General features: G+C 42.6%; 1 protein-coding gene and 1 long non-coding RNA gene across 12 annotated transcripts; one reads left to right on the plus strand and one right to left on the minus strand.

Annotated features, from left to right (window-relative positions):
• The first annotated feature begins 9674 nt into the window (after window positions 1-9674).
• On the plus strand, window positions 9675-225110 carry LOC146395310 (uncharacterized). Of its 11 annotated transcripts, XR_014832345.1 has the most exons (12): window positions 9675-9805; window positions 32874-32996; window positions 48465-48648; window positions 59280-59893; window positions 75434-75618; window positions 111159-111316; window positions 122186-122270; window positions 134754-134838; window positions 144187-144406; window positions 146973-147241; window positions 149324-149759; window positions 153530-153643. XR_014832345.1 is itself a non-coding variant. In XM_085003919.1 (6 exons), exons 4-6 carry the CDS (start codon window positions 149610-149612, stop codon window positions 180440-180442), a joined length of 345 nt encoding a protein of 114 aa, XP_084860045.1. In that variant the 5' UTR covers window positions 135179-135632; window positions 144187-144553; window positions 146973-147241; window positions 149324-149609; the 3' UTR covers window positions 180443-182929. The 11 variants fall into 11 exon arrangements, 2 of the variants coding, with proteins under 2 accessions (XP_084860045.1, XP_084860046.1); XR_014832350.1 differs by lacking the exons at window positions 122186-122270; window positions 153530-153643 and adding an exon at window positions 43499-43794 and having other exon boundaries at window positions 9692-9805; XR_014832347.1 differs by lacking the exons at window positions 122186-122270; window positions 144187-144406 and adding an exon at window positions 43499-43794 and having other exon boundaries at window positions 9695-9805.
• A 54308-nt stretch (window positions 225111-279418) lies between these two features.
• On the minus strand, window positions 279419-284517 carry LOC110257425 (uncharacterized). The gene is made up of 2 exons (XR_002340000.2): window positions 283983-284517; window positions 279419-279657 (listed from the first exon to the last, which is right to left on the minus strand). It is a non-coding gene; the product is annotated as an uncharacterized LOC110257425 (long non-coding RNA).
• Window positions 284518-288358: the final 3841 nt, after the last annotated feature.

Here is a 288358-nt window from a genome sequence, read left to right on the forward strand (position 1 = left end):
ACCACAACATTGCAGAATGCAGAATTCATTTCAGACAGCTCTTTTTTTAAGAGTTTTTATGATCTGAAAAAAAATGTAAATGTTATTTTTCCCTGTTGTCACTGCTTACTAGTCTTAGGGAAGCATTACACATTATTTTTGGAAATCCAAAGGGGAAGTTTTGGCCCATGAAGTCAATGTCCACTGTCCAGCAGGACTGAGTCCAGGTGAGGCCCATTTCTGTATTCAAGTCAACAGTCAAAGCCCTGGAATATGCTCAGCAAAGGGCAGATGTGGGCACACCCGCATGACAATCTCTGTCTTTTCATTGAAAAAAAAAAAAATCACTTTCATACCTATTGACTGTTTATTTTTCCCATGAAGAGGTCCAAATCTTCTGAGGATTCTAATGATCCTGAGGGCTATATCCCCACCTGACTTTCCAGAAGGTTTCATAAACTCAGTCTTAATAGAAATATCACAGGCAGATCAGGTAACTGACAAGCACATAGTGAAGTTAGCATTTTTCCATTCGCAAGTCTAGGGACAGTATCTACAGAAATGTTTCTGCCATTTGACAATGAGGAAACACACCTGCTACATTCACTGTGGAATTCTACAGCCTTAAAGGGCTGAAGGCAGTGATTCTTAATCTTGGCTTGACATCAATATTGATGTCATCTAGGGAGGTTTGAAAAATATTGATGCCACCCTGGAGAGGAGATTCCTGTGTAATTGGTCTCACAGCCTAGGCATCTGGACTTTTAAAAACTCTCCAGGTGTTTCCAGTGTGCAGGTCAGGGTGAGAACTGCTGCTTTGAGGTCCCCAGTTGTGGTTCCCATCCGTGGGTGCACACTGGAATCTGGGAAACTCTGAAAACATCCCAGTCTTCATAACCTCCCTCTAATCAGTGATTCTCTTTTTCTGTTTGTTTTCTTTTCTTTTTCTTTTTTTTTTTAGTTTTATTGGAGTAGAGTTGATTTACAATGTTGTGATAGTTTCTGCTATACAACCAAGTGATTCAGTTATATGTGTATACATATCCATTCTCTTTCAGATTCTTTTCCCATATAGATTATCACAGAATATTGGAATTTAGCATATATCAGAATCACCTGGAGGGCTTCTTAAAACACAGTGCGCTGATCCTAACCCCAGAGATGCTGATTTAGCACGTCTGAGTTGGGGGTCTGAGTTTGCATTTCTAACAACTTCCCCTGTGGCACTGTTGCTACTGGTCCTGGGACCCACCTTGAGAACCATTGCCACAGATATTATCATTTATTGGGTTCAGAGTACTTAATTTTTTTCCTCTATTTTTCTAAACTGAAAAATATCTGAATTCCACACCAAAGAGCTAGCTCCCAGTCATTTCCAGTTAATCAAGCCTGCCTTGTCTTGGAGAGTCTCCACAACTCCAACTTGAGTGATTTTTTTTCCTTCTTTTTTTTATATAATGATTTTAATTTTTTTCCATTATAGCTGGTTTACAGTGTTCTGTCAGTTTTTTACTGTACAGCATGGTGAGCCAGTTATACATACATGTATACATTCTTTTTTCTCACATTATCATGCTCCATCATAAGTGACTAGACATAGTTCCCAGTGCTACACAGCAGGATCTCATTGCTAATCCATTCCAAAAGCAATAGTCTGCATCTATTTTATTACTTAATGAATTTTATTAAATTTATAGGCATAGAACAATCATCACAACCAAATTGTATAGCATGTTTCTTATAATCCCTCCCTCATTGTTTTTTTAGGGCCGTGTGACAGAATGACAGTAGCACAAAACAAACCAGCTTTTAACTCATGGCTATGCCTCTAGATAGCAGGTGACCACAAACACATCTTTAGTCTTAGAGGGATCAATTCATCCCTGTTTGTGTAGGACTTTACTGGTTTAGCACTGGAAGTCCTATACCGAAGCTATTCCTTTGTCCAGGGAAAACCCGGATAGTTGGTCACACTCACTATACTGCCTCTGTTATTTAACCAATGGTAAGAAAAACCAGGCTGACCCTGAAGAGTCTCTTGATGCATTTGAGATAGCACATGTCAAATGCCTTGCATAGTGCACTTGCTTCTTAAAGAGTAATCATTATTATGCGCATGAAATCTTTCAAGATGGATTGTGTCAGAGAGGGAAACACCATGCTTAATCACCAGCAAATATTTATAGTGAAGATGATGCAAAGCCATTGGTTTAGCCTATCTTACAGAGCAATGGGTCTCAACCTTGGCTGCATAGTAAAATTACCTGGGGAGATTTTAACCACCCCTTCCCCCAATACCTTAATCATACCCCAGGTGATTAAATCACAATCTCTGGTTTTGGAACTCAGACATCAGTATTTTTGAAAGCTCCCCAGGTGTCAATGTGCAGCCAAGGTTGAGAACCAAGTTCCATGCAGTGCTGCTCCAAGTGTGCTTTCTTGACTGTCAGTACTAGTATGACCCAGGAACCTGATAAACATTCAAGTTCTCAGCACTCTTTCCCTCCTTACTGATACAATTAGAATCCTTGAGGTTGAAGTCCAGAAAACACTATTTTATCAAGCTCTCCCATGCATGCTTAAGATCACACTTTGAGTAACACCAACATGGTATTTCCTGTTGCTCTGCTAATATGCTTATAGTTATCAATTTACTAATGTTATATCTTTCTAGCAGCTCTAGCAAAAGGCATAAATTTTATATTATTTTAGCATTCTGTTAGGTTCTATTTGCAAGGATTTTACTTAAGATCTGTGCATCAGTATCTAAAAATGAATTTGGCTTCTAGTTTTTATCTTATGCAATCTTTCCCAAGTTTTAGTGTCAGTAATATCCTAACTTGGTAAAACTCATTGAGAATCTTTTCTTCTTATTTTGTGTTTAAAACCAGTTCATATAACACTGAAATTATCAGTTCCTTGAAAATTTGAAGTTCAGTGATAAAAACATACATGATTCTGTCATCATTCTTGGAATTCAATCTATTACACTTTTTAAAATTTTTTATAGGTTTTGGTCCATAATTCTATATTACCTCTGTTATTTTTCTCTGTTTATATTACTGAGAAAAATCATCCACTTTGAAATATTGCTTTCGGAAGTATCAGTCTAGATAAAAATATAGTGCTTAAATTCCTTCGATACTTCTGTCTGAATGTTCAGCATATGAACATGGATTTTTTATTATTTAATTATGGCAGATTATTTTCCATGATACCAAACCTAAGAGATTTGATGTGGGCGTAGGTTCTTACATACCTCTGAGCCATGAGAAGCTAGGCCTGTTTGTAATCTACTGCAGTAAACCAAATGTGATGCCTGTGAAGGAGATATGATGATCCATAGTATTTCTGAAGACAAATAATGAAATGGTTGAGGCTGTACATTAATAAAGGTGCCAGAAACAATTAGTAAGTAAAGCCCGTTATCTAAATAAAACCTGGTATAACTAATTAAATAAATAAATAAATAAATAAATAAATAAATAAAGCATTTTATTCTTTAATCTGAACCATTAAAGTGTCACTCTTTGGGACTTTGTTAGCAATATAGTACAGAAGTGAATACATTATGGGTAAGGTTCAGCAGAGCCTCTATCCTTATGAAAGCTCTCCAGTGCCCTTCCCTCCTCCCTGTTTCCAGAAAGGAGGGTGCTAGCCTGCATCATTTCTCCATCTCCCAGTCAAGAGTAAGAGCAAGAGGACTGCTGCCCCAGTTATCAAACTGTGGTGATCCACTTGCAGCAAAATCATTTTAGGGCAATTATTAAAAACAGTTTTTAAGCTCAGTTATCAAACCAGATGAATCAGAATCATCTGGGGGCATGGTGCAGGAATCTGCATTTTTATAAGTAACACCAATAAATCTTGAGAATCTCTGATTTAGATTTTTTTTTTTTCCTGGAAGGATACATAAAGATTACATGGAGGAATGAAAGATAAATCCCCTCTGGTAGTGCAAGCAGCATAGTCAGTGGTTGCATTGTGCTTTGATTATTTATCTGAATTAAAATTAGACAGATATTTGGGAGATGGCTAAATGGAAACTATGAGCACTCTGTTTCTTTAGTGGCTTTTAAAGCTATTCTGTGTCTTCTTAATGAACCTTTATGAATGACCTCAGTCTTGAGGAAAATTAGGCTGCTTCAAACCCACCACTTTCCTTACTTATCCTGAAGACTAAGTAACTATTAGAGCAGACATTAAACCCTAACCACCACTAGCTATACCAGATGACTCAACTCAGGTTATAATTAGGGGAAGAAAAAGCCAGAGGGAGACTGGTGGGGATTAGGGCAGGGCAGCTAGCTGGAAGGAAGAATGTTCCAGGTCTTCACCCAGAGAGACAACTAACTCTTCTCAGGGGTCAGTCCTGGTCAGTCTCCACAGCTATCCCCTGATAGCCTTCTTAAGCCCATTGGACCCTTAAGTATCTAGAAATGCCTGAGACTTAGAAGGGGGGAAAGAAACAGATTCAGATATCATAATATAGTCTAAGGCTGGATGCTCAAGAACTGTTCTGTGGGTAGCATCAAAAAAATGGTAGATCCAGGGCTTCTAGTGTTTGAGGAAATTCAGGAAGGACAGATTATTTTGGGAGCAAGGGGTAGCCCTAGGATAAAGAGCCCCCACAGATAGCAGGAAGACTTATGGAGCCAGGAAATGGGCAAGGTCTAATTCCTAAGACAGTTCCCCTTAAATAATATTAACTCATCAGAGAAGGTTGGGGAAGGGGGAGGAGAATTGCAAAGGGGGAAGTCTTAGAAAGTCCTTAGCAAAGCTACAAGCTTTCTACCATCTGAACCCTGCTAACTTCTCTGGTCGCAGTTTCCTGTTGGTTCTCTGCTACAGCCATGCTTCCTGAAAGGCCCCGACCACACCATGCTCCCTCCAACACTGGACTTTTTGTGTGTACTATTCCCTCAGCAAGGACTATTTTGCCCTATGCCCCTTCCCACTGAACAGGCATTTCAGACAGCACTTTCCTAGGGAAGCTGGGCCTGAATCCAAGCCTGATCAAGTCCTCGTGTTGCAGTATCTTCCATTGCACTAGTTATAATTTCCCTCCATGGCACTAAATACAGATGAACTTTGCTTTTGTGTCTGTGATTCCTTGATTAAGAGCTAGCTCCCCAACCAGACTGCAAGCACGGTAAGGGCAGAACATGGACCCTCAGGTTTTATTTACCATCGTCGCCATCTGCTAGTAGCAATTATTATTTATGGAGTGCATGAATGGAAACTACTATTTTGTTTGGTAAATCCCAGACTCATCAGCATAAAGAGATGAAGCATCTCTCTCTCTCTTTTTTTAATATTCCTTTTAATATATGTGTGTGAGACCTGACAAAGACTTTGGTTTGTGTCAGAGAGTAAAACTCAGTTCTTACTTTAGCCAGGAAGATTTCCTTATCCTCAGATACTTTTCTAGTTTTGAATAAATTCCATCGCTCTCAGGAGAGTACAGTGAGAACCATACATTCTCCACAGGAGCAATCCCAGTCTGTCCTTGTGAAGAGGCCTGTGCCTTTGAGAGCCACATCTTCAGGAAGGAGCCAAAGTGTGAGAGACAATAGTAAAAACGCTGCCAAAATACAGGGCCTTCTTTTGTAAGCTTGTCTGTATGAACTTGTGTCAACTGCTCCCTGACCCAGAATCACCCAGTTAAACAAACCAGGGATTACCAATAAACCCACACAAAACCAAACCTGCCAGGTCCTTTATAATCCTTGAGACAGTCTCTACCTGTTCACATTCACTTAGGCTTTGCTAAATTGGTAGTGAAACAGCCCCCTTTCCAAGATTCTCAGGATGCAGAGATTAGCTCAGTTTTCCCTTCAAAATGACATTTTCCAAACCATACAAGCAAAGTTTCCTTTTCCGTGGCCCATTGAATTGCAAACGAAACCAACCAATAGTCATGTCACTCATAAGCTATTCTAACCTCAAGTGCTTGCCCCAGAAATCATGGTGGACAAATTTGCAATACCCAAACCTGGATTAAGCCTGTAAGCTTCAATTGACTTCAATTCAAGCCCAGCTCCCTAGTTTTATCATGTATGACATTACATCACTTCATTGCAATGAAACATATAATCAAAAAGCCAGACTCCACTTTCCTCTGGGGTTTTGGAAGAGCAATTCCTTTTTAGGGGTAAAAATATGAGCTGTGACCTTGTTCTCTATGTTGTCGGTCAAGTATCAACCCAAACATCCATCCTTTTAAAGAGAGGTTGCCATGCAATCAAGCCACTGCCTGGCCTGTTGATTTGTCCCCCACCACCCAAATAATTTTGTACACAGGTCACTTTGTGGGAAGTATCTCAGCAAACCAACTACACTCTTCTCTCATTTGACCTTATTGGAAAGTTCAGGCAGGAAAAGACAGACTTCGAGAGATCAAGTTTCAGGGACTTTGAAGCAAGATGAAGTGGCAAAGGATGGGAGTATAAGAACTGTATTTCACAGGCACTGGGCTAGGGGTATGAGAAATTATCTTCAGGTCATCCAATTTAGGAACAGAGGGTGAAGTTCAGATTAGAAGATGGACAGAGAGGAACTTGAGAGCACAAAACTGAAGTTGGAGGTAACAGGGTGAGACTATGATTGGTCTCAAGAGAGAGGTGAACCATAGCCAACCAGGGAGATCCACAGTTCTTGTGCTTGTGGTCGAGCCAACTCCTTCCAAACTCTTAGCTCAGGGCCAGAGCAGAGAATGTGTGCCTGGGCAGGTCTGAGGCCACAGGTCCAAGCATGTAGACCCATGGGCATGGAAGAGAGGACTCCAGGGCAAGAAGCCAGGCTCCCAACACAAGCTCAGGCAACAACCCACCTCCAGAGGAGCATCAGAAAGCCAGGTGAAAGCCTGTCATCCCAGTAATCCTTCATGGTTTGCAAGGAGAGACGGTGGGTGAAAGATTCAATATGAAGAGAATGTTTTAAAATATGCAAATTGTTCCACTCACAAATAATTAATAATTTATAATAATCCTTATTTGCTAAAAATTTGAATATTATGAACCTGCAGCATGCTGGAAAGCATACTGATACTCTTCTGTAAGAGCTGTACATGTACTCATCTTGGAGTTATATATATTTTACTTCTCAGAAAAGGAGCAACCTGTTAAAGGATGGTAAAAACAAGCTGCTCAGCCTCATACGTTTTCATTTCAACAGGAGCAAGCCTAGTTTAGTCTAGGTCAATAATTAGCAAAAAATCTAACTTCTGCCAGGTCCTATCAGGCTGCTAGGACTGTGAGGTGAAACTAACGCACTTCTCCGGGTGGTTCTGGCAAACCGTATCTCACTGGCTTGGGCAAGTCATGGCTGAGCATCCATGGTCTCCATTAGAGACAGCTTCTTTTCTCACACGGAGGCAGGGTCATGTTGAGAAGGGGGCAGAGCTACTATTATTGAGTATTTACCACATACAAACTCTGTGCTAAGTATTTCCTTCTATTGTCCCCCTTAAATCTCATCTCTATCAGGTAGTTATTTTAATTATCCCAATTTAACACATAAAGAAACTGCAGTGGCTTTTCCGTGAACACTAGTGAATGGGTGTATTTGTTTCCCCTTGATTCTGTAACAAATTACCACAAACGGAGTGTTTAAAACAACATAAATGTATTGCTTTACAATTCTGTAGGTCAGAAGTATGACCCGGGTCTCCAGGGGCTGAAATCAAAGCATCAGCATGGCTGTGTTCCTTTCTGGAGGCTCAGAGGAGAATCTTTTCAGCTTCTAGAGGTCACATTCCTTGGCTCATAGCTTCCTTTCTCCATCGTCAAAATCAGCGACTTAGAAGTTCCTATCATGGCTCAGTGGAGACGAATCTGACTATGTCCATGAGGATGCAGGTTTGATCCCTGGCCTCACTCAGTGGGTTAAGGATCTGGCATTGCCACGAGCTGTGGTGTAGGTCGCAGATGTGGCTTGGTTCCCAAGTTGCTGTGGCTGTGGCGTGGGCCAGTGGCTACAGCTTCAATTTGACCCCTAGGCTGGGAACCTCCATATGCCGAGAGTGTGGCCCTAAAAAGACACACACACACCAAAAATCAACAACATAGCTTCTCTCTGACCCACTTCCATCATCCCATTTCTTTCTCTGACTCTGATGCCCTCTGCTTCCTTCCTCTGCTTTTAAGAATCCTTGTGGTTACTGGATCTACGCAGATAGTCCAGGGCCATCTCCACTTCTCAACACCAGCTGTTTAGCAGACTTTACCTCTAATCTTAATTCCCCTTTGCCCTGAAAACTAAGATACTTATGGGTTCCAGGGATTCAAATGCGGGCATCGTTGCAGGGCCGTTATTCTTCCTATCACAGTGGTACAGGTAGGATCTGAACCCAAGGAGTCCGGCTCCAGAATCCATGGTCTTAATTGAGGAGACAGTAGCAATTCCTTGGGACATGTGGCCATTTACTCAGCATCAACACCCGTTCATGCAGCTTTTATAAGATACATCTAAATGTAAAGTTACTATATGGTTTTTCCTAGCATATTCCTTTTCAATTCTGTGTAGTCAACCTTGTCAAACTAGCCAATGCTATTTAGGCTAAAAAATGTTTTAGACTCATATGCTTCCTCGCCATTTTTACCCTAATGACTTTGACTCTCTGTATCTCTCTGTCTCGCCCCCAACATACAATACACACACACACACACACACACACACACACACACACACACACACACACACACACACACCCCAGTTGTATCATATGTATACACACATAGTTTAACCTTCAGTCTTTCCCCACATTCCAGATAATAAGATACTCACACACCCAGTTTCTCACTACAAATGATTTAGGAGCCCTCTTCAATTTCCCCACCCTCTTGATTACTCATATATCTAATCCTTTACCTGATACCATCAGCCTTACTTCCAAAATAGATCTCTACCCACTAATCTCCCTGTCCACTGTCCCATCCTGATCCAGTAAACACCATCTCTCACTAGGGTACTGTTTCCTCTGCCTTCTGACACTCACCCTTCTGCAGTCCATTCCCCACACAGCACACATTGTGATTTCTATTCAACACCAATAGGACTGATTACATGTTACTGCTGAAAACCTTTCACAGGCTCCCCAAGCTTTTCAAGACAGAGTCCACTATTCGTACCATATCTAATAAACCTGAAGGATCTGGCACCTTCCAGCTCCTCTCCCCTTCACTCTGCATTTTGCTCCCCTTTCTTCACCCTTCTCATCCCTTCCCGGCTTTTTTGAGTTCTTGACCAACACAATCACGTCCACCTCCAGGCCTTCTCATATGCTGTCCTTTCTACCTGGAACATTCTTATCTATACTCTTCACCTGCCTAACTCAACTCTCCATAAACTTCAAGTCTGCCTAAATGCCATATCCCTAGATAAGTCTCTCCTGGCACCACACACACACACACACACACACACACACACACACACACTCATACACCTCTCTGATAGCACCCTTTAATTGCTCTTATGAAGAAAATGTTGCTTCATTACATAATTATATATACATATCCTTAAGTATGTGAATATTATGTTAATGTCATTCTCCCTCCTACCACAAGGTCTTTGAGCGCGAGGGCTATCCCTGTCTTTTCCTCACTATTGAATTCCTATCACCTAGAACCTGGTACACAGGTGTTCAACAAATGCATGTTCCGTAAATGCCTTGGAGATGGTGACCCATTCCATCTGTCATCATGTTGTCATCATCACCATCATCATGTCCACCACCATGTCAACACCATCGTTGCATTTCATATTTTTGTGTCTTATAGATTACAAAAGAAAAATTCATATTTGCATTCCATCATGACACTTTGAGGTAGGTAAAATAACTATCATTCCATGGCTGTGTAAATTAAAGCTCAAAGAGAAGTGTGAGCTCCCCAGGGGATACAGTGAGGAGGAATAAGGCCCAGTTCAAACCTACTGTGCCTCTATATCCTCTGGTCCAGGATGAGGATGCCTTAAGGTTAGACCCGGGAGAGAGTAAGAAGGGACCCCAGGGAAGGGCAATGGGGCTCCTGAGGCCCAACACTCCAGAATGATGCACCAAAAGCAAACTTGGTCTCTAAGATGTGACTTTCTTCTCCCTATTCATGATGAAGGGGCAGGAGAAGGGCATAGCCCCCCGCAACTGCTCTCAGCACTGGTATGCGACCATGGTGGGGTGATTATGAGTGTTTCCTTTCTGTGAGCTTCGGAGAGGAGGTCTGCAGCCATAGCCAGGAGTCCTCCTGCAGAGGGCCAGCTCCATGGAGCTAGCGGGGAAAGGAAAGGCATGAGCAGTTATCAGGGGTTTTCTTGTCACTGAGGATAAAAGCAAGACCCTAGACAGAGCCCACAATGTCCTGCCTGTTCTGTCTCCACCTCCATGTCCCATCATATTTCCTTTTCTCCTTTCTTTCTAACCACACAGCCTTTTGAATCTCAGTCTGTGTGAGCACACCTAGTTATACACCCACCTGGAAGCAGGTCCCTTTCATTGATTGGTATGATTGCCTGGCTGTCTTGTTTGTCCCGTTAGACCAAGCCCAGGCAAACACTGGTCCACAGACAAATTCTAGCCCTCCACCTGTTTTACTGGCACACAGCTATGCTCACTTATTTACATATTGTCCTTGACTATTTCAGCACTAAAATAGCAAAGTTGAGTAGCCGTGACAAACAGTACATGACCTGCAAAACCCAGCATATTTACTATCTAGTCCTTTGTGGAAAACTTTTGCCAGCCCCTATACTAGAATATGATAAAAGAACTACATCTGTGTGCTTTCAGCCACCATTTTTGTCACTGATGCCTAGCAGAAGGCCTAACCTATAGAAGAGTCAAGAACAATTTTTGGAATAATGAACCAATGAGTAAAATCACAGCCTTCCCAGTCTATTTCTTTTTTTTTTTTTAACACTTTAAAAATATTTATTCCAAAAGAAAACATGTAGGTTAACTACTAAGTGGACAGACAGGTACACATAGATAGACAAAAGACTGAAAAGGTATCTCTGGAAAATGTTGACCGTGGTTTTATATATAGATTGTGGGATTATTAATATTTTAATTTTCTTTGTTATATTTTTCTTTATTTTTCAAATTTTCTGCAATAAGCATGGATTTTTTTTTATTTTTTTTTTTATTTTCCCACTGTACAGCAAGGGGGTCAGGTTATCCTTACATGTATACATTACAATTACATTTTTCCCCCCACCCTTTCTTCTGTTGCAACATGAGTATCTAGACATAGGGGGAGGGAGTGGGAGGGATGGGGAGCTTGGGCTTATCAGACACAACTTAGAATAGATTTACAAGGAGACCCAGTCTATTTCTATATAAAAATCTTGGAGTTCCCCGGCAGGCTAACAGTTAAGGATCCAGTGTTGTCACTGCTGTGGCTTGGGTCACTGCTATGGTGCAGCTTTCATTCCTGGCCCAGAAACTTCTACACAACACAGGCACTGCCAAAAACAAGAGAAAAGTCTCCTACTTAAGACTGGAAAACTTAGGTGTTTTTTATCTATTCAGAAATTCATGTTTGGAGAGGTTAAAAAAATCTCAACTAAAATTTTATATATGTATATATATTCTGGGATGTAGGGACTGGAGTCCAAGTCAGCTCGCTCACGACACCAGGTGCAGAAGGTAGCAGATGTGGAGGCCTCAAGGTAGAACAAGACTGTGATTCCCTCTAAGTACTCTCTCAGTCCAAAGGCAGAGGCTCACTCTACCAACTTCTCCCTGTTGGACACTGTTCCAGGAAGTTTACACACTTTGGGAGAAACTGGTAGTTTTGTCTTCCTTGTATATAGCAGAGATCCAATGGACCTGGACCTGTCTTCCCTCTTTTCCTTGATTCCAACAAAACTCTTTATTCCAGCTGCTTAACACAATGTTGAAGAGCTCCTTTCTAAAACACTGAGAGGATGCATCCAGGGGCCCAGTCCTGAGCCCATACTGTCTGTGGAGGAGGATGCATGCCTACAGCAGTGTAGCATAAGAAAGCATAATTACTATATGCAGGATGCCGAAAATAATAGCATGCAGTGTGCAGACTGAGCAGAGAAGGTACTTGGGTGTATTACCGGCCTGTGATTAGGAATGCAGAGTTTGGGGCCAACCTTTGATGAGGTAAGATCAAGAGAACATAAAGCATATGATCGCCGTCATGTTTTAGGGAGTGTGGGAATTATATTTTACCCTGGATCTCTAAACACACAGAGAAGTCAACCATAGGGCTTTCTTGAACAAAGTAGAACCCACAACCTCTCTGAACTCCTCCTATTTTCCAGCCAGTGGGTACCAGGAACTAAATTTAAGTAATATGAGTGGCCTGTAGTCTAGTTCCCTGGAGATAAAACCTGAAGAATATGTAGTTTAAATGACATTGTTGTGGATATTTAGGATATTATGACATAGTCAAATGCTTCAGCTCCCACAGAAATTCATATTTGTAATCCTTACACACGGTCAAGAGAGTGACTCATCAATGTGTTTGGCTTATTTAATTAAGCCAAACTGTAAAATAATTTACTTGCTATTTTAGCAACTATTATATGCCAGGCACCATTCTAGACATTTTATGTAAAAGATAGGGGAGGGGGGTAATGGTTTTGGCTTCCCTATAAGTTGATTTTGGAGTACTTAACGGATTTCCAGATTAAGATCAGTTTGCTCTTTTAGCAAACGTTAACTGAACAGCTAATATAAGCAAGGCCCTACCTTGCTTGCATTGGGAAAACAGGTGAAAAATATATGACCCCTTTTCTGTAAAAGCATGTAGTCTAGCAGGAGATAGAGGCACAAATAATTATAATGACACATGGTAAGCTACTCTACAGTAGTGATGACAATAACAACAGTAATAAGAATTGTTATAATTTATTCAGCACTTATTCTAAGATAGATATTTTATTTTATTTTATTTCGGTCTTTTTGTCTTTTAGGACCACACCCACAGCATATGGAGGTTCCCAGGCTAGGGGTTCAATTGGAACTGTAGCCGCTGGCCGACGCCAGAGCCACAGTAACACAGGATCTGAGCCACATCTGCCACCTACACCACAGCTCATGGCGACACCAGATCCTTAACCCACTGAGCAAGGTCAGGAATCGAACCTGCATCCTCATGGATGCTAGTCAGGTTTGTTAACCGCTGAGCCATGATGGGAACTCCTCTAAGATAGACATTTTATATCAGTGACCTCATTAATCATTATTAACAACCCTGTAAGGTACATATTCATCTCCCCAAATTACAGATAGGGAAACTTAGGCTTATCTAGGATAAGCTACTTGACAAAGGACTTAAAACTTGTCAAGTTAGATCCATCTGATCCCAAATTTTCTGATTTCCATCCTATATTACCCACCTTCCCCAGCTCCATTTAAATTTTCAGAGATATGTGTGCAGTGCAGTGAGAGCACAGAGGATCTGGGAGCTGGAAGGGGAAGAATGGCAAGGCTTTATAGGAGGATGAGATTTGAGTCAGGCCTTTTAAAAAAAGAGCCAAAAAAAAAAAAGTTCCCATCATGGCTCAGCAGTTAACGAACTCGACTAGTATCCATGAGGACGTGGGTTCGATACCTAGCCTTGCTCAGTGGCTTAAGGATCCAGCATTGCCATGAGCTGTGACATAGGTCACAGATGTGGCTCAAATCCCACATTGCTGTAGCTATGGTGTAGGCTGGCAGCTGCAGCTCCAATTTGACCCCTAGCCTGGGAACCTTCATATGCTGCAGGTGTGGCCCCAAAAAGACAGAAAAAAACAAAAGAAGAGCCAACATTTGCTAAGTGGTGATAGATGGGTGCTGAGTAGCAATGGAGAACTATGGCAAAGGCTAGGGGTCAGAAAAATGTCTGCTTTTTGAGGGAACAGAGATGAGCACAGCTGGAAGATAGGGTACATTGAAAGAAATGGGGAGACATGTGACCAGAGAGATACCCTGGAACCAGAGCACCATTATCCCTGAGGACCAGCCGTGTTAAAGGGCTATGATGCATTCACAAGTAAGATCCTTTTTGACCCTTTCAAGGGAGTGGAATAACAATGGTCCATAATATTAGAGTGTGGAGTCATACCCTCACCGTATCTATTCCCCTAGTGCCTATCATAGTTCTGGTACAAGATAGGTGCTTAATAATTGTTGGATAAACTACTATATATTCTTAAAATACCCCCTAGACAGCAATGTGGAAGATAGCATTGGAGAAGGAAAGACTAGTGGCAAAATGTAAGGCAAGAGCTTGTTAAAAAAATATAGAAGATCAGTGATTGTAAAGAAGTTGATGTGAGAGAGACATCTGAAGTAGAACGGACAGATCTTAGTGACAAAATGACCATGTGGGCCCAGACGGAAAACATAATTGGAATAACTTCCAGGATTCCTATGCATGTTTGAAGTCTCAATGAGGAATACAGAAGGAGGAGTAGAGTTGGGAATTTTGAGTCTGAGGTGCCTTTAGAACATTATTGAACACATTGGGGGGTTGATATGAGTGACAGAGAAGACATGTTCAGAGTGGCTGCCAGCAGGCCGCTCTTTCGCTCGGGCCTCAGAGGGTCCTGGTGGCACTGAGGGTTGCCCCTGGCTCAGTAGTCACACCATGTGAACAACTGTGATGAAACGGCAGGGAAAAAACCCTATAGCAGAGATCCCAAAGGTGAGAGGAACTAAATCTCGGCAACCTGAACAACCCAGACACATAGTTACCCTCAGTAGGAAGCTGAGGCAAAGCCAGGGCAGATTTCGTAGCCTTTTCCTGTGGAAAATTTATGAAGCCCAGATTGGAGAAAATCTTCTGGTAGTTTTAAGACTGGCATTTTAAGTTGGAATGCTGTCTTGAAGTAACACAGAACGGCACAATTCAATAACTCTGACCATTGTGGAAAAATGCCATGTGCCAACAGCAATTTTCCATAATTTTGTTCAGAAAATCTGAAAGAAATGCAGAAAATGGATTTGCAGCCCTGGCAGCAGGCAGAGAAACAGTAGCAGAGGGCTGCAGGCCAGTAATTGATGTTTCAAATATCACTGAGTGCTTTGCCTGTAATTTTAAGGGAGAATCATAATAATTAAAAGCACAAACTTACAAGTCATTTCTGAGGAGGGAAAATGCTGAATGCACTTAAAGTGAAGGGGGGTTGTTGAAATGTTTAACTTTTTCCAGAGAGCTTTCAGATAGGCAATGATTAGTTTTATGTTCACAGAGTGACTCTCTCCCTAAATGTTCCAAAGTGACACAAATAGAAGATTATTAACCCATGGGATTATCTGGGAGCCAATAATAAGACTATGCCCAAATGACATTCCCAAACATTCAGACCTTACCTGATGTCACTGGTTTGTGTCACAAATACCACACTCCTTAAAAGAAAAATTAAGCCTTCTCTCTTCCTCCAGTTGTGGAATCAGTTGTTATAATCATTCATGGAAAGTTAGATTTGGGACTTTGCTGTAAGACAGATTGGAACTTTAATCTACATTAGCCCTTATTAGTTCTGGAATCTTAGGCACATCATTCACCTTCTCTGAGCCTCTGTTTCTTCTTCTGAAAAATGGGTATAACAAAAGTCCTTACTTTCCATAGGGTAAGTATTGGGTATTACCTAAGATAAGTTAAACAGATGCATGCCCAACAAATATAACAAATATTAACTATTATTAGTAAAATCATTGCACACCCATTGACAAAGGGTTGTGATCCTTTGACAAAGGCACACTATTTTTGTAAAGGTATTTATTTTTCTTGATGGAATATAATTTTCTCAACTACAATTTAGCTAACTCTTCTTGACATTGAAGAAAACAAACAAACAAACAAACAAACAAAAAACAGCCAGAGATTAAACTGAGCTTCATACCCCTAAACAGAAAGGAATCCCCTTCAGTTACCAAATTCAAGGACTCAGTTTTCCATATCTCTAACATTATTTCTTATCACAGGTCTGGGCATACAGTGAGAACTCTATAAATGTGCATGAGACATGCATATGTCTAGATGGACAAACAGTTTTATCCCCAGTGTGATGAAGAATGAGGCACCCCAGTACCTTATCAGCTTCTGACGGCTAACCTTGTGCTTCTGCCAGTACCACTAACTGTGACATCTGGGTGTTTTCATGTGCAAACTCTCCCTTCCTTCCAACACTGACCTGGGGTGACCTTCTGTAGCCTGGGCTGACAGAGGAGATACGCTTTGTCTGAAAAGACAAAGCTAGGGGTTGACTGGGATACTGTGATTAACAGGTGAAGTGAACACACTAAGCAAATGCTATAATTGTAGTGACCCACCATTATCACTGCAGTAAACATAGTCATTTTGCCTTATTCTTTCACACCATCAACCTCTTTCTGCCCCATCAGAGTGAATTTTGTTCTCCAGACTATGTTTACTCACTTTTGTTTTGACAGACGTGACCTTACCTGTTGGTTCATGATTTTGAATATGGACTAGTATCCAGCAGGAGATGAGAGGAAGGGCCTTTATTATTTTTTTCCTGGTTCAAAACGGGACCTACTATACCCCAAGAAATAATTTATAGCAGGTAGACACACTGCATAGGGGCCAACGAATATATGTCAGGCTGGTGGCTTGTATCAGTCTAAGTGACTCTATCTTATCTAGCATGACTTGGAGCTAAAAACAGGCAGTGGTCAAGAAAACATGATATAGTTTCTCAGCTTCCCCCTAAATAATATACTGGTAACAGAGTCCATCTGGTTTTGGTCCAAGAAAGACCATTATTCAAACATAAGATTAAATGTTTTAAAAGTACCTATAGTATTTTGCTAATCCAGAAAATCTAGACACTTAGTTTGAGGGGAAAGGGCTATGTTTTCTCCCCAGAAACTGTGTTTCATGAAAAACTGAGGGTGGAGGGGCTAAACACCAAATTCAAAGAATTTAAAGACCAGTGAAGCAGCAGTGAAATGAGGTAAGAAGGAGGTAGCAGACAATCTTATTGATTTCATTTTGCAGGAAACAGCAAATAGAATTATTTCCAGTTGAATTTTCCAAGCCAAATCCTGTTGGATTGTAATCACAAATTAGTGTCAAGATGAAGGTGCTTGAGCACCTATGAAAAGTTAGGAATAGTGTTACAAATAATTAGAAAATAAATAAAATATAGAACAGTCTGCAAGGGAACTCTCAGCAGGGAGGGATTCACCAGTCAGTCTACACTGATTATTTGGGATGCCCCAAAAACACCCAGATTGGATCACATCCCTGGACCAAGGAGGTAGGTGTTTCCATTTGACTCAGAATTATTGTTATTTTCTAGGCCCGTCCTTTATTTTTTTTAATTGATTTTTGTTTGTTTGTTTTATTTTATTTTATTTTCCCACTGTACAGCAAGGGGATCAAGTTATCCTTACATGTATACATTACAATTACATTTTTTTCCCACCCTTTGTTCTGTTGCAACATGAGTATCTAGACAATTGATTGTTTTTTATTTTTTTTTTAGGCCTGTCCTTTAAATGGAGACAGGTTCATTCCAACCCACAGGTACCTACAACTCAAGTCTTTGAAAGGCAGATACTGACTGAGGGAATGAAGGGAATAAAGTGCCATTAACAGAAGTCCCCAAACCTAGCTGTGTACCAGAATCACCTGCTGGTGTTGTTAAATAGATTATGAGGCCCCACTCAAGATTAACTGGATAGAGTGGGATCTTCTTTTTTTCCCCTAATCTGACAATGCCTGTCCATTGAAGGATAAGGATCTGGCATTATCACTGCAGTGGCTCCCGTTGCTGCTGTGGTGCAGGTTCAATCCCTGGCCCAGGAACTTCCACATGCCAAGGGAATGGCCAAAAAAAAAAAAAGAAAAGAAAAGAAAAAGAAAGAGAGCGAGAAATACATTCTAATTTCCTTTTTGATTTCTTTTTTCATTTTCATTCTAAAAAGATTTTTATGTTATCAAATTTTAATTAATTCCACTTTGCAACTTGTATTAAGACTCGATTTTTGGCACAGGATATTTTCTATCTTGGTAATGAATGCACTTAAATATAATGTGTGTTCTACTGCTGTTGAGTAGAGTGTTCTATAACTCTTAATTAGGTCAATATGCTTGATAGTGTTATTTAAATCTTCTATTCACTTACAGATTTTCTATTTTGTTCTACCAATTTCTGTGAGAGAAGTATCAACATCCTCAACTATACTTGAAGACTTAACCTGTTTCTCCCTGATGTCCTTGCTTAGATTTTGTTCCATGTGTTTTGAAGCTGTATTAAACATGTAAACACTGAGAATTGTTACAGCCTATTGATGAATCAGCCTTTATGCCATTATAAAATTAATTTTATCCCTACTGATATTCTTAACACTGAAATCTACTTTGATACTAAGATAGCCATTCTAGGTTTCCTCTGATAGCCATTAACATGTTAACATATTTCTACCCTTCTGTTTTTAACTTATTTTTAACTTTAAACTTTCTTTGTAGGCAGGATAGAGTGGGATCTTTTTTTCCCCTAACCTGACGTTGCCTGTCCATTGAGGTATTTAAACCATTGATATTTAATTGTACTATTGATAAGACTAGATTTTAAAACACCATCCTGTATTATAGTTGTCCCATTTGGTTTCTCATCCATTGCCTTCTTCTCTATTTTGCTTTTTTTGGGGGGTGGGGAGGCTTTCTTTGAATTAATTCAATATTTAAAAAATATTCCTTTTTCTTTCCTTCTTTGGATTACTATTATCTATAAGTCTTGTTTTGTTTAGTGGTTGCTCTAGTGTCTATGTACACATTATTAATGTGCCACAGTCTACCTTCAAGTCATATTATACCACTGCATATATAGTCTAAGAGTCTTATAACAGTGCACTTAAAGTTACCCTCTTTGGTTCTTTGGAATATTCTTGTACTTTTACATATACATTACATTGCTATTTTGTTTAAACAGTCAATAGTCTTTTAAGAGATTTAGGTTATATGAAAATATCTTACATATTTACCCATGTAAATATTTACCCTTTCTAACATCCTTCATTCTTTTGCATAGACCCAGACTTCCATCTAGTATCATTTTCCTTTGGCCTAAAGACTTCCTTTAACCTTGATTGCAGTGATGAATTATTTTAGCTATTGTCTACCTGAAAAAGACAATTTTGTCATCATTTTTGAAAGATGTTTTCACTGGGTATGAATTTTAAGATTGACTTTTTTTCTTTCAGTACTCTAAAGATGATGATGCTTTACTCTTTTCTTGTTTTTATTTGATTTGATGAGAAATCTACTGTCATAATTGTTTTTCTACATATACATTTTTCCCTCTGACTGCTTTTCAGATTTTATTTTTATCACTAATATTGAGAAAGTTCATTATGATGTGTCTTGGTGTAGTTTTCTTCATGTTTTTTTGTGTCAGACTTTCTTCATATTTCTTGTGTCAGACTTTCTGTCAGACTTGAATTTGAGTTTATAATTTCATGAAATTTAGAAAAAATTTGGCCAAAATATCATCAAATATTTGTCCTGCCTTTTTTCCCTTTGGGACTCCAACACACATATATTAGAGACCACCTAAATTTGTCCTACAGCTCACTGATTCTCTTTTCATTTTCTGTGTTTTTTGTTTTAGGTGTTTAGGTTTTTTGTTTGCTTGTTTCTACTGCTCTGTCTTCAAGTTCAATGATATTTTCCACCACAAAGCCTAGTCTTCCATTCATCTCATCTAATACATTTTTCTTCTCACACATTGTTGTTTTTATACATGGTTCTTTTCAAATATTTTTTTAAAAATATCTTTCATGTCTCCTTGTAACTTTTTGAATGTCTAGAATAGCTGTAATAGCTGTTTTGCTGTTATTTACCTGCTAATACTATTATATCTGTCAGTTCTGGGTCAATTTTCTATTATAAATGTACTTCCTCATTATCTTTCTTGCTTCATGTATGCTTGATAATGTTTAAATGAACGCTAGACTTTTTGAATTTTATATTGTTGAATGCTAGTTATTTTCATTTTCCTGTAAATGTTCTTGAGTTTTATTCTGGGGTGCTAAAGTTACTGGGAATCATTTTATTCCTTGGAGGTCAGTCTTTTAATATATATTAGGTGGGAATGGAATGATGCTTAGTCTAGGTATAATTAGACTCCTTTATTGAGGTCAGACCTTGCTATGAAATTTATCCAGTGTTTCATGAATATTGAGATTTTCCTGTTTGGCTAGTAAGAACAGACAACCTTCTTGGCCCCAAGAAGATTACTCTTGGATGTTGCCTGACCTCTGGTAGTTTATACATACACATGCATGGATACATTCATCAGTACTTGCGGGGCCCCTCTGTAGATCTTTGGATTTCTGACTTTATTTTCCACTCTCTGGTATTCTAGCCCCATTGGTCTTCCTGGATTCTCAGCTCCATTTTCTAAACTCAAGGTACCCACTAGGCTCTGCCTGGGTTCCCCCTTCCTGCACTATGGCCTTAAATCTCTCTCACAAAAGTAAGCTGGAGCAATTTGAGAAATCTCATCCCTAAGGGGACACCACCCTTCTTTGTCTGATGTCTAGTATCTTAAAAATCATTGCTTTACATATTCTGTCCAGTTTTTTTTTTAATTGTTTTAGGCTGTTTCAGGTAGAAGGATAAGTACAGTCTTAGTTGCTCTATCTTGATTGGATGTGAAATATAATGAATTATTTTTATCCCCATTCTACAAATAGGCTAAAGGCTCACATAGATTGATTTCCCTGAGGCAAAACATTGCTGAGTGACAAACTTAGTGTTAGAAGTACTTTAGGATGAAGGAAGGAAGTTGTTTGGGGTGCATATTATGAACAAGTATGTAAATCACAGGAGCACCCCACCGTGTGTGCACACAAGCTTGTTGTACATATGCAGTATAAATGTGGCCCTTAAACATTAACTACAAGTTCCCTTTATATGTCTACATTTGAGGAATCCAAATGCAGATAGCTTGGATTTGAATCTGGGCTCGTTCACTTACTAGTTCTTCAACCTTGAGCACATTAATTTCAATTTCTAATCTTCAGTTTTCCCATCTGTAAAATGGAGATGATGAAAGTATCTGCCAAATAATGGTTGTTGTGAATATCAAATGATATAATCTATGCAAAGTTCTTAGCATAATGGTAAATAGTTTTGTTCCTTATATGAGTTACCCTAAATGTTAAGTCTGAACATGGGCTCAATAAAATTTAGCTTTAACCCCAATACTAGTGAAATTCTTTATTACTCTTTACTTTTCCTAAAATTAAGAAGTTGGCTTTCTCCCTCTCTCTCTCTCTTTCTCTCCCTCTCTCTCTCTCTCTCTCTCTCTCTCTAGATTCTTGAGACTTTGCACTGAAAATATGAATTAGGAAGCTCCTCCAGAAGCTAACTGGTCTATCTTGTCTCCATTTAGAAACTCAATATGGGCTATTTCTCTTTTTGCTGGTCAATTTTCTAGAACTATCCCTCTTAAAATATTCTTTGGTGGTCTTCTCAGAGTGCCCACCCAACTTGTTTCTCTAAATAAGATCCCTAAATTTTTATTATGTCTGTCTATCCTTTCTTAATGACTTTATAATTATTCCAGCTCATCCTTTTACTTACCCATCTCCCTAGACCCACTTAAATGGCATCCTGTTAGCAGACTTCCATGTGAGTCACCTCTTAGTTGCTTATTAGCAATGTTAACATACAAAAACCAAAGTGATATTTTCATTTTCCTCATTCCAGCCACGTGGAATTACAGTCAAATTTGCATACAAATTTGTTTCTCTATTTTCATTGCCTCTGTCCCTGGCCTTGACCTTAGAAGAAAAAAAATAATTATTTTTGATTTGCCCTCTGTATTTGATTCATGCTGTGTCTTCTTTCAAAACTTGGAAGAGTGTGAGGAGTTGCAGTGAAATAAAGTGCACCTATCCATATGCCTGACACATCTTCTTTGGACAAGAACATTCTGGTTAAGGAAAGCAAGACACATGCATGAGGGGTTAGTTTTCCACAGTGCAAAGAGACACCCTTGGTAAATGGTCTCATTTAGCACCATCACTGGGAAATCACACCCTGATTTCACACATCTCTCTCACCATTCACTGGGACAACTGGGCTGCTGTGTATTGATTATGTCCCCAGAGAGCAAAGACTTACATACAAAACTGCAAACAACTCGGCAAAGTTGCTAAAAATAATTATATTTCAGTAGATGAGTCTAAGCAGAAAGGGAGAAAAAAATGTATTTAGAAAAACCAGAAATATCCAACAGACAGTGGAGTGAAACTGAGCAAAATCATATATAAAAATAGCATTTGGGTCCCTCCTGAATTTAGCAATAAGGACTGTAACAATTCAATACATATGTACCTTATGTAGCATTTGTCATCTAAATCTGGCTCTCAGACACTTTATAGCATTAGATAATACAGTTATAGAGAGATCTAATAACAGAGGGACAGGAAAGAATTAAAAGATGGTGCCAGGTAGGCACAGTAGTATGTCAAATGAGATTCTTCAAATGGATTAGTAGACTGACAGGGCCCATACAATTCAAAAAGGCATGTTAAATAGAGAATATTTTATTTGATTTATTTATTTATTTATTTATTGCATTTTAGGGCCACACTCACAGCATACGGAGGTTCCCAGGCTAGGGGTCTAATTGGAGCTGTAGCCGCCAGACTACACCAGAGGCACAGCAACCTGGGATCCAAGCCGTGTCTGTGACCTACACCGCAGCTCAGGACAACGCCAGATCCTTAACCCACTGAGTGAGGCCAGGGGTTGAACCCGCAACCTCATGGTTCCTAGTTGGATTCGTTTCCACTGCGCCATGACGGGAACTCCAGAGAATATTTTAGAATGATGAAGACTAGATCCAAAGAGCCTCAGAAAGGAACAAGAATTAAAATTCAGATCGCACACCTATCTATGGAACACCTATCATGCGTCTACCATTGCTGTAATGCCTTCCACACACTCTGTTGTATTTTACCTTCACAGATCTCTCTGAATAAACATCAGCATCTTAACCTTACAAAGGGAAAGAATGTAGGGAAATAGCTCAAAGTCAGGTAACCAAGAGCCAGAAGCAGAATTCAAGCCACATCTTCTAGCCCATGATACTTAAGCACTAATGCTCCTGTGGGAATACACCCATGCACACACATACACGTACAACCTGGGCAGTCTCAGAAAGACTGTACGTTTCACCACCCCCATATGTTTGACTCAGTGGATCTGGAGAAGTGTGTAGAGTGTTTGAGGATTTAGAGCTGATTAAAGGAAAAGCTAAGACCATGAGAGGCAGACATACAAGTTTTACTGGGTAGCACTTGGAAAGGGTTGATGCAAGGAGAAATCTCTCACACAGCATGAGACGATCCAGAGGCTTCAAGAGGCCAACATGCAGAAGAGGATAACGGGGAGTTCCCGTCGTGGCGCAGTGGTTAACGAATCCGACTAGGAACCATGAGGTTGCGGGTTCGGTCCCTGCCCTTGCTCAGTGGGTTAACAATCTGGCGTTGCCGTGAGCTGTGGTGTAGGTTGCAGACATGGCTCGGATCTGGCGTTGCTGTGGCTCTGGCATGGGCTGGCGGCTACAGCTCCGATTCGACTCCTAGCCTGGGAACCTCCATATGCCGCGGAAGTGGCCCAAGAAATAGCAAAAAAAAAAAAAAAAAAAAAAAAGAGAAGAGGATAGCAAGGACTCCCACAGAGGAGATCTTAGCAGGGGCTTCAGTGTCTAGATGTCTCTCAGCAGACAGCAGGGAGCCCCTGGGTCTGAGCACTCCAAGGGGCAGCAAGGGCTCGGGGCCTTATAACTACAAAGTCCTCTCTTATCAATGGAGAATAGCTGTCGGGTAAGGTTTCTAGGGACAGGCAAAACAGACAGGTTCTACGTGGCTAACAATCTTCTTGTTTGGATTGCTTTTTAAATAATTGTATGTGGAAAACTTTGGATTTAGCAAACTTTTGAGCTAACAGGTCTCAGCCTGCAGTGAAGAACAGTCTAGGGGCCAATAGACAGAGACTGTCTTTGGCTCATTTATTTAATAGAATGGGACTTCCTTTTGAGATCATTCCATTGCAGTATGTTACAGACTACATTTTGAGGAAGGAGAAAAGCTTCAAATTCCATGTTTGGGGCTCTCTTCACTGGACCACAGCCAGCTGAAAAATGGATAACACATCCGTTGATGATTTCCCAGGAGAAGGTGGTTTCCTGGGAAGATGGTCAGTGCTGAGAATCAGTGTCAGTCAGTGCTGGTTGGGCCTCAGGATCTGGCTTAGGAGGGCCAGCATGCCCTCATCATCTTACTGAGGACAAATTCTCTCCACAGAAGCTCAATGCCTGCAGTCATTCTTTATAACCAGTGTAAGAACAGGGCAACTTTGGGCATTGTACTCTCCAACTCAGGAGTGAACAGTGAAACACACATTGTTTTTGAATCATTTCATGATTCAGCCTGAAATAGACATAAAACTATAACTGTAAGCTTACTGATGGCAGGGAGTGGGTTTATTTGAGGCACAGTCATACATCCAGCCTCTAAGACAATGCCTTTTCCAGGGAGGTAGTCAGTTAATGAGCATTAACTGAAAGATCAAATGGAAATATCTAAGTTAGTGGGTCCCACATGTTCAGAGTGGTGCCCTGAGAAGTCCACCTGGAGCCACATAATCCCAAGCAATTGTCCCATCCTTGGTGCCAAATGGGGACTTCAGATTCTGCCTTCATCAAGGGGCCGAGTCATAAACCGAGGCTGCCACTAGGAATGAGGCCTTTAATACTGTGCTCATTAAGCTTATAACAGGGGTTTTTTGGCAGGGAGAAGCTTTTAGGGGAGTGGCAGGAATGGAGGAGGGGGTAGAGAAAGAGGAACACTGATTGAAAAAAGGCTTGAGGGGCCCAGTTCTCCCTTCCCTTACAGGCGAGGGTGAAGAAGGAAATCCAGACCTTCCCTTCAGAGGTTGCCTCCTCTTCTTCCCTGTTCCCCGCTCATTCCTTGTGACTCAGTCAGAACCTCCCTTCTTTTAAAAATCTGTTCTCCAGTGCCCAGGAATCATCTGATGGGGAGCTAGTTTTTGATCTTTATGCTTAGTATGCCACTCTAACCTTAAGTTCCTCAACCCCCAACTCCATCCCAGTGCACTCGGGTTTCGACTCACATGGAAGTGTTCCAGGTCCCAGTGTTATGGTCAGTTAGTGCGGTAACTGCCGGGAGATTATGGTTCTACTCACCTCTCCTCCACCCATCAATGCCCAATGAACGAAGAAATAAATAATAATTATAAATTACAGTTGCCAATACTGTGATTCACTATATTTTTTTTTTCCTGATTTCACCATTGTGTAAAAAATGTGGTTCATCTTTACCCACATTATCCCTCAGTGGTAGGGACAAGTTCTACGTTTAACTGTAACTTTACAAAGGTGGTTTTTAAGACAATGTGAATACTTGGCAGTTTATTTTGTTGCCCATGGTATTTCTTACATAGAAAACATTGCAAATGCCCTTTCCTTCACCAGAAAGTCCTTTTTGTCCTGGATATTTCCTGGTCATCCTTTACACGTCACCTTCTAGGCGCCTTCTTTTCAAAGGGTAATCCATGGGCCAGCAGCACCAGCATCATCTGGGAGCATGTTAGAAACACAGAATCTCAGGCATCACCTCAACCTCCTGAATCAGAGTCTATATCTTGAATAAATCCCTGGGTGCTTCACGTGCATGTCAGAGTTTAAGAAGTCCTGGAAAGTATTTTCCTGGCAGTAGTGGCAACTCACCTGCAGCTTCCATCTCCTTGTACATCCTTCTTATTCTATTACAGTGACTTTAGGAAACCCTCTCCCATTCTAGAGAAGTCTTTTTCAAATTGCCTACATGTAATTAGTTGTACTAATTGTAACTCATAACTGGAGTGTGGAATCAATTTAGTGGGTCATAACTAGATTTTTTTGTGAAGTAAAGTAGGTTAATCTACTTTATAATATAATGGAAAAATGTCACTCAGGTAAGTATTATTTCATAAAACTTTAGAAATAGTACATATCTATGTGCATGTTTATATATTGGATTGTGGTGTGTGTGTATATATATATATATATATGCATATATATATATATATATATATATATATATTTGCTATGGGTCATGGTTATAAAAGCTTAGACCCCCCACTCTAGAGTCCAAGCTCCTTGATTTCAAGGACTGTTTGATCCATTTGCTGTGTATGTAACACCTAATTCAGGGATGGTGGAGAGTAGATGCCCCCAAAAGTTATACTGTTCCATGCGATGCAACATCACCTGGAATGGTATCAACTATTAATAAAGATTGCAACCAATGAGAGGATGACAGAAGGCAGAGGAGGAGGAAGGGCCTGGCATAGCCCAGGATGTAGGAGAGCAGGAAGGAAGTTTCCAACACATCTGAGTCCCTCATTTAAGACCATCCTGAGTCCAGAACCTGCATGCTATCCTCATTGACCAGATTATGTGGCTTTTAAGTGAGCCCAGGCTCCCTCTGGCAGTGGAAATATCCCTGGGTAGGGATATAAGGCATGGCAGCAACAGCCATTTGCCTGAGCAATGCTAACCGGAAGTAGAGAGAGGGGAACGGAAATTGTGTGGGGAGGATTCAGATGTGGCCCAAGGCAGAATCTGACATTGTAAGATGGCAAAACAGATAAGTGAAGGACTTTCTGGAGACCAGAATCAAATATCCACCCATTCATCCCAGTTACTGATGTAGCACCTACTAAGTGCAGGCACTGTTCTGGCTACCAGCACTAGAACAAAATGGACAAAATAGCACTATTCTCATGAGCTGGCATTCTAGGGGAGGGAAGAGGGAAACAAATAAAAACCTATTTTATTTATCTTTATGTCGTGTTTATGCTATCCAAAATCCTGCGTTTCATGTATATATTACCTAATAAGATGACTGCAGGTGGTAATGCTGGAAAAACTGTCAGAAAGTGAGAGACCATAGCCCGCAGACCTCTTCTCTAAGCAGCCTCATCTGTGAGCTAGAAACAATCAGGATAAGATGAGAACTACCCTTAGAGTTTAAGATCCAAGATGGATTCAGACTTTTTATATGATTTAATTTATTTAAAAGTTTCACATGTTTTGGTTTAAATCTTATAAGCTGAGTTTGAAGAAGGCAGCAGTATAAAGAGCCTTAGAATAGTAAAGTCCAGTGGTGTCGACATTCTGTTTTGTACAGCCCTAGAACTTCAGCAACTGGAGAAGCAGATAAGCAAGCAGAAGCCTGGCTGCCTCACCACTACTTCTCACTCTCACCATTCTCATTCCTCACCACTACTTCTCATTCAAAAGGGACATGGCCGCTTAACATCGGCCACGTTTACGGGGGTACCATGGAAAGCTGTGTTTGGCACAATTGTTCCACTTCTGAATAACTTTGATAAAACTTGCCAATACTTTCAGCTTTCACATAGAGAAACTGAGGTTTGGAAATATTATCTGACCTATCAAGATGGCATTTTGAAGAACAGTTAGGGATATAATTATGAATCATGCTTGGTTTTCCAGATCTTGGTCAATTACAAAATAATAGACTTTCTAAAATGTCTTATATAGATAGAAGTTTTCCAAGCTTTGTTTCCCTTAGTAGGGAGAAGATCCTGACCCAGGCTAAGGATCACCTGCCTTACTTGATTTTGGCATTGCCTTTCCTTATCTGGCAAAGGAACCTACGCATAACTCATCAGATACTTTTTTCACAAGAGATAACCATTGGAGACTTAAAGCCTGGAAAACGTCGTTGTTCTGTGTATCCCACTTTGATCATACACTCTCCTCAGCTCTCAGCCTTGGTCTATTAAAATAAGGGGATATTAATAGTATTTTGTTTGTTTACTTTTCAAAGGGCTTTCAAACCTTTGAAAGCCAAGTGTCTATTCAAATGCACTGCCTCCTGCCACCACAGGAGGAGTGCATTCCTTCTTTACCCTGGTCCAGACCCCAGGATGATTTTTATTGTCTTTTTACTTTGCCAACTCCAGGAAGAACTTTCTCTTTTTTGTACTCAAAACTGTCCAGATGCCAGTACTTTCTAACAGACTTTTCTTGGGTTCAACCCCATTTCTCATAAACAGAGAACCAACTGTCCCCACCTCTCCGTGCACCAGCACCAGCCCTTGGAGGTCTCAGTCAGGAGAAGACCTCATGACAAACATCTGTTGACTTTCCCCATGCTGCTTTCCTCTCCCTCTTAGGGCAGTTTCTAATGTCCATGGATTCTTTGTTTACTGATCTGTATGTCCTTGTTACCAACTTGAATTGAGATGATCTAAAGGGTCTGATTCTTGTGTTTGCGCTTCCTCTTTTTTCCCTTCCATCTATGCATTTGAAATACATTTGAACAGATGGAACCGTTTTTAAACACAGTTGCAGAGTTTTTCCTCACAGACGCATACCCACACATTTTGGTAAACTAGTTGGGTGACCTGGTTAACCTGTCAGAGGATCTGACATCCATTTTCCAACCCATCCATAGCTAAGATGGGTTGTCTCATGGGTACATAGTTTTCTTTCTTTCTCTAACAGAGCATCTTGGCTGAAACCATGCTGCTGGCTTCTCTGGTGCCAGCCCACAGGAAAGTTTCCTCCAACCACTCTCAGTAAACTCTGTGTGACCACACTGGGGATGGCTGCTGACTATGTCACAGCCACTTAGGCTTAACTTCTCTTTAATTCTTGTCTTCAGATATCATCCTCAGTTCTTGTGGGGCTGGAACTAGAAACATCACACATCCCCCAGGCAGCAACGACATCCGTTTTGATAAGCACCCAAGTGCTTTAGCTGAAACTGAAGGGCATTTGTGCAAGGTAGCAGATTGCAGGGAAGTTTTATGTTTCAGCATACTCTAGGGGAAAGAAAAGAAAATGGCTTTCTTTCCTGGAAGAAAAGGAAAAATGAGAGAGAGAGAGAGAGTAAAGAGAAAATAAAGACTAAGATGTAGAGCATGCCACAGAAAGACCAGCTGAGGGAATCCCAACAGCATAGATTTTTTTCTGGGGAAAAAAACATGGCACCTTTTTACCCCCCCACAAAAATCCCAGACTCCAGAAAAACTGTACTGATAATGTTGGAAACAATTCTTGTTTTATGGTTGGGAACGAACTGCTCTTTTTCTGTAGGAGGCCGAACCCAAGACGTGTAAATGTAAGAAGTTTCTGCTTTTCTGAGAGGAGCAAGCTCCCTAAAATGAGTGTGAAGAGAATAGGAACAGCTGAAAATTCCAGCCCACAGCTTCAAGTTTTCCAAAGCCTGTTTGCTTTGGCCCGCCTCTGCCATTCCTTTCTCTTTTTTCAGAAGTGTGAAATGGGTTGGTTGCTGGTATTTGTTCTGTGGTCTCTGCTAACTCTCCCATCTGTATAAACTCAGCCCTGCCAACCGAGCAGTTTTGCAGCACTTTCTTTTCAGCTGGCTCGAAGGTCCTATTAAGTGGTACTTTGAAAGCTTGCAAATGTGTGATGCTGGCGCTGTATCGAGAGTGTGAGGCTTAACTGTGCTGCCCTCCCAGGGGCCGGCCCTACCTCTGGGACTAGTAGCTAAACAGGATGAGGACAAAGTGAATCCAAGTCTGGATCTGACGGTGCCTCCCCAGCAGCAGGGAAGCCAGAGGGGTGCCGATAACGCGTTCATGAACAAGAGCCACTGAAAGTGGGGCATGGCACCTAGAGGTCTCTTCCTTCCTCTAATGAAAATATTTGTTTGAGGATTAAGAAAGTCGTTGGCGAATCCATATTCCCATTTCTTCTCACATTCCTTCTATATTTAATTGTATCCGGGTCAACCAGATACTATCCTTCCAAAAGCACAAGGTTAGCAGCATGCCAATATTTTTATTTCTGTTCTCAATATATCAACTTAGCCCATTTAATTAACTGTTCCTCACTAGTTGCTATTACATAGCAAAAATATTGTCAAAGATGACAATTTGCCTTGGGATCAGAGACTCAAAATTTGTAGAATGGATGGCTTTTGCCAACCTCAACAAGTATTTCTGTGAAGTCTAAACAGCTATTAATGAAAAGAGTAGCCACAGTTAAATAAACCATGAGGTACAGAACACATGTGCCAAAAGAAGATCTGTTTATTAGCAAGTCTGCTCTAAGGCTGAACCCAGCCCAGTAGGGTCTACAGTGGAGAGAGGCTGAAATGAAAAAGTCAGATCAGGGTAAATAACCACTATGAAGGAATGATTTGAATTAGTGCTTCACTGTCCAGCATGGCATTAAAAAAAAGATCTCAACGACATTATCATTAAAGCCCATGAGCCCTTCATGAGGTTTCCCAAGCTAGAGGTGGCAAGCTCTACCCCAGGGCTCTTTGAGGAAGCATTTGCATAAATCACTTCAGTATAGATGCTAACTCTTCAAGACTCTGCCTCTCCTTTTTATCCCTGACCTAGATAATTTATTAATCATACTCGTCAGGGTCTATAAAGTATATGCTAATTTTTTAATATATGTGCAATGGAACAAATAATGCATACCTCTTAGGATCAATTTAAACAAAATTACCTTTATAGAATGCACAATAAGTCATTACAGATAAAGAAAGTCCTCAAAAAATAGCAACTAAAATTTAAAAGATATGATTCTACCATGATCTTGGCCCAGTGAAATTGTGTAAAAAATAAAAAAGTATATATATATTTGTATTTCTTTAAGCCATTCTTATACTGTTAACAATAATTCCAAAGAGGTGGACAGAAACATTAAGCACGTATCTTTTTCCTGGGAAAGTCGTGTCCCCCGCCCCTTAAAACTATTAGGCAAACCCAGCAAGGGGTATTGAGACATCATGTAGTGGAAACTGACCTCAATGGAATCAGGACAATGGGAATTATCAGAAAATAGTCCCATAAGGCCAAGAGAAGCTTTTAGCCTATGCTCCAAATACACAGTTACTTTTTTAAGGTGGGGCCTTCAGTATGAGGTTAAGACCCATCAAAAGTAAATTGGCTCATTTCTTTTGATTCTTTCTGGATAATTGAACTCTGAGCTATTAGTGGAAAGAGATTATACATTCCCAGTGTCCAGGGTAATTAACAGTGCATAGTGAATGCTTAATAAATCAAGACAATTACCTGAGTTCAAATCTTGCTTCTGCTACTATGGTATGTTTGTAGTAGCATAACGTACTTACTTCCTTTTTTTTTTTTTTTTTTTTCCCTTGGTCTTTTTCCCATTTCTTGGGCTGCTCCCAAGGCATATGGAGGTTCCCAGGCTAGGGGTCTAATCGGAGCTGTAGCCACCAGCCTACGCCAGAGCCACAGCAATGCGTGATCCAAGCCACGTCTGCAACCTACACCACAGCTCACGGCAACGCCGGATCCTCAACCCACTGAGCAAGGCCAGGGGTCGAACCTGCAACCTCATGGTTCCCAGTCGGATTTGTTAACCACTGAGCCACCACGGGAACTCCTTACTTTCTGATCCTTAACTTCCTCTTCATTAAATAGAGAGACTCACCTTGTAGGGTGGTCATAAAAATTAAATGAGTCTGCATGTTAAGTGCTTATAGATGTCCCTGGGGGAGTTCCCATTGTAGCTCAGGGGTAGTGTACCTAACTAGTATCCATGAGGATGTGGGTTTGATCCCTGGCCTTGCTCAGTGGGTTGAGGATCCAGCATTGCCATGAGCTGTGTTGTAGTTCGCAGATGTGTCTTGGATCCCACATTGCTGTGGCTGTGGTATAGGCCAGCAGCTGCAGCTCCAATTCAGCCCCTAGTCTGGGAACTTCCATATGTCATGGGTGCAGCGCTAAAAAGCAAAAAAAAAAAAAAAAAAAAAGGAAAAAAAATGTCCCTGGTTTATAGTAAAGATTTTCAGGTGATATCTGATATGATGATGATGATGATATAATCTGTCAGTTGCTTACTATTAGCCATTCACTCTCGTTCCCTGCTAACAGAACCACAGTTTGTCAAAATCAAACTATTCCACTTTGCCTGAGATTGGTCTGGCATATGTCCCAGTTCTGGCCAGTGAAATATAAGGGAGTTTCTGCTAAAGGTATATTACTCAATGGTGCAATGTATTGAGACCATTTAAAGCTGGACTTTAATCTGTACAAGGACTAAATTTTTTTTTTCCTGATTTACCCTTACTTCCAGATGTAGCTCTTCCGAATCCCAACCCAGACCATGTTGGGAGGTTGTTAGAGCTCCCCATCCTTGAAGGCTCTGAACTCCAAATCATGTTCCTACAGTTCCATGAAGCTATAAAAAGCTCTGCTCAGCTCATCTACCTAGTCAGGTCGTTCAGAGTTATACTTCACTGGGTTTTTTTCTTCTCTGGAATTGCATTGTAATTCTTCAAGTTTTAAAAACACTCTAGGTGTTCTAGTTGTTCTCAAAGAAAGATTGACCTGCATCCTACATGTACTCCAGGAGAAGCAAAAGTCAACTTTTATTATTCTTGAGGACTATATAAAGACAGGATTATAATATTATTTTTAGATTCAAAGGTGTCTGATAAGTGGGCTAATATCAAGCTGGGAGCTGGGCAGTAGTAGTCTTCTGGGCAGGAAATGTCAAGAAGAGTTAAGGTAAGAAAAGAAGACAAAAGGATGAAAGGTGAAAAGTCAAAGACCTCATAGTGTGGATGTTTTTACTTATCTCTTTTATAATAAGGACTGGCATTAAAAGTACTTACTCAAAATTTATGCATGACATAGATATTGGAGTCAGCTTTGAACTCAGGGCTTTCTGACTCTAGCCTATGTTTAGTTCTCTCAATAAACCTGTACGGCTTTATAGTTTTGACCTCCCATAGTCTTCTAATTCTTGAACACTTGGAACAAATCTGAGCTCTTTGATCCAACCAAAAACTTTGGCTATTTAACTTGACCTTTTAATCTCTCTCTACTCCTCTTTGTGTATAGAACTGTCTTGTTCCAGCAATAGTGATGAGTTCAGCTCCAATCCCTACATTCTCCTTTGGATTGTTCTCTTCTACAATGAGAATGAATATGAGGAATTCAAAGGATGAAGATGGAGATCACTAAGTGAGTGGAATGGACAATATCCCTTTCTCTCTCTCTCTCTCCCTCCCCCCTCTCCCCCCGCCCCACTCCCTTCCTCCCTATCCCTTCCTTTCTTCCTCCCTATCCCTTCCTTTCTTCCTCCCTCCTTCCCCCACCTCTTTCTTTCTTTTCCTCTCTTTCTCTCTTTCTTCCCTTAACAAATATTGGATCAACAAATTTTGGCTGGGTTTTAATGGCATTTCTAAGGACTCAGTGTATAAGATGGAGTAAGTGCTGTAATTCCCATTCTTTGGACCATGGAGGTGCATGTGCATAGGCTTAGGCTGCGTTTCCAGGTTTATCACTCTGGAGCAAATGTGCAGATCCATAGAAGGTCAATGAAGAAGAGAAAGGGTCTAAGTCATGGATGAGGCATTCCTTTGGTGCTGAAGCCAGCCTACAGTTCTCAGGTTTCTTGGAGATGTATCCACATCATCAGTTCAAAGAAGAGTTTTAGCAATTGCTCTATTGACTCCTCATTATCTTTGAGCAATCATGTCACTTTGGTCTGAAATGACCTAGTTTCTGAGACCCCATTCCACCAGAACCTTCCAGCTCTCCACTTCTCTTGGCCATAACCCAGATTGCATAGAGACATGACAGCTGAGCAGAAGCCCTGCCAATTAGAGGAATCTGCCCTTCAGCATGCCTGGCAGTGGAGAGCTAGAACATTTGACTCAAGAAAGACAGCCATCCAAGTCTTTAAAAAAATGTATGCAATTTTTTTTTTTTTTAATTCTGAAAACAACTTAGAGCCAAACTGGTCAGATGACTAAGTGAGGATTGTATGTCTTCAAATGCCTGGAAGGGACCCATTGAAACAGTATCTGCTTCTGGCCTCCCATACTCCTAAGCCTTCTCAGTGGCTGTCCAGTCTGACTCTGTGGGTACCCTTGAAGGCAGGTTATTTGTGGTTATGTATAATTAGTCTAGTTGAGTATTAGAGTCAAGGTGCTTCCATTTGTTTTGTAGAAGTTCTGTCCTTTGGTCATTTTTTCTTTCATTAGCTCACAATAGAGCCAAGTGCAATATAATTACATCTTAGTATAATAAATCTGATGTGAAAGTGACTTCATTGCATTTAACACTACCTTTGATGTAAAACCCTCTATGTTTTAAAATGAAGAATGAATTTATCCCTTCAAAGCAGATAAGACCTCCATTGCTAGAAGGGAGATTTCAGGAGAAGGGAGGTAATAAATTTGTGGGAGAGTTCTTTCCTGGAAGAAGTACAGGATTCTGGGAATAAACTTGGGTGGGAAGGAAGGTAGGGCATGTAAAGCTTGTGAAGGAGAGAGGCCTTCTTCCTCAGTCTTTGCCTTAAACTCACTCCTTTACAACTTTTGTCCCATTTATGGTAGTTGTTCTCTCTGAAATAATGCCAAACAAGTTTCTTTCCCCATAAAAACCTTTCATTTAATTGAATACAGAGCTTATACCCTCTTATCCTTTTCATGAGTTTTCTGTTCCTCAAGTTGAACATTTTCCATTCTTTCAACTATTTCTGATATGGCATTTTGGCAGAAGGAAACAGGGGTGGAAAAACTTGTGTGAATAAGTACTCCATGTACACTTCAGTAAATGGCAAATCTCTCTCTGACCTGTAAGCCAACATTCTGACACCAGATCAGAGTACACACTTGTAGTGGCATGAGAGCAGGCATCATTCCAAGCCTCTGCCTGTGAGGGGAAGCGAGAAAAACTGGCCAAAATATTTTTGCCCGTAGTAATTAAGAAGTGGTTTGCCTTCATTGATTCTCATGTGGGACTGACTTTTTTTTTTTTTTTTTTTTTTTTTTTTTTTTTTTTTTTTTTAGTCACTCTTGAGCATCATTAAAACTTTTATATTTTAAGCTCTTAATGAATCTTTCCTTAAGATGCATTTGGAATTATTTTAGTACTTAAAACAACTCTGCAAATGTGCTTTAGAGCCTCATGGCCTTTTTATTTATTTTTATTTCCTAAAATAAAAATAAACGACTACTCTTAACAAATGTCTCTATTTTCTGAAATGTGGAACCAGGACAAAACCAGACATAAAAATAAGCTCCAAATGAGGCACAAATTAATATATTTTTAAAAATTGAATTTCCGTAATAAAGCTTAGCGTGTAAGCTCTGGAATCCCCCAGCCCCTACTAGCTATAATGATAATGGCACACCTCCACCTGTCTTCTCTGACTTGTTTAGCCTAAAAGAAACCAGATGAGGATAAGGAACAAATGTACTACATTTTCAAATACTAGGTGGATTTGGGGGTTAACTTTGTAAGTAATCATAGAACAGTAGTCTTGTGTTCATTAAAATTGAAACTAATACATCTTCTAATGTTACCACTAGTTTTAAAAATAACAGAAATAGCTGTAATGCTCCTGATTGTATGAAATTGATTTTAATGTTTCCCTATTAATTACAATAGTGGCTCCTACTTTAAGATAGACGTTTGAATCATATTGAAAGTGATCTTCTAAGTTTTCTAAGAAATGGAATGAAGAAATGTTAACATTTTAAAATGTATCTTCAAATTGTGTTTTTACTATTCAACATTATTATTTAATTATTTCTATTATTGGAACTATTTATATTTTAATTAATGTGATGTCTCAGTGGAGTCTGGGAAGTTAGTGGCAAGAGTGGCATTTTTTTTTAATTTACTTGAATCCCCCACAAAAACAAAGTTTCATAACAACAATCTAAGCCCCAGAGTTCTCTTGTGAAGCAGTGGGTTAAGGAACCAGCTTTGTCACTGCAGTGGCTTGGGTCATTGCTGTAGTGTGGGTTTAATCCCTGGCCTGAGAACTTCCATATGTTGTGGGCTTGACCAAAAAAAAACTTAAGCTGCCAAAAACCATATATAGTCAAACCAAATGACCAGACAGCCCTGGTCAAAACACAAAATAAAATGGGCTGGTGAAAAACAGGCAGCTACAAAACCAGAGAAGTATCAACTTCAGTGTGAGAAGATGCAGAGGAAAGATATAGACATCTGACAAATCAGAAAAGGGATAGATGTTAGAAATCAAGCCGACATATTTTATAACAACAGAAATGGAGTTTTGTGAAGTTAGGAAAACTATAACTAACCATGACTTCCTCTAAAAGTTCAAGAAAACTAATAATTTCACATAAAGATGGGAAAGAATTTAAAAAGCATAAGGATTAGCTCCCAGTAGACAACAAATGCACACAAAAGACATGCTCACAACAACAAAAAATTATTCCTCAATGAGCTAAAAGATATTAAGAGTGAGATACTTAGGGAGTTCCCATCGTGGTGCAACGGAAGCAAATCCGACTAGGAACCATGAGGTTTCGGGTTTGGTCCCTGGCCTTGCTCAGTGGGTTAAGGATCCAGTGTTGCCATGAGCTGTGGTGTAGGTTGTAGATGCAGCTTGGATCTGGGTTTGCTGTGGCTCTGGCGTAGGCCAGAAGCTGTAGCTCTGATTAGACCCCTAGCCTGGGAACCTCCATATGCCACAGGTGCAGCCCAGAAAAGACAGAAGCCAAAAAAAAAAAAAAAAAAAAAAAAAGAGTATGATACTTAAAATGAAATACTAATATATATAATAATTAGAAAGAAATTCAAAATGAGGTGAAATTAACTCATGAAAAAAGTTAAAAATAAGGGAAAAATCACTTTGTAATTAAAGACTAAAATGGAAGCATACAATTGCAAATAAATACAATAGATAATGGCTTAAGAGGAAAAGAAAGTAAAAAAGACAGAATTTTCTAAATTAAAAAGAAATTAGGAGTTCCCGTCGTGGCGCAGTGGTTAACGAATCCGACTAGGAACCATGAGGTTGCGGGTTCGGTCCCTGCCCTTGCTCAGTGGGTTAACGATCCGGCGTTGCCGTGAGCTGTGGTGTAGGTTGCAGACGCGGCTCGGATCCCGCGTTGCTGTGGCTCTGGCGTAGGCCGGTGGCTACAGCTCCGATTCAACCCCTAGCCTGGGAAGCTCCATATGCCGTGGGAGCGGCCCAAGAAATAGCAACAACAACAACAACAAAAGACAAAAAAAAAAGAAATTAAAATGAGATAAAATTCTTTAATAAAAATTAGTTGAACATAGGCAAAGAAGATTCAACAAATGTATAATAGCAGTCCCTGAAGAAGAAAAACAGAGAAACAGAACAAAAATAATAATAATTGAGAAAAACTTTCCTACCAATTAAAACTTAATGTCTTACAATAAAATACATCATACAAAATTGAAACTATACATTGAAAGGCACAGCATGTATCTGAAAAAAACTGACTCTGAAGAGCAAAATTGTTATTCAGTAAAATTATTGGACTCAAAGAAAAATAAAGAATCTTTTGACATAGAGGCAACAACACAAGACCTATACCAAAAATAATATTAGACTGGCATCACACTTTTCAACTGCAGTGCTTTAGGCCAGAAACAAAGATATGGACCAATGTATTTAAGATATGCAGAGGAAAAAAATTCCAAGGATTTTTGTATCCACCCAAACTAAAAATCACATGTAAAAGCTACAAACTGCTATCACATTCAAGAACTCATGTAATCCTTCTCCATACACTCTTTTCTGAGGAGTTTACTAGAAAAGAAACTTTTGACAAGTGAAAATATTATAGACATTGAAGTGAAAATTAACATTGATCATTATATATTGACATCCACAACTAAAATTTTAAGAGTTAAAAGAAACAGTATATAATGACCATAAATTCTGACAATGTAGACAAAGTACCAGTATTTTCAAAAATTAAAAGAGAATGGAGTAGTCATAAAAAATGTTTTAATGATCTAGAGTAATCATATTGGTGGCGTAGTTTTTTGATTTTGTTATTCTCAGACTGTTGTGAGTATCACGTGGGACAAAGTAAATGAGTAATTGTAGGATATTCTACTTCTATCATATCCCTTTTTTTTTGAGAACTAGAATCCTAGTGTAGGATAAATGACAGATGGAAGTAACCTAGAGAAATCAAGCAAACCATGTAGTCCTCAATGTGAAATGCGATTAACAATGTAAACTTATCAAGCGTTTTACCTTAAAAAGTTATATGATCAATTTTAATTGTGTAGTATACATGTAAAATGTTAGTAGTATATAATAGTTTTATCCATTGAAGAGACCTAGAAATTAACCAGACCAGTATCACATTTACTCATGTTGTATACAAACAATGACAGATTTAATTCTTTCTTTCTAATTATTATCTCACTTTACAACACTGGACAGTAGCTACATGACCAATGTTAAACAAAATATGAAAGCAGGCAACATTCTCCTCATCTCAATCTTAGATGGAAATTCTTCAGTATGCTATCATTAAGTATGGTGTTTGCTCTAAATGTAGGGAGAGGCAGTAATTTTTAAGGCATGTTTTCATTGGACAATTCTAATTTACTTTTTGATCTAAAAGATGAGGAAATTGGGAATTCCCATTGTGGCTCAGGGGGTAATGAACCTGACTAGTATCCATGAGGATACAGGTTCAATCCCTGGCCTCACTCAGTGGGTTAAAGAACCATTGTTGCTGTGAGCTGTGGTGTAGGTTGGAGACACGGCTCAGATCCTGAGTTGCTGTGGCTGTGGCATAGGCCAGCAGCTGCAGCTCCAGTTCAACCCCTAGACTGGGAACTTCCATATGCTGAAGGCATAGCCCTAAAAAGCTAAAAGTATAAAATAAAATAAGGAAATTAACACTGTTGTAATTTTTGCCATCTCATTTATCCAACCTTGTATTTTTGTTAGATTTCTTGCTCTTTAAATGATGCCAAAGTTTACAATATTCAATTATGTTCATAACTCTAATTATTATATTTGTTTTGCTTTTGTTCTAAGCTTAAATTTATTCATTACTCACTGTCCTTTATTTCATTTCTAATCTTCTGTCATATTTTTTCAATTCACATTAATTATTTTATTGCCTTGATTTTATTATTGATATTTTTTCCAAAAGATATTAACAGGTGCTCTATTCCCTGTGTTCTTTAATATATGTATGTTGATTTTTAGACATTAATTATTGTGATATCCTTGATGTAGTAATTTTTCAGAAAATGTTTAACTGGCTCTGCAGAGAAACAAAAAGACCTAATTTTAGTATTTGCTGATTTTCCTGGGATGAATAGTTCTACCACGGCTGATTTCAAGCTATGAACATGATGTCCCTGAATGCAAACTTGGAATGAAATGCTCAGGAGCATACCATTACATTACATTATATAATATCTGCATTGTAAAGAAACAATAGACATAAATAACCTTAAGATCACAGATAATGGTAAAATCTAGTAAAATAAAATGAATAATGAGTCTTGAGTACTACTACTATGGTTTTTAGGTAATGTATTTAATATCTAGTTTATATAATTTAATTTTGAAATATGTCTATTTAACAACTGGCTAATAATGTTCCTAAAATTTTGACAATAAGCTCTTGGAAAGTCAGTACAAACTAGGTCCAAAATGTTGCTTGTGCCTTTTGTACTTGTGCGTTCTAGTGACAATGGTCTTTGGTTTTCTTGCATTAAATATTTGTATGGAGATATTGGGGGCTGACTTTTTGCAACATGACAATTGAACTGACACACTTTATCCTACTCCATACTTTAAGCCCTTAGAAATTCTGGATAAAGTGATCAAAATTAAATAAATCAAAGTAAGCCAAGAGAGATCCCCATGTGCAAGAGGGGAACAATAAAATTAATGCCAGAGTAATACTCTGAACGTGATTCAGTGACAACACTCAGGTTTCAGAGGAGGCATAGATCCTAGAAGTTGAGTGCTGAATCCGATGCCCATCCAAAGATAGTACCATGTGGAACAGCAGTAATTCAAACCCCACCTTGTCCTCATGGATTATAAATACTCTATCAGCCTAGAACAAATTAGTCTTATGTCTAGGGGTTTGGATCAAGAAAAAGAAAATTCACTGGCAAAAAAGATAAATTCCAAACCCACACCAAGAGTAAATACATGGCCTGACTTTAAACTAGAGGAATAGTTTAAAGTTTTAAACTATTCTGCATTAACAGTAAGTCCAGAAATTATACTAAAAACAAGTTCATAGTCATTAAAATCTCTGAGTTTTCTACTGGGGACCTTCATCATAAGCAATCTTGAAATCATACGGTAGCAGTAGTTTCACAAAGTGAGCATGCAGAACTTCCACAGAATAGTTAACCCCTTCTGATGATGAACTCAAGTCAAAAAGAATGAAACAGTAAATATCTTGTATTTGGAGTGGATGGGCAATGAGATTGCTGTATAGCACAGGGAACTATATATCTAACCACTTGTGATAGAACATGATGGAGGATAATGTGAGAAAAAGAATGTATAGGGAGTTGCCGTCGTGGCGCAGTGGTTAATGAATCTGACTAGGAACCATGAGGTTGCGGGTTCGGTCCCTGCCCTTGCTCAGTGGGTTAACGATCCAGCGTTGCCATGAGCTGTGGTGTAGGTTGCAGACGCGGCTCAGATCCTGCTTTGCTGTGGCTCTGGGGTAGGCCAGCGGCTACAGCTCCGATTCGACCCCTAGCCTGGGAACCTCCATATGCCGGGGGAGCAGCCCAAAGAAATAACAAAAAGACCAAAAAAAAAAAAAAAAGAATGTATATATATGTATGACTGAGTCACTTTGCTGTACAGCAGAAATTGACAGAACATTGTAAATCAATCATAATAAAAAATTTTTAAAAAAACAGTAAATAAAAGGTCCATGAGATACCAAGGTCCTGGTGACCCAACAAAAATAAAACCTAGCAACCCAAGAACTAATAAAATAATGTGGAAAAATTTAAATTCCAAAAATTAATAAAAGTATTAGATATATTTTTTAAATAACAGAACTCCATGGAAAATAATAAGCGAATCTTAAAGATAACCAGCTAGAATTTCTGGAAATAAAACTTAGTTGTTCATTAGAGGTGTTTAAAAAGTGAGTAAATGGATTAAAGAGGAGATCAGATGCAGCTGAAGAGAGGCATGATAAAACAGAAAGTGGAGAGTAGAAATCGTTTCAATAACACATAGGATATTTGCAAAAAAAATTTTATAACAAAACCAAAGTAACCAGTAGTATAAATTAACTTTATCTCATAATAATGTGATTAAATGAGAAATAGATGACAAAATGAAACTAAAACAATCCGCATATGTCTGTAAAGAATGTTTTAAAGATCTAAAAAAGAGTCAAAGAAATAAAAATAGACATTGTAAAATATTTACACTTGAATGACAATGAAGGTAGCACAAATGAAATCTGTGAAAAGCCACTGGAGAAGTGTTAGGGGGAAATGGAGATCTTTGAATACAAATATTAGAAAAAAAGGAAGATGAAAACTTAATGAACTAAATGTTCAACAAATTAGAAAAAACTACATTAAAACCAAAAAAATAGGAAGTTGGAAATAACAATGATCAGGGAAGAAGTTAATGAAATAGAAAAACCAAATAAGATCAATAGAACTAAAGGTTAATTTTCTGAATGATCAATAAAATAGACAGATCCATCAGGATTAATGAAGCACAAAATATGTTATGGCACAAATGAACACATTAAAAAAATAAAGACCCGGAGTTCCCATTGCGGCTCAGTGGTTAGCAAATCTGACTAGAAACCATGAGGTTGCAGGTTCAATCCCTGGCCTTGCTCTGTGGGTTAAGGATCCTGCATTGCCATGAGCTGTGGTGTAGGTTGCAGATGCGGCTCGGATCCCGCGTTGCTGTGGCTCTGGCGTAGGCTGGTGGCTACAGCTCCAATTCGACCCCTAGCCTGGGAACTTCATACGCCGCAGGAGCGGCCCAAGAAATGGCAAAAAGACAAAATAAAAATAAAAATAAAAAAATAAAGACCCATAAATACACACATGACACATTTTAGAAGAACATTGTGGACAGTTTTATTCTAATATGCTTGTAAAGTTATGTGAAATGGACAACTTCTTTTTAAATATAATTAAATTAAAATCAAATCTCAGTTGATTTTAGAGATGACCACACAGTAAAGAATAGCTAATCCATATATATTACTGTCCCAGTCATAGAAGAACATTTTTTTCAAAAAAGAAGAAACACTCTTTAAAATCCTTTTACATGACAGATAATTTCAAAACCAAATATGGACAAGAGAAACATAAACAATAATAAAAATAATGACATTGCTAATTACATCAGCTTATTATGGACCTTTAAAAAGTGATTTACATGTATAGATTGTCCTCAAAACAAATCTATGAGACAAGGAACATGATTGCTCCCATCTTATAGATGATAAAACTCTGGTAGAGAAATGGTGACTAACTTACAAAGGTCTCACAGACAGGTGATGCTGCAGTCTCAGAAGTGAACCCAGGCAGTATAGTGTCAGATCCTCTTAACCACAGATTCTAGATTTTTAAATAAAATATTAGCAAAATAAATGCATCAATGTATTTTTAGTAAAAAAAAAAAAAACAATGATATGGGGTTGGGAAAGATGTCCGGAGCCCTTCTTAGTGGCTGATTCACTTTCCTGTAATGTGCAGTCTCCAGTCTATCTTCCAAGTCTCCAAAACATATTATAAACTGACAAATACCTCTTTCTTCTCCAGCAACTATTCAGTCTCAGATGTGTTCCCTTTCCATCTCATTTTGCTCTGGCTTTACACACATACTATTTGATGGTTATGTTACCCCTTTCCACCCATCTACCCTGCTCAAAACCATTCAATGATTTTCCATTGTTTTTAGCATCATGAAATAATCTCTCATCATGGCTTATAAACTCTGTCCACAGCTGACCTCTCCAGCATCATCAAGGATCATATTCTCTTTCCCTTCCTTCCTGTACTTTAGCCGCACTGGACGAACTTCCTGTCTAGAACTTGACCCCAGTGCTCACTCACACTCTCCCCTTACCTACAGCTCCCTACCCTCAGCTTTGCCTAGCTTTCAAACTCACCTCAATCATTACTTCTTGAGATAAATTATCCCCTGTGCCCCCCACCTCCCAAGACTAGATCAGCTTCCCTTTTTTAACCTCTCGTGACACTCTATACCTCTCCTGGGTAGCATTAGGCATATCTATAAATTCATATGTACTAGTGAGATAATTTCATTAATCTTTCTCTTCTCCACTAAAATGTAAAGTGCAAAAGGGCAAAGACTATGTATTTTCTTTTCTAGCATTTATTCCTTGGTAGGTAATTCAGTGTTTTTACTTTATTGGAATGATTAATGAATTACTAACAGAGAAGAAGGAAGGGATGGTAGATTGTTTTTTAGTGGCTGAAGTTATTCTGCTCCCTCCCTGTATCTATGTTCCTTGCAATGTAATTTTGCCATTTTTCTTTAAGAGGCAGAATCTATTTCCAAAACCTTTGAATCCAGGTTGGCTTTGTAAGTCCCTTTGCTCAGAATGCAGCAGAGGAAATGATATATCATTTCTGCACCTATGCTTCCAAAGATCCTGAGGACTTCTGCTTTCTCTTTTGGACCTTGTGGCTGCCATGGGAACAAGGCAATGCTAGCCTAATGGAGGATGAAAGACCACAGAGAAAGGCCCAACATCCTGTCCATTCCAGTCAAGGCCATCCAAGACCAGCCAGCCCCCTGCCAACCTGCTGGCTGACCTCAGACATAAACACAAGACCCAGCCAATGTCAGTTGAGCCTGGCCCACAAAATCAGGACTGTCCAGCTAATTCGTATATTCAAGAACAATAAGAAATGGTGTTGTTTTTAGCCCCAACTTTTGAGGTGAAAAAAAGAAGAAAAAAAGTTAAGGGGAAGAAAAAGATATGGAAGTATGTCACAAGTAAGTGGACAAAGATTCAATGTTTATCTCCAGAAAAAAAATTACAATGAAGTTACATGAAAAGAGGTCTAGGTTTATATTAAAGCTAGACTTGCTAAAGGTTGAGTTTTCCAAAAGATGGAATGAAGTCCCTGTCATGGGCCATATGATGATCTGGGGTGGGTAGGGCAGGGGAGGATATGGGATTTTGAAATTAGAGTTTCCAATCCCAACTTACTTTCCTAGTTCTACGTACAGAGATCATTTTCCTCTCTAGGTGTGCACAATGGAGCCAACAGTTATTACCTTATCCATTTGAGGAGGGCGTGGTGATATTAATGAGACTATAGTTCCATGACTACAAGCCTGGGGGTTAATTTTCCACCCACAGGGGAACCTCTGGTGCTCTTTGCTGCTCAGACCTGGGCTGACATTTCTCAAGTGGGGCCTCAGATATGCCTGTGCCTGGTATATCCCAAATTACTCCTAGACAGCATCTCATACATGCTCACATGAATTATCTCAGCATCCCAGCCAGCCGACACTGGAGCCTGGCATTGAGCTCATTCTTTCTGGACAGAAGTCTGCCTCCTATCTAGCCCTCACCAACTGTCTCCAAGAAGACTAAAGCTTGGTCCTCATTCCACACCCAGTTGTTGTCTTTCTTCTCACTTGGACCTCGATAGCCTTTTCTGGAACTGGATACCAGCACCATACGGCTATGAACATAAATTCTGCTGATATGGTCCCTCATGATTCAGTTTGACACCTTGAACACCAAAGCTAGACCTGTTTATTGTTTGTTACCCTGCAGTGGCCATAGTGATTAGTAATCATTGCCTGTCACCTTAGGGAGTCCAGCCCTACATCCAGTCTGTTCCTGTAACTCCACCTCTGCCAACTACTATAGACCATTGAGTCTCTTCCCACAGCTAATGATGTCCTAATGCAACTCACAGAGAGGTGCTCAAAGGATAGGACTGGGATATTATTTGATTAAAAATTGTAACTTACTCTTCAAGGTCTCAGTGTTATCATCATGATTGTTTCATCATCATCCAGTCCCTCCTGCCAGAGATGCTGCTGTGTTGAGGAACATCTTAAGAGGGAAACTGGATCTCTGAGATCCTTCCAAGTGCAAGAAATCAAAGTTCCCTGGATACACTGAATCCCATTTAAAAATAAATGAAGACCCATGGCAAATTAGGTAGAATTCTGTTTTCACTATTAAATCAATATGATTTGGTTTAAACTTTTCTCTTCTACCTAGCTGTGTAAATCTAGGTTGTGAAAATAAAAAGATGAAGCAGCCAAAATTTTGTCAGCTGGGTGGATCTAGATTTTTTTTCCACCAAAATCAAAAGGAGTGAGCAAATAATAACATTAGCAATGAAGGCTCTACATCGGCACCCACTCTCTGCCAGGCATATTCTAAGCACTCCACTGGACTCATTTATTCTCATGACCAACTTATGAGTGAGTGCTCTGATTATCCCCATTTCACAGATTATGAAGCCAAGGCATAGAGAGGTCAGGTTGTTTACCTGAAGTCACAGAGCCAAATGGGGAGGCAGGATGCAAACCCCCCAAATCTAGTCCAGGAGTCTGTGCTTTAAAATCCTATACTCCTACACATACACACTGCAGTCCTTCCCTCCTCTGCTTTGTATGACAGAGATGAAATACCTTGGCTGCCAGGCAGACTCCCCCTACAAGGAAGAAAGCCCCATGTCTGGTGTATACATGAACCTCGATTTTTCCAGTTGCACTGGTTCCGGCTCCCCGGAGAGAATGCAGCAAATTGGGAAGGCTAGAACTGTCTCATGCCCACTTTTGCTAATTAAACTCTTCCAACTGATACTTTTTGGCTGGTTCCAAGAGGATATTATTTTTAGCTTGTGAGGGTTAAAGGGGAAGGGAAGTGTGCCAAATTCAGGTTGTTAGAGAGAAAGAAGGAGAAAGGAGCTCTGAAGGATGCATTATGATCACAAGTCCATTTAATAAGAAGAGAGGGAATGCTAGGAGCTTCTGGTCCTGTCTCAGAGGCCATAACTAAGGCTCCTGTACTCAGTCAACCTCCTTAACAGCCCCACCACATTTCAATGGGTGGAATATTTCTCTACACACACAGCCCAATGGGACAGTAACTGCAGATATTAGAAGAATCCAGAAGTTTTACTATTATTATTATTATTCCTATTTACTGGAATGAAAGAATTGTGATATTTTGCAGGCCAGGACAGAACAATCACCCCATTTTCTTTTTAGGGGCCTTCTCCCTAAAGGCCCCACCCTGGCCCATCCTCGGGGGCAATGAATGATGTACTACCATGACCTTGCTTAGGAAGCTGGGAGATTAATCTGCAGGCCTCCTTCAGCTAAAGATCAGGCCAGACCCTGCACTATGGCTCAGCCAATTGATGAACCCCAAGCCAGCATGACCACAGAGACTGAGGATACCGTCTGCAGTTCTGCCTCCCAGGACTCTATCCATCTAAGTCCCTTTCACTCTTAATGCCCACTGCTTCTTTCTTCCTTCGGCTCCTCCCTCTCTGCTTTGGTTCCAGTGATTAAAGATGCAAGATCCCCAGCCATTTCCCAGCACTTCTCTAAACTGTGGAAACCCCAGTGCCTCAAGCTCAGCTCTGTTAAGCTGAGGTGTAAAATCCTGCAGCCCTGAGATACAAACCATGAAACCCTTAAGAGTCAATTCACAGGAAAAAGAACTTTTCTTGTGGTCCTGCTCTTCATGTGATTAATAGGTGTCATTGTTTGGTCTGACAGCAAAGGCTTCATTGTGGGACAAGCTAACAGTTTCACTCCCAGACAGAGGAGAGAGAAAAAATACTCCTGATACTCAGAAGATCATTCTTGTCAGAACTCAGCGCACTGCCGTTTTTAAAGAGCAGGCATTTTCAGCATATGTGTTAAATATACACAGTAGAACTGAATCTGCTATTGTGGGAAGGCAGCTAACATGTATTACAAAAGTGGCTGTGAAGTATCCTAATTAAGAATGGTTAAGATCCAGATCTGGATTTGAATGTCTGCTCACCCACTTACTGCCTAAATGGCCTTAGGCAAGACATGGCCCCTTTTGGCACATACATTCATCCTTGTGAAATGGGGTTAATATAGGTCACCTCATAGTGTAGTGTAGAGGATTCCATAGATGATAATGTTAAGGCTCTGGGCACAGTGCCTGGCACAGAATGAGTCAACCCCTAATATTAGTGGCTGTTATTAGGGGATCCACAAACATGAGGGGTAGGGAGAGGTCTGAGGCAAGACCAGCTCCACCTCATTATTTGGCATGAGGCAGGCTCTACATTTCAAATCTCAGTGAACCAGCTTCTAATAACTAATGGGCAAAGAACACAAAACGGTTCTCATTGGTCTAAAACAATTCTTCATTGTAGATGCCTAACTGCTCCTTCAATTAGCAGCTGCTTATTTAAAACACACTATGCATAACAGTGAATGACAAATTTATTTAAGAGCCACCTGGTAAAGACTACAATAACTTTTAGTAGTGGGTAGTTGGTTCATGTGTCATAGGTTTTAGAGTCAATGAAATAATGATTTTATTATACTGGGTCTCCCAGGAAATGGGGGAAATATTTGGCTTGAACATTTCGAATGAGGCTCAATCAAAGGTCAGTGATTCTAAATCTGGGGTAATTTTACCTCCTCCCACAAGACATTTGACAGTGTCTGGAGACATTTTTGGTTGTCCCCACTAGGATGAGGGTAGTTTTAATTTGCTCTAGTGGGTAGGAATTAGGGATACCTTGCGCATTTTAGGATGTCTGGACGCTGCTAGACATTCTAAAATATAAAAAGTATCCCTTCACAGCTAAGAATTATCTGACCCCAAAAGTCACTAGTGCAAAGGTTGAGTAATCTTGGTCTAACCAACCCTGTGGAAGGAATCTAAAATACTTTCTTAATGTGTGAGGAAATTTAACTACAATTTAAATCACTGGGATTGAAATGAAACAAGTTTCACCTGGTAACTCATTGGAGAATTATCGGTAAATATTATTGTTCTTAATTAACTTCATATTTTGCCTTTTTTTCCAAACCAAAGATGCAATGGTCTTCTGGAGTGTCATTGTTTCAAAGTACATTTGAGTTAGTTCTTATGATTCAATCTTTTAAGGAAGGCATGAAAGTCAGAGGCTGGACAAATATGGTCTCCATCATTCATGATGAAACTTATTCCCATAAACTCCTTCCCTAGGGCTCCCCAAAAAGAAAAGAAACTAATTGCTAAGATTTTTACTTACCTTGACTTCAGTTTAAATATTTTCCTCCTCTAAATTCAGCATGAGCATAGTTTCTAATCCAGGGATAGGATTTCCCCAATGGCTGCCAAGGTGGAAATCAAAACACTCAAAAGTACAGGAACAAAGTATAGGTCCCATTCGTTGTTTAGTTTTCTTTACCTTTCATGCCCACAGAGTATGGCTTAATGCATCTGAGAAAGACATTAGTGAGGGAAGAGACGATATAAGCACTTCTTTAAAAATGGGGCATGTTTGCTGTTTTTGGAAAGTATCAGCCTGGAAGAGATCAAATTCAGTATAGGGCAAAGCTACCAAGTAAAATCACATGAGCCTTTGATTTCAGTGGCTCTTGGGTAGGATTTGATCCTATCCCACCCCTGTTCTTCCCTTCACTTCCCACAGATCAACCAATGCTGTGATGTGATTCAGAAGGCCCAGAGGGTGTAGGCAGATCAGCACCATGACCTTCATCCAGAACAGAGCAGGGGAAACTGGCACTTATTAAATATGGATTCTGAGACAGGAACTATGCAAGGTGCCTTCAAGACATGAGTTCCTCCAGAGGAATTTCAGAAGCCACAACTAGGTTAGTGTTTTTTGTTTTCTGCTTGCTTGCTTGTTTGTTTGTTTGTTTTTTAAATGATCTGGGGTTCTCTTGCGGTGCAGAGGGCTAAAGATCTGGTGTTGTCATTATAGCAACCTGGCTTGCTGCAGTGGTGCAGGTTCAGTCCCTGACCCAGGAACTTCCATATGCCACAGGTGCCACCAAAAAAAATTAAAAGAATTTTAAAAATGATTTGTATGGATTATAGTTTAAACTAACATAAACCCAAATGTGGATTAATGAACATACTTTTTAGAAAAATCCCAGTTCAGTCATGGAGCCACCATCTTATTCACATATTATCCCCAGCCTGTCCTTCCGTCACAGGCTGTGATACCCTCTGAGCCAAGGCCTCTTAAAAACTAGGAATTCATCTGCATCTATCATCCCCATACCTAGAGAAAGGCCTGACTTAGGGCACATCCCACTAGATTCCTACTGAATTATTGCATTTTAGTGCTAACACAGGTGAGTATTCCACATGGTGCCTGGTAAGTAGTAGAAACTCCAATACATCATATACTTAAATTTAATTTATCCACAGTATGATAAGATGAACAACAGTTATACCGTAGAGTTGGTGCCAAAATGTAAATGGACTAACATCAGAGACAGTGCTTAGTGTGGTCCTTGGTGAAGAGTGGGGACTCATTTAGTTTCCTAGTGTAGCATCAGTATAGGGAAGGGCTTCCTAGAATGCAGAAGTGATGTGTTTGCACAGGGATCCAGCCAAGATTTCCTGGCACTGGCTCTGCTCTGAGAAGCTCTGGAATGCAGCATGATATCCGCTGTAGAATCCTACACTTCACCTGTGTCACGTGTACCCCTTAAATGCGACAGGTCAGAATTTTCTGCTGGTGTGAGCCCTTTAAGCAGCAAATAATTGAGCCTTCTTAAGAAGTAGACTGAAGTAGCCAACTAAACAGCCTACAACTGAGGGGTGGATCTCCAGGGACTGGATAAAAATATTAAATAAAATTTCAGAGTTTCCTTGTGGCTCAGAAGGTTAAGGACCTGGCATTGTTACCGCTGTGACTCTGGTTACAGCTGTGGCACAGGTTTGATCCCTGGCCTGGGAACTTCCACTTGCTGCAGGTGCAGCCAAAAAATAAGTGTTAAATAAAATAATCTCCATTTAGAAATGAGAGAAAAGCTTGTGCATGACTTTCCAACCTTCCTTGAGCAGACTTAGTGACATCTGGACATTGCTTCAATTGAGTCTCCAAATTGCGCAGTACTCCAAGTGTATCTTTCTTTGCTATCTGGGCTCCTTTTCATTTTTGTTTTGCATTCCTCATACCATCATTTTATTTACTGGAACAAGCCACCACCCCTACCTTGGAGGAACAGGCTGGGGAAGGCAAACATTACTTAGCAGTGTAGTGTAATAATGACAATGGTAATAACTATCACAGTCATAGCTAGCTAGCACTTATTGAGATCCTTCCAGGTACTAGGCACTGTGACAGGCAGTTAGAGCTTGGAATAACCCTTTGCAGTGGGACCCTGGCATCAAAGTTCATTTCTCTACTTGATTGGTGATTCTTTCCAATGTTAGAAGCTACATCTCAGGAGTTCCCTTCGTGGCTCAGTGGTTAACGAACCCAACTAGGATCCATGAGGATGCAAGTTCGATCCCTGGCCTTGCTCAGTGGGTTAAGGATCAGGTGTTGCTGTGAGCTGTGTTGGGATCAGATGTGGCCTGGATCCCATGTCACTGTGGTTGTCATGTAGGCCAGCAGGTGCAGCTCCAATTCCACCCCTAGCCTGAGAACTTCCATAAGCTGCAGGTGTGGGCCTAAAAGTTAAAAAGAAAAAAAAAAAAAAAAAAAGCTACATCTCATCTCTTTATGTCTGTAAGGGATCCAGAAAACAAAAGACCAGTAACATAACAAACATTTTGCTAAGTGTTTTTCCCTATGCAACCTACTTCCAATAAGCTCCTTATATCATAAAGATTTAAATCATAAAGACAGCAGGAATAAGGCCATACAAATCTTATCATTAGAACAACAAACAGATACATTGATCATGGCGGTCCACAACTCAACAAATATTTATTGAGCATATACTATGTACCAGACACTATTCTAGGTTCCATATCTGTACAGAATATAAGGCATAAGAAGGCTGTGGCTGTAGGAAGCTGAAGTGTAAGGCATAAGAAGGCTGCAGCTAGAGGAAGCTAAAGTCCAAATAAAAGAAGATGTGACAGTCAGAAAAAGAATACATAAATGAGATTTAATCTAACAATTTCTGGAAAGAAAATAAAATAGTAACATGTGATAGACAGTGCTTAGGGTGACAGGGAGTGGGACAGAGTCAGCTGAGAAGGGATGATCAGAGGAGGCTTCCTGGTGGAGGTGATGTTCCTGCTAGAGGAGGCAGCAGTGCCAAGAGCGGATGGAAGACCACTCCTGGAGTAGGGATAAGTAAACAAAGATGTCCAGAGGCAGAAAAGAGGCTTGGTGTTTGAGAAACAGATGGAGGAGGAGGTGCTGTGATGGATGCTGCTGCTCCCAAAGCTGCAGGAGAGCTGTTTGCACAACTCAGTGGGCCATGCACCATCCAGCCCTTCCAAATAAGAAAGGCGTGAAGGATGGGGGCTGTGGCTCAGCTGCAAAGGGTAACAGCAACAGACTCAATCCCGAAAACCAGGCAGAGGAGAAAGAGCTAGGATTATTGGGAATAAACATTTTGAAAGATAACTGGGGCATATGCTCTTTGTAAACCTGTAAAGCTTTCTGTTGGTGTTGAAACAGCGCAGTAGACAGGCTAATAAAACCAGTTTTGGAGCCATTTGGGCAGAGTTCAAATCCTAACGCTGCCATCTCCTAACACTATAACATTGGCCCTCTCTGACCTTCAGTTTTCTCATCTGTAAGTTAAAGCCCAAAATAATACTTCGTCTGATGTTGTTAAAAGGACTCTGGAAGTCAATGGATGTCAGGCCCTCAGACCAGCGCACAGCATATGTTAAGTGTCGTTCAGTATTAGCTATCATTATTCCCTACTCTCTGCAAAGTTCTGAAGATTAAGAAGTCGATAGACATAGTCATAAGAACTGCACAGCTTAGTCAGAGAAAGAGATATCATTTATTGATTATCTGCAACACGCCAGCTATTTTGCCCATTTAGGTATAAGGTCATAGAAAACACATCATTGGTTTATTTTTCACTGTCTGATACCCAAGTGGGGAACATTTCTACTAAATGTAATATGGCAACACAAATTCTATACCAGAGACACATAAATAACTACTTTTGTATCAGTATGAGTCCTCAAGGAATTCTGACTGGGGAGAGGGAGGAAGGTCTGAGGTGGGCACTAAGATTACAGGGAAAAGAAGTTTGCTCACAATCTGATACTTGTTCTCCTTTAATCGTCCCTTAATAATTTTCCTTAGTTTGACCTCCCTCTTCCTGAGACTTTTTCAGACTAGCTTTCACCCTTAGATTTTGTCCAGGGGTAAGGTCACTGGAGCCAATGGAAACATGAACTCTAACCCCATGGTACAGAGTCCTGAGCAAAGGGCACAGTGTGAATTCCAGACCTACCTCTTGCAGGTGTGTGGATTTAGGCACCTCACTCAACCCCTCCACTTTATTCCTCACCTGTACAGTAGAGCAGGGCCACATCACTCTCTGTGATTGTCAGGAGAATTAAAGGACACAGTAGAGCATATAGTACCCTCCTTTGGTGGCTTTATCCCTGATGTATGCCCATGATTGATTGCACTGGATATTCAGCACGTGCTAACCATGCCAGGTGAGGGATCCCATAATATGGAGCATCCCCAAGAAGCTATGCCACATGACTTTGCCCCACCCTGCCTGATACGACTGGCAGTGGGCACTTGCCCCAAGGGCAGCCAAGCTCTGTGAGCATGAAAGCCGTAATTGGAGAGATGCCAAGACAGGGCATGAGGGGCCACCCAGCCAAGAACCGGACAGACCCTCAGTGAGTGGATTCCAGAGAATGTGCTGGGGCAAGAGCAACAGGCTCTTCTCTGGCCTCTTTAATGCTGACTTCCACAAAGACCTTGCAGAGCAGGAGCCCTGGAGCCTAATTCTGCCATAGCCCTGCCCTTTCTGAGGCCTGGCCATTCACTGTCCTCTGGGTCCATGAGGTGCAGTCATACACTCAGATACCTGGTTCATGTCATGCCCATTTGTAACCTGAGAGCAGTGGTTCTCAGCCAGGGGGGATTTTGCTCCCAGGAGACCATAGGCAGTATCTGGAGACAGTACTGGTTAGTATAATAGGCTGGAGAGTTTGCTATGGGCATCTAGTGAGTAGAGTCTAGAGGTCACTAGACATCCTACAATGCACAGGACAGCCCCCAGAACAATGAACTGTCTAGCCCAAAATGTCAGCAGTGCTGAGGCTGAGAAACCCTGCCTCAGAGTCAACTCCACATTACTTGAAGCAATTCCAGCAACTCTCTACCTCTTGAAACCTAGAGAATCCAAAAATGAGATGCTTTTTCACTCCTGCCACGTTGTTAGCACTTGAGGGTGCTTTGGGGAATGATAGGTTTGTATCCTCCACACTTCATTGCTTGGGGGCTTGGTGCAGAGTAGTCATTTAATACAGAGGATTTGCCTTGTAATTGAAGTTGGTTTTAACCTGTGGTTTAAATCACGTAGACATAGGCCCCCCTGGAAATCACTCAAATCACACATAATGCTTTGTCCATGCTTTGTACATGGCTTGGTGTACAGACAAAAGGACTTGGCTTATGTAGAGTTTTCATGTTTAAAACTTTGAACTTGAACGTGTTAGATGCACAGCACAAGGAAAGGGTTTCCCATGACGAGCTGTGCTAGGAAAGGCAGGATTCTCTGATGCACAAGCCACTGACTAGGGAGATTGCTAAACGAACTACTCTTTCTCCCACGTCTGCTGCATAAGACGGGAACAATCAATAGTACACATCACACAAGGTGTCCTCTGGGTTAAGTGACCCAGGGTACAAGAGTGCTGTGTATTCTTCCAAGCTGGTATCACAAATTCCATCTGCTAATAGTAATAGTAATGCCTCTGAAATCCAAATGGAGTGTTGCAGATCCATTGTGACTCTAAGGAGAAACGTGTCTCTGTAGCAGTCATAACTTTAGCATTTGTGTTCTAGAGCATCCTTGCAGCTCTACCGGAAGACCCTGGGAAGATTCGTCAAGACTAAATTTCTCACATCCAGAAAGAAGGGACTCTTGGATTATGAGAAAAAGGAAATCTTTCTGTGAGATCTAGGTGCCTGTGGGATAAGGACTCAAAAAAAGAAAGGCAGCAGATGGGATTCACAGATTCAAAAAAGGAAGACAGAGGGAAGCCATTCAGTAAGAATTTACGGGAATGAGGATGATGAATCTGAAGGAATTTTCTTAAACAAAGGCCTGAAGAGCAAGAAACAGAGAGGAGCAAAACATTTCATCAAAATAATAGCCATGAAAATTATTTTTTCATTTACAGTTCTCTTTAGTGATCATTTATAAAAAGCCTGTTAGGTTTTAGAAACCAGATTAAGTGCTTCACATTTATTATAGCATTTAATACTAATAACACTCGGGGCTCTATTTTCAGATCCAAGGTCCCATAATTGGCTAGCTATAGAGTTGGGTCACAGAGCCTAGCATTTACACTCCAAAATCCAAGACAGGATCTTTACCCTAAACCCAAGCCTGCCCCTGCCCACAGTCCAGAAAATTTGATGTGAAATCTCTATATCTCACTGTGGCTGCAGAGAAGGAGAAACAGATTCCTTTTGATAATGCTACATGACTAGGAAGAAACAAAGAGTGTCCTCCAATATTGTTAGCAGCCTTGAATGCAAAGCACTTGCTGCCAGATATGCATTTGCCAGTGCACTTCTGAAAACTAATCAGCTGTGAAACACTCATAGCCAAGTCTTGTCACCATGATGTCAGTTTTGTGAATGAGATGTGGAACTAGGTCAAAGTAGAGATAGATATGGAGAAAAACAAAAAGAAATGACTAAATTAAAAAATTCACCTTTTTCCCCAACGTTGTTTAACCGAAACTAGCCCTAAAGGACTTCTTTTTGAAGAGATTCCTATACCTTGTAAGGAATCTCCGTGAATTCTCGGCCTGTAAGAGGAAGGCACATCATTAGAAAGATAATTTACCCCTCATTTGTGATAAAGACTTGAATTTTACCTGTGCCTTCCCAGATATGACCTCCAACCTCAAGTTGTCAAGCTGACTGCTCCTAGCTTCCTTGGAGTTGGTGGTCATGCCATGTGCTTCTGCATTCAGAAAATCAAGCCTTAGGTCAAATTCCATACCTCTGTGCAAAACTATAGAAAATTACCTTTCTGAATAACCTGGCATTAAGGCTTTAACTCTTAAGTGGCTGATACTTCCTATTAGACGTAGATAGAAAAAAAAAAAAAACAGTTTTTTAAATAATTACCTGGAATATTATGTGGTCAGGAGGCTTATCCTACTCTATTTTATCCTGTGACAAAAATATATAATATATAATCTGCAGTGTGTTGAAAAATACAGTTTATAATATACTGTATTGTTAAAATTCAATTATGTTATAAAGTGATTTTTAAAGATTCCTAGGCTTTAGGAAAGGAGTCAGCAGGGTTCCTCCTTCATCCGGTGGGTTAAGAATCTGACTTGGGTCACTGCAGAGGTGGGGATTTGATCCCTGGCCTGCTGGTCACAGTGGGTTAAAAGGATCTGGAGGCGTTGCCACAGCTGCACACATATGGCTAGGATTCAGTCCCTGGCCTGAGAACTTCTGTATGTAGCAGATGTGGCCATAAGATTTTAAAAATTTTTTTAAAAAAAGGAAAGGACTTGGCAAACTGTGGTCCACAGGCCAAAGCCAGCCCACCACTTGCTTTTGTAAATAAAGTTTTATTGGAACAAAAATACACAAACACACTCATTCATTTATACATCTTCTGTGACTGCTTTTGCATTAAAACAGTAAGCCTAAGTAGTTGTAAAAAAAGATAAGATGGTCCACTAGGCCTAAAATATTTATGATCTAGCCCTTTACAGGAAAAGCTTGCCAACTCCTGTGTCTTTTTTTTTTTTAATTGAAGTATTGTTGATTTATAATGTTGTGCCAATTTCTGCCGTACAACAAAGTGACCCAGGCATACACATACATACACTTTTTTTCCTCATATTATCTTCCATCATGTTCTATCCCAAGAGACTGGATATAGTTCCCTGTGCTGTACAGCAGGACCGCCTTACTTATCCATTCGAAAAGCAATAATTTGCATCTGCTCTCCCCAAACTTCCAGTCCATCCCATTCCCTGCCCATTGATATCCACAAGACTATTCTCTATGTCTACGCATGTTTCTGTAAATCTTTGCAAACCAACCCCTCTCTTAAAATAATACAGGATCTGCAATTTTGAAACATTGTTTTGAGTTAAATGAGATGTTTTACCTGAGTGATAGCTAAAACTGAGATTTATTCCCTGCATTCTGATTATTTTATCTGAGATCTCTCTTGCATGTAGGCATCCAGTAAAATGTTAGGGCTTTTCCCAAATATCCTAATTTCACTAGTGATACTTTATGAATCCCTTCAGTTCTCTAAGACTTGTAGAAGGAATGACACCTTTTAGGTTACGACCAATCTGTACTGCTTGAGTATATACATCCCTCGTGCCACTAAGCTCTAGACATTAAATGCTTTGTCCATTCCAAGTGTCTTCACCCTTCTCATGCCTACCTCCTTCTACCTCATCTGGTAATAGCGTGCCATAAATTCTAACACTCTGGGAAGGGATAGATGGTTCTATTAGCCAACGTGTTTATGTCACCAATAAAGAAGGTTTTGTGTGATATAGCACATGATAGAAACAAACCCAGTATGTACAGCATGAGTGGTGCACTTTGTGCCTTTACTTTGTCACTGCAGTCTTCCCCATGAGCTAAGCTGCTAGCCTTCCATTATTTTTCTATCTTGATGGCCTGTTCTTCTGGTCTTCCTGAGTCATTGATCCAATGTGGAGATGTATCCTTGCCATTTAGTACTTGGGCTGACCCCACTGACTTCTGGTTTGACTCTGATGATCTAAGCTCTTGGACTGTCCCTATGGAAGACCTAGAGCATGGCCCCATCTGACCAGGCCTGTCTCCACCATGGCTCTGGCTCCAGTTGGCTTGGGGTCTGAAGTGTGGAGCTGCTGAGAGGCCAGAGATGGTTGGCAACTAGCTAGAGGCAGGGATCCATACAAATTGGAAAGTAGCTGGGCCAATGGGGCAGTAATTTGACTTAGAGTTATGGACTGTGCAGTTATTCAGTGAACTTGACATATTCTGCTAAATTCTATGCTTCATTCCTGGTTTCAGAAAAGCTAGAACCATATGTGTTGAAAGGCACAATCAGGGAAAATGCTAATGAGTGATCTCAGCGGGAGTAAGAGTAACAAGGCAGACTGAGATGGAATTGTTAGAAGCCTAAAATGCCAGACTAAAGCATTCCTGAAATTTCTGGCTAACTGACATTATAAGCATTTTGTCTTTAAACTTTTAGATTAAAAAAAAAAAAAAGGGCTCCTACTTTAATGCTTCAATGCAGAGGAGGTCCTGCCTCATAGTAGAAGAACTTTGGAGCCAGACTGCCTGGTTCTAAATTCAATTTCCATTTCTCACTGGTATATAATCTTGGGCAAGTTTACTTAACTTTTCTGTGCCTCAGTTTCCTCTTCTGTAAAGCAGAAATAATGGCACTGAGCACCACCTCGGGTGATCATGCAGAGCCCTCATTGTTACAATTTAGGCTTTGCCATATGGCAGACTGTGAGCAAGGTGATTCAACCTACTTTTCACAATGACTAGGAACAAGGTAGGAATAATCAGCATCCCTGTTTTACAGATGTGGAAACAAAGGTTTAGAAAGTTTAAGTAATTTGTCAAAGATCAAAGCGTGAAGAAACAATAGGATCTAGAAACAAACTCCAGTGTCCAAATGTCCAATCCCCAACTCAAGCTTTTAAAGATTCTGCTACACCTTCTGATTTGGGGGGGGGCGGGCAGGGGGAAGTATTTGCATCAAAAGTGATCACTTTAACTCTCTAGATCCTGTGGAGCCTTGTTCCTGGAACTCTGCACCCATGGCATGGGATATAAATGCACATGGTCGAGGCAAGGGCAGGGCTGGTTTGTACACAGTGTACATCCTCCTCTTGGAAAAAAATCAACCCCATATAATGACCGAGCAAATCTAGGAAATTGTGGAGATCTATCTTTTGATTTTTTAGATTTTTAATGAGACCCTGATCATTGTATATGTTTTGCTCATGTAGAGCATCTACTCTGTTCATTTGCTGCTTCTCCACTCATCTTCTCACTCCTTTCCCTGTGCAATTTCTGCCAATACCCCCCAGCAGATAGCAGCTATTACTTGATGGATGTTTCATAGAGAAGAAAATTTATCCAATTCTTACAAGCAAAGACACCTGAGAACACATACAGACACGATGTCTATATCTGTATGTATAGATAAAGAGAGATAGAGATAAAGAGGAACATAAGCTCAGTCTACAAGTTGGTATGGAAACAAAGTGTTCTCTTGTTCATATCCTCATCTTTCATTTTAGGGCTGCACCCATGGCACATGGAAGTTCCCATGCTAGGGATCAAATTGGAGCTGTAGCCACTGGTCTACACCAGTCACAGCAATGCCAGATCTGAGCCACATCTGCAATCTACACCATGGTTTGTGGCAGCAACAGATCCTTAACCCACTGAGTGAGGCCAGATATCAAACCTGCATCCTCATGGATACTAGTCAGGTTCTGAACCCGCTGAGCCACGATGAGAACTCCTCAAAGGTGGATCCTTATTAGAAAGATTTTTGCTCTTAGATAATATCAAGAGGGAAAAACTGAATTATTAATTTACACATTTATATATCCCATTCTGACTCTGATAGAGAGGAATAAGAGCATGAGTTAAACCTCTGTAGATTCATTTTACTCAAATCAAAGGGCTAAGACCTGGAGGAGAGCAATAAGAAAGAAGCAGTGAGGCAGGAGGACAAATGGGAGACCTTTTGCTTGAGTTTCCCTGGAGAAGCCTAATTTTCTGAGTGCTTACTCTATGTTTGACTCTGTGCTAAGTGCTTTACATAAATTAATATGTCCCATCAACCCTTCGAGCTAGGTATTGTTGTTATCCTCATTTTCTAGATGGGAAAGCTGAGGCTAAAAACTTTCCCAAAGCCACACTGCTCAACTCTGATTGAGCTGAAGCAATATGACTCCTAGTCAACTTGATTAACCTAGAAATTGGTCTTAAAGTTGGCAGCTCCTAGAACAGAGATGCTCTGAAGTATAAATTATATCACTGGAGTCTCAGCCCAACTAGGATTAGGCCTAGACTGTGTGTGTGTGTGTGTGTGTGTGTGTGTGTGTGTGTGTGTGTGCGCAAGCAGGAGTGAAGGAGCTGCGAGCAGGTCAAGAATAGAAGAAATGCCAACATAAGGGTGTTTTCTATGATTTCAGATTTTAACTCTGTGGGACCCCTGGGGATTGGGCATTTATCTACCTATTTCAGTCCCACCCTGGCTAAAGATGGCTCCTGAGGGTGTTCATGCTCCTATCTTTCCAGGATTTGTCCAAAGAGGGCTGAGTAGGCTCAAGAGACTTTGAAAAAGACCTCGAATCGAAAAAGCAGAAAGAAGTTCATCAGGCATTTATGGGGAGGAACTGTCAGCTTAAGTCATGAACTGGACTTCACAGCTGCCCCTGAAATCACAGGGTGGCTGAGAGATGTGGTGCCTGCCAGCTGAAGCTCTGCTGTACTCACTGTGGCTCAAGTCCATTTTCATTTCTTCTTTGCTATGACCTTGTGAGTTAGGTGTTAAGTTTTCTACTTTCCAGTATGGAAAAACTGAGGTCATGAATTGTCAACAACTGGTCGAGGAGCAAACAAGTGGGCAGTGCCTTTTGAGCCTCCATATATTCTCAGATCTTGACATTTGGCTTCCTTTCTACTGTGCACACTTGCTTAAACCAAGTGTGAATGAGGCTTAATGCATAAGGATGCAAGAAGCAAGATCAGATAATGCCAGCCTTCACCATCAGGACAGCCAAAAAGGGCATGGGACAGGGATGTCATGACTGTACCATAAGAAGGTGCTTCTCTAAAGAGGGAAACACCAACCACTATCCTCTGAGATACATCCTGGGATGCAGGAGGACATTCCATCCCAAGAAACAAAGGTGAGCTTATTGATATGATATCTTTACAGTATTTATATTATATCTTTTGATATATATAGAGAGATATTATGTCCTTACAGTATAATTATTATATTATAATTGATATTATATCTTATTAATATTATATCTTTATAGTATACTCATAGGTGTTTCCTCAGGCCTCAGAGATTTGCTTTGAGTATTGAAGAAGACAGTTACATTTTAATGGGCTTTTTCATCAGCGAATGGCTCCAAAATTATTTATTTATGTGTATATATAAATACACAAGAGTCTTTGGGGGAGGGGCAGCCCATGCATCATGTCTGTGACTCTCCATCAGTTTCTCCCCCAGCAAATTTGCAGAGGGTATCAAGCAATCCACAGCCCTGTAGGTTTCTGGTTTTGTCTTCACTCTCAGAACAAGAGAAGAAAACACTCGAGGCAAGTCCCTGTTTCAATCATCCAGGAAGTGATTCTGGATGATAATAAGAGAGGATAGCAAAGAAGGGGAGAAGAGGGAAATTACTGGCTTGGTCAAAGCTTGCAAAACGACACCAGTGATTAAAACATCTTATGCTGTCCTCGGGCTGCAGAAGCTATCACTGACAAAAGATCTCATACACACACACACACAAAAGGAAAGAAATTAGCCATTAAGAAATATTTCAGCATAATGCAATTATTACAGCTGTATAATTGAATGGGGAAACCATTGATCTGTAGTAGAAAGGAAATTGCTCTTCTCATTGTGTTCCTATGAATATGTGAACATTAATCTCCATCTATAATCAACGTTCATTTCAAATCTGATTGCGTGCTACTAAACACCCGTAGCTATGCTAACATTATGTTAATATGGTTCAACATCATATCTCCCAGCTTCACAGCACAAATATTTTTCTTTGGCAATCAATAGTAATTTCAGCTGAGTGGATGGAAGTCACGTTTTAATGGTAATCTTTCCTTCAAGCCTCCAAGTGGAAACTCAGTTGGTGTCTTAACATGGCTGCAGTGAATTGCATATAATCAGATAAATTAACCTGAAAAGAAATGGAGAGAGAGGAAGGGAAGGGGGCAGGGGATGTGGATTAGAAATAAGAAGCAAGCTTGGCAAAACTCTAAATCTACCTAATAGATGGAAATGTTCATTAGGTAGGAAAGACATGAGATGACAGGCAGATAGGACTGGATGAGTGCATGTTGGTGGGGGGAGAGGTGTGCAGAAAGAGGGCTGAGATTGTTAAGAAATAAACTGGTCCTTATGGCTGTCAGCCAGTGGGGTGGAGCAGCCAGGTACCTCTGCAAGCTGGATTTTTCCAAAGCAACATAGAGGTGTGAGGAAGGAATGGGAAGCTTAGCAAACGCAGAGGCCTGGTATATGGAGCCAGCTTTGCTTTTGAAGAGAGCACTCTGATGTCTCTTCCTTATCTTACTCATTCATTCATTCTTTTATTCATTCATTTATAGCAAACAATAGAAAATTTAAAAACTTCTGAAGATTTATAGAAATAAAGGAAATTGGAAAGTGAAGAAATTTGTGAAGGAGAAATCTACCTTTTTCTTCTCTTGGCCATGCTGCCAGCATGCAGAAGTTCCCAGACCAGGGATCAAACCCATGCCACAGCAGTAACAATGCCAGATCCTTAACTGTGAAGCCACCAAGGAACTCTAAAATGTACCTTTTTAAGTGCGTCTCCTGTTGGGCACCAAGAATACAAGATGAAATCAGCCCATCTCTGTCCAGAGAGTTGATGGCCGAGAATGGGAGTCAGACTCATAAACAATTCAGAGTATCAACCTGTATTGCTTTGAGTTCTCTGTACCCTCCCCACTCCCCTAGGCATTATGATCCTTTTGTGCCATGAGGAAAAGAGAGAGAGAGAGAATTTTTGTTACATTCATTTGTCAAGCATTAATTTCAACCCCTGAAGACCTATCTGATGGAATTCTTAGATGAAATTACTGGCTCAGCTCCTGCATCCAAGGCTGCTGCCCTCTGGGGCTCCTCTTCATCCACACCTTGTCCTCCCACAGCTACTTAAATCACAGGCTCATTCTCTGAGAGGGGTCAAGGTTATGACCTTCAGGTCCACATGTTGTTTATTATAAGGCAAAGGAAAATAAAACAACACAAGAGGATTCCCAGCCTCTTTCTCTTGCTCTACCCGTTAAGAAGAATTCTGCGATGTCCCTTTCCTTCACTGCTCCTTCAAGCCCCCCGTCCTCTCCTGCTTGGGTCCTATTTTGAAGATCAGAAGAGAACATTCTCGAAAGACAGCAGGGTAGACACTGAAATGAGAAAGGAACTCCAGAGAAGAGATGATGGAGGCAGTGAAAAGGATGTGGAGGACACCTCCAGGAAAAAGGCCACCAACATTTATTATTATATTTATTTGTTTGAGCTCAGAAAGAGAAGAAATTTATGAAAAAGGAACTGCCATGGATATGGGAAATACTGAAAATATTAGGTAAAGGGAAACAATTTTGAAACACTTTCTTGTAGTTTGCTGCTTGTTCCACTTTATCGCTCTGTACAGAGATCTCAGTAAAGCTGTTAATATCTCTTGCCTATTTGTTTTCTTTATAATCCCGAAGTGAGTAAAGATGAATTACTTTTACTTATTAATTTCTTGTCATCTCAAAATGCCTTTTTTTAGGATGACAATAGTTATTATTATCAAATCTGATTTACATAACAAAGCTGGAACAATGGGGACCCTCTCTCAGATGTACATTTCATCCCTGAAACTCCTGCTCAACATTGATTTTATCAGCTCTGCTTAGATTACTATGACTGTTGCTCCTTTGGCCTCCCTAAACCACAGGTTGTTCCCTTTTCATCTGTCACCTGCAAGATTAGCCAAAAAGATTAGCTTGCATGATCACGGACAATTTTCAAGACATTTGGAAACTAAGCATCCAGAACATGGAAACAAGACTATTTCCAGCTATGTTTAAAGTCACGCAGTAGCCAATGAAGTACTTGACAAAATTTCACTGAACTTATCGTTAAGTGCTTAGAAGCCTATTTTGAGTTTTACTGCTTATTAGCAAAGCCAAAAAAAAAAAAAAAAAAAAGTCACTGGGGAAAATACTCAATCTTCCCAACAACAGCTGAAAGAATACACAGAAAACAATATGACGAAAAATAAAACGTATTCCTTTGTCAGCAGATTCTGTCAGAAGACATAGAGAAAACCTTGCAGAAGATCTGAAGAGTCAAGTGTTAAAAGAAATTACTTGATGTGTGAGGTTTGCTATAGAGTTGGGTGGAAGTACAGCTGTTTCTAACATTTCTTTCCTTGTGGAATTTGTAACATGAAATGCAGAGTAAACTTTTTTTTAACGCTAAAGAATATATGTAATGGAGAAAAAAAAACTTCAGTAATATGTGACTTTGTTATGAAACCAGTATCTTATGAAATAACTATAAGTGGATCTACTGATAGAGTGACTAATTGACTGGAAGTTATTTTTCTTTTTAATGCCAAGTAAGGTTACAAAGAAAGCTCTGGATATGAAATTCATAGGCTAGATCACTGTGTCTATAGAAAAAAATAAAATAAAGTTGAAGCCATAGGTGTGCAGAATGTTTACAGCTTATCATCATGTGCTTAATTTTGTAAAAGATCTTTAAAATACAAAAGAATATTTACCATTATAATGAGATAGTGGCAATAAAAAAATAATTTTTATGACACAGAAAAGAGCTGCTGGCTTTTCTCTTTTCTAAAATGACAAGTGTTTTAAGTTTACTGAACAATTTTTCTCCCACTGCAATGCCGGTCAGTATAATGTCACTTATCAGATAATTAAATAATGATAATAATAACAATGGTGTTAATAATAATAGTAAATATAATCTCTCACTTCAAGGTTAAGGTGACATTTTAAAGTGAGGAACAAAATATCTCCTAGTTAAATGAAATAGGCTAAGGAGAGAGTGTTTTGAAAATGGATGTTGTAAAACATCTCTGTTATAAGATTTTGTTGCTAAAAACAATCTAAGAGAATTAATTGTAAGAGCGCTGTCTGTATACTTGGAAATATATAACAGAACTGTATCAACTGTGTAAAATCCTTCTAAACCAAAAGATGTAGTGGAATTCAAAGTGTTTGCATTAATAAATGGGGGCGGCACCTTCCAATTATTTTGTAAAGCTACTAATTGGCATTACAGAAGATAGATTGTCTCTATATTGCATCAAAAACTACTGCATAATTGATGGATGATTGAAAAATGAGTATGATGATGAGGAAAGTAGAACCTGGCATCCCCTTCTTTTGCATGTTGATCTATGTGTCAGTTCCAGTGTTCTATCACAAACCACTCCTAAACTTTATTATCTTTGCATGGTTCTGGTATTTGAAAGCCTCAGCTGAACAGTTCTTACTTAGGGTCTCTGGAGCAGTTGCAGTCAAATGTGGGTGAGGCCAGAGATATCGAAAGCTTCCTTATTCAAATGTCTGATGCTTGGTCTCTAGGATCATATCCAAGAAGCTACTTCCCATGGCTAGTTTGGCTCAGTTACGGCATGACAGGCCCATGATGGTCAGACTTCCTCTAGTATGCCTGGCTTCCCCCACTATGAGCATTCCAAAGAACTCAAGTGTAATCTCTCAGATTTCTTCTCTGTGTAGTCTTGGAAGTCCTATAAAGTGTCTTCCACCACATTCTGTTTTTCAAGAAGATCACTAGGGCTAATCCAGATACAAGAGGATGGGAATTAGACTCCACCTCTCGATACAAGAAGTATCACAAGTATAGAGAGAGAGTGAACTGAGGATAGTCATCAACTTCTGTATGAATTAACTGACATAACACACGCGAAACATCTGACACTGTTTCTAACGTACAGTAAATTCTTAGAATATAAAGAATATGCACTCGAATACTTTTCAAAGATCTAGCAGACTTTGTGCGGTTACGCAGGCTGATTCCTTTTCTTATTTTCTTTACAACGATGTCCTGACAAAGGATTGTTTTGTTTTGTTTGGGGAATATAATACTAACAGCTAATGTTTATTGAACTTTTCTGATATGCTGAGCTCTTTGCACAAATGATCTAATTTGATCTTCTCCACAAAGCTTTTAGGTAGGTACTCTGCATTTGGATTCCCCAGATGCTAAAGGCTAAAGTGCAGAGAATTTTGTGACTCATCCTGGGTCACATAACACCCAGTACCAAATGGATGAGAGCAACCCAATCTAGCTAATAGCAGCAACTGAGCTCTGCCCTGCCACACAGTTGAAAAATCTATAAAGATTAAAGATGTCAAATTACATTTTATTATGCATTGCATGAATTAATTCATTTCTAGTTTATTAAAAGTGACCACAAAAGAGTATGGTTTATCCTTTCTCTGGAATACTATATAGCAGTCACAAAGGATTAAGCAGAAGTTTATGTATTATTTTGAAAACAAAGTTGTAAGAATTCATATATATTTATTTATAAATATATTTACTACATTATACAGACACACACACAGATTTCACAAAAAGGTACACTAGAAACTGTGATATTTAGTTCGTACTAGAAAATGGGAATTGGGTTTATTTGACAAGAAGAAAGTAGAGTCCTTTTACCTTTTCTTACTTTATTACTTAGTGCCATAGCAGATGCTGCTCCTGGACTACCTCACCCCACAGATTACTTATAGCTTTGCCTACAGTTCCCATATATGTTACTTTGGCCTCAAGGACCTTAAACCTTCTCTGACTGTCTGTCTGTCTGTCTCTCTCTCTCTGCCCTCCCCTCCCCCAGAAATTGTCTTTCTCAGCTGGCTTGGGCCTGGTCAGAAGTCTCTAAGAGCAAATCTCAATACTTGAGGGACAGCAGTTATAGATAACCCTCCAGCTTCTCTGAAATGTGTTCCTCACAGCCTCTCCTGGATCCCCCAGGACTTCACCCAGGTTTTCCACAGCAGTACCCCTCCTCCTTTCATGCCCCCTTTGCTGCCAAATCCCCTTCCCTTTCTTACTCTCCACGTCCTCCCCATGCTTCCTGGGGTCACCTCCCAAACAAACCACCTGCATCTGAATCCTTCTCTCAGCATCTGCTTTAGAGAAACTCCAAACTAAGATAAATACTAGTTGAATTTTTTTTTTTTTGCTCATGGTAACTCCACTTAAACAAGGAAATAAACAACAGCAACAACAACAAAAAAACCTCTACATTTAAATGAATAACATCATCAAAAAATGCAACTATTTTCATGCACTAGCACAGTAGGCATTACCCCTGACACGCGCCCTAGGCTTCTGGCTGAAGCTGAGTAGCCCTTTGGCTTCTACTAATGGACAGGAGCACATTCTGAGGCCATGTTTTCATCTGAGGAAAGACAGGCTCTGGGCAGGGTCTCTCCAGTAAGGCTTGGAGCAGGATTCCAAGCTCACTGCTCCGAAAACCATAGCGTGACTTGTTTCACTGTTTCCCGCCTCCACCCCCTCTCACAACCATCTTTGATTTAACAGGGCTTTGTGCTCATCCCCATACCATTACTAAGGGATGCTTGCTTCCCACGAGCACATGGCCTGGGCTGAGAGACCCTGCGATTCATTGTCTGGCTCTGACACAGTGCCCTGGGCCCTGGCCCTGGGGAGCCGAACTGAGTCTTCTCAAGATTACAAGCCATTTCAGCCCAATCAGGGGTTACGGCCCCTACTTTTTAACATCCTGCTTTTATTTGCAGGCTATGAAGTGTAATAGTTCACCATTTTGGTTTAAGTATCACCATAAAAGTCAGTGAGATGGAACAGGCAATAAGTAGTTCTTTTACATAGTGTGGCTGGGGCTGGGAGCTTACGTCTTCATTAACCCCCAGAAATGGCTCTGAAATGAAATGCCGGGTGGGTGCTCCTCTGCAGCAGGGATCAATCAGATCCTGTGGCGTCAAGACCACCTCCTTCTGACCCCACGGGTCTCATGTTGTCTCTCCCTGGTGCTGAGACTGAGTGAGTTGGGAACTCAGGAAGGAAAAAACTACATGAACATCATAAGAAGCCTCTGAGTGTGGGGATGGAACACCCCTCTCTGGGTTGAAAAGTGAAAAACTTCCCAATGCAGAGGTGTTCGCCCAGCAAGACGCTTCTCCTTACCATCCCCTGCACATCAAGTGCTCTGGGTAGCCAGAGTCTGCAGAATCTGCAGGCATGTGGGCTGTGCTCTGAATGTTTACGTTTCCCTCAAAAACATTCATATCTTAAGATCCTAATCTCCATTCTGCTGTATAGCACAGGAAACTATATCTAGTCACTTGTGATGGCACTTGATGGAGGATAATGTGTGAATAGTGAAAAAAAGAAAAATCCTGGGAGTTCCCATTGTGGTACAGCGGAAACAAATCTAACTAGTATCCCTGAGGATGCAGGATCGATCCCAGGCTTTGCTCAGTGGGTTGAGGATCCAGCGTTGCCATGAGCTGTGGTCTAGGTCACAGACATGCATGGCTCAGGTCTCACGTTGCTATGGCTGTGGCACAGGCCAACAGCTGCAGCTCTTATTTGACCCCTAGCCCGGGAACCTAAAAAGCAAAAAAGGAAAAAAAGAAAATTCCTAATCTCCAATGTGATGGTCTGAGGATGTGGGGCATGAGGCTGGGGCATGAGGGTAGAGCCCTCATAAATGAGACATTCTCACATAAAAAGGCCCCACAGAGATCCCTCGGTCCTCTCACTAGGTGAGGACAAGAGAAATCTGCAGTCTGTAGCCCAAAAGACAGCCGTCACCAAAAGCTTACCATGCTGTGACACCAATCTCCAGCTCCCAGCCCCCAGAAGTTTAAGGAGAAAATTTCTGTTGTTACAAGCACAGAGGCTACCCAGTCTGTGGTATTATGTTATAGCAACCCCCATGGAGTTAGGCAACAAAACAATTTTATTCTGCTTATCAGGGTGTCGTTTGCTTATGTCAGAATTCCAGGGGATGTTTTCTGCATTTTCTCCTTCCATGATGTGATGAGGAAAAAAAAAAAAAGTTTCTTAGTGAAATAATTTGGTAGAATAGGTGAACACCAGAGATTTCTCACAATACAGAACTGAATATTCAAAAAGCTTTAAGATGTTGACATATACACAAATTGCCAAAGATTTTTATTGAACTTTTTAAAAGAATTTCCTTTTGCATTCAAGTTTCATGTCTTACTGACACAAGAAGACCAGTGCACACATGAGAGATTCAGAGCCTTGTCCCATCCACGATGATCTGACACTTGAACACACCAAAACCAAACACTCCAACACACTGAGAGACACATATCACCCCATCCTTTTGCATCTGTCATTTATACACTAAAGTTCCCATCCCTCTTCCTTAACTCTGCCTCTAGCCCTAAACATCAAGAAGAGGGTTTGTAGCCAAGATAGGTTGTCTTCATTTTCTTTATTGCCAAGCCATTATTATTTATAGGATTGTTATCCCATCTCACTTTTCTCTCTCAGTGCCAACTCCCTATATCCAATTTTACCCAACAGATTTTTTTTTTAAATGAAGAGATCTACCCTTGTCTTAAAAAAAAGGACCATTCAACACACTTTCTCCCATGACCAGAATTTGGTAGGTCCTCAGTACATGTTAGTGCCTTGTCTCATCTTTCCAATCCATTCTTAACAACAACAAAAATATCTACAGAATGACTCTTAGATTCAGTGGGATTAAAGGCCCACACTGACCAAGGATGCTGTGGCCATGTAGCAAGACATATGCATCTCCTTATTTTCACATTCATGTCGTCAATTCTACTCAGTCACAGCACAGTCAACCTCTTTACCTCTCTTCTATAGATCCATTAGATCTTCTCTGAGAGATAAAACTCGTTTGACCTTTCTGCCCTCTCTGCCTTGACTCTTGCTTTCTTAAAAAGCCTTTCTCTTAAAAAGGCTTTCCAAGCATTTTTATCTCCCTCATAAAGGCAAAGTCATGATCACGTGGCATCTCTTAACAAACATGCATTGTTTGAGCCATAGAAACAACTCCCCTGCCTCTTGTAAGGTCGTTATTTACCGAAATGCCTCTTTTGTTCAGTGTCTTTCACGTTGTAAAACATCTCCCATTCTGGCCCATAGTTCCCATTCACTTGTCCCTTGTGTCCACCATGAGGTAATGGGGTAAGAAAGAGCATCACACATCAGTTTCAGAGCTTGAGCCCAATGATACTGGAGAAATCTTTGCTCTACTAAGTCTGTCGCTACAACAATAGCATTTTTTCATTGTACAAAAACAGGACACTACAGAAAAATCTGCCTTCAGACACCTAGAAATAACATATGGTCCCTCTTCAGTTTGTAAATACGTGGCAGCTAGAATGGAGCAAGTCCAATCTTTCGTATTGCTAATTGTGGAACCAAATTTAGTTTTATCAATGGAGGCTGCTCTTTCTTTGTCAGCCCAGGTCCTGTACTCAGCAAGAGTGTAACTTGAAGTCATCGTTCAGTAGTTCACTGACCACCTGGAGTTAAAGAAAGCTAGGATGGTGGCCTCTGTCATCCACACACAGAAGATTCAGAACCTTAGCCCATCCAGGATGACTTAACTGTTTAACACACCAAAACCAAACATTCTACTCCATGAAAACACCCCCAACATCCAGTCCCTTTGTAGCTGTTACCCATACACTAAGGTTCCCATCCCTCTATGCCTAGTTCTTGGCTCTCAGTGTCTAAGTGATAGAATGGGAGTTCAAGTCCCAGACACTAAGCTCTCCATGAAAGCAGACCTTTTTCTCAGTTTCTCTGCATGTTTGTATTTCTGACTCACTGTCCTTTTACCATTTATTTCCTTCAACTATACCCTCTCTCAAATGTTACAATAATAATTTTACTTTTTCTGCTATGTTTTTAAGTTTAGATTCCCCATTTTCTTCTTCTCCATTATACTGTTTTTTGTTTGTTTGTTTGTTTTGCTTTTTGGTCCCACCAGTGGCATTTGGAAGTTGGGCCAAGGATCATATCTGAGCTGAATCTGTGACCTACACCACAGCTGCCCTGCAGCAACACGGGATCCCTAACCCACTGCGTTGGGCTGGGGATTAAACTGGCAATGCTACGGAGACAAGTCAGATCAGTAACCCACTGTGCCACAGGGGAACTCCTCCATTATGCCCTTGACTTAACCTCCACAGCTATTTTTATTATTCCCTTTAGCCATAGTCCTTCCATGAAACTTGTAACGATAACCCACTGGGCTTGCTCTGTCTGGTGCATGGGGCCAGGAAGCTGTTTCTTTGCCAAACATTTACATATTTCCAAGGATGCTGCTGCAGTATTATTCTTACTGCCATGTTTTTGTCAAGAATGACATTTCCAATAAATTGATAGCAACAGATTCTCCCCAGAAAAATCATGGAACTCTCATCAAAGAACCATTTTATTGTCTTTTCCCCCAGAGTTCTACCTCTGTGGGCATTTGCATCATTTATTATTTTTCTTTGTGTTTGAGGAAGCTTGGCTTTCTCATCTTTGAATTATTCCTCTGAAACAGTTAGATATGCCATGGGCCTCATACGTGCAATGTTAGCATGGTGTATTTTCCCACAGGATTAAGAATTAAACTTGCCACTGCCCATCCCCAGATGACTAATATGGGCTGGTTTGTGTCCTCTCAGTGTAAGACTTGCTAAACACATTGAAATCATCTGAGACATGAGGAGGATTTAGCTTATTCCCTATCCTCCTGTATCCCAGCCCAACAAAGATCTCCTTGAACTAAGGACTTTATGATTATAATCTGTTGTCTTGGACCCCAGAGGAGAGAACAGAACATTAAAACCAACAGGGCAGAAAAAACGCAGTGGACATCCAGAACTTGAAGCAGCCACCACCATCTTCCTCGAGTTAACCTCTTGAGAACTCCCTGGTGAGATTAATTTTGTTCCTTGGACTCATTTATCATCTACAGTATTCCCCTAATTGGCTCCCAGTCATCCTTCCATGTCTCCATAAGCTACAGATATGCTACCCACTAGAGCTAAATATGCCTTGCTGGTTTGTGACATTTCATCACTAGATGTGTTTCCATCTGTGTCCATCTACCTGTCTCTCTATTTCCTGTATTATTTACCTGTGAACTCACCCAGATGTTTGGAATTGCTAGAAGTCTGAACGCTGATTTGTAGAAGGGGTGTTATTTAATTTAACATGATTTGCAATGTCACACAACTGTCTATATTTGGAAATACCTACTCTCCTGGCATCGCACAGACCCAGACACAGCCCAAGGCCTTATGTTTCCTGTTAAACTTAACAACTTACACAAATGTCTCTTCTCTACATTATCAATGTGTCTTTAATAGTCTTGCAGTTCTCGCAGCAATCTCAGTCTGATTGTGAATAAGAAAACTCCTGCAGGCTGTAGTATGTGAGGACCCAACTGGTTCACACAACCAAGTACAACTTCAAAACACATACACCAGCCCAGAAGAATATCTTTCATACACTTTGAAGAACATCTATTCTTTTTTTTCTTTTTTATGGCCACACCTGCAGGATATGGAAGTTCCCAGGCTAGAGGTCGAATCAGAGCTGCAGATTCTAGCCCAGGCCACAGCCACAGCAATGTGGGATCTGAGCTGTATCTGCAACCTACATCCCAGCTCATGGCAACAGTGGATTCTTAACCCACTGAGCAAGGCCAAGGATCAAACCTGCATCCTCACAGGCACTATGCTTAGTTCTTAACCTGCTGAGCCACAATGGGAACTCCAAGAACACCTATTCTTAATTGTTGGACTTGACATGTATTTAAGAATCATGGCCTGCTGGGATCTTTTTTATTTTTATTTTTATTTTGACATGGGATGGAGTTTGGGTGTGGTTTACTAAGACAGCTCAGTGAAATATCAATAACAGTGATGAATTTTCTTTTCTTGCTTTGCTATACTGGTTTCCACTCTCTATCAGTAAAATATTGGCTACAAATAGTTTCTCAACCCTCCTTGAAGGCTTCCAACAACTACACAGATGTCTTTATACACAACATTAGCTGTGGAAAGAATAACTGGGTTAAAGAAGACATTTTTCAGTTGTAAGGAGAGGCAGAACCACTCTTATTCTTTTAGGGTAAAAATAATAAACTGTGAGTTCTACTGGGGTAGCCTTGGTGAGCCCTCCAGACTAGAAATTCAGACACACAACTGGTATCATGTCTGCTAAGTGGATAGGGTTGCAATGGTCAGTAATATGAATGAAGCCTAGAAAAAAAAAAATACAAAAAAAAAAAAAAAAAAAAAAACAAGATGGCCAGATTTATTCTACAGAATGAAGAGTTACCCTTTAAGTTCACCCATTTGCAATTCGCTGAACAACTTTCTAACATTTTTGTTGTATGTTGACATCAGGGAAGAAGCAGAGGTTGAAGTTGTTTGTTTGCTTGCTTGCTTGTTTTTGCCACGCCTGAGTCATGTGGAAATCCCTGGGCCAGGGACTGAACCCATGCTACAGCAGCAACCTAAACCACATCAGTGAAAACACTGGATCTTTAATCCATTGAGCCATCAGGGAAGGATAGTCTTAATAATAAACAGAAGAAATCTGTTCACCTGGAAAGCAAAGGTGATCATAAACTGGTTCAATGATATTTGGTATATATATCCATTGTTTATGAGTTTGGTTTCTGTGAGTTGGTTCCAAGAGTTTGAGCATCAGAAGAAAAACAACCAATCTGGAATTCCCATCGTGGCTCAGCAGAAACGAATCTGACCAGCATCCATGAGGATGCAGGTTCAATCCCTGGCCTCGCTCAGTGTGTTAAGTATCTGGCATTGCCATAAGCTGTGATGTAGGTCATAGATAAGCCTCAAATCTGGCATTGCTGTGCCTGTGGTGTAGGCCAGTGGCTAAAATTCCAATTTGACCTCTAGCCTGGGAACCCCCTTATGCTGTGGGTGCAGCCCTAAAAAGACAAAAGAAAAAGAAAAAAGAAAACAACCAATTAACTTATATTTCACAACATGCAAAGTTGAGGAGTTGTTACTTCTTAACCCTGGTCCATTGGACTACTTCCTTGAGAGAGTTTGAATTTTGAGCCAGCTGTGAAAAGTCATAAATCATTGGAACTAAGTGTTTCTAGAGGCACTTTTTGAGATTTTGCATGCATTTCCCATTGCTGAGAACTATAAGCTCTCCTGATTTCTGTCCTTCTCAAGCTTGCAAAGTTCAGCTTTTCCTTTACTTCTCTGGACTCTCCATTATCTACCTCAAAAAAATATTTAAAAATTTTTCTTCCATTAGCCCGATGCGGATATTCTATTTCTTGCAACCTCGGGACCATAAGTCCTTCAGGAACCATGAGGCATTTTCCACTTAGGTACAAATCAAGGTACATGAAAGCCACAATTTCTTTAACTGGATTTCAGGACCCAGGGGTAGGATAACTAACCTTTTATTAGGGAAGCTGTGAACCCTGCCTCCTCCTCTCCAAGCAGAGACAAACAGCTCTCCACCCAGGCCTGACTGAGAAATGTGATTGTCTGAGGCCTGCGTCTGCACAGGAAGGAGCTGCTGGAACTTGCTCAGGAGGCCCTGGCCAGCACCACGTGCTAGCAGGCCCAGGAGGAGAGCTCCCAACTCACCCTGGGCGGTCGGGTGGAAATAAACTGTGTCTGCCGCCTGGTTCTGGCAGCAAAAGCAGCACCAGCACCAGAGAAGGTTCGGACTCCAGACCCCCCAAAACCAGGAAATTCCATGCTGGAGCTAAAATTGGAGCTGGCCTCCCCAGCCGTGCTCCTAGCTCACACGCTCTGCAGCCTCAGCACAGTGTGTATCCACACACTAAGTTACCCACGTGAGTTGAATTATGGGGGCACAGAACCGCTGAGGCCAAGGCCTTCTGGAACTCTCCCATCCTCTGAACCCTAGAGCCCGAGAGATCCTTCACTCTCTGCATGTGCTCGAACACTTGGAACAAGCTGGCTGTTCATTGTAACCACAGCATCAGAAACAGAAAACTTACATTTGGTATTGTGGGCCAGGCACTGAACTAGAGAGTTCATTAAATTTGTCTATTCGCTCTTTTCTGACAACATTTTGCTCAAAGTAATATTATCTCCATTTTACAGAGGTTGCCCAGGTTTATATAAAATGTATGTGCCAGTTTGGGAATTTGAGCCCAGATCTTTCATGTCTGAAGCTGAGGTGACTATTTGATTTTTTTTCTAACTGATGGAACTGAGAATGTTTGCACTTAGCTCTACTCAAGTGTCTTTTTTTAAATTGTAAAACCAGACCCTGCCACAAAACTTTTCTATTGGAAGAGCCAAGAAAGGCTGTCCTCTAGGCCAAGGGATTTTCCTCTGCCTGTCCTGGCAAGGTCACTGTCACCATCAGATCACAAAGGATGTGACCTGGAGGAAAGAGCCCTGGATTAATAATTAAGAATCCAGAGCCACTGTCTGCATGACATGGGTTCTGACACTTGCCTTCCTTGTATCTTCAACTCACTCATTTATAAGACAGGACTTAACAATGTCTAGCTATAATAGCTGTGTGAATAAGGCAATGACCTATCAAAAGGTAGAGGGAGGAAGCTTTCTATTCCAGTGGAGCTAAGTTTTTATTACTAGCATTGTTTAGACTTGAAAAAGAAGGTGGCTTTTAGTTAGTTTTATGATTGCTTTTAAATTGTCTATAGACTATGTAACCCTCATGACCTGCCAGAGGGCGTGGGATGGTGGGGTGGGAGGCCCTCGCAAGTCTCCTAATTCTGCATGTCCCTAAATCAAGGACTCTACCAGGAAAATTCAAAGCCACTACTAGGAAAAGAACATGAACATCAAATCCATCACTTAGCAAATCTATAAATTACAATCCCTAAAAGAGAAATGACTGACCCAAAATCACATAGTAAATTAATGGCCAAGGAAAGGTTAAAATCAATCTCCTCAATATAAGAGGAAATTTCAGTACAAATGTAAATTAATATAATCCAAGTAGCTTATGGCCAGAAAAGGACACCCTAATATTCCCAAGTCCATTTCAATTCTGATTCCTACCCTCAGGCAGAGTTTACTTGGGTGGAGGGAGCACTGGACTTGAAGCCCAAAGACTTAGTTTCACGTCCTTGGGTGCTGACGACCTCTTTGTAGAGAGGACAAAATATGAATACAAATTCACTCTTATCAGGTAGAAATCACTGCCCAAGGTACAAGCACCAGCAGTGTCTCAAGGAGCACCTGATGACTTGTCAAGTTAGCAGAACACAAAAGTAATGCTCCAGAAAGGCAAAGGAGAGCAACCACTTTGCCTCTTTCATGAACCCTTCCCAGCTCAGCTCATGTCCCTCTGGCTTTCTAAGCCCTTCATCAGTTACTTAAACAGGTGATTTGCTTGGTAATGATATGTTTATGAAACATGATGTTTTAGGGGGAACCATAAGGGATTTGGCATCAACACACCTGTGTTTATAGCTTATCTCTGCCATTTGCTAATTGAATGATCTTGGACAAGTTCCTTTATCTTTTTTTTTATCATCTCTTTTTTATGTTTTTTTTTAAACTTATTATAGTTGATTTACAATGTTCTGTAGTTCCTTTACCTTTGAAACTGCACTTTCTCTTCCTCAAAGGGGAACAACCTTCTCATCACTGGTTGAAAGTTAAATGAGAAACTGGATAGACAGCATACTTCTCATCACTGGTTGAAAGTTAAATGAGAAACTGGATAGACGGCATCCATCTACCACTGTAGTTGGCTCACAGGGAAAGAAAAGTAGCTCCTTTTTCATCAGTTGGACAGCTAACTCTTTGGAAGGTAAGTTTGGGCTTTTATATAACATCATCTCCCACAGTTCCCTCACAGTGGTACCAAAAAGAACTGATGTGAATTGACTCAAGAGTGGGCAGGAGAGAGAAGAGGAAAGTCCATGAATAACACGTGAAAGTTGGATTTCCACTAGCTTTCATAGGATATCAATCAGAATCTGACTTGAGCTTCTTGACAGCTCTTCAGGGCCCTGGGTCTCCTGGTGGTTCCATCACTTGTTTGATCCAGAGTCATGCCAATGACCAAAGAACAAAAATTACTTCCCTAAACATCTCAGAACCCAGGTGGTTTTATTTGTGATTGCTTTGAAACTTCTATATGGCAATCTCTACAGCGTATTCATTTTCCCAAGACATATAAGCTGATAGAAAACTACAAATTCAATAAAGTAAATGAAACCTTCATAGAGAAGTCTGGTAAATTAGCCCCCCAAAGAAAAGTACTTTTATAGCCTTAAGAGTGCTATACCAAAATTAGTTACAAGTACTGAATGGTTTATGGAAAAAATTATTATTATTTAGAGGCATGGCTCAGAAGTGTTACAGGTTCTGTTCCAGACCACTGCAGTGGAGCAAATACTGCAATAAAGCTGGTAACATGAATTTTTTTGGTTTCCCAGTGCATATAAAAGTTATGATTACACTATACTGTAGTCTATTAAGTGTGTAATTGCATTATGTCTTTAAAAAAAAAATCTATAGGAGTTCCCAAGCCCAGCAGGTTAAGAACCCGATGAGTATCCATAAGAATGCAGGTTTGATCCCTGGCCTAGCTCAATGGGTTAAGGATCCCTACGCATGGGTTGCAGATGAACCTCAGATCTGGCGTTGCTGTGGCTATGGCGTAAGCTGGAAGCTGCAGGTCCAGTTCAATCTTTAGCCAAGGAACTTCAATATGCCATGGGTGCACCCCTAAAAAAAATTTAAAAAAATAAAAATAAAAAAATTTTAAAAGCCTACATATCTTTATTAAAAATGTTTTATTGCTAAAAAAATTGCTAACTATCAACTGAACCTTCAGTGAGGCATAGTCTTTCGCTGGTGAAGGGTCTTACCTCAGTATGGATGGCTGCTGATTAGGATGGTGATTGCTGAGGCGGTGTGACTATAACAATTTCTTAAAATAAGTCAACAATGAAGTTCACTGCATCGATCAACTCTTCCTTTCACAAACGATTTCTCTGTAGCATGCAATGCTGTTTGAAGTTTACTAAACAGTAGAACTTTTCAAAATCAGAGTCAGTCCTCTCAAACCCTACTACTGCTTTATCACCTAAGTTCATGTAATATTCTGAATCCTTTGTTGTCATTTCAACAATCTTCACAACATCTTCATCAGGAATAGATTCCATCTCAAAAATCACTTTTATTGCTTATCCATAAGAAGCACCTCCTCATCTGCTCGTTTTATCATGAGGTTGCAGCAATTCAGTCCCATCTTCAGGCTTCACTTGTAGTTCTCTTGCTATTTCCAATGCATATGCAGTTACTTCCTCCACTGAAATCTTACACCCCTCAAAGTCATCCATGAGGGTTGGAGAACTCTTTTCAAATTTCTGTTAGTGGTACTATTTGCCTCTTCCCATGAATCTTGAATGTTATTAATGGCATTTAGAATATTGAATCTTTTCTGCAAGGTTTTCAATTGACTTTGCCCAGATCCATCAGAGGAATAACCATCTATGGCAGCTATAGCTTTATAAAATGTATTTCTTGAATAATAATATGTGAATATCAAAATGTCTCCTCTATCCATGGGCTATAGAATGGCTATTGTGTTAGCAGACATGAAAACAGCATTAATCTCATACATCTCCATCAGAGCTCTTGGGTGACCAGGTACATTATCAATGAGCAGTAATGCAGTAATATTTTTATTTTTTTAATTTTTAAATTCTTTTTAGGGCCACATTTGTGGCATATGGAATTTCCCAAGCTAGGGTTCGAATTGGAGCTAGAGATGCTGGCCTATACCACTGCCACAGCAACGCCAGATCCGAGCTATGTCTGCAACCCACAACACAGCTCATGGTAACCCCAAATCCTTAACCCACTGAGCAAGGTCAGGGATGGAACCCACATCCTCATGGATACTAGTCGGGCTCGTTACTGCTGAGCCACAACAGGAACTTCTGAGCAGTAGTACGTTTAAAGGGATCTTTTTATTCTGAGCAAAAAGGTCTCAATAGTGGGCTAAAAAATTCAGTAAACCATGTAAAAAGAGGTGCTGCCATCCAGGCTTCATATTTCCATTTATACAGAGCATGCAGAGTAGATTTAGTATAATTCTTAGGACCCTAGGATTTTCAGAATGGGAAATGAGCATTGGCTTCAACTTAAAGTCAACAGCTGCATTGGCCCCTAACACCTGTCCTTTGAAGCTTTGAAGCCAGGCATTGACTTCTCCTCTCCAGCTATGAAAGTATCATATGGCATCTTCTTTCAATAGAAGGCTCTGTTGCCTACATTGAAAATCTGTTGTTTAGTGTAGCCACCTTCGTTAATTATACCAGCTGGATTGTCTGGATGACTTGCTGCAGCCTCTGCATCAGCACATGCTATCCTGCACCTTGTACTTTTATGTTACGGAGACAGCTTCTTTCCTTAAATCTCATAAACCAACCTCTGCTAGCTTCAGACTTTACTTCTACAGCTTCCTCGCCTCTCTCAGCCTTCGTGGAATTAAAGAGAGTTAGGACCTTCTGCTGGACTAGTCTTTGGCTTAAAAGAATGTTGTGGCTGGTTAGATCTTCTATCCAGATCATTAAAATCTCTGTCTATATCAGCAATAGGCGGTTTCATTTTCTAATCATTGGTGTGTTTACTGGAGTAGCACTTTCAATTTTCTTCAAGAACCTTTCCTTTGCATTCACAAATTGGCCAACTGTTTGGTGCAAGAAGCCTGGTTTTCAGCCCATCTTGGCCTTTGACATGGCTCCCTTGCTAAGCTTAATTATTTCTTGCTTCTGATTTAAAGCAAGGGGTACAGACCTTTTCCTTTCACTGATAATCATTGTAGGGTTATTAATTGGCTTATTTACATTACTGTGGCCTCTCAGAGACTAGTGAGGCCCAAGGAGCAAGAGAGACTTGAGGAAATGGCCAATGATGGAGCAGTCATAACACACCTAACATTTACCAATTAAATGTGCCGTCTTATATGGGCATGGTTTGTGGCACCCAAAAACAACTACAATCATAATATCAAAGGTGACTAATCACAGATCAGTTTAACAAATGTAATAATAATGAAAAAGTTTGAAATATTATGAGAATGACCAAAATGTGACAGAGACACAAATTGAGCAAATATTGTTCAAAAATTGCACCAATAGACTTGCTAGGCACAGGGTTGTGACAGAATTTCAATTTGTAAAAAATGCAGTATCTGCAAAGCACAATAAAGTGAAGCACAATAAAACAAGATATCCCTATATTATCATTTTATTATTTATTACAATAAAAGGAATGCTTTTTTCCTAACAACTAAAACACAGAGTTTTATACTCAGGGACAAACACACATATATATGTCTGTGTCTGTGTATATTCCTTATGCATATATTATATATTATATACACATATATATCAGATTGGTTATCTTACTAAAGGGGAAATAAGCATTAATTTTTTTCTGATTATGATGTGAATTCTAGAAAATGTGGAAAATGCAATGCAATATATCAGTTAGTCAAGATCCAAGCAGAAGACAAAAACTATGTAATAACCTGACCAGGAAAAGTTTCATACAAAGAATTATTAACTCTAACATGGGATTACCTACTCATGGGTAAAGAGAATTCCAAAGACTCTAGGAATAGCAGAGTAAGAAACAGCCACTAGCTCTAGGACTGAGGCAGAAAACCCAGGGAAGGGACAAATCTGGAAGACTTCCCAGAGCAGAGATCCAGATCTGGCTCACAGTGGTGCTGCTTTGGCCCCCTGGATGGTAGAGAAGTTCCCTGGAAGTGTGCACATCTGGGGTTGCTGGGGGAAGCAGCCCGTGATAAAATGTCATGCCCTCGGTGGTATCCTCGGGTCTTCCCTGGCTTCCTTCCACTAGAAAGGAAAGACTCAAGACAGAACCAGGATGCCTCCAACTAGAAAAGAAAGACTCGAGACCAGAACCAGGATGCCTCCCACTAGAAAAGAGACTCCAGACGAGAACCAGGGTGGAACAAGCCCCTCTCTAGTCCAGTGTCTCTCCAGCGCCCTCTACTGACACACCTCACCATTGTGTTGGTTGACAAATGGCATCGCAGTGTCACAAGCAGGGCAATGAGGTGGGCATGTGTAGCTGATGGGCGTAAGTTGATAACTAACACATACAATAAAATATACGAAATAGAAGAAAATAAACTAAAAGCACCAAAGATCCCAACAACAAAAATAAATCTTCTCTTGATAATTCACTGTCTTCTGAAACTTTTATTTGGAAGGGGAAGCATCTTTTCATATACCATTTAACATAACCAGGATTATGTTTTGTATACAACCTAACCATAATGCTTTTTCTACTTAACATCAAAAGTAATGCTTTAGTTCATTACAAATCCTTTTAACATCATTTTATTGGGTGCATAATATTCCACGATGGAATACTTATTTAAGTAGCCTTCTAAATCAACAAGAAAAACACAGTACTCTAATAGACAGAAGGGCAAAGGACACATTGTAGTTTTATTTATGTCCTCTGACATAAATGTCACAATTTATGAACTACAGCCATTAAACAAAAATGAGGAAATGTTAAAGCCCATGAATAATCAAAGAAAACTATTCCTGTGATGAAAAATAGAACAAACAGAGTGGATGCTAGATTTTCTTGTTAAAACCATCTGAGTTAACGACTCAAATCAGTTTCAGACAATGACAAATTCTTCAACTCCAAAACATGTTTTTCTTCAAGTGAAAATTGCTGCAAATCATAATTTTTCAACTGTGTGTATGTTGTGTGAGTACACCATTGCTAAGTTCCTAAATAGGCACCCAGACAGATGGGAATCATAACACGACCTCCACCTCTCCTGGGGTTGCCTCCAACAGAATGATTTGGATTTATTTTGAAATGTCTTCCCCAGAGAAGAATTCCCCAAAGGCATCTTATAGACTAAACCTTTGGCTTTGCTTGGCACAATGCCTGCAGTGGTCAGACCCTGGGAACTGTTGAGGGATCCCTGCAGGGGAGAGGGGAGCCGAGGAGGGACCCGGCTCCAGGCCCGTGATTCCTAATTTGTCTCTGCTCTGGCCTCAATGCTGAGCATGAGCGGTCTTGCTGCCTCTTCTGTGCACCGTGAAGGAGTTGTGAGATCCACTTATGGAGCCCCACTCCCCGCTTCAAAACTCACCTACATTTGGGAAGAGTGGAAAGAAAGCTAGGTTCAGAAAATATCAGCTCTTTCACCAAATTGTTATATGACCATGGGTAAGTTACATTAATCCATGAGCGCTGAGCTTCTCACCTGGAAAACTGGACCGGTTGCTTGCTCTGTCTACATTACTGAGTTATTGGGAGAAATACACGTAATTTAGAGGGAGTACACAAGATGTTTTAGCCTCTGACACAAAGCAGACATTTTGGATTCAAATCTTGTTTGCCCAGTGGTGCATCTTTGAGAAAGTTTGCTTAACCTCTCTGTGCTCAATTTCACCATCTGTAAAATGGAGATTACTTCCTGTAAAATTATTATGATAATTAAATCATATAATACATGCAAGCATTATGACAGGGTCTGCAACTAGTCTTGTTAGGACTAGTACTCCCAGTTTTAAAAGTCCTCCTATTCAAGCTTTCTTTCCTACATTCTCTCCTTAATCCAGTCACACTCTTTCATGATCTCTTTCCCAGTTTATCAAGTAATATTTTGTATTTAATATTTTTTTTTACATTTTATACCATCCAGCACAATAAATGGCAATTTCCTAGCATAACCTTCATCTATCTGAGGTCTAGGACTACATTCCCATCCCTCTCACTCATTTATTACTCATCCAACTGATATTTATTGAGCATCTACTAGATCCCAGGCCTTATGCTAGGCCCTTGAGATATAATTATGAGTCACACTCAATCCTGATCACTTAAATTCTAGTGCTCAAGTTCTAACTTGGAAGACAGGCAAATAAACAAATGATTTCAGAACCAAGTGATGAGTAGGTAATAGAGTTGAGAATAATGTTCTGTGGGAAATAGAGTGAGATGGGATTAGCTCTTCCTACCAAGATTAGGAAGGCTCCACTGTGTCATTTGAGCAGAACTCTGAATATACTCAGCAGGCAAAGAGGAGAGCGAATACCCTACAGCAAGAGGACAGAACATTCAAGGGCATGGAAGTGTAAGCACTCATGACCCACCCAGGAAAGGCTGGAGAGTGGACTTTTGCCAAAAGTTAAAGGTATGTAACTTCCTTACATACCTGCTACAAGTTGAATGGGAAAAAAAATGCAAGGATTACAGAATTTAAGCAAAGGAGCTTGGACATTTTCCTCGAAATTAGGAGTTTTAAAAACATAACCACCAAGTCTGATGTGAGGAGGTCAGTGTCTTTAACGTTTGTGTTGAATATGGAGCACACACTACCTATTTACCACGGAACCCACTGTGCCACATTGCCTAACGCCAAACCCCTTCCCACGTGTCCCTGATGGATTTGAGTTTGCAACCATGCTTAGTCTTAGAAAGTTGCTAAAGAGTCTATACTATGTATGACTTCATCAAATCCCTGTGGAGGCTGGGAGGAGAAGGAATTGTATGTAACAGGGCATGAGACTGTATGTGGAAAAAGCAGCCAAAGAGCTACTACAGCAAAATGGAAAAAAAAAAAAAAAAAAGTACTTAGAAGACTGTAGAAAAACCAAAACTCTCATATGCTACAATTACTGAAAGTGTGGATTGGTACAACCATATTTCAAAACTTTGTGGCAATGTGCATTAAACCGAACATCTGTAGGCTCTATAACCCAACAATTCCACTCCCAGATAAACGCCCAACATGAACATGTACATGTGTGTACCCAAAGTCATGTACAAGACTATATAGCAGCGATTTTCATCATGGCCCCAACCTGGAAGTGACCCAACTGGGTAGTAAAATTGTAGCAAAATTACCACATGTTCACAGGATAGTTTACTACACAACTGAGTGTCTGTGTTCAACAATGTGGATAAGTTTTATAACATGGTGTTGAATGAAAGAAGGCATTCAAAAAGGAACATGTTGAATGCGTCTCTGTATGAAAGGTACAAAAATGCACAAAATTAAAATGTATTGTTAGATAGAATGCTTACCCTTGGTTGGGGGCAGTTTAGGTCTGGAAGAGGGCAGCCAAAGCTTCTGGGATGCCAGCCATTTTCTTTTTCTTGATATGGGAACTGGATTGTTAGGTTTGTTCAGTTTATAAAAAAATGGTGGCACTGGAAAAAAGAACACTTACGATATGTTGGCTTTCCTGAATATATATACAGCTATTAAACATTTTTCACAAATTTAAAAAATAAGTTCCAAATAATGCTATTGCAGTAGACCATCTGAGAGTTAACAGGACCTTAACTAGGGGAAAAACTTACCCATTTATTCATCCATCTATTCATTCATTCAATTTTTGTTAAGGGCCTACTATGCATCCAACACTCTACTGAATGTTAAGGACACCAAAAGCTGCAGCCCATGGAGGAAGCGGATATTACACAATTAGCCCTTCAAACTAAATACTTTCAGTGAGGAAAAAGCAATTGATATACAAAACAAGGTGGTGAGCTACAGCGTTTCTTGGTAGCAGTGAGGGATGTTTTAGGGGGGGCCACTATAGACAGTGTCATCACTGTGTTTCCTCTGTCTTGAGCTGTTAGGATTAAGTACTTCTGCACGGTTAGTGGTCTTAAAACCCACAGGATGCTAATGTATCCCAAACCAGCAGAGTTTTCTTTTTACTGACAGCAAGAGAGGATTTCAACAGTGCTCCCCTCAAGTGGGCATCCCATGTAATAAGGGGCCTGATCACCACTTCCTAGCCCACGGCACCCTGCTAGCACAGAACTCTGATGATCCAGGGTTTATAGTGTTGGCCCTGTGCACTGGGATGTGTCTTTTGCACAGTTCTTGATGGACATCCTCCTCCACTGCTTGGCCTGATTTACAGGATCCTCGGCTGCTTGCCTCCAAAGTGGACAATGGTTCAGGGATTCCCTGACGGCTTATTCAACTACCCTTCTTCTTAACTTTTTTTCCTGAAATGTTTTTCCCTCCAGCTCCCTGGCAATTCTGAACATAATTGGTGCTGCTTTATTACCAGGGCTTTTTCAACACATGTTGCTTTTGAAAGATTGCTTAAAACTTATTTTTATTTTTAATATCTGAGTAACTTTAGATTTCACAGTTAGTCCAAACATCCCACTAACTCCCGGATGAGTTAGAGTGCTTGCTGGGAGAAAAGGTGTACATATTTTGTAAGACAGACCAGCATTAAAATGGAAGGTTTTAGTTTTTAATAATATCACTAGAGCCTCTAAAAATAAATGTGCTATATAAATATAAAGTTCTAATCACGATTTCGAATAAGCAGCAAAGACAACTTGAAAATATCTCAGCTCTTCAGAAAGAGTTATTGCCAGATTTGATTTTGTTTCAACAACACTGGTTCTACCGGTCTGTGCCCACACCCCAAAAGCCTACATATTTCAAGGTCCCCACTTAGATATTAGCACTCTAGAAAGAACCTTGGGCGGGGATGCTTTCTGCCAGCCAAACCGTGGTACCTGTTATTTGCACCTTTCTCACACATGACTCTATGAGGGCACATCTATGACTCCAATTGGCCTTTGAATGTCTCAAAAAAAGGGACCATAGCTGAGTTAACTCTGTATCTTCCGCGACACAGCATCCTCACTGCCACCGTCATCACCATCATCACCACCTTCACTGTCCCCACATCATCACAGGTCACACCCAGTGAGCACTTACCTTCTGCCAAGCAGGGGGCTCATTGCTTTTAAGGCCTTATCTCATCTAATTCACCCAAAAGCCCCAAGAGGAAGGTATCATTCCTACTCAGTCTTTACAGATAAAGACATGGGAGCAAGGAGGAACTAAGTAACTTGCTTCAAATTCCTTGGTGCTGGAGCTAAAACCCCTGAGAGTCTGGCTGTACACAGGCCTGTATCTTCAAGGCCACCCTGCCTCTCACCTAACTTGGTGGATGTTCAGAAATGTGTGTTGAGTAAATTGGCTCCCCAGCGCAGCAGAGGCTGTGAGCTGGTTTGGACAAGAAAAAAAAAAAAAAAATAGGAAGTGAATTGCAGCCTCACAAATGTTTGGGGTGAGTTTAAGAGGAAGACTGAGGCTCTACATTCCAAGACCACCAGTGACCCCTCGACAGAACCGGCATCTGTTAGGTATCCTGTAAGCACTCCACTCCTCCTGGGATCATAACACTCTCTGACCAAACCGTCACATAACCACTGTCTCCTGTGATGTCCATCCAGCTGCTCGTAGGATTCCCCAGGAGGCACGTGGCGAGGACAGGTGGGGCTTTCGGGATGGAATGGATACATACTTAAGCAGTTGGCAGCGGTGCACTTTTTCCATTCCCTTTATTAACTCCCATTGACTTCCATCATAAAAATGAAGATGCATTCCCACGGGATCAAACACTTGGCCTCGCCACCAGACAAAAATGACCTGTACGAAGCAAACAAATCCTTTCCAATCAGCTGTTTAAAGGAAAAATGATAATGGATGCGGGGGCCTGAAAGAATAAGGACGATCATCTTGGGAAAGCAATGCCGAACTGCATAAAACATCAAGCAGGGAAAAGAACGCCTTTTAGAAAAAGAAAAGTGAAGAGCGGAGGTCCCCCGAAGGAGTTGAACAAAACGTGAACGTTTATTTCTTCATTTACTTTGTTCTACCCATCTAGTCCCTTCTTCAGCATATGCTGCCGACTTGTGCTCTGGGCACGCTGCTTGATACAGGAGAAGGACAAACTAACAGCTACTTGAGGGGTCATGTGCAGGGGACTCTTGCTTGGCGGCGGGGAGATGTCATGACTGAGGAGTTATGACGTGGACTCCAGCTTTCGAAAGGCAGCATCATACTGACTCTGGACCCACATTGTGTGGGCAGGAATCCTGTGCTTCACTTTACCCTGAGCCAGGTATTCAAGCTCACTCTACCTCTGCTTCCCCATCTAGAAAGCGGGGACGTAGTAGCCTCTGGCACCAAGAGGTTGTTAATTAAGTGCACTAGTATTTATAACTCACTTAGAAATGGAGTACAAATGCAGTTCTTCATTTGCTATCTGTAACAACAGATAAAATCCGCTTATTCATTTGTAAAATATGTTACACATCTAAGGATTATGTATATATAAATCATACATTAGTCTGTATGTAACTATATCACATACATACACTGCCTATATGTACAGACTTGTCTAAATATACATGTGCATATACAGGTGTATATGCATATATACAGATGCATATTTAAATATGTATGTGTATATTTAGGAGTTCCTATCGTGGCTCAGCAGTGATGAACCTGACTGGGATCCATGAAGACCCAGGTTCGATCCCTGGCCTCGCTTAGTGGATTAAGGATCCGGCATTGCTGTGAGCTGTGGTGTAGTTTGTAGACATGGCTTAGATCCTGCGTTTTTCTGGCTCTGGCGTAGGCCAGCAGCTACAGCTCTGATTGGACCCCTAGCCTTGGAACTTCCATATGCCTCAGATGTGGCCCTAAAAAGACTAAATGGGTAAATATGTATGTGTATATTTATAATATACATATGTATAACATGAATACATAAATTGTCCAGCAGGGCCCAATACCCAGAAAACACACATGTAATTGTGTTAACACACTGTGCCAACCTCTATCTATCTACCAGTTTATACAATTTTGTTATTTGATGAGTATTTAACAGAGAATGGGGCAGAAGGATATAATGAATCCTTTATATATTAAAAGAAAGAAAAAAGATTTGCTAAAGCCCTATCATGGGCTTTGGAATTTGGGGAGAGAACGGGTGTGTTATGGATCTGGGGGTCATCAGGAGTTGAATAGGAGGGAGTATGATCACCCAGACTGAGCAAAAGGAGAGAGAAGCAAGAGAAGGTTAAGAATAGAACTCTTGATAAGCTACATTTTTTCAGATGCAAATAGAGGGGGGGCATAAATGATGGAGACGGAGACGAAGAAAAAAGAAAAGTAAGAGATCCGGAATACCGAAAGGGATACAGAGAAAGCAGAAGAAACAGCATCATGCCCTCAACAGCAAAAAGCAAAGGCATCTATCAGCCAGCAGCTGAGTTCTACAGGTTTGGCTACATGCAGTTGTGAGAACGATTTCAAAAGCTAGACTTTGAGACACTTCCCGTATCATGCGTCTCTTGCCCGTCCAGCAGCATCTCATTTCCTGAAAGTTGCTCACATTCTGCTCAGACCAAGTCCTCACTTTATAGTTTACTAATCACTCTCTCTCATCTTGCCTGGGCCTCAGCGCTGAGAATCAGGCAGGGCTGAGATCATTATCACCATTTAAAGAGGAGGAGGAAACGAGTTCAGAGAGGCTAAGCAATGTCAGAGGTTTTGCAGATTTATTGACATCCTGCGACATACTTGCCGTTCTCCACCTGACCCCGGCCTTGGAAAATTGTGTCTTCTGAGATATATTTTCAGAAATTATGCTCTGTGGGGTCTTTGAGGGGCATTTTGGATCCACGTGATCCATGACTTATGGAGAGTCAACTTCCCTAATCCTTTGGAAAGTAAAGAAAGGAAGAAATGCATAGGGACTAAACCAAGTATTGGAAGTTTGTCACAGTGACAGGGAGTGAAAGGCAGAGAAACAGAGAAGCACATCACAATGTGTCATTATGTCCTGCCCTCCCCCCACCAACAGACAAAGCCACAAAGCTGAGTCTCCTAAGATGGCCTGGGTTGCTGCCTGCGTATGCTCCCTTCCCTGGGGGCTGTGCTTACTCTGTCCAGTGATGCAGGGCTCTTGTATGTTCACATACTGCTGCTGCTGACTTAGGACCTCAGCTCTGACTCAGGTTCTCTTCCTCCTGTAGTTCAATCGGACCTTCTTTTTTCAAAAGTCAGCACCTTTCCTAAAGCATGGAGACACAGGATGTCATAACTCCGATATCAAACAGCAGGAGCTGCCAGGGAGGGAGAAAGGAATGACAGGATGCTGGCGGCTGAGCTGAATGAGGCAGGTATCTGAGTTGGAGCCTTGGGGAGGATGAACTGAGGGTATCAGGCACCAAAGACACTGCACTGGGGGTCCAGCTGACACCTTGTATTTAAAGTCCCGCACTTGTGCTAAGGAGGTAGAAGCTAGAATCAGGGCAATCAGTGCAGGGGGGTAGAAGAAGCTGGATCCAATCCCTTACTTGACAGAGATGGTCAAGAGGTGGGTGGCACAGGCTCTAACAGGACATTGAAGTACCTGTGGATGAATGGAACCCATCAGAAAGGTAGGCAACAGGGGGATCTGCAGGCTACACACAACACCCCAGGACAAATGATGCCAAGAACCTGGCAGAAGACCCCTCACATTCCACAACCCAGGGGCCTGAGAGCTCAGGTCAGGATTCATGAATCTGGCCTGATGGCAGAGAGCTGCCAGGACTCAGCAGGGTGGAGCCAAGAGCAGGGAGCGGGCCCCCAGAGAGGGACAGGGGCTGGAGTCACCAGGCCCCAGTGAGAGCCCAGCTCTGCTGCCAGCTGCACTGGAAAAGAGTTAGCAGATCCCACTGCACCTCCCAACTCCAGGTTTTCTCATGTGTCCCACTGTCTCGGTGCTGTTTCACAGAATCTTTAAGTTAATACGGCAGACATTCAGCTGACCATGACATTGAACATTTCAGTTATGTTAGGTAATTATATTATTTCCCCCATAAAAGTTCAAGTTGTAGATTCCTTGCTTCATTAAAAAAATGAATATATGTATAGAAATACATATACATATAGCATGTGTGTGTATATATATATATATAGAAGCATAATAAACACACAGGAAAAGTGTAATACCTAAGTGTACAGCTCGTTGAATTTTCAAACTGAACGCATTCATGTAACCAGCACCCAGATCCAGAAATAGAACATACCAGCCCCCTGAAAATCCCTGTAACACTTAACTCGAAATAATCTATTCTGCCAACTCCAAGATTTAGGCTGATTTAGGTTCCTTCTGATTTAGGCTGAAAACAAATAAGGAAATACTCTGCACTATGGGGGATTTCACTTTCCCACACTTCCCAAGCAAATCTCTTCTGCAAAGAGGATTGTACCCCATCTCCAACTTGCCCAGCAAAGCTCCTAGAGGTTGGCTTTGATTATACAAAATGGACCTGTAGCCCTTTGCAGTGGCTGTTCTTCTGTGCAGTCGCTCGGCAGTCGGCCCTGGACCTGGCTGAATGACCTGAGTGCTTTTGATGAATTGTTCTGCTCAGCATCCTTTTAAGCTCTGAGGCAACCGCCAGCTTGGAACGAGTGGGTCCCACAACCGATGCTTACTTCATTTCATGTGTGTTCCAATAGAGTACTGGGCACCATTCCCTTTATAGGACGTGGCAACCTTGGAATTTTTCTGACAAATTTGAGCCCTGAGTCTTTGCTGGGGATTGGTCATGAAGGGAGGGGGAAAATATTCCTTTGAAATTGTATCCAAGACGTCCAGTATTTTTCTGGGGAGGTTCTCAGTTTCATAATTATTTCTACATTAGACCCTTCCCTCTACAAAGTGGAGAACGTTCCTATTTGACTGTGAGCTATTCGAAGGCAGAGATACTGATCTACAATTTGCATCCACACTGAGAGGTTTTCCTACAGTCTCAGCCCTGTATAATAGAAAAAACTGGGAATTTGTTTTTTTTTTTTTTTTTTTTTTTTTGCTATTTCTTTGGGCCGCTCCCGCGGCATATGGAGGTTCCCAGGCTAGGGGTCAAATCCGAGCTGTAGCCACCAGCCTACGCCAGAGCCACAGCAACGTGGGATCCGAGCCGCATCTGCGACCTACACCACAGCTCATGGCAACGCCGGATCGTTAACCCACTGAGCAAGGGCAGGGACCGAACCCGCAACCTCATGGTTCCTAGTCGGATTCGTTAACCACTGCGCCACCACGGGAACTCCGGAATTTGGAGTCAAACCCACTGCCCTCTCTCTTGTGATGCTAAGTAACTTTTTCAAATTCTCTGAGCCTTTGTTTTATCAGTAATCCAGTGGATATGCTAACGTCCACTGCAAAAACATGTATATGTGCATGTATATGTATGTGTATGTCTGCCAGGGTACTTGGCTCTTGGAAGGCTTTCTGCAAAACCCAGCTACCTCTCCCTTTCTCTGTAATATATCCTGGAAAAGCTGAGATGAGGCACAAGGATGGGCTCAGGGTGACTTGGATATTTTGGATTCACAGGAAGTGTGCAGTTGAGGCTGGCCACAAAATGGAAAGTTCACCCCAAATGGCCTCAGAATTGAGTATCCTTGCAGATCTCAGGTGATTAATAAATCTCACTACCTCCAGGCAGGAACCTTTTCTCTCCCTATGGACAGTCCATAGCCCTAAAAGTCCCTTGTGTGTGGCCCTGCTCAGTGCTGGCTATGGTCTGTAGTCCATCAGGTTCATGATTTCCTGCCTTAAAACAGTGCCAGTGTTTTGAGAGCATGAGCTTTATCTGCATCTACTACTGGAACAAGTGCAGTGCTAAGGCACCCACAAATGCCAGCTGACTCTAAAGTGCTCAGTAATGAGACTGTGGTTGAGTTTAGCCAGAAAGTATATGCACAACAATGTATGTAAAAAACCTCTGTAGTTCCCTCTGGCCCCCAGGACAGAGGACTGATAACTTTCATCAGATTATCAAATGCTGGGCCTATTGATGGTGATTTTTTTTTTTTTTTGGTCTTTTTGCTATTTCTTGGGCCGCTCCCATGGCATATGGAGGTTCCAAGGCTAGGGGTCCAATCGGAGCTGTAGCCACCGGCCTACGCCAGAGCCACAGCAACGCGGGATCCGAGCCGCATCTGCAACCTACACCGCAAGCAGCTCACGGCAACGCCAGATCGTTAACCCACTGAGCAAGGACAGGGACCAAACCCACAACCTCAGGGTTCCTAGTCGGATTCGTTAACCACTGCGCCACGACGGGAACTCCTTGATGGTGATCTTTAAAGGAGATCACCCCTGAGTCATCTCTAGATGAGGTTGAGGGGAATCATTAGACCCTCCTGATCACTGACAATGGACTTAGAAGTGCTCAGTGTTCAGGGTGTGCAACAACTGGCTTCCTGTCCCACTTAACAGCCGTCTAACTTATCCCCAGGCCCAAACTCTGAGAGCAGTGACTCTTGTCCTGAGGCTGTGTCCTACAGAAAAGGAAGAAAGCATATCCATTAATAACTGCTATGATTTGATTTAGATTTTCAAGTATGTAACCATCCAGATGGTAGAGAGGGCAGAAAATAATAGCCCATTATGAAAGAGATAATAACAGCAACAATAAGAATATCTGCCACTGAAGAATACATCTAAAGTGTACTGGACACAGATTGCTAGTTGTGAATAATCTCGTAATATTTTCTCAAGAAGGCAGTAAAATAAGCATTACTTTTATCTCCACTTTTCAAATGGGGGACTTGGTTGAGAGAAGTCAGGACCTTGACCAACACAACCACAGCATCAAAACCAAGCCTGGATCTGCCCGATTCCAGAACCTGTGCTGGAAAGTGAAAAGTTAACGCACCTCAGCCACAACTCAGTGTCCATGATGGTACCAGGAGTAGACGCCTTACTGTTGATTCCTAAACTCTGCTTCTGCACTTTGAGAGGCTCTCTGGATTCCCTTCCAGCGCCCTATAGGTTATCCAATTCTGATTTTTAGTCAAAGCATGCAGTGGTTGGGCCGGCTTCCTCAAACCCTGGCAAAGTTTCCACTGCCCACAAGATGGCGTTGAGGGGTGAACCAAAAAACTCTATGTCTGTCCTATGTACATAGTTCTCCTGAGCTCAAATGTCTTGTCATTCACCTGCAGGATCTGCTTACACGTTTGGACCAAGGAAGGAGAAGGGACCTAGTTAGACATATCAATTACTTCTCATGGGCCATGTTCCACATGAAGTGCTTTGCATCAGAGCAAAGTCTCAGAAACCCCTTAGGAGTTCCCTGGCAGGTACTGCAGGTACTTGGTAATCATGTGCTAAATTAAACTGGATTGGTTTTACCAAAACCTACCTGGAAACCCTAGTCATATCTTCCTTACCTGAGTTTCCATTCTAGACTGACAGAGGTAGGTGCTCAATCTGATGAAAAATTCATAAGTGATATTCCCTTCAATCCCCTGAATTCTGGCCTTCTCTGGATAAGGTGGGGTAGATTTCACATCCAGAAGATAGTGAGGTTGCCACTGAGAGCTGAGATTCTGTAGAGGAAGGAACAGAGTCTGCTGAAAAGACACCTGGACCATGAGGACCCTGATCTGCAGCTCCAGGTCTGCTCCCCAGAATCCTTGAACAAATCACAATAAGCCTCAGTGTCCCACTTTGAAAATAACTGAGTTTGCCTTGAGTAGATTACATTATGGAGATAATCAAATATGCTAAAGGGTGCAAATCACTATGCAGAAAAATATCACTATGCAGAATGTAGAAGTCTACACACATGAAGAGAGCATTTATTATCTTTTAGTGGGTGACACAAATATGTCCATATATTAAGATTCTAGAGTCAGGTCCAGGTCTGATTCTCAGCTCCAGCTTTTATTAACGGTGTGACTTTAGATGAATCATGTAATTCTATAAGCCACAGTCTCTACATCTGTAAAATGGGGGTAACAGTACAAACTGCCTGGAGGAACTGTGATGGCTGAGATAAATATAAAATGTTTGGCATGATCCCAGCACATAGATAACATTCCAGATAGTGCTGTTGAGATTGGAGTCCCTGCTGTGGCGTAGTGGGTTATTAAGGACCCAGCATTGCTGCAGCTGTGGCGTAGACTGCAACTCCGCCTTGGATTCAGTTCCTGGCCTGGGAACTTCTATATGCCATGGGTATAGGCTAAAAAGCAAATATAATAATAGTAATAATAGTGGGATTACGTACAACTCTTTTTTCATGTCTGTCATGAGCTATGGATGCTGTCTGTGGCTTGTACTGCCTCCCATAACCATTTGTGCACATCTCTTTCTAATTCTGTGTTCAGTGACATCACACTGGTACCTTGAAAGGCCATGGTAGGAGTTATTTACACCGGGGAAGTTGGCAAATTGCATAAATCAAAATTGTTGTTATTTGTTTTTATTTCCATTAAGTCAGTTTACCATCATCCTACTGGTGATGAATTTTGAATGTGTGTTTAAGTCCGCTAGAAATAGTTCCTGAGGTAAAGAGTCACATGCAAATAAGTAATTAAGGGAGTGCTCTGAAGTAAAATCCATAAGGGGTTGGGGGGAGAACTGCATAGAGCAGGGGAAAAAGCCAGGCTAAGTTGTGGTTTCAGGCTTGTCTCAGCTTGATCCCACAGGCAGCTCTGCAACCTGGTGGCATCATAGAGTTCCCACGGTGAGGCAAGGGGGCTTTTCTACCTCCATATTTTTTTGTCTTTTTTTTAAGGGCCACACCCATGGTATATGGAGGTTCCCAGGCTAGGGGTTGAATCAGAGTTACAGCTGCCAGCCTACGCCATAACCACAGCAATGCAGGATCCGAGCCGCATCTGACCTACACCACAGCTGATGGCAACACCAGATCCTTAACCCACTGAGTGAGGCCAGGGATCGAACCTGTGTCTTCATGGAAACAGGTTCATTTACCCTGAGCCATGACAGGAACTCCTATATGCCCAAATTAGTTGGCCATTGGCTACTGACCACCTTCTAGGGGGAATGTAGCTTCCCAGGCTTTTCTGGGTGAGACACCTCCTGATCTTAGAGTACTTCTCTGGAGAAGTGTCCAGCTGGGAGTCACATCCAGTACCGCTGAGAATTGATGCTCCAGTTGAGTGAAAAGGACCTAAGCAGGGCATCAACAGCATCTACTCAATATGGAAACAGTTCATTGCCTAGACATTTAGATAGGACAGCTTTGGGAAGCCACCTCTCCTATGTGTGTAATGCAATACAGAAGGGTTGTTTATTCAATCAGCAAATATTTACTTATTATGAACCACCTTTCTGGTAATGGGAGAGATGCTGGGGATTTAAGGGTGATACATTCAGACGTGGGATCCCTGCACTAAAGGAGTTTACATTTCGGCTCTGGAGACAGACATTAACCAATGCCAACACAAATAAACATAATTTTGCAACGTGATGATTGTTGTAAAAGGGAAAAGGAACATGGTACAGTCCATCCTCCATATCCACAGATTCTACATCCCTGGATTTAACCAACTGGTAATCAAAAACTTGTGGAAAAAAATTCCAGAAATTTCCAAAAAGCAAAATTTGAATATGTCCCAGGCCAGCAACTATTTACATAGCACTTAAATTGTATTAAGTAATTAGAGGTGCTTTAAAGTATCTGGAGGGATGTGCATAGGGTAAATGCAAATACTACACCATTTTTAGGTAAGGAACTTGGACACCCATGGATGTTGGTCTGCCAGGAACCAATCTCCCTTATGGACACTGAGAGGCAACTGTACTCTTGGATGTAAAGAGAGGCGTTTGATAGACAGGGAGGCCCCGGAGGGTTTCCCTAAAACATGACTACTGAGTAGAGATGTGCAGCAGGAGTTGGAGCTCTCTAGGTGTAGGAGTGGGGTAGATCCAAGAGTGGGAGGGACAGACATGGGGCAGGGAAGTGAATCCTCCCTGGGGTCCAGCCCCAGGCCAGCTTGTGTGTGAAGATCAGTCCCTGAGGCCCAAGGACCAGAAGGGCTCCTGGAGGCCAGGGAAGTGGGGAACTGAGGAAGCCAGGTCTCTGCTCTGAGAATGCTACTGAGAACACAGGCCAGCTCTTCTCTATTTCCACTGAGATTCTAGAAATCTCTATTTTGAAAACAAGACTATTTTTATGCTCCTGATATTTTCTAAGATTGGTTACTTTGGTTTCTCTGATTGGTTACTTTGGTTTCTCTTTGATGTTTAGGAAAGTGCCCTTTGAAACCTTGCCTGATTTAGTTGTGCCAAAGAAGAGGGTGAGGAGGGGAGTATCCTGACAAAGACCTGAAGCTGAAAGGGGTGGGGGGAGTAATAGGTTTCTATATATGTACACAGTGTGTATGATGTCTCTAAGTGTGTGTGTGTGTGTGTGTGTGTGTGTGTGGTGATCAGGGCTGGGAGGTGGAGAGTGGAGGTGGGGGAGAAGAGTGGACGACAGGGCAAGTTTTCGAGGGAGGTGGGAAGTGTTCATTGCTGCTGCTCAGCCCATTATTAAAAAGAAACAACATTCCCAGCAGGAGGCAGAGGGCAATAAAACCAGTGGCTCCACAATTTATGATGCTAACTGAGATTCCATAGTTTGAAGCAAGACTATCCCCTGAGCATCAAGGTCAACAAGCCAGCAATGCCCAGGCTCCCAAAGAGCTCCCCAGTGCCTACCTATTAATCAACCCATTGCTGAAAATGCACCAATGAGCTCTGCTTTGGAAACATCATTAATAAGCAGGGACAGGCCAAATTGCTAAGAATTCCAGGATCAGGGCAGGAAGGCAAGGAAAAAAAATATTTATATACACATATGTATGTGTTTGCATATGGGGTGTAGCCTATTATGTATACTAGGTCATCTATTACAGAGGTCATATATAAATATATCTATTCATTTCCCATATATTTTATATTCTATGAGAAATTTTCAAGCTTTAGAACCTTGCCAGATGGAATTAGAGCAATTGTTCTTCTGCCGAGACTTTGGGAAATTAATGAGGTCCTCACACAGAGCCATGAGAAAATAGAAAAAAAAAAATTAAGTGCCCAGTTTCCAAAAATACAGCAGCCACAATCCCAGAGAGAGCGATCAGTTTAGTGGCTAATCTTGAGGCCCATCAGTGGCCCCAGCATATCTTCTGGGTTTATTGCAATTCTGAATGGAGTTTTAATCAGTTTAGCCCAGCCTGGTCGCCAAGGGCCTTCAGGCAAAGGGCTTTTTCCTACAAATCCTTGGGAAACCATCTCCTCCGCTTTAGAGAAATGGATCATTCTTTCTCCAGCTCCATCCTGGAGCATAGAGCTTAACTTTTTTTGTGTTTAGGGAAAAAAACAAAAAACAAAAAACAAAACAAAACAAACAAACAAAAAAAACCAAGGAGGAAACCTTTGCAATCTGAAACCCAAAGAGCATTTTCTTTGTACTACGGCATCCATACTGGGTGGGAGTTTGGACCCCAAGTTGAAAATCTCAGCCCCAAAAATGTGTTTCTGTTTCAATGTTCTGTCGTCAAAACTTTCCCTGGATGCTTCGTTCCCGTCAGAGACCACCCTGAAAAAAGAACTCTGTGCCACTTTTGTCACTCTCCAAGTCCCATGGGACAAGTCTTTGGCCAATAGGGTGACCTCCCATTCTGATGGCTTCCCTCACAGAATGCAAGCTTTGGGGAAAGGCAAGCCCAGCACTGGATCTCGGCCTCTGTCAGATGAGCCAGCTGGTCCCAGACTAAACCAAAAAGCTGGCTTGCTTCCTCCCTCTGCTCCAGTCTGCTTCCAGTTTGGACCAGGAGGGGCATTTTGTCAGCAGTCACCCCCAAAGGGTGTTTTCCTATTGCCCAACAGACCTCAGGATCAGAAATGCTCTCTGTTTGCCCAGTCCTTCGGCCCCCTGCAGCTCTGTCTTGTGTCTGGGGTTCTCTCGGAGGGGATCCAGGGAATTTATAATATGTTGCTTTTGGTCTGAACAACAGAAAATGACCCCAGGGTAGATTTTAAGAAAAAAGCTCTTCTTCTTAGCAGTGTAGGGCAGGGTGTGTGTGTGTGTGTGTGTGTGTGTGTGTACACATATATATACGCATGCATTTATATAAACACATCTATACACATATGTATACACATATATATATTTATGTGTATTGAAATGACTTATAGGGGATTTTTTACACTGCCATTTATTGAGTACATACCACATATAAACCCTATAGGTTAAGCATTTATATCTACCATATAATAGCTTTCAATGAAACACAAAGGCTAATTTTCAGAATCAATGAGTATAGGAGTTGGGTTTTAACCTAGGTCTATCTGATCCAGAGCAGGTTCTGTGTCTCCATGCATAGTCATCAAATATCAGAACTTTCAATACACAGAGTTAAGCTCACTAAACTTTGACATTTTTGCAGGTGGATCATTGAACCTGTCAATTAGAAGTAGCAGAATAGGTACAAGAGCTCAAGTAAATCAGAGCTCTTTGTCCTGTGTCTATGCCTGATAAGAAAGATGGGAGAGGCAGGCCTTTCTCCTTCTGCTTCAGTCTTTGCAGAAGGCTCTTACCTTCCCCACTGAGCAAACACAAAAGGCACCTACTGAACTACTAGGAATGGAATTCTATTCATCTCTTTACCCCAGATGTGTCCTGGGCAGGAATGACCATCTGAGCTAGGAGGATGGCATTTGGAGGATCAAAGGCAGCCTGTAACCAAGAGTCAACTTCAGCACTCGTCCCAAGGTCAAGTGCCTCAGTCGTGGGAGTCTGAGAGTCCGGGTTCTCTGCATGCTCAGTCAGTATGCAGCTTCCTGGGCTGGCGTCCCTGAAAAAGACACAGGTTGTGAAGCCAAGGGGGGATGAGGAGGACGGCGGGTGCTGTGGATGTTTCTTCCTTGATCTTATTAAGGCTGGAGGAAGACACACTGTGTTCCTACTGCCTGCTGAGATAGGAACTATGTTAACTGAATGGAAGCATTTTGATTTTAATTAAAAACACAGACTTTCTGACCTTAACAAGATGACCTAGAAAATGAGGAACCCAGAGCCAACCTTCAAGGCAGCTTTGGGGAAACTGAATTTGAATCCAACCTTACAGTTTCAAGACCTTGAACAAGCTCTATTATCATGCTGTGCTTTGGTTTCACCATTCATGTAGCCAGCATTTAATAATTCTTGTTGACCTAAATAGTTACAAATATGGAATTTTCCAACCCAGCTCTGAGTATAGACTTTGGCTACCATGGGATCCTCATTATTTATGTTAAGCCTCAGAAAGAAGGGGAAGGAAGCTAATCCTCACTGAGAATTTACTCTGTACCAGGTACCATATCAGATACTTTGCAGGCATTAATCCAGTTTCATACTCATCTTACATATCTTCAGCCCCATATATAAATAACTTTCAGAGATGTTTTGAATGTTATCTGATCTCAGATAGTTCTAAAGTAAAGAGGTGCAGTCCAGACCCAGGTCTATCTGAAGCTCAGCTCAAGCTCACTGAGGCCTGGGCATCACATTCATTTTTACACTCACAGCAAAATCAAGGGATAATCAGAGTTCCTGCTGTGGCACTGTGGGTTAACCTGTCTTCAGCAGCTCAGGTCACTGTGGAGGCACGGATTCAATCCCCAGCCAGGGGCAGTGGGTTAAAGGTCTGGCATTGCCGTAGCTGCAGTGTAGGTCACAGCTATGGCTTGGATTCAGTCCTAGCCCAGAAACTTCCATATGCCACAGCTATGGCTATAGAATAAAAAAAAAAAAATTTCTATTGCAGCTTAGCAGGTTAAGAACCCAACTAGTATCCGTGAGGATATGGGTTCTATCCCTGGCCTCACACAGTGGGCTAAGGACCTGGTGTTGCCACAAGCTGAGCTATAGGTGGCAGATGTGGCTTGGATCAGGTGTTGCTGTGGCTGTGCCATAGGCTAGTAGCTGCAGCTCTGATTCAACCCCTAAGCCTAGGAACTTCCATATACTGCAAGCAGGCCCTAAAAAACAAAACAAAACAAGGGATGATTCCTTTTTATACTCTAAGATTCTCTGTATTTTTTCTTCTACATTACTGCCATTTGCAAATGGGCCTTGCTCACTCAACTATGCCAGTTATTTTCAAACTAATGTCTTCATGTCCAGTTGTTCACCCATCTTCACTCCTCCAAGTCCAGAGGACCGCAGAGGCCACTGCAGCTGTCTCCTTTCACTTGATGCCAAATGCCCCAAATTCAACTTGCCCTTGGGCTTCCAGCCGAGGCCATGGAGTAGAGTACATGCAAGTGATGTTGGCCCTGTACAAAAGATGAGCAGGCCTCATCTCATGTCCCTAATCTACTCCCCACCACCAGCTTCCCATTTTGGGATCAATAGGATGATATTCTATCACCAGCACCATGTTAAGTCCTCCCCCGGCCAGGGCCCAGGGCTCAGGAGTTGCCCCAATGATCCCAAGGTCATCAGCGGGCCTAGCTTAGTAGGTCAAAGTCAGAGGTGTAGCGATTTCAGGAAGGGGAAATTAACTCAGTGCTTGCATATCAAAAGCCAAGTGATCATTTATCAATAAAAAATTTACCTAGACTTTCAAGATAAAACAAGCCCCTACAGGAGAGAAAACTAAGAAAAAAATAACCTCTAAATACAAATGGGCCTTTTGTCATTCAGCTTTACCTTTCCACCTGTAGATTTTCCACAACTTCTACTGTCTACTCAAACCTATTTCCATGTGATGGAGCACAGGGTTTCAGGGTTCCAGGCCCTGTGTCTATTACTTGACTGTTTACTGCAAGACAACGTGTAGCCTGAGGAACTCTTGCAGTTTTAGTATTTGATTTTTTTTTCTTTTAGGACAAAAGGCTCCTGCTCTGCTTGGCTCTATCTGGTTCTGTCTGGCTGTGTTCTGTCCTCTGAAATAACTTCTCTGCTTCAGTTTTCCTTCTCCATTCCAAAGCCAGAACCTTCCTACTTCTCCTCGAGTTTTTCAGTGGAGCCCACGATGCCTGATCCAGCTGTTTATAATCACCACCCTCAAGCTTCTTGGGGTATATGACTCAGCACTCTGCCATGTTTTCAGTGTGCATGTGTGTTTTTTTTTAAAGAAACCAGATATTTGTTTAACATAGTCCCTGCAGTGTCACCAGCCACTAGATGTTCATGCATGCTTCCTTTATAGAAGCAGCTCCTACAGTTCTCAAGGCACTGGATAAAGAAGTTAGATTTTAGAATTAGAAGTAATTGGACTTGAATTCCACCTCTCACTATATGTGCTAGTTATTTAGCCTCTCTGAGGCTCAGTTTTTTCACCTGTAAGTAGGGTTCACGGCATATATTTCACAGGGCTGTTAAAAGGATAAAATGAGAAAATGAATGAAAAGGGCCTAAAGCAGTACTTACCCACTGGGTTTTCTTGCTTGCTTTTTTTTTAACTCCGAACATACTATTTCTTTTCTTTCTCAGATACTCCACAGTTAAATCAGATGAATTCTTCCTTCCGAATGCCTCCCTAATGCTCCCAATTCTCTCTTATTTCTATTCCTTTTTAATCGAGGTCATAGTGCTTGGTTCTGAACTATTAAAACAATCTTCCAAGTGATTTTTCATCTTCTCATCTTGGCTTTTTGTATCAGATTAGCTCTCCTAAATTATACATTCTATTCCTGCTTCAGTATCTGCACCCAATGCTTCAAGGTCCCTCTTAGTTGCAGGTCTGAGTTTTACCCTTGTGAATTCAGCGCCCCCTCCCAGTTCTCTGAGCCAGCTTCCACCAAAGCAGGGGACCCAGGACACCTCAGGCATGCTCTTAGAGACTCTGCATTGCCACAAGGATTTCACCCTGCTCTCTAGACTTTCCATAATCTTGGTCCCATCTCCCTCCTGCTCTCCTTCCCTCCCATTTTATCTAGTCTTGTCTTTGTAGTCTGGAGTTTCCTCCATCTTAAAAAATCTGAAAAGTCACCAGAAAAAGTATTTGACCCACAGAGACTAGGGTTTGAATCTCACTTCTAAGGAGTAACTTCTACAAAGTCCTTTACCCTCTCCATCATCAGTTCTGTGTATGAAATAAGGATGCTGATACCCAGATAATACTGTGGGGACTAAATAAGAGAACAGGGCCACACTACCCAATGACCAACAGAAAACACTCAACAAATACTCATGTTTCTTTCCAGTTCCACACTGCATTTTGTCCATTGTATAGGGGATAGTATCCTCACAGTTCTCCTCATTTTGTGTCATCTCTTTGCTTCACCAACACCGTGTTTCTCATAGTCTCCCCCTCTCCCAACTCTATATATTAAACAAATCCACTCTGTAAGGACAATGGGAGAAACAAAATTCAGAGGAAGCACTCATATATCTTTGGACACCAAGTAGCATAGGACCAAAATGTACATTGAAGCAACTGTAGAAATAACAAAGAGGCATCAATGGAAACACATTCATAAAATCAGGAGTTATAACTTCACCTAGCCCAACATACTTTTGCAGGAAGTATACATAGGCTCAAAATAGAAAATACTGGTTTTGTAAATTATCCACTTTGTAAATGTAAACATCAAATATCATCCATATATTAGCCAACACGGACACTCTCAGTAAGTTCCAAACTCAAAAGTTAATTAAACAACAAAAAATCGTTTGCATTATTCATAAACCCGACTCACTTTCTTCCTCTTTCAGAAGACTTTCTAGAAGCCTTCTCTTAGAGCTTCATGCAACAAGGGCATGGTTACTTCTCTGAAGTCCAGTTGGCCTTGCCTCTCCTTGAGAGGGCTTCCATGGTTCCTAACTGCACTCCCTCCCTTGGGCCCCATCTTAAAAAATTGCAGAGAGTTTATTTCATTCATTCATTAATCCTTTTGCTCTTTTGGTCATTCATTCATTGATGCATCCCTTCATTCATGTAAGAGATTCATCTACTTTAGATGAGCAACCACCCAAAGCATCCCTGATACCTGATGCTCACTCCAAAAATCATCCTGGATCCAACCCGTGGGTGATTTGCAACTAAAACGCTATAGGTTTTAGAGTGTTAAGAAAAGCAAATTAGGACACATGCTTCATGAAGGAGGAGAGAATGACAGTAGCATCACATCTTCAACTGATTTTGAGATGTGGAGGGCACCTTGACTCTTGGTCTCGTCTCTGGAAAGATAAACTCCTTCACAAATAATTATAGTAAACTCAATACAACTTGATAGGACTCAGATTTTGAGATATACAAGTTCTTGGGCCTCTTCTGAGAGTTACAAGCTAGGTTACAAACTCTCAAGGTCTGAGAGTTACAGACCTTTACTTATCTGCTCCTAATCTTCACTCATTCTTTCAATCAACAAGTATTTCTTGAGCACTGAATATATGCATTCTAGGCACTGGGGATATAGTAATGAAAACACAGAAACATTTTTTATTCTCACAGAGTTTATAGCCTAGTGAGAGACAGAGATAGTAAATGATTAAATATGTAATTATGACTTGTGATAAATTAATTCAGCTGATATTTCTTAGGGGCCTGCAATGTCTCAGGCAGTGTTTTGAATACTGTAGCCATGGGGACAAAATTATATTCATTTCCTAACTTCCTAGACCTTCTATAGAGCAGTTAAGAAACAAGATAAAAAGGTAGCACATGTCATAATTTAGTGATCAATGCTAAGGAGAAAAAGGATGTCATTCCAGCATAATAATGCCCTGGGGATTTCTTATCCCTCTTCTCACACCCCTTGTCCCACATGCCCCAATGTAGACATGAGATGACCCTGGAACCTGGTAGAATTTCCCACATCCACGTGGACAACTGGGACCCTTCTCTCCAGCAATGGCTAGCTTTCCAGCTGGGCAAGTTCTCTCCATTTTCGTCCAACACCAATCCCTCTTTCACAGATTCTTCATGCTTCTGAGGTCCCAGCGTGCCTTGCAGCCAGTCCTGGCCAAGTTATGACACATTCACAGTGCTCTGAAAAAGAAAAAGGCAGCAATATAGCTTCTGGAGACTTGATTATTTATGGGGCTTCGGTCTACTTGGAAAGCCTACAGAGGAAAACGACAAAGGAACATGAGTTATGACAAGTTATATTCAGTTCTCTTTTCCCATTTACTAGCTATATGTCTCTAGAAAAGTTGAGTTCACTGAGCCTTGGTTTTCTCATTTGTAAACTGGGAATTCCTTTCCCACTTCATAGCTCTTGAAGGATTCAATAAAAATAAATTAATTAAAGTATATGATACATAATAAGTACTCCAATGAATGTTAAGTATGAAACTTCAGTCCCCTCTTTGGTTTATGCCAGGGGTCAGCCATCTACAGCCTATGGGTCAAGTCCAGCCCATGGCTTGTTTTTATAAATAGAGCTATATTGGAATAGGGCTACAACATTAATTTACATATTGTCTATTAAATGCTTCTGTGCTGCAGAAGCAGAGGGGAATCGTTTCCACAAAGACCACGTGGCCTGCAAAGCCTAAAACATTTTCTCTCCAGTTCTTTATATAACAGATTATACCATCCTGGGACACGCTGGTACTATGGTTAAGCACAGGCTCTGGAGACAGGCTGCTTGTATTTAAATGCTTGTTTATCACTTACTAGCTTTGGAACTCTGAGCAAATCATTATTTTACTTATCTGGACCTTAGTTTCTACATCTGTAAAATGGGAATATTACTTTATCACATTGGGTTGATGCAAGGATTAAATGAGCCAGTCTAATAAAGTGACTGACACACTGCCAGGCAAATGGCTAGTTTTAATCAACAAACTAGTTATTATTGCGTGTAAAATGATACTGCATATGCTGTCCAAGGAGTTTCTCCATCAAACTTGGGCTAGGAATAGTTTTCAGAATCAACCTAAAACCCAAGGATCCTTGCTAACATATGTATTTGGTATACATATTCTTCAAGGTGACCCTTGTACGGCCCAGTGCTCCAGGATCTGGCCTCACTCTTTGTACTTCTCCCCATGGCTGCTTGCCAACTTCTGCTCCCTCCATAGAACCTGGTTGGTAATCTGGTCTGACTATTCGGGCCTCCAGATGAGCCTTTCCTTGCCATGCCCAGGACCATTTGCTGGGGATGTCCCTCCCTTCAGTCTGGCTTGGTCAGAGCACCTGGGACCATCACTGGCATGGACTACAGGCCCTCAGTTGGCCTTGAAGTTGATCACACCCGGAACAGAGGAGCATCCCTTTGAAGTCCCTGTGTATATGTGAGGGCTTGTTGAGCAGAATTTACAGCTGAAGGTCAAGGGCTAAAGTGACAGCTAAGGAAGAGAGCAGAACTGGGACAAGGCAAGAACAAGCATCTAATGATCTAGTTGAGATCACCTTCTGGAAACAACATCTTGGTGTCAGATACACAGAAGTTATAACAAGAGCCCCTATTGTACATCGGAGTCATTCATGTGAGTGTCAATACCTCCCAAAGGATAGAGAGCCACACTGTTGGGTTAGGGTTTGTGTTAGGTTTAGAGTTAGGTTAGCATTAGGGTTAGAACAGAATTACTTCTAAAGAGAAAATACAGGGTGTCCAGAGAGAATAAGAAGAAGAGGAAATGGTGTGTGTGTGTTTGTGTATGAGAGTACGTGTGTGAGTGCATGTGTGCATATGCACATTTATGCATAAATAGCCATACTCTGTAGCCATTCAGAACTAAGATGGTGCAAGACAGCGTGGGTACATTTGGTTCATCCGCAATGCGAGGCTTCCACCATTTCTAAAATAACTGACTCCAAATTTCCTCCTTTATAAGATAATAACCCTATTCTTTTTGTTTGTTTTTTTTCTTTTTATAGCCACACCTGCAACATATGTAAGTTCTTGGACCAAGGGCAAATCAGAGCTACCCTTGCAGGCCTACACCACAGCCACAGCAACACTAGATCCGACCCACATCTGTGACCTATGCCACAGCTTGCAGCAACACTGAATCCTTAACCCACTGAGCAAGGCCAGGGATCAAACTCGCAACCTCACGGAGACTACTTTGGGTTCTTAACCTGCTGACCCACAACAGGAACTCCTAATAAGCCTATTTTTAAATGAACATAATCTAACAAAATATTGTATTTCTCTTTTGGAATAGCATTTATATAAAAAGTCTAAGTTATAATGTCAGTACTAGAGATTTACTTACCACTTTTATTCACAAGATCACAGCCTCATGTTAGCAGGTTAGTCTCCAGCTTCTGAGACCCACACTGCCCACATCAACAGGACCTACACATACACTTTTGAGCAGCTTTCAGATTCCTGAAGATGACTTCCCTTGTGAATCAAAAGGAGTTTGATTAAGAGCCAAGCCACCTGTGGGGAGTGTAGCCGAAGCTGCCACCACCTCACCCCAACTGGATAAAGATATTCATGCTGCACTTTGAGGGCCCCAGCACACACCCCGGGTGTGGCAGTATTAGGAAGCAGCAGTCCTGTCCAAGAATGCAAGTGACTGTTGAGTTGATTTGTTTGAAGCAAGAAATCGTCTTTAGCATGTGAGGACACCCCCCTGAAATATAAAGGCCTCCCTCAGCCATAAATGCCAAGAAAAATCTCTCCCCAATATAAGATCATTTTCTTACTTAAATAGCCAGCCTGGCCCTGGTGAACTCTTCAAATAGGTGATTAAGGCATTTGCTAAGGAAAAAAGTTAAGTCAGTTTCTCCTACTGACACAGTCTTTCTCTGGCTTTATTATCTCTCCAGACACAAAATTTAGGGTGGGGGCCAGTGAATCCCGAGGAAGGGCTTCCCTAGTCCTGGAACAGGGCTCTCAGTAGGTCTGTGGTGACTTCCTGACTGACTGGGTTTCCCTTGGGGCAAAGAAACAGAAGTCACTTCTTCATTACTTGATGCTATCTCTTTCTTTCTTTCTTTTTTCTTTTTACACCTGCATCTGAGGCATATGGAAGTTCCCAGGCTAGGGGTCAAATTGGAGCTGCAGCATCTAGCCTACACCACAGCCACAGCAACGCCAGATCCAAGCTACATCTGCAACCTATACTGCAGCTTGCGGCAACACCAGATCCTTAACCCACTGATCGAGGCCAGGGATCAAAGCTGCATCCTCACAGACACCATATGCCGGGCTCTTAACCGGCTAAGACACAGTGAGAACGCCCCTGATGTTTTCTACGAAGTGTTGTTCCAAACCTGTTCCTCCAATATTATCTCTTTTAACAGGACTTAAATATATCTAAATGTAATATTTGGCAGATGTTTTTCTGATGTTGTCTAACCAAATGATCGACTAGACCTAGGCTTTCATTGCAATCTGTCTGTCAGATTGGTAGCATGTTTGTATTGTACCAACCAAACCCTCTGCAAAGCCAGCTGTGCCCAGAGGAGGCATTCCCTGTGCTCAAGAACATGAAATGGGGGTGCTCAGTGGGGAGCATGGTCAAAGAGGGAATTACCCTTGCCAAGTTTAACAGAATTTTTGAAAAGACATCTTCCCATGAACATGTCGAGTCCTCAGAGTCTTTAGAGATGGGATGGTATTACCTTCTTGCACAGATGCACGTGTGCAGACCTACCTTTGCTGCAGCTGCCATGAGTGGGGACATGAACAGACTGCAGAGAGTCTATCTAAGGACCAGAGTTCAAGGCTGGCCCTCAACTCCTCTCATGCACACAAGCTTCACAAACACAGAAGCTGCAGGGTAGTGAGAGGGGAATGCACAACCAGGAAGCTGGGTTCTTTGCTCCCTCTTTCTTGAGGGCATTTAACCACTTGGCACTTTGGAGATGCTCCTCATTAGGGCTGAAGCAGAAGCTGAAGATGAGATTTAGGTTGCTGAACAGAGTGATGGAAATGCTCTTCCCTAAGGTAGAAAGATGGTGTGAGTCAGTTTTCAAGATTCAATAGCAAGTACTTTGGGGAGATGCTGTGTGAGGTCACCCTTGAAAGTTTTAGAAGGTCTGTGAGGTGCTGGCCTGCCTGTAAGACATGGCCCCTGCCCTTGTTCCTCATCTGTGGATGAGGCAAATCCCTCCAATGGCTGCCATGTGGGGGTGACTCCACTTGTGAGCAATTGTGCTACACTGAGACCCACAAAATGAGGTCACCAGATAAACTCAGCCCCACAACAAGTCTGTCCCAGGTATAAACATTTCCCAAGTCCTTTCGTGAGCTCAGAGCAGTGTGGGGTGCCTCCAAAGGGAAGCACCTTTATGTCTTTATCTTGTTTGATGCTCCCATTAGCCTCTCACATATGTGCAGCAGGGAAGTTTCTTACAGGTCCAGCTAGGTCCCAGGGATATGGTGATTAGCAGAAATCAAGATGGCTGTCTCAGAATCCAATAAAAGAGATGTGTGTTCATCAGCTAGTCGCATCTACAATTGGGCTCTTCCAAAGTGATTTACACCTTCCGCAGGAGAGGACCGGAGTCCTCTGCAAGTTCCAGGAAGCATAGCATCATGGTTAAGATTGGAGACCTTGGAGCCAGTTGACTTGGGGTCAGATCTCTGCTCTGACAGTTGTGCTGTGAGACCTTGGCCAAATGATTTGGTCTTTCTGTACCTCATCTGTAAAACAAGGCTAATAATAGCACCTACATCATGCCGTCTTTATAGGATTAAGTGAGATCATATTTGTGAAACACCTGGAATGGTGCAGAGGAAGGATGTAGCTAAGGAACCCCCAACTAAGGAGCCCTGGGCAGGGGAGGTCATTATTCTGACCTAGCTGATGAGGGGATAGAGATCAGGGAGATGATCTGACTCTCTCCAAGTCCCCTGCTCTGTGTCAAGGGTGGCTAAGCCTGTCCCTTCCCAAACCTGGCCCTCTGCCGCCTTTGCTGGGCCGCCTACTGACTTGGCAGAGGGACTCATCAGGGAGGCCCAGCCTCAGGCACGGCTCACTCTCACCTCCACAGAAGCAGCCTCCCTATCATAACACATCTCTGTTTAAGAAACATAAACCACCCTTTGGCAGCTTCTCAAGTAAATGTCAGAGTCAATAAAGAGCTCCCTCCCCTCACCCCACTTTCCAGCCTGGACCGCAAGCCTCAGCCTTATGGGGAAACACATGGGAACTCACTCAACAGGTTTCCCCACCAGGCACGCCAGAACGGGCAGGCCCCAAGGAGCCCAGGCTGGGAGGACCCACTCTCCGAGCTGCCAGTGCCCCCTCTGACCCAGCGCAGGCAGTCTCCCTTTCCTCCTGTCTGAACCTGCTGCCCCTAGAGGGGCTGATGTCACTAATCCCGCCCATGTAGCTGCAGGCCACCTCAGGCTCCCAGCACCGATTACTCCCCCACCCCTGCCCAGCTCTGCCCAGGGCCTGCCTCCTCCCTGCTGGCTTCTCTCCAGCCATGGCTGAGAGCCCAGGTTGAGAAAGTGAAGGCCTGGCCCAGTGGTGAGCATCTCAGCCAGGCGACCTAGCCCGAGCATGACAAATAATATCTCTACTTGTCTAACCTGGCAGTGAGAACTGGGCCAAAGGGCCAAGTCCCAAATCTGGGTCTTCAAAGAATAGAAGAGACCCTGGAAACTAGATGACAACATCAGAACAAGCTCCAAATCTCTAAGGAATTATTCCAAGAAGAAATCACACCCAATTCCCAAACTGTGAGTGTAAATGGCTACTCAGAAAACCATTAGCTGTGCCTACCCTTCCATTTCTAATTAGCAACCTCCTTGCACCCCTGGACTATATTGGGGACAGATCATGTTCACATTCTCTTAAGGTGGAAGCTGAGGCCATACTGATGGAAGCTGAGGCCATACTGAGGGCTCCTGAGGACAGCAAAGGTGGTGAGGAAGCAGGTGCTTGGCTCAGAATTGGCAGAACAAGCCAGGGACTCCAGAGTGCAATCAGATTCAGCACAAGGAAAAAAAAAGCATAAAAACAGTAACAACAGCTGACATTTTATGCTAAATGTTTTATATACATGGGCCCATTGAAACCTCACAACCACTCGGAAAGGTCAATGTTGATATTTTCCACTCTACAGATGAGGAAAGATGAGTCTGATAGAGAAGTGCTCGCCCAAGGCTATTTAGATGAAGATGGCAGCCCTCATGCAAACCCAATATGCCGAACTCCTGGGCAGACCCTCATGAATAGTAGCTGGTCAGCATTCCCCCTGCTTCTGCTTGTGAAGGGTCATGGTTCCACCAACAACAGGAACCAATTTCTCTGCTTCTGTTACCCTCACCTGGATCTTTAAAGCTCTAGATCCAATGCCAGACATGTAAATTTGACATCTCCTTGTTGGGCGCTGGGAACTGATCCAATATTAGTCATTGGCCAGGTAACCAGCAGCATGGGAGTTCTGGAGTCAGACATGAGCATGTTACCCATCCGCACAACAGATGGACTGGGTGGCCTTGGTAATTTTCATATACTTCTTTAAACTGTAGGCTTCATATCTATAAACCCAGGGCAATCCTCATTACGATAGTGGGCAGGGCGGGGGTGGGTAAGGTGGCATATACATCTGAAATTCTGTAGTCAGCTAGACTGCAAACTCTTTGAGGGAAGGAAGCAGTTATATCTGCTGTACTCATAGCATCTAGTCTTCTATCTGATACATGCTTTGCTCAATAAATTTCTGTTGAAGGATGCACGGATAAATGTGTTGAGGGTGACGTATACAGTCCATGGGAAACAACACATATGACCATGGATGGTGCTTGGCTAAACAAACGTGAGGACTTGCATGGAATAGAATGCTAGGTAGTCATTTTAAAAAGGGGGGAGGGAATGCAGCTCTCTATGTAATCATGAAAGGTGGAGTTACCTTCGTGGCTCAACAGAAATGAATCTGACTAGCATCCATGAGGATGTGGGTTCAATCCCTGGCCTTTCTCAGTGGGTTATGGATCTGTTGTAGCCGTGAGCTGTGGTGTCTCAGATCCCGCATTGCTGTGGTTGTGGTGTAGGCCAGCTGCTACAGCTCCAATTCAACCCTTAGCCTGGGAACCTCCATATGCTGCCAGCACAGCCCTAAAAAGGCCAAAAAAAAAAAAAAAGAAAGAAAGAAAGAAAGAAAAAAAGAAAGGTAAGCAGGGTATATGAACAGGGGTATTGCAGAACGATTTGCAATTACGGTCACATTCTTGAAAATCCACTTGAGATTAAAATTTCGACAAAGAAGGGCAAGTGGAGAAAGAAATGTGGTTGCTGGTGTAGGGATATTTTCACTTCTTACCCTATTCATTTTAGCATTGCTTAATTTGTTTTGACAAAGAGCCTGGGACACTTGTGTTATGTAAAAGTGCAGTCAAAATTATTCTTACATCTTAAATAACTGAATAGAAGACTAAATAAACATTTTAAGTGCTGTGCATGAAGTAGGCCCCATAAATGTTCATCCCCTTTCTTCCCTTTCCCCTAAAGAATATTTATCACATCTCCGCATCTCTGTGACCGGAATGAGACATGCAAAGATTTACAAAGTCCTGCTAAAGTTGGTTTGGTCCCTCAGTGCGTGTGGCCCTGCAAAATCTGATAGCACCCAGCCTTCCAGAGTTTTCTGGCCTGGTCTTAAAAGGACACACGGGCTGAAAGCACAGCCACTGGTTAGCCCCAAAGCAGAAACAGGAACTCGGATGCTTTGGCTAAATGTGAAGCCAAAGTTTTGGGTGGGCTCCTGGGGCATTTGTCTTAGAGGGAACTCTCTGAGGTCCTGGCCTAGCCTTGGTGCAAAGGCATATTCATTATTCTAGAAATCCTTACCAGAAAGTTATAACTCCAATCCGAGAAGCTGAGTATCAGAGAAACACGTAAAGAAGGGTAACAGTAGAAATGCAGGGAATCACAGCCTAGAGGGCTGGACCAACATTCACTCAAACAAGCCAGGTTCCCTTCAAATTAACATGTCCTGGAGTTCCCATCTTTGCTAAGTGGTTAATGAACCTGACTCGTATCCATGAGGACGTGGTTTCAATCCCTGGCCTCGCTCAGTGGGTTAAGGATCCACCATTGCCATGAGCTGTGGTGCAGGCTGCAGATGCGGCTTGAATCCCAAGTTGCTGTGCCTGTGGTGAAGTCCAGCAGCTACTGCTCTGATTTGACCCAGGAACATAACAAACAAACATTGAGGAGGCATCCAGTTTGTTTCTAGAATGATTCTAGATGCTTTAGCATAGAAGAGCTCTTAAAACTTCAGAACATCTTGGGAGGTCAGGCTAGATTACCCACTTTACAGAGGATTCGAAAGGTTAAATGCATGTTCCACAGGATTTAATAGCAAGACCAGGAAAGAAACTTAGGTTTGTCTTTTTCCAAAGCCCATCCTCACCCAACATCACACACACACACACACACACACACACACACACACACACACACACACACCTCTTTTCCTCACTGTAACCACTTACCAACCAGAACAGGAGATAACAGGTGATGTTTTTACTCTGAATGTTTTATACCCTCTGAGAAAAATTAAAAAACAATTGTCAGGGAAAAAATGTCACACTGTCATGCATCACACTGCCTATGAAAGTCTTAGAAAATAGTTTTGCTATTGTTTTAGAGCCCCTTAGATGTTATAATCATCATTCCCTCACACTGATGGCCAGGCATAGTTCCACAGCGTGTGGGTCACTGGGCCAGGTATCGACCGGGGGGCACATCCCCCACCTCTGCTGCTCCCCAAAAGCTGACTGCAAGGTAGGTGGCTGTGGCAAAGTAACAGCAATGACTATCTTTGCTTTTGCATCTTCTTAGGTACTGATGGAGCTTAAAAGTTCCTAAGAGAACATCAGCTCAAACACCACAAACTACAAATGAAGGAATGACAGAAGGTAAAGAAGCACTTTCTTAATATCACACAAGTCAGTGGAAGATTCTGGAGTGTCTTGTCCTCCATGGCTCCCTGACTCCAGGTAGCTAATGTCCGCAAGCCTATTGTGTATGTATGTTAACAGTTTTGTTGAAATATAATTTACGTAACATTGAATTCATGTGTTTCAAGTTCACCGTTCAGTGACTTTTTTACATAGTTACCAAGTCGTTCAATTATTGCCATCTGATTTTAAAACATTTCCATCACCCCAGAGTAGAAACCTTGAGCCTGTTTGTGGTCACTCACACCCCAGCCCCGTGCAATTACTAATCCACTTTCTGTCTATAGATTTGCCTTTTCGGGACCTTTCGTATATGTAGACTTACCCAGTATATGGTCTTATGGGTCTGGGTTCCTCCTGAGCATGCCATTTTGAGGCTCACCCCCATCGTTGTATGTATTCCCACTCAATTCGTTTTTATTAGCAAACAGTATTCCATTATATAAACGGCCACATTTTATTGTCTATTCACCAGTCAATGTATATTTGGGTTGTTTTCACTTTGGGCCTATTATATTTTAACCCACATCCCAACCCCAAATGACTAGTAATGGCTATCACGTATATTAAAGGTCTTGGGAGTTCTGTCGTGGCTCGGCGGTTAAAGAACCCAGCTAGTATCTGTGAGGAACGTGGGTTTGATCCCTGGCCTCACTCAGTGGGTTAAGGACCGGGCGTTGCCGTGAGCTGTGGTATATGTTGCAGACATAGCTCAGATCTGGCGTTGCTGTGGCTGTGGCACAGGCCAGCAGCTGCAGCTCGGATTCGACCCCTAACCTGGAAGCCTCCATATGCCGGGGGTGCAGCCCCAAAAGGACAGAAATAAATAAATAAATATCTTGCACTTCATCTAGACTCAATTAAAGGGGTACCCTTATCAATTAGTGGTGTCTCCCTGTGGCCAGGGAGTAGAAAATTGTGGCATATATTATGTGATTGCCTCATTTCCAAAGAGGTGTCTTTTCATCGTAAATAGGACAGTCACAGTTCTCCCAAGAAAAGAGTTAAAAGGAGGCAAGACATTGCAATGAGGAAGAATTGTGCTCATTTTTGTTAAAGAACATACCTTGTCGGGTACAGTTTATTATTAAACGACCAGTGGTTGGGACGTCTTCAGCATATTTTTCCGGAAAGGCAATGGAGCCACACTGTCAGGATTTCTTCAGGCCAACTCCTTACTAGGCTCAGGATTGGCACCAGTTATGTGGCCAAGGACTGGTGAACTCAGCCACAGTTATGGGCCCAAGTGGCTGATGAGTTAGCATTCCTGGTGATCATATCGAGAGCCAATTTTTTTGTTGTTGTTTTGAGTAAAAGTAAGAAGGTTAGTTCTTTACTTTCCTCTTGGGAATGGAAGAGTAGATTTAACTCCTTCAAACCTGGTAGGCTTGCTATCCTCATCGTGTTGTTGGCCATGAGAGAAGAGATGGAAAATCAAGTGGGCCTGATGGAAGAACAAAGAAATCGTGGTTTGTGTCAATAGGCCCCAAGCAAAGAATCTGGTATTGCTCCAGGAGAATGTAAAGAAAACGTTGTTGCTGGGGGGTGTCGGCGGCGGGGGGGGGGGGGGGGGGGGAGGCGAGGGAGTAGACTGCTAGAGAAGGATGAAGAAGAGGAGCGGGTAGAAATCTATAAAGGAGAATAAAATAAACCATAAATGTTCAACTGGTAGTTTGTTAGCCAAACCCAGGCCACAGGCATCTTTCTATGGCTCGAGACTGTTTTTCAGAAGGAATTGCATTAGTTCTAACACTTAAAATTCAGGAGACAAGTTCCCATCGTGGCGCAGCGGAAACAAATCTGACTAGGAACCATGAGGTGGCAGGTTCGATCCCTGGCCTCCCTCAGTGGGTTAAGGATCCGGCGTTGCCGTGAGCTGCGGTGTAGGTCGCAGATGCAGCTCAGATCTGGCATTGCTGTGGCTGTGCTGTAGGCCGGTGGCTACAGCTCCAATTAGACCCCTAGCCTGGGAAGCTCCATATGCTGCGGGTGCGGCCCTAAAAAGACAAAAAGACAAAAAAAAAAAAGAAAAAACCGGGAGACTTTCTATAAATTTGTGAGTTTCCTATTTGTTTTAAAAAACAGGGGAAAAAAAAAAAGAAGGAAGGGAGGAAAAAAGGGAGGGAGGGAGGAAGGAAGTTCCCCTGTGGTGCGGTGGGTAAGGATCCAACGTTGCCTCACCACAGCTGTGGCACAGGCCGAAAATGTGGCGTAGTTTCGATCCCTGACCCAGGAACTTCCACATACCACAGGTGCAACCAAAAAAAAAAAAAAAAGAGTCTGACAGGCAAACACTTGCTATAGGAGAATAATGGCTGCTCCCTGGGGATTAGGCGTGTAAGCTGCAGTTGCCACAGTCCCCAGCCTACTCTATTCCTTATATTCAGCTGGTTCGCAGGTTTACATGCCTGCGGCACCTTAGATAACTATGTTTATGTTGGCACAATCAACCCAGACATCCTGCTGGGCCCCTGTGTTATCATCCATCTTTCAGAGAATAAAATAAAATTCATAGAGGTTAAGCAACTTGCCCAAGATCACCACCAGTAAGAGTAGAAGCTATTTCTCATCTCAGCAGAACTACTGCACTTTCCAGTATATCTTAACAAGTAGAGAAAGGAACTGATTAAACATAAAGCAAAGAATGGAGCAAAGCTGATGGGGGAAAAAACTGGGGCAGAGGGAGAACAGGGAGTTTTTAAAAGAATAGTTTAATTAATTAATTGAACAAAAGCTATGGTATGGACTTTCCCGATGAGGGTCCAAACACCAGCCTGATTGGACACACATATTCTTTGCCCACTTCTCTAGAAACAAGTCCAGGCCTCCCAGAAAGAAAACACTTTTTTTCTTAACTCATAAAGACAGCTCTGAAAAAGCATTTGGGATTTGGCTTAGGAATAAAATAACTTGTTCAAATTAGCAAACATTTTCCAAATATTTCTTAAATAGAGTTTCCTACGGATCATTCCCAAACCTCATTGAGTTAGCAAGGTCTCCAGGTGGCTCCAGAAATTCAGCTTTGGCCATGGTTACTATCTGGTGGTATAACCCATCTCTAAATTAGCTACTGGAACAGACCCCGGCAATGTCAGCTGTCAGAGTTTATTGGGGCAGCTTAAGACCCCGTTGCCCACTTCTTTGGCCTCTGCCAGAGAACCTGAGATCTCTCCTGAGGATCACCACGTGTACAGAAATAGAGGGGAACAGAGAAAACAAGCATTTCTTTTTGCAACTTTGAGATCTATTTCTGGGGTTGAACAGAAGCCATTAAAACATTCCCATGACTCTGTGCCAAGCCCCCACATTGCTAATGACAGACATGCTGGCTCGAAGGGAGTCACTGCTGGCAAATAGCCCTTTGGTATCTTGTTAACAGTAATAACCCCGAGCCTTTCATTGAAAGATCTCAAAGCACAGTGCAAGACTTAATAGACTGCCCCCCCCATTCTGTCCCTGAAAAAGGTAATTATCATTCTATCCCTCAGACAGTTTACACAGGGGTTAAATGGGTGAGGGAGGCTGGATGATTTATGCTTGTTTCATATTCCAAGTTGAAAGGAAAAGTCTAAATAATGTCATAACTTGGGGTGAACCCAGCTGTACGAGTTGGAACCAGTGGGAGAGTCAAAGTAGACAAAATGAGAGCCTGGGTAGGCTGACATGATTAGAGATGCCTCTGACTAGTAGCCACAGGACAAGCACCAAGTATAGAAGTGCTGACCTGAACTGAGTATAGCCTAAATATGTATCCATAACTGCCCAGTCAAGGTTAGAAGAAGACAAGCCGAGCCAAAGTTCTGGAAGGGGGAGACCCTCCATAGCATGTATACAGATTCCAAAGCAAGAGCCCATGCTCAGTAGCTTGGAGAAAAATTAGGATCTATATCAGTGGCAGAGTAGTGTGGCAAGAGCTGGAAGTGTACCTTGTCCCCAAATAGATGGGGGTTCATCCCAGTGGAGGACTTGAATGCTGAAGACCTGAATCTAGAACTTAAGCCACTACGGAAATGGACACCACTGACCTCACAAATCTGTTCTCCCTCCCGTAAATCCCCATCTCAGTAAATGGGACCTCTCCTTACTCATGTGCCACAACCAAAGTGCAAGGACCCATCTTCTGCATCACCTTTTATAATGGACCCCTGAGTTCTGATGACACAATATATCTTCCAAACCAGTGTTCTTATCCCCACCGGCTTTGACTTGTTTAAGACCCCATCATGTCTCCCCCGGATGATTGTAACAACTTCCTAACTGCTCCTGTGGCTTTTACACTTTCCCCAAGCCAAACTATTCTTTATAATACTGTCCACAGAATATTCCTGAAACACAAATATAATTATGGCACTCATAACCCACCCCCCTGCCCCAGTTAAAACTTTCAACTTCTCTTTCAAGGGAAAAGCACAAAACAAAACTATCAACCTAGAATTCCATTCTAGCAAAATTATATTTTAAAGATAAAGGTGAGGGAGTTTCCATTGTTGCTCAGTGGAAACAAACCCAACTAGTATCTGGTGAAATGTCTACATTAATGTGTTGATTTCAGGATAAGCACTATTATCAGGAATAAAGTGGGGCATTCCATAATGGCAAAACTGGTGAGTATATCCAGAAAGCATAGCATTTCTTAAAGGCATATACACCTAATAACACAGTTTCGACAATTCATGAAGCAAATATGGGTAGAACTAAAAGTAGAGTGAGACAGATCCATAATTATAGCCAGAGATTTCAACACTCCTCACTCAGTGATTATTAGAATAACTAGGTAAGTAATTATTAGAACAAGCAGAAAAGGTGAGAAGACTTGAATAACATTATGAACCAACTTGACCTAAGTGACATCTGAAGAACACTCCACCCAGCAACAGGAGAATGTACATTCTTTTCAGGTGCACGTGGAAGATTATATGGTGTTACTTAGATTATATAGTGGGTCATAAAATAAGTTTCCATAAATTCAAAAGTTCTAAATCATTTAGAGTATGTACTCTGACAAAAATAATTTGGAAACTAAGCATAAGTACATACCCCAAACAATCTCCAAAATTTGGAAATTGATCAACATTTATATGAACCTTGTGTAAAAGACTAAAGCACAAGAAAATTTAGAGACTATTTTGAACCGAATGATAATGATATCAGAAAATATCAATATTTGTGGAAAGCAGATAAGGTAAGGATTAGTAGGAAATGATTATAGTATTAAATACTTATGTTAGAAAGCCAAATTTGTACAAAATGAATAATCAGAGATTCCAACTTAAAAACCTAAAAATGAAGAGTAATATAAACCCAAAGTAATTAGAAGAAATAGATAGATATAGATAAATAAGACGTCAATAAAATAGAAAGCAGAGAAGGAATAAAGTCAATTAAACCAAAGCTGTAAAAAAAATCATTAAAATTAATAAACTCCTAGATAGACTCATCAAGTTAAAAAATATATATATTTCTAATAATTGACTATAAGAGGGACATTTCTACATATCCTATAGGTATTAAGAACATAATAATGAAGATTGTAACAAAAAAAATTGTGCCAATAAATTTTGCAAGTTAGATAAAATGAACAGATCAAACTGACTCAAGAAGAAATAGAAAACTTGACTAAGTCCACATCAGATTTTAAAATAAATTCTAACTTACAAATATCCCCACAAAAATAGTTTCAAACCAAGAAGCCTTAATTGGTGAATCCCATCAAATATTTAGGAAATACACAATAATTTTACAAAAAACTCCTTTCAAAAGAGAGTGTGGAGGAAGACTACCCAAATCCTTTTATGAGGCCAGTTTTATCCTTATCCTCAAGCCAGATGAAGACATTACAAGGAAATATTCTTCAGACTAAAATTCTTTTATGCAAAGGCACAAAAATTTCTTTAGCAAATTGTACTCCATCTATATACGAAAAAGTGGAGTTTATTGCAGAGATTAATAGCTGGGCTATCACTTGAAAATTATTCACTGTATTTTATGATATACCCAGAATAAATAGTCAAGAGATCACATTTGAGTATACACATATATCCATACATGTGACAACATTTAACACCTTTTCATCATAAACCTCTAAGAAAACTAAGAATAAAACAAAATTGCATCAATGTAAAAAATATTATCTATAAAATATATGTAGCTAAAATCACACTCAAGGATGAAAGACTGAATTCTTTGCCACCGTAACAAGGCAAGAATATCTTCTCTCACTGCTTCTATTCAGTATTGTTTTGGAAGTCAAATAAAAGGCATGCAGATTGTAAAGAATTAAAATTTGGAGTTCTCATTGTGGCTAATGGGTTAAGAACCCAACTGGTATCCATGAGGATGTGGGTCAATCCCTGGCCTCACTCGTGTCATTGCCACGAGCTGTGGTATAGGTTGCAGACATGGATCCAGCATTGCTATAACTGTGGTATAGGCCAGCAGCTATAGCTCCCATTTGACCCCTAGCCTGGGAACTTCCATATGTTGCAGATGTGGCCCTAAAAAGATAAAAAAAAAAAAATTAAAATGGTCTTTATTTGCATATGATATAATTGTATACATATAATATCCTAAAGAATCTATAAAAATATTAGAACTAACAAGTGAATTCAACAAGGTATCAGGATACAAGTTCAACATTCAAAATTCAATTTTATATCTATATATATCAGAGGATAATTTAAATATGAAATTAAAATACAATAACATTTATATTAGCATCTTGAAACATGAACTCCTTAGGAAAAGTTTACCAACATATGTTCAAGATCTCTAAACCTAAAACTATAATGCAATGATCAGATATTACATAAGACCTAAATAAAATGAGAGCTATACCATATTTGTGGATTGAAAGATTCAAGATTGCTTTGGTAATTCTCCCAAAATGGGTCTGTAGATTCAGCACTATCTCCATCAAACCCCCACAGACCATTTGCGTAGAAACTGATGACTTGTACACTGAAAATTGTCAAATATCATTTTTGTTAGGTAGACTCCTATAAGTATATACATGCCAAACAATGTTGATTTCTTTACAAGGATACAACAACAGTACTAAAAGTAAACTCACCAGCAAGTTTAAATATCCTCTCAGTGAAAGAAATAAAGGGGTCATAAATAACACTGTAAATTTAAGTATTTACCCAAGATAAACTAAGCTTTAAAAATGGAAGTGGTGAATTACTTTGGGTTAGCAAGATTAAGTTTCCTGCCAAATGGAAATGGAAACATAAGAGCTAAGCTAGTTTTAGTAATAGGGAAATTAATAAAGTTACATTTTTGCACACTTGAGTATTCTGCCTGTGAAAATTCATGTCTTATCCCTTGTTAACAACAAGATATCTACGCCTCACACTTGAGGCATGAAGATCACTATGTTCTTGGAAGACATGGTCCCTAGGAAGATTACTTGTGTGGTAATGTGAAGAACTGGCACTTGGGGCCAGGATCAAATTCTCATATAGAATATCACAGTGTTTGAAAGGACCTAAAAAATTATTTGTGCCTCTGAACTGTATGAAATTTCTGGTAGAGAGCATTTCAGGAACTCACTGCTTTGAATGGGAACCTATTCCCTTATCAGCATGCTTTCTTAAGATCCCCCCTCAACTTGTGGCACTGAGAAATAAACACATAAATTAAACCTTGATCTGTCCTGGGCCAAACACAGTAACTCTCACCTTCCTCAGTTTTGACCCTACTTATCATTGATTCTGCCTGAATTTTATGAGCAATTTAGAAAGTTGTGTCGCCATTTATGGAATTAGATCTCTCTTGCCCCAAGATAGGTAAACCAGGCCATCCTAACATTAAGGGAGAAATTTGTATTTCTGCTCATGAATTTTCAAGAAGTTCTTTTTATCTACTTTTATTGACTGACAAGGTCTTATTTTAAATATGAATACTCTTACACAGCTTAGCAATATCTCATTATTTCACTGGACACTTAATGGTAGTCAACTTGTACCTTTGAAGGAACACTAGCAGGAAAACATTAAAATATTGATTGAAAGCAAGAGACAAAGCTTTGAAGTGGCTAGAGGACAAGAAACAACCTCATAGTGAGTGTTCTTAGCATGCTGAGATAACAAGGCTCATGAGTTACCTGAGCAAACAGGCAAGGATTCCTGGAGGAAAAAAAACACCACAGATTATTTCCACAGCTGCATCATCTAGAACTGGAGCAATGCTTTCTTATCCTGAATTATCAGAGCCAAAACAGAGCTTCTAAACTAGCCCTAAACCGGTCTCAGAAGGAAGATACTAGGAAAGAAGTATTCTTTGGTAACACAATGAAGCTGCTTGACTTAGTGCTGATGGAGCTCCTTTCAAGACGTCTCACTCAGATGGCTGGCAAGTTGATGATAGCTGTTGGCTGGGAACTCAGCCTGGTCTGTGTGTTTGTTAGTAGGGATTGGTTCCTCCCCATAAAAACCTCTCCCCAGACGCTTGAGCTTCCTGCCAGTATGGTGGCTGGATTCCAAGAGCCAGAACCCCTCAAAGAGCAAAGTGAAGGGCATGTTATTCTTATAATCTAGCCTTAGAAGCCACATAGTATCACTCCTAGTGCACTTTGTGGGTTGAAGCAGTCACAGAGTCCCACCCAGATTCAAGAGGAGCAGACATAGACCCCACGTCTTGGTGGGAGTAGAATTTTAGTGTTTTGGAAGAGGCACAAAATGCACCATGAAATAAGTTTATGGGCTGTCCTTCACCTTTATCCCCTCTATACTTACTATAGTGTGATTATTTTACACACACACACAAAAAAAAACCCCAACTAATGGTACATGAATGTATGGTAAAAAAACAAAATAGTTCCCCACCTATAATTGATTACAGAATTTTGATTTTCTTTTTGTACTTTGTTGTTTTCTTACTACTGTCATGGGATGCATAGTTGTTCATAGTCATATGTTTTATAATCATTCATTTTCATCATGGATGGCCTAAAACAAGTGACAGCAAGAACATAAGTATGCACCTGCCAGTAGCAGATAATTCCTTCTGACCGAATCAAGAGAGTACCTCTAAGTTATTATTAGTATAGTTTTTAATTAAATCACCACCAATAACTCATGGTTATCATGTGGGGAAAAATGCTTTTGCCATCCTGAGTATAGTTTATATATATGGCTAAACCAGGTTGTTAGAAGCAGGAGAAAAAAAACCTGGATAGTAGAAGTGGTAGGAACTCAAAGAAAAACATGAAAAAAAAAATAATCAATCCCTGCACCATCACGATACCTGTTAAGACAACAGCCAGCCTGGAATATAACAGGTTCAATTTAGGTTTAGAATGGGCTTGGGGATACCTCCGGAAAACACACATGGGAAAATCTAGTTGATTCATAGATTAGGGACTTAAGGATTGTGCTATACTGGTACCAAACTCAGGGAAAGACAATTCTGCTCAAAGAGGCAGAGTCCTAGGCTCAGTGGACAGGAGATTCAATGAGAATCAAACTTTGGTCAGTCACTAGTCTTCTGGTTGGATAGCACAGGCAGGACTCCCCTGCAGGAGTTCCCTCCGAGGAAAGAAGAAACCTGAGCATGAACACTCCCCAGACAGAACAGCTTTCCTCATAGTTTGGATACCAGGTTGATGTGATGAAATCAGAATTCAGCAGGAGAGGACTGATCTCATCTCGTATTTTGGTTGCACTAGCCATCAACAAAATTTGAGTCAAGAGAATTTAGCATTAATACCATGAATTATTTATCCTAAATAACCAAGAGTAAACTAAACCAAAAAATATTCAGGAAATTCATAAAGAAAAGTTACAATGGTTGCCCCCCCCAACAAAAAATAATCAAGATACAAAAGGACATGCTCAGCATGGAGCATATTGAAAGGAAGTTTTAAATATACAAAACAACACTACATTTGATCATGGGTGAATGTGTATCATGTGAGTAAAAGTTAAAATGTGTACAGAAAGACTCCAATTTCATAGTTGTGGTTACTGTTGAGAATGGAGGGAAATTTACATGGAGGCCTATGCCTCTTTCTGTAACGTTCTAGATCTCTACCTTAAAATACCTAACACATACACGAAATACAACCAGTCAAGCTTTGATCAATATGTTTACTTTTCTGTATGCTTAAATCTTTATCATGTAAATAAGCAATCAATAAAAGAAGACAAAGGAGGATTAAAAAAAGAGGAGGGGGGTGAGGCAGAAATGGAGATTTTAAAAAAGAGGTAAAGATTGAAGAAGAAAAAGAAGGAGGAGGAGGAAAGGAATGATTCTCCTCAATTCTAGTGAGAGACAAAAATTTCAAAATTCTATGTGGATCTTTGTTGAAAACTTGACAACCTGTTTCTGATTCAGCTAGACAAAAGAAATACATGAAAATGGCTCAAAATGTAAAAAATAAAATAAAATGAAAAAGGCCAAATCTGCCTTACCAGATGTCAAAACATACTATAAAGCTACAGTAATTCAAATGCAGAATAAAATACGGGTATTAAAGAATTCAAAGTGTGGGGTAGGGTTATTAAATAAATATGGCATGGATGATTGGTTAAATATTTTGGGGTTAGGGAAAGACAAATACCCCCCACCACCACTTACCTCATATAATTGACCTAATTTGATTTAAACTGATTGAAATTTCAAAGAGTAAAGATGAAATGTTAAAAGAATTGACAACAACATGCTTTTTGTGTCATCTTAAAGAGAGAATCTGTAAAGAATATGTGTGAGAGGTCTTAAAAATGTTTGCTTTATTCTTTCTTACAGACTTGAATTTTCTACAATTAGCATGAATTGTTTTATTTATTTTAATTAGATTTATGTTATTAAATTATGATATATTCATTATAAGGTCAAGTAATACATAAAGGAATAGAAAACAAACCCTAAATTTTCTTCTTTATCCCACATCCCTATCCCATTCTCCAGGCATCTACCACGATTTTGCATATGTGCCTTCAGAAGAGAATTTATACACATACACAGATGTCATATATGTACAGAAACATCATATGTATGTGTCTTTCATATTTATAGTGTATATACATAAATATATTATTTTAATTTAACTGTATATATAATTTGGTACTCTGTATCTATGTGTGTGTGTGTGACACATATTTAGTGTATATTCTTTTTTTTTCACCATTATGTCTAAGACTCTTAAGAAGGAGAATTTCTATCTCCTGACACCCGAAAATGGTTGGGTGCATTTTGGTTCAAGTTCCTACCTGCATCAATTATCTCTGGTTAAAATAATGCCATGGCATCCGCACCCACAATTCCTTGGTGGCATCCAACATAAGAATCTTTAGCTTATACTTCTGGGTATATTGGGAGGTAATCCAGAGACTCTACCTACTTGGGCCAGGCATGCTTACATGCCTGGCTTACCCACAATGGTCTGAACTGTAGCAAGCAGAGTGGCTCTGCTCTGCTTCATGTATCTCCCACCATCCAGCAGGTTGGCCCAGGCATGTTCAGTGCTGCAAGAATGCAAGTGAAAACAGGCAATTCCTGTTATGGGGCCTGAAGTTAGAACAAGCACATCATCATTCCACCTCATTCTGTTGGCCAAAGGAAACAGCACAGCCAAACCCAGAGTCCAAGTTTGATGGGTGGGCACTCAGAAATCACAAGGCAAAGGGTGCAATACAGGTAGAGATGAAGAATTGGTGCCACTGTTACAATCTGCCATACTACCATGAGCTTACTGTGTGCCAGGACAGTTTGGGTTTGGAGAACATGGTAATTATTTCATGGTAGCCCCAGCCAATGGTTAACATAGATAGGTCTCCCCCACTTTTAGAAAGTCCTCTTTACAGAAGAACTACATTAATACCTGTTTTTACTAACCAAATGAAATCCCAGGATGATTTTCACTTTTACAAAAGAAGGTGAAAAGCAAAAATAGCATTCAGCGTTGGTTTTGCAGTGAGTGTTATAAAGGCAACATGGCCCCAAGAGGCACCTCCAAGCTCCTTTCCCATGGAGGACACTCAGTGTCTCTTTGTCAAGCTGCCATGGCTTTGAACTGTGTCTGGGGGCATTTGCACTTTACCTTGATTTATTTTGTGCCTCCATTATCAAGGTTGTCCTAAGTTCATTGCTTCTTCACTTTATGCCATTTCAGCTTGCAAAAGGTGTCACAGGAACCCTCTACTCTCATATAGCATGGAAACCTGTAGTTCTTACAGGAAGTAGGACAGAGATGAGAGAGTTAGAGCTGGGCTTTTAATGATGAGGTCTGAGGTTGGAGGTTGGAGGTTAGAGGCAGAAGAAACCTTCTTGGAGGAGTTGGCCCTGGATTTGGACACTGAAAAGGGAGATGGACTTTTCAATATTAATTACTCACAGATAGAGATGGGAAAGAATATTTGTAACAGATGGAAGACACTAAGCTGGGGACAATGAGAACATGGTAAGGCCTGTTGGGCCTGGAGAGTTACGGAACTCATGAGTGACAGCTAAGATAGGAGAGGTGGTTTGGGGGAAAGGTTCTTAAGAGCTTGGATGTGGGATGTGGATTCTGGATAGCAATCTGTAAGTGACAGGAGCCTTATCGTGATTTTGAGCAGGAAGGTGCTGCTTCTGAGGGAGTGGAGGCCAGATTGAAGAGAGTAGACCTAGGAGGCAGGGAGGTGAGTCAGATACTATTAAAGAGACAGTGAAGGCCAGAACTAGGGCATTTTTAGTGGGATTAGAGAGATTATGGTGTTAGTATCCTTGGGGTTAGAAAACTAAATTGTGTCTGGTACACCTGATTTTCAAGGAATGTGGTTGGAAAGGACGGGCATTATAAGAAAGTGTGCTTCACCCCTTTACATTGTCAGACATGTGAAAAAAATGTGATGTGATTAAGATATTTTTAAAAGAGTGCTTGTAGCTTTTTTTTTTTTTTTTTTTTTTTTTTTGCCTTTTTTAGGGCCGTGCCTGAAGCGTATGGAAGTTCCCAGGCTAGGGGTGGAATCAGAGCTGCAACAGCCAGCCTGTGCCACAGCCTCAGCTACACAGGATCCAAGCCTCATCTGCAGCCTACACCATAGCTCATGGCAATGCCAGATCCTTAACCCACTGAGCCAGCCCAAGGATCAAACCCAAATCCTTGTGGTTCCTAGTCTGGTTTCCTTCTGCTGAGACATGACAGGAACTCCTCTTATAACATTTTTTTTTTTTAAAGTGAGAATTGCAACAATTTTTATTTGTTATTTGTTATTTATTTGTATTTATGTATTTATTTATTTCGCTTTTTAGGGCCTCACCCGAGACATATGGAGGTTCCCAGGCTAGGGGTCCAATCAACATGAACCTGCAACCTCATGGTTCCTAGTTAGATTCGTTTCTGCTGTGCCACGATGGGAACTCCTCCTCTTGCAACATTTTTTAATGTCCCATGTGGGTTTCTCCACAGTCGCAGTCACCCTACATCTAACCTAGAGGAACCTAATAGATACTTGTAGTTGTAGGAGAAATTGGAGGATGGTGGCTGGACTCACCTCCAGCTTGGAGACATGGACTCTTTGCTGGAAAGATACATCTAACTGGGAAAGAATGCAAGTGTGGCTAATCTTTGATCCTGTTTGAAGAGGAAAGCCTGACAATGAAATCCATACTGATAATGTCATTGAAAGGGCTCCTATTTCCTGGGAATCTCCAGTCTGAACCAATTTCCATTTGTCCCTCCCCATTCTCTCTATTTTTGCCTGGACTCGTCAAGGATGGCATAATCATAATTGAAGGGACAAATATCACCACAGTTTGATATTGGCCAAAAAAAAAAGGGGGGGGGGTTGCTAACATAGTCATTAACAGGAAAAAGCTTTAAAATCAGCCTGCCCATGGATTCACATATGGGAGGAACTTAGAACAGTGTGTCACAGAGAAAGTGCTTCTTATGTGTTGGTTGTTATTATTTTTTTATTTCTATTAAAATTGAAGTACTGTATTTCAGCTCTAAATGTGTCTGTCCAGCATCTCCAACCCTCCAGCCAAGACAGCCTTATATTTTCCATGAGAAGCAGCAAGACTTACTCTTGCTGTCTTAAACGCAGGGTTCCCTGCAGAGCGGGTTTCTCTGTGACCACCCAGTCAGTGTCTGCTTTGCATGCGGGCACCTTGTTTAGAACTAATGCCCCGTCCTGACCTTCAATCCATTTGGCTTGGGCTTGGACACCTGTTCCAGCCTTAACAGCCTCTCCCCACACATCCATGCCATTTCCCAAAGCAGGCAGTCCGCCCAGAGCCTGACCTGGCTTGACTGCCACTCCTAGGCGACTGCCTCCAGATCAGACCTTTTTAGACTTTCTTTCTAGACCAGCTCACAGCCTGATCACCACGCCCCTTTCTCATCTAATTCAACACAAGCCCTGCCCCCACCTGGATACATCCTTTCCCAACAAGCCTGAGTATCTGAATTCCCAACCTGACCCCATTCAAGGCATGATACTCGGGATCTTGGAACTCTAAACCCCCCGCTGTATAGATGAGGCTTGGTGGCTGAGGGCGGGGAGGTGCATTCCCCCATGTCACACCCTGAGTGTATGACAGATGTAGGAAAAAACCCCAGCCCATGAGGAACATTTGTCTTGGAATATTGTTACGATTCCAGAGAGCTATGGCTTATGTTTCCTCAGCTTGTCCTCACACAACCTCTGAGAGAACTTCTTTCTGAGACCATGCTGAGCAGGTAATTCCTTCCCTCGAAGTAGTCAAGGTCCTCGGATGCAAATGTCCTTCTCACTTTGGTGTTCAGGAATTGTCAGAGCATTGTGGTCCACCCGGAGCCTGTGGAGGCGGAAAGAGAGTAAGAGAACAATCACTGGGATCCATGAAGCAGTAAAAAAAAAAAAAAAAAAAAAAAAAAAAAGAAAGAAAAGAAAAAAAAAAAAAGAACATCAAAAGCTTCCTTTGGCTTTCTGTGAGCTGATAAAAAAAAATCAGGGAGGGGACCAAGGTATCCATATAATTGTTTCAATTCTCCACAGTGTGTTGGTCCTCTGTCAGAGCCTATTAATTGACACACTGAGACATCTGAACATCCATAGGCGTCCTTATGATCACATCCAGACCAGCATAGACATGTGCCTGGAAAATGTACAGAAAGCCCCAATTTAGGAGGGCTATGGCCCTTTGGGGCTGAGGGGTCCTTCCATATTTGACTCTCTGCTGCCAAACTGTGTTTCCAATCCTGGGCATTTCCATCCTGGCCGTTTTCTGAATTAGGCCAAAATAAAGTACCAGAGGAAAGAGTCCTGGACTTGACATAATTTTGAGTCTCATCTCCTCTATCTATTTCATATAACCCATGGGGACCACAGTGTCTTGCTCTTAAAATTAAGAAGGAAGGGAGAAAGGGGGGAGGAAGAAAGGGAGGGAAGGAGAGAGGGAGAAAAAAAAGAAAGAGGAAGGAAGGAAGGAAGGAAGGGAGGAAGGCAGGCGGGCAAAGGTGCTTTGCATGTTGCAAAAATGTAACAAAAATATTCAACTTCCTCTTTGACTATGCAGCAAAGATCCTCCAAGAAGAGCAGAAAATAGAGGATGTCAGATGTGAATAGATGGTGGGGATACACAGTCTCAAATGTTCGATTCCCTCATCTGCAAAGTGGAAACAAGAATAATATCACTTTATAAGGGTGTTTTAAGATGCGGAAGATAACGATGGGCGGGCGTATATGGTGACTAATTAAAAATACAAGTCATGTTTTGAAAACATGAACTCTAGTAGAACATTCCTTGCTGCTCCACCTGATCTTGGGAGGCATTAAGTCTATTTGCAGCTCCCCTGAAATGACGTGATGAGGTCCTTCCCTGAATTCAGAGGTGTTTTTGAGATAAGTTTCTCAGATTCCAAGCAGTCTTTTCTAAAGGCCTTAGGTCAACTGAAGGGAATGAGCAGGCAAGAAATAACTGGAAATGCTCACTTACAAGATGAAGGAGGCCCCCCACGGTCGGCGTATGGCACGAAGCAGACCAGCCTCTTCCTCCTTCCCCTCACACCTCCCCATCAAGGAAGCTATCTTGAACCCCTGAAACTCTGGACCACCCTAAAGACATCACGTCTCCTCAAAGGCTGAAACTAAAGTGGAGAGACTGGGAGGTCCCTTGCATGCCTCCTAAGATGGAATTTTCCAGCTTAGCATGGCCTGGTCCCCAGATGATTAACACTGGGTGTGCCTCCTTTCTTCAGAGGACACTAGGCCCACCCACGGGGACATAGATTTACCAAATAGGCCTGAAGGGACAATTATCAACACTCTGCAACACAGAACAGAGACACACACACGGTGAGGAGGGAAAAGTGAGTTCCAGTGAGCAGCAATTTACTGATACAGGGGGCTGGGATCAACAAGGTCGTTTGTATCTTCCCTGCAAGAGACAAAAGTAGCAGTAAATATCTCCATAGAAAGACATACTACATCACAACAGAAAAATTCTCCATTGTCAGATGTCAGAACCAAAAAGGTCCTGGAAGTAACCATCAGCCCTCCAATTAAAGATGAAGCCACACTCATACCCCTTAAAGAGATCTGGCAAGGGAAACGAGGAGACTTTGAGAAGACACAGGCCTGTGGAAGGATTGTTCCAGAATGTGTGAGAAATCCTGGCTCTAACCTTACTTCCCTGCTCCCCAGCCAGGCTGCACTGGAGTCTATGCATATATGTATGTATATGTATGACTGTCTTTACAGCGAAGACAAGATAAAGGGAGAAAAGCGTTCCTGCCACGGGACTTTACCTGCCTCTCCGCATAATTCATAATAATGACCCCGTCACTCATCAGAGATGCTCCCGGGCTGGGCCTCACCGGCCTGGCAGCTCTCTGATCCCGCAGCCAGCTCTGGCTGTAATTGCAAACACCCAGCCCCCGGGACGTGTCAGCTGATGTGAAGACACTCGGGTTCTGCTGGTGTCTGTAAATGCAAGTTCAAGGGGACTTTTTAACATCAGAAGTAAAAATATGAGAGTCAAGAGACAGGTCCCCTGCGCCCTGTAGAAGATCACAGCCGAGATAAGAAGTAGGAGGCAATTGCTCTGAAGGTGGGAAAAATAATTTGAAGGCAGCAGAACAGACACAAGGTAATTACCGCTCAGACACAGTGCAGGCAAAGAGGCCCTTGCTTTTAGGGCAACAAGAAGTGAGCAGACTGAACTGAGAGGAGAGGGCTAGCTCTCCTAAATGGGGTGAAAAGTTGGTGCTGATAGGAAGGGGGGAAGAGAGAGTGTGACCCTCAGATGCCCTTTCACTCTTAATGAGTTTGTGAGCCAAGTTAGTTAGGGGATTTTCTCCTTTTTCCTCAACATTTCTATTCTGTTTGAGATGGAGTGTGTGTGTGTGTGTGTGTGTGTGTGTGTGTGTGTGTGTGTGTGTGTTGAGATGATAGAAGGGGCATGAAGACTTGGGAGAAAGAGGAACAAGAAATAGACATTGAAAATACTTGGGGAGTTCCCGTCGTGGCGCAGTGGTTAACGAATCCGACTAGGAACCATGAGGTTGCGGGTTCGGTCCCTGCCCTTGCTCAGTGGGTTAAGGATCCTGTGTTGCCGTGAGCTGTGGTGTAGGTTGCAGACACGGCTCGGATCCTGCGTTGCTGTGGCTCTGGCTTAGGCCAGTGGCTACGGCTCCGATTCGACCCCTAGCCTGGGAACCTCCATATGCCTCGGGAGCGGCCCAAAGAAATAGCAAAAAGACAAAAAAAAAAAAAAAATACTTGGGAGTTCCTGTTGTGGCTCCATGGTTAATGAACCTGACTAGTATCCATGAGGATGCGGGTTCAATCCCCGGCCCCGCTCAGTGGATATAGGATCCAGTGTTGCCATAAGCTGTGGTGTAGGTCGCAGACGCAGCTCAGATCCCGTGTTGCTGTGGCTGTGGGGTAGGCTGGCAGCTGCAGCTCCAATTCAACCCCTAGCCTGGGAACCTCCATATGCCACAGGAGCGGCCCTAAAAAGCAAAAAGAAAAAAAAGAAAATACTACATACTTTCTGGTTCTAACTGTATAACATTCTAGAAGAGGCAAAACTATGGAAATGGGAAAAAGATGAGTGGTTTCCAGGGGCTTGGGGAGAGGGAGGGAAAGAAGAAGAGGCAGAGCACCAGGGGCTTTAGGCAGTGATACCCTTCTGTTTCTGGTGGATACATGCCTTTATGCGGTTCTCAAAACTCATGGAGTATACAGCACAAAGAGTGGACCCTAATGACAACTATGGGATTTAGTTAATAATAATAAGGTATTAATATTGATTGATCAATTGTAACAATATAACAAATACACCCCCCTGGTGCAGGATGTTACTAATAGGGGAAGTTGTGCATGGCAGGGGAGTGGGTATTTGAGAACTCTCTATACTTTCTGCTCAACTTTTCTGTACACTGAAAACTACTTTAAAAAAAATAAAGTCTAGTAATCAAAAAGAGAGAGGGAGGAGTTCCCGTCGTGGCGCAGTGGTTAACGAATCCGACTAGGAACCATGAGGTTGCGGGTTCGGTCCCTGCCCTTGCTCAGTGGGTTAACGATCCGACGTTGCCGTGAGCTGTGGTGTAGGTTGCAGACGCGGCTCAGATCCCGCGTTGCTGTGGCTCTGGCGTAGGCTGGTGGCTACAGCTCTGATTCGACCCCTAGCCTGGGAACCTCCATATGCCGCGGGAGCGGCCCAAGAAATAGCAACAACAACAACAACAACAACAACAAAAAAGACCAAACAACAAAAATAATATTAAAAAGAGAGAGGGAGATGTAGGTGGGAATTTGGAATTAAACATTTAAACATTCCCTCCCCAGCCAGACAAAATGTTGGCAGTTTTGTAACCAGGAGAAAGTAGGATATTCGAGTCCAAGAAATACCCTCCAAGAGAAAAATTAGAAATGTCTGAAACTCAACTTGGTTGTAATCCGGTTTCACTAAAATCCAGAAAAAATAACTAAACTCTTCCTACCCCAGCAAAGAGAAAGAGGGCAGGAACATCACAGGAAACATGCAATCCCTGCTTTCTGAGCTCTCGCTGGTGAGGGGTTGTCGTTTGCTCATTTCATCCCCATCCATTACCTACCACAACTATTGTGGGTTAAAATAAAAATCAGTTACTAGAAAAGAATGATAATGAGCTTGGATACCAAATTCTTATTAAAGTTTATGAATGCTTCTACTCAGTTTCTGTGCTTCTCTTATAGAAGGCTAGTCGTAGAAGTCCAGAGACAAGCCCCAGTCATAGGCAGAGCGCACTCGGAGAAGGGCTGTGTTAGAGGAGAAGGAATCTACGGAAGACCAGGCACTCTGTGAAACCAGGCAGCTAGGAAAAAAAAAAAAAAAAAAAAGGAACCCCAGCTGCCAAACATGGTGCATATTTTACCAGTGAGGTTTCTTCAAGACCAAGTGCAAGCACACCATCTCTTGCCTGGATGGTCACACTGTTCCCTACCTTTGCTCCCTTTCAGTCCATTTCACTCAGAGCCACGGAACAGTCATTCTCATCTTTCTCAAGTGCAGGTGTCATCATGTCACTTTCTTACCTGATCTCAGATAGTCCTTCTACCTCTCATGATGACCCAAGCACTGTTTAGCATCTCATTCATAGCAAACTGACCCCTACTTGCTTCAGTTCTAGGGCTTGAAGCAGGAGGGCTGGGATTCGATCCAAGTAATTGCACCCAAAAGTCAAAACCCTAGTCCACTCATGCATGTTACCAGGTGCAGGTTAAGTCTGATTTAAAAGCATGGAGTCAGAGTTCCCACTGTGGTTCAGTGGAAATGAACTGGACTAGTGTCCATGAGGATGCAGGTTCAATCCCTGGCCTTGCTCAGTGGGTTAAGGATCCGATGTTGCCATGAACTATGGTGTAGGTCGCAGACGTGGCTCAGATCCCTCATTGCTGTGGCTGTGGTGTAGGCCGGCAGCTACAGCTTCAATTTGACCCCTAGCCTGGGGACTTCCATATGCCTTGGGTGGGGCCCTAAAAAAAAAAAAAAAAAAAAAAACAAAAAAAAAAAACACATGGAGGCAAGGGAAATCTCTTAACTAACTCTGATGATGGAGATGGGTTGGTGAGAAGGATCTGGGATGTTCACCAAAGGAATTTCCTTTGAGATAAATGAAGCATCCCAAGTGGAAGGACTAGCATTAGCAAAAGCATGAGGTCATGGGGTCACGTGGAATAGCTAGGCACCACGAAGACATGAAGAGACTCTATGTATTTAACAGTTAAGGAAGAGTCCCAAATCTTTACAGTAAAAGAAATGACAATATTTACTATAGAAAGCCTCAAGGTTTACTTTCTCATACTCAGTTTCTGTGCTTCTCTTATAGAAGGCTAGTCCTCTTATAGAGGAGCTCTTCTTGCCTTAAATTGAAATAGTCAGAAAACATTTAACACTAAGAATTTGTCAGAAACTGGGGGAAATCTATCGAGGAAAGAGAATGGTCTGAATTCCTTGAGCAAGGAGATTTAACCTTTATACCAATCCAGTGGTCCACCCTTTTCCCCCTATTTTACCGATAAGCAGAATGAGACTCGGAGAGAACCACTGATCTCAGCCCATCCAAAAAGAGTGTATGAGGAGTTCCCATTGTGGTTCAGTGGTTAACAAACCCGACTAGCATCTATGAGAAAGCGGGGTTTGATCCCTGGCCTTGCTCAGTGGGTTAAGGATCTGGCATTGCCATGAGCTGTGGTGTAGGTCGCATATGCGGCTCAGATCACAAGCTGCTGTGGCTCTGTCATAGGGTGGCAGCTACAGCTCCAATTAGACCCCTAGCCTGGGAACCGCCGTATGCTGTGGGTGTGGCCCTAAAAAGACAAGGGAGGAAAAAAAGGGTGTATGATACACCTGAGTTTCAAACCAAGGTCTACCTGCCACGAAAGGCTGTGCATTTTGCACAAGGTACTGTTTATGCTCCTAAGTGTGCAGGAAAGGTAGTTATTGAGAGAAAAGAGGAAGGTAGAAGGCAAAGAGAAGCACATTTTAATTCCATGTTTGCAAATATATATTAAAATCAGGCTATCTCATAAGAGTTGACTTTCGCCAAATGTTTACCATGTCAGACACTGTTAGGTGCTTTGTATGTTTCGTTCGCTTAATTCCTGCAATGATTCTGCAAGGTGGACGTGGCAGGTCATATTAATGTTCCCAACTGTGTACTTTCCCCCATTGTCATCTGACTCGTCATGCTTCTTTGTAGATAGAATGTACTTTCCAGCCCTAATAACAGATTGGGCTATGTGACTCTCTTGGGCCAGTGGAATGAGCACAGATGTGCGGTTTGCCATAAGAAGCTCTCAGAGGCTTGCAAGGTTCTGCCTTCTCTCTTGCTCTCTCCTTCTGCCTCAAGCTCACAGCCTGGGTCATGGGATAGAAAACACATGGAGCAGAGCCATAGCAGGAGACCTACGGTGAAGTGACAAATAAAAAGTTTGTTGCCAGTCAGTGTGATTTTGGTGATGCTCATTACTTCAGCCAAGCTGACTGATAAAACTGGTGTTTTATAAATGAGGAACTGAAGCTGAGAGACACATCTTTCCAGGCTCATACAACTCATAGAGGTGAATCTTGGAGTTAGACCCATTTCTATTGGATTTGGAGGTCTGTACTTTTATTTAGAGTTTCAAAACCCAACTACAATGTCCACAGAGTTTAGAACTCATATAAGGCCAGAAATCAGAGCTCTGTCTCTGGAGGCCCCATTCTTTCTACAGTTCCTGTGGCTTTTCCATCCTCCAAAGCCATACCAGAAGTTCTGCATTCTTTTTTTTTGGGGGGGGGGGGATGCCAGCCTATACCACAGCCACAGAAATGTGGGATCTGAGCCAAGTCTGCGACCTACACCACAGCTCATGGCAACATCGGATCCTTAACCCTCTGAGCAAGGCTGGGGATCAAACCTGCATCCTCATGGATGCTAGTCAGATTTGTTTCCACTGAGCCACAAGAGGAACTCCCAGAAGCTCTGCATTCTTTTTGTTTTGTTTTTTGTTTGTTTGTTTGTTTGGGTTTTTTTTTTTCTTGGTCTTTTTGCTATTTCTTGGGCTGCTCCCAAGGCATATGGAGGTTCCCAGGCTAGGGGTCCAATCGGAGCTGTAGCCACCAGCCTACCCCAGAGCCATAGCAACTCAGGATCCGAGCTGCATCTGCGACCTGCACCACAGCTCACGGCAACGCCAGATCCTTAACCCACTGAGCGTGGCCAGGGATTGAACTCGCAACCCTAGTCAGATTTGTTAACCACTGAGCCACCATGGGAACTCCAAGCTCTGCATTCTTGATGAACTCCCCTTGGTCTAGCCCTTCTTCCTTCTCTTCACTTCCTTAGCACTTACATTTCATGCCCCTTGGTCAGAAGCTTGAGACTAGATGTTTATGTAGAGAAGAGACACAAACCAATATGGTGTTATACACAGAAGAACTACGTGATAAAAAACCAATTCACTGAGCATGAGGGAAATGAGGATTTGGACTGTAAGGAGCAAATTTCAGCTTGCAACTTCCACTTTGTTACTACCGCAATTTATAAAGCCGGAATACAATCACTGCCCCTACCACCCATTCTTAGCCACTATAATCTCCTTCCTGGTAACCTCATTAGTGGTCTCCCTGCTCCTACTCTTCCTATACAGCCTATACGGACACTTCTCCACACTGCAGTTAGGCCGAGCTTCTAAAAATGGTCATGATTGCCCCTGGCTTAAAACTTACAGCTCTAAGAAGCAAATCCTAAATGTCTGGCTTCCTCCAAACTCTCCTAATTCATCTCATAGTTCTCTCTTCCTTGCTTATTATGTGGGAGACATAAGGACATTTCTTTAGTCATCAAGAGGCCGAGCTGTTTTCCCCTAGCTTATAATCTTTCCATGTAGGATTCTTTCTAGCTTGAAAACTCTTCCATTACATCTTTATGGTCTCAGCTGAAATGTCATAAGTGATGCGACGCATAGGAACTAGCAAATCCTTTTCCTTATCACTCTCCTGAGTCGCCCACAAAATGTACTTCCCAGCCTTTTTGTCATTACATGTGATCGTGTGGCTACTTCTAGGTGAATGAAATACAGGGTGGAAGTGATGTATATCTAGCAATCAGGCTGTACCATCCTCCAGCCTCTTTCTTCCCCTGGTCCAGATCCTTATATCTCCACCACGGCACTGTCTTTGCTTCATGTGTAACATATGTCATCTTATCAAACTTTCTTCTTAATTTATGGTTACCAGATGTGTTCTGTCTTCCACACCAGATTCCAAGTTCTAAGAGGGCAGAGACTGGTCTCTCTTGTTCATAGTTGTATCACAAATGCTCAGCATAATCTTAACCTATACTAGATGCTCAATGAATGTTGCCGAAAGACATAACTATATGAGAGAGGAAGTGAATAGAGCTCTTACAAAAATAAAAGTAGTTAATTGATGGAGGCAGTTAGCAGTGTCTGATAGAATGTAAGCACTCAACAAATAAATTACATAATTATGGGCTTGAAGACTGAGACTGAAGGCCTTTTTCATTTTTGTACTGCAGGGAGGAAAGGAACAGAGATGAAGTAGAGCTTGGGACCTAAGCCCTATAAGTGGCAACCTCAGCCTTGGACATCAAAATCATACAGGTATGTGGAACAGAAGTGGCCTCTGAGAGTAGAAAGGGGATGAAACAGGCTGAGGGTGAGAGTGGTCTTTGCTTCACAAGTCAAAACATTTCTTCATAACATCAACATGACACTGAAAATGTTGGTAGGGGTCTGAGATGCCAGGGCTAGACTATTACCCAGCTTCACAGCACAGCTTTCAACACCACAAAATTATCACATACATTCAGCATGTATTTACCCAGCTTAGATTATGTGCCAGATTTTGGCTGGATTTTGCAACTAAGATATAAATAAATCACCACCACTTCCCTCAAGGTCCAGGGGGAGAGACAGATATGGAAACAAATAATTAAAAAATGAGGAGGAGGACAAGATGGCGGAGGAGTAGGGGGACACGCTCGCCCTCTCCCACAAACACAACAAAAAAAGCACATCTACAGAAGAAATGACTCGCACAGAACAACAACCAATCGCTGGCAGAGGAACCTAAACTCCAATAACGGCAAGAAGTTCGTGACATTATTGGGCAGAACGGGAGAAAAGAGGAGAGTGAGAGAAGGTGAATCCGAGCGGGACGGGCGCTCCCGAAAGGGAACTGCGGAGGAGAAAGGGATCCCGCACCCTGGAAAGTCTCCTACCGGGGGAAAGATCAAACGAACCGGAGGAATCTCCAGATGCAGAGAAGAGTGTAGCAGTAAGTCGGAGTACGGAAAAACGATCAAGAACCCAACGGACCATCTGAACTACGGGCACAGTCACCAAAAATTGAGACGCCTGGGTGGGGGCTGGGCACCGAATCCTCGGCTCCAGAGGTTAGTCCCCGGGAAAGGGCCGGGGGACGCCTGGGTGGGGGCTGGGCACCGAGACCTCAGCTCTGAAGGTTGGTCCCCGAGAGGGGGCCGGGGGACGCCTGGGTTGGGGCTGGGCACCGAGACCTCGCCTCCGAAGGTTAGTCCCCAAGAAAGGGCCGGGGGGCGCCGCCTGGGTGGGGGCTGGGCACCGAGACCTCGGCTCCAGAGATTAGTCCCCGGGCTAGGGGGGCGGGGAAGAGCGGAAACTGCTTGGGAGGTCTCTAAACCATTTGACGGGGCAGAGACTGCCTGAGAGACTAGAAAACAAAGCTGTCGCAGAGGAAGGGAGCAATACTCTAGGGGCGGGGAAGTGGAAAGCCGCCTCAGAGGGAACCTGGGAGAAGAGCCTGGTCTGCGCCCGTGCTGGGGAGGGGAGAGAAGAAGGGGTGGGTCCCCATAGAATACCCCCCACGCCACAGCAAGCTTACAGGCCCGCTAGCTAGCAGAAAGCTGTGCTTCCCAGTGCATTCCCTCCCCCCACCCCCGCCACCCCCTACGCTCTCGCCGAACCTGGGGCTGCCTGCCATCCAGGAGGGCTGGCCTCAACAATTGCCTGAAGCCTACCACCGCAGGGGCTCTCCCTGCACAGGCCTGCTTGCCCTTTGGAGGGGCTACACTTCCACAGAGCAGCACCAAACACCACCAGCCCCCTAGAAAAGGCCTGCAGCCCAGAAAAGCTAGAACAAGCCTAGCCAGGCCGTGAATAGATCGACCTAATTCTCCGACGGTTTTTCTGAGACGGGCTCCCCCGGGGAGGAGCCTCTTGAGTCTCCAAGGGCCTTGCTACACGCCCAAGACCCCAGGGGGTGCTAAGACCTAGGGGACCAGCTGCATAGGACTGCCAGCTCCAGGCAGGACCCCCTGCAGCCCAGAAAAACTGCAACAAGCCTGGCCGAATTGGGAAAAGATCTCAGACGGTCTTTCTGAGTCGGGCTGTCCTGGGGAGGAGCCTCTTGAGTCTCCAAGGGCCCTGCTACCCGCCCAAGACCCCAAGGGGTGCTGAGACCTAGTGGACCAGCTGCATAGGACTGCCAGCTCCAGGCAGGACCCCCTGCAGCCCAGAAAAGCTGCAACAAGCCTGGCGGAATCGGGAAAAGATCTCAGACGGTCTTTCTGAGTCGGGCTGTCCTGGGGAGGAGCCTCTTGAGCCTCCAAGGGCCCTGCTACCCGCCCAAGACCCCAGGGGGTGCTGAGACCTATTGGACCAGCTGCATAGGACTGCCAGCTCCAGGCAGGACCCCCTGCAGCCCAGAAAAGCTGCAACAAGCCTGGCCGAATCGGGAAAAGATCTCAAACGGTCTTTCTGAATCGGGCTGCCCTGGGGAGGAGCCTCTTGAGTCTCCAAGGGCCCTGCTACCCACCCAAGACCCCAAGGGGTGCTGAGACCTAGTGGACCAGCTGCATAGGACTGCCAGCTCCAGGCAGGACCCCCTGCAGCCCAGAAAAGCTGCAACAAGCCTGGCGGAATCGGGAAAAGATCTCAGACGGTCTTTCTGAGTCGGGCTGTCCTGGGGAGGAGCCTCTTGAGCCTCCAAGGGCCCTGCTACCCGCCCAAGACCCCAGGGGGTGCTGAGACCTATTGGACCAGCTGCATAGGACTGCCAGCTCCAGGCAGGACCCCCTGCAGCCCAGAAAAGCTGCAACAAGCCTGGCCGAATCGGGAAAAGATCTCAAACGGTCTTTCTGAATCGGGCTGCCCTGGGGAGGAGCCTCTTGAGTCTCCAAGGGCCCTGCTACCCGCCCAAGACCCCAAGGGGTGCTGAGACCTAGTGGACCAGCTGCATAGGACTGCCAGCTCCAGGCAGGACCCCCTGCAGCCCAGAAAAGCTGCAACAAGCCTGGCCGAATTGGGAAAAGATCTCAGACGGTCTTTCTGAGTCGGGCTGTTCTGGGGAGGAGCCTCTTGAGTCTCCAAAGGCCCTGCTACTCGCCCAAGACCCCAAGGGGTGCTGAGACCTAGTGGACCAGCTGCATAGGACTGCCAGCTCCAGGCAGGACCCCCTGCAGCCCAGAAAAGCTGCAACAAGCCTGGCGGAATCGGGAAAAGATCTCAGACGGTCTTTCTGAATCGGGCTGCCCTGGGGAGGAACCTCTTGAGTCTCCAAGGGCCCTGCTACCCGCCCAAGACCCCAGGGGGTGCTGAGAACCAAGTGAAATCTGCTACCATCGTGGGGTGGACCTCCCAGTCCTGTCTGCCCTCAGGAAGTCCTCCTTTGCTTCAAAGAAACACTGTTAGTCCCATCAACACTCCAGAAAAGCCACACTGCCTCAAAAAAAAGATTGACCAACAACGACAGCCCTCAGGAAATATTCCACGGCAGTGACAAGGCAAACACTACCCGATAACGGAGAGTACAACTCCCTCAGGAGAAAGAAGACAACAAGCAAGATGAAGAAGCTGAGAAACCACCCCCAGTCAAACCAACAGGAGAACTCACCTAAAACAGTCAACAATGAAACTGATCTCTGCAGTCTGACAGACCTGGAGTTCAAAAGAGAAATAGTGAAAATACTGAAGGAATTAAGAGAAGATATGAACAGCAATGCAGATACCCTCAGAAAGGAGCTAGAAAATATAAGGAGGAGCCAAGAAAAACTAGAACATTCATTTGCAGAGATGCAAACTGAACTAGGGGCAGTAAAAACCAGAATGAATAATGCAGAAGAACGAATCAGTGATATGGAAGATAGAATAATGGAAATCACTCAATCTGGTCAACAGACAGAAAACCGAATCAAAAAACTGGAAAGCAATATAAGAGACCTATGGGATAATATAAAACGAGCCAATCTACGCATAATAGGAATTCCAGAAGGAGTAGAAAAAGATAAGGGAATGGAAAATATATTTGAAGAAATTATCGCTGGAAACTTCCCAAATCTAAAGGATACTGGATTCAAGATACAAGAAGCACAGAGGGCCCCAAACAAACTGAACCCAAACAGACCCACACCAAGACACATCATAATAAAAATGGCAAAAGTTAGTGATAAAGAGAGGATCCTAAAGGCAGCAAGAGAAAAACAGAATGTTACCTACAAGGGAACCCCCATAAGAATATCAGCTGATTTCTCTACAGAAACACTACAGGCCAGGAGGGAATGGCAAGAGATATTTAAAGTGCTCAAAGGAAAAAATATGCAACCTAGAATACTTTATCCAGCAAGAATATCATTTAAAATAGAAGGGGAAATAAAAATTTTTCCCAACAAACAAAAACTTAAAGAATACAGCAACACAAAACCCAGGTTAAAGGAAATATTGAAAGGGCTTCTCTAAACCAAAAGAAAGGAAGGAAAGGGAAGAAAAAAGAAAAGAAAAAAAAAAAAAAAGAAGAAGAAGAAGAGGAAGAACTAGGACAGAGGAAGATACAATCAGAGAGCAGTCATTCAAATAAGCCAGCATACAGATTTAATCATGAACATGCTTCAAACAAAATAAAATTAAAAAGAAAAAAATAAAAGAGTCATCAAAACCATAAAATGTGGGCAAGGGATGTTAGGAGGTAAATAATCCTTTTTGTTTGTATGTATGTCTCTCTTCTTAATTTTAATATAATAATGAAGTGTTTGAACTTACAGGACCATCAGGCTAAAACACACAATTATGGGAAGGGGTTAGCATACTTAAAAAACAGGGCAACCACAAGCCAAAACCAAATATTGCATTTGCAAAAAATGAAAAAAAAATACACTCAAGCAGATAATAACAGGAGACCATCCAACCAAAAAAAAAAAAAAAAAAAAAAAAAAAAAGAAAGGAAGAATGGAGAACCATAGAATCAACTGGAACACGAGGATCAAATGGCAATAAATAATCATCTATCAATTATCACCTTAAATGTCAATGGACTGAATGCCCCAATCAAAAGACACAGAATGGCTGAGTGGATAAAACGGCAAAAACCTTCAATATGCTGCCTACAAGAAACTCACCTTAGGACAAAAGATACATATAGATTGAAAGTGAAAGGCTGGGGAAAAGTATTTCATGCCAATAGACATGACAGAAAAGCAGGAGTTGCAACGCTCATATCAGACAAAATAGACTTTAAAACAAAAGACATAAAGAAAGACAAAGAAGGACACTATTTAATGATTAAGGGATCCATCCAAGGAGAGGATGTTACTATCGTCAACATATATGCCCCAAACATAGGAGCACCCAGATACATACAACAAATATTAACAGACATAAAGGGAGATATTGATGAGAATACAATCATAGTAGGAGACCTAAATACCCCCCTCACATCAATGGACAGATCCTCTAGACAGAAAACCAATAAAGCAACAGAGATCCTAAAGGAAACAATAGAAAAGTTAGACTTAATTGATATCTTCAGGACACTACATCCAAAAAAATCAGAATACACATTCTTCTCAAATGCTCATGGAACATTCTCAAGAATCGACCACATATTGGGACATAAAGCGAATCTCAATAAATTTAGGAGCATAGAAATTATCTCAAGTATCTTCTCTGACCACAATGCCATGAAATTAGAAATCAACCATGGGAAAAGGAAAGAGAAAAAACCTACTCCATGGAGACTAAACAACATGCTACTAAAAAACCAATGGGTCAATGAGGAAATCAAGAAGGAAATTAAAAACTATCTTGAAACAAATGATAATGAAGACACAACCTCTCAAAATCTATGGGATGCTGCGAAAGCAGTGCTCAGAGGGAAATTTATAGCAATACAGGCCTTTCTCAAAAAAGAAGAAAGATCCCAAATTGACAACTTAACCCTCCACCTAAATGAATTAGAAAAAGAAGAACAAAGAAGTCCTAAAGTCAGCAGAAGGAAGGAAATTGTAAAGATCAAAGAAGAAATCAATAAAATAGAGACTCAAAAAACAATAGAGAAAATTAATAAAACCAAGAGCTGGTTCTTTGAAAAGGTGAACAAAATTGATAAACCCCTGGCCAGACTCACTAAAAAGAGGAGAGAAAGAACCCAAATCACCAAAATTATAAATGAAAAAGGAGAAATCACAACGGATACAGCAGAAATACAAAAAACCATAAGAGAATACTATGAACAACTATATGGCAATAAGTTTGACAATCTGGAAGAAATGGACAATTTTCTAGAATCTTACAGCCTGCCAAAACTGAATCAAGCAGAAACAGACCAACTGAACAGACCAATCACCAGAAATGAAATTGAAGAGGTCATAAAATCACTCCCTACAAATAAAAGCCCAGGACCAGATGGCTTCACAGGTGAATTCTATCAAACATATAAAGAGGAATTGGTGCCCATCCTCCTTAAACTCTTTCAAAAGGTTGAAGAAGAAGGAATACTCCCAAAGACATTCTATGAGGCCACCATCACCCTCATTCCAAAACCAGGCAGAGATACCACCAAAAAAGAAAACTATCGCCCAATATCATTGATGAATATAGATGCAAAAATTCTCAACAAAATCTTAGCCAACCGAATCCAACAACATATCAAAAAAATTATACACCATGACCAGGTTGGGTTCATCCCAGGTTCACAAGGATGGTTCAACATACGCAAATCAATCAACATCATACACCACATTAACAAAAAAAAGGTCAAAAATCATATGATCATCTCAATAGATGCAGAAAAAGCATTTGACAAAGTTCAACATCCATTCATGATCAAGACCCTCGCCAAAGTGGGTATAGAGGGAACATTCCTGAATATAATCAAAGCCATTTATGATAAACCCACAGCAAATATAATCCTCAATGGGGAAAAACTGAAAGCCTTCTCACTCAAATCTGGAACAAGACAGGGATGCCCACTCTCACCACTGCTCTTCAACATCGTTTTGGAAGTCTTAGCCACAGCAATTAGACAAACAAAAGAAATCAAAGGCATCCATATAGGAAGAGAAGAGATCAAACTGTCACTGTATGCAGATGACATGATTCTATACCTAGAAAACCCTAAGGACTCAACCCCAAAACTCCTTGAACTGATTAATAAATTCAGCAAAGTGGCAGGATATAAGATTAACATTCAGAAGTCAGTTGCATTTCTGTATACCAGCAATGAAGCATTAGAAAAGGAATACAAAAATACGATACCTTTTAAAATTGTACCTCACAAAATCAAATACCTCGGAATACACCTAACCAAAGAGGTAAAGGACCTATATGCCGAGAACTATAAAATCTTAATTAAAGAAATCAAAGAAGATGTAAAAAAATGGAAAGATATTCCATGTTCCTGGATTGGAAAAATCAATATTGTGAAAATGGCCATCCTACCCAAAGCAATCTACAGATTCAATGCAATCCCTATCAAATTACCCATGACATTTTTCACAGAACTAGAACAAACAATCCAAACATTTATATGGAACCACAAAAGACCGAGAATCGCCAAAGCAATCCTGAGAAACAAAAACCAAGCAGGAGGCATCACTCTCCCAGACTTCAAGAAATACTACAAAGCCACAGTCATCAAAACAGTGTGGTACTGGTATCAAAACAGACAGACAGACCAATGGAACAGAATAGAGAATCTGGAAATTAACCCTGACACCTATGGTCAATTAATCTTTGACAAGGGAGGCAAGAACATAAAATGGGAAAAGGAAAGTCTATTCAGCAAGTATTGCTGGGAAACCTGGACAGCTGTATGCAAAGCAATGAAACTAGAACACACCCTCACACCATGCACAAAAATAAACTCCAAATGGCTGAAAGACTTAAATATACGACAGGACACCATCAAACTCCTAGAAGAAAACATAGGCAAAACACTCTCTGACATCAACATCATGAATATTTTCTCAGGTCAGTCTCCCAAAGCAATAGAAATTAGAGCAAAAATAAACCCATGGGACCTCATCAAACTGAAAAGCTTTTGCACAGCAAAGGAAACCCAAAAGAAAACAAAAAGACAACTTACAGAATGGGAGAAAATAGTTTCAAATGATGCAACTGACAAGGGCTTAATCTCTAGAATATACAAGCAACTTATACAACTCAACAGCAAAAAAACCAATCAATCAATGGAAAAATGGGCAAAAGACCTGAATAGACATTTCTCCAAGGAAGATATACAGATGGCCAACAAACACATGAAAAAATGCTCAACATCGCTGATTATAAGAGAAATGCAAATCAAAACTACCATGAGATACCACCTCACACCAGTCAGAATGGCCATCATTAATAAATCCACAAATAACAAGTGCTGGAGGGGCTGTGGAGAAAAGGGAACCCTCCTGCACTGTTGGTGGGAATGTAAACTGGTACAGCCACTATGGAGAACAGTTTGGAGATACCTTAGAAATCTATACATAGAACTTCCATATGACCCTGCAATCCCACTCTTGGGCATCTATCCGGACAAAGCTCTACTTAAAAGAGACACATGCACCCGCATGTTCATTGCAGCACTATTCACAATAGCCAGGACATGGAAACAATCCAAATGTCCATCGACAGAGGATTGGATTCGGAAGATGTGGTATATATACACGATGGAATACTACTCAGCCATAAAAAAGGATGACATCATGCCATTTGCAGCAACATGGATGGAACTAGAGAATCTCATACTGAGTGAAATGAGCCAGAAAGACAAAGACAAATACCATATGACATCACTTATAACTGGAATCTAATATCCAGCACAAATGAACATCTCCTCAGAAAAGAAAATCAATCATGGACTTGGAGAAGAGACTTGTGGTTGCCTGATGGGAGGGGGAGGGAGTGGGAGGGATCGGGAGCTTGGGCTTATCAGACACAACTTAGAATAGATTTACAAGGAGATCCCGCTGAATAGCATTGAGAACTATGTCTAGATACTCATGTTGCAACAGAAGAAATGGTGGGGGAAAAACTGTAATTGTAATGTATACATGTAAGGATAACCTGACCCCCTTGCTGTACAGTGGGAAAATAAAATTAAAAAAAAAAAAAAAAAAATGAAATATGACCCATAGTAAAACAAGGGTGGGACATGAAGAGACTGCAGTAGAGAAAGCAGGTGTGGCTCTGTCTATGGATTCATGAAGGCTAAGGATGATTGGACCTAAAAAGACAACATACAAGTTTCCCAAGAAGTCCTAGTAGGAAGGGCAGAGGGAGCAGCACATGCAAGTCATGGAGTCATAAAAAGCCTCACAAATTCCGAGAAGGGCAAGAAGTCCTGATGATGAAAGCACAAGTTGAGCTCATCTCATATGTCCTGGAATCTACATTCTTGCCTTTTGCATTTAAAAGACACATGGAAAAGATACATGATAACAAACTGAGGCACAGAGAAAAAAATTAATCCACTGTTGAAAAACAAAAGACTTACTGATTTGCAGGGATATTTTGTTTTGTTTGTTTGTTCAAACTGAAAATAGAGAGAATTTCTGAACTCCCATCTCATGTGGGTTCTTTTTCAAATGTATTGCTCAAGCAGTGTTAGACCAGCAAAACAGAAAGCTCAAAATTAGAAAAGAATGACCCAGAATACCTCCACCCTAATAACCACATGTGTTCATATTTCCTTGTTCCTTCAAGGCTTCACTTTGGCCCATCCCTCTCTCGGGGGACTGAGCAAATGGGAACAGGGTTGGACTGCATTTTAATCATGGCAGAACACTGCAGGGCCCCCTGAAGGAGCTGCATGGACGTCCTGTCCCTGGAGAACTGAGACTGGAGATTGATTATGTATAAACCTGCCTGAAAGAGAACTGGCCATTGTCCACTCTTCAAGTTGCACATTTCTGGAATATGGAGGGTCAGTGTCAATCTCTAGTTCATAGATTTTTTTATATCTTGGATCCAGAAGCATATGACCCTCCTGGTCCACTGGGGGTACAGATGGGAGTTCATGAAGGGTCTTCAGGAACCCAAAGGTCGCCCGAAGTTGTACACAAATATTTTTGTAAGTACATGCATGCATTTTCCAGGAAACCGGCCCTCTGCTTATCAGAGACTTGGTGCATGACTTAAGTCTGACTTTTTGCTTCGTTGTTTTCTGTTTATTCCCCAGACCACATCACATCAACACATTTCTCACTCATTGTTCTGAGGCCTGGGATCTGAACAAAGCTGACTCCTGGTTCTTGGCAAAGGCTTAAGCTCTTTCCTGTGCAGCCCTTCAGAAGGTCCTGCGGTTTGCACTTCGAAAACACATCTCGAGTTTGTCCCGTGTCTCCATCTCCATCCCCTCTCCCCTGGCCAGGCCCCCATCCTCATCTGTCACCAGAACAAATACAACAAACTTCAAGCAGGTCTCCTTGGTCCCGCCCTTCCCCTGATCCAATCTAATTTTCATAGAGTGTCCTGAGGGACTTTTTCTAATGAGGAAAATTATGTCGGCACCATACTGAAAATTCTCCAGTGGTTTCTCTCAGGCCTCCAATATAATCCATTTCTCACTTGTACAAACTCATCTGAGGCCGCCTTCCCCCTCATTCACCAGGATCCTACTGGGATGGACTGACTTCTGCTCCTGAACTTTCCCAGCTATTTTTCACCTCAAGGCCCACACCCACGGTTGCTCCATCTTCTAGAATGCTCCTTTCTCCTCCTCACATGGAGAGCACCTTGCCGTGAGTTAGCTCTCAGCTTAAAAATGTCTCCTCCACAGACAGATCTCCACCGATCATCCTATCTTGGCAGATTCCCATTCTCATCACATTTATTTTTCAAGGATGAAGTCTCACTCATTTGTCACAGTAGTTATTTTTAGAATGAATTTTATTTTATTATGTTTGTTATGTTGATTTACAATGTTCTATCCAGTTCTGCTGTATAGCACAGTGACCCAATTATACATATATATTCATTCTCTTTCTCTCATTACCTTCCATTGTGGTCCATCACAAGTGACTGAATGTAGTTCTCTTTGCCACACAACAAGACCTCATTGCTCATTCATTCCAAATCCAATAGTTTGCATCTACCAACCCCAAACTCCCAGTCCATCCCACTCCCTCCCCCTCCCCCTTGGCAACCACGAGGCTTTTCTCCATGTGCCTGAGTTTGTTTCTTTTCTGTAGATAAGTTCATTCTAGAATGTATTTTATGCTTTTTTAGTTTTCGTTTTTGTCTGTTTAGACACTAAGCCTTTAGACACTAAGCTCTGAGGGGGCACAGGCATTGATTTTCTTCTTCATGGTCACATACCCAGTCCCTGACACAATGTCTACCACATAGTAGGGTGAATGGTGGCATGGATAGAGCACTAGGTGAAGGGAGTGAGGGAGGGAGGAAGGAGGGAAGGAAGGAAGGAAAGGAAGGAGGGAGGGAGAGAAGGAGGGAGGGAAGGGAAAGGAGGGGAGGGGAGAGGAGAAAAGAAAGAGGACCTTACAAGCATCTTCATGGCCCAACTTTACACGTAAAACTAAAGTCACCACCCCAGTATGCTAGGTTCTCAGCTCTGGTAGGACGGCGATGGTGGTCACCTGGGGTGTGAGTTAGTGACAGCTGAGGAGACTGTACCCACAGAGGGTGCACCTCCTAGCCCCTTGGAGCATTCGGGGGTTCAGGTGATTTCCAGCTCCCATAGTCTGTGTCACTGTGTTTGTTCCTAAATTTGGGTCAAAACTACAGAAAGTTTCTGTGTGTGTGTGTGTGTGTGTGTGTGTGTTTGCACACATGCAGAGGCATGTGCATGCACTCACAAGCACACAGAAGGCTGGAAGTGCTAAAAATTTCCACCCTCAGGAACAAGCTTCAGCTAGTGACCTTGGTATCTGGTATATAAATACAATGACTCCCTGACTCCTCGGGTGGGATAATTCTGAAGTGTGTGCATTACGCAGCATTCCAGACTTTCCCCGCAGGAGTAAGCTCCAATCCCCCATTAAGATAACTGGCCCGATCCCTTGCTCTTTGTTGCCACCTTCATTTCCTTGTATCACTCCCCCATGTCCTTGTCTGCACTGACCTCCCAAATAAACAACTTGTGCTGGAATCTTGGTTTGGGGGTCTGCTTCTGGGAAAACCTACCCCAAGACAAAATCCTCAGAACAGCACTAGGTTCTTTGTAAACCTTCAGTATTATTATCATTATTATTATTTTGCTTTTTAGGCCCATGGCATATGGAAGTTCCCAGGCTAGGAGTCGAATCAAATCTACAACTGCCAGCCCACACCACAGCCATAGCAATGCAGGATCCAAGCCACGTCTGCAACCTCCACCACAGCTCAGGGCAATGCCAGATCCTTAACCCACTGAGTGAGGCCAGAGATTGAACCTGCAACTTCATGGTTCCTAGTCAGATTTGTTTCCACTGCACCATGATGGGAATTCTGTAAACCCTCAGTATTAAATGGCTGGGCTGTTATTATTATAGGAGAAGCCGGCGCCTCACCTCAGTGGGAGAGACCTCACTCTGTGCCACCCAAACACCCACAAAAGGGATACATCGCTCATGGGAGTAAATAATCAGCCTGGGCCTGTCAGCAAAGCCCAGTCCTGCCTGCATGTATCACCAGCCAGGCGACCTCTGCATGCTGTGAGCTCAGCGTCTGCTGGGAGACCACCAAGGTGCTCCTCTCTGGCACCACCTTCCACCCGCCAGGGAAGCCAACTGCAGACCTGTGGATGAACCTGTCTCTTCAGGTAAGGCAAAAGCTTCCTTGCCCTGCCCTGACTGCTGGAACATGTCTGGCTAGTTGTCCTTCCTTTGGTCCAGATGCCAATCAAAGGTGAAGCCAGGGCATTTGGTCCATAACTTGCATTAAGAGCCTCAACTGGACTCAAGCGACTCCCCTGACTCTGTCTATACAGCTCTTTTTGTCCCTCGCCCATTTTGGATCCTTAGAAGTGCCTCCCTATAACTTTATCCTCCATAAAGAGAATTGCAGGAGCGATTACCACCAAAGACTCTTCAGTCTTGCAGGCAGGTTGCAAACTCTGAGCCCAGCCCAGCCATCCTAGATGCAGTCTATTCCCCTGAGAAGCCCTAAAGCTAGATCCAGGCTGAGCATTGCAGACAAAGGCTCTGAAGTATCACATAAGTTCTCGCAGACTCCAGCTTCAGGTCTTCTCGGTTCTCCCAGTGTTTGTGGAAACACAACCACAAATTCTTTGAGCCAACTGGCTGGTTCCTGGCCACCATAGGTCTTTGCAATTATAAAGGCAAAGACTGAAGTAAAGAAAATCTCTTCAATTCCTCTGTAGTCTGGAGGTGTCACAGCTTTAATTTTAATTGTGAAAACACCCCTGACAGCAAAGACTTTTGAAACTTCTCTTTCACTGCCTGATTCCAGGTTGTTACCACATTTTTCACCTACTCCCTAAAAAGTGCTCCTTGTCTATTTCTTTGTCTGCCTACAGATTGATAACATACATGAAACTGAATCATATTTTTCACACATAAATTTAGCATCTGTTTCATGTCCAGCAATGCTTGAAGTGTTTTATGGTCATTACGAGACAGGACCTTGGAGTCAGATTTCCTGGCTTCAAATCCCTGTGCTACCTCTTCTGAAATCTTGGGCAGGTTAGTTAACCTCCCCCATGTAGTTTTAAAACATGGTACCTAGTTCTTGAACTCTCCCCCCAATGCAACCTGGAGAGTATTCCCCTTTCCCTCAAGGCTGGGTGGACTTGGGACTGCTTAGACCTAGAGAGTTTAGTAGAAGTGTCCCTATTCCAAGGATAGATCATTAAAGGCCATGCAACCTCTGCCTGGTTTCTAGAAACACTCACACGTGGAGTGTTGGGCCACCACATATGAAGACTGGCTATCCTGAGACAACCAAGTTGGAGTGGCCATGGTAAATGCTCCAGTCTACATTTCCAGCTGAGCCTAGTCTTTGGTCCATGCGTCCCAGACGCCAGGTGGGGTAGTGAAGAAGCCGTCTTAGAAATGGATTCACCAACTCAGCTATTCCCAACCCCAGTTGTCTGGGTTACTCCAGCCATTCATGAACCCCCAGCAGAGGCCCCAAACCTCATCAAGCAAGTTCCCCTACCATGCCCTTTCCCAAGTCCTGATCCGCAAAATCCACAAAATCTATGAGCTTACTAGAAAGGATGTTTTATGCTATCAAGTTGTGCAACAGTTTGTTATGTGGCGATAGCTAACCTGAACATCCCCTAATCCTCATTTTCCTCATCTGCAAAATGGTACCATTAAGGCTTCCTGCCTTGTGTGGTTTTTATGAAAAATAAATGATGGCCATGCATCTGGCACACTGAAAGCGCTCAAGTGACAGTAACTATTATTATCATCACCTTCACTGTTTCATTTAATTGAAGAACGTATGGGTTAAATATATTTGATGAGACTCTCCCAATTATTTTTTTGTGCAAACTTCCTCTTCTAATTAGAGGCGTAAGAGATACTCGTGGGAAAGATGAGCCCAACTTTCAGCTAAAAATAATTTGTCTGCAAGGTTGCAGAATGTTATTAGTTCTTTAAAAGGTGCTAATAGGGATGCGGTAAACATATTTGCAATGGGGGTGGTATCCACGCGTCGCTGTGACTCCGCATTTGTCTGACATTCTCCCCGTGCAGAAGCTTACAAATTGATTGATGTCGATGTAACGAGAGGCATGGGGATGGCGCGGACGCACACTCCATACACTCTCGGAAGCCACTGCAGAGTAGACGACCCAAAGTGGTAACTGACACTCCCATTAGCAAGCTTCGTCGTTCCCTTCCAAGCCTAAACGCTTTTATTTTCTCGTCCACAGATCGATACGGCTGGCAGGAAAGCGTCTGTCTGCCACGTCAGAGCAGTGAGACCCCAGAGGGTCAGAAGGCCCCAGCCCCTCCTCGGGGTCCTCACTCCCGGCTGAGCTGAGCAGGTGTCTGAGACGCGGGCTGGACCACACTTGAGCATCCAGCCGTCAGCGCACCAAATCAGATCTGATCGGGCCCGCGGAAGATAAATGAGCTGGAGTCCCCCAGCCCCAGATTTGGTCATCTCTTTATGAGCTCTGAAGGGCCTATTAGCAGCTCTGATGAGTACTGGGGGAGATGAAGTCGGCCTCGAACAACGTTAGCCGGCAGAATCAAATCACTCCCAGTCCCCTGGGGAGAAGAAGACGGGCTGGCTTTCAGACGCAGCGTCCTCGCCTCTCCATCGCCCAGAAGGTTTATATGAACACTCCGTGGGGGGAAAAAAAGGTAAGCACTTTTTTTCTTCCAGTAGAATCACCTAAGAATTTCCTCATATATCTAATAGCTTCTCCTCAGGCAATTTGATGTCCCTGCTTAGACAGGTGTGCTCTTATTTCCCCTCTCAGAGTCTCCACCTGGGAGGGGCTGTCACCATGGAGAGAGGCCAGCCAAAGCCCATCTCCCTCTCTGAGCCTTGCAACCCACTCTGTTCTCTAGAAACTGAGCCTGGCTTCAGGGCACTGAGGCCATGTGGGGTGGGGGACACACTTCACAGGACAGCACTTGGTTGCTGGGAGACCGTGGGTCACTAACCCTCTCTAGCCACAGTTAACTCTTCTGTAAAATGGGACAGCTGGTTCCATCCCAGTGCTGCCACTGTGAGGACCAGATGGAATCATGGAATCCTGTGTATACAGCTGAGAAGACATGCATTAAAATCCCTCCCTCCAGCCCCTCATACCCGGCATAACTGCCTGGGCCTGATCCAGGGGCATCTAGAGGAGACAAAAAGCTAGACCAAGCAAGGGTTTCACCAAGATGAAGGTAATTAGATCTAGGACAAGATTTGAGAATAAAGAAACCCCTTCATGAAGACAGGCGGAGGCTAATAAATGCACATGTTGCCATTACCCTACATCTCGGGTCACATGATAGAGACCAAAGAGAGCAGGTATGAATCCTGACTTGCCAGCCGTGTGACCTTGGTCTGGTCACTTACCCTCTCTGCTCCTCCATTTCTAGATCTGTAGAATAGGTACAATAGTACTATTCAGGTTGAAAGGTTGTTGCAAGAAAAGTATATGAAAGCCCTGACTGAGTAGCTGACACTCTTGTCATGTCCCATAAATATCAGTTACCTTCCCCTTTCTTTTCTTGGTTCCATCTGTGGAATGTGAGCTGTTTGCCCAGCTGCCTTGCCCCACACCCTTGCTTCTCACTGTGTGTCTGTCCCTTTACTTTGTTTTATTCTTCACTCAGCTCTGGCAGGCTTCTTGATCAGAAGCACCTCCAGGCCCTAGTATCCAGATGTGCATCTGTCATAAACCTCCCCACACTATGTGCTGTGATTGGTGGTCTCTGACTTCCCTACCTCACGGCGAGCTCCCTGAGGTTGGGGACGGTCTCTACTGATTACTTAATGATTAATCAAGAGATCTTACATATTTGCTTTTTAAATCCAGAGACCACTAAGCACTGTACCCAAATCTACAAGTGAGCTGAGGATGAGACAGACAAGGAACCCACCCTCTTAGGACTTAAATTCAAGGGAGTGGAGGGAGACAGACACAAAACCCCAAATACAAGTAAACACTAAGAAAATTATTGTCTGTAATATATCCTTCCAGGGTTGGAAACCAAAGGATGGAGGTGAGAGAATCGGAAGCAGGTGGCTTTTGGTGGGAAAAAACCTCCTTTCCAAGGAGGCTGCACTCAGTGAGGATGTCACATAAGACACAAAGGATGACCTCTGAGGGTCTCCAGTGATGACATAAAAAATGAAGAAGCACCTTCTTTGCTAAAAGCCAAGAGAAGAGAACTTTTCAGAGGGAGGGGATGGGATATGCAAAGGTCCTGAGGCAGAGAAGGGCTTGGTAGCTCTTTGTGTAAAAGGAAGTTATCATACCCAGAGCAGAATGAATGATCGGGAGACCATGCGTGATAAACCCCAGGAAGGAGGCAGGAAGCAGGTCACAGGGCTCAGCAGGACAAAGTAAGGTATTGAGGTTAGAGGTTGGCAAACTCTGGCCCACAGGCCAAGACTGGCCTGCAGTCTGTTTTCATAAATCAGGTTGTGTTAGCACACAGCCCCACCCATGTGTATCTATACATGTCTACAAATCAGCTATGGTTGCTTTCAGGCCACAAGGACACAGCCAAGTTCTCACAAGACACTTCATAGCCCACAAAGCCAGAAACATACGCGATCTGGCCCTTTACAGAAAAAGCTTGCCCACTTCTAGTTTAGCAGATGAGAAAAGAAGCCAGTGTGAAGGGTTTTTAACTGAGGAGGGATGTGATCTGATCAGACACTCAGAAGAGGGCCTAGCGCAGACTGGCTTCACCAACATGCTTGTTGAATGAATGAGTGGATGCTTAGATGAAGAACGCCTCATTATCCACAACCATATAACATGATCCTCTCTGGAAGCACAAATAACCGGGGGATTACGGGACTGAGGGGCAGCCCCCCATCCATCCGGGAAGACTCCGTTTTTCACAGCACTAACAGCTGACGGATACTTAGAAATTGAATGTTTTATGCAGCTTCAGATTGGAAATAGCAGTGCGGTTTTCACCACAGGGAACCCTCTTAATGTAAATCCAACCCAATTACACACACACAGGCAGGCACTGAATTTGCAGCAAGACTGAGTCTTGCCTAGCAGCAAATGAGGCACAGCTTGGGAAAGGGAAGGGAGGCCCTCTGGGGAGGGTGCAGGATGCAGAAGACCTCCTCCCAGGGGGCCCACTGTCTGTGACTCATGTGTGGAGGGTGCTGGGTGGCTTAGAGAGCCCCAAAGAAAAAGGCTAGAGTGGTTTATGCAAACGCACGCCAAGCTGCACTCTGCAATTGCAAAATCATGAATAGGGGAAATTGCTTGAAAATCATAACTAACTTTCGGCCTCCAAAGGCCATTCCTCTGGCCAGTTACAGATGATGAAAGCCTTGGGGAAAGCTAGAGACTGGGGCCTTTTTTTTCTTCCACCAGTGGCAACGAGCTTTGTGAGTTATGTGCAAGACTGGACGTGCCCAGTGATGGGTGTTCTCAGGCCTGAGGTAGGCTGGACCCAGAAATGGATAAATTAAACATTCATGATATGGTCCGGGTCCTTGTGAGGGTAATGACTTTCCGAGCACTACAGGGTCCCCCATGTAATATGGGTGGGATATGGGGTCCTTGCCACCATCTGCTAGGGTTGGTAGCACCTGCCACTACCAGGGGTTCTCTTAAGAACTTGTATTAGTTTGGTCTGCCATAACAAACTACCACAAACCAGGTGGCTTAAAACAATAGAAATGTACTTGCTCACAGTTCTGGAGCCTAGAAATCTAAAATACAGTGCAGGCAGGGTCACACTTTCCCCCAAACTCTAAGGGAAGATCTTCTTTCTCCCTTCCTAGCTTCTGGTGGTGGCTGGCAATCCTTGGTGTGCCTTGTTTGTGGCTGCATTATTCTCATCTCTCTGTCCACTGGCACAGGCTTTCTCCCTGTAGGTCTCTGTGTGGCAATTTCCCTCTTTTTATAAGGATACCAATCACTGGAGTAGGGACCAGCCTAATCTAATATGACTTCATCTGAACATGATTGTATCTGCAAAGACTATATTTCCTAATAAGGTCATATTCAGATGGGTCCCAGTGGTTAGTATTTGAACATATCTTGAGGAGAGCTGTAGGTCAAAGTCCTGTGGAAAGGTCCTATGGGAAGAAGGACCCACCCGTGGCATGGGTTAGGCATTATTCTCACTGGCTAGAGAGGGCATTTAGAGAAAGTAGTCATGTGCCCACTGGTGTGAAGGCTCTGGTGGTGGTAATTTGAGTGTCAGGCAGACAAGCACATGAAAGGCTGGACCTCCAACCCAACCGCTGGACACCCAAGTCACCCCATTTCCAGAGGTCCTTTTCGCAGCTCTTTCTCCCATTACGTCCGCAGACAGACACCTTACTCTGCCTTTTGCCAACCCTCTACTCTCCCTCTAGCCTATCTACCTGGCACCCATGGCAAAGGCTAAATCTCTTCTTTTCTCTCTATGGACTTTGGTGGCTCATGAAGAACCAAGTGACACTCAGAACATGAGCTGAAATGGATTCCTCTTCATCAGAGGTGGGAAGGACACCATCGTATTTTTTTGTCAATAAAAACAATAAGAAACACTGATTGATTTACCTTCCTGGAGTGAAGATATTTTTCTTCCACCTTAGAAAAGGCATCTTTCTGCCCAAGACATGTCTGATCAGCAATTTCTGATGCATCAAAGAAAAAAATAGATGGAAGGTTGGAAGTTCTCACGCTCCCTCCAGTTTTGACAGGTGGTGTGGTCGGTACCTAAACTCCGAAATGTCCAGAGAAGGTGCTCCTTGAAAGGCCTGTAGCCTAATTTTAAACAGAAACTTCCACTCGAATCTAAGCGCTCAGAAAAAGAAAAATCCATCTGCAACAGTGTATCTCAATCTGTAATGTGACCACAGATCACCTGGTGATCTTGTGAGACTGCAGATTCTGGCTCAGTAGATCTGGGTTGGGGCCGGAGAGCCAGCTGTTCTCACAAGGCCCTTCACGATGGAGGTGCTTGTCCCCTGACCATACCTCAGGTATCGAGGGGCTACGTGGCTCACCCTGAGCATGTGTGTCCAAGCCATGAGACAGCCAGTTGTCAAGGAAATCATCCTAGAAAAATGAAAATGACTCCCGGGTTCCCATGAACACCTTCGAAGCCACCTTCATCTTGAACAGCCAGTAGGGTTTGTAAATGTGGTTATGTTTTCCTAAATTGGCACTCCTGCCAGACGAGTTTCCACCACTACATAATTTTATAAAATCCTATGATTATAGGAAAAAATAAAGGTTTTTTCTTTTTTGGGGGGGGCACATCCATGACATATGGAGGTTCCCAGGCTAGGGTCGAATCCGAGCTGTAGCTGCCAGCCTACACCACAGCCACAGCAATAAGGGATCCGAGCCATGTCTGTGACCTACACCACAGCTTATGGCAACACTGGATCCTTAACCCACTGAGCAAGGTCAGGGATCAAACCCGCAACCTCATGGTTCTTAGTCTGATTCATTTTTGCTGTGCCACGATAGGAACTCTGGTTTTGTAATTTTACAATGATCCTGATTACAGCAGGGAATGAAAGGAAGGTTTCATATAGAGGTTTGCATCCACGCAGACACATGTAAACCTCACTAAAACCCAATGAGAATGGTGAAGAAACCGAGGCCCTGGGAAGCAAAATCCAAGATTGGCTCTAAGCTCCGCCATTATTTCATGGGAATGCAGTGGCCTTCACAGTCTCTGTTGAGAGGTTCCTCTTTGGTTTTCCCCCTTTGATGCTCAAGCCTGATTTCTTCTCATTGGGACCTAACATAGAGCTAGACAGCAACCAAGTGTACATCCCCACTCTCTCCAAACCTCTGCTTGCACCCATTAAAACTGGGTATCCATAGGGTCCACTTCAGAGAACTGATAGGGAATCAACCTTAAAGGGATCACGCTGCAAGGATCCCATGTGAAGGAGACACAAAGCCTATGGTGATCCCTCCACCCAACCATGGAGGCAAAATGAAGGGAAGGGCAGGAGCCCAAAATCTGTGTTCCTGGCCCCAGAAATCCACCGCCCAGTCATTTCCTGCATGTACTAACTTCCTCTCCATGGCACCCAGTTACAGGGCTCCATGACAGCAGGGCAGGGAGTGGCCAAGGGCTGAAATGAAATTGTGACTAATTTCTGCATAAACCATGGGCATGCCAGGATTAGGATTTCCACCCCCATCTCGTAACTCTTTGACCTTTTATGAGTGGGGTGTTGGGGAAATGACCACGGAAGGGGTGACTTGAATGCAGTTGGGGTATCTGAGACTGCCAATTCCTTCTAAACCTGCACATGGCATAGTTTACTGGGAAATAGCTCAGCTCCAGAACCTGGCTTGGAAGCCTGATTCTAACTTCCCAGGTGTATGACCCAGGGCAAAGCACTTCACCTTTCTGTGCTTTAGTTTCCTCATCTGTAAATGTCTTAACATTTTTGTAAGGGACAGATGAAATAACGCACATGCTGCTCTTATTTACATTCCTGCCTCACAGTAAGCACTCAATAAATAATAGCGATTGCTATTATTTTTATTTTATCATCATCCTGCCAATATAACTTAAACCTTTTCGCCATAACTCCTCTCTTTTCACAGTCTGGGTTTAGAGAGTCAGACATGGTTTGACACCAAAGTTTCTTTTTTTCTTCTTTTCCCCAGTAAACACAGTCAGAGTCCCAGAGTTTCTCATGAGATGAAATTTTTTTTGTGGTATTTAATTCGGCAAAAGGTAAATGCTAATTTTTTCCAGCTTTATTGAGATATAATTTACATATTACATTTTATATATTTAAGGTATACAACATAACCATCGAGATATATATACTTAGTATTTTCATATGGAATAGCCACTGGAAATAATTGTCCTTCAGTGCTGGAATAAAGTATCGTATCTTGAAAAAACGTAGCAAGGAAGTCTGATCTAAAATGCTAAATCCTACAGGGAGGTGGTGTGTTGCAGGAACATGGTAGAAGATTCTAAGGTCTTAAATGGTCTCGATGAGGGGGAAAGATGATTAACTGGTGATGTCCAATATGGCCACAGTACTGGGAAATTGACAACAGAACAATCACGCTATTCTTTTGCTTTCCTTGTGGTGTGGAAGACAGCAACGGCCTTGGAGTCAAAAGAGCTGATTCAATCCTGACTTTGTCCCTTAATGAATGGTGTGGCTTTGAACAAATTACCCAGAATTCCAGGCCCCAATTCCTGACTTTTATGAATGGGGGCTACTCTGAGTATTCTATGAGTTGACTACACATAATTTAGTTTTAGACATAGCATGAGGACTGACAATATCAAATCTCTCCTTGACTCTTCTTCCACCTCCATCTCTCCTTTTTCTCTCCCTCCCTTCCTCTTGCATTATCCCTTTATATTTTCTGAAGACTGGCTAGTCATCCTCTCCTTTCTCCCCTTGATTTCTCTGATGACCCATCCCCACACAATTTCCACTTGAATAGGAATATTTCTACCCTTCGCCCAGAGCACAAGCGTTGGCCCCCAGTTCTGAACCTGTAGGATCAGGGAATCTCATCACATTGCTGGTGGCTTGCACTAGACAGCCTTGCACAAAATATTGTTGGGAAAGCTTAACCCTCAAAGTCTCTGCTAACTATTCCAGAAAACAGACCATTCAGAAGCCATCATTGATTGACTAAACTCCTCTGAAATACCTGTTTTCTTTTGGTCATTGGGGATACAGATATGAAAGAGATCATCTTGTACCGGACAGGTGGAGTAATTAAATTACCTTAGGGGCTGAAAGCAGAATTCCTAGAGGAGGCCAGAGCTGAACTGGGTGTTAGAATTTATTTCAGCAGAGCAGGGATAGCTTATGAAAGGCACAGGGATTCCCAAGCATAAAATCATAGAAGCCCAGAGGTGGGCACATTCTAATACCACCAATTCCCCTGGGAGGGCCTCTCCCCACTCCACCCTACCCCTCACCTGCACCCCATTTCCTAGAAAACATCTCTACTTCCATCCCATGATCCAGGCTTACAGCTTTCACCTTAGTCACCTCTCCCAGCATGAGTGAGCCTGTATCCCAGGCTCTCTGGCTTCGTTACTATCTAATCCATCAACCCAGCCCAGTGAATTTCAAAGAGTAACCCAAAGGGAACACCCAAACAAGAATCACCTGGGGAGATTATTAAAAATGCAGTGTTCAGGGCTCCACCCATGATTTTCTGAGTCAGAATAGCAGGGAAGAGATTACAGGAGCCAGGAGTCTACATTTTCATAAGATCTCCCCTCAATTTCACTGTACACCCAAGATTGAGAACTATAGACTCCATCCTTGCTAAGGTCACATGAGTTGATAACAGCTTACCCTTCCTGGAAACTTACTGAACATCTTCTATAGGCCAGTCATTCTGTGAAAAAAGTTCATACATGTCATGTCTTTAAAAGTGATCATGCAATTGATTTGTGCCCTGGTTTGAGCTGGGTTCAAATATTACGTTTAATCCTCTCAACAACTTTATTGACAACTGCATAGAATGAGAATAAATTCTACAGAGTTCCTGACGTGGCACAACAGGATTGGTGGCATCTCTGAAGCACCAGAATGCAGGTTTGATTCCTAGCCCAGCACAGTGGGTTAAAGAATTCAGCATCGCCTCAGCTTCGGCATAGGTTGCAGCTGCAGCTTGGATCTGATCCCTGGCCCAGGAGCTCCTTTTGTCACAGGGTGGCCAAAAAAAGAAAAGAAAAAGGAAAGAAAGAAAGAAAAATTCTGCAAGGTGTAGTTTCCTCCCAAATAGTTTGAAGTTGAGAAGTAACACACATAGATTTGGTGTGTATGTATCTTTGTGCCCTGACTGCTGGCACTGCCTGGCCGCACACAGGACCATTTGCCCTGCCTTCCATATTGGAAGCTCTCACACACCCTCTCTCAGGCCTGGCTTGTGAGTGTCTTCTCCATGTAGGAACCTGCCGGGGCATTCCCATTGTGGCTCAGCGTGTTACAAGCCCGAATAGTCCATGAAGACACAGGTTCGATCCCTGGCCTTGCTCAGTGGGTCAAGGATCTGGACTTGCTTCAAACTGCGGTGTACGTCACAGATGTGGCTCAGATCTTGGGTTGCTGTGGCTGTGGTGTAGGCCGGCAGCTGCAGCTCTGATTGAACACCTAACGTGGGAACTTCCATTTCCATATGCTGCCAATGTGACCCAAAAAAGAAAGGAAAAAGAAAGAGAGAGGGAGAGAGAGAGAGAGAGAGAGAGAGAGAGAGAGGGGAAGGAAGGAAGGAAGGAAGGAAGGAAGAAAGAAAGAAAGAAAGAAAGAAAGAAAGAAAGAAAGAAAGAAAGGAAGGAAGGAAGGAAGGAAGGAAGGAAGGAAGGAAGGAAGGAAGGAAGGAAGGAAGGAAGAAAGAAAGAAAGAAAGAAAGAAAGAAAGAAAGAAAGAAAGAAAGAAAGAAAGAAAGAAAGGAAGGAAGAAAGAGGGGAGGGAGGGAGGGAGGGAGGGAAGGAAGGAAGGAAGGAAGGAAGGAAGGAAGAAACCTGCCCAACTGAGCCAGGCTTGGCCAATGAACCTAGAACCACCCCTTCCTTTGTTAGAGAGAGAGAAGCGCCTAAGGTCCATTTGCTGAACTCTCATCCACTGCCAACAGGCACCTGGCAACTAACAGATTAATCAAAATGATGGATTATGTTTCCTGAGCACTTACTACAGCCCAGACCCTGAACAAAGCCCTTGACATGGATTATCTCATTCAATATCTTCTCCACAAAGCAGCCTGAACCAGTTTTTTGAAATAGGAAACTCATCATCCAACCCTCTTGCTTAAAACATTTCAGCGCATTCCCAGTGCTCAGAAGAAAGAGGCTCCCGCCAGTTTCTGCAGCCTGTCTGGCCCCCTTCCCCACCTTCTCTCTGCCCTCCCACAACCATCCGTGTCATCTGAAAGGGATTCTCAGCCGGGCTGGGTGCTCACTTTGAAATGGTGGCAGGACTTTGTGGGCTGTCTCTAGTATTGACTGGCTGTCCCCACCTCCTCGGTTGTCATCCAGGGTGGAATTCACAAAGTAGCCAATTATTATTCACTGTGACTTCACACACGGCACAGCAGCACAGACACACGCCTGGAACACTGTTCTTTCTGCTTTTCAGTTTCTTCAACGTTACTCAGTTGCTAACTTGCCAGAAACACCCAGTGGATACTCCCAAATAGTATAGATCCCAAGGATAGGCAGCAGCATCCTGGTGGATGGAAGAGCCCACCCCTCTGCTATAAAGGGATGCTTGATGCCCAGGACCTAGACGCAGCTTGCTCTGGAGGAAATGCAACAATATTTCCTCTTGCCTGCACCCCTTCTCATCTTCCTCTGTCTCATTTCACCCTCCTCTAGCCTCAGGAGACAGCCAAGCCAACCTGTAGTCAATGATGTCCATTTCACAGATGAAGAAACTGAGGCTCAGAGATGTGAAACAATTTGCTCAAGTCACATGATCAAGAAGCAACAGAATTTTTTTTCTTTTTAGGGCCACACCCACAGCATATGGAAGTTTCTGGGCTGGGGTCAAATCAGAGCTGCAGCTGCCGGCCTACACCACAGCCACAGCAACACAAGACCCAAGCCACATCTGTGACCTACACTGCAGCTTGTGACAAGGTCCGATCCTTAACATACTGAGGCCAAGGATCGAACCCTCATCTTCATGGAGACCATGTCAGGTTCTTAACCTGCTGAGCCACAATGGGAACTCCTAGAATTGTGTTTGAACATGTGCCAGCCTTTGAAGGAAAGGTGGCATCTGGGCAGGAGAGGCTCTGCTGAAGCAGCAAGCCTGCACACCAGAGCTCTGCCCTCCCAGGGAGCGGCAGGAGAGGGGGCTGCAGTGTCCAGAGCAAAAGCTTTGCCCCTCAGCCTTTGCTAAATATGAGAGAGCAGGCTTGATCTTTTCTCCCGGCAACTCCGTACTGCCTGGTAGGGCTCCTAACTCTTCTTTATCCCAAGTTTTGAGTTTAATGTCCTTACTTTCCCAGCAAAGACTTCCTGGGTTACCCTGAGGGCAGAGTGATCCACTTAAAAGAAATGATTTCCAGTGTTGGTGCCTCAGGGCACTGCCAAGTGCTGGCCTCTCCATCTTCAAGACATTTGCGGTCTGAGTCTTTCTCAGTGCCTTTGCCCATTGTCCCAGTCTAGACCACAGCGTCCTCCACCTGGGCTAGGGACCCAGCCCTCCCTGCCTCCAGCCTCACCACTTCCAGGGGACCCCAGCTTCTTCCCTGCAGAGCTGGGACCACATGCGAGGTCAAGGGCAGGACCACATGCGTGGTCAAGGCCAGCACAGCAGCATTAGGGGCTTGAGACCCTATGCAGGGTCTGAACTCAAGTGATCTGGATTTGAGCCTCTGTTCCACCGCCTACTCATTGAGCAGATTACTTTCTGAGACTCATTTTCTTTGTCCATTCATTGAGAATAATTCTCTTTTTTCTAATTAGCCTGGTCATGAGAATTAAGTGGGTTAATAAGTAGAACAATGCCATACTATTTTTTCACTACTCTTTCTAAAGTCTCGGGGGCTGCTACATGCCCATCACTATAGAAATTGCTCCTGGCGATGGAACCTCATGCCCCTTCCAACCCCCGCTTCCAGCTCATGTTCTGAGGCCCTCACAACTGGATCTGCCCTGGCTGCCAGCCCCTGAGACTCACCTGTACTTCTCTTGCCCGGGAAGGCCAGGGACCTCCTTGTCCTGCCTTCTCTCTCCACCACCCGTAGCCTTGATTCTCCATGTCGTCCTCTAACTACCTGCATGGTGTCCCCAAGAAGCTGGTGGGAAAATGTTGATTCCTGGGCCCCACCCCAGGAGGCTACATTTTGTTTTAAGGCCACGCCTGCAGCATATGGAGGCTCCCAGGCTAGGGGTCAAATTGGAGCTGCAGCTGCCAGCCTACACCATAGTCACAGCCACACCAGATCCGAGCTGCATCTGTGACCCAAGCTGCAGCTTACAGCAATGCTGGATCCTTAACCCACTGAGTAAGGCCAGGGATCAAACCCACGTCCTCACAGATACTATGTCAGGTTTTTAACCCGCTGAGCCACAATGGGAACTCCAGGTGCTACTTTTTCATGCATTTTTTTTTTTTTTTTAGGGCCGCCTCTTCAAAATATGGAAGTTCCCAGGCTAGGAGTCAAATTAGAGCTTCAGCTGCCAGCCTATGCCCTGAATCTGAGCTGTGTCTGCGACCCTCACCACAGCTCATGGAAACACAAAATCCTTAACCCACTGAGCAAGGCCAGGGATCAAACCCACATCCTCATGGATACTAGTAGGGTTTGTTTCTGCTGAGCCACAGCAGGCATTTTAGATGCTACATTTTAGACAAATTCGCCAGAAAGTCTGCAAGTCCGTGAACTCTGTGAGCCACTAACCCACACATTCTTGTCATGTGATGCAGCGTGATGAGCTCTGTGGCTGAGTCTGAGCTTCTCCATCTTCATCGTCCCCATGTGCCCATCAAATGCTCAAGCCCCCACCCAGGAGCCCTCTCTTCTATCCTCTGGGGAGTGTCTGTCCTTCCTTCCAGGGGCGGCTCCCTGGCTACTCCTTCGAGAGAGCCTCTTTGGCTCCAGAAGGCTGAGCTGCTTTGGCCTTCCTCTGTGTGTTTTGCAGCAATTTGCTTATCATTGTGTGATGCGGGCCACCTTTGTCGGGGCCTGAGCATCTGGAGCCACCCAAGCAGGGTCTTCTACCTCAGATCAGATGGGAGGCTGGGAAGAGCATCAGATAATGGCCTGGAAAGAAAGCAAGCCTTTCAACCTTTCAGAGCAGCCGCTGTGCATATTCACATTCATGGATGGCTTTGTTTCTTCCTTCTAAATCCGGTGAGCATTGTCACCAAGATCAGACGGGTGAGGAGACTGTAGCTGGCAAAAGCCTCCTTGGTGACTGTGATGCTGATAAGGGGCAGAACTGGGCATCAGCCCTGGCCCCACCTGTCCTCAGATAAATTGCAAAGATACTATACTGAGAGCTGGCGACAGTGGCCATAAAAGAGCTGAGGATAAGCCAAAGATCTCAATTCTTCCGCTGTACACACTGGGTCCCTGAGGACCCCTCTTTGCCTGCAGCACATCCCTGACTCTGAGCCAGGCCTCCGACCCAGGGTTACCCTGATCTAAATACCAGCGTCGTCATCAGAAGTGTGGAATCTGTTCACTGCTTAAATTTAAAGACTGCTTTACAGAAATGCAATCCAGAATGACCCTCACACCAGGCATCCATCAAAAATCTGGGCGATTTCCCTCTATTACAGGAAAGGAAGGGTTGATCAGAGAGGAAGAGGGCAGCGGGGGAGGAGAAATTAATGTATTAGATGTTGGGTTTCAATTGTGGCGTTACTAATCTAATCACTGACAGCTTACCCTGTTAGATGTACAGCTTTCCAAAAATTAGAAATATCCTCTTTTTCCAAAAGGCTGTTGGAGAGGAGATAATTACCCCAATACAATCTGTGCTTATTCTCAGAGTTGTCTTTTTTTTTTTTTTTTAAAACACAACAACATTTCCTACATGTGTTCAGTGAAGCTGAAAATGCTATTTTGATAATGGGCCCACAGAACGTTTAACAGGCCTGGATGACAATGTGAGACTTTCTTAAGGACAGAGAAGGCAATGAAAAGCTATTATAGGAGTCATTAATGGGAACTGGAGGTCTGCCGGAGACATCACTGCAATTCTCAGTTTTGCTGTTTTCTTTTCTTTCTTTTCTTTTCTTTTCTTTCCTTCCCCCCTCCCCCCAAGGGCTGCACTCTCAGCATACGGACATTCCCAGGCTAGAGGTCAAATCAGAGCTACAGCTGCTGGCCTACACCACAGCCACAGCAACTCGGGATCCAAGCCACGTCTGTGACCTAACCCACAGCTCATGGCAGCGCCAGATCCTTCACCCACTGATTGAGGCCAGGGATTGAACCCACGTCCTCATGGAGTCTAGTCGGGTTCATTACCGATGAACCACAAAGGGAACTCACAGTTTTGCTGTTTTCTTAATAAAACTCTTTGGAGATCAGCTCTGAAGTGTGATCTCCCCAAACCCAGAGCCCTCGGTCTGTCCTTGTTCAACCTGACCCTCCCTGTTACCAAGACTGACAGCCAGTGGCTGTCCCCACTGCCATTTAACAACAGTTGATTGGGTAGCTATCGTGGGCCAGTCTCCCCATTACATGCTAGCAAGTCAAAAATCATCTTGGTCCCTGCACTTCACAGCCCCAAGGAAGGCAGACAAGAAAAGAGGACAGTGATGCATTGTGATGAGTTCTGTGGAAGCAACTGAAGTTTCTGGTCTTGAGAGATGAGTAGGACTTTTCCAGGGTGAGAAATAGCCTTGTTATCTGGCTGAAGTCCCATACCTATCCCTGGACCCACTACCGAGGCCAAAAGTATGAAAAACACTTCGATTGGCCATAGGATGACATGCCCATCCTTGAGAATAACAATGAAGTTGGGAGTTCCCCTTGTGGCTCGGTGGGTAATGAACTAATACTAATATCCATGAGGATGTAGGTTCGATCCCTGGCCTCACTCAGTGGGTTAAAGAACCAATGTTGCCATGAGCTGTGGTGTAGATCTCAGGCACAGCTCGGATCCTGCGTTGCTGTGGCTGTGGTGTAGGCCAGCAGCGGTAGCTCCAATTTGACCCCTAGCTTGGGAACCTCCATATGCTGCGGGTGTGGCCCTGAAAAGACAAAAACAAACAAACCAAAAATGATGAAAACGACACTTGGGAAACCCTTTTGCGACTCCCTATAGGGTAAAGGCTGTTCCCCAAGGAACAGGGTGGTCCTGTTACCAGAAACAGTAGGAATAGAGGCTGACCAGGCTAAAATAGCAGCTGTCCACTGACCAGGTCACCACTTACTACCTCCAGCAGAGGTCATGACATTTCCATGCTCTGCAGATACAGGAGTCCACAATTCCTGGAACTTGACCCCAAAGGGCATTATTCTCAGGCAAGGCAGCCTCAATAAAGCTCAGTTATCTAAAGCAAAGGTCCTTATTCTCCCTGGAATGAAGATTTGCTTGCCTGTCTGAAGTTCATGAGCATGGTTGTTCTCCCAGGATGAGATGAGGAGAAAAATCACCTCACCCTTCTATCTGATTTCCTAGAATAATAAAAAAAGAAAACAAGACTGCATTGTGTATCTCAAGAAACTTTACAGCCACATAAATAATAAAAATCCATTGGGGAAATATTACTCTGGAGAAGTGGCTAAGTCCATAGAAGCTTAGAGAAAGGGGAAAGAAGTTTTGCTACAAAGTGAGTGAAGAGTCAAGTACACTTATGGAAAAGAGGTCATGCCAGGAGTCTGGACATAAACCTCACAGAAATGAATCAAGACAAATGGGTTCAGCTCAGAAGAACTGATGAGCCATTGTTGATGCTTGTAGGTATTCAAAATACCCTCGCACACACAACTTCCCTTCGTGTTCCTAAGAAGCCTGAGACATGAGCAAGTTTTCTGTTTGAGAAAACTTGTCATCCCGAGAAGTAAATTCCAAACGAGTTATAAGGGAGGATAGTGGAAACCATGACCTAGGGGATGCAATAGGGTCCATTGCGTTCAAAAGATTATAATAAATTTGAGGTTAGTAGATACAAACTATTGCATTTAGAGTAGATAAGCAATGAGATCCTGCTGCATAGCACAGGGAATTATATCCAATCACTTATGATGAAATACGATGGAAGATAATGTGAGAAAAAGAATGTATGTATACTATATATATATAAAAATGGGTCACTTTGCCATACAGCAGAAATTGACAGAACATTGTAAAACTATAATAGAAAAAATAAACATTTTTTAAATTGTTTAGAAAAATTCCAGAGAAAAAAAGAGATTATAATAAGGTGGAAACAATGGCTTCTCCCACCAGTGAATGTCAGAATTCTTTGTGGGGAGGTGACTATCTCTGTGTGGGAAAAGACCTGATCGGTTTCTTGTAGGACCAGACAACCCTTGAAGGTGGGGCAGTTGTTTTGCTGAGGCAAGAGGTGGGGATATATTCATTTTGTTCACAAAGGATGGGATGAGGTGTGAGTGGAGAAGAAAGTGGGTGGTAGGAGGGAAGAGAGAAGCGGTAGCCCCGTGCATCCACAGCTAGTAGTGCTCTATGATAGGTACCAATCATTTGGAAAACAGGGATGTTGTCATCCTTTTAAATGTGTTTATGTTCCTGGCATGAGCACCCTTCCTCTGTTCAGAGTTTGACCACAGGGCACGGCTGAGTTTTTGTTGTGGTCGTTGGGGTTTGTGTGTCAGTTGCTTTTGTTTGGTAAAAAGACTTGAAGAGCCTTTGCCTGCCTTGGAAATCAATGTGGTTCAGAACAAAAATTGCCTATTAAGAGCAGGAGGTTATGAGTCAGAGAGAGGGTGAAGATTCGGGAGAGTTTTTAAGAGGACCACAGAAGTGGGGATTTGAAACCGTCTTATCCCAGTCCCAAAGCACAGGTTGACATCTGGCTTACAAAATCAAAAATAAAGAAGTGAATGATTCCTGTTCATTCAAGGTCCTTTTCAGTGTAATGTACACTATGTTTTGAGAAATGTGGATAACATTAGTTGTTTTTTTTTTTTTCCTGGAAATTATACTTCTTAGTACGTTTAGTTTCATGCCTATAACCAGACCCTCCAAACACTTCCTTCATTGAGAGAGACAATTCTTTCTGCCTTGGATTATTCTACTTTTTGGAACATTGGGCTTTCTACAGCAACATTTGCCAGAAACCTTATTGACACACCTTTCATCATTTAGCATGTGTCCTTAGCCCTGCAGAACTGGAGAAAATCAAGAAGGTGGAGAAGGAAGCCACAGTGGAGACTAGATGGAGGATTTCAAGGAAGACTGAAAAGGAAGCACGGCTTTGATCTCATGGGGTAGGGATCAGCCGGGCCCCGGAGCTCCACAAGGGCAGAAATCCTATCTCTCTGGTCCATTCCTATGCCCCCTGAACTGGGGAGAACAGCTGGGAGAGTGCACAGGCACTCAATCAACAGTTCTCAAGTGAATAAATGAACTCTGCAAAGCTCTATGAGTTGAGAATTATGATTCATAGAGATGAAGAAACTGAGGTAAAGTGGATTTCTCCAAATCCCAGCATCCCAGAGCATAGAGAAGGAGTCTAGTGGGTTTGGCTGCAAAGCCTGCGTCATTTGCAGCCTCACACATTGCTTTTCTTCCCATTTAAAGAGCCATGCTTCCTCTTGTCTTGGCCCCCAACTTGCTGTTTGCAGTGATCTAATCCTCAGCCCTTTGCAACACTGAAAATCCTGCTTCTCCATCATTAGAAGGCATTAGAATCACACAGAGAGCTGGACAAACATGCAGGTTTCTGGGCTCCACTCCCAGAAATGTTGATTCCGTCGGCCTGAGTGAGAGGGGGGCCTCTTCAGGTTTAACTCGGGTCCATTACATGACTAATCTCTTTATGGGAAAACAATTTGGGTGGTGCAGCCAGATCTTTGCAGAGCCCCTTTTTCTGTGTGTGTGTGTCCCTTGGCACCTGTGGGGTTTTTTTTCCAGGGACCACCCTTGTGCTACTTGAGCCTGCTTTGTCCAATTGCACAGAAAACCGGAAGTTCCTGGGAAAGTATGTGTCTCCTGAGAACCTCTAACTAATGGCTGTTGTGTGAAGTTGCATGAAAACTCAACTCCTTTACTTCAAATCAAGACACCTCTGAGGTTTAACTAAAAACTCCAGTATCATTGCCTGCTCAAGCTGAAGTCAAACTCTGTAGGAATCTGCCTGAGGTCACATCCTTGCTTAATTCCCTACCCATTCTTTTCTGACTTCCCTATCCCTTCCCAGTTTCCCTTCATAAATTACCTGCGAATGAATCCTCATCTCAGAGTCTGCTTCCGGGCATCTGACCTAAGACACACTCCCGGCCCTCAGTCCTTCATTGCTAATGTCCTGCCTGAGCATCATCTCAGAACTCGGTCTTTCAGAAAGTTGAATATAGGAGTTCCCATCATGACTCAGCAGAAACAAATCTGACTAGTATCCATGAGGACGCAGGTTCAATCCCTGGCCTCACTCAGTGGGTTAAGGATCCAGCGTTGCCATGAGCTCTGGTGTCAGTCGCAGACACGGCTAGGATCACTGCATTGCTGTGGCTGTGACGTAGGCCAGCAGCCGTAGCTCCAATTCAGCCCCTAGCCTGGGAACCTCCATATGTTGCAGGTTCAGCCCTAAAAAGAAAAGAAAGAAAGAAAGAAAGTTGAATATAAACAACTCAACCCAAAGTCAACACAATCTGATCCTTAAAAGTGGGGCTTCCCTCACTCTCTGGGGACCACAAGATTATGAGTTAATAGTCTTTGGCATGGAAGAGGCAAGCTGGAGGGTGGAAAGGGTTGTGCCTCTTTCAGGAAGGCAGAAATCCCAATCCTCTCCCTCGGGGTCAGAAGAGTTGGGTCTGAACAGCCACTGGGGGCTAATGCAGTACGGGGCATCTCCCTCTGTGAGAGCTCCCCTCCTATTTTGCAAACCAGAAATCAGACCCATCTGCAAAGACCCCACTGGCCTTAGCCCAGGTTTCGTGCCCATCCTCTGTAGGAGAAATGCACACAACAGCCTCATAAAGACCCAGACATTTGTCCTTCTTTTCCGTGCTTTCAAAAAAGACTAGAGAGAAGAAAAGAAAATCTATTTCTTCATAAGGAACTGCGTGACTGAGTGACACATCTCTCTGTTGTGAAATCTGAGCTACTGTCATCAAAGATCTAGAAGAAAAAAAGGGAAGAGAGGGACAAGGTGGCCTGAAGAGGAAGCAATGGCTATGTATTTGCATTTCTATGGAAACGGCCTTGGGCAGACGTGGCCTTGGTCCTCTGTGGTCAGAGGGACTCGAGGTCAGGTGCTTAGCAGCTGGTCGGAGGCTGCTGCAGCAGCAATTTGCAGGGGGTGGGATGGCACCCGAGGGCAGACACCAAAGCTCTCCCGACCTGCCATGGACAGGAACCAGGAACCCATGCGTTTCTCTCTGCGAAGGTCCAGCAAGTCTTGTGACATTCTCCTCCCATGTGCACTTGCAGATGGGCTCCCTCTGCACCTCCTCCCACCAAAAGGACAGTGCAATGGAAAGGAGGATGCAGACAGCAGAGAGAGAAGATGGAGGGATGGCAAGAGGAGCGGTAGCTGGGAGAGAAGGAGGAAAGTCTTTCATGTGTCCTCAGTGGACCAGGTAGGGTTGATTCCAGTAATATAAGGATGATTGCATATTATTAGTGTCAATCACACAGATTAGTAGATTAAAGAAGAAGAAAAAGACACCCTAGCATCACTTTTGAGAACTGCTAAAAACAAAACAGTTCATAAAGGTCAGTTCCTGATTAGGAGAAAACAACAGGCAAACAAAACATATTATGGGAAAAATACAGAAAAATATAGAATATGGTAATGCTACTAGAGCTTTACATCTGTGTCATAATAATGATAAAATACCAGAATCATTTCCACTGATGCAAAACAGGAGAAAAAGCAATTGACACCACTCCATTTGTTCTATAGTGAGGAAGTCCTACTCTCCACGTTAAGAAAAAAGAGGAGGTATAGCTATGGATAGGGGATGGGCAAAAGTAACACTATTTGCAGATAAACTTATCCATGTGGAAAATCCAAGAGACAACTAAAAAATTGATAAGATATTTAAGAACAGTAGCTTAATATACACGTATGTTGAAATGTTAACTGTGGTCCTTTGTAGCATGATGTACAGCATTTAATCCTCACCACAAACTAGCAATGTGATTATCACCGTCCATTCTTATAGATGACACAGCTCAACCTCAGAGAGGCTTAGTATCTTAGTCAAGGTCACACAGCTTCAGGAATGTGAACTCCAGGATGACTCCCTGGGAATTCCTGTTGTGGCTCAGCAGATTAAGAACCTGACAGAGTGTTCATGAGGATGTGGGTTCAATCCCTGGCCTCGCTCAGTGGGTTAAGGATCTGGCATTGCCATGGCTACGGTGTAGGTCGACAGTTGCCACTCTGATTTGACCCCTAGCTTGGGAACTTCCATGTGCTGCAGGTGCAGCCCTAAAAAAAATTTTTTTAAAGGGATGACTCCCTCCCAACTCACATTCTTCATGTACTAGCCCAAACTGACTTTTATTATTAATATAAAAATTACTATATTAGCAATATTAATTGTTTAAATGACCCTTTAGTGAGTACTTTTTATGTGCCATGACTTCACTGTGAATGAATGACCTCCATCTCCCCAAAGACCAGCAAAGTTTCCTCAGAGTTCCATGGTTAGCATACATTTCTTCAATACATAAAAGATTAATGCTGTCAAATTGCTCACTTTTCCCTAAATAGTATTTGTCATGTGTAATCCATGAACAGAGAAGTATAGCCTTTGGAACAAAAATAGGTCAAAGCAATGAAAACACTAAAATTTATAATGCTTCATCTGACATCTCTAAAAAATTTTCAAGACAAATATTATTTGTATAATTCAAATAAAGGAGGCTGATTAATGGATACAAACTACTGTACATAAAATAGGTATGCAACAAGGATTTGCTGCGTAATTCAGGGAACTATATTCAAGATCTTTTAATAACCTATAATGGAAATAATCTGAAATATACATAGAACATACAGGATATATAAAACTGAATATATAGAATATGTTAAACTGAACCACTTAACTGTACCTGAAACTAACACAATATCAAAAAGCAACTACACCTCAAAAAATAAGTCAATTAATTTTAAGAGAATTTATTTATTTATTTATTTTACTTTTTAGGCAATGAAAAGCTATTATAGGAGTCATTAATGGGAACTGAAGGTCTGCCAGAGACATCACTGCAATTCTCAGTTTTGTCTCAATTTTGCTGTTTTCTTTCTTTTTTTTTTTTTTTTCTTTCGTAGGGCTGTACCCTCAGCATATGGAGGTTCCCAGGCTAGGGGTCAAATCAGAGCTACAGCTGCCCGCCTACACCACAGCCACAGCAACACGGAATTCAAGCCATGTCTGTGACCCACACCACAACTCATGGCAATGCTGGATCCTTAACCCACTGAGCAAGGCCAGATATTGAACTGGCATCCTCATGGATACTAGTCAGGTTCGTTTTCACAGCCACAATGGGAACTCCCTAAATCAATTAATTTTAAAAAGGAAGCTGAGAAAGATAGAAAACTTTGCCCAACATCTTATAGTTAGAGGCAAAACTCAAACTCCGATCTGTCTGCCACCTCTACCGCTCTTCCACAAATCAGATGTCACTTTCTCGTCATTTAGGTCAGCTCCTAGGAAGCATACTTCACCAGACTTCAGGGAGACCCACCTATACCTGGAGCAAAATGGGGCATTTGGCCCAGGGGAGATGGGAGACCTTTTCTCTACTCAGATATAATTACCCCAAACCACCCCAGTAGGGCCAGCCACCATCTGCTATGCACCAGCCCCCTTACCTACACAACTTCGTGTTATGCTCAGAGCAGCCTTGATAGGAAATCCTGCTACTGTTCCCATTTTACAGCTGAGAAAGCTGAGACTAACAGAGAAGAGGCATCTTCCCCAAGGTCACATGCTTACTAGGTAGCAGAGCTAAGATCCACGTCTGAGCCATCTGCAGTCAAAACTGGTTGACCCACACATTCCGTCACCATCCTAAGCGTGGGGGCGAATTTGCTCCAAATTACCCTCCATCGCCACTCTTAACTCCTGCACCACACGGATTCCTAAGCTTCACAGACCTACCAGGCAAATGCTACAATCATTAACCATGAGACACTCAGGTCAGAGAGTTCTGCTCTCAGGTCAGGACTCAGTTAAGGAGACTGACCACCACATAAGGCGTGAGTTAAGTCCACTTTGCACTTGCTCTGGCCGTTAAATAGCCTTTTGAGTTTTCTGTTCACGAATGGCCAGAACATGTAATTTCAGGACAAGAAAGAGAATAAAATCTCTACTCTGGGAGTTCCCGTGTTGGCACAGTGGAAACAAACCCAACTAGTATCCACGAGGATGCGGGTTCGATCCCTGGCCTCGCTCAGTGGGTCAAGGATCTGGCGTTGCTGTGGCTGTGTCGTAGGCCAGCAGTGGTGGCTCTAATTCCACCTCTAGCCTGGGAACTTCCATAAGCAGCAAAAAGAGAAAAAAAAAAAAAAAAAGAAAGAAATATCTGCTTTGATTTGACTACTTCTTGGAAGATGGTGTCTCTCAGGCACTAAAGCCACAAACTGTGCCCTGCCTGAGGATGTGGCAGCTTACTTTACCTGTTCATCTGGGATGGCCAATCAGAGAGCTGAACAAAGAAGTTGACCTAGGGAGGTAAGGAGGAGAGAGGGAGGAAACAGCTTTGGGTGAGCGGCTGGCCTGTATCAAGTGTGCCCAGTTTGTTTGGCAAGTTCCGCTGAATAAACAACCATCCATGGTCTCTCCTGCTGAGGAATTCCTGATATGAACTGTGGCACGTCCACATCCTTCCTGTAATCCACCTCCTGCGTGAAGCAGAAACTTCTCCTGGAAGGAAAGCCTGCCTCGCCATCTCAGCTGCCAGGTTGGCATCAGAATAGTGGAATCTCATAAGCTGCAAGCCTCCCAGAGAGATGCCGCTGCATCATACCCTGAGCTGCGTCTGCTGTTTCCAGCAAAACGAGCTGCGTTTGTGGTTCACTGCCTCCCCTGGCATGTCCGGGAGGAGGAAGAGCATGCCCGCCCACCTCCTGCCAGGGTCCCCTGGTTGACCGTCCTCCCTTCTCTGGGGAATTTCAGCTCACTGAACCCTGGCTTTCAGGAAGACCGGGAATATTCTGTGAAAAGGAAAGGTTAAGGAAAATAGGATGCATGTTGGTGCCAGGAACTGGTTTTGGATGCTTGTCCATGAAAACCTTGTCAGAACGCACTGTGTCCATAACAAGTTGACACTGGCAAATACTTTTTTTGAGCTATTTCTAGCAAATGATGATTTCCAGGTCTGCACAACTGATCTGCCTAGGGCTGGAGAGGAAGGCAAGGCCCCAACTCTAAAAGCTCAAGTTTTGCATGTACCCTCCCCACCCCCACCTAAATGCATGCTGCATACAGACAGATGGTTGTTTTTCTCATGAGAAGCTGAAACCACGGCCCTCCATCACTATTATTACCTTTCAAATAGGCATCATTGCACTCAGAGAATCAAGGTTGGTGACAGATATCAGGGTTGGGTAGAAATCAACTGGTCTGTTTCTCCAGTGAGAGTGCAGCTCATTCATTCATTCGGGTACACAGTCACTAAGGGAACGGGTATTTATTAAACATCCACAGGTGAACCAGATGGATGTCCACTCAGCACAATGAGGGTTTGATAGGTGAGACAGAGTTGCTATTGGACCATAGAGTCAGGATCTAATCTCGTCTAGTCATGGGGACTCAGGGGCAGCTTCCCTAAAGGGCTCACACCTAAGCTGAGATCTGAAAGACCAGTGAGAGCATGTGCAAAGGCCAGGGGGCAGGCAGATCTGACCCGAGGAGCTGGAGGAAGTTCAGGTCACTGTATGGGAGCAGTGGGAGAAGTTAACTCTGCAAAGGAGGTTTTATATCATAAGGAGCCCAGTGGGGAGTCACAGATATACTTTAAAGGGGGGTAGTACAAACACTATGCATGCTTAGGAAGGCCACCTGGCAACAGAGTGGCACCTTGATGGGAAGAGTCATCCAGGTACCAGGAACCTCATGAGAAGTCTCTGCAATGACCTGAGATAAAGAAAACAGAGGACACAGCGCAGCTATGTGGTGTCAATGGAATGGAGAGAACTGGATGAATCGAAACATTTAGGAGCTACAATTTTTTAGAAAAAAAAACCTGGGCATATATATTCTTTTCTATTTTAGATGTTATGGTAGGCGAATAAGAGCCTCTCAATGTTGTCCACATTCTAATCTCTGAAATCTGTGAATATGTAACTTTATGTAGCAAAAGAGATTTTGAAGATGCGGTTTAGGATCCTGAGATGGGAAAATTATGCTATATTGTCCAGTTTGGCCCAATCTAATCACAAACCTCTTTAGAAGGCTAAAGGGAGGCTGGAGAATCAAGATCAAAGAAGGAGAGGTTTAAAGATGCTTTGCCACTGGTTTTGAAGAGATTTAAAGATGCTTTGCCTCTGGCTTTGAAGATCAAGGAAGGGACCAGGTGCCAAGGAGAGCAGGAGGTTTCCAGAAGTTGTAAAAAGCAGGGAAACTGATGCTCCTCTAGATCTTCCAGATGGAATGTAGACCTACCAAGTCATGTTGGACTTCTGATGTCCAGAACTATAATAAATTATATTGCTTTAAGTGACTAAGTTTGTGATTTGTTGGAGCACAATAGGAAACATAACAGGAAAAGTAACTAAGTCTTTGCCCCTAATAGGTATTTAGTAATTATGAGTTTAATCCATGAATAAATGAGGCTTAGAAAAGTACAGTAGAAGCTCTAAAGAAGCAAGGCTTATAATTCCTCAAATTCACCCTTAAAGTTTGAAACGGTCCTTAACTGATAAGAGCTGTTGACTCAAGATGTGAGATGCGAGGGCAGGAAAAGGGAGACACTTTTCACTATAGAACACATTATACTCTCTGGGCTTGTTACCATGGGCCCACACAACATATTTTTAAAAAGCTAATGACTTGGTCTTCAAGTCTGGGGGAAAAGTCAGGGTATACAGAGCCAAATGGAAGAGAATGTGATCAACAACCCATTGTCAACTTCTGAAAGTGAATATTGTAACCACTCAGAACCTGTTGGGTGAAATCCATTAACTAAATCTGAATTCTGGTCCCTACGAACTCAAGCTACTTTCTGCCCACTCTCTTTCTCTTCCCACCAAATGCGTCAACTCTAAGAACTGCTGAACCATACACCACCTTCTCCCTTCTCCCCTCCACGAAATTGGACATCTATTCTACCCCAAGCAAATACGTAGCTGCTCATCCTCATAAGGATATGGTACTACGTCATAAAGAGGACATGCCTCTTAGAGACATGAAGCCCTTTGTTGGAATTCCGCACCCACCCACCCACCCACCCATCTAGCAGGAGGACCAAGAAAATGTATTTAAATTCCCAGAGCCTCAGTTTTCCCATCTGTGAAATAGGCATCATGATTACAGAGGTTTATTTGTTTCTTTGTTTTTATCAAGCACTCAATCAAGCTGTCTCTGTCAAGCATTTGGCACAGGATCCAATACTAAATATTGTTTCAACTTCTTTCTGTGTCTTTGGTTTTCTTCCCCTTTCCATGGGAGCCCAAGCTCTCCTCTGAGGCCTTATCCTCTTCAAATGTTCTTTGGCATACGAGAGCTTTGATTTTTCTTTCTTATATCCTCTCAACTTTTCTCTCTCATTTTATTTTTTTTAATCCTGTAATTTTGAAATACATCCAGCAAGATACACCAGTGGTTCTAGTTCTGAACCTAGTGGTGGTCAACACACTAAACCAGTTTGCACCACAGTCCCTCCCCAGGGGCTCCAACCAGACTGCTTCCCACACTTCATCCCAGAACAGTCTTCCCTGGTGGCCTGATTCTGATATAGCTCCACCCACCCCACCCCCCCAAATTACTTCCCTATCCCATCCCCCATATTTCCAAGGACCTATCTAGTTTGTTTGTTTGCTTGCTTTCTCATGAATACAGGTTTCATATCCTTGTCTGTATCTTTCCTACTCTTAACACAGAGTCTGACATCTGACAAGAGCCTAATAAATATGTTTGATTTATGAAATGAATCAATGAATGCATGCTGGCATGCCAGATGCAGAGAAAGCCTACTGTGGAGATCAAGGTTCTCCGAGAGTGGTCTTCCCACAATGGTGGTGGGAATCCTATAAAAGGGTGTGCCCAAATGCATGCACACGATGGATGGGATAGGAGAGAACAAAGATCGTTTAACTGTCTGTGTTTTATTCTTGCCTTGACCGGTGGGTGATTGGCTTCCCATGAAAAAGGCATTTCTTCACCGGGCGATAAAGGCAGCCACAGGCAGCTTGCAATCATAGCAAGAGGTAATTTCCGTATCACTCACCTGCAGAGGGCTCCTGACAGCCTGGAGGCCCTGTGTGGGCTGGGTACCCAGCCAAGGCCACATGCGTTGTAACCTGTCAACACTGCAAACAGGTTCAGGCAACAAAAGGATTTGCCATGGAAGCTAAGGGCTCGGAGCTGGACCAGGCTGTGGTGGGGAGATGAGGGCCTAGAAGGCAAAGACACAGGAGCTTCCTGGGTCTCTGCATTTTGGATGGGAAAGATGTCTGTAAAATTGTGCAACCGGAGATTATCCTGGGTATTTGAGACACTTAGGGCTGGGCTCATAGGACCGCTTGTCCAGCTTGACTAGGTTGCTTAATATCACTAAGCCTGGGTTTTAACATAGGAATCAAAATGCCGTCATCATGATGAGGATTAAATAGGATAACATGCAAAACACCAATACACTGTTTAGGACTGAGTAAGCCTTCAATAAAAGTTAGCTCCTGGTATTCCCAGGGATACTTTCTTTCCCTACTTTTCCCTATGTTTAAGAATTGTTTATAGGAGTTTCCATTGTGGCTCAGCAGAAACAAATCTGACTAGCATCCATGAGGATGCAGGTTCGATCCCAGGCCTCCCTCAGTGGGTTAAGGATCTGGCATTGCCGTGAGCTGTGGTGTAGGTTACAGATGAGGCTCAGATCCAGCACTGCTGTGACTGTGGAATAGGCTGCTGGCTGCAGCTCTGATTCAGCCCATAGCCTGGGAACTTCCATCTGTCATACATGTGGCCCTTAAAAACAAAAAAAAATAAAATAAATAAAATACAAAGCATTTTTTCAAATATTATATACTATTATTCTTACTCAATAGGTTCATAAGAGCCATTATATTGATTTCTAAGCCACATTAGAATTATCTGACATCTTGATAAATCCATTCATCCAATAAATATGGCCTTTGTTTAACAACTGTGGGCCAGGTGCTCAGCCATGTCCTGAGGGGGATAAAATAAGAAGTGGTTCCTATCCCCCAGGAAGCTAGCAGTCCTTGGAGAGATGGCCCAGGAAATAGACAATTATGGCACAGCACAAGGAAGGGTTGTAAAGTGAATATATGATAAGTACTGTGTATAATTTATGTCATCCTGTTAAAGTTTATTTTTTTAACAAGAACTCATTTGGGGGTGCCTCTAAAAGGAGAAAGATCAGGTTTTTGCTTTATTATGATATTGACACATTTAATATTTAGCCATTAATCTCATTCACTCCCCAACCTCCACTCCCAGACACACATCAGATTTTCCTACATGTGGATTCATCCTCTAGGTTTGTGGTTCTCAACCAGGGGCAGTTTTGCCCCCCACCCCCACCCCAGGAGACATTTGGCAATGTCTGGAGACATTTTTGATTGTCACAACTTTGGCTGGGGGTGCTAACTGCATCTAGTATAGAGAGACCAGGTATCAGGTAAATATCCTACAATGCACCCCACCCCACCATACACATAAGATCCTTTTCCAGCCCCAAATGCCAGCAGTGCCAAGATTGGGAAGCCTTGTCCTAGAGCCAGAGACTAACATGTGTTTAGAAGTACATGTACGTCCAAATCATGGCTGGACCCAAAGGACACTCTTTAGCCAACTCTCAGAACTCTGCTCATGGGTGTGTCTAGGTACCAGTCTTATTCTAGGAAGCCTCTATCATTTGACAGTTTTGACAAACATTTACTGGACAGCTAACTGGAAATCTAACACTTTCATATCCATTCCCCCACTTTACGGAGTATTGCAAAATCTCCTTTTGCTAATGAGGAAGCTGAAACTCAGAGAAGTTAAGTCATCTGCCAAAGTTACACAGCTGGAAATTGCGGAGTCAGTGTTCAAGCCCAAGTTTCACTAAATCATGCTCAGATGTCTCTCTTCTGACCACCAGAACTTCATCTCCTTTGGAGGAGTTCTGTCTGAGTTTTCTCCATCTGGAGAGCCCCAAGCTGACTGGCCGAATGTCAGAGCTCAAAGGAGCACTCTTGTTTGCTCAGCTTCCCTGTACTGAGATACAGAGAGTACCACACTGCAGGGCAGAAAGGCTTGCTGAGCCATGGCAGAAGCTCCTACCTCACAATGTGGCTTTTTTGCATTTCATTATTTTGTATTTGCGTAATTTTGAACAGTTTTAGATCTCTTCTCTCAGCTCTGATGTCTATTACTGTGGAAAGAAGCATCTCCAGACCTTCTAGATTCAAAGGGAGAAACGACATCCCTGGGGGGTGCCTCAGAGGATCCCTGGCCCCAGGTCTCCAACACCACAGCATCTTCTTCCTAGAGATGTTCCCTTTTTCTCACAGTAAGACAACGCCACTGCAGCTGCCACATGGGAAGCCTACCTGCCACCATGAGCCACTCCTGCTCCCTTTCCCACTGAGTAAAATCTTTAACTCTTTCCTGCTGACCACCTTTGAGTAACACAACCAAATACACTGGCACATAGTAAGTGCACAGGTACTCTTGAGAATAAGGAAACAAACAACCAATAAAATATACACACCTAAAAGAGTGCTATTCTTAGCATACTTGGATTTTATTTTATTTTATTTTATTTTATTTTGCTTTTTAGGGCCACGCCGAGTCATATGGAAGTTCCCAGGCTAGGAAACAAATGGGAGCTGCAGCTCCTGGCCTACACCACAGCCACAGCAACGCAGGATCTGACCCATGTCTGCAACCTACACCACGGCTCATGGCAACGCCAGATCCTTAACCCACTGAGCGAGGCCAGGGGTCAAGCCCGCATCCTCATGGATACTAGTTGGATTCGTTTCCCGTGTACCACAATGGGAACTCCCACACTTGCATTTTAAAGGCCTGCCTTTTGTGTGGTTCATTCATTCATTCAACAAATAAAGACTAGGTTGCCAGGAACCGCTATGCCCCGTGCTCAGTGCTGGAGAGAAAAGCCTGAGTGAAAGCAGGGCAAGTCCTGCCCTCACAGAGCTTACCGTCCAGCGGTACCTCTGGATTTTGGCCACGTCCCTTTCAATGTGTAATTTTTTTTCTTTTGTTTTTGGTGTTTTTTTTTTTTATTGTATTTGTTTGTTTGTTTGTTTGGTCACCCCATATGGAATCCCCAGGCCAGAGATCACATCTGTGAGCTGCGGCTAATACCAGATCTTTAACCCACTGTGCCAGCAGGGGATCGAACCTGTATTCTGGCACTGTAGAGACACTGTCATTCCCGTTGTACCACAGTAGGAACTCCTCAATGCGAATTTTGAAACATAATAAAGGATCTGAGAAAGCAAGCAGCAAAGGATCTGAGAGTGATTATCATGAGAAATTTGGAGTTCCTGTTGTTGCTCAGTGGTAACGAACCCACTAGTATCCATGAAGATGCGGTTCTATCCCTGGCCTCACTCAGTGGGTTAAGGACCCAGTGTTGCTGTGGTGTAGGTCACAGATGCACTCAGATCCCGCATTGCCGTGGCTGTGGTGTAGGCCAGCAGCTGCATCTCTGATTCGATCCCTAGCCTGGGAACTTCCATATACCTTCTATATGGGGCAGGTGCGGCCTTAAACAGAAAAAAAAAAAAAAGAGAAAGAAATTCATCAGGTCTGGCCAGGCTGGGCAGGGAAACATTCTATAAGGAAGCAGCTGAGAACTCAAGTTGAAGGAAGGTTCTTTAATGTGAGTGCAATCCTGATCCAGAGCTGAAGTGGTTGGCAAAGACTGGCATCCTGAGTGGGAGAGGCTCCCTGGAGTGTCACACATCCCACCTGCTAGTGACACCCTTAGCCAAGAGGTGGAGCTAGGCTGACTTTCCAGTTTTCCAGGAGTGATAGCTTGGAGCACTGACTTCAAACATTTTACTTGTTTACTGGCCAAAACGACTATGAAAAGGGCCTCCTGGCAAGTGTTATTATTTCATGTATATTATGAATATGGACATTTTAAAATAAAACTGTGAAACATTTTGAAAATGTAGTCAATAAGTTCTTTAAAAATCATAGTAGGAGTTCCTGTTGTGGCTCAGTGGAAATGAACCTGATTAGCATCCATGAGGAGGCAAGTTCCATCCCTGGTCTCGCTCAGTGGGTTAAGGATCCGGCATTGCCCTGGGCTGTGGTGTAGGTTGCAGATGCAGCTTGGATCCAGCGATGCTGTGGCTGTGGTGTAGGCCAGCAGCTACAGCTCCGATTGTACCCCTAGCCTGGGAACCTCCATATGCCTTGGGTGTGGCCCTAAAAAGATGTAAAAAAAAAAAAAACAATAATTTCATAACCACCATCATCCATGAAAAAAAGGTGAACAAGCTCTCTCATAACAGATAGTTTACATTTTTCTTTTTCTCCGTTAACTAAAGTTTCCTTTCACTTCCCCCCCTACTTTTAAGCTCATTTTATGTACTTTGATGCTTGAAAACCTTTAATTGATCATATTTATCTGGTACAAAAGTATGTACCTAAATTGACTTTTGAATTTTGCTTGTAATTCTTATTTATATACTGCTAAGCATTAAGAAGAATTTCTCCTACATGGGGATATCAATTTTATTATTACTAAACCATGGATTAAAATGATCCCTGTAAAATAAATTACAATTTTTGATAAATATTATTAAGGAGCAATAACACAACTGTATGGGAAATGCATCTTTTAATGAGATGGATCCATGAGGCTGTTTATGTATCTTAGAATGATTATGACTAATTACATGAAAGAAAGGATTTAGTATTGATTCTACTCCCTCCTTTGTTTATGTGTTTTATAGATGTCAAATGCTTAGAACATGTGTTCACAAAAGCAAGCACATAGAAATGGAAGCTTTTTTCCTAACCATTGTTACTTAAGTTATTATTACAACTGAGTTGGCTAACAAAAATCACACAGTGATCTAGCATCAAAAAATATTTTTAGTGTTTTGAATTATCCCTTTGTTTGGTTCCCTGGAAGTTTTTCATGTTAACACAGTGCACTCTAATAAGAGTCTCAGTGGGTAAAATGTATGCTGGGGTTTTTGTTTTTTTTTCATAGGAAATAAGAGAAATAAAAAGAAGAAATTCAAGGACCAACTCAGACCAATATTAAAAAAAAAGAGTTCCTATGGAAGTTGATGACCCCAAAATAAATTTCTTTATGTAGCTCTTGGAAAAAAAAATGTTTATAAATCTTCAGAGGTAAATATACTTCAGTTGAAAGCCCACTGGCTTTGAGGATCAAATAACACTTCACTCAGCCCCAGAGACTGATAATAGCCTTGGTTTCCTTGCAGCGTGCTGACCCCCCACCACCCACTGTGCGAAAGAGAGGCCACCTTGGTGGATGTTATTCAAATTCCCCTTCCCTTTTTCAGGCTGAAGTGCTCCCTCCTGTATTCTTCAGGACATATGCCAGTGTAAGGTGGGTTCCTCCACTGGAATTTAAATATTAGGAAGAGGACAGGCACAGTGAACTGAGAATGGACAGCACAACTTGATCTTGGTGGTCAAGGAACGCTTAACTGAAAAAGTGACATCTAATCTGGCATATAAAAGATGAATAGAAGTCGACAGAGCCATGGGAGGAAATAGAAGATGGATACCATTTCGGGCAAAGAGAAGGATATGTTGAAAAAAAGAACTGAAGACAGAAGGGGCCCATAAGTTGGGAGGAAGAGGGCATGATTTATTCTCAGTGCAATAGGAAGCCATCAGATGGCTTTAAAGGATGGATAGACATGATCAGATTTTCACTTCACTAAGGTTTCTCTGATGATGTCCAAGCCCCAGAAAGAAGCACAAATCCAGAAAGGAGATGGACTGCCCGGCCAGGAGCAGAAAAGTACTGTCACCTCCTCCATTCTAGACAGCAGACCTTGTTTTATGCAACCTAATATCACTGCTTGACTTTTTGTAGCTCCTTTTCACGGAACTCCAGCCCCTGATGTCTCTGGGCTGTTCAGTCACTTCTCTACAACCATCTCCATGAACATTGGCTTTCTGGTTCCAGAATAAGACTTTACAATCATCCCTGAGCCCCAAGGGAATTCCAAGTTTAGAGAAAACAGGTGAGCCCTACCTCTCACTATGACACAAACTTGCAGCCAGCAGCTGGATCTTCTGTAGATTGTATCCTAAACTTGCTGCTTCCGCATCTGCTGCTGGGCTATGCATGGGTATCAGGGAAGACCATTTTTTACAAATTTTATAAATTATAAAACATTTAAAATTAAAAAATAAGATTTTCAGGGAGTTCCCATTGAAGCTCAGCAAGTTAGGAACCTGACACTGTGTTCGTGAGGATGCGGGTACAATCTCTGGCCTCGCTCACTGGGTTAAGGACTGGCATTGCCACAAGCTTCTACGTAAGCCAAAGATGCAGCTCAGATTTGGCACTGCTATGGCTGTGGCATAGGCTGGCAGCTGTGGCTCCAATTTGATCCCAAACCTGGGAACTTCCATATGCCACAAGTTTGGCCCTAAAAATGAAAAAACAAAATAATAAAAAATCTAAGGTGTTCAAGGTGCTGTGAAGACCTCCATCTTCATATCTGTATCTCTATTCCTCTCTTGAACAGTCTCTCTCTGGCTATCCATCCTATGGACATAACAGATGTGGATTTACATTTTCCTGCTCATAAGATTTAAATCAAATCCATCAAACTCCCATTGCACATCCAAGCTCTATAAAAATCCCATAACTTCCCCGGAGAACCCTGGGTTCCCATGCCCACTGAACACAACTGTGTGAGGCACCCTCAACCAACTACTGTTTTACCCCATTCATTGTGCCAAAACTCACACAACTCTTTTCTATTCCCATGTAATTACATATTAACGCAAAGTGTGTGTTATTAAAATCCTTGACAATAATTTTGGAAAGATGCAGACATTTACATTATAGCAACACAAACAGGTGGAAGATGAATCTGAATTGGTCAAGCTCCTAAAAATTACTAAAACTCTAAAATCTGAGCACCAAGCTTATGTCTTATCACTTGACATATTTCTTTTGTGTGTGTGTTTGTGTCTTTATCTTCCTTTTTTTTTGCTGTTAGGGCCCCACTCATGACATTTGGAAGTTCCCAGGCTAGGGGTCCAATCAGAGCTGTAGCCACTGGCCTATGCCAGAGCCACAGCAATGCCAAACCCAAGCCACATCTGTGACCTACTCCACAGCTCATGGCAACATGGGTCCTTAACCCCCTTAACCCCTGAGCAAGGCCAGGGATCGAACGTGCTACCTCATGGTTCCTAGTCAGATTAGTTTCTGCTACGCCACGATGGGAAGCATCTTTTTTTACACTTTTACCTCAAGCATCTTGCTGTCTGGTGTTATATGAATACTCTTCAGAAAACACAGTAAGTAGAGTATGGCTCAGTCTTCATTTCCTTGTGCCCTGGGATTCTCAGACCCCCACCTAAACTTGTTAGGAAATCCCCTTTATTAGTACAAGCACTCTTCAGTTCCTCTTCTACCTTGGACTCAACCTCTCTGGCCATCTCCAGTGCAAAAGTATTTGGTCCAAGTTCCCATGATTTAGATTGATAACCTCTATCTTAATAAGTCCACAAGTATCAAATGCTGGAGAGGGCGTGGAGAAAAGCAAAACCTCCTACCCTGTTGGTGGGAATGTAAATTGGTACAACCACTATGGAAAACAGTATGGAGGTACCACAGAAAACAAAATATAGAACTACCATATGACCCAGCATTCCCACCCTTGGGCATACATCCAGATAAGATTTTCCTTGAAAAAGACACATGCACCCATATATTCCTTGCAGCACTATTCACAATAGCCAAGACATGGAAACAATCTAAATGTCCATCAACAGATGAATGGATTAAGGAGATGTGCTGTATATACACAATGGAATACTACTCAGCCATAAAAAAGAACAAAATAATGTCATTTGCAGCAACATGGATGGAACTAAAGACTCTCATACTAAGTGAAGTAAGTCAGAAAAAGAAAGACGAATAACATATGCTATCACTTATATTTGGAACCCAATACACAGCACAAATAAACGTTTCTACAGAAAAGAAAATCACAGACTTGGAGAATAGACTTGTGGTTGCCAAGAGGGAGGGGGAGGGAATAGGGTGGACTGGGAATCTGGGGTTAATAAATGCAAACTACTGCTTTTGGAATGGATAAGCAATGAGATCCTGCTTTATAACACTGGGGACTATATCTAGTCACTTATGATGGAGCATGATGGAGGATAATGTGAAAAAAAAGAATGCATATATGTATGTGTGACTGGGTCACTTTGCTGTACAGTAGAAAATTGGTGGAATACTGTAAACCAGCTATAATGGAAAAAATAAAAATCATTCAAAGGGGGAAAAAAACCAATAGTATGGAGTCAACTTACATTCTAAAATCCTTTTGGTTCCTTGCAAATTGTCTTTTTGCTTCCTTTAGGGCATCACAATAAGTTGGAAGAGGTGGTGTGATAGGATTATGGTTAAGGAAAGATTTCCAATTAGGAACACCTGAGAGAGTTAAATATATCGTTCACGGGGGACTGAGGGAACACTTTTGCCTGGGCTTCCCAATCGTGAAGGATCTCAAGGGAAAACATGAATATTATGTCTGGAGTTACACTGAGAGGACCCAAAGAAGACAACGCCCATCAGGCCACTTTAAACTTTTATCATCCCATTATCTGGACCACCCTGTGCACAGTGCACCAGGACTTAGTAGTTACATAAATCCCCAAATTACTATTTTCACACTTTTGTGTGTGTGTTCTTTAAAGGCAGCAGTTTGTTAAATGTAAATATTAAAAAAATGTACCAACATTTTGGTAAAAAAAAAATGAATTAGAAGGAGTTCCCACTGTGGCACAGTAAGTTAAGAATCCAGCACTGTCTCTGGTGGCATGGGTTTGATCCCTGGCCCAGTGTAGTGGGTTAAGGATCCAGTACTGTTGCAGCTGTGGCATAGGTTGTAGCTGCAGCTGGAATTCAGTCCCTGGCCTGGGGAACTTCCACATGCTGAGGATATGGCCATAAAAAAATTTTTTTAAATGAACAAACATGAAATAGACTCAATGAATAACTCTATAGAGCAAATTGAATTGAATTGGAAAATTTGAACTCCTTACACTTACAATAGGGAAAAACAATCTGACTCTGCAATGGATCTGTTTCATTTTCTTTAATCTTTGTATTTTACTGCTTTTGCAACAAGTTAAAAACATTGCCTGTAGCCTGAAATATATGAGATAGCCATTCTCAAGTATCTGGCCTTTAAAGGTCTGACACTTTTCATATAGTGATAAAAAGTTGCATAACAAAGAATAACAAGTGTCTTGTTGGAGGTTTATAAGAACATTGTAAACAGACCTATGTCCACAGCTGCAAGAACAAAGGATGCCACACCAAGAAGTTAACAAGTTAATGGATTCAAACTATTGCTCTTGGAATGGATGCAATGACAATGAGATCCTGCTGTGTAGCACTGAGAACTATGTCTAGATACTTACATCACAGCACGAGAATGGGAGGAAAAATTATGTATACATGTACGTGTAAATTGGTCCCCATGTTGTACAGTGGGAAAATAAATAAATAAATAAAAAATTTTTAAAAATTTGCACCAACCAACCACACCCCCTCCCCTTTTAGTATAAAAGAAGCCTGAATTCTAACTCATTTATGAAGTTTCTTCGGAACCATCTTCTTGTTCTGCTGGCTTTCTACATAAAGTCATTCTTGCTTGCCCCAACAATTCGTCTCTCAATGTATTGGCCTGTCGGGTGACAAACAGTATGCGCTTGGACTCAGTAACACAATCAGGAACCAAATCTCAATCAACTTTGTGGTCAGCTGATGGGAAACAGTACCGCTGTTAAATGAATGAAGAGTAACTAACACAGTAGGTACTCTGAACTGCAATTCCCTTCACCCTTTTCCTGAAACAGAAAATAAAGCATAACTTGAGTATACAGAGTATAGTTCAGGGACTGAACTTAGGGGGGATTTATTGCAACAGCCTCAATGTTCCATCCAACCTGAGAGCCAGGGGCAAAGCATTCCAACACTCCCACATTTTTCTGATTTTTTAAGAAAATCATTGACCTTTGCTCTCTTTACACCCAGTCCAAGTTCTAGGTAAATGATTCAGGATAATCCTTCTCCATTTTTTTTTCACAAGTTCTTGACCAATCAGGATGCAGCACTTGAGAGTTGAACTGAGGAAGTAAAAATGTAACTTGAACCTCTGAACAAAACCACTCTAGTTTCTAAATGCATTGACTTTCTTTGAATTACGGTAAAAAGGAGAAAAATCACATCTTAGAAACTGCTGTGGATGCACATTTGTACTTTGAATCTTTCCACCCCAAGAAAGTCATGCAATGCACTTCCCAGTAAAGTGAATACAGGCAGCGAGATGGACAGGACCCTCCAAGATCATAGCCACGTGCCCTCTCCTTGCTCTTCAGTTAGCATTGAAATTTCTTCTCTGGTGTGCTTAAAAAGGCATCTTTCTCTTGCATAGAAATATCTGGGCAGGAAATTTATGCCCTGACTGCTTGGTACTTGGTTTGAGGGCAGCGATGGAGATCACTATCACTCCACATCTCGGTAATTCAGGGGGATCAGCATCTTTTCCACCTGGTCTCACCATCTTCTCTGGAAAACTGAGCCATGCCTTCTAATGACCTATCTCTATCTTGAGCTCTCTTTGCTCTGCTGTCTGTAGCCATGTCCATGGGAGGTTGTAGGAGGAAGAAAACATTAAAACTTCCCTGAGGACCTCAGACCTATTCACTATCCAAAAAGGACTATGGAGATTTGTACCTATATTCCTGATACATTGATCATTGGCTACCTTCCCCTCCAACTCTGTCTGAGGAGCAATATTCAAAAAGACCCAGGATTCCAGGATATCCTAGAATGTGCCAGATATAGTAATCTCCAATACGTTTACCAAGATGAATAACACAAAGCTCTGTTCTTGAAATGCTTCCAGTCTATTGAGAGAAGAAGGGGTCTAAGAAAATATTTTATAATATACTTTGAAAAGAATATTTTGGAGGGAGATATGACTCTGGATTCACTTCACCTATGGTCCTCAGGAGAGCCAGACAGAAGAAAATATTTTAAGTGGGTTTGAATTATGAGTAGATATTTTAGTTAGAGTTGGCCACATTGTTTTAGAAGAACAAGAATCCTCTGTGAGTAGATAAACACAATAAACATTTATTTCCTACTTATACAAAGTCTAATTCAGATGTTCCTATCCAAGCAGCTCTCCTGAGTAGCTCTTGCTGTAACCTAAGATCCCAGGCTACATCATTTTATCAGTTCTACGGTTCCCTAGGACCTCAGAATTCTTCCTCTGGATTTTCACTGGATCTTCCTTCTCTTCACAATGAAGACACAGACTATGGACATCTCAAGAGGCTCTAGGGACCAACCAAAAATTACCTTACATCACTGCTATCCACATTACACTAGCCATTAAAATAGTCACATGGTTTTACCTAACTGCAAAAGATGTTGGGAAAAGTACTTTTCCTGTAAGCAGAGATGAGTAGAAAAGCAGATCTTGTTAACTCATAGTACTGATTTATGCCAGAGTAGGATTTACCAAGGATAAATGGTAAGACATTTCATGGAAGCTTTAAAATGCAGGCAGGTGGAAAAAAAATAAAAAATAAAAAAATAAAATAAAATAAAATAAAATGCAGGCAGGTGGTTATCCAATGCCAGCACTAAGTAGAAGAGAGTCTCTCAAGAAAAATATATTTGGAAACCAGCCAGGAAAACCAAGTACAAGCCTTTAGATTTTGTGAAAGCAGTTTGCAAAAGTTAAGTGGAAAGTTTGTCTTGGGGTCAGTTGAGATATAAACTAAGCTCTACAACTGGGACCTGTTCTTTCTTAAGGAGCGCACACATGTGTCCTCCATTCCTTGCACAAAGGGGCAAGTCCTCAGAGAAACTCCCACAAAAGATAGTTCGGCCTATTTCAAAACTAGAGCTTTTCTTTTCACATGACCAGATATCAATGCCAGAGACCTGAAGACCATCTGAGAAGGCGCTCTCAGCAGTGCCCTGAATCTCATGTAAACTACCCATCTCATGTGAACTTACAGGGCCTAAACTCGCGGGTGATTGAGTCCTTGAGTTATGGGTACAAATAGTTTCCAACTGGATCCCAGATGTTGTGTTCAGAGCAGGGAACACCGAAGACTGGTGGAGGCATGGTCTCAGCTACAGGTCAGAGGCCTTCACAGAAGAACTCTTTGGAAAATGATGCAAGCCATAGCAACCAAACCTGATGCCTGTACTCTGTCTTAGCCACATTTGTCAGACTTTGAGACCAGACTATTAACTGACTCTAATTCCCAAATGATCTGTGAAGGAGCATGTTATTTTTTGTTTTAAGTTTATATGATTAGTGACTTTATTTATCTATATATATATAGATATATTTATGACCGCACCCACAGCATATGGAAGTTCCCAGACCAGGAATTGAATCCGAGTTGCAGATGCAAACTATGCCACAGCTGCAGTAACACTGGATCCTTTAACCCACTCTGCCGGGCTGAGGATAGAACCCATGCCTCTGGAGCAACCGGAGCCACTGCTGTTGGATTCTTAACGGTGGGAACTCCCATAATTTCTTCTCATAATACAAGAGTGTTAGATTATTACAAAATTTTTTTCATGTAATACAGAATAATACTTTTTTAAATTCCAAAAATCTCACCACTTAAGAAATGAGCATTGAACAATCATTTTCCTAGGTCTTTCTTTATATGTAAAAGTAGATGGAATGAGGGGAGAGAGGAAGGGAAGTAGAAGAGAATAGAATGTTACAATGCAAATATATTTTTTGCTCCTGTGACACTTGTATGTATTTTTCAAAAATCAATTATATTTATTGACTATTCCAAAAAACTGCAAATTCAACCACAAAGAAATTGTCTTCAACTCATTCTTCACATGAACAGGAATTTTCTTCACCTAAGAATTCTTCTTACCCATAGCCACTGGAGCCATTATGTGACCCATCAATCTTCAGTCTTTCTTAATTTCTTCATTGACCAATTGTTTTTGAGGACCTACAATGAGCCAGGTACTAGGCTAGTGCAAAGAATAATCAGTGAGCCAGACTGACACAGTCCACATCCTCACTGAATTTAGGAGCAGAAGAGTGTTTCTTGGAGCAAGATTCAAGGTCTTATGGCATCTGGCCTCGTGATACAGTGTGAGCTCCAGGAATCAGGCATTTTCAAAGCTCTCCAGATGATTTGGATGCCTATTTGAATTTGAGGACCACTGAGTTAGTAGTTTGGTGCTGATAGAGCATCACCCAGAAAAGACATGGCAGGTGTATATGACCAGCCCAAGCCAGGAATCCAGGTCAAGGGTAAGCAAAGTTCAAGGCTGATGGAGCTGCAGTGACCATTTGAAACAGCTCCTTGATATAATTATGGATCTATTCTAATTCACGTGCAGACCAGAGTTACTACTGAAATGGAGAGAAAGCACATTTGCAGGTGATGGACTTTGACGGATATTTACAGCAGGTTGTTTCCTGAGGGTAATCTGGAGGATAAATTATCAAGAATTTTGATATTTGATATTTGGAAATGTAACCCCAACTTTTGTGAATATCTGCCAACCGTGATTTCTTTGTGCCCTGGCAAATGTCATGAGGACTTAGGATCTTTAGCACAGAGATTCTCAGAGGAAGAAACAATGAACTGCGAAGGATTAGGGTCAACTTGCTGCTAGAAGCTGAGTGCCCTCCTGGAAATATGTAACTAAAAAAATGTGTTTCTCCTTCCCTACTTGGTTGAAAGCTTGAGATCCAAATTAAATGTGCAGAAGAGGTTAAGACCCAATGTTCTTCCTGAGACCATCTGAGAAAAGCCTCGGTGAGAGGGGAACGGTGCTTTCCACATTAAAACGACACTGCTTAACTCTTAATATGAGATCAGGTGGGAATCCACCTGCAGGAGTCATGCAATTATGTAAATTGAATGAGCACACGACTTGGAGAATATATAATATTCAGATGGCAACACAGTTTTTAATCACCCTCTAGCCTTTTGAAGATACATAGTTCTAAAGACTAATTATAAATATTATTTCGTAAAATGCTGAAGCTATTGAGATATGCATAAACCTCTATTAGATAGATAATATTTACTACTTTAATGAATAAGTGAATACATGCCTGAGAAAAGTAAAATTAAAAGACTGGAAATTAATTTTTAAAAATCTCTAAGATGTTAAATAATGATCACAAATAATTACCACATACTAACCTATGATTTTTATTTATACATATTGCTAGCAAGACAAAGTATCTCATTTTTTACTGACATCAACCTAAGCAAAAGAAAACTTTAGTGTTTCCAGACTGTGGGAAAATAAATATCAATGACCACAAAGGGGTTTAATTGATAACCTCATAATGAGAGGAAGAAGGAAAAAGCGATAAAAACCAGATTTAAAATTCTAAAATCACAAATGACTGGTAGCCTTCGATATAGAGATAAGCAGCCTGAATATTCCCTGGTACATTTGACTACGCACTGTAATAATTAATATTCACACCAATGACTTCAGGTTATCAGGAAAGTTCTGTGGTGTAGCCAGATAACCTAATTCAAAATGCTGGAGGATGTATAATACAATTAACATCTCCTTCATGGTTTTTTTTTTTTTTTTTTTTTTGTCTTTTGTTGTTGTTGTTATTGTTGCTATTTCTTGGGCCGCTCCCCGCGGCATATGGAGGTTCCCAGGCTAGGGGTTGAATCGGAGCTGTAGCCACCGGCCTACGCCAGAGCCACAGCAACGCAGGATCCAAGCCGCGTCTGCAACCTACACCACAGCTCACGGCAACACCGGATCGTTAACCCACTGAGCAAGGGCAGGTATCGAACCCGCAACCTCATGGTTCCTAGTCGGATTCGTTAACCACTGCGCCACGACGGGAACTCCTCCTTCATGGTTATTTTTGAAAGTTTTGATATTTTATGTGTTTGGCTACTGTCAGGGGTAAAATTCACTTGTCCAGAAAGGCGCTTTCTCCAATGACTAGGATCGCCAGGTTTAGACAATCAAAATACTGGACAATCAGTTAAATTTGAATTTCAGCTAAACAACTGATCACTTTTTGGTAAAAATGTATCGCACCTAATATTGGGGTCATACTTATGTCCCAGGCAATATTTGGAGCAACTTTATACTAAAAAAAAATGTTGGTTTGTTTTTTTTTTTTTGAAATTTAAATGTAATTGGCTATCCTGTATTTGATATGGCAACCCTACAAATGACTCAAAAGGAATCTAGTGTTGCATCTCAGAGTTAGTACATTCTGGAATTGTTGCATTTGAGAAAGCCTGGCTGATTCTATGAGTCAGCATCACAAAGATTTTCAAAAGAAATCTGTAAAGTTTAAATAACTTCCTAAAACATTAACCTCCCTCTGAAAGTCTCAAGTCAAGCTCTATCAAAGCTTGAAATAGACCTGAAGTTCAGCAAATAGGGATGGTAAGGTCCAGGGGAGTAGGTTTTAAGGAGTAAATTAACTCAGTAAGATTTCTCACAAATTCACCTCCTTTGAACCTATTTCTATGGTGAAGACTTTGGCTTTTATTGAAAGAAGTCACAGAAAGGAGCATCAAGACACTAAACTTCCACTGAAGGTCACTGGGGACACGGTGCTTCTGTTTCCCTTCTTCAGGCCCGACCTGCCAGGAAGTCTCATCTAAATATCCCAAGTTGCTCCCTTTTCTAGAAGTCCCTGTTTCAGTCCTCTTTCTGTATTTCTATAATTGCATGTGTTCTTCTCTCACTAGATTCTTTAAAGGACAGGGAGTGTACCTATTTATTTTTTTTATTTTTATTTTTTTGCCTTTTAGGGCCACATGTGCAGCATATGGAGTTTCCCAGGCTAAGGGTCAAATCAGAGCTACATCTGCCAGCCTACACCACAGCCATAGCAACACCAGATCTGAGCAGTGTCTGCAACCTGTACCACAGCTCACAGCAACGCCAGATCCTTAAACCACTGAGTGAGGCCAGGGATGGAACCCACATCCTCACGGAAACTAGACAGATTCATTACCACTGAGCCACAATGGGAACCCTGGGAATGTATCTTTTAACTTCATATTCTCAGTGGTAGAACATTGCTAGGCCTGCAGTAAGTACATATGTGTTTGAATGGATGGCCAAGAGGATGGATGGAAGGATGGATGATTGGATGGGTAGATGCTTTGGTTGAAAATATTACATTGCGTTTATGAAGATGAAAAAATTAGCTCTTATATTCGTACAGATTATTCATAGTGTATTCATTTTAGCCACAAACTGAAAAAAAAGCCAATGTGTCCGAATAGAAAGATGGCTAAACAAATGGTGACATTAACCCAATGTCATTCTATTCAGCAATAAAAAGGAATACACTATGAACATACACCAGGGACAAACTTCAAAAAGATTATACATAACATACATAACATATGATTCCATTTTTTTAAAGATCTAAACAGCCAAAACTAATTGAAGGTGGAAAAACATACAAAAACTGTTTTCTGGGAGTTGGAGGTGGGTAGGGATTGACTGGGAAGGGACATGAGGAAGCTTTCTGGGTGATGATATTATCAAACATTTGATAGCTATTTAGGTTGCCTAGATGTACATATTTGTAAAAACTCAATAAATATACACTTGGGATTTATGTGTTTCACTGTAATAAATTTTACCTCATAAAAAGAAAAATCTGTAAACAAATATTGAACTCTGGTTACATTCAGAAGTATTTAGGAGAAGTGTAGTGACATTGGCAATTTGCTTTGAAATACATCAAAAAAAATAGAATGGAATGGTGTCTAGAAAGAATACATTGATATAAGATAAAGCAGGTACAATCAAATGTTAACGGTAGAATGGCAGGTGTCCACTATAAACTGCTTTCAATTTTGCTATGTGTGAAATTTTTTCATAATAAAATATTGGGATGAAAGGAAACTTCTAGTTCACCTCTCAGAAGGGTTCACTTAGAAAGAACACTGATGTTCTCTAAAGATATTTGAGAACACTTCTCAGGGTGAGCAAAGTACATCTGAGGCTTTCTGGGGTATTGGTCCCTCTTTTGTGAGAATTCTAAATATCTTTTGGCCAATTGGTACAATGGGTGGAAATTCTACTTTGGTTATTTTTATTTATTTTATTTTATTTTATTTTATTTTATTTTATTTTATTTTATTTTATTTTATTTTATTTTATTTTTTGCTTTTTAGGGCTACACCTGCAGCATATGGAAGTTCCCAGGATAGGGGTCTAATTGGAGCCCACACTGCAGCTCACGGCAATACCGGATTCTTAACCAACTCTGTGGGACCAGGGATTGAACCCACATCTTCATGGATACCATTTGGGTTCATAACCCACTGAGCCACAAAGGGAACTCCTACTTTGTTCATTTTTTATCATCCCAACAATTCCAGCATTTTCTCCCCTGAGAAAAAGAGCCTATTTATTTAGAAGTGGGAAGAACCCCACCCCCAGGGCTCCTGTCCTTCTGCATCCATTGTCTCCATCCTTGAGTGTCAGGCTGAGGGAGGCCGGTTCAGCATCCAGAAAACATCAATTAGAGGTGACTGGCTCCTGGGTTCGTGCTCCCTCCTGCAGAAGTGGTGCCCCTGAAAAATGACTCTCTCTGACACGTTTCTGCAGCTGCTGAAGGAGAGGATTTACTTGGGGGGAATTTAGGCCCCAGGGGAACTTGAATATCATGCCCACAATTAGAAGTGACATGTGACCCAGGATTAAAAGCTGGCTGCCAGAGAAAAGAGTAAGCTGATTCTTTTGAGTTGGTCAGTTTCAGGAAAACTGCCTTTCTAATTCCTGTGAACATTTTCAGGGTGATCAGTTTTTAAAAAAAGAGGTGAAGATAAGGAATCCCTTCTAAAAACAAACCAAAAAAAGAAAGAAAGAAAGAAAGAAAAAGTCCCAGGCTGCCTTATAAAGGGAAGAGAGAAGGGTAAAGAGCTCAATCATGTGGAAACAACCTGTGACTTTGTGGAAGATAAGTCACAGTTGGACACTTAGCTCTCCAACTGCAGAGTCTTCCCCCGCCCCTGCCAGGGGAGTTGCAGTATCAAAATGTGGCATATCCCATCACTCTCCTCAGGAAGTCCAGGTCCTGTGACCTTCTATTTGGAGACAGATTTAAGCTCTCTCCACTGACGGCCTTGGTGGTGCATCTCATATCCCCAGAGGTATTCAAACCGACACTGGACATTTAGGAGGGATCACTAGAGACAATTAAAGGGCAGAGAGGTGTTAGGGGCTGAAATGCATTCCTCCCAAATTCATATATGGATATCCCCAACCCCAGCATCTCAGAATGTAACTGTATTTGGAGATAAGGTCTTCAGAGAGGTGATTAAGTTAAAAGAGTGTCACTGGGGTGGGGACTCTAGTCCTGTATGACTGAGGTCCTTACAAGGGTACATGCACAGAAAGATGACGGGTGTGAAGAGCCATTGAGGGGACCACCATCTGCAAGCCAAGGAAAGAAGCCTCAGAAAGACCCAACACTGCCAGCACCTTGAACTTGGACTCCCAGCCTCCAGAACTGAGAGAAAAAAAAAAAAAAAAAAAAAATCAGTGGTCTCAGCCTCCCCGCCCCACCCTCCTCTGTGGTGTTGTGTAATGGCAGCCCTGGCAAAATCATCCAAGTGGGACTTAGAGCAGACAGTTTTCCACATTCCACCGGTGAATGCAAGCTGCACAGAGGCAAGGTCTTTAGCTTATTCACCACAGAATTCCAAACACCTATGATAGTCCTTGACCGATAGGCATTCAATAAATAATGAATAAATAGATGGTGTTAGATTTTCCAAAGAATTCTATGTGGCTGGAAGTTCATTACTGAGCACAGAGCCTTTTAAATTTACAGACTGGCCTTTCATAGAGTTCAAATACATTCATTACAGCATGCAACTTTCTTCTCGATAGATTTTAGAAAATTTGAAAATACAGACCTTAAAAGAGAAAATAAAAGTCTTCTGAAATCCCGAACCTAAGATACAATGTTTGTGAATGTTTTCGGTTCATTTTATTAATTCGTAAAAATGTATGCATAGGTGGGTTTAAGGCAAATTGTAAATGCAATATTTCTTCTTCTTTTTCACGGAAGATTGTTGTGTATTTTCTTATCTTATTGCATATTTTCTCAAATAGGATCAATAATATATATGCAAATCATTCCATCATAAGGAGTTAATGTTGTTTCACCATCTAAAATTTGAATTAGATGTAACAGAAAATATTGAAATGATTTTACATGTCCAAAAAAATCAATATTTAAAATTGCATTTAGGGAGGCTAAATATTTTCCCATGCTTTAATTGGCTATTTGAATATTTCCTTATCTTTTATGCTTTCCTATTGTTTTATTTTTAGAAAAAATTCCCCCAATTAATTAATCATTTCTACTTTCTTTGGGATATTTCCATTATCAAAACAATATATGCTCTTGACACAAATTTTGAAAATATTTGAAAGCTGAAAGAATATAAAAAGGTCATCTATAATATTCTGATCTTTTATTGTTTTCCTTCCCATCAATTTGCAGTGTATATTTTTACATATTTGCTATCATATAGTATCTATAAAATTTTATATACTAATTTTAACTTTATATGATTATAAAATGAACATCTGATCACTGTATAAAATCTGGAGATTGCACAGTGCTACTTGGAAAAAACAAAATCAACTAAATCCCAATCCTCCAGGCAGAGCCACTGTTAACATTTAGTGTACGGTATTTCCTTCCAGGTTTTTGTTGTATATATTTTTACATAATTGCGGGTGTACGATATGCAAAAAATTATACTGATTTTAATCATTTTTCACCTAATATTAATACATATTCATTTTAGAAATTGTGTATCTTAAAAGCATAAAATAGAAAATTAAAATCACTAATTTCAAAGTACCATTTCAAAGAAAATCACTGTTAATAACTTGGCATGGTAACCTATAGAATAATATCCACATGTCTTCTTTGAAAGGTAACAAAAGAATTTACACAAAAATCATATATATGTGTAATACATATAATGCAATAGTCCTAGGTTTCCTATGTAAGGAGACATAAACAGAAGCTTAATGGTTACATAAACTAAGTCGTTTGTTTGTTCTTTTCCTCTGTATTTCCAGTCTCTCAACTTTGGCCTCCTCGTTAGTGACTCGATTTTCTGCAGAGCAATTCTACCCTCTACTCTCTCCAATGATGACTGTAATTATCTCTTAGGAAATTAGCTTCCTAGGTCAACAGCTCTTTGCAATATTTTTCTCCATTTAGTTTTGTCTTAACGGTTTTATGCTCACTATTCAGACCTCATGCTGGGTTTTTGTTTTTTGTTTTTTGAATTTTTGTCTGGTTTATTTGGCGGTGTTTATTTTATTTATTTTTTATTAAAGTATAGTTGATTTGCAATGTTTCTTTAAGTTCTGTTGTATAGCAAAGTGACCCAATCACACATTTCCCTGTGCAGTAGAGTAGGACTACTCTATCCATTCCAAATATGAGTTTGCATCCAAAAAACCCCCAAAATGCCCATCCATCCCACTCCCTCCCCCTCCCTCAGGAACTCCAAGTCTGCTCTCCTAGGCCATGATTTGTTTCTGTTTTTCTAGATAAGATCATCTGTCCCATATTTTAGATTCCACAAATAAATGATATTGTATGGTATTTGTCCTTTTCTTTCTGGCTTACTTCACTTAGTATGAGAATCTCTAGTTTCCATCCACGTTGCTGCAAATGGCATTTGTTTGTCATTTTCACGGCTGAGTAATATTCCATTGTATATGTATACCACATCTTCTTAATCCATTTTTCTGTTGATGGACATTTAGGTTGTTTCCATGTCTTGGCTATTGTGAATAGTTCTGCAGTGAACATAGGGGTGCATGTATTTCTTTCAATGAAAGTTTTGTCTGGATATATGCTTAGCAGTGGGACTGCTGGATCATATGGTAGTTCTATATTTCATTTTCTGAAGTACTTCCATACTGTTTCCCATAGTGGTTGTACCAGTTTATTCTTCTCCACACCCTCTCCAGCATTTGCTATTTGTTGACTTGTTAATGTTGGCTATTCTGACTGGTGTGAGGTGGTGCATCATTGTGGTTTTGATTTGCATTTCTCTAATAATTTGTGATGTTAAGCATTTTTTTCATATGCCTGTTGACCATCCACATATCTTCTTTGGAGAAATGTCTATTTAGGTCTTCTGCCCTTGTTTCATTTGGGTTATTTGTTTTGTTGTTGTTGAATTATATGAGTTGTTTGTATAGTTTGGAGGTTAGGCCCTTGTCTGTTGCATCATTTGCAAAGATTTTCTCCAATTCTGTGGGTTGTTTTTCATTTTTTTTAATGGTTTCCTTTGCTGTGCAAAAGCTTTTGAGTTTAATTAGGTCCCGTTGGTTTATCTGTGTCTTTATTGTCATTATTGGAGGAGGTGGATCAAATAAGATGTGCTGTGATTTATGTCAAAGAGCACTCTGCCTATGTTTTCGTCTAGGAGTTTTATAGATTTTGGCCTTTTATTTAGGTCTTTAATCCATTTTGAAGTTTTTCTTTTTTTTTTTCTTTTTCTTTTGACCTTTTAGGGCTGCACCCACGACGCATGGAGGTTCCCAGGCTAGCGGTCTGATCAGAGTTGTAGCCACTGGCCTACGCCACAACCACAGCAATGCAAGATCTGAGCCACATCTGTGACCTACACCATAGCTCATGGCAACGCTGGATACTTAACCCACTGAGCAAGGCCAGGGATCAAACCTACAACGTCATGGTTCCTAGGCGGATTCATTTCTGCTGTACCATAACGGGAACTCCCATTTTGAGTTTATTTTTGTGTATGGTGTGAGGTATTGTTGTACTTTCATTCTTTCACATACAGCTTTCCAGTTTTCCCAGCACCATTTATTGAAGAGACTATCTTTCTTCCACTGTATGTTCTTGCCACCTTTGGCATGGATTATTTGACCATAGGTGCTTGGGTTTATTTATGGGTTTTCTATTCTGTTGCATTGATCTATATTTCTGTTTTTGTGCCAGTCATCAAAACAGTATGGTATTTTCACAAAAACAGAAATATAGATCAATGTTGGTGTTCCTTAATCAAACTTTTTATTTTTGGTAATTGTGGTTCACATGCAGTTTTAAGAAATAATAGAGAGATACCATATACTATGGCCTGTTTTTCCCAGTGTTAAAATCCTGCAAAACCATGTGTAATATCTCCACCAGGATACTGGCCTTGATACAGTCATGACACAGAACAGTTCTGTGCCCTTCTTGTTCTTTTTATATTCACACCGATCTCTATTGCCGTCTCTCTGCCTCCCTCTACACTTAGCCCCTGGCCACAATTAATTGTTCTGTATTTCTATAGTTCTGTTATTATAAGAATATTTTATAAACAGAACTATATTTTATACAAGCTTTGGAGGTTGGTTTTTTTCACCCATCATAATTTCCTGGCAGTTCAACCAAGTTGCTGTATGTGTTTTTGTGTTTTGAAACATTTACATAAATGATACAAAACTGTGGGGAACAAAGTTTAAGGTGGTTCCCATAATCGCCTCTTCCTGGTATTCATACGTTTGTGTAATCCCCTCCCCTTGAGTGTGAGTGGGACCTGAAACTTGCTTCTAACCCGTAGAATGAAGACAAAGATCATATGATGTGTGTGCTGTGTTCAAGTGTGTAAGGGATTACATGTACAAGGTTTTGCATACCTCTTACATGTAAATTAACTATTTATGTCCTTTGCCCATTATTCTATTGATGAGTTTCACTTATGTTATTGATTTGTAGGAAGTTCTGTTGTATTCTGGATTTTCAATCCCTTGTGATCATGAGTTGATATGAAATCTCCCAGTTTGGGAATGATCTTTTAAGTTAGTTTACAATATTATATCTATATATTTTTTAATCTTGAGGTCAAATATATCCACATTTTTCATCATGCTCTGTGCAGTTTGAGTTCTGTTAAGATGTTTTCTCTTCCTCAAAATCATAAAAATATTATTTGACATGGCTCCTAAACATTTTCAAGTTTGCTTTCATAATTGGGTCATTACGCACTTAGAATTTATAGTTTCATAGTCAATTAAGAATTTGCTTTTACTTTTCCTCATGGCTGACCAATCATTCGAGCGTCATACATTGAGTATCTCATTCTTTTTCACTGACATACTATCTCTCTCAAATCCAGTTTGGTTTTTATATATGTGAATCTATCTTGACATTATCTGTTTCTTATGTCTACCTAATATGTCTGTGAGACGAGACCACACTATTTTAATTACTAATACCCTTATTGTCTTCAGGTCTGATAAGCTCAGGTCTGACAATTGTATTTCTTAAATTTTTTACTATATTAGTTTTGACTCTTTATTCATCCATATAAACTATAGGATCAGTTCAACAACAACAAAAAAAATTCTGTTGAGATTTTCACTGATATTACATTTAATCTAAAAATTAATGGGTGGAGAAATGCCAGCATTATGATGTTGAGTTCCCCTCATTTATACACTAGGATTTTGGCAGATATAATAGAGGTCCTCCAAAGATGTCTACTTCCTGTGAATACGGTAGGTTGCATGGCAAGAGGAAATTACATTTTCAGAGACATTAAGGCTGCTAATCAGCTGACCTAGAGATATGGAGACAATTCTGTATTATCTGGTTGGGTCCAATGAAATCACAAAAGTTCTTAAATATGGAAGAAAGAAGTAGAAGAATCACTGTCATCAAAAAGTCCACGAATAATTGGGAGTTCCCATGTGGCTTAGTGGGTTAAGCATCTGGCATTGTCACTTCAGTGGCTCTGGCTTCTTCTGTGGCTCAGGTTCAATCCCTGGCCTTGAAACTCCCTTAGGCTGCAGGTGTGGCCAAAAAAGGTCTATGAATAATAAATGCCAGAGAGGATGTGAAGAAAAGGGAACCCTCCTACACTGCTGATGGAAATGTAAACTGGTATAGCTGCTATAGAGAACAGTATGGAAATTCCCTTAAAAATTAAGACAGAGTTACCACATGATCCAACAACCCTACTCCTGAGCATATATCTGGAAAAGATGAACACTCTAATTTGAAAAGATACATGGGCCCCAACATTCATAGCATACTATTTACAACAGCCAAGACATGGATGCAACCTAAAATGTCCATGACAGAGGAAAAAATATTCCTCTATACAGTGGAATATCATTACTCAGCCATTTTAAAAAATGAAATAATGACATTTGCAGCAACAAAAATGGACCAAGAGATTATCATACAGTGTAAGTCAGAGAGAAAAAAACAAACATCATATAATATCACTTATATGTAGAATCTAAAAAAGAGACACAAATGAATTTATTTACAAAATAGAGACAAGAGTTCCTGTCGTGGCTCAGTGGTTAATGAATCCAACTAGGAACCATGAGGTTGCAGGTTCGATCCCTGGCCTTACTCAGTGGGTTAAGGATCAGGCGTTGCTGTGATCCGTGGTGTAGACTGAGACTCGGCTCGGATCCCGCATTGCTGTGGCTCTGGCGTAGGCCAGCAGCTACAGCTCCGATTAGACCCCTAGCCTGGGAACCTCCATATGCCGCAGGAGTGGCCCTAGAAAAGGCAAAAAGACAAAAAAAAAATAGAGACAGGCTCATAGACATAGAAAACAAACCTATGGTTACCAAAGGGGGAAGGGGAGAGGATAAATGAGGAGTTTGGGAAAAGAACCTGTATACACACACACACACACACACACACACACACACACACACACATATAACTAAACTGAATCACTTTGCTATACACCCAAAACTAATACAACATTGTAAATCAACTTTACCTCAATTAAAAAAAAAAAAAGTAGAAGAGTGAAGCAAAATGAGAACGATTCAATCAGCTGTTGCTGGCTTTGAAGATGTTAAGAGGCCATGAGCCAAGAAAGGCAGGCAGCCTCTAGAAGCTAGAAAAAGCAACAAAACAGATTCTACGAGCCTCCAGAAAAGAAGACTCTGACATCCTGATTTTTGTCTTCTGACCTGAAGGAGATAAATGATAAACTGTGTTATCTCAAGCCTCTACATTTATGGAAATTTCTTATAGCAGCAATAGGAAGTCAATACAGGGAGACAGGTAGGTAGGTAGAAGATAGATAGATAGGTAGAGACTGTTGATAGATCAGCAATAGGAAACTAACATGTGTGCGTTTAAATTTATGGTAAGATGGACTGCCTATTTGCATTTTGACGAGAGTCTATTCTCACTATGCTATGACTTAACTTTATTCAAGACCAGCTTTGAGGCCAAACACATGGTGATGATTTTCGACCCTGCAGTCTGTCATTTGAGTATAGGGAGGGTCCACCACTACATGAGGAGACGGATGTGTAAATTAGCTTGAGTGCGGTAATCATTTCACAATATACACGTATATCCAATCATCACTTTGTATACCTTAAATTTTTATTTGTCAGTTTTACATCCATAAACCTGGAAAATAAAGCCATTTATACACAGACACACTCCTTCAGTAGCTGGCATAAGATTACATTGTGTGTACATAAGAACATAAGATTTACTGAAAATACACTGACAAACCTGGAGAATCCAGTGGAGTGTTATACTCAGTGAATTGTTTTGCATAGCATATCGTTGACTACTCTTCAATTTATTCTGAAGAGGGGGATCCGAAGTTTTGTCACCGCTTTGTAGGTGGTAAAACAAACGAAGCACAGCTACATAAGTGAAAGATATTTCCAAGGCCATTTCCTTTGCTCCTTGACCCTGTTGGTACATTTCTGCCTTATTTTTTTTCAAAAGTCTATTTTCTCTGTGACCATGCTGGATTCTCTGATGACAAGTTAATGCTGCCAACTTGGCAACTTGAAGTAATTTGAAAACCTGCATTCTAATAATGGGACTCGCTCGCTTTTGAACCTATAAGTAATTCAAAAGCCATTGAAATCTCCCCAAGAAAGCACATTGGAGTGGGAAACAATCCCCCAGGTCCCCAGAGTGAGGCGGTGAGGAAGGCTAAGTCCATCCGGCTGGGATGCAGGCAGGCTGACTCCTGAACCGGAGAGAGACCAAAATAGAATGGGGACAGGGGTGATCAGCCCACAGTCAGGCTACTTGATTGAGTCCCTTGAAAGTCCATGTTCCCACAAAACAAGCCAACCATGATCCACTGCACTGCTTGTAAGTGGGGCTCATACCTGGGTGCATAACTTTGTCAATCAACAAATACCATTTAAGTGTGGGGCATCTGTTGCATAGTGGAGAATGGCAGAGACTATAACTGCTCTATGTAGTTTTGAGCAGGCCACCATGGTTTCTTTCAGCATGTACTGAGTGGCTTCAATGTGTTTGATACACTGCTATATAGGCTTCTCCTATCAATCCTGAGATTTTGTGAAGTTGGATACATGTAATAGAAAAACTATAATTAAACAGAGATGTCCTTAAAAGTATACATATAGAAAGGAATGGGAAAACTGGTGCTAGCAGGGTAAATGTGTGACAACTTACAGGAAAAGGAGATGCTATTTGAATGAGATAACTCCCCAAAGCTATGAAAGGTAGTGAAATAACTGATAACTGATATAGAGCTTTTGCTTCTTTGCAGCGCTTCAGACTGTACATACGGCTGGCTTACTGCTTCTGAGAAAGGGAAAATAGTTTGCACTGGTCAGCTCCAAATCTCAACCCAGACTTAGAAGTCCACAGAAAACAGTGGTGAGTGGTATGCTTTCAAAGAAGGGAAAATGATTTCCTCAGACCTCCCCAAACTAGATGTTTACATATCAAGAGGTAAAACTTGGAAGGAATGACCACATGACACATCTTGAACAAGCAAATGCATGAAAACGATAAAGGGAAATGTCTGCACACAGGAAGGGTTCAGCCATCCCTGTGCTAGAGGGGGACAAAAGAAGGTAAAGAACGAAATGTTAATGACAAGCACCTTCCTTCCCCACACCTTGGAGAAGGAATACACACCAGTGCACAGGAGTGGAAACACCTGGATCAGAATGCCAAGTGTCACTCTCAGGATGCCATGAGGACAAAGAAACTCTCCACTGCATTCTTATGCTCTCTTAGCAAGGAGGTGCGATAGGAGAGACAGAACATTAGGTGTGAAGAGAATGGGCATCAACCAAAAGAGAGAGGGATCGATTTTTTTTTTTCAACAAAAGAGGTCCTGGTGGTTTGAAAACAAGAGAGATCAGTTATGGAGAATAAAAGATAGATGCATTCACTTACTGATAAGAAATGACTAATGTAAGAGCCAAATTAGGATGTTAGAAACATTGGTGAAATGGGGAGCTCTTTGATAGTATGGCAAGGGAACATTTAAGTATCTAGATATGTGACCAACCCAAACATCCTGTTCTTTGGGTTCCCTAAAGAACAGCAGTGCTCAGAATCATAACAGTAGGTGGGAAATGCATTTCTTTGTCCCTAACCAGCAAACAGAGAATCACATTAACCTTTGCTAGATCAGGTAGAGAATACTTTTTTAAAGATGATTAGTTCCAATTGATTTCACATCAAACTATGTCAGTGGGACATAAGAAAAAGTGAGCGATGCACTAGGGAATACCCAAGAGAGTGTGCATTGGTTCTCATTGCACTAGTGTAGAGTAGAAAGAGGCAGGGATCCTTTCTGACCACCATGTAGAAGCAAAGAGACAGAGGCTGTGAGGATGAGCTCACATTGATGATAGTACAAGAACCCTAAAGGAAATTCCTGCTGCATGGAAGAGTGAGAAATTTGACTTAATGTTCTCAAACTCACTTAATACAATGACTCCATGCATCACTGTTTCCAAAGATAACCTCAACAATTCATTCTCTTCTCCTCTGCAATATGAATGTGAATTTCCTGCCATCAGGAGGTGGAGTTTTTCTCACCTACCCTTGACCTTGAGTCAGGCTGGCCTTGTAACAGCTTTGACCAATATAATATCAGTGGAAGTGATGAGGTGCAGAACCCTAGCCCAATCCTCAATAGGCCTTGCATTCTCTGGCTCTGCGTTCTTGGAGCACTGCCTTGAGACCACCATATGGACCACCAGTCTAACCTACAAAGGGTAAGAGTCAATGTGAAGGTAAACCAGTTCATACTGGATGACATCCATCTAAAACACCAATTGCAAGACTTTAGAATGAGGCCATCAATTATTTACCAGCCCAACTAGCCTCCCAGCTAAAAGCAGGCACTTGTGTGAGCCCATGGTAGTCAGCAGAGAAACTTCCCAGCCAACCCACAGAATTATAAGAAAAAATAAATTGTTGTTTTAAGACACTAAGTTTTAAGATGGTTTATTACATAAGAAGAGACAAGTAAAATAACTAGCAAACATGGTCTATTTCTTGTATCTGAGCTATGCGATCAGCATCTTAGATTCTGGAGCTCATCCATAGAGGTAGAAAGATGAATGGTAGAGGCTAAAGCAAAGCAACAGTCACCATCTGAGAGATCAAGTAAGGATAGATTTAGGATTAACTAATAGATGCTGGTCAACTGAATTTTGCACTGGAACAAGTTCAAGCTTCTTTTTTACTTTGCTTGTTGGTGGGTGAAGAGAGAGGGGCACTAGCCTGGGAGCCAAGATGATGCAGTTCTAACTACCCACTGTGACTTTTAGACCTATCCCACCAGCCACTGGTGCCTCAGTGTCATCACCAGCAGAATGTCCTCATCCATCCTGCTTGTTTCACAGCCAGGGCTGCTGGAAGCTTGCAGTGAGAACTACACCAGAAATTCTGAAGCATGATGCAAACATGAGACATTGCTATAAATTAAAACCAATGCTATTCATTAGCTCCATTGCTATGTATTGAACCCACAGCTTTCTCAAATTATTTGATGGGATAAAAGGAAATATTTTACAGCTGGAAGTCATCAGTACCATCATCTCACAAATGCATGGCTTTACAAAAAAGGAGTGACCAGCATTGGAACCCAGAACACAAAGAGCAACATGTCCCAGAAGCCTGCCTAAGCCACAAAAAAGAAGAAACTTCATAGAAACATGAATCATCAGAGCCTCCTGGCCTCCTTTCCAGATTTAGAAAATTAGAGGACATAGAACACATTTATAGAGTTCTTGACATGCTCCAGGGATGGAAATAAATAGAATTAGCCTCCATTCTTCACCTGCCACATGCCAGTACTCTGTGAGGATATTTTCTAGATATAACCTTTCTAATTCCCTCAAACCACTCTGTGAGTTTTCAGATTGATTCTCAAGGAAATAGACAATATTATAAAATGTAAAGGAGGAAGATGGTGGGATTAGGAAAGTTTCTTTGAATGATAGAGAATATGAGATGGTTTCAAAGGTGATGTAAAGTTTTATGTAAATAATGAAGAGTTAGGCAAAACTTATGTTGGAGAAGATATGAGCATGAATTACAGCATGAAAAAATAAGATGCTTATGGAAGCATAGTTTCACTGGAGCATAGTTGTGTATAGGTGATAGAGGAAGCTGAGATTAGAACATGGGGCTGAGACTCTGACAAGGTTCAATCAGAAAAGCACAACCAGCAACGAATGAGTCACTGAAGAAAAAAAGTGAAATCAAAAAATACCTGGAGGAGTTAGAGTTCCCGTCGTGGCGCAGTGGTTAACAAATCCGACTAGGAACCATGAGGTTGTGGGTTTGGTCCCTGCCCTTGCTCAGTGGGTTAACAATCTGGTGTTGCCATGAGCTGTGGTGTAGGTTGCAGACGCGGCTCAGATCCCACGTTGCTGTGGCTCTGGCGTAGGCTGGCGGATACAGCTCCGATTAGACCCCTAGCCTGGGAGCCTCCATATGCCGCGGGATTGGCCCAAGAAATAGCAAAAAAGACAAAAAAAAAAAAACCTGGAGGAGTTCCCATCATGGCTCAGCAGTTACAAACCCAACAAGTATCCATGAGGACACAGGTCTGGTCCCTGGCTTTGCTCAGTGGGTTAAGGATCCAGCATTGCTGTGACCTGTGGTGTAGGTCACAGATGTGGATTGGATCTAGCCTTTCTGTGGCTATGATGCAGGCCAGCAGCTGTAGCTCTGATTCGACCCCTAGCCATGTGTGGGCCAAAAAAAAGAAAAGAAAAGAGAAAAAAAAAACCTGGAGACAAATGAAAACAAAAACACAGCAAATGCAGTTCTAAGAGGAAAGTTCATAGCAATACAAGCTAGCCTCAGGAAACAAGAAAAATCTCAAATAAACAATCTACACTTAAACCTAAAGGAACTAAAAAAAGAACAAACAAAGTGCAAAGTTAGTAGAAGGAAAGATCAGAGCAGAAACAGAGACTTAAAAAAAAATCCATGAAACTTAGAGTTATTCTTTGAAAGATAAACCATATTGATAAACATTTACCAGACTCACTAAAGGAAAAAAAAGGCCCAAATAAAGTCAGAAATGAAAAAGAAGTTAAAACAGCACAGAAATGCCAAAGATTATAAGTGATCACTATGAACAATTATACACTAACAAAATGAACAACCTAGAAGAAATTGATAGGTTCTTAGAAATGCACAATCTCTCAAGACTAAACCAGAAAGAAAAAGAAAATATAAACAGATGAAATGGCAGTAATGAAATTAAACTATTAATTTTTTTTAAAAAAAAACCTCCTCCAGAACAAAAGTCTGGGACAAGACTGCTTCACTAGCTTCTACCAAACATTTAAAGAAGAGTTACTCTATTCTTCTAAAACAATTCCAAAAAATTGAAGAAGGAATGCTTCCAAACTCATTTTACAAGACCAGGACCACCCTGATACCAAAACCAGATAAAGACACAACAATACAAAAGAAAACAGCCAAAATCTCTGATGAATATAGATGCAAAAACTCAATAAAATACTGGCAAACAAAATTCACCAGCACATTAAAAAAGATCATCCACTATGATCGAATGGGATTTATCCGTGGGATATAAGAACCATTTAACACATGCAAATCAATCAATGTGATACATCACATTAGCTGAATGAAATAAAAGAATTGTAAGACCATCTCAATACATGCATAAAAGGCATTCAACAAAATTCAATATCCATTCGTGATTAAAAAAATAAACAAATTAGGCATAGAAGGAGCCTATTTCAACATAATAAAAGCCATATATGCAAAGCTCACAGCTAATTCCATACTCAATGGTAAAAAGATGAGAGCTTTTCCTTTAAGATTAGGAACAAGACAATGGGGCCCACTCTCAAGACTTCTATTCAAAATAACATTGGAAGTCCTTGCTAGAGCAAACAGGCAAGAAGAAGAAATAAAAGATGTCAGAATTGAAAAAGAAGACGTGAAATTGTCTCTATTTGAAGAAGACTTAATCTTTTTTTATTACTCAAATGAATTTATCACATCTGTAGTTGCATAATGATCATAACAATCCAATTTCACAGGATTTCCATCCCACAGCCCAAGCACATCCCCCCACCCCCCAAACTGTCTCCTCTGGAGACCGTAAGTTTTTCAATGTCTGTGAGTCAGCATCTGTTCTGCAAAGAAGTTCAGTCTGTCCTTTTTTCAGATTCCACATGAAGACATAATCTTATATAAAGAAAATCGGAGTTCCTGTCGTGGCGCAGTGGTTAACGAATCCGACTAGGAACCATGAGGTTGTGGGTTTGGTCCCTGCCCTTGCTCAGTGGGTTAACGATCTGGTGTTGCCGTGAGCTGTGGTTTAGGTTGCAGACGTGGCTCGGATCCTGCGTTGCTGTGGCTCTGGCGTAGGCTGGTGTCAACAGCTTCGATTAGACCCCTAGCCTTGGAACCTCCATATGCCGCAGGAGCAGCCCAACAAATGGCAAAAGACAAAAAAAAAGAAAATCCTTAAGACTCAACCAAAAAATCATTAGATCTAATCAATGAATTCAGTAAAGTGGTAGGATACAAACTTTACATACAAAAATCAATAGCATTTCTATACACTAACAATGATATTTCTGAAAAATCAATCAATCAATCCCATTTACAATAGCATCAAAAAATATAAAATACTTATCAATTTAGCTAAAGAGATAAAAGACTGCTGAGAATTATAAGATAGTGATGAAAGAAATTGAAGACACACAAAAAAATGGAAAGGTAGCTCGTGTTCATGGATTAGAAGAATTATTATTGTTAAAATGTCAATAGTACTGAACGTCACCCACAGATTCAATGAAATTCCAATCCAGATTTTAATAGCATTTTTACAGAACTAGAAAAAACACTCCTATAACATATGTGGAGCCACAAAAGACCCTGAATATCCAAAGAAATACTGAGAAAGAACAAACAAAGCAGGAGGTATTACACTTCCTGATCTCAAGCTATACTAAAAAGATATAGTTGTCAAAACAGTATGTTCCTAGCATAAAAACAGACAAATAGACCAACAGAACAGAATCAAGAGCCTGGAAATAAACCCATGCATATACACTCAACTAATATTTGACTAGTGAGCCAAGAATATTCAATGGAGAAAAGACATCTCTTTTATAACTAGTGAAATGATGAAATAATGGAACTGGACCCATATCTTACAGTTCTCATGAAGTTAAATCCAAATGGATTAAAGACTTAAATGCAAGATCTGACACCATAAAACTCCTAGAGGAAAACATAGAAACAAACCTCCTTGACATGGGTCTTGACAATGACTTTTTTGGATATGACACCTAAAGCACAACAACGAAATAAGAAATAGACATGTGCAGCTACTTCAGACTAAAAAGCTTCTGCACAAGAAAAGAAACCTGCAGCAAAGAGAAAAGACCACCTATGGAAGCGAAAAATATTTGTAAACCATGTATTTGATAAGGGATTAATATTCAAACCATGTAAAGAACCCATAAAACCCAGTAGCAAAACACACACACACACACACACACACACACACACACACACACACACACACTATTTCTCCAAATAAGACATATGAAAAGCCAATAGGTTCAAGAAAAATGCTCAATATCTCTAGTCATTAAGGAAATGCAAATTAAAACTGCAGTGAATTATCACTTCACACCTGTTAGAATGGCCATCACCAAAAAGACAAGAGGTAACAAATATTGGTGCGGATAGAGAAAAAAATGGAACCCTTCTGTGGTGGGGTACTAAAAAAGCACAGCCACTCCAAAAAACAGCATGAGGACCCCCCAAAATTAAAAATGAAACTACCATATAATCCAGCAATTCTAATTCTGGGTGTACATCCTAGGCATGTTCCCTCGTAATGAAAGACAAAAAAAGGGGGGGGCAAAAAACCCCCACTAACTTGAAAAGAGAGCTGAACCCCCGTGTTCACAGCTCCATTATTTATAACAGCCAAGACATGGAAAAAAACGTATGTGACTATCAATAAACAGATGAATGGATAAAGAAGTACAATTCTGCCATTAAAAAATGAGGAAATCCTACCATTTTTGACATGATGGCTGGACCTTGAAGGCATTATGCTAAGTAAAATAAATGAAACAGAAGACCAAAACTATATGATCTCACTTATATGTGAAATCCAAGTTTAAAAAAAAAAAAAACTCATCGAAGAAAAGATTTGACTTGTGGTTACCAGAGATGGGGAAGAGTGAAGGGAGAAGGGAGGAGGAATTGGAGGAAGGTGGTCAAAAGGGACAAACTTCAGGTTCTAAGCTGAGTAAGAACTAGGAAGTCATGCATGACATGGTAACTACCATCCCTGCTCTACCGTCACAGCTATACTGTATCTAGGAAGATTTTTAAGACAGTAAGTCCTAAGAATCACGTCACAAGGAGATTTTTTTTCATTTATTTTTCCTTTTTTTTCTTTTTTTATTGTATTTTATGAGAAAATGGATGTTGGCTAAACCTTTTGTGGTAATCATTTCACAATATGTATAAATCAAACCGTCATGCTGTGCACCTTAGACTCACGCAGTGATGAATGACAATTATTTTTCTCAATAAAACTGGAAAAGACAGAGACAGAGAGAGACAGAGAGAGAGGAAGTGGATCAATCTTATTCTTCAGTATAATATGGAGACTGTGTTAATATAGTGGAGATCAAGAATAACGTAAAGAAAGAAATGAGACAGAATTCTGAGGTTTTAAAGCTCCAACACCAAAATCGGGGGTTACCACTAACAGAAGCAGCAATTCAGGAAAAGGAGCAAGTTTGAGCAAGAGAGATGATCAGCTTGAAGATACTTCTGGAGCTTGCAGGTGATGGTGTGACCCATCTGGAAGTCAAAAACTTAGGAGAAAAGTCAGAATCTGCTTCCATAGGTGGTCATGAACCAATGGTTCAAATCACCAATAAAAAGACCCAGAAAGGGGGGGAGGTGGAGTCATTGAGACCCTGAGAGAAGCGCACAGAGGAATAGCAAGATCACCAGGAACGCTCGACATCACAGAAATCTGAAAGAGATTGTGATAGTTAATTTTATATGTCAACCTCGCTGGACCATAGGATGCTCAGATACCTGGAAACATAATTTCTGGGTGTGTCTGTAAGTGTGTCTCTGCATGAGATTAGCATTTGATTCAGTGGACTCTGTAATGCAGATGGCCCACCCCCATGTCAAAGGGCATCACCCATGCACTGAGGACCTGAATAGAACACAAGGTGAAGAAAGGGAGAGTCTGCTCCTTTCCTTCTGCAGAGCTGGGACAAGTCTCCTCTTGCCCTAGAACTGAGACTTACACCATCAAGTCCCCTGGTTCTCCGGCCTTTGAACTTGGACTGAATTATATTACTGGCTTTCCCTGGGTCTCCAGCTTGCTGACAGCAGATCACAGGACTTCTCAGCCTCCATAATCATGTGAACCAATTCCTCATAATAAAAAATCTTTATATATATTTATAAATGGTTCTGTTTCTCCAGGGAACCCTGTCTAATACAGAAGTGCTTCAAGAAGAGGTAAGTAATTACTTCCAAAAAAACAAAATGAAGCTAAGACCAGGAATAAACTGTGGCTAGAATACCAATGAAGTTGGAGTCAAGAAATGCTGAAGAATAAGAGGGGGAGTTTTTTGTTTTGTTTTTTTTTAAATCAAGACTCCCATTACAGAGTTGAGCTATAAATATGAAGTGAGTACACAAGGTGAGCAAGGTAGGGTGTGTATTACTCCAAAGGCAAAGGAGAATAGATTCCAATAGGTGATTTGATAGATATTACTCCTTAACTATGCTTCCTCTGTGTGGGATTTTTGAGGCCACTGAATGAGGGATTTAGAACCGGCTTCTGACATCAATCATGGCAGCAACTTTGAAGACATTTTATAGAAAATGCAAAGAGCAAGAGGGGCCATTGTTTAAGATTCTTAAAGAGCTGCTGGGCAATTTTATAGAAAGGTGGAAGGGTAAGCCCATTGGCAGCAATCAGAATGGACAGAACTCAGCCCAAAGCCAGGATGCTATAGCCCCATTCTGGAAACCTTGTGGATAATGTTGCAGACACTGATGAGATTGCAAGGGTGAGAAAGCCTGGGAAAATGCCAGAGTCCATGGGATTTCTGCATGTGCTTGTCATCCATTTAGAAGGTACAACTCACTCACCCACTGGTCAGGAAACCTTTAAGTCTTTTTTTCCTCTTGAGGGGAGCCCCATGGCTAGGAAGATCATTCTTCCCTGGAAATTCCTGATCCTGATTCCCTCCACTTCTCTAGAAGTGATATCTTAATTGATGTTTAATCATGTTCCTTTCTCAAAGTAAATAACCCTTCAAAGTTCCTATCATGACCAAATCACTCTGTGTGTGTGTGTGTGTGTGTGTGTGTGTGTGTGTGTGTGTGTGTGTGTGTGAAGAGGTGTGTGATCTGTATGCATGAACACGTATAGGCAGCTGTAATGACCTGTGATTTTCCTTCTTGGTCAAAGACAATTGCCACAATCTTGATTCTACACATGTTAACAGAGCCGAGAACAACCCTTTGGTATAGGGAAAGAACTAGAAAATGTCTTCATGCTTGTGTCTAGGATAGAACTTGCTACATTTTCTCAGTTTATGAAATTCTTGGTATCTCAATGATATTTTCATCCCAACCCTAGGCCAAAACAAAAGGCTCTTCCTTTTATGAAGTAGTTAGACCCAAACTGAGCTGAGTGAGTAATTATGTTCTAACTACTTAGCAGCCATTTGGGGAAAAAAAATCATGGAGAGGAAGTCCCCAATCACCCCCATTATCTGCACTGGCCATCACCCCATCTTTGATCTGCTACCCCTCGCTACCTGAAGCATCCTGCTGGCCCAGCTCTCCCCCAACACACGGCTTCTGTCTTCACGACACAACTCAAGCATCACCCTACCCTCCTGCCATGCCCTCCCTCCACTCTGCTGTGAGAACTGTTCACACTTTCCTCTCCGCTTCCAAAGAACCCTGCCCGTGCCCTTCACACACATTATCACAGTTATTCGCTGCTGATAGACTTGTGTAACTTCAAGGGAGGGAACATGTTTAATTCATGGATCTCTCCTCAGCTCCTAACAGGGTCTGCCACCTTGTAGGTGCCTGGTACATGTTTATTCATTGAATGAATGATTGATGTCACCAAACTCACCAAACAACTTTGAAGTGACAATGTGTGAGAATGCTAGGTGAGAGCATACATATAAATGCACAGCTATCTATACATACACAGGTCTTCATATATATGTGTGATTATACTATGCATATGCATGTTGACCTAAACATCTGCCCGCATCCCAGCTGCCTGGCTCTGGGTTGTGGGTCTTCTTCCTGGGCAGAACACAGAGAGATTAAATGACTTACTCAAGGTCACGCAGCGGGTACGTGGCAGAATTAGAATTCAAACTTGGGCAAGTTAGTTCTGGGTACTTAACTGATGTGCTGCCCTGTCTCATTCCTCCTGGCTGAGGTTCTTTCTTAGGAGTATGTTTATAACAAGGAAGTCCTTCCCAAAGTGAACTTGTACTTTGCACTTTGTCCCCCATCCTCCACCCTGATGCCCAGCACATCAGCATAAAATCTATAAGTTCGGTAAACTCAGCCAATGGGCAAGCAGAGCCCTGATCTATGCCAGGCACAGCCCATGTGGTGGCTGAGAAGGGAAAACAGAGGCATCGCAGGCATTTTGGAGGATAATACACAATGCATACTAGGAGCATGAAATGAGATGCTGTTGAGGGAGTTCCTGCTGTGACACAATGGGATTGGCAGCTTCTTGGGAGTACTGGGACTCAATTTCAATCCCCAGCCCAGCACAGTGGGTTAAGGATCTGGTGCTGCCGCAGCTGCAGCATAAGTCCCAACTGCTGCTCAAATCTGATCCCTGGCCCGGGAACCCCCTATGTGGCGGGGCGGCTGAAAAAGAAAAGAAAAAAAAAAAGATGCCATTGGGAACATCACAAAGGGCCCCAGAGGAGGACATGGGACTCCGAGAAAGCAGAGTTCCTACCCAACGTGGTCAGATGGAACTCATTCTAAAATAATTAGCCAAACTCCAAATGAGGCTGGTACCCTTAAGGAAGCACCAACACTGTCCCCAAGACAAGACGACAGAGGAGCCCACCCAGCTCTGCCAAAGCCTAGCACTAGCTGTTCCCCAACTCTGTGCCTCAGTTTCCTCCTGCGAAGACGTTCTGTGAAGCAGGCTGGGCTACATACACTATCCTGAGCTCGAAAACCACAGCCCATCCTGTATTGGAGCCCAAAGATGTGATAAAATATTTATAAATGGTTCTCCAAAAATAAGGGGAAAGCATGGAATTTAAAATAGTTGCAGTTATTTTAAGTTTTGGCAAGAGAACCTGGAGGCCAAGGCAAGAGGCCAATGGCCGCAGAGTCCACAGGGACATGGTCTTCATCCCTGACCCATTATTCTTCTTGAATAGCAGAGCCAGAACACTCCAATCACTCCCTGCTGGCCCCGTACTCCAAAATTTACCCCTCTGATGAGCAATCAATGCTTAATATCACTGAGTAGCTCCCCGTGTGTCCAGATCATTCTAGACCCTTGGTGTCCGTATTGCCTCACTTCACCTTCTTAACAACATTGCAAGGAAAGTATAGTCCCACCTTCACAGGTGAGAAAACAGACTCAGAGAAGTGAAGTCATTTGCTTAAGGTCACACAGCAAAGGCCAGTTGAGAAACCAAATCCATATTATTCCACATTTACTGTTCCTTCCATTATATCCATCTATCAATGAATCTATCTATCTAACAATGTGTGTGTGTGTGTGTGTGTGTGTGTGTGTAGTTGGCTTTTATATAGGTAGTAAATGAGGCAAAATAAGAAATGAATTGATAATAAAGGGAGAAAAAAGACCAAAAAAAATAATAAGGGATATGTTCTGAAGATGAAGTCCAGGGAACCCAAAGATTGTACGACCTCAGTGCTTTCACAGAATATTCATCCCCCGTTAAAGACACAGCATGCAAAAAGAAGGAAACTTGTATTATTTCCTTTAGATGCCTGTTTGCAGCTGTCTTGCTTTCTCTCAGTTTCTGCCCACAGCTGGTTTTTTGTCCTCTTCTTTTTTTTAACGTTTGTTCAAGAAAATACCTTCCCTGGGTATAAACACTGAGAAAGGCAGCTCCTGGTTCCTTGAGCATGGGATAATGTATACTAAGTATTACAATTGCATTCCATGTTTGTTAGAGCAGCCATCGAAGAACCAAGGTGATGTGCCAGTTTATGTCCTCTGAGAAGTAGGCACCAAGTTGGAATTAGATGTGCAGAAGGTTGACTGCATGGCACACCTGTAAAAGAGAAAAGAAAGGGGAGGGAATGGGAGCATGTTGGGAGGGGGGGAATTTTAGAATGTGCTGTAGGTCTGCCACTCATGAAGAGAGAGAAGGAAAGAAAGAATAAAGGAGAGAGGGAAAGGAGGAAGGGAGGAAGGAGGGAGGGAGGAAGATTGGGTAGAAGGAGACCCAAGTTGGAGCACAGTTCTAAGAAAGTCCTTCATCCCACCTCAACCAATTTCATACTTTAGAGTTTGTTATTAACAATGCCCCACTTCATGTACCAAGTTCTCCATCATTTGAGATGCCTTGAGTCGTACATGATAAGAAATTTTTTAGTCCAATTGGTTTTTACTATAAAGAAAATATGTGGGTGAAAATGAAAGCATTATTATTGAATAATGAAGGTATCAATGCAGGTGAGTGTTGGTTTGATTCAGCAGGTCAACAGTGTCATCATTTCCATCTCTCCTCTCTGCACCACGGTGTCCTCTTCATCCTAAGCTAGGTTGCACTTCATGGTTACAGGCTGGCTGCCAACAACTACCAAAGATTAAGGCTTTCTTGAATTATTCCAAGAGAGTTGGGAGGAAACTGCTACCAGAAGCTCTCTGAACAAGAATAAGGAAGTGCAATTCCAAAAGCTCCTGGAAAACAGCTCTTGTCACTTCATTGGTCCAAATGGGACCATGAGCTCAGCCAGTCACCATGGCCAGGAAATGTGGCTTAACTAGTTAAAATCGCCCTGAACCATATTCAGGGTTCAATCTTTTTCCCACAAAGCATAAGGATTAGGATAGAAGAGGTGTTGATATCTGAATAATAAATGGGATTTTTTTATAAAAATGGATGTTAGGGAGATAAACACAATTGCTACTCATGATGATAACAATAATGACAGCACACATTTATGAAGCCTTTTATGTATGCGAGATCTTGAAGCGTTAGTGATCACCAGCACAGAAGTATCAATGCTTATGGTATGTTCCCCCCAAGAAATACAGCCAGAGAAGTCTGAGCCTAGTCCTTCTGCAAGACTCCAACTGAAACAAAATTCCAGCCAGGCTCAGTCAAATCTCCTCTATCTCTTTCCCCATCTCTGAGCATCTTTATTTCACTGGTTTGTTTACTTAAAGGGTGAGGCATACATAATTACTGAATTTAGGCAAGACCCTGAAAGGACCCCAAAGGTCTTTTTACCCAAACAAATCATTTGCTCTAATGAGCCTCACTCATCATGTCCTAACCTTGGAGCTTAATTAATTTTTCAAAAGAAAAGTGCTGGTGCCTCTGACCCCTACTGCTGAAGACAGTCTGTTAAAAAGGTCATTGCCTCCTCAGCAGGGACCAAACTGGAAATGGGCCTTGAGGACACTCTAACCCGGCATGGAAGGCAGGAAAACTGGGCTTTCTGAAGCACCTGGGGAAGAAAGGGAAATCAGGTCCCACCTGAGCCAGAGTGGCCTCCTTGGTTCTGAAGCATCCTTTTGTCACTGGCGTTTTTAAGTTCACCATCAAGAAACCAAGGTCTTCCTGGAACTTCCTCCCCACCTCCACCTCCCTTCCCTTGGCTAACCACTCTTCATCCTTCAGTTCTCACCTTGTTGTCTCTTCCTTTGAGAAGTTTTCTTGGCTTTGCCCCTTTAGACCTTTGCAACACCCCTAACTCTTTCTCTCCATCACATGTTTAATTTGCGTTAGCAAAATGGCCTTACTGTCTATGGCTCCCACAAGATTGTGGGTGCCTTAAGAGTAGGAATACAGTCAATTTTATTTTCAACACTATCTTTAACCTCATGGTACAGCATCTGGCACACATTAGAGGTTCAATAATTATTGTAGAAGGAAGGACAGGGAAGAAAGGTGTAGATTGACAGATGTCCAGAGAAAGAATGTCTTGATTTTCTTTTCAAAGCTCCACATCATAAAGCATCATCATAAAGTCATCTTGACTTGGATGTGGACTTCTTTTCCAATCTTGCAAACCTAGATGGTGACAAGGTATTGTCTCTGCTTACCTTCTCCAGCCCCAGAATCTGGGGGGTCCAGGGAGTGTCTGGCAGACAAAGCTTGAAGGGGATGATGCAATATCAAATTCAACTGGGAAACCAGATGTTCTACTCCTGGAGGTGTGGAGTGCAGGTGGGGAGTCGCCTGAAGTCCCCCACCGTTAGAGAGTTCTTTCTCTCTACCTTTCCCACAGCATGAGGCAAGCAGGGGAGAAAAATATTTCTTTCCAAACTTGGTTGGAAAAACATGAACTTAAACAGAAGTACAGATGCTCTCTTAAAGGAGGAGTATTTCTTTGAAGAGTAATATATTGTAAGACACAAATCTGTGAGTGAGATAAAAATAGAAAATCACATTTTTTCCCCAAAATCAGTAACCAACCAAATTTTTTTCAGCAGTTTGTTTAATGGCTGTCCTATGGAATAATGCTTCTCAAACTATTTGTGGTATAGAACAAGTTGCGTTTTTTTGTGTTTGTTTTTTTCAAATTTCCAATTTGCCATGGACCAATGCATGGGCTTGCTCTAGTAAGCCCGGTCTACACGCCATTCACACCATATGTTTGACAATATCTGTATTCATTACATCCTGTTCAAAGAGATGAGTGCTTTGAACTTCTCTCTCTCCTCAAGTCAGACATCCAACAGTCCCTTCTCCCTCTCTCTCTCTCTCTCTCTCTCTCTCTCACACACACACACACACACACACACACACACACAGAGAAAAATAGAACCAGACTGTGAGCTGATAAACCATTACCTCTCCATTCTGCATATTAGAAGCTACCTCTGCATCACCAAATCCAATGGAAGAAGCTTCTGGAGGAGAAAACAGATTTCCCTTAGCCCATTATGCGGAGAGTGAACACCAGGACCAGGTCTGCAGCTTGCCAAATGGCCAGGGTGGCCTGGTTCAGTGGAGGTTGAGAGCATCTTTTTGTCTCAGGCTCTGCCTTTATAAGCTCTAAGAGAGGAAGCTGTCAGAGCAAAGAGGCTCTGAAGAAGGATCCTTGAGAGATGTTCTTTGTTCTTACCCTTTATGCCCACCATGGTGTCTGATGCTTAGGAGATGTTTGCCTGAGAAGGAGAGGAAAAGGACCAGCTATTAGGTAGAAAATATTTCAGAGTCAAGAAAGGACCGCTGGGGCACAGCAATGCTCATAGGTTAAAAGATAGAAGCCAGAGGGGAAGAGATTTTGTGCTGACTAAAAAATGCAGAATTATAGGCAGTCAGTGTTTAATGGGGACAAGTTCATCTGTTCTCTTGCTTTATGCAAGAGTTGACTGTTGAGCCAGCCATCCTTACGGTGAAGAAAAACTCATCAGTATCTCAGTCCTTCCTATTAATTTTCAGGCTTCCAATTAATTGATTTTTCTTCATTGAAACCCCATAGTAATAAGTAGCTTGTATATAAATATGACAGGTATGCTGGGTGGATAAGAGTATGCTATGGGCATGTAGTGGCATTATTAATGATCTTGTTATCAATAAAAATTGTGATATTTTAAAAAATTAAGCCTTAAGCATCTCTTGGGCATGTGTCTGAGAACGTCTTGCATGCTTTTAGAAAGTTGCTGATCCTAAAGATTTTTTTTTCCTCTCTTTGTGTTCCAACTTGAGCTTCTTTTGATGTTTGCCTCTTCAGATATTACTTAAATAATTAAAGCATCTATTTTTTACCTGCTTTACGTATAGAAAGTTTCATTTCCATCATTGAATTAGAAATGTATTTAATGATGCCTTATTAAATAGAAGATAAGTGGACGATAGATAGATAGATAGATAGAGAGAGAGAGAAATTCTGGGTTCTTTTATCCAAAATATGGATGCCACGAAATCCAGATTGACACAAAGCCCCACTGTGATTTTCCAAAGCCTCCAGGTGCTGACTTCCCATTAACATCAAAGGGAAGTGAGGAGGAAGAAAGCCAGTGCCTTGAGAATGCACCTGATGAGAAGCAGGTTGCAGGGTCCATGTGGTTTATTTCTACTAAAGGCCCTGATGGAAAAGTTTGTCTGCCTTCATGAGCAGCCCCCAGAGCCAGGGCTGTCAATGAAAAGGGAGCATGGCTACAGTCACAAGCCCCTTTTGAGTCTCAGCTCTATCATTTAGCAGCTGTGGAGTCCTAGGCAAATCACCTGACCTCTTTGAGCCTCTGTTTCCTTATTTATAAGATAAAAACAGTAAAACTGGAGTTCCCGTCGTGGCGCAGTGGTTAACGAATCCGACTAGGAACCATGAGGTTGCGGGTTCGGTCCCTGTGCTTGCTAGGTGGGTTGAAGATCCGGCGTTGCCGTGAGTTGTGGTGTAGGTTGCAGACGTGGCTCGGATCCCACGTTGCTGTGGCTCTGGCATAGGCCGGTGGCTACAGCTCCGATTAGACCCCTAGCCTGGGAGCCTCCATATGCCACAGGAGCGGCCCAAGAAATAGCAAAAAGACAAAAAAACAAAAAAACAAAAAAAAAAAACAGTAAAACTGAACTTCAAAAGCAATTTCAAAACGTAAAAGTGAAGTTTTAAAGTACCCAGCACATAATAGATGCTCGGTGACTGGCATTTATTATCACTATGGTGATTACAAATGACTGAGGAATCTCCTCTCTCCATAGGAGATGCACCAGTGTCTTCCCTCTTAACCCACTTGTTCATGAAATTCTATCCTTGAACACACTCAACCTGTCAGCCTAGCTTCCCTTGACCACAGCAGCCTGGAAAGGGACCCACAGGATGGCGACTCCCATGTCACTAGCAAAGCTGTTCTCCTTGAAGTGGGAGTAACCTCTCGTCATTGGTCTTACCCCTCTCTTACTAGATTTCAGAAACATGGCATCACTCATTCAGCCATAGCCCTCTTACTTACGCCCTGTTGGTGACCATGATTTCACCACCTAGGACATTACTGGAAGATGTTTAGGAGATGCAGCTGTGCAGGGCATATACTTCTCTCATATCACCCAGGGCAGAACCCAGGGAACTCAATTCTAACCTTCGTGATCAGAAGAAGGGGCTCGCTACCCTTTCAGGCAGGAGTGGTCTTTAGTCTCACTACCTATTCTCGGGTCCGGCTCCCTGTGTCTAGTGCACAGACACTCATCCCAATGTTTTCTTCAGCTTTTCTCCCCAAATGGAACCCTAGGCAGCCTATCCTGTTAGGTTACGCTAATTTTTTTTTCTTTTTATGGCCACACTTGCAGCATATGGAAATTCCCAGGCTAGGAGCTGCAGGCCTAGGCCACAGCCATAGCAATGCCAGATCTGAGCCACAACTGCAGGCTACATTGCAACTTGCAGCAACTCAGGATTCTTAACCCACTGAACAAGACCAGAAATAGAACCTGCATCTTCACAAAGACTATGTCAGGTTCTTAACCCACTGAGCCACAATGGGAACTCCCAGGTTGTGCTATCTTAAATGAGAAGTTAAACTCCCCACTGTTATTCATGCATTTATTCAACAAACCAGTTATGGAGGGTCTACACTATGCCAGATACAGTTCCAGGCTCTAAAGGAATGAATAATGAAAGGGGAAGTAAAAGATGCCATCCCTACCCTCACAGGAGAGGCAGACATTAATCAAATAAATAATCAACGAATGTGTGAACATGCTATGGAGGAGATGGACATGGTGCTATTAAAGGAAATAATATAGGTTGGAGTTCCCGTCGTGGTGCAGTGGTTAATGAATCCGACAAGGAACCATGAGGTTGTGGGTTCGATCCCTGGCCTCTCTCAGTGGGTTGGGGATCCAGCATTGCCATGAGCTGTGGTGTAGGTCACAGACGCAGCTCAGATCCCGTGTTGCTGTGGCTCTGGCGTGGGCCAGCGGCTACAGCTCCAATTCGACCCCTAGACTGGGAAACTCCATATGCTGCAGCAGCGGCCCTAGAAAAGGTAAAAAGGGGGAGTTCCCGTCGTGGCGCAATGGTTAACGAATCCGACTAGGAACCATGAGGTTGCCGGTTCAGTCCCTGCCCTTGCTCAGTGGGTTAACGATCCGGCGTTGCCGTGAGCTGTGGTGTAGGTTGCAGACGTGGCTCGGATCCCACGTTGCTGTGGCTCTGGCCTAGGCCGGTGGCTGCAGCTCTGATTCGACCCCTAGCCTGGGAACCTCCATATGCCGCGGGAGCGGCCCAAAGAAATAGCAAAAATACCAAAAAAACAAACAAACAAACAAACAAAAAACAACAACAACAAAAAAGAAAAGGTAAAAAGACCCCCCAAAAATAAATAAATAAAAATAAAAACAATAAAAAAAATAATACAGGGAATCGGTCTGGTCCAGGATGTCAAAGAAGCATGTCCAAGGCAGTGATTCTTGAGCATCAACCTAAAATATGAAGAACATGAACTAGATGAAGTGAAGGCAAGGAGGAAGGTGAGAGATTATTCCAGGTAAAAGAAATAGGTATTCAAAGGCCTAAGGCAAGAGGTTATATGGTGTGTGCAGTTGAATTGCCTAGGAAATAAGGAAGAGACTCAGGAGTCAAGCAGGCAACATCCATATTATATAAGACTTTGTAGGACCTCTTAAAGATTCTGGTCTTCTGCCCAATAGCAATGAGAAGCCACTGAAATGATGTAAGTGCTTGAAAGATGACATGATCAAATTTGCACTTTCACAACGATGTTTTGGGATCCTTTGCTAATTAGACATCAACCATCTTGAATTCCGAGACCAACCTCTCAGCTGGCTCTGAGACAGGGAACCAAGAGGAAGCATGAGTCAGGGGCTCCTATAATTGGATGCCTCTAATCTCTGCTGTCCTGTTGGTGATGACTTGAGTGCACCATGATTTCATCACTTTCCTTATCTTGGCTTCTGGTGCCAAAGAGCTTTCAGCATATCCAGCTTCTCTCTGCCTGGAAGGCAAGAAAATCGCCATCCTCCATACCTGCATCCTCCTTGCCTCAGAAAGGGATCAAAATATATTGCATTTGAGCCTCCTTAAAATTAATCTCTTATTACAAACTTTTATCATCGTTCTCGGTCACACAGCAGCATATGGAAGTTCCCCAGCCAAGGATCAAACACACACCACAGCAGTGACCCAAGCTGCTGCGGTGACAATAACCAGATCTTTAACCTGTGCACCACCAGAGAACTCCAAAAACTTTATATTTTGGATTGCAATTTCCCTTGTATTTATTGACAATAAAACAACATGCTGATAACTAAATCATATGACCCATGAAAAAGAGACCTCTTTTTTTGCACTGTTCTAGTTCCAACCTCCTGTCTAGTAGTTGCTCAATAAATATTTGTTATATAAGTGAACCTAAAAAAAAAAAAACTTACAAGCAGAAAGGTCACTCATCATGCAGCCTTCCTAAAGTAACTTTCCATTTGTTCTAGAAAGCCTTTGTATGAAGATAGGTATGTATATTAAATTAACATCTTGGCATGTAATAGTAATATATATATGATGTACACACGGTTTATAATATTTTCTTATTATAAATACATGAGTCAATATGTTAATTGACTGTTAATTAGCCACTTGGACCTTCCAGGTATGTATATTAATGGACACAAGATATCTAAACAACAGTATATAAAGAAACCTGTTTTTATGTTTAAAGCTTAATCCCACAATTTAACTGGGGCTTTTTTCTCTACACAGAGGCAAAGAAAATAAAACATATGTGCAAGCGAAGAAAGAAGAAAAGGACAGACTGAATTTTAGGAGTAATACCTAAACATTTAGATTTTACATTATTGAAAGCCTTGAGCTGGCTTGAAAAAAGGAAGGATACGTAGCACTTCTGGAAAACGCCTGAAGGAAGGCATTTTTAAAGACAATCTTAGGTAAAGGAGAACCTCTCAAGAGAAGGACTTGGATTCAAGGGCAGAATCCAAGGGAAGAACTATAAAAGTTGTAGGGATTCCCCCCACCCACTGGCTGCCTGCCCTCCTTTCCTTCCCAAGGACCCCCAACCTCTCTGGGACCTTGAACTCTTCACACACCACCCCGGCCTCTCCAGGGAAATGATGAGAGTTTCTGTTCAGAACCTCAATACAAATTTGACAGTTTGAGAAAGGGGATCATGGAGTTCCCATCATGGATCAGCAGTAACGAACCCCACTGGTATCCATGAGGATTATGGTTCGATCCCTGGCCTTGCTCAGTGGGTTAAGGATCCGGCATTGCCATGAGCTGCAGTGTAGGTCTCAGGCGTGACTTGAATCCCACATTGCTTTGGCTATGGGCAGAGGCCAGTAGGTGCAGCTCTGCTTCCACCTCTGGCCTGGGAATTTCCATATGCGTCAGGTGTTGCACTAAAAATACAACAACAAAAAGTTCCAGTGACCTCAACAAGGTTCATCTCCACTTAAAAAAAAAAAAAAAGGAAGGTGATCAAGACTACCTCCTCCACCCACACCATGCATCTCCCACCCACATAAGCATAGACTGACTTCATGGTTTGTGAGGGAGGTGAGCTCAAGTTCCAAAGTCTAGTGATAACTAAAGTAGGACCCCAAGGAGGAGGTGTCCTGGCCACCAGCGGTGTGGGGAACTACACCCTAGTTAGGAGTCCTCAAAGGCCATGCCCCTGGTTTGGAGATTAGGATTCACGGGGGCCAATGACTGTCGCAATTCCATATGTCTTTGTAGTTCCAGGGCTTTGAATGTCTTAGCTTCCCCGCAGGACAGATAATGTGAATAGTTCTCAACAATTATTGAATGAATGAATGAGTGAATTATATTGTTTCCTTATTTACTATAAGCACAAATTCCCTCTTCCTTGGAGACATCAAGATGCTGCAGTTTTAGAGGTCAAGCAACCCCATGAATCCCAGTTTTGGTGGCTTTCATCTCTCTGAAACTTCTTCCTCATCTGAATAAAGAGGATTAGAATGCATCTCACAGTGTGAATACTGGAAGGGCTAATTTATCAAAACTACATGACACACAGAGGGAGAGACTCAGTGGATACTGGTTTCCTATCTGATTTTCCAAGGTTCCAATGCTTGGGACCACTGAGCCAAGGCCAGTGATATGGGGTCGAATGCCCATTTCTGACCAAGAGAAGCCCTCAAGACCACAAGTTCTGAAAGCCAACTGTTTCCAGTTGAATATGGCTCCATCCCTTACTGCTGTGTGACCTTGGGTAGGTTACTTCACCTCTCTGAACATCTATTTCTACATCTAAAAGATGAGGCTTATGATAACTTTGAAGGGATTTTGTGATCATGCATAGAGTTTAGAACACTCTCTGGGCTTAGAACTGTTCAGTAAGTATTAACTATCATGTCATGTGTAGAAATCTCTACTTGAAATCTAAACTCTTCAAGCCAGAACTAAAATTTCTCTCTCTCAAGCCTACAATCAGTTCTTTCTCATCTTGCCTGACTCCCTAGGCATCCTCTAGGGTTTGGGTTGATGATGGTTTGCTCTCCTTTGCCCCATGCCACCCACCACCCCACCTCCCCAGACCCCAGAGACCTTGGAGCAGGCCCACAGTTTGGAGTACATGGCACTGGGGCATGCCCTCTGTAGCCCAGGAAGGCTTGAATGTTCTCTAAAGCTGCTTCCAGCCACACACTCTGCTCCCCATTCAAAGAACTCCACTGAGCCATTTGAGGTTCATGGGGATGGAATTCATAACGTCAGCTCCAGGACAGTACCTAAAACTTCAACCCTCTCCCTTCCATTTTCCTATGTGCTGCCTTTTATTTTATTTTATTTTTTTAAATTTTTTTTATTTTTTTATTTTTTTGGTCTGTTTAGTGCTGCACTTTCAGCATATAGAAGTTCCCAGAAGTTCCCAGGCTAGGGGTCGAATTTGAGCTGTAGCTGCTGACCTACATCACAGCCACAGCAATACCGGATCTGAGCCAGGTCTGCAACCTCCACCGCAGTTCACGGCAATATCGGATCCTTTAACCCACTGAGTGAGGCCAGGGATGGAAACCCACATCCTCATGGATACCAGTTGTGTTCATTACTCTGCTGAGCCACAACGGGAACTTCTTTTTATGTGTTTCTTTTTAGGTGAATGTGTTATGAGGAGACATTAGGTTTATGAAGTAAGAGGCAGAAATGCTTGCAAATTTTATTACTCCTCCCAGTCCTGTAAACAATTCCCTTCAATCCTTGTTTAAAGTAATAAAATCTGGAGGGAGGTGAGCCCTGGGACCCCAGAGTGAGGGGGGGGCGGGTCTCTGTTCCCAGCCCCAGGCTGAAACCCAGGGGGAGTCATGGCAGCTCCCTCTCCGAGAGCTCCATCCTGCAGGAGGGGAGTTAGGGGGGAATCCACAGAGCTAAAACTGCTAGGGGCCCAGAAAGTATGAGCCCCCCTTGTAGGCAAAACTAGAGCGCAGTGATCTCAGGGAGGCTGAACGTGCCCCCGCAAGTTCATATACTCATGCTTAATATTATCTGTGTAACAAAATACGTGATTTTTTTTCTTTTTACTTTCTTTCCTTCTTTATATCCTTCCCGTCTTCTTTTCTTTCTTTCTTTCTTTTTTTAAGGGCCACATCTGCAGAATATGGGAGTTCCCTGGCTAGGGGTCAAATCGAAGCTGCAGCCACCAGCCTACACCACAGCCACAGCAAGGTCAGAGCCGAGCCACATCTGCAATCTAAACCAAAGCTTGCAGCAAGGCTGGATCCTTAACCCACTGAGCAAGGCCAGGGATTGAACCCTCATCCTCTCTGACACTATGCTGGGTACTTAACCTGCTGAGCCACAGTGGGAACTCCGTTTTTTACACTATTTTTGAGTTTTGATTTTTGCTTTATTTTTCAGTTGGGTGGAGCATGTATGTCGCTTTTCCGGAAAGAGTGCATCAGTGACCTATTACAGAATCCCCTGCGGTTCTGTTAACGTGCTCCACAAATGCAAATTTAACAGATTAGAGGTAAGAAATGTAATTCCGCCAAGGGTCACATAAGAAATCCCTGCCAACCAGGAGCCCAGACTCTTTAACTTCAGCTACAGGTCCTGTTTTCTCTTTGTGCACATACGACTTTGGACCCAGGTGGGTGTGAGTCTTTGTATTCCTCCTTGCACTTTATCCATTAAAATACAGGTAAGATTAAATTATTATTTTAAGCTTAAGGCCATATACTAAGTATATGTCAAAATCATTTTTTGGAAAAGTTAATATTTAAAGTTACTAATAAAATCAACAATAATTCTATATTAATACTCAGTATTTACAATTCCAGAGCCTGCTGACAAAAACTGCAGAGTGGAAGAGAAAAATGGGAGGATGGTAGAGAATAAAGTAAAAGTATGCTAAAAATCCTTAATTCAAACAGGAAGAGCTAAATTTAATTCAGGGAACATAAATGGTAAAAAGAAAAAAAAAATTTTAAGAGAAAAAGAAGAAAAGAAAGGCATCAAAAACATACAATAAAAGGCAAGAGAAATCAAGATGAGAGAAGAGTGGATTTAACAGTTATAATTTTATATGTAACTCTGAGTTTAAAATATATAGAAACAGGGACCTAATCAAACTTATAAACTTTTGCATAGCAAAAGAAACCATAAACAAAGCAAAAAGACAACCTACCGACTGGTGGAAAACATTTGCAAATGATGCATTCGACAAGGGCTTAATTTCCAAAATAGGCAAACAGCTCATACAACTCAGTTACAAAAATAAAACTAACCCAATCTTTTCAAAAAGTGGGGAGATCTAAACTGACATCTCTCCAGAGAAGACATACAGATGGCCAATAAATATATTAAAAAATGCTCAGTCTCTCTAATGATTAGAAAAATGCAGATCAAAACAGCAGTGAGGTACCACCTCACATGAATCAGAATGGCCATCATTAAAAAGTCTACAAATAAGAAATGCCAGAGAAGGTGTGGAGAAAAGGGAACCCTCCTGCACTGTTGGTGGGAATGTCAATTTGTACAACCACTACAGAAAACAATATGGGTGGTCCTTTAAAAACCAAACTATATAGTTCTTGTCATCTTGTACTACAACACTTAACCTGGTTTTTTTTCCATCACTAATTTGGGAGCATCTAGAAGGTAAGTCATTCCATCCTTTATCTCGAACCTACATCACAGCACCTAGCACATAGTTGGTATAAGGATGTACAGGAGGAAGATGGAAAGAAGGATAAAAGGAAGAAAGGGAGGGATGGAGGTGAGGATAGAGGGAGGGAGGGAGGGCAGGATACATTTTCTTTCCTCAGATGTAATCAAACTGCCTAATTATCCCTCAATATCAACCCCAGCCCACTCTTTGGAGCACAAAATTTTCCAACTGTCACCCAGAGGAAGATCTAAGCTTCCCCCCTTCTGATTCCTAAGAAGGAAACAGCTTTGCAAAACAGCCACTAGCCCCTGGAACTTCCAGTCAGACCAGTCAGGAAGGCAGGACGAGGTTATTAATGAAAAGGCATCTCTTAATCCCAGTTAGAATGGTAAATCCCAAGTTTAGCTTCGAACACTTCCTGAGAATAAACAATTCTGAGTCTGTTTCCTCATTCAGCGCAGGGGGAGCCTGGGGAACTCTCTTTGTCCATAACATCTATCATTTCATTGTGAACCAAGTATTAAGAAAGGGCTCCAGGAATTCCCCTTGTGGCTTAGCAGAAACGAACCCGACTTGTATCCATGAGGATGCGGGTTTGATCCCCGGCCTCGCTCAGTGGGTTAAGGACCTGGAGTTGCCATGAGCTATGGTGTTGGTCACAAACATGGCTCGGATCTGGCATTGCTGTGGCTGTGGTGTAGGCTGGCAGCTACAGCTCTGATTGGACCCTTAGCCAGGAAACTTCTATATGCCACGGGTGAAGCCCTTAAAAAAAAAAAAAAAAAGAAAGAAAAGAAAAGCCTCCATAAACATAAAGTACTTGAAAATTTACCTACTGAGTTCTTACCCCTTTCAAAGTGTACTGGAATCTCTTCAAGAATCGTTTTGCTGTCATAGCCAACTCGATATCTTTTGGTAGTGATTCATCCAAGAAAGTGCTCATTATGTTAATATGCATCATTAATGCGAACTCCCCTTCTTCATGAATATGTAAACCCAGGCTAGAAGAAGCTCAGAGGCCAAGGAACTGGTTCAAGTTAAACAAAACAAAACAGAAAACAGTAGCTGGCCCAGCTGGTTTAACCAGCTTTTCTGATACACAATAGATACAGCCACTAAGCTGTTATTTCCATTGTCCTGTTCAAGTTCCTCCAGGTTGTGTGTGCCAGTATGTGCGCATGGCGACTGCCGCTTGGAATAGAGAAGGAAATGAAAACCACTAATTATTGAGTAGCCGCTGGATTCTTTCCCTGGTTCGACAAATATTGATGGAACGGGGTGCCAGGCACTGGCCCAGCCCCTGAGGTTACAGATGAAGGAGACAAACTTGGCATGTGTAATCCGTTGCAGGAATGGGCCCGAGAGAAGTAATAAAAAGCAAATAAATAATGTAATTACAGAGTGTAATAAACTCTAGTAAGGAAGGAAACGTGCTGTAGTACCTTGTAAAGGAGAGATACGTATGTAGGAAGGACAGGAAAGATTTCTCTGAGAAGGAGATTCTTAATGCACGAACTCAAGGGTGAGAAGATGTTGATTAGGCAAAGGAGAGAAGCATTTCGAGAAAAGGAAAACAGCAGGAGCAAAGGCCTTCAGGTGGAAAAGAACTCAGCACATTCAAAGAACAGAAAGGAGGCCTGTGTGACTACAGGAGTGACAACAATGAGGCTGGGAGACAAGAGAGAAGGCAGATAAAGAATTGAGATTTTTAACGTTAAATGCAGAGAGAAGCCATTGGTGTATTTGAAGCCACACAGAGACAGGAGCTGACCAGTAAAAGTTTTCCTCTGAGTATTGAGTGGAGAACAGAAGACAGGGACTGGGCACGGAGCACAGTTAGTTGAACTGCTGCATGGAATTCCTTTCATCAGAGTTTGGACTCAGAGGCAGCAAGCATGTTCACTAAATCGGAGTTGTTAAGGGTGGATCCATTTGCCCCTAGGAAACATTTGCTGTCTTCATGCCTTTCTCAGACGTTGAGCTGTGAAATCTTGAACACATTGCATCACCTCTCAGAACCTCAGTGTCTTCATGTGCAAAAGCAGTTTAGCTGAATCTCCCAGAGTATCCAGTAAATGTTAGACGCCTTGGTTTCTTGGAAAGGAAAATGACTCACATCTGCTGGAAATAGACCAGGTGGCTCCAGGCAGTTCCCTGGGCCGGTGACAGCCACGCTTGGGTGGAGCTTGAAAGGGGCAAGGGTGGAGACCCAGAGCAGCCTGGGTACCTGATTATGTAGTGCAAAGTCCCACGTCCCAGGCTGCAAACCTTAAGCTCAGGAATGTGGCTTAGGTGGAGCCTGCTAGTGATGGAAAGAGCAGAGAAAAAAGCAGGAGGCCCTGGAAGAAAAAAATACAGATGAGTATTTCAATAACCATAAGGTGGGGAAACATTGCTAAATTGAAAAATGAAGGCAGAAAAGCAATGATTGATAGAATTCATTTTGTGAAAAATCCAAGGTTATCCTAAAAATCAAAAACAAAATCATGAGTAAACCAATCAAAAATGGGCAAAAGACATGAACCGGCATTTCACATAAGAAGCGTGACTAGTCCGTAAACTTTCAGCAAGATTTTAATCAGTATTGAAGATCAGAAAAACGCAAGTCAAGGCAACTGCAATCTATAATTTTATGTATATTCAGTTGGACAAAACAATGAAAGTTTACAATACTAAGTTTTGAAGTGGATTTGGGAATACAGGAACTCTTTCATACTTTTTGGTAGGGTATAACATGGCGTTATCCTTTTGGGAAAGAATTAAGTAGTGTCTTCTAAAAATAAATATTTATATGTTCTCTGGTCCAGCAATTCCACACATAGTTGTAATTATACATGTAGAATCAGAACACACAGCCAAGGATAGTCAAGGCTACATTGTTCTCAATAGCAAAGCTTGGAAACCATTCAAATACCCATCAATGAGAAAGTGAATCAGCAAAAATGGTATACTTACACAATGTAATAGCATAGCGTAAACAAAATGAAGGCAGCATCATGACATGACATGCAACCATATGGATACATTCTAGTAAAATTATATTAAATGAAAAAGAAGTACCAAAAGATTACGCGACTGAAAAGGTTTTTTTGTGGGCATGGGAGATGGTAACATGAGTATGTATAGAAAGAAAAAATTTTTCTCCATCAAACATTTATTTTTTTTTTAATTTTCCCACTGTACAGGAAGGGGATCAAGTTATCCTTACATGTATACATCACAATTACATTTTTTCCCCACCCTTTGTTCTGTTGCAACATGAGTACCTAGACAAAGTTCTCAATGCTACTCAGCAGGATCTCCTTGTAAATCTATTCTAAGTTGTGTCTGATAAGCCCAAGCTCCCGATCCCTCTCACTCCCTCCCCCTCCCACACAAGTCTTTTCTCCAAGTCCATGATTTTCTTTTCTGAGATGTTCATTCGTGCTGGATATTAGATTCCAGTTATAAGTGATATCACATGGTATTTGTCTTTGTCTTTCTGACTCATTTCACTCAGTATGAGAGTCTCTAGTTCCATCCATGTTGCTGCAAATGGCATTATGTCATTCTTTTTTATGGCTGAATAGTATTCCATTGTGTATATTCAAACATTTATTGAACTATATGCCTATACTTTGTCTATATAGGTATATAGTATGTATATCATATGTATATCATAAATATATAGTATGTATAATGTATGTATATCATAAATCAATAATAATTGCCTTTAAAGGGATTACATTCCCTGGGTATGAAATTAAAAACCATAACATTTTAAAAATCTATCTTTCAATACTACTACTCTGTTTTTATTTAGTCAAACTAAATAGAAAGAGAATCAGGATGCTGAAGACCTCAGAATAGAGGAATTATGGAAAGGATTAGGAGAGACCACTGTATTCATAGCTGAGGTTTTGCCAAGGGACTAACTGAATTGGGGGAGGTAGTTCACAGATGTTTATTGCATGACTAAACATAACTAACGGGAAAATAACAAATACAAACAAAACAACTAGATAAAAGGGGGCGGCATTAGTTCATCATATGTGTCAACCTGACCGGCCCATGGGGCACCCAGATATTTGGTTAAACATTATTTCTGGTGAGGGATTTCAGAATAAGATTAACATTTGAATTCATAGACTGAGTAAAGCAGACTGTCCTCTCCATTATGGCTAAGCCGCATTCCATCTATTGAAGGCTGAGTAGAATAAGAGGCTGAAAAAGGAAAAAAAAAAAAAAATTTTCTGTCTGCTTTACTGTGCTTGAACTGGCACATTAGTCTTGTCCAGTCTTCAGACTCAGTTCTCCTGGGTCATCAGCTCGCCAACCACAGATCCGGGGGACTTCTCAGCTTCCATAAAAGTGTGAGCTAATTCCTTATAATACATCTCTTTATCTATAAGAGCCAGAGAGAGTAATATATACCCTATTGGTTCTGTTTCTCTGAAGAATCCAGACTAATACAGAGGTCAGGTATGGATGATAAAAACAATGTGTCGGAACCAAGGATAATGATTAATAAATTCTGTACACCTAAGATCTGAAATAAAAAGGAAAAAAGAAAAAAAGACACATTTTCCTATGAGAAACAAAAGCAGAATGAAAATTTGAAAACAAATGACAAACTTGGAAGAAACATTTTCTTTTTTTTTAATAAATTTTTTTGTAATTTTTTTATTTTTTTGTCTTTTCAGGGCCACACCACAGCACGTGGAAGTTCCCAGGCTAGGGGTCAAATTGATCTATAGCTGCTGGCCCAAGCCGCAGCCACAGCAACACGGGATCCTTCCACGTCTGCAACCTACACCACAGCTCATGGCAACACTGGATCCTTAACTCACTGAGCGAGGCCAGGGATCCAACCAGCATCCTCATGGATGCTAGTCAGATTTGTTCACCTCTGAGCCATGACAGGAACTCCCTCGGAAGAAATATTTTCATGTTTATATGCGTAATAAAACAGCAGTTAATACTTTTAACATCTATTGAAGAATTCCAAATCAAAAAGGAAAAAGCAAATATTTCAACTGATAAAACTTGTAAAACAGCTGATGGGTTTTTTTTAAGTTTTGTTGAATTATAGTTGATTACAATGTTATGAATCTCTGTACAACAAAGTGATTCAATTATACATAGACACATATCCATTTTTTTCAGATTATTTTCTCATATAGGTTATTACAGAATATTGGATTGAGTTCCCTGTGCTCTATGGCAGGGTCCTGTTGACACTGATGGTATTTTTTTTTAATAAAATACAAAAGGCAGAGTTCCTGCTGTGGCTCAGTACATTAAGAACCTGACTAGTCTCTGTGAGGATTCAGGTTTGCTCCCTGGCCTTGCCCAGCAGGTTAAGGATCCAGTGTTCACAAGCTGCGGTATAGGTTACTGATGCAGCTCAGATCTGGCAATGTTGTGGCTGTGGAATAGTCTGTAGCTACAGCTCCAGTTCAACCTCCAGCCTGGGAACTTACATGTGCCACAGCTCTCTTTCTCTCTATGGGTGTGTGTGTGTGTGTGTTTGTGTGTGTGTGTGTATGTCAAAATGTTAAGTCTTACTTGGAAACAAACAAAAAAAATACCTTTTCCACATATGTCTAAAGGAAGATTGGGAGCCAGTTTTCTCACTCTGATGGATGTTTGCAAATATAAAAATGGGAGTGGAATGGACTGGGAGTTTGGATTTAGTAGATGCAAACTGTTACATTTAAAATGGGTAAGCAATGAGGTCCTGCTGTACAGCACAGGGAACTATATCCAATCTCTTGGGATAGAACATAATGGAGGATAATGTGAGAAAAAGAATGTATACATGTATATGTGTGTGTGTGTGTGTGTGTGTGTGTGTGTGTGTGTGTGTATGAATATGTATATATATAATGACTGGGTCACTTTGTTGTACAACAGAAATTGGCACAACTTTGTAAACAAACTATACTGTCATAAAAAAATTAAAAATAAAAAAATGGAAAGGGTAGTATATTTACATTGAGAAGACTAGAAGTAGTGACATACCCATAGCTTTCAGATCTTGGTTTATAAATACCATGTTCCCCTCAAAAGAGCGAGGACTCCTCAGGGGGAAAAAAAGAAAAAATCAAGTTCCAAAGACAGTGCAGGGAAAAAAAGAAAATAAGGCTGGAGTATCATGCTGCATCAGAAAAGAAGAAAGCATGCAAAGAATGATAGGGACGTATCACAAGAACACAGAAGCCAACCAGAAGCAACTCTCATCAGTAATATTTGCAACACTTTGAGCATTGAAATTGGATTGTAACCCAGTAAATAAGAGTCTATGAGTCTGTGATAATGTAAATAAATGCATGTGTACGTACATACATTCATACATACTTAGAGATGAGAGAGCTCTTCCTTACAGAAGTTAGTCACCAACTAACACGTGTAAAACGAATCATGGAAAGTAGAAAATCAACAAGTGTTGCCACAACTAGAGTCTGAATGTTTGCTATGAAGCAGAGTATCTGCATAGTCTCAAAATATTTACCAACAAAGAGAGTACAAATGAAAAACCAGTAACTTTATGGTTGAGAAACCAGGCAGGCGTTCCTTAACCAAATGATCAAAGTTAAAATCTCTAAAAATGAACAAATGAATATCACGTTGTGCTGATGTGCTGTTCCCAAGAAGGACACAGTATTAATCCTTTAGTTTTTCCACTAAAAATGCATAACCTGAGTCTAATCATGAAGAAATATCAGAGAAACCCAACTTGACAGGCATTCTACAAAATAAGTGGCTTGTGCTCTACATAATATCAAGATCAAAAAACATCAAGAGAAGCAAAGAAATTGCTCCAGATTAAAGACAACTAAAGAGATGTGACAACAAATACAGTACTTGATATAGGATTAAATCTTGGACTGGGAAAAACTAAAGAGCTGAAAAGAATATGATTAGACAATTGATGAACTATGTATAGAGGCTGTGGATAAGCTAATAGCATTGTATCAATATCAAATTTCCTAATTTTTGATAATCTCACTATGGTTATATATAAAAACATATTTTTTCTTATGAAATACACCCTGGATTGTTTAGTAAAGGGGCACAGTATCTCCAAACTAACTCTTCTACAAATCGGGCAGGGGAGAGAATCATATATAGAAACGGAGATAGAGATAGAAATGGAAATATGTATGTAGAAAGAGAGAGACACGTGTGGAATGCTTACACACACATACCTGTGAAATGAAGGTGAAAAAATGGGAAAAAAATTGGTGAATCTCTGTAAAAGATTAGAGGGGTTTCTTATACTATTATCACAAAATTAAAAAGCTACTTTATAATATATACATGTACATATGTACAAATGACTATCAAAGTAGGTAAGAATTTAAGGAAGCAGGTACTAAAATATACTGAGAGTGGGAGCATATAAGTTGGTTTTAATTTTGTGAGTGTGGAAAATTTGGCTATATGTATCAGAACCTTATTTTTGCATATAATTTTGACCTCACAATACAGAAATATAAACACAGATGCACATAAATCCAGAGCTATAATTATCATTATATGGGATATCTGGGAAAAAATCTAAAGGGCTGTAATAGGAAACCAATTGAACAAATGGTAGAACATCCATGCCATGAAATAAAGGCACAATCCATAGATGTGCTAGTGAAGAAGACTATTTTACTACATGAATTTTTTTTTCCTGCACTAAATTAAGTGGAAAAAACCTAGTAACTACAATAACAATAACAAAGAATGTATAATTTAGCCAATTTTTTCAAAGAAAAATTATATGTTATGATAGATTACATTCTTGGCCTCAATTCTTGACTATTTTCTGATTCTACTCCGTTGGCCCCCAGACCTTGGACTCAGTCATGTGACTTGTTTGGACCAGTAGAAGAGGGTGACGGGTGTGAGCCAGTGTTAACTTAGGTCATCAAAGTCCTGATGCCTTTGCACTTGTTCTGCCGCATTTGTGTTTCTCCTCACCTCTGTGAGGAGAATAGATCTGGGCTGACAACATTTGTTCCCAGGAGGAGAATGAGAGCCACCCAGGGCAGAGCAGAGCTGCCCAGCCAAATTCAGCCTAGGTCAGCTGACCCCCAGCTGCTCAGATTCATCAGTGATCGCTATGTTAAGGTCTGAGATTTGGGTGGCACATTTTTCTGGCAATAGCTAACTGATATATATCTGAAGCAAATACCTCAAGTATGCTAAGTGCTTACCTCTGGATTGCATTATTACAGCTAATTTTTATTTTCTTCTTATTTGGTTTATTTTCCAAATCATTAAAGTGTATGTGCATTACTCTTATAATAGGGGGAAAATGAGTTACCAAAAATAGAGAAGCAAAAAAAAAAAAAAAGACAAGAGTCAATAATGAGCTCAAGTTCAGGATCTCTAAAGATTCCCAGACAATGTTTCACTACACAAATACATATAGAGCTTCCACTTCCCGAATGCCCACGGTAACCCAGATGTTTGAATCTGCCCACCAACTCTTTTTTTGGTTATCATCTTTACCATCTACAAAGGAATAATGTGAGACAGGATTATTTTCCTTTTTACATTTGAGGAAACTGAGATCTGTCTAATCGAAGTAGCACACCTAAAGTTACTCAGCTATAAATTATTATTATAAATTATAGAGCTGAGATTCAAATACAGTTCAACCTGATGTGAATTCACCAACCTGGATCCCTGGTCCTGCCAGAATTCTGCTGCTAACCTTAGGACATTTATTTTAAGTTACATGGGGTCCTGAAGTTCTGCCATTGCTCTGTTACTGTGAACTTACTCATACTACACGCTCACCTCCCGTGAGGTGGGGGTGATCAACTAAAGGAAGCCACAAATTTCCTAGATCAAGTGAATGCAGTGGCAATGAGATTCTGGGCTTCTGCGGTGTCCTCAGGAGCCTTTGAGCATCCCTCTGGACCTTTTGGAACATTCTTGGAGCTCCGGCCATCCTGAAAAAGTCCAAGGAGCCGCTCGGAAAAGGTCCTCTTGAAGGGAACTGAGTTCCCCAGCTGCCCATGTGGAGCAAAGAGGAGCTAACGCACCAAGGCTCAGCAGAGTTGCTGATACGTGAGCAAAATGAATGACCGATGTTGTTTTAAGCCACTGAGTTTGGTGCTGTTTGCTATGCAGCCGTCAATCATGGGAATAGTGGGTATTCTTTCTTAAATGATAAAGGACGGAAAGAGGGAACAAGGAAGTATTTGCCACTTCATTCCTTGGAGAAAATTGCATAAGTGAATAATATTTTCTCAATGAGAAATGCACCCTGACTCTTGGACCTCTGAGATCCACTGGACAGAGAAGTGTGCAATTTTTGGCTCTGTATCAGGCTCTCTCAGAGCTGCTTTTCTCGTCCCCAGCAAAATCAGAATGGTAGAAAGACTGAATACCTAGTGAAGCCCTAAGCTTATCCAGGCCACTGCAAGAGCAATGTCTACAGGAAAGAGGCAGAAGTTTTATTTCTACACTTTCTTGTGTATTTATTTATCCTGTCAAAGCCATTTTCAAACTTGTCATTTTAACCCCAAGGAATTTTTCGTCCATTTTGGAATTCAATCACCATGTCCTTGAATGGTGAGGGTGATATAGGGCCAAGCAAGCTCCTCTAGAGCAGCATAAATCCATGGTCTCTGCCTCCAAGTAAGCTAGTCCCTGGTGACCTGCTGCCAAAAACATTCAACCCAAGGCGACTGGACCCTGGCTATGAAGTGACATTCTTGTGCAAGACACTCATCTGAATGGTGGCTTCCTTCTTCTCCTTGAATTGTGATTAAATCCTGATAAAGAGGACTGTCTTCCGGGAGTTCCCGTTATGGCACAGTGGTTAACGAATCTGACTAGGAACCATGAGGTTGCGGGTTCAATCCCTGGCCTTGCTCAGTGGGTTAAGGATCCAGCATTGCTGTGAGCTGTGATATAGGTCACAGACGCCGCTAGGATCCCGCGTTGCTGTGGCTCTGGCGTAGGCCAGCAGCTACAGCTCCGATTGGACCCCTAGCCTGGGAACCTCCATATGCCTCAGCAGCAGCCCTAGAAATGGCAAAAAGACAAAAAAAAAAAAAAAAAAAAGACTGTCTTCTCAGCGTCTCTAACCTCTGGAGGTGCAAATGGAACCTGAGTCCATCTAGTCCAAACATATGATCTAGGCTGAGAAATAAATAAGCATTCTAGAACCCCTCGAATGTCAGTCATTTGCCCATCAGATTCATCTCCCACCCTTCCTCTGCTCGGCTCTATATTCTACACGGCTAAGTCCTACAAATCACATTTCCTAAATCTCTCAAAACTGGCTTCTTATTAGGGTTAATCAATGGTAGTCCGAGGTAGTAGCAGGAGATTGGAGGAGAGGCGGAAGACGGAAGCTGGGGCTATTCTCCTGATCACTCTCTGAAAGAGACTGTACTAGTGACAAGAACTCTTCCAGTATTCCCATTGGTGCAGGGTGGCCCCGGCTGCCAGGTTCCCAGGCTCTGTTAATGCCATGGTGTCTTACTCCTGATGCTAGGTGCCAACATGCCTCCATCTACCACCATTTTCTTAACTTCTTCTAGTCCAGATCGGATCCTTAAAGTTGGGACCCGAAAGTCACTGAGATGTTTTATAATCAGGGGGAAGACTCTCATCATTTGATTCTTCTTCACACTGGGCAATCATGCATCCCCAGGCAATCAGGTATCCCCCCATCCACAAGCCCTGCTCTCCCCTGGACATCCCTTAAGTCAGCAGGGCTTGGATCTAAGTTCCACAAGCCAGCACTTGCTTAATTCTTGAAATGCCCCATTTGAGAGTATAAGTCTTTTGTGGGTGAGCAACTCCAGATCAGTCAGCTGACCTAAGTCCCTGAAGGTTTGAGACTGTGCTGCCTATGCATTTTTATCACCAGCGTCCTGTTGCTATTAGGAATTTAGCATCTGAGACGAGAAGGTCATATAGGAGGAAAATCCTAGTCCCATCTACTCTTCTTCCTTCTATCCATTTGCCATTCAACCCCTCAGTGATTCAAATGAGTTTATGAGTTACATGTAGAGATTTTGGAATCTGAAAGAGCAAGAATTAATCATGAATTAATTCAGTAAATACAGCTTCACCTCTTTTTAAAAAACTGTGCGAACTTGACAACTTATTTACCTTTCTGAGTCATTTCATTTTCCGTAAAATGGGATCTACCTCAGAGGATTGTAAGGAGGATTAAAGCTTATGCTTGTATAATGTGCCTGCACTTGATAAATGATAGTTATTCTAATAAACATCTAATCACTGGGTAGATGCGTGGCTGGCTCTGCACTGGATGGGAAAGACTCAGAGCTTCTCCAGGTGATCCGGGACAGTCTAGACTATCAACAATCAGAAGAGAACAAAACATTTATCTACTCTGAGCCTCAGCTTTCTGCTCTGTAAAGTGGGACTGGTAATGATAACTACCAACTTGTAGCTATTGTGAGGAATGAGTTAATCCATCCCTGTAAAGGGCCTAGCATGGGTCCTGGCGCGTAGTTAGTGCCAAACACGAGTTTGTGTCGAAGAAGAAGGAGAAGAAGAAAAAGGAGGAGGGAAAGGGGTGGGAAGGATGGCCATGATGATGCTGTTCCCAGAAGCAGTTCTTAGGTACGTCTGCCTTGAAGTGAACCCAGTCCCTTTGCAAAGCCTTGAAAACTCACAGGAAGCTGTCAGTCCAGCTCTTGCAGTCTGAGCAATGCCAAAGACCTGCGGCAAGGGGCACTCATGATGACAGAGCTGGCCTGATGTCCATGGAGAGCGAAGTATTGTGAGGTTGAAAAAGGTGCTTGTGTGGAGTTCCCGTCTTGGCGCAGTGGTTAACGAATCCGACTAGGAACCATGAGGTTGCGGGTTCGATACCTGCCCTTGCTCAGTGGGTTAACGATCTGGCGTTGCCGTGAGCTGTGGTGTAGGTTGCAGACGCGGCTCGGATCCCTCGTTGCTGTGGCTCTGGCGTAGGCCGGTGGCTGCAGCTCCGATTCGACCCCTAGCCTGGGAACCTCCATATGCCGCGGGAGCGGCCCAAGAAATAGCAACAACAACAACAACAACAACAACAAAAGACGCTTGTGGACCACCAGTAGGGGACAGGGGGTGCCAACCCTCTATGTGATGAGGGCCAAGGGCTAACCCCTCTCTGAACATGAGCCCTCTCTGGAAAAGGCGAAAGTAGCACAGGCCCAGACCAGATTTACGGTAACATAGCAAGACTGAATTAGATAATGTCTACAAAGCACTTTGGACTCCTTGGAGAACAGCCATCTATAAATAGCAGGTGGTGGTATTATTATTAATCAGGCGAGCTCTCATTGAAGCTAATTGCTACTGAAGCCAATGGGACATTTACCTGGGTATAGCCTAGGAATCAGGCTTTACAGCCGCGATCCATTATTTATTCATCATTAGATTAGCGGCCAAGAAAGAGATGCATCTCATAAAAAGCAGTGGTGTTTATCATCTATAGGAAGGTCCAAAGGGGGAAAAAATATGATCTGTTTTTCTTGTTATAAAGACTTGGGTTTTAATCCCACTTCCACCTCTGACTGGGTTCATAAATAAGGTAACTAACTTTGCTTTTCTGAGCCTCAGTTCCCTCATTGGTAAAAAATAAATATAATTCTCACCTCAGGCAGGGCTTGCGAAGATGAAATGAGATAATGAACGTTTAGTCCCAAGCCTCCCATCAGGCATGGGATGACTGTGGCAGCTTACCAGACCCATTTCAAATGCTTAGGGCTTGTCATTTGTCACCATAAGTTTCTAAACTGTCTTGTCTGCACCACTCTTTGCCTTTTCAAATCTGGGCTTTTGTAACCAAGGAAATGGGCCCATTTTTCAGGCCAAAGAATGATCATGAAATCAACAGAAATCAACAGATGGATGCACATTGTGCCCCTGTGCCTTACTTTTCTTTGCATAAGATTAAATATTTAGGAGTCCTGTCTTGGCGCAGCAGAAACGAATCTGACTAGGAACCATGAGGTTGCGGGTTCCATCCCTGGCCTCACTCAGTGGGTCAAGGATCTGGCGTTGCCGTGAGCTGTGGTGTAGGTCGCAGCCACTGCTGGGACCTGGCGTTGCTGTGGCTGTGGCATAGGCCGACAGATGTAGCTCCGATTGCACCCCTAGCCTGGGAACCTCCATACGCCGTGGGAGGCAGCCCTAAAAAAAAAAAAAAAAAAAAAAAAAAAAAAAAAAAAAAAGATTAAATATTTACTCCCTGGTTCCCTGCCTAGTTATGACTGCCAACCAATGAGGAATGAAGAACCGTAACTAAAGGGCTGACTTATCTGCTGCCTGAAATGAGGCCAATATCTGCCTTCCCCTCCTACTTCTTGCTTGCCTGTGATTGGAGGAGACATTGGTTCACATGCTGGGGCTGACCAATGAGTGAGAGACAGATGCCCTTATGAAAGGCTGCCTTCTAGGTCAGCAGAAACCGTAAAGCTCCCTGCCCCTGCCTCGTGGAAGCACAGCTGGCCCATCCTCTGTGATGAACCACGGACCACTACACCACCCCATTGTGAAACACACTCCCCGGGGTTCAGCAGGGGACAACTAACTGAAAGAAGGAGGCGGAGAAGGAGGAGGTTGGGAGAAGGGGGGGTACTGAGGAGGAGAAGGAACGAATAAAAAAAGAAAAAATAGGGGAAAAATAAAGGAAAAGGGAAAAAGGAAGAAACCACCAGACTAGAAGACCATTGTCTTAATTTTCTATTGCTGTTATAACAAATAACTTCAAACTTAGTAAGTTAAAGCTACACAAATTTGGAGTTCACACTGTGGCACATCGGGTTAAGGATCTGGCATTTTCTACAGTGGCACAGGTTTGATCCCCGGCCTGGCTCTCAGTGTATTAAAAGGATCCTGCATTTCTGCAGCTGTGGCATAGGTCACAGCTGTGGCTCAGATTCCATCCCTGGCCTGGGAACGTCCATAAGCCAGGGATGCCACCAAAAAAAAAAAAAAAAAAAAAAAAAAAGAAGCAACACTCAAATTAATATCTCACAGTTCTATATGTTAGAGGTCTGACACAGGGCTCCCTGGGTTAAAATCAAACTGTTGGTTGGGCTATATTCCATTCTGGAGGTTTTGAGGGAGACTCCATTCTCTTCTCTTTTCTAGCTTCTAGAGGCCACCCACATTCCTTGGCTCATGGGCCACTTCCTCCGTCTTCAAAACCAGCATTGTCACATTCTTCTGACCCTTTTTTCATTTCCACATCTCCTTCTGACCACAGCCAGGAAAGTGTCTCCATTTTTAAGTGTGCATGGGCTAATATTGGGTTCACCCAGATAATCCTCCATTATAAGGTCATAATAGGAAGATTATAATCTCCCCATTATAAAGTCAGATGAGTAGCAATCTTAATTCCATCTTCAACCTTAATTCCCTTTTTCCATGTAAGGTAAGATTTTCACAGGTTCCTGGGATTCGGATGCAGACATCTCTGGCAGGTCATTATTCTGACTACAATAGTCACTAAGCCAGTTGCTCCTAAATTGTAGCCTATGGACTATTTTTACCTGATTCACTAGGGGAGTTTCCTATTAAAAGCGGCCCATCTGGGATTCTATCAAAAACTCCTCTCCCTCTCTTGGTGGGAGAACAGGCTCTGAGCAGTGCCTGAACCCTCATGGTCATCAGTGCTTCACTCTGTCCCTAACTGTATAAACCAAAACTGGAGCCTAGACTCAGTTGTATACAGAATTGGGAAAGACAAGATGCTATTTGTTACAAATACCTAGATTTGGGGGATAGAATACTTCCCTTTTATAACAAAGAACTGGCTTAAGTCAGAGGAAAGTGTGAAATTTTGCATGGTTATAAAACTCTCAACATGCTAGGACATGTACAGTCAAGAAATTTGATGGTAAAAATATAGGTGATTGACTGCTCATCAATTAATTTAATCGATTTTCAAGAGAAAATGTTGAGTATCTACCATTTGTTGGGTGCTGTGATGCACATCATTTGTAGAGCTTATAGTCCAGGAATGAGCCATCATCAAATAATTATTTGTTTTATATGAAATTGCTAACATTTTTCTATTTAATCTATAGATATTTCACATAGTCCAACCCATAGTTCATAATCAACTCCTTTAAAATTGTGATTAGAGCTATGGACAATCTAAAACAAGAAGGTGTATTACATTTAAAAACTGAAAGACAGATTTCCTATCATGGCTCTGTGGTTAACAAACCCCACTAGAATCCATGATGACGCAGGTTCGATCCCTGGCCTTGCTCAGTGGGTTAAGGATCCAGCATTGCCGTGAGCTGTGGTGTAGGTCACAGACACGGCTCGGATCCTGCATTGCTATGGCTGTGATGTAGGCCAGTGGCTACAGCTCCGATTCAACCCCTAGCCTGGGAACCTCCATACGCCTTGGGTGCGGCCTTAAAAAGACAAAATTAATTAATTAATTAATAAAATAAAATAAAAACTGAAAGACAAGCCTTGTGTCTGGCGCTCAAAAGGTGATATAAATTGGCAAGACCTACAGCCACAGTGGAGAGCAGGGAGGTCAGGCAGTGTCTGTGGATCAAGGCAAGAGTTTGGGTTGAATCCTGATGAGGAATGAAGAGGATTCATTCCCACTCCTCAGGCATTTCTTAGATCTCTGGCACCAAGCTGAGCACCAAGGGCAAAAAGGTGCATCTGACACAGACTTATCCAGTTGAAAAGACAAGAATGAGGAATAATCAACGAAATCACAGTGCAGTGTAACCAATAGCAAGATAAAGGTATGGAAATGCCGAAAGACAACAAACTTCTGCAGAGTCAGAAATGGGGTTCCCAGGGAGGTGACATGTGCAATGGGTTTTGACCAATGACCAAGTGGACCTTCCTTAGGTAAAGGGAGGAATAGCATCTACAAAGACAGTGGATTTCCAGCACAGCACATCACCTGAAGCCAGGCCATCCTGGGGTTCTGTCTGGTCTCATTACTGCTACTTGCTAGCACCTCAGAGGACAGAATCAAAAAGACTTTCCAAGACTTCCTGCTATGGCACAGCAGGTTAAGAATCTGACAGCAACCGCTCAGGTTGCTATGGCGGCTACAGGTTCAATCCCTGGCCCAGTACAGTGGGTTAAATGGTTCGATGTTGCTGCAGCTGCAGCATAGGACACAGCTTCTTGGATTCAATCCCTGGCCTGGGAACTTCCATATGCCATGGGTACAGCCATTAAAAAAAAAAAAAAAAAAAAAGACTCCAAATGCAATACACAAAGAGCTATTAAAAGATGAAACACCTTCTTGCCTCATCACCTTTTCCTCTTCACATTCTCTTTGGGATGAGTGACAACCCTGGGTAGCAGAAAGGAAATAGGCTCTGGGTTCTCATCTCAGCTCCACCTTTTAACATCTGTGTGACATCGAGCAAGTGAAGGCTCTAAAAGAAGGCTGATAATCCCTGCCCCACGTGGCTGTTGTAAGCATAAAGGGAGATCATGAGCATTCAAAGCAGGTAATAATAACAACAGATCACTTTATTGGGTTCTTCCTGGGGAGGTGCCAAGAACTTGATGTGATCTTCTCACTTTCTCCTCACCACATCCAGACACGGTAGATGCTACCATTTAATTCATTTGACATGGGAGGAAACTGAGGCTTGGACAGGTGCTACCGCCACAGAGACAGTATTACAGCCTGGCAGGCTGATGACCAATAGTTATGTTACAGCCTCTTCTTGTCCTCAGAGACTCTTAATTATTTGTGGGTCTTGGACCCATCTGGAAACCTATTTCTCTCCCAGGAAAATGTTCATACATTTTGTGTACGAGTTCAGGGGCTTCCCAGAGTCCCCCGAAGTCCATCCATGGACTCCAGGTTGATAACCCCTGGGACACCAAACCAACAGGCCACACCCCGTTGAACTCACTGACACCTCCACGTGGGTGAGGAGGGAGGAGAGGAAGAACCAGAAGAGCGGCCCAGGGAAGGTGCCTCCAACTTGCCCAGACAAGTGGAAGCTGGAGTCCGCCAGGGGAGGAAGGCAGGCGCCAAGCACACTGCCCCAGGAGGAGGAGGAGGAGGAAGATGCATCAGATGGCAACCAGAGTCAGGCTAGGGTGGGCTGGCCTGGAGCCAGAGGAGCGTCTCCTAGGAGCCCAGAGTTCCTGACTCAGGACGGGGTCATTGAGGCCGTAGAGCCTCCAGGACAGCACCAGGGAGAGGCCCCAACAGGAGTCAGGGCTGTGTGCAAGTGGCAGCAACAGCGGGGCTCGGCCTTGACCCCGGGGTAGGGTGGGGCCAGGACAGCCCAGCCGTGTGTCTGCAAACCAGACCAGCCCTGGCCCAGGGAGGCTGGGAGGACCTGGCAGGGCCACCTTCCTAGGGAGGAGGTTGACCCAAACAGGCTCCCAGGAGGCCTGAGATGGGGATGGGCTAGGCCAGGCTGAGGCCACTTCCCAACAGCCTGGGGACCTGGGAAGATGGGGCTCCCAGGCCATCCTGGGAGGATTCATTCAGCCCATGTCAGGCTAGGGCTTGAGGCGGGTGCCTTCTTCTACCATCCAATCCAGAAAGGCCTGTAGAGGCTACTTTTTCCAGTGAGGGTTTCAAGTATTTATGAAGCTGTTAGATTTTTTTTCAGCTTTTTATTATTTGATTTTTTTAATGGCCGCACCCGTGGCATATGGAAGTCCCCAGGCCAAGGGACAAATCGGAGCTGCAGCTGCCGGCTTATACCCCAGCCATGGCAATACCAGATCCAAGCCACCTCTGAGAACTATGCCACAGCTTGTGGCAACACTGGATCCTTAACCCACCGAGCAAGGTCAGGGATTGAACCCCCATCCTCAAAGATACAATGTCAAGTTCTTAACCTGCTGAACCTCAACAGGAACTCCTCAGCTTATTTTAAAATGGTTATAGACTTTCCAGAACTACTACTACTACTGCTGCTAATAATAATATATGGAGTCCCTTGAACCCTTTGTCCAGCTTTCCCTGATGGTAGCATCTTCTGACTGTTGTACAATATTAAAACCTGAAAATTGACCTTGATAAAATCCTGCTAACTAGGTTCCAGGCCTTCGTCAGTTTCAAATGCCCCTGAAGCTTTACATCAATGGTTGGCATTTACGAAACCATGCTGAGCTACCTCCCAGGCCTGAAGGTAAGGTTGGTGTTGGTTTGATTGGGAGGCAGAGCAGGAGACGGGCAGCTGTCAGGAAAGGAAAACCGACAAAGCAGCCACCCAGGCTTCAGTCACAAGTGAGACTCTACCATGCGGCTCAGGCAGGTGAAATTTGACCTACCACCTTTTGTGAATCAGCCACAACATGGCACACAGCATGAGGGGGATACTGGCCCCGGCCTGGTGGCCTCCTTGCCCACTAGCTTTGGTTATACAGGCTGAAGGGTGGCCTCCCCAAAACCTTGCCCATGTCCTAAGCCCTAAAATCTGTGACTGTGATCTATTTGGGCAAAGCGTCTTTGTAGATGTAATTAGATGAAGGAATTGGGGGTGGGATCATCCTGGATTAGCCGCATGGGCCTTAAATCCAATGATGAGCGAGCAAACGCAGAGGGAGGAGAAGGCCTCTGGGACAGAAGCAGGGTTGGGAGTGAGGCAGTCCCAAGGAATGTCATGGCCACTGGAGGCTGGAAAAGACAATGGAGCCTCCTCTGCTAGAGCCTGCAGAGAGCACAGCCCTGCAGACACTTGGCTTTCAGATGCCCGGCCTCCAGAGCCCTAAGAGAGTAATCTTCTGTCGTTTTAAGCCATCAGCTTTGTGGTAGTTTGTGATGGCAGCTCTGGGAAAACAACACAGTCTAGACTATAAATCACCCCTGCACACAGCCCTGGCCTTTCACCAACCGGGCAGACACATATCACCTGGTTTGTTCTTACCTGGGCAGGACTTCTGATTCCAGCTAAGAAGCATAGGAACCAGGAAACTGAGGCCCAGGGTCTGCTTTGCCCAAGGCCACACAGCTGCTCTGTGAGTCATACACCCTCTGGCTCCTTCCCAAACCCATGAGCCTCACCGAGCTCACTGAGGGCCACGAAAGAGGGACAGCTGGTTGCCTATGGGAGCAAGTTTCTGCTCCAAAGCTTTGACTTCTTTCTGTTTCAGGAGAAAAATGCCCACCAGCGGGTCTCAGGAATCCAGAGAAGGACAATTCCCTGGTTATCCTCTCACCGGCTGTGCCTCAGTCTGACACAAGGACAATGTGAACTGCCAGAGAGAATGGGGCCAGCGCCCCACCCAGCAGACCTTGTATGTGCCCCCAAACAGAGCGGCCACTTGCTTCTGCTGCAGCTGTGGGCAGCTGCTCTCTCCCAGACGGCTCCGCCAGGGCACCCTGAAAAACAGATTCTAAGCCAACCAATCCTCTCTGTGTCCCTAGAGAATAAGTCAGGCCAAGTCATCCTCCCAGCCCTGGGCTGGCCTATCAGAACCCGTTCCTGCTATACATTTTCCCTCGGAGTCCTAAGACTATTTTATTTTTCACACTTTTAAAAAGTGTTGCAGAGATATAGGAAGAAAACAGCCCAACAATTCAAAAAGATAAAATAGGAAACATCTCCCTCTCCCCCGAGACACCAGTTCCTGAATTCGCCTCCTTAGAGAATAACTAACAAGTTGCTTGGGTTAATCAGTCCTTTATACACAAGCATGGACAGATAAACATATGCTACTTTTTTTTGCAGGTGACAGGACCACCACCTGATCCTACACCTCTTTCCATTCGACACAGCAGGAGGATTTTCCCATAACAGCACACATTCTTGCTAACAGCTTCCATTGTCCTCCCCTGCATAAATCAACTGTAATTTCTAGAACCTATCCCCCCATGCAGGAACTTGGGGTGTTTCCAATATTTTCTCACTATAAACAGCGTTGTGATGCACATCTGGTACACCTGCCGTCATCCGTATGTAAGACTGTATCTGTAGGATCGATTTCTGAAAGAGGAATAATTGTTTCAATGGGTACATGCATTTCAAATTTTAATAGATAGGGTGACATTGCCCTCTGTAGGGGTCGTTGAAGCCATCAGTCTGTATCTATTTCCCTACACTAGGACCATCATTGTGTCTAATCAGATCTTTTCTCTTGGAAAATCAGATCAAGGAAGAAGAAATATATGAGTGTTACGAAGGAGCTGGTGGTGTAACAGGAATGTGCACATGGGATGCCCGTGTAAAACTCATTGACCTACACGCTTAAATTCCATATGCCTAAGGTACTCCACTGTATGCATGGTCTACCTCAAGAAGAAGGAAAATAAAACAATACAAAGGAAAAAGAGGATGCTGATATTAAAGAATAGGGGGTTCTTGAAATGCCTCCGTGAAACCCGAAGGGCGACAACACTCCCATGCAGGAGTCAAACATGTGAAAGTGGGTTTCAGACACAAGGAAGGACAGTCAAAGGACAGGGAAGGGACTGACTTCTTTGAGGAAGTGAAAATAGCAAGCTAGGGAGACTGGTTCCAGATGAGGTCCAAGAGGTTATCAGGGGCCAGATCAAACAGGGTCTCTTAGGCAAGAAGTTTGGGTTGTTTTTCTCATTGCAGTGCGAAGCCATTGAAGGGATGAAAGCACGTGAGAGGCGTGATCCATTCTGGTTGTAGCTTTTTTCTTTTTTTAATCACATGGTTGCTGCATGCAGAGTAGATTTTAGGTGGGCAGAAATGGAAACACTGAGACGGGCTGCTGTGTTCTCCAGGCTGAGACGTGGGGGTGGCTTGGATCAGAGTGGAGAACAAAATAGGGAGAAGTGGGAGGATGGTGGCTATTTTTAGGAGGCATGATCTGCGGACATCTATACAGATGACCTATGGGATGAAGTTTTAAAGGGGGGATGAAAGAGAGAGTGAAGTCCAAAGACAAGGCCAGTTTTCTGGAGGGACCAAGTAAGTGGGTCATGACTGGAGAAGCCTTAGGTAGGTCTGCGTTGAAGCCCTGGGGGAAAGAATCAAATGTCTGGTCTTGATCATGTTATGTGGTCTAAGAGGCAAGATGTCTAAGAGGCAAGAGGTGTCAAACCAGAATTGCTTAGGAGAGAGTCCTTGGACAGTTGTGAGGAATCTAACTCCACATGCATTGGCACAAAGACCCAAACCACCATCATTCCAACCCCCAGGAATTATGGGCCTTGACTTTTTGTAGGTGTGGAATCTCCATTTCACGGGCACAGCCCTTCTCTTCACAATTTGACTCAAAGCTCCTCGAGGGCTGAGACTGAATGTAAACCTCCTAAACTCCCAGGACCATAGCACATGTTTCCAAAATGGGTTCGTGGCCAAGCTGATGGCTCTTCACAGATTTAGCTCAAAGCATCTCAGAAGAAAGGCAGTCAACCAAGTTCAGATGATCATCCAATAGGGCAAGATGGTGCTGGTCATTGTCAGAAGAAGAGAAGAAAGCCCCTTCAAGCCCCCAATCCTGTTGGAATCTTAAGACCCCAGTGGCATTGCTTCTAGAATTCCAGATGACCAGAACTGGAAGAGGCCATGGTCAATGGTGATGGGCCTGGCACCACCTTAACCCAGTGGAAACTATAGAAGGTTGAAGCAATTCCTCAGAAAACCTGATCCATCTTCTTCTGGGACAAACCCGCCACCACCCCATTAACCTCATGTCAAATATGCCATCAAGAAATTTAATAAGATTCCAGAAAGTGGCTTCTTTTGTCCAACTCCACAAATAGCTATTACTTTCATCCCTCCTCCCCCCACCTTCCAAACTATCCCCTGCAGGGATGTTAACACACAAATCTGATCATTCTATCTCCCTTCTTAAAAGCCTCTACTGCTTCCCATTGCTTTTAAGGTAAACTCACCTCCTTACCCAAGCACACATGGCCTTTTATGATCTGGCCTCTGCCAACTTTTCCACCATCTCTTCCACCCACAGACCCTGAGTTCCAGACTCATAGACATTCTCCCTGCTTCCCAAATATTTCAGGCCCCACAACCTTGTCCCTTAGCTCTCTTCTAGAAAGGCCCAGTTCATATTGTAAAGGAAAAAATATGAGAAGATACTATCAGTACACAGAGGAACAAATATTAAAACAAAGAGTTCCCGTTGTGGCGCAGTAGAAACGTATCTGACTAGGAACCATGAGGTTGTGGGTTCCATCCCTGGCCTCGCTCAGTGGGTTAAGGATCTGGCATTGCCGTGAGCTGTGGTGTAGGTCACAGACTCGGCTCAGATCTGGCATTGCTGTGGCTGTGGTATAGGCAGGCAGCTACAGCTCTGATTCAGTCCCTAGCCTGGGAACCTCCATATGTTGCAGGTTCAGCCCTGAAAAGACAAAACAAAACAAAAAATTAAAACAAGATAATCTTTTCCACTCATAAATTGGTAAACATTTTAAAAGATTTAGAATATCCAGTGATTAAAGATGGGCATTATTCTGTTGGGAAGAGCATAAGCTGTTGTAACAACAACATTTAATAGGCAGAGGTACCTTGACCCCAGCCAACAAATTTCCAAATTCTTTCCCATTGAAGTACTTGAACATGTATACATGTAAATCATGTTTACAGCAGCTTCATTGGTCAGAACAAAAGTAGAGATCACCTAAATGTCAAAAAAATTGGGGGGGGGGGTACGTCATTTATGGCACATTCCAACTGTTGACATCTATGAAGTTGAAAAGAATGAAGTAGATTTGTATGGGCTGATTTGGAAGAATGCACATGGCTCATTGTAAATGCCAAAAAAAGTTAAAAATTGTAAAATAGAATAATATCCTATCACTCATGGTGAAAACTGAGAGAGAAATCAATAGAGAAATACCCATTGTTTCTGCTCGGGGTAGTTTCCCAGGGCAGTGGGAGGGGGGAACCATGAGCAAAGAGGAAAGACTTTGTCTCTGTACACTGCTATGCAATTAGCATGTTTTTCCATGAGCATGTACTCCTTTTGAAATGCAAAGAAGACATATATAATGAAATACAATTAAAGAAAATCTTTAGAGGACCCCAGGGCCCAAAGAGTTAGCAGTGACAATTCAAGAAGTTCAAGAAGAGTCAAGCCTTAAGGAAGATGGGAGGAGTCCCTTTGTGGCTTAGAGGTTAACGAACCCAACTAGGATCCATGAGGCTGCGGGTTCAATCCCTGGCCTCGCTCTGTGGGTTAAGGATCCAGCGTTGCCATGAGCTGTTGTGTAGTTTGCAGACGCAGCTCAGATCCTATGTTGCCTTGGCTGTGCCATAGGCCGGCAGCTGTAGCTCCAATTTGACCCCTAGCCTGGGAACTTCCATATGCTACAGGTGCAGCCCCAAAAAGCAAAAAAAGAAGAAGGGAAGATCGGTGATGGTTCCCCAAGATCTGAAAGAGGCCAGAACAGCGGGTGCAGGAAGGGAGAGGAGAGGCATTTGCATGGAGCCTCAGTTCAAAAGAAGCTTGTTAAGCGCTTCCATTGACCTGTTTGTGCAAAGGAAGAGTAAGATGTCACCGGAATCGCCTGAGATCCAAATGTCAACAGGGTCCGGGCCCCACTGAGGATCACTCAGGACTGCCAATCTCCATCATCATCTGGGCTTTGCCTAGAGCCATCTCCATCATCATTAGGGCCAACAGCTCTGTATCTGCCCCTGCTGGGACCAAGCCTTATCTCTGCTCCTGGGACCTGGTGGAAGCGTTCTCCAGAGACAGAAATTCAGGGCAAACACCTTGGGAGCAACATGCAAGGAAGATGGGATGGAGCTCGTGTAGAGCACAGTGTGGTGTCTGAACCTCAAATCCATCCTTCATTCTGCCCCAAAGTCTCCCGTGTCCCAGGGTGAGATGGGGCACAAAAATGGGAATGGGCTGGCCACTGTTCACATTCTTTGTCTTAACCGGGGTACTGGTCACATGAGTGGGGTCAGTTTGAGAATATTCAGAAGCCATACACTTAAGATAGGTACACATATATATATATGTTAGACTTCAATAAAAATTATAAAATAAATTAAGTAAAATAGAAAGATCTGTGTCAATTTTTTGAAAGTCACAGATGACAGACAGGATCTAGGAGGGAGGATCATTTAAATCCTGGGAGAGCAGAAATAGAACTTGCTGTGCGCTGGAGCATCTTGAGAGTACCAGCATCAGTCTCAGCATCAGTGGAGGCCAGAACAATGCTGATGCTGCTCAAGTCATATTTGTAAATTGCACAGACAGTGTAACAGATGTAGCCATAGCTACATACACAGATTCAGATACACGGGGGTTGTGCTCACGTAGTTGATGCTAATAGAAAAATGTCTCAAAGGATAAACTAAGGACTATGGTTACCCTGGGTAAGTCATTTTTATTTTTTACTTCTGTTTTGTTTTGTTTTCTCTTTCTAGCCACACCTGTGGCATGTGGCAGCTCCTGGGCCAGGGATGGAAACCACATCACAGCAGTAACCAGAGCCACAGCAGTGACAACTCTGGATCCTTAACCCACTGAGCCACCAGGGAACTCCCTTTTTATCTCTTTTGTTTCTTCATCATTTGGTTATTTTTAAAACAAACATTTTAAAAATGACAACATTGTGGTAAGTTCTTTTCTTCTCTTGCTTGTTGATAAACCCTTATCTATCCTTCAAAGTACAGTATTGGCCCCTTGACATTTTCTCTGATTTTCTCCATGTGTTGTCCTCCCATCCCAGGCCACTTGTCCCTGAACTGGCTGGGAAGATAGATATGTATGTGGACTCTCGGACCCCTTCCCAGACATTCTGAGGTTGACTATCTAGGGCCCCTGAATCTCTATGTTAAGGTGATTCTGTTGCTCATGGTAGTTTGAGAGGTTAGATGGAAATTTTCTGTCCCTAACATGCCCCAGCTTCTTCACTGCCTTCATCCCAGGGCCCGGAGTTTCTGTGAGCCCATGTCTGTCTCTACAAAACGGTGAGACCTCAAGGGAAATGACTATATCCACTTTAATTCCATCTCCCCAGGATCTAGTATGAGGCCGACAACATGGTCCATATGCATTGATTGAGTGAGTGAATCTGTCTGCGCCATCGCACCACCGTTGAGATCCCAAGGATGGGACCCAGGGTAGACCCTCAACTGGGCTTGGTTTGGGTATGTTTCGCCACTTTGAGAAACTCGGGCCTGTGATCCCAGGCTGCTCTGGGTGGAGACTAAGCCAGACTTGACCAGACAATAAGAAAAACCCAACAGCCAGTGGAACCGGCCAGAGGAGTGACCCAGTAACCCAGATTATGGGGTTCAGCTTCCAGGAGCTGGCCCTCTGTGAACCTTAAAGAGACTGTGGCATAGATCACAAGTCACACGTTTCCTAAGACTAAGGGCCCCTCAGACTGGTGAGTCCAAGCAATCCTGACTGGACGGAAGAGCAGCTGTGAACCAGTACGGCAGGCCCAGTGACCTGGGTTCAAGTCCATGTTCACCTTCTCACTATGGATTGGGGGCTGGCTCCACTGTCAGCCTCAGTTCCTCCACCTGTGAAATGTGAGAAAACAATAGCATGTTCAAATGTTTATTAAGCTCCTATGGTGTGCCTGGCGCCGTTCTGGCTAAGGAGATATCAGCAAATAAAACAGGAAAACCATCCTGGCCTCGAGGGAGTCCATTCATGGAAAGGAATTCCCTAACACAAAATAACTGCCCCAGGAGGTGACCACCAAGGAGGAATTGCAAATGGCCAGTAAATAGAAACCTTAAAGACTGCAACTGTGGAGTTCCCGTCATGGCGCCATGGTTAACGAATCCGACTAGGAGCCATGAGGTTGCCGGTTCGATCCCTGGCCTTGCTCAGTGAGTTAAGGATCTGCAGCCCTAGAAAAGGCAAAAAAACAAAAAAACAAAAAAACAAAAAAAAAAAAAAAGGAAAGACTGCAACTGCATTCTGCCGTGGCACCCAGGGGCAGTGCCTCTTAGGGCCCCGGAGAGACAGGAGCTGAGTAAACAGAGCATCGTGGGAGGATGCAGGACAGGACACAGAAATGTGCCAGACCCACAGCGCGGGTTCAGCAAACTCCCCTTGGCTCCACTTCTTGGAAATAAGTAGCTCCCTTTTGCCAGAAGAAAACAAACTTAAACAGGAAAGCGCTTCGTGATTCAGTGGGTAACTCTGGGCCCTTGAGGGGTGGGTGGGTCTGAGTGTGTCGGCTGTGGCTTTCCACGTAGCCCAGCGCGTGGGGGAAGAAGCAGGGATTCCTGGAAGTGAGCATGGCCTGCGTGTGTGTGTGTTTATGTCCCTGTCCTGACATGTATGCCTTTGTTTACATGTGCCCTATGTTTGTACACGTGTGTGCAGATATGTCTGTGTACTTGCTTGTAACTCCCCATGTGAGTTTTGGAGTGTGTGTGCCCTTGTTCTTTGTGCCTGTACTTCTAAGGATCCGTGTAACTTTTTTTTTTTTTTTTGGAAGTAGAGTTGATTTACAGTGTTATCTTTGTTTCAGATGTACAGCAAAGTGAATCAGCTATGCATATATATATATTCTCTCCAGATTCCATTGTCGGTTATTACAAAAATGGAATATATTTCCCTGTGCTATATAGTAGGTCTTTGTTGTTTATCTATTTTAAAAATAGTAGTGTTTATCTTACCCTCCCCCACTATCCCCTTTGATAACCATACATTTGTTTTCTATGAGTCTATTTCCATTTTGTAAATAAGTTCATCTGTATCATTATTTTCCTTTTTTCGTTTGTTTGTTTTTTTTATTTTTTGCTTTTTAGGGCCACACCCACGGCTTATGGAGGTTCCCTGCCTAGGAGTCCCTTCAGAGCTACAGCTGCCGGCCTACACCACGGCCACAGCCACATCCGATCCGAGCCGTGTCTGCAGCCTACACCAAGTTCACAGCAAAGCAGGATCCTTAACCCACTGAGCGAGGCCAGGGATTGAACCCACAACCTCATGGTTCCTGTCGGATTCATTTCCACTGCGCCATGGTGGGAAGTCATTTTTTTTTAGATTCCATATATAAGTGATAACATATGACATTTGTCTTTGTTTTTTTTTAGATTCCACATATAAGTGACATCATATGACATTTGTCTTTCTCTGTCTGACTTATATTTGTATGATCATCTCTAGGTCCATCCAGATCTCTATAACTTCTACACGTGATCCTATGTATTTGTATTTGTAACTGTGTGTGGCTGTATATACCTTTGTGTGTGGGGGTGGGGGGAGTGTGCCTGGGTCATTACAAGTGTGCTTGAGGGATGCGCAGACAGAGGAGGGGGTAGCATAGATGTGAGAAGAGAGTGTGAAAATAAATAAATAAACAAAAATAAAAGGAGTTCCTGTCATGGCTCAGGGATAACAAACCCAAATAATGTCCGTGAGGATGCAGGTTCAATCCCTGTACCCACTCAGTGGGTCAAGGATCCCGCATTGCTGTGAGCTGTGGTGTAGGCCGGCAGCTGCAGCTCTGATTCAACCCTACCCTGGGAACTTCCAGAGGCCGAGACGCAGCCCTAAAAAGACAAGACAAAACAAAACAAAACAAAAGAAGAGGGTGTGGTTCAGAGCTTGCAGGAACTGGGGGGAATGTGCAAGGCAGGGACTTGAAGCGTCCGGGTCACTGCCAGGGATGTGGTGAGAAGAGAGGCACAGGGTCCAACGGGGCCTCCAGAAAGGGCCTCTGGGGCTCCCTCAAGTAGGTGGTTGCTCTGGCTCAGGGAGTAGGGCAGCCTCCTGGCATAAGAAGAAACCCAGCAAGTTCTCCAAGAGGCTCTGTGTGATCCTACCCAAGGAAGCCAGCCCAGCGGGTCCTGGGCACAAGGACTTAGAGGAAGGGGAATCCAGCGACCACCTGGCCACACCTAACTACAGGAATTAAGACTCTCCCACAGCAGGGGAACAAAGGCTGCCTCAACTCCTGGGTACTGATCAGGGCATCTAGGAAAAGAATAAGTCTTTGAACCTGGGCTGTCCGCCTCGCCATTGACCGTCAGCAAGCGAGGCTTTGTGGCTGACCCTGCCCATCCTCCAGCACCCTCCCACCCACTCCACGGGAGCTGGGTCCCCGGGCATGACAAGCGAGAATGAGTTATGCCCACACGGAGGAAGAAAGGTCTCGCCGGGGGAGCCTTTGAGAGTGACAGGGTGAGTGCTAGGAGGACAGTGAGGTGACAACATCCCCAAGAGAATGTGCAGGAAATGCAGGACCCTCTGTCTAGGGATGATTAGGGAGTTTTTCGTTTGTTGGGTTGGTTGGTTTTTTGTTTGCTTTCCTTCTTTCTTAAAAAAAAATGTTTAAAGCTTTATTGAAGTAGAGTTGATTCCCAAGGTCGTGATGGTTTCTGCTGTACAGCAAAGTGACTCAGTCATACACAGACACACGTCCATTCTCTTTCAGATTCTTTTTCCAATTAGATGATCACAGAACGTTGGGTGGAGTTCTCTGTGTTATACAGCAGGTCTCTGTTGGCCAATCATTCCATCTACCTCCGTGTGCATATGCCCATCCCAAACCCCCTGTCCATCACCCCCCACACACACCTGTCCCATTTGGTAACTATAAGTTTGTTTTCAAAGTCTGTGAGTCTGTTTCACTGCAGGACCTTCCCTCGAGGGGATGATTGGAGAGTTTAAATCCAGGAATATTTCATGTCCTCTCTGATGGCGGCAGCGATCCTGTGATGGTCCCCCAAGGCAGAGGGCCTGGCAAAGCAATTTACAAGGACAGTTACCCTGGATACCAGCTGGTAATGTCCTACGGGCTAAGCAACCCCTTGTTGTGGCCTCTTCGTGTCTGTTTCTTCTGAGACCTCCCTGAACCCCTGGCACCTGCCCCCAGCCAAGCACACAACAGCAAGAGGAAAAGGGGTCTGTCCCATTTTTGGTCCCCAAGTTCAAGCACGTGGAATGAGGCCCAATCCGAAGCAATGGCTCTCCAGCCCCACCCTGGGGTTTTCAGGAAGGACTCAGCCCCAGGGTCTGTTTTCAGTGAGAAGGGCTAGCACAGGGGCTTAAATGTCACGGTGGCTTTGTAAACACCTGGGTTATGTGCCCCCGCAGAACGGGGCATTCAGCAAGCGTGGGCTGAGGGTCCAGACATTGGCCTTTTCCACAGGCGCTCTCAGCCCCACTAGTGAGAAGCCAGCCCAGCCTTCCCGGCCATCCTGTGACCCATCCTCAATCAAGCTTTCCTCCTGACCTGCCAGTTCTGGATTAAGACCCCAGGAAGCCCCATACGTGTCTGCCTGGGACTCAGAGCTCAGAGGGAATTGGAACTGGAGCCTTGACCCTAGACCATCCAAAGCTTTTACTTCTCTTGCATGTGAGTCCTTCCAGGGAACACCTTTCAAGGGAGCCTGAGACGGGGGGTGGGGCATGGCCATTTTCCTCTCACTGCATACCGATTGCTGTCATCAGGAAAAGGGAGCGCGAGAGACCGCTGTGCCCTGGCACTGAGACCAGCGAAGGGTAGTGAGCATGAATTATGTATTACACAAGCAATAGAGATAAGAGTGGAATGGGGAAAATCATAACCCTATTAATAATGGAAGTGCAGTTTGTAAACTCTCCACCAGGAATAATTTGCATTGCAATATAAACAGAGAGTATAACACAGAGCAGCCTGCAATGGTGCTTCAGTAAAATGTAAAAGCCACCATTCCAAACATTAAAAGTCATGATTAAATTATAAGAATTTGTTCTGCGGAACGTACAAGGAGAGGGCATGTGCTCAGATTCAGTCTGAGCACAGGGTCAGCCCCACCTCCCCGCGTCTGCAAAGAGGGTGAACCAGGGGCTTGGGTCCTTGAGACCCTGGCAATTATTGTTATCATGATTGTTGTTGTTGTTGTCTAGAGCTTACTACACATATCATCATAAACATGTCACAGGCAATAGTTCATTAAGTTCTTGAAGCCACCCCAGGAGGGAGCCATGATAACATCTCCATTTGAAAAATGAGGAAACTGAGCCCCATACAGGCTACGTGACTTGTGTGAGGCTTGTATTGTGAATTTGGACATGACCTCTGAACCACCCTCCCAGGCACTGGCGTCTATTTGGTACCTGTTCAGATTGCCCCTTCATGTTTCTCAAACAGGCTGATGGGATGGAAAATTGGAACCATCCTTTTAAAAAAATACCTTGGCTGCACATCAGGAACCTGACCAACCTTTGATCAAGTCCTCCTCCATTTCTAAAAATCTCATCTGAAAAGTAGTTAACACCGTTATGGTCCGTATTAGCTATTTACTATAGTCAATGTTTTCCTTTTTTTTTTTTTTTTCAGCCATGCATGTGGAATTTCCTGGGCCAGGGATTGAACTCCAGCCGCAATAGTGACAATACTGTATCCTTAGCCCACAGGGCCACCAGGGAACTCCAAGTATAGTCATTATCATTAGCTATTTATATATAAATTTTCTAGGTACAAAGATGGGTTTTATTTCCATATGGTTATGTGAAAAATTTGGAAGCAACCTAAATGTCCAATAATTGTCAAGTGGTTAAGCAAACAAAGATGAACTGCTATGCATTCAAAAGAGGGCAGCTGATAAAGAAGATGAGATGTATTTATCCAATGGAATATTACTCAATCATAAAAAGAATGAAATAATGCCATCCTGGGAGCGTCTCTGCCTCTCTGTGATCACCTCCCTCATCGCACTGGCTGCACAGAGCTTCCTGGACCAAGGACAGGGCCCTCTCTTCCACAGAGGTGAGCAGTGCCCCATGAGCCATAGAATGTTCCGTCTCATCCCCAGTGAGGATGCACCTGCAGTCATTTGCCTGCAGAGCTAGAACTTAACCCCCTGCTTACTCTCAGGCAAATGACATGAGCAGAGTTTCCCAGAAGCTGGGCCTGGGGGTGGTGGTGGGGAGGGGATTCTGCCCTTTCAGAGACACTGAAAAGGCACTGGTCTAAGAGGTAGTGTTGGTCCTACATGGCCCACCTGGCCGTGGGATCTCAGGTAAGTCATCTGAGCTCCCTGCACTGCATTTGCCCCACCCTATGATAAGAGAATTTGCCTGGAACCTACCTAGGCCCTTTCCTACCATTAGACCACAGAAACAAAAGCTCATGTGTCTATAAGATAAATCTATTCTTTTTAAATGATTTTTATTTTTTCCATTGCAGTTGATTTACAGTGTTGTGTCAATTTCCACTGCACAGCAAAGTGACCCAGTCATACATATATATATATATATATATATTCTTTTTCTCACATTATCCTCCATCATTTTCCATCACTGGATATAGTTCCCTGTGCCATGCAGCAGGATCTCATTGCTTATCTACTCCAAATGCAATAGTTTGCATTTATTAACCCAAACTCCCAGTCCATCCCACTCCAAAAAAAAAAAAAAAGTCTAAATGAGAAACATTTTAATGCCACTTTGGAGCATTTGAGTTCATGATAACATGCAGTCACAGCTGCCTCGGCCAGTTCAGGGGAGTTGGGCTAGAGCAAGATGGCACAGCCACGTGAGACTCTGGTGAGCCTTGCACAGGGTGGCCAGGCTCCCAGCCCCTCTTTGAGCTGGTCAAGAGTGTCACAATCTGGAGCAGGCAAGGCTGGATTTTTGTCACCAATGGTTGCTGCCCCATCCAATGACCTGTGGGAGTCGTTACGAGGGAAAGCCTAGCAGTGAGTAGGGCAGGCCTTGTCCCAGGGGAGGATAACCAGGGTCCCCAGGATGGGAGTGATATAGACGGATCAGGATGCTGCAGGCCTGGGCACCCACATGCTCTGAGGCTCTGAGCCCAGGATGGGGAGGGGGCTGGCAGCCAACCACACTGGCCACAGTCCTCAGCACATTATTGACATTCCAGAGGAGAGAGGCAGAGAATTAATTTCATGCTGACTTCCTCCCCCCACGCCCATGCCTCCCCTGCCCACGCAATCCCCAGCCAAGTCCAAATGCAGGTTCGTGTCTTACAGGAAGACAAATGATCACAATTAGGAAGATGCTTCCAAGGCCCCTACATTCCATTCCTCTATCCGTGCCTCCCCATCATCCCAGCAAGGCCAGGTGCCCAAATGCTGGGCAGAGGTGCCAGTGAGTGCCTAGGAAACGGCTGTTGGCTCTGAACCACATGGATATTCCCTTAGCTCTGCTTCCCTGGGCCCCCAGCTTGCCGAAAGAACCTCTTTCTCTATCTTCCTCATTCTTACCTCTTGTGAGTTCACCCCGTCCCTTTTTATCCTGTTTGTCAAATCCTAAATGATTGTAAGAGAAATTGGAGGAAATTTTAAAGGTTTTTCTCTTTACTTAAATCAGTCATTCAAATAATATACATTTATTGGCTGGTTTCCGAAGGATAAACTTCGGAAACACATAGTCTTTGTGTTTAAGAAGTTTAATATCTGGATGAGAAAGAAAAAAAAATGAAAAGGAGCTGGGAGGGTAGAGAAAAGAGGAAACACTTTCCAAGCATTTATTACACTCCAAGTACGGTGCTCAGCATGTATTATTTTATTTATCCGTGATAATAAGGTCGTGAAGCATCATTATCCCCATGCAACATATGAGGAAAGTGAGGCTCCAAGAACTGGCATCATTTGCCACGTGTAGGATTCCTTCCTTCTGCCTGGCAATGAATAAGCTAGACCTGGGGCTGGACTAGACTGGAGGCTTGCAACTCAAAGTGCTGTCCATGGACCAGCATCAGCATTTATCAAAAAGCTTGTTAGAAATGCAGAAGCTTGGGTCCCACCCCAAACCTACTGAATCAGTCTCTCTCTTTCTCTCTCTCTCTCTCTCTCTCTCTCTCTCTCTCTCTGCAGCTTTTTATGGCTGCAAATGTGGCATATGGAACTTCCCAGGCTAGGGGTAGATTGGAGCTGTAGCTGTCTGCCTACACCACAGCCACAGCCACTCCAGATCCAAGCTGTGTCTGTGACCTACACCACAGCTCATGGCAACACTGGATCCTTAACCCACTGAGTGAGGCTAGGAATCGAACTCATATCCTAACTGATACTAATATGATTGATTACCGCCGAGCCACAGTGAAAACTCCCAGAGTCTATATTTTAATAGATCTTTAGGAGATGAGCAGGCACATTACAGTTTGAGGATCCCAAGTCTAGATGATTCTCCATCTTCAGAGTATAGAGATTTCACCTGGAAGGGATACCAGGCCAGAGTTTTCAACTCAGCAGGTCTGGGGTAGGAACCCGAGAAATTGCACTGTTTGCAAGTTGCTATCAAATGCTGGTGCCGCTGGTGCAGAGAGAAAATTTTGAGAACTTTGAAGCTCAAGACACCCATAGGAGAGCCAACCATTCATCCTTTCTTCCATGCACGTAGTGGGTGTTTGTTCAGATCCTTCTACGCACCACTTGGCAGCATTGCGAAGACTTTGGGGATTCAGACGTAAGAGTCTCAGCTCAGGTCCCAGTGGAGGAGGCAGATATAATAGTGACTAAATCAAAACCATCCCTATATGCTTGCCAATGAAATCTGGGTGCCATCAAAGTATTGAGGAAGGAGAAACTAAGTGAGTTGGGGCGGGGGTTGCTGAGCAGAGAAAGCCCCACAGGAAGAGTTTGAACTTGGGTCGTAAAGAAGTTGGCAAATACCTTTCTTGGAAGTTCATGGGAGGCAAGCGGTGTTCACCCAGTAACTATTATAGACTCAGGCTTATGGGCTTATTCAAGGGCCTCCAAAAACATTGGGACTTTAAATTATTAGTCTCCAATAGATCCTTAGAAGAAAATGTCAAAGAGAAATAAATAATTGTTCATTAAATGCCTGCAAAATAATATAGATGGCAACTACTGAATACAGCTCAACGTGCATCCTTAATTTGAGAGGCCAGTGCCTTTTAAATGTTTTTGATGGTGTGGGTGGGCCCCCCAAAAATGAGAGACCCTCATAACTTACAGATATCCTTAGTCTGTCCTGGGGAGGCAGCAGCCCCAGGAGGAAGAAGCATCCGGCGTTAACTCCGTGCTTCCTCTGTAACGACAAGCCCTTTTGGCTGCCTCCACCTGGGTAGATGTCCCCCCTGATGGTGTCCCAGAGGGGCCACAGTGGCAGGAGGCCTGCAGGGCTTTCTCACAGCTGCCTTAACATTTCCTTCTTCTTCCAGCCCCGCCGTTCTGGTGACTGATGCTGTTTGTCAGTCACCACCCAGGGGTCATGGAGAAAGCCTGTCCAGGTGCCTGTCACAATCCAGGTATGGCCATAGGTGCTGACACCTTGTCACAATGTCACCCTGACATGATCTTATTGGCCTTTACATGTCACTGCCCAAAGAGACTTCAGGAGGCATCAGTGGCTGGGAAGGGGACTCAGGAGCCCCAGCTCAGGGCCTTGTATCTGTAGCAGGAAGACAGTCCCCCCCCCCCAAAAAAAAGAAAGCCAGGAGGGAAGAACACAGCACAAGTGGAGCATGGAAAACCCTAGGTTCCTGGGACAACGAGGGCAACCGAAAGAGGAGAAAAAGTCAGAGAACAGAGTCTGTCCATAGAAGGCACAGAATCACATGAGTAGCCACCTCTGGGGAGCCAATTCTTTTTTATTTTCATATTTTTTAAATTAAAGTATAACTAACAATGTTGTGTCAATTTCTACACAGTGTAGAAGTGACCCAGTGACGTGACCCAGTCATGCAGGTATATACACTCTTTTTCTCATAGTCTTCCACTGTGCTCTGTCCCAAGAGACTGGATGTAGTTCCCTGTCGGGAGTCAATTCTAAGGCAATAATCAAGCACGTGGCCAAAGGTTTATGTCCAAAGATAGGCCTTTCGGTGCCAAGTATGGAAAAGTGGAAATGCCGTCATTGGAAAGGAAACGTCAGGCAAGATACCCACCTCTCTGAGCCTCGGTCACCTCAGCTCTGAACTGGGAAACAATACTCCTTGCTCTGTGAACTGACTGCCAAGAGGCAATGAGGTGATGCATGGATATGCTTTGCATGGTACTTGTCCCAGTGTAAGGGCCACTAAGCGGCCACTGCTAAAATTACATCCCCAAATAATATATCATTTACACAACTGGTGGAGTGCCAAAAGAGCATGAAGTAACAGAGCGATTTAAAGAGGTTCTCTTTCCAAAAAGATTTACTGATAAGGGGGCGAAAGCTACGGTCTGATGCATAATAATATTTATCTCTATTTTTTCATATAAATATGCATCTTTACAATGGAGAAGTGGACTTTATTTTTCTTATTAGAACTTCAGGGTTGTGGAGAGGCAATCTATGTCCAACGTCACCGCTGGGGACGGGAACATCTTGACCAAATGGTGAGGGGGGAGGGGACTCCAGGTGGAGTCAGGGAGCGTGTTTCTTCTGCGCAGCTGATCTCCAACTCTGAGAGACAATTTCTGGTTCTCCCATACTGATTTTAGGGGGGGTGTGAGAGAGAGAGAGGGTAAGAGAGAAAGAAAGAGAGAGAGAGAGAGAAAGTCTCCAACCACATATGGATTATCCATAGCACTGTTTCCTGATTGTTCTCCCCTGTCGAGGGGCTTATTCAAGATGCAAATTCTGGAGGTCCCTTTCTGGCTCAACAGGTTAACAACGCAACATAGTGTCTGTGAGGATGCAGGATCAATCCCTGGCCTTGCTCAGTGGGTTAAGGATCCAACATTGCCGTGAGCTGTGGTGTAGGTCACAGATGAGGCTCGGATCCTGTGTTGCTGTGTCTGTGGCATAGGACACTGCAGATCTGACTCAACCCCTAGCCTGGGAACTTCCACATGCCACAGGTACAGCCATAAAAAGGAAAAAAATAGGCAGACGCTGGTGTTGCCTCATGGCTCAGCAGGTTAAGGATTCATCCAACATTGTCACTTCTGCGGCTCGGGTTTGATCCCCAGCCTGGAAACTTCCATATGCTGCAGGTGTGGCTGTAAAAATAGAATGAAATAAAATAAAAATAATTACTTTTTACTAATACGATGAAAAGATTGTAAAATTATTTTTCCTGGAAGATTGTCTTCCATGGTCCCGGGGCACCCACATAGGAGCAGGGTAGTGTCGTGGGCAGAGCCCACCTGTACCTGTGCGGACCTGAGGGGTGTGACTCTGAGCATCCTGATGGTATGAGAGCGGGGCCAAATCTCACCTTCTTAAGACTGAATAAGACAACTAGCCACAGCCACCTGCCAAAGCTATATAGTTTTCCAGAGTACACGATATGTTCCCTCTCATTTGAGTCTCACAGGTAAGAAAATAAAATGACCTGTCCAGGTTTCTTCAGCTGCTCCGTAGCATCCCCAGGTCGCATGAGTCCTAGTGCTCTAACTCTGACCTCAGGCTTCTTTGTGAAGCTGATCATTGAAAAGACCGTCATTTTCCTTTCCTTCTCTTCTGTCTCTGCCCTGCCACAGACAGAGCCAACTGTAGGAAGCACCCAGTGCAAAGTGTGGGATGTGCCTCTCTGAAGATTTAGGCCACAAAAGATTATTTCCCAGTTGCCTCTGATTCACCAGCTTTAAATGGCTGAACCGGTTCGGCTAGTTTGCACACAAATGCAAAAGCCATTAAAAGCCCCAGTTCCAACACTGGATTTGGTTGTAAGTACCAATGTCCCAGAGTGGTTTCCATCACTGATCTGGAATTTCAAAATTGTGCAACCAATATAAGCCACCTAAAAGATTTTTTAAAAAAACCAATAACAGCAACACCAGAAAGGAAAACACAAGGAAAGACAATATTTTTCAAATATTTTCCCAACTGTCATTTTAATAATGGTCTAACAACAGAGTATGCTAATTTCTCTCCACGGATACCTGTGAATGCAAATGCAAAACAAATAGTAATTAATGTCTCGGTGTGAAAATCAAGCAATTGGTATTAATTTTGCATCAGACCTGAGATTATGCACATTAAAAATCATGATCTGTTTTAGGCAGCAACTGTGACAATCATAAAGAAAAAATGGCGAGGAGAGGCCCTGGGGTTAATGGAATCCACACAGCCTTCCCCGATGTGATCTCTCCCAGCTCTTCACTAAACTACACACAAACATTCTCAGAGCTAAGAATCATAAGCAGCCAAGGCTCCAGTTCTGAGCAAAAGTTGTACTAGTTCAATCCATGGAACTGGTAAAATCAAATCATTCTCTGCCCCCCCCACAGCCCCCGTCTTTTTAGGGCCGCACCTGCGGCATATGGAAGTTCCTGTGCTAAGGGATGAATCAGAGCTGCAGCTGCCAGCGTCCACCACAGCCACAGCAATGCAGGATCTGAGCCACATCTGTGAGCTACACCGCACCTTGCAGCACCATCAGATCCTTAACCCACTGAGAGAGGCCAGGGATCAAACCTGCATGCTCATGGATACTTGTCAGGTTCTTAACCTGCTGAGCCACAGTGGGAACTCCAAGTCAAATCATTCTCGATGGCACATCTTGATTTCTGAAGAAGAATAGCAAGGCTGGCAGAACTCTCACACCCTAGTTCACCGGCAGAGACTCCAGAACTTTGCTGATTAAAAAAACAGACACTCTATACTATGCTCAAAGAGTCTTCTAAAGTCATTCACCTTGAAACCACCAGGAATGGTTTTCCACTTCAGCTGAGAGACTATTATATGACTACACAGTGGAGGGAAGGGGAAGAAGTCCAAGGTGGATATTAGGCAAACAAAGTCATAAAAGGAGGCCTGGAAGTTATGTTCCTTAGAGGTTGTGAGTTTCCAGATATTATTTCTAGAAAAAGAAAGAGGCTATTTCAGAATGTTCAGAAACGAATTGTCTGTTTCATAATCATAGAACTGGGGAACAAAAGATCCCAGGACACTCCAGCAAAGCACACTGCAGTCAATGCACATCAAAATAGAAATCCACTCAGAGCCAAGCTGTCCAATAGGGTAAGCTCTAGCTCTAGGTGGCTCTCTAAATTTAAATCAATTAAAATGAAGTAGAATTAAAGATTAGATGTGTATCCATATTGCCAGTATTCGGCAGCCAAGAACAGCCGGTGCCAGCATTTTTTTTTGGGGGGGGGTGGCCGCACCTTAAGCATATGGAAGTTCCCAGGCTAGGGGTTGAATTGGAGCTGCAGCTGCTGGCCTACATCACAGCCACAGCCACAGCCACACCAGATCCGAGCTGCATCTGTGACCTACACTGAAGCTCACAGCAATGCCAGATCCTTTAACCCACTGAGCAAGGCCAGGGATCGAACTCATATCCTCCTGTATACTAGCTGGGTTCTTAACCCACTGAGCCATGACAGGAACTCCTAGTGGAGAGCATGTTAGACAGGATAGATACAGAATATTCCCATCATGATAGAAGTTTCTCTTGGAAAGCTCTGATTGAGTGTCTACAAACTCCAAGAGCTCATGACTTTCACTTACTCATGGTAAGCTATGCCCCTAGAAGGCAGACCTGGGTGGGAGGTGGTTTCAGCAATGAATCCTTGGGTTCCTGGTTGACTTCAGCCATTGGAAGGCACCAGCATGGCACCCTAGGTCAAGAGATCGAGATCAGGGCATCTGGCTTCCTCCCTACTAGTTATTGTGATTTAGATGCATGTCTCTATTCAAAGCCACAACTCTCATCAGGCAGCTCTCCACTCAGCTATTCTCTCTGGGTTCTGGTACCCCTTTCCTGCTCCCCTTCATCCTTCAGACCTCGGGTAGTAAGGTACCCAAGTGGGGATTCAGGATCACCCCTTTATAGCATCCCTGAACTTTTCCCTCACCTTTGGCAATAATGCCCTAATAAATCTTTCATCAGTTACGTAGCAGGGATGTGTTATCTGTCTCCCAAGAATACCCTGATGATAAGCTCCCTGTTCTAACTTAAAATTCGAGAGGAAACTTTTTCAACACCTACAGACACAGTGGGATCTATAACCCTCTGAGTCAAATAATGGATTTAGAAATAACTCTCTTGGAGTTCCCGTCGTGGCGCAGTGGTTAACGAATCCGACTAGGAACCATGAGGTTGCGGGTTCGGTCCCTGCCCTTGCTCAGTGGGTTAACGATCTGGCCTTGCCGTGAGCTGTGGTGTAGGTTGCAGACGCGGCTCGGATCCTGCGTTGCTGTGGCTCTGGCGTAGGCCAGTGGCTACAGCTCCGATTCAACCCCTAGCCTGGGAATCTCCATATGCCGCAGGAGCGGCCCAAGAAATAGCAAAGAGACAAAAAAAAAAAAAAAAATGAAAGAAATAACTCTCTTCCTTTAACAAGGACTTAACAGTGGAGACTAGCAGAGGGGTTGACAAACTTTTTCCATAAAAAGCCAGATAGTAATGTTTTAGGTTTTGTGGGCCACGACCTCCCTGCTGTAATTACTCTGTAGAGTGAAAGCAAGCAGCCATGGACAATATATCAGTGACTGTGGCTGTGTTCCAATAAAACTTTATTTACAGAAACAGGGAATGTGCCAGATTTGGTCCATGGACCATAATTTTGTCAGAGGTGCAGAGAAAACACTTGCCTTTAAATTTGCTTACTAAAAGAAATCAAAGAAAACATTAGAAAGCCCATCTACTTTGTTCTCAACAAATTGCAAGAAAGCATGGCTTCTAGAAGGGGAAAGGAGATGAAAAACAAAAAAAAATGCAAAAGCAAAATTCAGGCTAAGATGAAGGAAAGCATGGCTGAGATACCCAAGCAGGCCAAGAAACTATAAATGCACTCTTAGAATCACAGTTTATATTAGAGGCAATAAAAAGCAGAACTTATACTGCAGAAAAATGAGGTTCAGAGAAATAGTAAATTTGAAATATATCTTTCAGAACCTAGAGTTGAAAATAATGAGGCAGCAGATGGCATGTATGAAGAAAAGAAAAAAGTGATCCAATTCACAAAATGAAAAAAAAAAATTTGCTCCTAAAAAAGTCTTTAAAAAAGTAATGACCCTGAAACACCAATCAAATCTATGGGAGAACATTCCTGAACCGAAAAAAAAAAATGATCTAAGATTGCAAAACAAAATATTATATGCTATACCAAGGATAATTGATAAAAAAAGAAACCCATATCTTGGGAGCAAAGAAAAAATAAATTATAAGTATCCCAAGCAGAAAACAAAACAAAGCAAAGCAAAAGTAATGCAAAACATGTTTTCAAATGAGTTTTAAAAAAGAAAATTAAGGCAAGGTCGGACTGGGCTGGCCTCAGAACTCTCCTTGATAAAACAATTAAAAATAAACAGCATGGTCCACAATGTGGAAATGGTTAGGTATACTTACAGTGCAACCAGATGTTAGAATATTATGCAACTATCAAAAGCAATGTTGAGCAGGTGTTTTTAATGAGATTGGAAAATGCTTAGGATAAAATGTTTAGAAAGAAAGTCAGACCCTAAAAAGTGTGTAATGAGCCTGTAGGTATATTAATGCATTTATTGGATTTCTTTCTTTTGTTTGGCCTACTTATGTACACAAGCAGGTAAATACCATGAGTGCTATCTGGGGGCCAGACATTTTCACATTCTTTACACTCAGAGTTTAATTCTCCCAACAAATCCATGAAATAAGTAATAATATGTCCACAGCCCAGTTAAAGGACACTGGATATCACAGAGGTTGCGGACTTATCCCAATCATCCAGACAATGGCACAACCAAGACTTTCTTTAAAAATCTAAAAAGGGCATTTTTCCATGAGGATGGAGACTGACTCCCAGGCGAGGGGTCGGGTTGGGGGCAGGGACAGGAGGGGCTGAATGAACCTAAGTACTGAGCCTGCAGCCCAGGGGTCCTCAGAGCACCCGCCGTAGTAAGGCTGGTCATACGGGACCAGTCTTCCTTCATCCACACTGCCCTGGTTTCCCGCTCCACATCAACCCATCTCCCTTGGGTACTAACCCCACCTCCACCCCCGGAGAGCCTGGCTGGCAGAACCCACAGATTTTAACAGAAACCCCAGAGCTGGCTAACTCAGGATGATTGATGTTTCTTCCACATGTTGAGATGTGAATTGAACCTTGCAACTTTCTTAGACCTCTGTGATAATTTTTGTTTGGAGTCAAAAAAAAAGACCCTAGAAAGAGGGCAGCTGTCCTCTCTTTCAGGAAAACAGATTAGATACCCAGCTACTGAGATCCTACCCAGCTCTGAAATGTCCACCTCTTCTGAAGGAACAATTTATAAAGTCAAATTTCTATGCTGGGCTTTCTCAGGGACTTAAGTCTTCGGGGAGTGTTATAGACAGACATTGACAAAGGAGCCAAAAATAAAAATAAAAAAATAAAAAGAGAAGAAAGACATGGTTCCCCAAAAGGGGGCCAGTGGAAGAGGGGGTGTTTGTTCTGGACTTTCAAGTCCACGATGGAGAGATTTTGTTCCTCTGTTCATTCATTCATTCAATCATTTGGACACCTTAAACACTTTGATAGAGAAGCATCAGACACCGAGGTAGACTCACAGAACACGAGAAAGAATCAAACATTATCCCAACCATGTGGGAAGAGAGGAGTATAAAAAAGAAAGGAACCCATAACCCATTGTGTGGTTTAGGAAGCTCACCCTGTGAAATAAGCAAGCAGCAAGACTTTTTTACATTGTAAAGCCACTTATTTAAATAAAAACAAAACACATCCAAAGCAAATGTTATACCCAGATGTAAACATACAAAGGCATGAACTGAATATGTAATACACTGATGGTATGTGGTTGTCTGTGGGAAAGGAAAAAGAATTAGAACTAAAACAGAGGGGACTTCACGTTTATCTTTAAAAAAAAAAAAATGCCTTTTTAAAAGAGGATTCAAAATAAATACAACACACAAAGCACATGTTGTGTGACCGCATTTACATAAAGTTCAAAAGTAGGCAAACTAGTCTAGGGTCCTAGATTCAGGATAGGGGTTCCCTTTTGTGGGGGTGGGCAGAGACAGGCTGACCAGAAGCAGGGAAAAGGGGAGCTGGTAACGCTCTGTTTCTTTTTGTGGTGTTGGTTACGTGACTTCATTCCCGCTGTGACAATTCAGTAGCTCTACAATTATGGAATGTGTGCCCTTCCATAGGTATGTTATGTTTTAATAAACAGTAGATAGGGATAGATAGATGATAGATAGATAGATAGACAGACAGACAGGCAGATGAAACTTGGCAGGAAGTTGTCATCTATTGATTTGGCGTGGCAATAATGAGAGTTAGTTATAATGTCTATCTAGCTATATGATAGACTTTTATGTATTTCTTTACATATTTTTCCTAATTCTATAAATAAGGTAAAACAGAAGAGACAACTATAGTTGCAATGTATAGTGGGCAGAGGCTGGAGTAAGGCAGAACAGTTAGAAAGCTATTGCAAGAGCCCTAGTTAGAGAAAATGAGACTTGAACCAGGAGAATGGCACAGGTGGAGAAAAGGGGATGGCAGAGACTCTACAGGACCCGGAGATCAGGAGCCATCCCTTCTGGTTGCTCTTCAGCCTCTGAACACTCCATCGGCATGAGCACCACCACTGCTGTCTCAGCATCCTTGAACATGGACCAGTCTCTCATCATTTGTGGGCTGACATGTGATGGGCCCTGAAATCTCCTTCCTCGAATGCTTCCTTTTAACCGACCCTCCTCTGATCCTGAACCCCCCAACACAAGTCATTCCCCCATAGCCTTTTAATTGGTGTAAACATCAAACAAGAGATTCGCTGGGAGAGATGATCCATTCTTGAACCAGGCCTCATCAGCATGATTCGTTGGTCTGATTACTAAGCTTTCTCTACCTGGCATCACCTATCTGAGAGGCCATGCAGGCTCTGACAGCAGGTAGGCAAAGGCTCGGGGCCAGATACTTTGGGCCGGAGGAAGAGGGAGACACTGCAGGGGGTGACTCAGAATCACAGGGGCTGCCAAGACCACAGCAGTGCTTGTCCAAAGGTTTCTATAGGAGGAAGGGGCAAAGCAATGGATGGGAAGGCCAGCCCCACCAGCACCACTGCAAACGTCCACCTGGTGGGACCCTGTGGATCCACCGTCATCCCACAGAAAAGACCATGAGTTGAGAATACTTCCCTTATCCCACAAGCAGAGGGTTTCTGCTTTGCCTCCTCAGAAAGGAGCAGCACAGGCATGAACACTTGCCACTCCTCTCCCCAGCATCTCACTCCCCCATCCTAAGGGAAGAAAAATGATTAATCTCATTGGTGAATGGAAGGAGTCCATCCATTGGGTCATATTTACCAGAGCAGGATGAATATTCTGAATCATGGGGGTCTTTGTCCATCTCTCCCTTCTCTATTCTCTCCTCTTTAGACATTCGTTTTTTTCACTAAGGATGAGCATCGTGCTTCTAGTAGACAAAACTGGCCTGTAACACTCTTAACTTTTCCTTCTCAGCCTGCATCTGGTTGAATAAATTCAACTAGCCTCCTGCTAGAGGTCTGGGGGAAGAAAATCAAACCACCCTTAGCCTAATGCTCCTTGAGAGAGATTGCATAACTGTTTCCAATTCTTTCTTTCTCTCTCTCTCTCTCTCTTTTTTTTTTTTTTTTTTTTTTTTTTTTTTTTTGCTTTTTAGGGTTGCACTGGCAGCATATGGAAGTTTCCAGGCTAGGGGTCACATTGGAGCTGCAGCTGCCAGCCTACACCACAACCACAGCAATGCCAGATCCAAGCCATGTCTGTGACCTACACCACAGCTCATGGCAACACCAGATCCTTAACCCACTGAGAAAGGCCAGGGATCAAACCCACATCTTCATAGAGCCTAGTCAGGTGAGCTAAAGGAGGGAACTCCTATTTCCAATTCTTGAGCCCCTTCCTGGATCTATAAGTTTGCCAGGTATTGGTCTAGCATAAGTGTTTCCCAAAGATGTGGAGAAAAGGCATGTCTTTAAATTTGCTTACTAAAAATAATGAAGAAAATCTTAGGAAGTCCATCTATTTTGTTCTCAACAAATTGCAAGAAAGCATGGCTTCTATTTAGAAGGGGAAAGGAAATGAAAAATAATGTAAAATGCAAAAACAAAATGCAAGCTAAGATGAAGGAAAATAGGGCTGAGATATACAAGCAGGCCAAGAAATTATAAATGCACACTTCCTGGAGTTCACATCGTGGCTCAGTGGCAACAAACCCGAGGACACTGGCCTCAGTCAGGGGGTTAAGGATCCAGCATTGCCATGAGCTATGGTGTGAGTTGCAGACATGGCTTGGTTCTACCATTGCTGTGGCTGTGGTGTAGGCTGGCAGCTACAGCTCTGATTCGATCACTGGCCTGGGAACTTCCATGTGCCACAGGTACAGCCCTAAAAAGACAAAAAAAAAAAAAAAGTTCTCTATGCCTTTAGAGCAATTCTTACTCAAGACAGAGTATATTTCCCTGACCCATTAAGGTTGGGCTTGTCCGTAGGATTTTCTTTGACTCATGAAACGTGGGTGGAAGCAGCATGTACTAGATGCAAGCCTAGGTGTTAGGAGGAAACTCATGTTTCCCTGTGCTTCAATTTGGCTTCTGCCCTTGCCATGATAAGAGCATGTCCCATTTGGCCTGCTGCTCCATGGATCAGGAAAGGCATGTGCCGCAGAGCTGGGCCTGGATTCAAACCCAGCATAGATCAACCAACCTACAGATAGAAGAGGGAGAATTCATGGTTGATGCTTTAAGACACTGAGTTTGGGGGTGGTTTGTTATGCAGCATTTTGTAGCAAGAGCTAGCTGATACACCCCACCACCCTTTGTTCTCCAGTTAGTTAGTGAAAAACACTCCTTTGGGTTATAATCTAATATTTGGCCTGCATTCTTTATGTTTTTACTCCATCAGCTGACACATGGAGGGAAATTTCTGTAAGATATAGCATTAAAGCCTGAAGTCTAGGATAATCATATGTCCCTGTAGACCAGGATGGTCCTGATTTACACCTGTTATTTCAATGTAACTAAAAATAACGCCCCCCCCATTGCATCTGTTTGGATGATTATATTATATAACCACTCCACTTACACGCAAAAACACCCAGCACGAACCACAGCTTCCCTCCCATAACCACGGGCACCTCTTTGTAGTCTGTAGATACTACAGAAACATTTTGTAAAGCCCTGCTCTGAAAGGCTGGAGGCCTGGACAGTGATTCTCATGGCAGCAGGTGAGGTAAAAATAATTCTTCTCCTAAATGCAGTCTCTCCATGTAAGGTTTCATAAAAGTGCTATGGGGTATTTTCTGAGAAATAAACTCCTTAATATGACTTCATGGTAAGAGTTCTATTTCCTTTATTCTCTGGAGTCCTGAGAAAGAAAAATATGCCCCCTGGCAGTGTTCCATAAAACTAATGATGTGGGGGAATACGTGAATAATTGCCTGAATCGCGGGGCTACATATCTATTAGGAAATCTCTTGGCAATATAAGGAAGGGGCTCAGGACAGTTAAATTGGAGTCAAGTGAAATAAACTCCTGCTGCATCAGCTAAGACAGTCTTGTGGGTCAAGAGAACGGTGGCAGCCAGCACCATAACGGGAGACTTGAGCTTCCAAATATTCAGTTCCCAGCAATGGGGACAAAGAATGAGGGGGTGGAAGCAAAGAATAAATAAGACCTGGGCAAGGCTTTGCAGAGGCAAAAGGGCAAGACAAACCGAGGTGGAGAGGGCAGCTCCTGAGCTTAGAGATCAGAAACGTGGACTGGTGTCCCAAGCATTAGTTTGAAGTGATGGAGCGACTGGATGGATGTGGTACCTGAAAGATGTACGTGGGGTCTTGGCATGATGACGCACATCTGCTCCACCTAAGCAGCATCATGCCTGCATCCTTCTGGGTCAAGAATTAGTCCCCAGTCATGGCAGTCCAGAGGCACCAGGTGACCATAAATAGGACAAAGCACCTGAGAAGAAATCACTTGACAAGATAAGGGATGACATAGCCTAACCTCATTCCAGTATGAGATTCAGTGGTCCTTACATGGTACCTGATGGTTGCCTGTGGGAAATCATCCAAGATAATCTTGATCATCAGCTGGAGAAAATCTGGCAATGCTCAATCAAATTTTTATGTGAGTGTGATTAATATATTCTACAAATATTTACTGAGTGCTATTTCTCTTTTTATTAATAATTTCTTTTTTTTTTTTTTTTTTTTTGGCTGCAACCATGGCATGTGGAAGTTACTGGGTCAGTGATGGAACCTGCACTGCAGCTGTGACCTGCGCCACAGCTGTAACAATACTGGATCCTTAACGTGCTGAGCCACAAAGGAACTTCCAATTGAACACAATCTCAGTGCCAGACACTGCCCAAGGCACCGGAGATCTGACAGGAATGAAAGAGACAAGGATCCTGCCTTTATGGAACCTTGAGGCACATTCCGAGGGGCACATTAAGATCACCTGGAGAGTTTTTATTTCTTTTTGTTTTGTTTTGTTTCATTTTGTTTTAGGGCCACAGCTGCAGCACAGGGAAGTTCCTAGGCTAGAGATTGAATCTGAGCAGCAGTTGCAGGCCTACACACAGTCATGGCAACACTGAATCCAAGCCCTATCTGTGACCTATGCTGCAGCTTGTGGCGATGCTGGATCCTTAACCCACTGAGTGAGGCCAAGGATTGAACTCGCATGCTCACAGATGCTATGTTAAGTTCTTAACCCGCTAAGCCACAATGGGAACTCCTGGAGAGTTTTAATAAAATGTCAATGCCTGGGCCTCACCCAAGATGAATTACATGAGAAACTTCACCTATGGTTGAAAAACACTCAAATAGTAAGTGGGTAGGTAGATAGATGAGTGAATGAATTATAAGAAGGAGGTTATCCTTTATGCAATATTGATATTGTGCTTCATACTATTACACTTCCAAAACTTCTAGGATGAAAAGAAATAAGGCCCTTTAGAGAATGCCAAGTGATGAAATATAAAGAGGAATAGAGCAAGGTGAAGAAAGCTCAGTGTATCGTGGCTGAACATTCCGATCAGCCCAACTCCTTTCTCACCCACTCTACCCTCAGCCACCAGAGGACTGGTATTTATAGCATCAGGGACTATCCAAGAGAATATTTTAAGTAATTCTTCCAGGGTCATATGGAGATTCGGATCCAAGTCCTAAAAAAGTAGACAACCATTCTCTACGACCCAGGACAGCATCCTTTATTTGCAGGTGTTTGGTGATGACACATGTGGGTCCACACAATTTTATAAATCACATTTCCCCCAGGTGTCTCTCTGTCTGGGAGCTCCCCTTTAAATCTACCCTACACAGGGCAACCAGACAATCTTTCCAAAACAAAAGTTGGTCCCCTGGAAACCCACTGATGGCTTTACCCTGTCTTTAAAGGTTAAATCCAAATCCTTTAGAAGGCTCGGCACAATTGGGCCTCTGCTTACTCCCCCAGCCCCATCTCTCCGCAATCCCCGCTCCTCAATTCAATGACATCCTCAGTTCCTCCCACTTCCTACTGTTGGGCATGTTCTTTCATCCTCTAGAACCCAACTGCCCACCCTTCCTGGCCCTATCTTTACCTGCCCACCATTCCTTCACTCCGCCAGTCTGGGTGGGGCACCCCGATACACCCTCCAACACAGTATCCCCAAATCTCTCTAACTTCTCACTTAGGACAGAGTGTGTGTGGCCTTGGTCAGTTCCCTGCCCTCCCCTCTCCTGGAAGATCAGAAAAGACAAAACCCAGGTCAACCTTGTCTTGGATTGAATTTCCAGCAGCTAGTTCAGTTTCCGCCCCAACGCAGGTGCTTCAGAAAGGGCTTTATGAGGAGTGGCAGATTGGGTTAAGACCCAGTGTTGTCACCGGAGCAGCTCGTGTTGCTGCGGTGGTGCAGGTTTGCTCTCTGACCCAGGAAATTTCTATGTGCTAGGGGCACAACCCAAAAAGAAAAAAAAAAAGTAAAGAAGGAAAGGCTTTTTGAATGTTGAATAAATGAACAGAAAAGCAGAAGTCAACTGTTTCTTCGCTCAACATTATTAAATGAGAGCATACAGTGTGTTAGACACAGTTCTTAGCAAGTGGGATGCATCAACAAACAACTGGTTTGAGCTGACTTTCCAGATAGAGAAAGACTTTTACTTATATAGTCAACAAACATTTATTAGGCAAAGAATCACAGCACGCACAAAAATACAGGGTGACCCAGTTGAACACGTGTGTGGCAGGTCAGCATTCAAATATTTTGCTGGTTTTTAATTTCTACCTCCATGGGGGAAAAAAAAAGCAGTTATTATTTTAGTGTTACAGACCAGGAACTTCCATCTCTTCTTTATCGGCTTAATATTTTTCTGTAGAACTTCTCACCATCTAAGTTAAACCCATACAGTTTGTCCTCAGTCAAGGCTCGTGGAATTAGGTAAATGAATGAGAAATTCTTTCAATAGCAAAATTTTAAAACAAGTGAGGAGAAGAGACTTAGGATGAACCCATGCAAAGCAAAAGAGAGAGAGGAAAAAAAATTTTTTTTTCAAACAGCCTGAAAAAGGAGACGAGGTTTGCAAAATTCAGAGAACCAAGATCTCTGGCTGATTTTTACAGTTCGGTGCAGAAAACTGAGCAAATGACAGACCATTTCATGTTTAACATAAGGCTATTTACAGGATGGCCTAATTATTAGATCAAAATATAGGGGGAAAAGGCAAGTGTTTTTCTACTCTCCATTGGCCTTAAAGCTCCGAGGGCAATAAACTGTTAGTTTTATTCTTAACTGGTACCTGCTTCTCCTTATTTCTTTTCTTTAAAAAAATCAATACATGGTTTGTGATACCTTCATGGAGAGGAAAGAATGTGGCTGACTTATTATCCTTATTATCAAGATAATCTGTCAGCATTTATTCCTTAAAGGGACTTCATGGAAGGCAGACATGGGGTCAGTTTTCTGCAATAGCAAATGTCAGGCTATTTCTAAAGTTAAAACGGTATGAAAAGTATAACCCATTTGGGCTACTCTTGATTAAAAAAAAAAAAAAAAAAAAAGCACTGCCTCCTTTGCAAAAACCATGGGCTGTGGGTCTGGTCTGCGGAGGCGGAGCTCCCAACATCTTGGAAAGGTCGTGCCCGGGCCCTGCCCACTGCCCTGGCCCTGTTCCTGCCTCCACCGAGCTTCGGGAAGTGGTGGCTGCTTTTCCCAGAGAGTCTGGCCAGAGGCAGAGGCCGCTGGTAACCTTAACCCCACGTGGGCAGGCCCTCATCAGAACCTCTCTCCAACCCTAAAATTAACTGGCAATTTTTTAGAAGGGGAGGTGGACACAAAAACTGTGGGGTTATTGCCCTTCAGAGCCCAAAGGAAATGGTTCTTTTTTTTCTTTTTAGGGCTGCACCTGCAAGTTTCCGGGCTAGGGGTCGAATCTGAGCAGCAGCTGCTGGCCTAAGCCACAGCCATGGCAACACCAGATCCTAGCTGCATCTTCGACTCAGACCTCAGCTTGCAGCATCATCAGATCCTTAACCCACTGGCCAAGGCCAGGGATCGAACACGAATCCTCATGGATACGAGTCTGGTTTGTTACCAGTGAGCCACAATGGGAACTCTGAAATAGGAGTCTAAGAACTGACTCCGTGGACCTGAGAAATGGACATCATTGAGGGAGTTCAAACGAGTAAACAAAAGCCTCCCTACCCTGGTTTGAAATCAATCAGTAACCGAGCATGTGACCGAAGCTGGGTCCTGGAAGAGCTCTGCAGGCAAACCTGATTCACATTCCCTGTGCACCCGCCCAGTGCCCACATGGACCACACAGGTGCCGCAATTTAACATTTGCAAAAATCATGGGATGTGGGCATTTTTAATGCCCATTTTATAGATGAGGAAGTCAAGGCTCAAAGAATTGAACTGCCCTTCCCTGAGACGACACAGTCAAGTGGCTGGACCGAGATAAACAAGCTGTCTGCGCTAGGTCTCCTGCTATCTTTATTATACCAAACACCATAGCAAAGAAGGCAGCAGGGGTCAGGGTGAAGGGCATGGGCTCTGGAGCTAGGCAGCCTCGGTTCCAGTCCTGGCTCTGCCCCTTAGTAGCTGTGTGGCCTTGGGCTGGTTACTCAACCTCTCTGTGCCACCATTTTCTCAACTGTAAAATAAGGACAAGAGCTGTTATCCTTTTCAGACCATGCCTTGATTAGAAGCTTGAAACTTTCTGTCCACCCACCACCCCCCCATCCTGTAAATTGAATTAATGATCAATCATGTCTACATGATAAAGCCTCCATAAAAATCCCCCAATTCAGTGAGTTCCCATCACGGCTCAATGGGTAAATGAACCCAACTAGTATCCATGAGGACAAGAGTTTGATCCCTGGGCTTACTCTGTGGGTTAAGGATCCAGCGTTGCCGTGAACTGTGGTGTAGGTTGCAAACACAGCTCAGATCCCAAGTTGCTGTGGCTGTGGTGTAGACCAGCAGCTACAGCTCTGATTCAACCCCTAGGTTGGGAAGCTCCATATGCCATTGGTGGGGCCCTAAAAATGGGGGGGGGAATCCCCCAATTCAGAGAGCTTCTGGGTTGGTGAACACGGCCATATATTGGTTAGGTGACACACCCCAACTCCCTAGGGACAGACGTTCATGTTCTTAGGATTTGTCCTTGTGTGTCTCCTTATCTGGCTGATCATCTGTATCCTTTATCATATCTTTATCACATCCTTTATTATGTAATCAACTGGTAAATATTTTTTTAAGTTATATCTTTCTCATGGAGGGATTAGGGGAATTTAAGTGTGTTCATATTTATCAAGTTCTTAGAAGACCACATGGTACATATGAAAACTGTTTACATGTCTCACGCAGGTTAAATAAAAAATGAGGAAAGAGATCTTTCAGTCTCGCCACTATCCATCCCGGAACTCAGAACATGCCTTTCATTTTCCTAACATCCATGGTGTCTACAAAGTGCTTTTGCTGCCACGACCTCATCTTACTGTCAGAGCAGCTGTCCAGAGAAGGAAGATGGTACCCATGTTACAGAAGGTGACTCAGAGAACCTGACAAGCATGAGGGCTTTCCAAGGTCATTGAACAGGTGGGTTAAAAAATAAGGACTCAACTCAATCTTTCTGTCCTTGAATCCTGAACTCCACACACCCTCCAAATAAAAGCAGGAATGTTCTGGGTTCATGGATGAAAGCTTGGCATGGCAGCCACAGTGAAACCTCAGGACAGATGCCTGTCACCATTTTGCCTGATTTCCTGTGCTCTGGTGAAATTCCTCCACCTCCATACAATGTCTGTGACCCCTGATTCCAAACACTGTTGTAAATTCCCCACTGTGCATCTCCCCTGTGCTCAGGAAATGGAAGTTTCTTTAGCGTTGACACATCACTGACTGGGTTGTACCAAAGACAATATAGCATTCTCTTTTTGCACTTAGGACAAACGGAAGCTTCAAGAGTATGAGTGATTTATCCAAAAGTCACATGAGTTCAGTGGGTAGGGAACTGCATCAAGAGAAACAGCTTCCAGTTAATTTTATGAACATTATATGTTATTGCCCAATATGAGTGTTCAACCTCATGGTTCCCTGTTTTGTGTGTGTGTGTGTGTGTGTGTGCAAGCAACGACCCAAATTCTAAGGAAGTTGGACTAAGGCAAGGGGGAGATTGGGAAAAGTAAAAGAAAACAAAATGCACTCCATTTGGTTTGAAGGAGGGGTGAGGAAGGAGGTTCAGGAAACAGAAGAAATCAGAGTGCTAATGTCCTTGGGAAGAACCACAACTAGAGCTTTCGAGAACATAGGAAACTGGCTGATAGTCATGCTCGTGGAAACCCTACAGCAACCAACAGTACTTGAACGCAGAGTCAATACTAGTGTCTTAATGCCGGTGATGGTTCCCAAGTCTGATGTCCAGGGCTCCGGATCTGAACCACTCCTCTGATGGGGAAACTGAGAAGCAAGGAGCTGTGTGAGTTCTAGATTCTATCCTAGGTGGTTAGACCCAGGCCAATGGCCACTACCCTGACTCTGGGTCTCCCACCCAAGGGGTAGTGCCTAAGCGGCTGATCCTCCCCGGTCAGGTCAGGACCCCAGTCTGCATCTCGAGGGAGTGACAATAAAAATGCCCACATTTCAAATGCATGCATGCTACAATTTTCTGATGATAAAATCAATACAGGTTTATTTGGAAAAAACTTGGATCTGCTGGCATATGCATATCTTCTGCAATGAATCAAAAGGATTTATTATCACTTGAGGTTGGTGTCTCACCGTCTGACTGACTTCACTTAGCATGGTAATTTCTAGGTCCATCCATGTTGCTGCAAATGCCGTTATTTCTTTCCTTTTTATAGATGAGACACCAACATCAAATGCTATCACTAATATGTGGAATCTTAAAAAAAGGCACAATGAACTTCTTTTCAGAACAGATACTGACTCACAGACTTTGAAAAATTTACGGTTTCCAAATGAGACAGGTAAGGGGGTGGGGGGATGCGCTGGGGGTTTGGGATGGAAACGCTGTAAAATTGGGTTGTGACGATCGTTGTACAACTATAAATGTAATAAAATTAATTGAGTAATTTTTAAAAAAGGATTTATTATCAGTAGTTTCATTTGGAAAGCTCGTAGATGAGAAAGAAGACTTTAGGATTTGTTTTTAAACTTTTTGTATTGTTTTACACTGAGAACTAGGCTAATTGTGTGTGTGTGTGTGTGTGTGTGTGTGTGTGTGTGTGTGTGTGTGTGTGTGTACAGAAGATACCTGGGATGTAGGATTGCAGGTCATTTTATCTTTTTGCTTTTTATCATCCATCTATTTCTCTGTAGGGAGAGACAGAGACAGACAGAAAGCTAATAATAATCTATTTTAAATAATTTGAAAAGTAAAAAAAATAAATTAAAAGCAATAGTAATCACACTAGCCAGATACGAACAGTTTTATCACTGTAGCATAGACATTATGGGTTTAAATCATGAGGATTATTTTATAAACTAAAGTCTCAAATCTGTGTTTTATATATTCTTATTTTTTATTTTATACCATGAATGCCCTTTCATATTTAAAAGCATTCTTTTAATACTCTTTTAATAGGTCTTTTTAAACGAGTCTTTCTACTAAGTAATTTTTAAAGTTTTTAAATTTTATTTGACGTATAGATGAGGTACATGATTAGATAAGTTACAGGTGTACCATAGAGTGGGTCACAATTTTTAGAGGTTATTCTCCATTTATAGTTATGATAAAATATTAGCTATATTGCCTGTGCTGTACACTATATCCTTGTAGCTTATTTTATACATAATAGGTTGTACTTCTTAATCCTTTACTATTCACTATAATTCACTATATTATCTCTCCTCTCTTCCCTCTCCCCACCGGTAACCACTGGTTTGTTCTCTATGAGTCTGTTTCTTATTTGTTATATTCACTAAGTTTGTTGGGTTTTTTTTTTTTTTTTTTTTTGGATTCCACATACAAGGGATGTCATATGGTGTTTGTCTTTCCCTGCCCGACTTATTTCACAAGGCATAATTGATCATTCATTGAGCACTTTCCCCCGTGCTCCTGCCTCCCACGGCTTCCGTTGGGAGGACTGGATGGCTCAAGACACACAAAGCACTTAGCACTGTGATAGAAGGTGTAACCAGAGGAGGTTTTGTCTAAGTCTATACACTTAACCACTTCCCTCCTGGACATAACATCATTTCTTTAACCAACCTTCTTTTACAGAATATTTCTATTTTCTATATTTTTTTAGTATTAACTAAAACTGTGATGAACCTCTCTGTCCATAAAACCTTTGTTTTTGAATGTTTCCTTAAGTGGACACGCTCAACCAAAGAATTGCTTGATGCATAAGAATAAAAATGCTAAGGCTTTTGATAACAGTCCCTTAAGTGACCCACTTAGACCTCCATCACAGGGTTTGTCTGAGAGGGTAAAAATAAGGTCTCACTTTTCAATGACTTGTCACTTATTTTATTCCAGTGAAGATGATTTTTCCAGTCTGTTAGCCATTTCCATTTCTTAATGGTCAACGCATTGTTTTATAAAACTGAGTTCACAGATACAATCATAAATTTGATGTTCCTTTAGCAGTGACGTGGGTGTCTCTTTAAAAATAAGATGAGCACACTTGTCTGGAGAATTGAGTTGTTATTTTCTGGAATGTGGATGCACTTTAGGACTGCTGCAGTGAGGGTCCTGGAAGGAAAAAGATGGTACACTCCAGGCAGTAACTGAAGACAGTTTATTAAAGGGGTATGCATAGGAGCGAGAGAAGGATCGAGACCCAGAAGAGCCGGTGCAGCCTCCAGGGGCTGGTATTGCTGAGGAGGCTTTACCTCCCCAGGCCCACAAGGAAGGAGAGGACCACTGGTGGGCGTCTTGCTGGAGGGAGGCAGCCCCCGCCCTCAGAGACTCTGCAAGGAGGAAGTCAGGGCATCAATTTCCCCAACTTCCCTCCCACTTCTTCCAATCACTGTGCCTCCCCCTCGCCTATCCAGGCAGAAGCCAGCGGTTGAAGGACGCTCCAGCGGGTGACCAGGCAGCCTCCTAGAGCACAGAGCAGGGTGAGGAAGGGTGGAGAGAGGATCTGGAGAGGAGCCCATGGAAAACGTTCAAACATCAGGTGCTGGCTGCCCTTTTTGATCTCTCTGTTGCTTTACAGACCCTGCTGGAATCAAAAATTCCACCATGGAGGGACCCAGGGACCCCGTCAGCCTAGGTCACCATGGGTTCCTGGAACTGGGAACAACACTGGTACATAACATGTGTCCGATAAATGCCTGATGAACATATGGGTTCCTGGAACTGGGAACAACACTGGTACATAACATGTGTCCGATAAATGCCTGATGAACATGGAACATGTGAACAAATGCATGAATGAATGAACTCCAAATCAGCCTTTCCAGTTCTTGAAGCTTCTATCAAAGGAAGCCCCTTGTAGAAAGCTGCAGATGCCCATACAGGGCGAAAAGAAAATCTTAAATGTTATCTGGCAACATGGGCTCAACAGGCCACCCCCACCCACACCTCCACCCTCAACCAGTTCTGGGTCTCCGAACAGGAGTGAGAGCTTCTTCCCACCCCTCCTCCACCTTTCCTCCCCTAAGAAAGCCCATCGTAGGGATATGTTTAGACCACTGCTTCTGGACAGGACACGACACTCACAGTGATGGGCAGGGGGCCCAGGGGCTGCTCTCTCCCATCGCCTTGCCTGACAATGGACTGGCTCCCTCAGAACCACCAGGGCAACTTGTAAAAAATTCAGATCCCTGGATCCTGCTCCTGAGGGTTTGGAGGCATGAGCTTGGAGTGAGGCTGGGCTGTCAGCACGGTTTTCAAAAGACACAAGGGTCATTCAGAGGATCAGCACTGCTTCCAAGGAGATCTGGGGACTTTAAGAACAAAAACCAGCCAAGTCCTAGGGGAACCTGAGTCAGTCACCCTGCCTGCTGCTACACTGGGCCCGTGGGCTGCCTCTTCCACTGTCTCTTCCTTTTTGCTGGAGGTTGTAGCTTGTTCTCACAGTAAAGCACTGACGTCTGAGAATGAGCCTCAAATTCAGCAGAAAAAGAAGCCACTGAAGTCTTTATTTGGAGCAAAGATCATTTCCTACACACAGGCTCACAGGGGACCTGCAGAGCCATTCGAGGACAAAGCCAAACACCATTAGGCATCGGTCTGATTGGCTCTGTCTTCCCTGTCCCTTTCCTTCCCTTGGGACTTTTGATAGAAGGTGCTGGCTGGGAGAGGGCAGGACGGAGGTTTTCACCAGCACAGTTTTTAGGAAAGGTCAATTGCTACATTGTTCTTTGGGCAAATCCCCCTCCCTCCGCCCAGCCTTCATTGGACAACTCCAGGGTCCCCCTCAGGCCACCTCCAAATGCTCAGGGACAGGGGCAGCCATCAATGCCCATATGGAGATTCAAAGGAGATGGAAAAGCATGTCCAGCCCCCATCTCCAGGCTCGTTGTCCCAGCACACAAGATAGGCCTTGGCTGCTGCAAAATAAATCTTCCTGAGCCCATGGCAGGGATGGAGATCAGGGCATTACCCACAGCATGTTCTCCTCACTTTCGTCCATTGGCTGACTTTTCAGGATGTGTCTCTCATCTTTTTTTTTTTCCTCTTTTAAGGACCACACCTGCAGCATATAGAAGCTCCCAGGTTAGGGGTCGAATTGGAGCTGTAGCCTGCCTACACAACAGCCACAGCAATGCCAGGTCTGAGCCACCTCTGTGAGCTACATAACACCAGATCCTTAACCCACTGAGAGAGACCAGGGATCTAACCCACATCTTCACTGATACTAGTTGAGTTTGTAACCTGCTGATCCATAATGGGAACTCCCTCTCATCTCCTTTAAAGGATGGTAGGTAGCATCAGGAAACAATTAACTGCTCACATTCACTGGGTCCCAACCTCATGCCAGACACAGAATCAGCCACTTCATCACCAAAACAGTCCAATGAGGTAGGGACTGTTTTTATCTCCATTTTACAAATGAGGAAACTATGGCCCAGAGAGGTTACAGCTTGCTCGAGTTCACCCAGCTGCGAAGTGGGGGGAGCAGAAATTCAAAGCCAGGCTAAGTCTAGCCATAAACCTTTCACATGAACCCACTGCAGTGCCTCAATCTAGTGGAAATAACACGGACCTGGGTCTCCATCCTAGTTTGGCCGCAGACTCCTTCTCTATTAAGAAAATAAATTTTTTAAAAGCCACTGCCATTAATACTCCCCAGGCTGTTGTAAAGGTTACAGGCACTGCTGGCGCTCCCTCTACCCATTATCATCACATGACCGTAATTGGTATGTTCTGGTCTCTGCTCACACGTGGTCTCATCCCAGAGGTTCCCTGTGACCCCAACGAAAACAGCAAAACCCCCACCTCCCTGCCCCACAACCCGACCACTCTCCAGCTTCCCTACACTGCTTTTTTTTCCCTCCTGGATACGTAACACCAGCTGGCCCCTCTGAGAGTGAGAGAGTGCGCATGCGTGCGTTATGTCTGCAAGTGCGAAATTTACATGTTTAGCGATTGACTTCCACCCTGCAGATTGAGTCAGGACCTTAGCCATGTTCCCCAAAGTCTCCCAGTACCAAGAATGGCAGCCTAGCGTATGGGATGTGCTCACCAAATCTTTGAGAAATTCAATCAACAAATAATGAAGGAATAGTGACTAGAGACCTATGCTGTGTGGTATTCAGCACTAATAAATGTACTAGTCACATTTTTCCTTTGTTAAAACTTTTTGTGGCAAGAGCACTTACCATAAACTTTACTCTCTTAACAGATTTTTAAGTGTACTGTGTAATTAACTACAAGTACAATGTTGTACAGCAAATCTCTAGATAGCATTCATCTTACGTAAATAAAATTTTGCACTCTCTGATCAGCAATTTTCCCATTTCAGCCCTTGGGAAACAGCATTCTATTCTTTGCTTTTATGACTTGGACTCTTTTAGATCCCTCATATAAGTAGAATTGTGCAATATTTTATCTGAATCCCAGTTGATTTATAATAAGAGTTCAGAAAAAAAAATAAAAGTTTTCAAACAGAGGAGACTATGCAAGAACTTCTTTGGGGGAGGGGCATGCCCACAGCATGCAGAATTTCCAGTCCAGGGATCAAACCCAAGCCACAGCAGTGACAGCACTGAATCCTTAACTTCTAAGCTACCAGGGAACTCCAAGAACTTTTTTGATAAAAGTTATAATTCAGCATAAATATACGGTATGAGCATCTTCGCAGCCAAGGCAAAGAGGCAACCCAAATGAGAGACCACCTTTATTATCTGCAAAAAGCAGCCTACTATCATCCAACCCTAGTGTCTCATCCAGTGTCTCAAGTGGACAGGAAGGTATCATGACTCTCACTTGGCCTCGGCAGATTCGCTTGAAAGAAATGACTCAGCATTCAACTTTTGTTCCATGTGGTCCACTCGGGCCCCTAGCTCCTCTCGCCCTATCTGCGACCCTCTCAACCACTCCCACTTAGGGAGGAGAAGGCCTGGGGGCTTCACAGTTTTATACAGCATAGGTGCCAAATAGGATGAGACATATATCCATCTCCTGGGGTGCGTCAGCCAGCCTCTGAGACGGCTGTGAGATTTCCTGGCAAGAATCACTTGACTAATGTAGCTTATCTTCTCTGGAGTCCCAGGACGCTGAACAAGATATACCTTTGGAGCCTCAGGGAACATAGAGGCAGGAAACACCACGCCCCCAAAGACATCTCCCTTTGGAAACAGCAAACTCATTCAAACTGAAAGGCCTCAAGAAGGTGCATGTGAATGCTGATCCATCCCGTCCTCAGCCTAGGAGATGAGCAGCAGCTGCAGCCCAGGGTGTCAGCTGCTCAGAAGCTGGGAAGGGGTCAGAACAACAGCTCCATGACATGCTACTCAACCGCCTCTAGGAGGTGCCCCAGCGCAGTGGGAGGACCTTTGGAGTCCACTGAACTTTGATGCAAATCCACCCCTCTCACCCAGCCCATGTCCTTCGATAAATGATCTTACCTCTCTTTGGACAGCTTGCCTCCGTCTGCAGGATGAGGTCGTTCTTATCTTCACTGCACAGAGCAGGAGTTAAGAATGCAGGTCTGGAGCCAGGCTGCTGGCGTTGAACTTGCAGTTTACAGACGGGGTGCCCTTAGGCAAGGATCTTTACATTCTTGTCTTGATTCCCACCCTATGACTCTGGTGAGAACTGTATGTGATGAACCAGGTACAGCCTTTAAGAAAGTGTCTATCATATGCTTGCATCGTAGATGTCATTGTTTGCTCTCCCATGTTTGGGGTTTGTTGTGAGGCTCTCAGAATATACACAGCACAGCTCCTCACACTTAGGCTTTGTGCCCCTTTCTTGGGGGAAGACAGACCCTGAGCATAAGCCCCCTGGGAGAGCGGGGTTCCTGCTCCAAACCCTCAAAGTGTTCCTGGGACCTTCCAATGAGGAATGTCCAGGCCGAGCCCTTTCCTTGGATGCAGCAGTAAGAAGAGATGCGCTAGAAAGGAGCTGGCCGGCGCCTGCCCCCCGGGGAGTCAGAGAAACAGAAATAGGAAGCCCGGGGCTGGTATTTACAGTAAGTCCTCAGCCCCTGACCACACTGTCTTGTCTGTGGTGCATTTATTTTAGGGACAAACACTGAAGTCATTGCTGCCCGAAAGTACTCTGGGCAGGCCCTCCTTACCTCTGCTTTCCCAGGAGAGCCCTGGGGTGAGGGAACCAGACCCACAGGCAGGCCCAGAGGTGCCCCCAGTCTGGCAGGCAGACCGCAGGCCGGCTCAGGCCCCAGCCCCCAGGGACAAACTCAGGCTCCCCATGTAGCCTCAAGAGTTGCCCCAGCAGGAAGCGCTGAGGAGGAGGTGGGAGGAGGGGCAGCCCACCCCTGCCCTGGGTCTCACTTTCCTTTTCCTCCCAGAGCTGCCCCAGCCTGTCTTCCTGGCTATTGGGGCTCCTTTCTCCATTTCTTCTAAACCCATCAGGGAAAAGGGGAAGTCGAGTCTTCAAAGGCTCTTGCTGGCCCTGATGAGCGTCCTAGCCATCCCAGGCCTGGGTCCAGCCTCTGGAGGTTTCGTTAGCTGTGCCCTGGGCTGAATGACAGACCTGAAAGGCCCGTTCTAGGTAGCTTTGGTTAACAGGGGCCACGGAACTTCTCCCGAGGTGGCCTAAGGCTCCACCAGTAGCAAGGTTACCCTTTCCGTGATGTTGCCCTGGCCAGAGCCTCCCCTTCCTGCTGTGGCTACTGCTGGGATGGGACGCAACCCTAACCCACATGCCTGTTCTACCCCGGTCCCCCAGGCCAGAGAATCCTGGGTCATAGTGTGCATTCTGCCCCATTCTCACCATGCAACCTTAGTTCTCCAATTGCAAAGTGGAGAGGTTGAATAGGGCGCTGGCTTACATTGCCCCTTATCTTTAAAGAAAACCTCCCACAGAACCCCACATAATGCCATGGGGCTTTTCTAAAGGCAAGTGAGGACTATAGCAACATCTACTTGTCAGCATCCCCATCCTCCTTTCAAAATTGACTCTATGGAATCCCTTAGGTAGAACCCCCATAGACAGTTGGGCAGGTGACGCACTGCACAACCTTAGGAGATGCCGTTCACATTATATGCTGTAAGGATGGCTCTTCCTACGGCTGCTCGGGACATAACCAAACATGGTGGCCCCATCTGTAGAGCATGACAAAGCATAATTTTGAACCACTGGACTTAGATCATTACCTCGCAAACTTGGAAAGCTGAGGCTCTATCACAGTAGCATTCAGCCACAATTTCACAAACTCTTACTAAGGTGTGAGTACATAAGGGCTTAAATCCACTAATATTCCTTAGTAGTATCTGTGTACTCACTGAACACAAAAGCCTTTTTAATACTGCTGATGAAAAGGCATGATTGAAAAATTCTGGGCATTACCTAAAGCGAGAAAATGAAGGCCCAGCCGTTCTCCTGTACCTGACAATTTATTCCAGAACACAAATGTCCTGCCTGTCTGTGACTGGTTCTTTCTTAAGGCCAGGAGTTATGCCTCCTGAGCATTTTTACTTCCCTAAAACAAAAAGTCATTTTACGAAACCAAATACAGGAAGAAAACAGATTTATCCACCACCTACTTTTGGCCAGAAATTCCTTTAGCAGTCTGACCAATATCATCTCATTTATTTTAACTACCACTCCCTAGGTTCTCATTGTCACTTTTGAAAACAAGAAATGTGAGGCTAAGAGCATTCAAGCATACTGCCCACAATGACAAAATGATTAGAAAGCAAAACTGTGCTTAGAACTCATTTCTGTGCAAGCCCAAAGCCCATCATTGCACCCCATCAGGTGAAATCTCACCTGTGTGCTGGGCGTCAGAATGCCCTGGAGATTTTACTGAAATGTGTTCCACTTGAAATTTGAATTTCTGGAGTTCCCGTCATGGCTCAGTGATTAACAAATCTGACTAGGAACCATGAGGTTGCAGGTTCGATCCTTGGCCTGGCTCAGTGAGTTAAGGAGCTGTGGTATAGGTTGCAGACATGGCTCAGATCTGGCGTTGCTGTGGCTTTGGCATAGGCCAGCTATAGCTCTGATTAGACCCTTAGCCTGTATGCTGCGGGTGCAGCCCTAGATTAAAAAAATAAATAAATAAAAATAAATTTGAATTTCTGAAAGGGAATCCCAGCAATCTCTATTTAACCCCTTCTGGGGATTCTGAGGCATAACCTGGTTTGGAGATGGTTTGAGAAGGTAAATTGTCAGTAAAGATAAATTTGAATAAGGAGTTTCCTTTGTGGCACAGTGGAAACAAATATGACTAGTATCCATGAGGAGGTGGGTTCGAGCCCTGGCCTCACTCAGTGGGTCAGGGATCCAGCACTGCCGTTGAGCTGTGGTGTAGGTTGCAGATGTGGCTCAGATCTGGTGCTGCTGTGGCATAGGCCAGTAGCTGCAGCTCCAATTTGCCCCCTAGCCTGGCAACTTACACATGGCGCGAGTGCAGCCCTAAAAAGCAAACTAAGTAAATGAATAAGTAAATAAATAAATAAATAAACAAACAGAAATAAACTCCCATAGCCCACTTCCCTTCTTTGGCTCACACATTCTCCTCTTCTGTCTTCCATTGTGCAGGGTCCAAGTCTAATTCATCCTTCTATAGGAAGTCTTCCTGGACCTCTTGTTCTCTCCTCTGTTTCCCATAGTTACCTCCTTGGGCCTCTCTGATGCACTAACCATTCGAGGTCTTCGTGCTTTCGCCTCTCCTAACATCAAAACCCCTCCTGGACACAATCTGGGTCTTGCCTATGAGTCTCTGTTCACCCCCACCATCACCAAGGATGCCAGACTCCAGGACAGAGCCCTAGATGGGAATCAAAAAGCATTTACTGAATTGAGTTGGTTGGACTGAATGATCAAGACACTTCATTAGAAACTGGTTTACATATGGTCAGCCTGTTGCCTTCTCAAACCCCTTGACTATTTCAGGTGTCTTTGCCTTGAATGTTCCATATCCTTTGACCAAAAATAATCTCTCTCCAGCTCCTCCACCTGGTGCATTTCTCTGGCTACTTCAAGCATTATCTCCTTGACAAAATCATTCGCAACCAAGGCAGCCTTTATTACACCTGCTTCTGTGAAAGCTCAGCTAGGATAGTACCTACCCCAAATGATGTATATTTTCTTGTACAGCTTTCCCACTGGTCTACAAAGTTCCTGAACAGTTTTAAGTCTTCTTTCTTTTGTATTCTTGGGGACTTAGCACTTGGTGAGGCACATGTGGAAGCTAATAGGAATGAAGGACGGGAGGAAGGGAGGGAGGAAAGAAGGCAAGAATGGCAAAATAACTTAGTATCAGACGACACTGCTTTCTCAACAGATAGGTCAGTCTTTCTCACTGGAGTTAAGATTTCAGAGCATGAACAAAAAACACTGCTGCCAACTATCCAGACCTGCACAAACTTGCATGGAAGTCTTTTGGTAGTTCTGGGTAAGTAGAAAATGACTGTCCCTAAAATGAGCTGCCTTTCTGCCTGTCAGTGGTATGAGGTCACCATTGGTCCTGCTGCCAAACACCTGAAACAAGACCAGGGACACAGGAGAGGAGTCTCATCCATCCTCCCTTCTCACCTTCCTCCTCTCTTTTCTCACTTCTCGTGCTACCTCCCACAAGACGGTTCTTAGGTGGCATGCTTTTAACTACTGGAGGCATTTCCTGGAGTGGATCCCAATGTGCAACAGTCACCCTAATGAAGCGATTCATACCAAACACGAGGCCCTGGCATGGACCAGTCCATCCCTATCTCCCCTGCCCAAGCTCCACGGGCATCAGAAAGTGACCTACGCCCGGGTCCCTGAGATTTCATCAACATGTTCCAGATCCAAGTCACAAGGGTCGATAGCTGTC

The sequence above is a fragment of the Sus scrofa genome, chromosome 17 (assembly GCF_054392235.1).
Source record: "Sus scrofa isolate SSC_HxYL_T2T_F1_AM1 chromosome 17, Sscrofa_HxYL_maternal_Yorkshire_Landrace_v2.0, whole genome shotgun sequence".
NCBI lineage: Eukaryota > Metazoa > Chordata > Mammalia > Artiodactyla > Suidae > Sus > Sus scrofa.

What these genes read in the sequence shown, in the direction of transcription:
- LOC146395310 (XM_085003919.1), top strand. Translation starts at nt 149,610, where the DNA reads ATGAAGTCGGCCTCGAACAACGTTAGCCGGCAGAATCAAATCACTCCC. An exon ending in CTCCGTGGGGGGAAAAAAAG is followed by an intron (nt 149,760 to 168,128) that starts GTAAGCACTTTT and finishes GTGCACTTGCAG; the next exon opens with ATGGGCTCCCTCTGCACCTC. An exon ending in ATGTGTCCTCAGTGGACCAG is followed by an intron (nt 168,278 to 180,396) that starts GTAGGGTTGATT and finishes TCCCTTTTTCAG; the next exon opens with GCTGAAGTGCTCCCTCCTGT.